This window comes from Heloderma suspectum, chromosome 1, assembly GCF_057233095.1.
Source record: "Heloderma suspectum isolate Gila_16-S chromosome 1, 16-S_ref, whole genome shotgun sequence".
In the NCBI taxonomy this organism is placed as follows: Eukaryota; Metazoa; Chordata; class Lepidosauria; order Squamata; family Helodermatidae; genus Heloderma; species Heloderma suspectum.
The window spans coordinates 210,140,781-210,384,573 of record NC_139458.1 but is presented as its reverse complement, the minus strand read 5'-3'; the positions used below and the strand labels follow the sequence as shown (position 1 = coordinate 210,384,573).

Sequence of the window (243,793 nt, the reverse complement as noted above, 5' to 3'; positions counted from 1 at the left end):
TCCTGGTCTACAGCTGGTTGGCCACAGTGTGAACAGAATGCTGGACTAAATAGACCCTTGGTCTGATCCAGCATGGCTCTTCTTATGTTCTTAACCATCAAAGTCGCATGGGTACTTATTTAGATATAATAGATTGTGTATATTAATACATATATTTGAAATGAGTGTTAAATCCTTTCCCCCCTCTGTGTTCTTCCCCCCTTTTTCCTTTATCAAGGGACATATTAATGATTGCTGTGTATTGATATGTTATGGTATGAATTCTCTTTCCCCTTTTGTTGTTGTTGTTACGTTGCAAATCGATTTTTTTTTTAAGATATTGGGCATCAGCCCTAGCCAGCATAGCCAAAGGTGAAGGATGATAGGAGCTGCAACAACCTCTTCCTGATCCCAATATTTACTGGGAAGTGTGGTTCAGAGTCAAAATACGTTTAGGCAGTCACCGATCCATTTTAAGCCATTTCTTTGTATTAAAATATAAACGTTTTAAGATAAAGATCAATAAATAAAGCAGTTTTTTTTTTTAATCGTTGGCATCCTTGTCCATATCCGTTTAATCTCTCAGCCGCCCCTTCAACATTGCCTGAGACGTCTGAATTACACAGGGCTGGTGTTTCAATTTCTCTTGCTACGCTCTCGGCTTCTGTGAATCTGGGAATTATATGCCTGAAATGAAAAACGGCGACAATTTCGAACCATCCCTACAAGCTCTTCTCTACGGGCTGGAGGATTTTGTCCTGGCCCTTTTATGCAGTCCCCTTGGGCGCGCGCCACTGCCAGGGAGAAATGAAGGGGGCGGGGCGGGGCGGGGGGGCGACTCTGAGCCTTCCCTTCCCTTCCCTCCCCCCGCAGCGGGTCCCTCATGCGCTTCGCCCCGTGAAAGGAAGCCCAGGGGAGAGGGCCCGCTGCTAGGGCTGGTGAGGAGGAAGGAGGCACTGCCGAGGGAGGGAGGTCTGTCCCGTCGTTCTCTCGCTCGCCCTCGCCGCTGCTGCCTCCTCTTTGACTCTGGCGCTCGCTGAGGCGTCGCTGAGACACGCGAGGGGCTTCTTTGCCGCCCTACCGAAGCCGGCAGCGACCCTCAACAGGTGAGCGGCTGACCGTCCCCATTAGGGAGGGGCCGGGGCGGCGGCGGGGCGGCGTCGTCGCGGCCTTCGAAGCCCTTCCCAGCGAGCGGGAAGGAAAGGCTCGCCCTGCGGCCGCGGCCGCTTATTTAATGGGGCAAGGAGGAGAGGAGGGGCCGGTGGAGGCCGGTGGCTCCGATTCCGGTGGGGCTGTGCATCCCTCTGGGTTTCAGTCAGAACCAACCAGAGCGCTGAAGGAGCTTTCCAGGTGCCGAACCCATTTTGGGGACAGGGTTCAGGGCGTTGGTTAGCGCCTTTAGAGTTCTGGCTGGTTCTGACGGCCGCTCAGAATGGGCGCGCGCACAGCCCCACAATCGCCAGTGTGGTGTAGCGGCAAGAGTGCTGGACTGGGAGCCGGGAGATCCGGGTTCTGGTCCCCACTCGGCCGTGGAAGCTCACTGGGTGACTTTGGGCCAGTCACAGACTCTCAGCCCAACCCACCTCGCAGGGTTGTTGTTGTGAGGATAAAATGGAGAGGAGGAGGATAATGTAAGCCGCCTTGGGTACCTTGCAAGAGGAAAAAAGGCGGGGTATAAATGCAATAATAAATAATAATAAATAAATAAATCGCAGCCACCAGCCTCCCCTGGGAGGAACCTGCTGTTCCTCCCTGTTGGGTGAGGCCTTTAAGCAACGAAAAGGGCGAGGGGGGCGAACCCCAGAAGTGGCTGAAACGCGCTCGCGCACACGACCGCACACCCCTGCATATCGGCGAGCTTCCGAAACGCCGTGATGAAGCGCCACTGGGAGTATAATGATGCACCGCTTGGTCAAAGAGGCGCTTCATTTTTCCCGCGTCAGAAGTTTCTGCGTCGAGGTCTAGCTTCCCTAAAACGCAGCCCCTTCAGGTACAACGAGTTTTCTGGAGCGCCGTCCGCAGATAAGTGGCGGCCTTTGTTTCGTGTCTCCTCCCTAGGTTTTATTTATGTGCTTATTTATTTAAAACATTTCTCTGCCGGCTTTCTGGAAGAAGTAAGCAAGGTGGATTTCTGGAAAGGTTTCTAGAGTAAAACAATAAAAGATGTATGTGTCTGTTCTGTATGTGCTTGCTTTCATTTGAGGATAGTTTTGGAACTTGGTGTTGTCCTCCTTTGTATTTTCCTGCAATTCCCACAGCCTGGTGCCTTCGCTGTGCACCAGTAGCATGATACCATTAGGATACAATCCTATGCATGTTTACACAGAAAAAAATCCTACAACTCCCAGTAAGTTTTTTTCTGTTTAAACATGCATGGTATTGCACCCTAATTAATTAAACACTAATTAATTAAACACGAAGTGTAGTAAGCCCTAATAAAAGTACTGTGGTACCCTTGATGTTTTGATCTCCCCACCCCCATAATCGACCAACACAGTTGTATGCAATGCATATTTTTTAATCCCTTCAAGTTGTAGGAGTATCAGCCTCTGCCCCATATCAGTGCTTTCATGAAGGGGTGTTGATATGTGCTTGGGGTAGTGGAAAAAAGTATGGTGATTCACATTATCATTAATTGACTTCTTAGGCTGACCATACATACGTACTGTTTTAAACGGGACAGTACCTTTTTTTTTCATATTTCCTGACCGTCCCATCGTTTTAATATAAATGTCAATTTTGTCCCATTTTTAATTTTTTGTAAAAAACTGAACGCATTTATCATAAGGCTCTATGCTAATCAATGCGTGCAGTGAAACTACTAGTGTGATGAAAGAGGAAGTTCCATTTACTGTATCCAGTCAGGGCAGGCTTCTTGAGCCAGCTACCATCAGACGCCGCCCCCTGGCTTGTCTGCAGTGGCGGGGAATTCAGGAGGCCGTCGCTAAGCCCCATTCAGCCAGGAGGGTTAGTCTTACTGTTATTTCTACCATCATTCTGCCCATAGAGATTCTTTCTGCCCTACGTTCAGTTTGATTCGGACTTTCCACACTCGTATTTCGGTTCAACAGGCTGTTAGCTATTTTTTTTATTTCGGCGGAACTCTCCGGTGGGACATTAGCATATACCAGCTTGTGATAGCAGTCGGGGTGTTCATTCCTTTTTTTTTTCTTTTTGGTGTATGTTTATGATTTTTTGCAGTCTGACCACTGCAGTCCTGCATTAGAGTGTTCAGTGTGGTATGCCATACAGATTTGTTTACTGCTCGTGATATTTTATAAGTATTTTATATATGCATATTTATGAGTATTTTTTTGTGTATATGCAATAAATTAGTGTTATTCATTTGCACCCCTTTCCATGTTCTTTTGCAGTGAGTTTAGGTTGTTTTTCATGAATACGGAATATTACATAACCCCATCCCGTTTTTGTCATCCCAATATCCTGTTTTTGTATCAAGGAAATATGGTCAGCCTACGTTATGATAAGACAGCGGGGAACCTGTAGCCCTCCTTAACCATTGATCTCGCTGGCATGGGCTGATGGGAGAAAACAGCTAAGGCTGCAATTCTGAACCTGGGAATAAGCCCCATTTAACTCAATGGGACCTTCTTCTTAGGAAACATGTATAGTTGTGAAAGGCCCTAACCTGTTCACCTTGCCTTGTTTGTGGAACATGGTAGTTTGGGTTGTGTTAGTTAAGTTAGGAGGGACGGGACTAGCATAATGGCAGAGATGGTTAAACTACATAGCCTTTGCTTCCATAATAATAGTCTTTCCTTCCATACTGGGCATGCATACATAAGATTATTTAATATTAAAAAAGAATGTTGCTGTGACTTTTTGTAGAACAGCCTTCTAGATTTGCAGGGATCGTAATCTGAAGTAGCTCTTCAATAATGTAATTTCAGAGAGGATCACAATGGCATATATCTGAAACAGAAAACTGATCTCATCAGGTTAAACCGAGCCCGGATATCAAGTTGCTAGGCATCACATTCCAAGGCAATCCATTACTACAGTTTGCAAACTGTGTATTTCCTGTCACCAGTAAAAGCGAAGTATGAAATGTTAAATTTCTTACATTTTAAACTTGAGAAATATAATGAAAGGCCATAGACAAATGGCATATAGTATCAATAAAAAGCCCCACTGGCATTCCCACTGTAATTTCCACACCATGTGGTTTATTCTAAAGTAGTCTATTTTTCCTTATTAATGATCCAGTACTGAAAGATATTTGTTTCCCGCTCTATAGCGGGCTTCCAATATAATTCAAATATAAAGATACTCAGCCTTGCTGAGTGGCTGACTCTTTCACTAACAATAGTATATAGGCATTGTTGGAGCACTTCCACAAAAGAAACATTTCAGGTTTCTATTATGTAGTTCCAGACACAAAAGTTACTAGAAAACTATGGAAGCAGGACATATTTATGCTTCCCACTCAAACTAAAGGATATGAGGTTACCTCCTAGTAGCCAGCACTGGAACAGAGATCAAGAAACATGTGACAAAATGGAAGGGTCAGGGAGAGGAATTTGAAGTTGCAGCTACAGATACACATCCAAACATGAGATAAGCTATACATACAAGATAAAGGAGGGGTGTGTGGGAGTTAAACACACTAAAAATCTACAGATATAGAATCAGAGTTGGAAGAGACACTGGAGGTCCTGTTGCTCACAATAATCTGGTTTTACCATCAGTCCTATTACTTGACTGGGGAAGGGAAGGTGTAAAATAGTGGTTTCCAGTTTGTTTCTGGGCATTATTCAAAGTGCTGGTATTGACCTAGAAGGGTCTAAACAGCCTGAGATGGTTTTCCCATAGGAACCTGCCTGCTTGCTGAAGTCTTTGTCAGAGGCCAAGCTTTGCATCCCCCACATACATTAAAGGTCAGATAGGTGATATTTTTTTTGTGCTTGTGTCTTGGCTTTGGAAATTCTTTCTGGGACAAATTCACCTGGTGCCCAGCCTTCCCTTCTCTCCTTTTGGCAGCAAGTAAAATGGGTTTATTTAGTTAGCCATTGGGAAGAGAAGGCTTTGTTTTTGTTTAGAATTTAGGTCTGCTGCTGTTTTATCTGATATTTTAGTCTTTGTTGTGTGTTTATTTTAATTGATTTTGTTCCCCACCTTGCATTTACTTGGTAGAAAGGTACAATATACATATTTTCAATATTTTTTTTAAATTACATCTGCCATTGTTGAGACTTTTAAACAAATGAAGATGCAGGTTAAAGGATCTTATTATTTTAAGGGACCTCACCTGTTGTTTTTTCTCCCCAAATCAGAACCTGGTTAGTAAACTGTATACAGTTTCACTTGCTAGTCTTTCTATCTTTCTATAATGTAAGTCTCATTATATTTTGGCAGGGCTTTTAAAATACACTAAACATAGGTCATGGATATCTTTATATCTAACATGTAGGGATACTGCATATGCATATATTGGGTGTAGGTGGCTTTCTTCACTCAGATCCAGTGATCCATGTGCATGCTGATTTACACATAGTTCTCCTGAAGTAAAATTAACAGATAATTGAAATGAGTGAGGAAACTCTTGAAGATTAGTTGAGGTAAAGTACTTGATACACTTTTATGTAAACCAAAAGATGTGTGTTAATGATCAATAATATTATGCTGCATCATATAGATGGGCTGTAAGAAAAAAGCAAATCCAGGTTTTAATTATTAAATTTCCAAAATCATTGTCAATATTTATTCAGCTTATTTTAGTTCTCTCACTTTTACCCACTATCCCTCTGAAAAGGTCATAATGAATGATCGAATAAACAGTTTCCCCCCATCAATTTTATCTTCTTAAAGTCCAATCCTATTCTTGTCTACTCGGAAGTAAGTGTTCTTATCTACTCAGAAGTAAGAGTTCAGTATGGCTTATTCTCAGGAAACTGGGTATAGAATTGCAGCCTTAGAGTACAATCCTATGGGGATAAACGACCGCCTCTGAACTTGGAGGCAACCACCTATCCAGTGCAGGGTGGGAGAGGCATGGAGGGGCTTGTTCCCTCTGTGCTTCTCCTACTCCGCATTCTGGCTAGACAGCCAATTTTGGCTGTCTAGCCACAAGAAGGAGGAGCAGGAGAGGAGCCTGCCGGATGACACATAGGATGTGTCCTACCGGCATTTCCACCTTCCCCGCCCCAGAACGCCCTCTGGAACGCTGTGTTTTGGCCGCTCTGTGCTCCATGAGGCTGTTTCGCGCTGCCTCTGAGGCAGCACGGAAGGGGGGGAAGGTTGGTTCCCGGAAAACCAGATATCCTATGGCTGTCTAGCCACTGACTAGTGGCCATAGGAATGCTCCCCCTGTCGCTTCTTCATTGAACTTGATGACATTTTTGTTTGACCTGTTTACTTATGTGATTTAGTTACACCATGGACACCTTCAAGCAATGTAACCCAGAAGAACAATCAGTAGTCAGCAGAATGCAGAAAAAATACTGGAAAACGAAACAAGTTCTAATAAAAATTACAGGAAAAAAAGAAGATGAACACGTGGTAGCATCTGATGCTGAGTTAGATGCCAAACTAGAGGTAACCATGAACATGCTTATATATAAGGTGTGGTAAATATCAGTACAGTTAATAATATATACCATGAAAATTACAAAACTGGTACTGGTTTAAGCTTTTGCTTTGGAGGTATGCCAGTTCAATTAATGACAGTGATAGTTTTATTGTTCATGTTCATTTGGCCAAATTATATACTAACAAACTTTTTATTTTAAAGGTTTTTCACAGCATTCAGATGACCTGCACAGACCTTCTAAAGACAATTGAAAAATACCAGCAGAGACTTAATGGTAAAATGGACAAAAATGTACTTTAGTGTTGCTTTATTATTATGATTTGCTTAATAAGATGAGATGCATATTTTATCTTCAGTGACTGGAATGTATTCAGGCATTTATGTTTTGCCATTTATTATTCTTAGTACTTTACGTCAAGGGTATACATACACTAGCTAATAATAACTGCAGTTTCAGACAATAAACTATGATTGACATTAAAGAGTCTAATCCTGAACCCAATTAAACAAGAATTTAGATCCACTGAAGTAAGTGGCACAAAGCCAATCTAAATCTAGAGAGGTTTTTAATCTTTCAGTTAGGGGTGTTGTGAGAATTCAAAAAGGAGTGCTCACATAGATAAGCACCCCTGCTCAAACTCTTGTGAGCAGAAATGAGTGGGGCCTCACCTTGACTCTGCCCTCTGCGACTGCCATCCCAACTACTAGGAAAAATATCAGCTAGGAGGGGCATACCTTCAAAACACCTTTTGTGACTTTCCTCCTTCTCCCTTCTGACATTTGTAAATTGAAGACGCTGCCAGCATCACTTCAGTGGCAGGGTTATCTTCACTTTACAAACAGTCATAGGGTCCTATCTTCAAAGGCTATCCCTTCCTGGCTCCTTCCTGGGACTGGGGACTAGGCAGCAGAGGGAATCAGAGAACCTTTGAGTGTTCTTTTGAATGCTTGAAACACCTCCTCATGAATTGGAATGGAATATTCGAAGGGTACAATTCCTTTCTGGGGTGACCACAAAATCTCTTGCCAATTTCTTTTTTGAGCTGCTATGTCCTTGTAAGATATAAGTACAGTGTAGCTGTGAAAAAAAACAAGAGAAACCCCATTTCAAACAGGCAACAGAGAGCAAAAATATATGATTAGCTCCACCCTTAAGTGACTTTTTAATTGTACGATAGTTTGATGTAGAAAAATCAGCTCTCTAGAGATTCAACCTAGTAACGGTAGTGCCAGCATTAAAGTTTCAACATGATTCTAGTCATACAGCAGAGATGAGATGTACATTGAAAGGCTCTCAAATTAGTACTGATGCTTAATGGACTAGTTTACAAAATAATTTAGTCTTGCTGCTAAATTGAATTCAAAGCACTTAAATCTAGTCACTTAAGTGGCATGTAGATTAGCCTCTAAATTTAATGATCTAAGGAATCTCAGTTAAAAATAAATAAATAATTTGTTCAGATGTCTAGAGTAGTGACCAGTTTGTTTTTTGTTGTGTTCATTTTAGTATATGATGCAGTGTTCCTTAATGTTTGCATATGTGTGTGAACATATACATTCTGATAATGTGCAATACTGTAGTGGTACATCTTTTGGAAAATGTGCCAAAAAGTCCAGACAAGTCCAGACTTGCCATGAGGCAACAGTGCAGCACGGAGAGATAGGAAGGCAGACAGGCCAGACTGCCTGGCTTACAACACCCCTCACTTCTGTCTAAATGTGCCACACACCCCTCCTGCCTGTGCCACTTGGCTATCCAAGGTATAGGACAGCCTACTCCCACCTGGTGTCCTCCAGATGATTTGGACTTCAACTCCTGTCAGTTCCAAACAGCATGAATGCTGGGAGTTGTAGTCCAAAACATCCGGAGGGCACCAGATTAGGGGAAGGCTGGTACAGGACAATAATAACATTAAGCAAAATGTCATAGTTTTAACTTTCTTTGACATGTGTACATAATTATAGATATATATTAATGTTTACTTGGAAGCACACATCCTTAGAAGATTAGGACCTCTGCTATGGATACAGGTACAAAACAGACCATGTTTATACTGCAGTGGGCTTAATTCGGTGTCACACAAGTGGATTTCCACTCGCACAATAGGACTTCCCCTTCCTCTCCCCCCACCCTCGCATACCTCCCAAATCTGCACCAGGGTGTCCCCCAACTCTCTGGAACAGATTTGGGATGGGGATGGGTTTGCGGGGGAGGGGGAATTTGTTCCTCCAGTGGTGTCAGTTCTGCTGGCAGATGGATACCATTGAATATAACCCAATATAAACAACCAGAAACAACTGAAAAATATAATCAGTCATTGCATTGGAGATGACCGTAGTGCATGTTTCCAGAGCCTTTGTTTTTCCTAACAGAGGAAAAACTGATTATTTCACAACAAAGTCAATTTTAAGAAGTATTGGACACAATTCAACTGAAGTGTTTCTCTTCTGATTGCCATTGTTTTCAGTGAAATAGACCCATTCTGAAATCATTCCCATTTAAATCTGTAGGATATAATTTTGGACGTTTTGTGCCCACTATGAGTAAGTCAGAACCTTGCATTGCTTTAAAGCTAGTACTTCACCTTTCCTTTACCTTGTTATATATTTAGTATACAGAGAAGCTTCCATATTAGTGAGACACAAATAATGCAAGTTTTTACCTTTGACAGGAGGAACTGTTAGAAACAGTATACAAACTTTTAGGTCTGCCTGAAACAGTCATGTGGGTGTGAAAACTTTATACTCTTTCATAAACAAGTCTACTGAATAAAAGATAGTCATCTAGCTTATTGTGTAATTGTGTAATATTATGATGAATGATTTCCATTTCCTGATCACTTTTAACCTGCATGAGTGTACTAAAAGTATCAAATAACTTATTTTGCCATTTTCCTTTGTAGCTGTATCTGAACAGGAAGATGAACTAGGGCTCTTTTTAAAGTTTCAAGCAGACAGGGGTGAAGGTCAAATTGACAGAATGACTAATGCCACTGGCCGGGCCCTCTGTTGTTCTTCCCAACAAAGGTTTGTGTGTGGCAGTGTTGGGTGGAATCCAATGAATTGTTTCTGCTTATGGATCTGCTTCCCCTACAGCCTCCTGTATACCCCCAAAATCTGCTCCAGAGGATTGTGGGACCCTTTGGAGCAGATTTTCAGAGGGCACAGGAGGATCGCGTGAGTCATTGCGCAATGTTGGATTCTGCCCATTGTGTTTAACTATCCTGTTTATTCTGAATTGAATTCAGTGTGATTGCTGTAAGTAATACTCTGAATATATGGTAAACACTGTGGCAAAAGCAAGGACTGAAAGGGGATATTAGATTCATAAAAGCTAAGTGAAACCACAAGTGTACATTTTTCTGTTGCTTTACTATATGTCCTGAAACATTAATTCTTAAATGTTGGGAGGAAACTCATAAATAAGAAAAATGCGAATTTATTTAACTGTACCAGATTCTGGCTTTGATCTGATAAGCTGTTAAGCATACACAGGGACTTGCAACCACAACAGGTGATGCATTTTTGTATTTTCTTTCCATCATAGCAGTGCTTCCCCTGTCCCATATACCTAACAGCAAGCTATTTTTGCAACTCTGGACAGATGCTGTAGTGACTTTATGCTTCTCTGGATCAGATCATTCATTCAGTTGAGCATGTTGTATTGAACTGTATCTACTTTTTGTAAACACACACAAACACACATACACAGATTCTGAGGGAATGTAGATTATTTAGGATTAATTTATATGTACTGCTTCTGCATCATCACCATCATCAATTTTATCTTGATTATTTTTCTGTTATGCATTATTTTTTTCCATCTCTTTCCCTGAGAACAAAACTAGATGTGACATGGAAGATCTGTGATTAGCGATATCTGCAGTAGGGTTTTTTAAAAAACTAATTTAAAGGCCCACATGGCTGCTTTGAAGATTAGGGAAATAGCGGTCTGGGAGTGGGTGGCTTAGATTAGTCAGAGGGTTAAACATCTTCTCTCAGAATGTCATTTTTCTAATCATCAACTAGCCAAACCAGATTGCTAAATTACAAAAACGAAAGGAAACAAGTGGAATATCCTAATCATGATTCTCCCATGTCACATCTACTTTGGCTTTCCAGCGTCTGAACAATTCTTACTCAATTCAGGTGCTGGCTTAGATGCAATGAAGGGGCCTTTTAGTTGTGGTTAAGAGATTGAATACAGGCTGTGGGTTCATGTGCTACTTCCTAATCCCTCCCCTCTCTGGAGTGAATATTAAAGGTCTGTTGCTGTCTATGGTTGCCTATACTCAGTTTCAGGTATATCTCCCCACTGAGATTGGGCTGCAGTTTAAAAGATGTCATTTTCAGTATAAAAACAACACATTTGTAGATTATAGCATAAGTGCTACAGACACTTCCTATGTGAACATTATTATTTTACTTAGAAACCAGGTTTCAGTTTTGCTCACAGTTGTGCATACCTTTCCAAATGCAAAACAAACAAAAACTACTATCTTTGTCTCATAGAAAGGGCATTAGTATGATACAACTTCAGTCTTTCTGCACTATAAACCCTGATTATTTGTACCATATTTGAGCATATTATAGGAATTGCTCATTGTCTTGTCTATCCTCTAGTGCTGCCACATACCATTGGTGTTTTCACTTTTATTTTCCTTCTTTTATCTTCAGGCTAGCTCTTTGCACTGCTTTATCTCGCCTTGGACAAGAACTTGAAACATTTAGTCAGAGGGCTGTGTCCGACACCTTGTTAACAATCACTCAGATGGAGCATGCACGCACGGAGTACCGAGGGGCTTTGCTGTGGATGAAGGATGCTTCCCAAGGATTGGACCCAGACACTTGCAAACAAATGGAGAAGTTCAGAAAAGTATATAATCCCAAAGCAGAGATGTTTTAGGGCCTGCTTCTTTCAGGGATTGTATTTGGGGAGAGATTGAATATGGGTCTCAGGCATATGCATTCCTTCCTGAACCTCTTTCCCATTCTGCTCACCACAGTGAAAAGTGAACAGCTTAACTGGGAATCCCCTTTATTTGATCATTGGATCTCTCTGGGCCTGCAGGATAAAACCTACGTTTGATAAAGGAGTTAAAGTGAAGGAAGTGGAGTATTGATTCTTCTTTAAATAAGAGTAATAGCTTAACCCCCAAGTTTGTGTTTATGTAATAATTATAGGAATTATGAGACACACCCACTTGAATAATCCCACCACTCTTTTGCTTTTGTTTGTGTGAATAGACAAGGTTGACATGTAATCAGACATACCTTCAGTGTGAAGAATACGTTAAGTATACTGAGTCGAAGTACTCAGGCCAGTATGTGAAAAGAACAATGGTGCCTGGCTTCAGTGTCAGGGCCTAATACTAACATAAGGGTAGTTGTGTCCTCAAACATCTTAATGTTTGTGTAGTAGCTCGTATGGTCAGCCACCAATTTTTTTTTAGTGTCCACAAAAGTGAGATTTTTTTTAAAGAAAAGCTGTGAGAATTTCCTCTGTTATTATTCTAGGCACAGATGCAAGTAAGAAACACCAAAACCCAGTTCGATAAACTGAAGATGGATGTTTGTCAGAAGGTGGACCTTCTAGGAGCCAGCCGCTGTAATATGCTGTCACACTGTCTTGCTGTCTACCAGGTATCTGGTCCAGTTTCTTAGGTAGAATGAGTACTTTTGTACCACTAGTGAAGGCTCTCATCTTCAACGTCTTCAACTTCATGAGTATGAATTCTATTTTCACAGTCTTATCTAAATGAAGATGTGTAAGACTGACCAACTGATGAGGGTAGAAAGGATTTGTTAGGGTACTGTAATGAGCACAGTTTTTCTCAGAAAAAAATGGATCTTCAGAAAACCAAGCTTCCCTAGTTCTCTCTGACAGGAGAAGCCTGGCAAGCCTCACCCTTAAGGCCTGGGTGCAACGGAAAATTACCAGGAACATCCTTTACTCCCAGGTTGCATGAGAGTTGTAGTTTCCAGTGCCAGTTGGCCCACTTAATTGAATTGGGAGGCATCCCTTATCTTCCATACTAGCTAGAAAGCTGAAAAGCCTAATTATAGTGCAAGGGGCATGGGGTGGGAGTGTTGCTGCTGGAGAGGGAAGGGTTAACCCCCCCCCCCACATACACACACACAGCAAGTCTCCCTCAGAAAAGTGCTCCTCCTATCTTGCAGTTAGGCTTTTAAAAGGCCTTGGTTGGTGCCATTGGAAGATTTAAAACAAAAACACTCATTGTAGTACAGGGGGACATTTTGGGGGTGGGGGTCACAGCTCAGGAGGGAAGGGCTAACCATCCCCTCCCCAATCCTGTGATCACCTCGAAACATTGCCTGACAGTGTTGCGATCAGGCTTTACAAAAGCCTAACTGACAGTAGTGGTGCATTTTTGGGAGTGGTGGCTGTTGTGGGGTGTGTGAACAATCATGTCAGGGGCTCACATGCTAGCAGTGCGGTGGCCCTGTCCGCTGCTGGCATGTGCCCCTGGTGTGCTTGCTCAGAGCCAATTCAGCTGTCAGGCTGAAAAATATTCCCTACTCCACTGTTACCGCCATGCTTTGTTTCAGGAAAATGTCTGCTGTATCTCTGCGTACTTCCTTCTTCAAAGTTCCCCCACAGTGTCTTACTTAATTAGCATGCTTTCTTATCTGGTTGACCCTGTTTCCTCCTATACATCTCCTTTATGTCCAAGTTCATCTCACAGTCGTCCCAACCATTGTCCATACTATTTTTTTAACTTCCCCCAAACTAAGAGGTATCAAGTGAGGACACACTCAGTCCCCTTATCATTGTAGGTGCACAGCATGAGCTACTAAGCACAGTTTATTCCCCAGTTAGGATCTGAGCATGTGTTAGAGCTCTGCTCTTCATCCAGCTTCTTATTATCAGCTGCAGAGCCTTGACCTGAACCATCACCAACTGTGATCTTGCAGAACGCAAGATTAAAGCACGACAAGTTGCACTGTACTTTTCCAATGCAAGCTCTTTTCCGGCTTTCACCGGCTTTAGTTCAGATAGGCCATTGCACCATTCATTACAGGTCAAAGGCCTGGGAACATCTTACACATGTATCTGAATCTGAGATCTTCTCGTAGGTCTCCTAAAGATATTCAGTTGGCTCATTGGATTATTTCAGGACCAAGTCAGCAAATTAGCTTCTTCTTCAGGTCCAGATCCACAATATTATTCAACCTTTTCCGTATTAGATCAACAGCTTGTTCACTGCAATACAAGCATGTAGGAAAATAGCAGTGTATATATTTGTTAAAGGATCATCTTTATCTATATATATAAAAGGAAGTGTTTGTCCGTATGTCCTCAATGGACTCAAACTGTGCATCCAATTGTTATGAAACTTTCAGGATTTGGTGTCGCTCTTATCTAGGATGGATTTAGGCACAGTGAAAATTTTATCCGCCATCAGATACTCAACCTATAACCTTGCAAGGGCAAAACCATAGATACAGCAGGGGGTGGGGGAAGGGAGCACATTGCCCAGGTAACTGAAGAAGAATGTTGGCAGTTGATGTGGTGGGAGGGGGAGAAAAGGAAGAGCGGAGAAGAGGGGAGTCATGGCTGACAGGGAGGGGAGCTCAAGACCGTCTTCAGGAGACAAGAAAGAAAACATAATAATTACTTTGCTTGCAGTACCATATTCACCCACTACATGGCAGACTTTCTTAACCAGGAGATACTTTTGCAGTTCATAAAGTTCAAAGCCAGGAGGAGTTCTACAGCTGCCCCCTCCCCTCAGGGGAATGAAGGGGACAGACCCCTCCCTCAAGGGGCTATGGGGGTCACCATGACAGGGGCTGTGTTTAGGGGCCAGGGCAGGCATAATGTGTCCCACTCTGGCAGCTGCGTAAGTTTGCTTGAAGGCTTCTCTGTATTGAACTAAGGACTGATCCAGCCTTTGCGAGGCCAGGTCCATGTGCTAGTATTCTAATATGTGTGTGTTACTTTTCTTCCCTTAGATGACCTTTTTGCATTTCTGTGAGAAGACCGCTCAGAAGATGTCTGAAATCGATGAAGGCTTTGTATGTCTCCTGTCGTGTCGTCATGCTGCTTCTGAGGTGAAGTTATTTCATTTAATATGTCAAATAAAGTAAAACACCAACTCTAGAAAGGCAGCATAGTTAGTTTCCTACTGTCACTATGTTTGCATTCTGTTTATCTTAAAATGTACTGTTATATAAGTCAAGGGTGCACTTAGTCCCAAATGACACATTTTGGAAAGACATAAGGCCACTGCCTACCTATTTCTCTCCAGTAACATCTGTTTGAACAACCATCTGCTTTGTTGTCATCACATTAATGCCTCCCTGTTCCTGCACCTGCTCTGCTTCATTGGCTGTTGCTGGTGGGATAGAGGTGTGAAAACATGAAGATAATGGATTACATCCAGATTTTATATAAAGTTAATCAGTAGGTCTATTCCAAGTATGACAAAACCTAGATCCAATCCAATGACATCATATCAGGTTTTTCCCCCCATCTACATGTAATGCCTGTCCACATGTCTATTTGTAACATGTAATTTGGGCCTTAGGTATACTCACCCCAAAGGTAATGTGTGAAGCAGCCCTAACTTATCTTGTATTCACATAGGCAAATGAGCAACAGCCTATCTTGGAAAGAGAGCAAGCCTGCTTAGATGGTGGGGACACTGTAACTATAATGATATGCTCTCTTGTTCTTTTAATGAAATTTGAGTTGCTAGCCTTTCCTATATCTAAAGGAATCTATTCCGGTTTGGAGGGATATATTCTATTGATTAAATCCCTCCTGGAATTATAGCACCTTCAAAGAGAGAAATTACCAGAGAAGTCTCAATGATGCATGCAGATCTCATAAGGAAGCGGGGGGGAATAGCTGTAGTGTGACGGTAAAAAGCAACAATCTATTTTAACAAACATGGTCAGTGGATTCAGCTTGCCATTCCCATGATTATTAATGAATGCTGAAGGACACGGTCCTGTACTGGAGTTATATCAGCTGAGGGCCTTTAGGATTTGGTGGAAGCCCCACTACACCAGCAGAACTCAAAACATTTCCCCACAATGACAGATATGCTGGTGGAACTCCCCTGATACAGTGTGAAACATTCCACCAGTGGAGCAGTTTCACCAGTGAAGATGCATGAACTGAATGGCTGAAACAGAGCAGAATAATAGGTGGGATGTAGGCAGCATTTACATCAGCCCCAGACCTGGTGCAAGAAATTTCCCTCCTTTTGGCTTCAATGGGAGTGAAAAAATATTTTACAAGCTGAGCCAGCATTAACAACCACCCTGCCCACATCACCACAACAGAGCATAGGATACAATGTAATTCAGCATCAAATGACAACACACACCACCAGTATGTAAACCCCACATATGGAGACCATAGTACGGATGATAGGACGCACACTGCATGGGGCTGTATCTCTCTGGCCCCATGTCATGAACACTTAGAACGCACAAGGGGAACTCTTGTGAGGGGAGTTCTGGTGAATGGGCTTGGAAAGGGTGTATGAGGTTGTACCCATGGATTGCTGGCGATAGGCTAATTGGGCCCTAAGGCTGGGGTGCTTGCACGTAGATTGTGGTATTTTGTGTCTTGGACCCATTCCTGCAGGGTTGCCTGAGGCTCTTGGGAGCTGTGTGTTTGCTGCCTATGGTATGGCAGCTCACATGTGGGAAGTGTTGTACGTGTCTGTGTCTGTGTATATTATGCATGTTGGGGAGGGGGGACAGTGTTGTTATGGCCACACCTGCAGATTGGCCAGCATGGATTGGATCCTGCCCTCCATGGATTGTCTCCACCACGTCCTGAGATTGGTAGGGCGCAGCGGTGTTGTCAAGTGTTGGCATGGCTGGCATTTTGCAGGGTTTTTTCCCCTTCCACTGTGTTTCCCCCTCCTACCATGGACTGAGCTGGTATTGGCTAGGTGGTTGTTCTGCTGGTGTAGTTGCAGCATATCTCCAGCCCTAGAATAATTGCAGTATAGGATTGCTCTGGAAGTGGCCCAAGATAAGTTAATATCTAGTGAAGACTAATTATGAGCGGTAAGGACTCCTCCTTGCTCCTGTTCATCCATATGTTATAGGACTAAGAATAAAAGGCATATTGCTTTTAGTTTAAAGAGATTTCATTTAAATATTCTGGATTAGCAATGTTTTAATTTCAAAACCTGTTTTTTATTACTCTCTATTTTAAAAAAGCTCTATGGAGAACTTCTTTTAGAAAATGTTACGGACTCTGGTCACATGACAAGTTCTGTTTGTATGGAAAAGCTAACAAAATTAATATTTAAGCAAGGTGGTACTGTTAAAAATCACTGACAGGGTAAGGATGTACAAACCTTGTTGGAGAGGTCAAACTAAAGAGAAACATTTTATTTGGTTTTTAAAAACGTTTTTATGAGCAGTTGCAGAAGCTTATTAACCAGTCTACTGAAGAAGCTAAGGAAAATGCCAAGAGAGACACGACTTCTGCAAATCTTGATAAGTAAGTTTTCATGATTAAAAATATCAGAAAATCAAACAGCCAAAACTGACTACATGGTCCATCCCTTTGCACACCACGTTGGGCATGCAGCACCCAAGGAGGGAGCACTGCCCGGCACCTATAATCTGTGGCAGGGGTGTTGAACCTCAGGCCCACAGGCCACAACTGGCCTGACTAGTGTCCCAGTCTGGCCCTTTGTGATTCCCCAGATGGCCATACCCCATCCCCCCACCCCTTTCTCCTTTCCCTAATCATTTGGTGGTGTCCCATTTTGTGGATGGTTTTCCCCCATTCTAAAAGGTTGGAATGCCTTTCCTAAGGCTTAGTTACTGGAAGTAAGAGCTTGGAGTATGCTGGTATTTTTGGTATTTTGGCTCTACCTGCTACTGGAATGTGGCTCCTGAGAGCATCTCCAAAACTGAATTTGGCCCTTGGGCTGAAAATAGTTCAACACCCTGGCATATGATCAGGCTGCTGTGGAGGCAGGCGATCCTTCAGGTAGCTTGGCCCCAAGTCATGCAGGGCTTTAAGGGTAAGCACCAGCACTTTGAATTGTGCCTGGAAAAGACAGGGAGCTAGTGCATCAGTTTAAGCACTGGCGAAATATCCCTGCCGCAATAATCTAGCCAGGAAGTTATCAGAGTATGTGTAGCTCTGGACAGGCTATCTCTGTCCAGAAAGGGTCACTGCTGATGTATCTCAGCCTCAGGTGGTGGAAAGGACCCTGTGCCACAAAAGTCACTTTGGCTTATAGCAAAAGAGTTAGATGTGAACACTACTCAGTGAGCACTATTAGAGGCAATTTTTGTATGTTTATGTTTGATTAATATGTAGAATGTATTTTGGGGGAGGCAAAAATGCCACAAAGGTACATTTTTTAAAAAGTTTTTCACTCACAGTATACAGCTAATTTAAGTGTCATATAAAATAAATATATTATTTTCTGGGTCCTTAGCAATGCAGTATCTCTCCTCCTCCACCCTACCCATTTTTCTCATATATAAATAACAAATCTACAGAGTTTAACGTCTCCACCATCCCATATTGGGATGTCTCACATGGCTGAGATTTTCACAAAACAGTAACTGAGAAGAAAAAACAGTAACCATTCTGTGCAGTTATTATATTATCCAGACCACTTTAGATGGCTGAACATCATAGTCATTTTTTGTTATTTATTCAAAATATATTGGCTATAATCTTAAACATAAATGCTAGGAAATAAGAGTTACAAGGAGGATCCAAACTTAGCCTTCTTCAATAAACAAAAGGGCTCCTTCCATCCACAGAAGGCTCTATCTATCAGAGGGATCCTGCTGGCAGAAGTTGGGAGGATGTGATTTTCACTGACTTCCCCCCTCCCCTTGTAGCCGCCCCTCCCCGTTTCAGAGGGTCCTCTGATCCTCTAGTGCAGATTTTCGGAGGATGTAAGGAGCTGCAGGAGGAAGGGAGAAGTTGGCAAAAGTAATCTCTGCCTCCTTCTGCTTGCAGGAGCAAAGTCTGGATCTAAGCCACAGTTCTACATTTGTTGTTTATTTGGTCAGTCGCTTCCGACTCTTCGTGACTTCATGGACCAGCCCACGCCAGAGCTTCCTGTCGGCCGTCGCCACCCCCAGCTCCCCCAAGGTTGAGTCCATCACCTCCAGAATATCATCCATCCATCTTGCCCTTGGTCGGCCCCTCTTCCTTTTGCCTTCCACTTTCCCTAGCATCAGCATCTTCTCCAGGGTATCCTGTCTTCTCATGATGTGGCCAAAGTACTTCAGTTTTGCCTTTAATATCCTTCCCTCAAGTGAGCAGTCTGGCTTTATTTCCTGGAGTATGGACTGGTTTGATCTTCTTGCAGTCCAAGGCACTCTCAGAATTTTCCTCCAGCACCACAGTTCAAAAGCATCTATCTTCCTTTGCTCAGCCTTCTTATGGTCCAGCTCTCACAGCCATAGGTTACTACGGGGAATACCATTGCTTTCTAAAAGTAAGCATGATTGAACTCAATGGGACTTTCTTTTGAGTAGACATATATAGGATTGCACTGTCAGAGGCATTCTTATTTTTTACTTGTGTTAAAACAATGAAATAGAGTAAACTTGTCAAAACATCCATATATAAAGAAAAGCAGACTCCAGTTCTCCAACTGTATTGGTAGCATTTCAGTATTTCCAGCGCCCGAAAGCTTGATATAACTGCTTTTCTTCTTCTTTTTCAATACAAGCCTGATCTTACTCGATGAAGATGCTTCTGGTTCTCTCCCAGGTAAGATGCTTGAATAGTTATTTTATTGGATCTCCCTCTGGAATCAGTAAACCTAATAGGATCTCTTGTCTACTTGGTATCTTTACTGATTTCGTAGTATACAATTTAATAAACTATTTGCATAAATGCATTCAAGAAGGCTGCTACTCTTCTTTTCCAAATGTGTGGAAGGTCAAGCATGATCTCATATGAATAACTGTTTGGGAAAGTCTGAACTGAGGATCCTGTCCTTGATCTTGTACCCTGTGTTGCTGATCTCTTTGATTTATTTGTTCACCTTGCTTGAGGGTTGGTTTTTTTTTTAAAACTTGTTTATAGTACTACTGCGCATCATAAAACTACATATTGGTGTTGTTGTTGTTTTAATTTGTCAGTCTAAAGAGACATCAGAAAAGCAAACCTTGGTTCATAGACAGACTAGATACCCCAGGATAACTCAGGGCTAAACAATTCATTTATGACTTAAATGTATATTTGCATTTGATATGCAGGTTTTTACTGATGCAAATAGCATCAGCTTGGTGGGCAGGACTTGATAATTATGGGAATTGCAGCAGATGTGAAGGGGATTTTAACCCTTTCTGACCCTGCTGTGCTGCTAAGGAAAATACCTCCTCTGAAGCTGGTATTTGCTTTGGAATAATCCCACCCCACCCCCCTGCAAGCAAATGCTGGCTTCAGAGGAGGAAATGACTTCATTTCTCCTCCATGCCTGCTGTAATTCCTATAATTATCAGTCCCCTCCCCTCCACTGAGGATATTTGCATCTTTAAAAATCTGCACATTACATGCAACTTTGCATTTAATGTCACATATAGTTTGGCCCTCAGCAAGCATAGAAACAAAGAAGAAGTATGTGCATTAGAAACAGGAGCATGGGAAAAACATGTGGTAAGCATACTAAACCCACACAAAATATAAGTGGGCTAATCTGTGCTGGCATAGTCTTTGCTTTAATGGTAGGTATTTAGAGTGTTGAATATTTCCATTAGAGATAGATTAAAGAATCATCCTAGAGGATGAAGATATCAACATAGTTATATATTTTCATGTCTTTAGATAAAATGGAATACGATTTTTGACTACTCCAAGTCACATGGGACAAAACTGGAGAAGGGGATAAGGGAACACGTGTGGATTTAAGGAATGGGCATTGCATGTTCTTAGCAATGAGAGGGGTGAATGCACAGATTTGTTCCCCAAATTTAAAACAAAAGGAAATACAAAATAAATTTAGTAAATATTATATTCATTTAATGTTGTTATTATTATAATGCTTAAGTTCTAGCTAGCATGGACAGCGGTCAAGAATGATGGGAGTTGTAGTCCAACCACATTTGGTGGGCCACAGATTTCCCCCACCTGAACTAGATAGAACTTTTGTAACTGTCACATTGGTATTTACTCTTCACCTCTGTACAAGTATTTCCAAGCACATTTTGCTTTGGTATTCCAGGGACTCCTGATAGAAAAGAAAATTGTTTTCAGCTTAGCAAGTTGGGTGATACTGAACCATGTAGCCTTGAGAAAAGTAACGATTCTCACACTGCATAGGAATGTTTTATATATTACATTTTTCCTATACAAAGGTATTATCTCTGTACAGAATGAATCTATATTGAAATGTATGAAGGACAGTGTGATTAATTTTTTTCTTGACATGGGTACTTGGGCTAGACAGCTTGCTCCATATACCATGGTGACTTGTCAATTTTTGAAAACAATGAAATTAGTAGGAAAAAAACCATGAGCCATATTCTGATGTATCTAGTGTCTCCTTGTTTTAACAATTATTTATTACAGTGATTTATATCACACCTTTCAGGATACAAATCCTTCCAAGACGGCTTACAAATAACATGAAAATATATTTTAAAAAAACAACAGATAAGTTATATCAACATAACATAGGTTATGAGGATGTTTCCCACAGGGCAGCTGGTGGTAGATGGCATTGTAGGGGGAGGTTCCAGCTAGATCAGGCCCTGATGTCTCCTTTGCCTGCCTCCCTCTCCCTGCTGAAATTCCTGGTTCCACAGGCAGTTGTTGGTTGAAGGCCCTGTGTGGGGAGGGACAGGTCAGCTAGAGCAGACGTGGAAGTGGTCTTTGCCTGATTCCTACACTCTCATAGAATCCTTCCCCTCTCCTGGAATCTATTTACCAGTTCGATGATACTCTTTGTAATTCTCTTTCTAGTTGCATTTTTCAGGATTTTCCCTCCATTCTATTCTTATATTTTTGGCTATTTTTAATACATAAATTAGGGGCCCGTCTTGTCCTCCCCCTTTAAACATTCCTCAAGATTCTGCTCTTAGTCTTCCCCTTTTTAGTATTGATTTATTAATAAATTAATCTGGTCTTTTGGCCTCAGTTATCCTCTTTACACCTCTCATAACCAACATCTTTTCTACTCCCCTTCACCTGAGGAATCTGACCACAGCAGCAGCTGCCTTGGAACTTACCAGCTGACTTTATGCATGTTGAGATGAGTAAAGTTTAAGTTGGAAAGGCATAGGGAAGTAGGAGTCATTTCATGTGGCTGCTAGACAACTGTGCAGTCATTCCCTGTTGCTTTTCTGTTACCAGGAAGCATTAGAAAATTCCTGTATGGCTGCTCAGCAACAACACACAATCCTTTCTATTTTCTGTTCTCTGGCTTAAGGTTTACTAGTCCAGCTGGCATGAACCTATCAGGAAAGTTCTATAGCTGCTGCCACAGTATAGATTAAAGCAGCACAAGAAACACTGTTCAGAACACTCCTGGGTTAAGGCTTTCCTTTGTTTTGTTTTTTTACTCAGCAACTCCCTTTAAGTATACTATTCTAACAGACAAGTAGAAATGATTAGCTATGTCTTAGCTGGAGCAGGATGTGGTTCTGGGTGACTGAGAATAAAACAGGTGAGTATGAGAACACCTGAGAAGGGCAGAAGTGATCATTCTTAATTAGAAAAAGCTGACACCATCTATTCTACCTTTAACAGCCTATCTTAAGGAGCGCCTCCAGCAATACCAGACAGGCTGCTTAACAAGATCAGCCTTGGATGGCCTTCTCTCTGTCCCATCAGCCAGGACAGCTAGACTGGTGGGGACGAGGGAAAGGGCCTTCTCTGTGGTGGCCCCCACTCTGTGGAACTCCCTCCCTAGGGAACTCCACCATGCCCCCTCTTTAATGAGCTTCCGCTGCACATTAAAAACGTGGTTGTTCAGGCAGGCATTTGTGGTGGGTTAGGGTATTTTTAGAAATATGTTTTTACTGTAGAATTTTATTGTTTTAAACTGTTTTATTATACACTTAGTACATCGCCCAGAGTAGCTGGGTGTCCAGCCAGATGGGCGATTAATAAATTTAATTAATTAATTAATTAATTAAAGCTGACTCTCAAAATATCTCCCCATCTCACTGCACTCATATCTTCTTTGCTAAGGGATCAGCCAATCTCAGAGTACCTTACTTGGGTTTCATGAAGGCAGGATGCCTAAGACAAATCATTGTCCCACCCATTGCACTTTCCTTTCTGCATTGAGCAGGGGGTTGGAATTGATGGCCTTGTAGGCCCTTTCCAACCCTACTATTCTATGATTCTAGTAGTTTGGTTTTAGCTTCCTGAAGCACAGGAGGTAAGGAAGCTCTGGCCAAAGCCATCTAACAGTGTACGCTGCATCCTCAGCTGCTGCTGCTTGGCTGCAAACCAAGCAGCGCACACAAAGGCAGGCTCATGCTGTAGGGAGATCTCATGTTTCTAGTCTCATAGATCTCGTGAGACTACACACATGTTGCCTGTGGGGTAGGTCACTCTTGTAGGCAGAACTTTCTGGATAGGTATAGTAATTAGTAGGGGTATATAACAGCCACAAGATTCAGTTTGGACCCTCTCATAAAACAGCTCGATTAGACGCAGACTGATTTGGAGTCGTCCCCCCCGTCCTGTCCCCCCGATTCAACTTTAGTCAGAATCTCAACTGGGAAATCCAGTTCTTCATGCCTCCCATTTATTATTACTGGAAATTTGTAGGCATGGCCTTATGAGGGGATTACACCTGCCAAATTTCAAATACAAAGGTGTAGGGAGTATTGTGCTATGTGCTTTTAAAAAGTGTGTGTGTTAAGAGAACTGCTGATAAGTTTCTTTTTAATTTTTTGGCAGAATTAAATGTAATTTGCAGGGAAAGTTGCCCCTTCTGAGATCAAACCTGCCAGGTTTCAGATGAATAGGTGCAGGGAGTTTTGCGCAAGAGCAGCCTTTACAGTTTGAGGGTTTCCACAGAATGATTCACTTAGTCCTCCACATTTTTTGTGGGCAATTGTTATGAAAATGACACACAGCACAGAGGTGGCTGTTATTAAGAAACTTGCAAATTTTCAGGAGGATACGTGCAGAAGGGAGTGGTTTTTGTGGGAGTTTTTAAATTTAGGGGGAGGAGATTATTCACTCCCCTGTACCCCTCTCCATTTTTATTTTTTTAGGAAATTTGTGTGAAAATGGCATATGTCATAAAAGTGTCCACCCCCAAGCAAGAAACCTGCAAAATTTCAGAAAGACAGTTTCAGGGGCTAGGGAGTTACAGTGAACAATAAACTGTTTAAGACTTGTTTTCTGCTCAGTTGGCACCAAAGTCACAAAAAGTGCAATAGGACAAGGGTGGATGATGGATGTGGAGCATACAGTGGCAGAAGCAGAAGGATTTGAACACCCAGCATTTTCCGAGCAAGCACCCAGTTCTGTACCCTCTCAGGTCTTACAGACTCCACCAAAACTCTTTAAGCATTCCTGCTCCTGGGATAAAAATCAGATAACTGATTGTATATTAATATAATTGAAAGCAATACATGAATTTTAATGTTCATTTAAACAACACTTCCAGGAATTGTCGTCTCAAGGAGAAGAATAGACTGCCATTCCTTTACCATAAACTTTTATTTTACCAACTTTCAGAACTGCCAACAGACTGTTTGGAAGAAAATTTTGAGAGCAGTTTTTCTTTCCTGGAGAATTTACCAAGGCCCAGTTCTTCAATCACAGAAAATATCACACATAAATCATGTCAAACTCTGTTTGATAGTCCTTTTATGAATCTGCCTGTTCAGGGACTGGCTACAGAGGCAGAGTCTCTAGCTAACTCACCTGGATTTCTCCCTTCACAACTCCTTGATTTTGGCCTTCATGCTGCTGGGGGATTCAGTAGTAAGTATTGGGAAAACAAGTTCGTTTGTTTGAACTGGAAAAGACCCAAGGTCTTGTGCATCTTTTGGGGGTAAATTGAATGGCTCCTACTGAGCCTGAGGGCTACTGAACTAAAAAAAATGAATTTTCGGGATAACCTTTTAAAAATTGCATTAATACCCACCCATCCTGTCAACAGTTCATATTGGCTTGCATATGGTTTCTAATCCAGGGAACTTATGTGGCCAGACCTATTTAATTTAGGCTATAGCATCATGTGCTACTAATTAGGACCTGACCATGTTACCTTTTCCCCCTGAAGGTTGGATCTTGCAATCAGAAGGTGTAGGTCCCTTTTCCAAAGAATCTGAGGGTCAGCCAGGAACTTCACACAGCACACCAAAGATACCACAAAGGTGTAAGTTATGTATATTATGCAAATGTTGTGGGGAGATTTAGAAAGAATGTTTATATGTTTCATTTCTTGCCCCATTAACTTCAAAGGAACATGTAGCTTTTGAAAAGCAAAGCAACCTGAAAAAAACAAAGGCAAACCTGACCACCATAATGTACCTGACTGCTTCTGTCAGAAATCAGCAATTTAAACAGAAGCAGGAGAATGCAAGTTTTATTTTAAGGTCCTTTTACCTTGTCTAGGGAAAAGATACAAGAACCCATATATTTTCTCCAGCATGGGGTAAAAGCAGGGTGGGGGGAGTTTTCAGCAGGAAAATGGCACAAGGAGAAAGGAAGCCCCTCTACTCCCATTCCAGTTGTCTTCCACTTTAAATTACAACCACAGCAGTTACATTGTATAAAGAAAAACTCGTAACAAAAAATAAAACCAGAATTACATGTAACATGGAGTTCAGCCCTGACTGGCTTGCAATACTTGGCTCACCATCCATTGATTTTGATTGTTAGGAATAGCTAATTAGTCAGCTAATTAATCTGAAGGAACAAGATTTCTGAGTAACTAAATTAGTTTATTTCTTGAAAGTTCTGTCTAGGTAAATCAAATAACTAATTTCATTTCACCTGTATTGCAGCTGTGGTGACTAGTAACCAAGACATGTCAGCATGGTTCAGTGCTTTTGCAGATCTGGATCCCCTTTCAAATCCAGATGCTATTGGACGCTCAGATGATGACCTCCTCGCTGCATGATTAAGTATAACCCAACACACAACTTCTCTAGTATCAAATTACAGTGTCCTTGAAGGAGAGTCTGAGACCCTACGATTGTATTGCAGACATCACAGATAAAGATAATTGATGATGGCAGTCAGAGAATATCGAAAGAGTAATGACCAACTATGTATTTTGATTTCATGGTTATTTTCAATGCTATAAAAGTTTAAGGGAGCAATCCTATTGGGATAGGCGGCCGCCTCTGAACCTGGAGCCGACTGCTTATCCAGCGCAGGGCAGGCAGAGCACAGAGGGGATCTTCTCTGAGCTCAGGCTGCCCTGCATTTGCATCTAGACAGCCGATTTTGGCTGCCTAGCCGTGGGACTTTGGAGCGGGGGTGGGGGAGGCTGGACGACACATATGAAGCATTGTACCAGCACTTCTGCCCCGCTGGCCCCCAGGAACGCCTCCTTTTGCCTCACTCCGTGCTGCTCTTCCAAGCATGGAGCCCACGACAGTCTGCACCGCCTACGGGAGGCAGGGAGGCCGTTTTCCAGGAACCGAACAATCCTATGGCCGTCTAGCCACTGTCTAGCAGCCATAGGATTGCACCCTAAGTTATGAATTACTAAATACCTTACAGCATGCTTAATTTATCTGTATAGTGGTGAACTCAGGATTTCACACATAATTTCCAGATGTGAAAGTCATATAAGTAGTATCACTTCTTAATATTCTCCTCTTATCTTCTATACACTTATTCAGTAAAGGACAAGGAAACCTATTGACATACATGTCACTCTCAGATTCCGGGTAGACAGCTAGTTTTTCCAGTGGTATTCTTATGTGCGTTACCCTTTTGCATATGTAGATCTGGATTCTTTCCCTCCTTTTACTCTATTGCACATGTGCTTGGACATCAGCCAGCACAGAGGACACACATATAAGTATCACTGGTATTTGAGGGGATCTTTTTTAATGCCTAGTACGTTTTAAATGATCCCTATATTGCATTTAGTGCTGTTCTAAAAGTACGTATGTAGCAGCATAAATCAGCCAATGTCTTGCAGCTGTCAAAGTTCAGTTTGCCAAGGGGCCAAACTTGGAACCCCAGAAGCCCTTTATAACCTTGATAATTTGCATGTGAAAGGTGACCGGGAGCAGAAAAGTTTCCCTGCCCAGGCTTTCCCTGTTCCTAATTGCACTTCAAAGTTAGCGTTTCCCCCAAAGAGTTCCAAACGCATGTTGCTCACAGTTGGAACTCTGCAGAGGGATATGTTGCTAGGAGGCCCATTTGAGAAGGGGAAAAGATTAAGAACCCCTTCCTTTGCAACTTCTCTGGTCTCCATTGCTCCCTTCCCCCAAAATGACTTTCACATGAAGTTACTCACATCTGCTTGCAAGGTCTAGCTTGGCCCTAAGCAGAGTGCAGTTGGAAATGCTTTTAAAGGAACCAGAACCCTACATAGTTACGAAGTTGGCATGACATCAGTAGAAATCTTTTTCTACCGTGTTCAATTATTTGATCACCTAAGAAAGTGCATGTATTGAGTTTATTTTGATCTGTTTTAAATTATAGAGTTAATGATTTGGAAATTGATTGTCCCAGAGCAGCATGGCTCACTTCTACATGTAGGAACTCTTTAAAAGATATATAATAATTGATATTTAAAGTTATTTTCTAACAAGAGAAATATGCTTTTTACATCCAAACTGTTATTTCGTTCTTCTATTTGAGATTACTTGCAATTTTTCCAAGACAGAGTAAAGAATATTACAGAACTATATCATGGTGTAAATTGTCATAATTGGGTGAATGCTCATAGAAAAATGAAGTTTAGGGGCCATTAATTACAATAAAATGTTATTCAGGTAATCAGTTAGTGAGAGGCTCTACCACAATAGCATCAACTTAGATGGTATTGCTGTCAAGCATTTTTACATTTTTGAGTAGTATAATCAACAATATTTGTCAGTCTATGGTACTTCCACATTTAGCATATACTGTTTACTTCTGGTCATCCCACCACTAAAGAAGTTCTAGTAGAGCTGGAGAATCTAAAGAAAAAGAAAAGGACAATTAAAATGATCACAGATTGGTTTGTTTTCTTTGTAAAGATAGGTATAATACAAGTTATGTACATACATATAGATCAAAGGAACAGATTGTCATAGAGTTTTTGTATTTATTCTGTGGAATGCAGTGGAACAGGTAGTATCTAAACTTAAATCCAAACCTTAGGCATGATCTTTGTTACACTTGCAGCAATTAGTAGTAACCTTAAAGTTAACAATTGGTATGCTTCTTCAGTTACAAGGATTTACCCAGCAAAATTATTCTAAAATGATAGCATATATCATTCAGTTTTAATATACTGAAGTAGATTGGTTTAAATTTCTTTTGCATGTAACAGATATAGAAAACAAGTATGCTTTCCCACATGTTACATTATGATCCTGAAACATTAAAACATAAGTTAACAAACTTAGTTATTAGAACAAAAAATGGTATCTTGGAGCAAGTTGGAGCATAACTGTACATTTGGCTGATATTTTGGCCATCCAAAGTGTATTGTGGTATAAACTTGTCAGTACAAAATTTGACAATGGATGAACCATGGCACCAAGAGTCTGCAATATGGATTGGGAATAGTAAACATATATTTGATATAGTTCTGCTGAGAAGACTATTTATACTTTTACAAAGGGTTTTTTAAAAATCTATTTGGGGAGACATACAGTCAGGGCCAGAAATATCAGAACAAGGATAACTGTTTTGGCAGTTGGCCTGTGTACACCACCACATTGAAGCTGAAAGGAAACACACCCAGATGGGAGCGAAGTCAGGACTTCCAGCTGTAATTCAAGGGGCTTGACAAAAGTGGGGCACTAACCATTCAGGAAGTACAGCCAGTACACACACCCATCGTTGGGGGCTCATAAGTAATGGAACGAATGGCTGACAAGCAGCTGCATAGCCAGGTGTGGCCTGTTTCCTGGGTACCCCATGACCAATCAAGCAGATGAAAGGCCTGGAGGTGGCTCTGAGTCTTACATTTGCATTTGGTAGCTGTTCACTGGAACTCCCAGCATGAGGTCCAAAGAGGTGTCCATGCGAGTGAAGGAGGCCATCATTAGGCTGAGGAAACAACGTAAACCCATCAGAGAGATAGCAAAAACATTGGGAGTGGCCAACACAACTGTTTGGAACATTCTGAAAAAGAAGGACTTAACTGGCAAGCTCAGCAACAGCAAAAGGCCTGGAAGACCACGGAAGACAACTAAAGTGGATGACAGCAGAATTCTGCTCATGGTGAAGAGGAACCCTTTCACAACATCTAGCCAGGTCAAGAACGCTCTTGAGGAAGCAGGCATGTCATTGTCAATATCTACAGAGGTGTAAATACCTCTGTAATATGAATGTAAATACAGAGGCTTCACAACAAGGTGCAAACCACTGGTAATGCTCAAGAACCGAAAGGCCAGATTAGCCTTTGCCAGCAAACACCTAAAAAAGCCTGCCCAGTTCTGGAATAAGATTCTTTGGACTGATGAAACCAAGACTAACTTGTACCAGAATGTTGGGAAGAGAAAAGTATGGAGAAGGAAAGGAACAGCTCATGATCCAAAGCATACCACATCATCTGTCAAACATGGTGGAGGCCGTGTTATGGCATGGGCATGTCTGGCTGCCGATGGAGCTGAGTCACTGGTGTTTGTTGATGACCTGACTGCTGATAAAAGCAGCAGGATGAATTCTGAAGTGTATAGGGCTATACTTTCTGCTCAGATTCAGCCGAATGCTGCCAAACTGATAGGACGCCGCTTCATATTGCAGATGGATAATGACCCAAAACATACAGCAAAAGCTACCCAAGAGTTTCTCCAGGCAAAGAAGTGGGATGTTCTTCAGTGGCCAAGTCAGTCACCTGATCTCAACCCAATAGAGCATGCTTTTCACTTACTGAAGACAAGACTGAAGGCAGAAAGACCCACAAACAAGCAGCAGCTGAAAGCAGCTGCAGTAAAGGCCTGGCAAAGCATCTCGAGGGAGGAAACTCAGCATTTGGTCATGTCCATGGGTTCCAGACTTCAGGCAGTCCTTGACTGCAAAGGATTTTCATCCAGGTATTAAAGGCGATCCTTAAGTTTGAAATGATGTTGGTTTGTTCCATTACTTACGAGCCACCAACGATGTGGGGGGGGGGGTATGCCACTGGCTGTCCTTCCTGAATGAGTAGTGCCCCACTTTTGTCCAACCCCTTGAATTACAGCTGGAAGTCCTGAACTTCGCTCCCATCTGGGTGTGTTTCCTTTCAGCTTCAATGTGGTGGTGTGCAGGGGCCAACTGCCAAAACAGTTATCCTTGTTCCAATATTTCTGGCCCTGACTGTATCTTGTTAAAACTAAATGTGTCAATAGGTTCTAGTTTTCTGTATGTTTAAGGCGGACCTGATTATTACTGTGGTATAGTAAATGTGATTATGTTAACTAGGGACTGAGATAATACAATAATAGTGGAAAGAGATTATTTTGAAAACTATTCTGCTGTACTCTTATATTCCAGAAAAGAAGAAAGGTGATATTAGGATAGGATAAAAGACCAGTATTGAGAAGAAAGGCCCCAAATTCAATAAGTATGTAAGTGCTCAATTGCAAGATACATGTCTAGATGACATTTTCAAGAGAGAAACCAAGAGGGTCGCTGGAACAGAGTGATTCACATTATAATTTGTCAAATAAAGGATGGGCAGCAGGACCAAATATTTAACGATTCCTCTGTATGTAAAATAAATTGGGTAACTGATTCCAGAGATCACTCCAACTTCTTCAGTGCTGGAGGTCAGGCTACACCCGAAAGGAAAAATATTGGACAGAAGAATTAACTATGTTAGATCTGGTGGACAGAAGACAAATGTAACAAATTAATAGTAACAAAGTAATATTCACCTAAAAATGGGGAAATTGTATTGACAGCAGGAATGATGACGATGAAGCACTGTAGAACAAAACAATGTCATTTATTTTTAATGATGAAGGAAAAACCAAATCTGGACACTTCTTAACAGATGCTATGAAATAAGCAAGGCTAAATATAACCATGCTTTACATATATTTCCTTATATGTAACTTCCATTTAAATATCGACATTCAACATGTGCACTGAGCATCCATCAGTTCCCAGTTTTTCATCACACTTTAGTATGACCAAGAAGCAAAACCCAAGGCAGGGCTAGCTAGGAGCGGGATTCAGGAGTGGCAAACAGCCAATCTCCACCCTATCCTGAATGTAGTTTTGGGAGTGGGAGGGCGAACCTTGCTTGCTCCTCAGAGTCTGGAAGTTATATTCTGATTGGAAGAACAGGAGGTAGGGCCAGGTTTAGAAAAGCAGATCTGGGCCTATACCTAGATTTAGGCAATTTATAATTGGAGCAAACATTATGTTAATTTCCTTTTGTCTTACAACCTAAATAAGCAGTACAGCTCACCATAAAAACATACAAAGTGTAATCTTGTGCATATTTATTTAGCAGTAAGTCCCACTGATTTCAATGGGGCTTACTCCCAGGTATGATTACACTGAATTGCATCGTTAATCATGTATTATCACAATTACAAGAGGATTTATGGCCTTATCTCTTATATCTTACTTTAATAATTTACATTAAACAATTCATTTAGTTTTTAGGATGGAGAAAGCAAAGTAGTTTTAAATGCCTTAGTTTTAGTAAGAATCGTTTTGCAATCAAATGTTAAAATGTTTTGAAAGTGCATATTAATTCCTTTTTAAAATGTGAATCATTTTAGGGACATATTTTATTTTTGTGTGAGTTGAGCTTGAATGTAGATTTATTAGTCTCTACTTTTGGCCATTTCATTTTCTCCAAACCAAAGATAAGACAAGATCCATCAAGTGGCTGTTAAAAGCTAACAGATTTCTTCTGAAACACAGAAACCAGTTTCTCAAATAAAACAGGCCACTTTATATTTAAATGGGCTGCAATCATTTCTTTGTCAGATTTCTTCAACACAGCAAAAGGATTACAGAGGATTTGCAGAATCATGGAATAGGCATGTTGTTATAGTTGACTACTTGTAGTGTTGGGTTAAGCTTTTGCTCGTCTTAAATCTATGCCAGAATTACAGCAAATTTCTTACATGTAGACAGTAAACACGTTAGCAATATGGCATCAGTCTCACTTCTGTTTTGATGTCTGGTTTCTTTTTTAATCTAGTTCTTGGGCAGAGCAATCCTATACTCCAATTACACGGGGGTGGGAGGGAGATACACTGCTGCTGTGCCAGCAGAGCAGCCACTGTCATATCCTATACATGCTCAGTCTGGGAGGAGAAACACAACCAGAAAATACAAAAATGACATAAAAGCCACACATGCGCACACACACACACACAGAGTTCCTAGAAACACTGCCAGTGGAAACCAATCGGTATCATCATGCCACACACACACACACACACACACATACACACACAGTGGAGCCAATGAGCTCATAATGATGGGGGCATCCCTGCATCACCCCCGCTCGTGCAAGACAATGCCTCTGCACCCCCACTCCGACCATGACTGTGCTACTGCCATCCCTAGGCATCCCTCCAGGCAGTGGTTAAATTCCTCTTATGCTGTTCCGTTATTGAGCACAATATACAAAGAGAAGGAAGGAGACGGTCCACAACACAGCATCCATGTATTTCCCTAGGCAGGGGGCCTGCATAGAGCACACACAGCACTCCTTAAGCCAAGGGTTCAAGACCATGTATGGTGTGCAGAAAGTCAAAGTCTTTCTCCCCATCTCATAATACTAGAATCTGGGGTCTGGGCCAATGAAGATGAACGGTGGGTGATTCAGGACAGACAGAAGGAGTTACTTCACACAGCACATAGTGAAAGTATGGGATTTGCCACCACAAGATGTAATGACAGCCACTACCTTGGATGGCTTTAAAAGATTAGATAAATTAATTAAGGACAAGGTCACATTTCACCCACAACTCTGGCCCATTTTAGCTATTCTGCCAGTGGAGTGTTCTGCTGGCAGATCTGGGGAGTTCTGCCTATGCTGCAAGGCTTCTACCAAATCTTGTAGCCCCTCAGGCGGTGTAACTCAATTATATAGCATTATGCCCTAAATGTTGGAAGAAATGTATCTAAACAGAAAGGAAAAATTGCATCTAGATCAAAAGTGCACTTAATATAATCCTATTAAAATTCTGGAATTTACTCCCCCTCTGCCTGAACTGCTTCGCTCATAATAGCAACCCCCTCCTCCCATGTATAAAAATTTTAGTATAAAAATAAGTAGTTGTGAGTTCAACCATGGATCTCCAGCTGTAATGTGTAGCTTAGCCCTAAGATTGAGGTTAAAAAGTATTGACTTGGCAAAAATATCACTCGGGAAACCATAACACATACAACTGGTCTGCTGTGATCTGTTTTCTTTCAGTGCAGGAATCAAGAGCACCGGAGTGATACTATTTCCGGCAAATAGGTTCCAGCACTTCAAGACCTATTGATTTCAGTGCCAGAATTAAAGGTGTGCTTAGCTCTGTCTTATTGAACTCAACAATTCTGCACAACGTATTTAACAACTGCATGCAAAAATAGCTTCTCATTTTTGTCTTCATACTTTTCCCAGAAACTATTTTTTTTAATCTGGAAGAACATGGTCATCTTCTAGATAGCATAGCATCCCCTTACAACAGGGGTGGGCAACTTGTGGCCCTCAAGATGTTTTGACCTACAACTCCCATCAGACCCTAGTCGGCATAGCCAATGGAGTTGTAGGACAAGACAACTGAAGGGCCTCAAGTTGCCCACCCCTGCCTTACAAGTCTTGAGTTGCCTTTTCATCCTCAAAAAAACCCAGTTTGGCTTCTTTGAGAATAAAGGGCAACACAATCCAAAATATAATGTACATGGATTCTAAAGTGGCTAAGGAACAACTCATGCAGGACCTTCCATTCTCTGTCACAGACAATGGAAAGGGTCCTGTTCCATATGCAGTTCTCCATGGACTACTGGTTACCTCCCAGCTATGGAGCAGTCTTCAAAAAGCAGCACTGCAAGTTTTCATCAAAATGAAACAAATTATTTTAGCAGAACATTTCAACTTCCTACATAATCCATGTTCTCTGAGATGCCAGGGAGGCAGTCATCTCATCTGGGAAGGTAACTCCTATTTATCGATTTAATGTTTTGACTATGGTTGCCTGTCAGAGAGGTAGAACCGCAGAATCTAAATCCTTAGGTCAATAAAAATATTTCAGAGGGACCTCCATAAAAAACAAAGTACTATCTTCTTTCTCCCCTCATGCACAGCAAGGGACAAGCTAGCCTCAGTTCAAACAAGTTTCCTTTTCCTCTTGTGTTCTAGCCAATAAAGGGGCAGATGGAGAACACAGCTGGCTGGCTTGGCTTGCATATCATTTCAACCACAAAATAGCATCCAGCAGCTGGAGCCCAGTAATTCCCCAGAAGGGTTCCATGAGGCCTCTCCTCCCTTAATGGGTACCAGTCCAGCAATTACTAAGACATCTTGATCCTTAGGAGACCAGCACCCATTTATCAGGACAGTAGTTGCCTCTGTAGTTTAGGGGTCTATTTCCTCCTTAAAGGTCACATACAGGGCAGCTGTGCGAGTACTGAAGCATGGTGTGCATGTCATCTCTGAGCTGCTACTTGTGGGGCCCATCATAGGGATAACACTGCCTTCATATACCCGAGTTGTAAAAAACAGTCTTCCCTCCTGGATCTGCAAGGAAGAGAGAAAATTTTCTTACTTGCAAAATGTTCTCGAAGGTGCTGGGGGAGTCAGATGCTTCACCCTACTTTCTGAATGATGTAGCTCAATTCTGAGATCTGGGATGTTAAAACACTTTCACTTCTTCTATCCTGTTCTCATAGTTTCCTCCTGTTTTGTTCCAGAAATATATCGTGCAGGATAGTTAAAACAGTTGAGGTGCTTTAACTTGAAATGCATGGTGCTAGAAGCTGGGTAGCCCCTCCCCTTAGTAGCCTAACAACTTGACCTTGTCTGTAGCCATGAGAACTTACTATCACAGATATGATTCCCCCCGCCCCTCACTACCTCAGAGAACAAGAATTTACTGGTAAACACACACCCCCAGTCCAAAATCCATGTGCTGCTTCATGTGTAAATACACTTTAGATGCAAACCATGGGCTAATTTGATGGTCCAAATCACTCTATGACACTCAGCTGTGTAATCAGTAGCATGTACCAAACCTACATGATCTTGTTAACCCTGGTTCAGGTTTTCTAACCAAGACTATTTTTACTCCACCATTTTCCTTTTTTCAAGCTGAAAAAGAATGGAAAAGCAATTTTTTTTTGGCTTTTGTCAATTAAGAAACAATATCATGGTACCATGATTCAATTAACATGTCATGTTTCAGAATATGCTTTTTATTATACACACCAAAACTCATCTCATATTTTAGCTTATATACACCATAGCATACATATGTACTGTAATCCTCACAACTCCTCTCTAAAGCAACTTGGTCATACGCCCGTATTGTAGAAAGGGAACTGCAGCAGAAGGAAAGTATCTGGACCAAACCACTCCAAAGTTTTTGGTAGATCTAGAATGTGAGGCTAGCTCTCCCAAGACACTAAACCATTGGAAACCCTGGCTCTTAAAAAGTGAGACAAGGCACTTGACATACACTTCCAAATTAAACTTCTCTGCTGATCTGGCCTCACATGTGCAATCCCATGTTTGGTTATGAACCCAGAAGGTGAAAAAACAGAAGTAACACACATCTTCATTTGAAATATTTATTGAAAGTGTGCGAGTCCCATAAAGGTGAGTAAAACATTTTTGTAAAAAAATTCAATAAAATTTCTTGCAGTCATAGGTCTTACATCATTAACATAAAAACAATAGAAAAACAAGAAATGCCCAAACACGTTGGTGTGCATTGAGAAGTTTTTTTAAAAAATCTTACATACTTAAACATCATTGGCCTTTTGCAAACATAGCACATAGCTACACAATTTACCAAATTAGGCATGGATTTCTCCATAACATCTTTATCCCGAGTACTGGCATAAAACAAGTCAGCCAGTCTCTAGCAAGAGGTGAACCCGGAAGGGAAATACATCACATGCCACTGGCAGTGAACTGCTGTGATAAGAGTCACGTTACACAATATCCAGACAGGGTTAGGGTGGTAGGAAAGATACAGCTTCAGAAATACTTTATTTTCATTGAAACATGACTAAAAAGGACACCGATGGCCAAACAAGATAATGAAACCAGAAATCAAAAGATTCATGCTTAGTAACTAACCCAACATTGAAAGTTCGTTGCATTTTCTTTACCTGGTTCAGGACATACCTGTTAAGGAAATGTGACCTTGACTGAGAACACTTTTGGATACTCCAAATGTCTAAAGACCTAATTATCCAGTCATATTTTAAAGCAGTTTTTACTGTGAAATGCAGATGGTCAGCAATACCTTGGAACTTGCCCAAGGACAGTATAGCCACATCATCTACCTAAAACCATACATAAGTCTCTCCCAAATGCCTCAGTTTCATGCCACTAACAGCTTACACTTGCCTAGCCATTTAATCCAAGACAATTTTACTGATGTTCTTTTTCAGATGGAGAACAATAAGCAACCATATCCCAAATGGAAGTTAAAAAAGAAGCAATTGCCAAGAGAATGCTTATTTTCATACAACCTTCATAGGTTCAAAAAAAATGTTAAGTTGTAGTAGCGTACATGAAATTGTTTGTTTCTATAATCATCATCTCCAAGGCAGTTACAGGCCTGAACTTTGGAGTATACCCCATTTAAAATACCAGCTCCCTAACTTAAGACTAGCATTTCCATGTTCTTTCCTATAATACATCAAATAACAGATTATTGCATAAGTGTTGGGACTTTCACCTCTCCCCTCCAGTCTGCTCCAGAGGGTGTCCCCCTCCACCATGCACACACCTCATTCCAGTAACACAAGCAGTTTTTAGCAGGAGAGATTAATTGGATACCACCCTCAGGATAGACCTATGCACTAATTAGAACTGGCAGAAATGAGTGGAATACTAGGGCTGCCTGTTGCCATTATCTATACAATAAGTTCAGGTAGAGAAAGACAGCCAGAAAACATTTCTTATTCCAAGATCCAGTTCTTAAGTAGTAAACTCCCTTTGCTAAATCATGTCTAGCACAAGGATGAGCAGCTTGCTCTGCACAGGTGGTAACACTTGTCTTACAATATATTATTCTGACATTAGGGAAAGGCCTGTGAAATTTCATAGGCAGAATGATGGTGGGAGGGTTCCATTCCCCCTTGCTCCTCAGGCATCACCCACTAACTGTCCTCTACTCCTCACCCGTTTTGTTTTCCTTCTCACCCAGTGTCCTCGTACTCCTTTTCAAAGTTGCCTTTCTCTAAATCTGTTATATCCACTGCATAGCTTCCCCGTCACTGGGAAAATCAGAAGTGGAAATAGGATGCAGCAAGAAAGGGCACAACCGCAACATGAGTATTGGTTACTTAACGACAAAACTGAGGTGGTGGGGTAGAGAAAACTCATACACAATTCCCCTCCCCCCATCATCTTTAGGAGGATTGGGTGGACGTGGCAATAGGAATCCTCTTGCCCAGAACGGCAGAGGGATGGTTTTGGTATTTCAGGCCTCCCTCCCTCTGCAATCGAGCTGGGATCAGAAGGGAGAAGGCAGCAATTCCCTTTTCCTTCTTCTCCAAGCCAATTCCTAGTCAGGAAGCAGGTAAGAAGTTGAAAACAAGTCTTCACTCTTCTCCCTGTAGCTGCATCTGGGAGAGAGGAAGGAAACAATGCATCGGGGCACACAGTCTTCCTCTTGCTCCTGGTAGATGGCTCTGGAGCTGTGAAAGAAAAGGGGGATGTGTCCCCCCGCCCCACAGGTTTGGGGAGTGGTGAATGGAGGATGAATCCCTTCCATTGATCCCTCTCCAAGCCAGGTTGTGGGTGGGATTGGAGAACGGGCATTGTCTGTGTGTCGACTCCCCACCCCCCAATCCCTTTAAGTCACCAGGGTTCCTTTTCTTGGGCATGACACAAATAGATCTGTGCCATGCTGATCATGCATATAGCATGACCCAAATAGCATGTATTTTTAAAAGTTACACACCCAACACTGATTTGACAAAACACAGCTATTACCCTTTTATACAGACTCTGAACTCATCACAGCTGAAAATAATGAATTTGGCCTCATTATTTCTAACCAGCTAAAGCTGGATTTATTTTAATTCTTCTGTGAGATCTCTCTGTCCTCTTAACATCTTTGCTCTTGCAATTTCCTCCTTGAACTCTTGTCTTCCCTCACTCTTATAGCCATTGGCTTAACTGCACTGATGTCACAGAGGGATAAAGGCAAACCAGAGTCAGGCAGCTCAGTGTTAAACCAAGACTTGAGAGAACTTAATTCTAAAGGATAGTAAGCAACTTTTATTTAAATAATTACTTGCTATGGGCTAACAAGGCTTTGCTGGTGCAAATCAGTTGAGCAGTCCCATTGCATTTAAATGGAAATTAGGCAAACATTTGCTGCTTATGGTATGCAATTTTGTAGCATTTTTCCATTACTGGTTCAAATTATTACAACTATGAGGGCTAAATAAATACTGTTCTTTTAAGCTGGAGTGTCACCTTTCTAATATGCACCTGCAGGCCAGCCTGAAGTGCCTTGAGGACCATGTTTTGTCCATCTATGTTCTAGCGTAAGTGAAGGCATAACAAACTCATGTCAAAGACCTTGTGCACCAAACCTGTTTTACTCTAACTGGAACACATCTTAGAGCTCCATTAAAACAATACATTGTGAGTTTTGAGGACCTAAATTTTATATATGATTCCAAATTTAAATTTGGCCTTAAGGTACTGAAAGGAAAGATTTCCTGAGAGTCATCATACAGTCTAGCAACTATAAGTTGCTCTTTAACATGAAAAGTGGAACTTGGTTTAACAAAATGCAAATATCCCGCTTGCATGAAAATAGTGCACCTACCCATGTTTCATAAATCCAGAACATTAGAAGTTTAATAAAAAAACCTGATGTGTATCCACAAAAGCTAAATACAACAGATATATCACATTGTTTGAAAGCTGACCTAATTTTTCCTAGAATATTGTTTTCCCACATCAGGCATACCTGCTTCAAACTGAAGTGAAAAAACTAATTGAAGAAAAGCTCTTCTCTCTCAATATGTTTTATGCAATAAAGTAAGTAGTCCTAGGACTTGATATGCCAGCAATTAAGTCCATGGAATGGGGGTGAAACCATCTTGCTGATATGGTGACAATACAGGATCATGGTACAAAACCAACACTTTAAAAAGTATTCTAGAGGCATAGCTTCGTTAATCTGTTGCAGCAAATACAACCAAGTCTTATGGTACCTTAAAGACTAACAAATATATAGTGACATAACCATTTGTGGGTCACAGCCCACTTTGTGAGACAGACCAAGTGGTTGCCTAACTGTGTAGGTACGTATACCCTGAGAACAGAGAAACGTTTAGAAATCATAATACAAAGGCCAAGCAACACAGGAGATAGTGTGCCACATTAAGTAAGCAAAAATGAATACAAGATCCAATCAATGTAAGTGTGATCCACTCCTGACTAGTGGTTGCTGGTGATGAAGAGGCATACCAAGATGAATTGCATCATAGCGTTGATATGATGGCTGCTAGTCTGGAGCAGGTCACACTAACGCTACAAATGTTTTTGTTAGTCTAAAGATACCAGAGAAGTGTGACTTTTTAAAGATAACTTTTTGATAACTGCATAGGTTTGCCCCAATTCATTTTGATCAACCCTATATCAACTATCCTTCTGAAATTACTTAGCCCACCTGCCATAAGAATTTGCCACTTTGGAGAGGTTTTGGAATCTGAACATTCAGCCTTTAAGAAGCTGCTCTAGCTCATGCTGTGTGTGTTGTTGAATTCATCTCAGTAAATACACTTTTGTAACCAGATTAGTTCAGAACCCTTCACAAGCAGATTTAGTAACAGAAACGTCTTCCTATTTTTGATTGTTACACAATTATAATTTTATAAAAAAAGGGATCACAAAAGAAATGAAATGGGTCACATCTGCAGACTAATACTAAGAATCAAAAGGTCCTTAGCTTAACACTCTAACCATATTGCTAGTCAAAAAGGAGACTATGTCCACTGAAATAATTTCCATTAACAAATATCATGCCTGACAAACGATTACCCTCAACAGACCCACAAAACAGTACTGTGACAAGCAGAAAGAACCATGCATGGCCATTTCAAGATCATATGACTACAGGGTTTATATAGCACAGTGGCAAGACATGATAGGATCAGTATATGCCAAAGGCAATTCAAGATTTTGACAGCATCACAAGAAACCAAGACGTCCCAAGAGGCACTGATGTGACAGTTAGTTGGCATTTTGGGGGAGAGAGGAAAGGAATATTGTTGTGAAACACAAGACTAGGAACAGTTCATTACACTATTGGCAGAAGTGCTCTAAAATGCTATTTCCAGACAAGTAATTCTATGCATGTGTTTACACCCCCACCAAATATGTACTGATATTGCTTTTTTTTTTTTTAGTCTGAAGGATGTTAAGCTTATCTGGGAGAAGGAGGGAAATCAAACCGATCACAACAGAACGGTGAAACGTTTCAATCCTTTGGTCCCAACAGTAGAAATGATGTAGCAAGAAAAGTATGATCATTCTGCTCTCTGCTATGCATCAAAAACCCCTCAAGAGTTGTAATTTTTTGTACAAATAGGTCTTGCAGTGTCATTTGCCTGTTTTTCCCTTGTAGATATTTTGCTAAGAATAGCTGGTATGTCTTGAAATTTTCCTTTTATCAAAATCGAAGTCTAAATTGGGACCCAGGACATCAGAAAAATTGGTTCCTCCAATAAGTAAATAATTATGGATATCTCCCTTCTTTCGTGTACCAAAGCTTTTTTTTTAAAAGTGCAGGCCAGAGATTGAACTTGAGCCTTTCCAAGACACATGTAGCCATCTCTCTGCCACTCCTCTTTCCTAGATCTCACACCAAGCTAACAGTCATGGTCATGGAGATCAAGGTGCTTATATGACCTGTTTATGGAATTGCCAGCAATTATGATGCAAACAGATGTGATCTGGAAGGCTTAATCACAGCTAGCTTCAATAAAGTTCTGAAAAGTTAACAAAGCCAAGTTTATCCTTCAGTTTCTTCACCATGTCCCGACTGCTGGAGCACGGACAGCTGTGGTATTACTTTGCTTGTTCCACGAGAGAGCCGCTCTTGGTCTGTGTTTGCAGATAAGGCGGCCATGGAAATAGGCTGCAGCAAGGCAGGCGTCATACCAGATGTGACGGTCAGATTATGAGTAGCACCCTTGAGTGTAAGATCCTGTGTGGGTAGCAGTGGCTTGAGGATGCTGACAAGGCAGAAAGCAGAGCCACTTTTTGGAATGAAGTTTACTTTATTCTTGTCAGGACAGTAAAACGCTGGAATTTCATGCAAGGGCTTTGGCCTACAAACAGAAAAAAATCACCACAAAAGGGGTAAAGATTAACATAGAAAACTAAATGCTACCATAGGTTACAAGAAGTTTGTAAAAACCAAACACTGTGAAAATTAAACACATGGAAGTTATGTGAGCACATTTGTGTAACAGGAAGAAGGCATTTTAAACTCAATCATGCAAAAAGCACCCCTAATTTATTCTAAATCTCTGTTATTTGTATTGGTATACAGTGGTTGCTATGCTGGTCCCAGAGATCAAGAACATTGTAACAGATACAGAGGTTCCCTGTTACTAAATCAGTATAAAACGTGCAATATTCTGAATCCCAAGCAGCCATCCTAGATCTATGAATGTCAGCAATCCTTAAAAAAAAACCATTCAGATAAAGTTGAAGATGTTAAATTCCATGGTGAGTTTCATATCAGTCTTAACTGCCTGATGAAGTGTTCCATGTAGCCAGATAATCAAATAATCCAGCTACTTAAGATGGTTTAAAATGGATATTGGTTTGGATCCTGAGAACCATGAACAGAAACTCACAAAAGGGGACTTTCCTGCAGCCTCTCCCCCAGTGCAATCCCCACCCCAATCTGTTCCTAGGGTCAGAGAATTTTCTGGAATGGCACAGGAGGGGGGCACAATGGGATGCTGAACCTGGACAAAATAAGGCAAAGGCACCTTGTGTAAGCAAAGGTACCATCCTGAGGAGCAGGATGCCCCTGTCTCCTTTTTGGAAGACAGAAACTTACAGTGGAGCAACAGGAAAGTCCCCTTCTACAAGCTTCCTTCCTCTCACAGTTCTTCTCAGGAGCCAATCAATAGTTTTATCTGACCTCTGTAATTATGTATGTATGTATGTATGTATGTGTCAACAGTTTAATGTAAGAAGCATGCTAAATTCCTCAGTTGTGTCAGCTTGAGGGCCAAGACCCAATCCAGCTTGCAAAGCAATTTTATCTGCTTCTTGGCAACCAAATTTTAAATTAATGGGTGAGATGGTCCAAACCTGCATTCAGGTGAGAGCTTGTCCATCTACCCTCACGTTGCCTTGAAGACACTCAGAAAGTAGCAAGTCATCTCATTGTTTTCCAAGTGTTTCAAAATGGCACAAGATCAGAAGAGATTCTGTCCTCCTACACGCTAATGGAGTAGACATGATGGGCCATGTAGACACTCAAACTGCAACGTGTTTCACTCTTTTTTGAAAGCTAGCACATTCGCTATGAGCCACCCCAGGTTGGAGCTTGGGCAGGGGAGGGGAGGGGAGCCCTTTGTCCCTGCAGTCACAGTGACCTCGGAGGTGTTCCAAACACTTCTGAAGTTAGCAAGATTGATGAATTGCTTTACCTCCATGCCCAACTTGGAACTGAGGAGAGATGGGGCCTTGTACCACAGGCTATGGAGGAGCTCTGAGTACCTCCAAAGCTCAGCATGATTTCAGGAACACCTCATGGGATCATATATGGCAAGCACAGTGTTTGGGAAATGTTGTTAATTAACCTGAGGTAAAATTATGCCTGAAATTGCAGGCAAATATTTTTTTCATGTTTTAAGAAAAACAGATATTACACATTACAGTATTAATGTATAATTAATGTCTTTTGCAGGATTTGTATGCAATGCCCCAGGTATGTGCGAGTTCTTCAGAACAATGAAGCCCTTACTGCTAGATAACAAGAACCTTATTTCCAGCCTGTCCACCTGTAACAGCGTCAATTTGTGTGGCAAAATATATTTCCAGCCCCCTATCAGTGTCCAGAGAATGACAAAAGTTGGCCATCCCTGGTTCATAGCAAAATCAGTGTAATGAACCTGGTAGAAAACTGAATGCATCACCACTGCTGTTCTTCTAGCTAATCTGCCAGTCATATTTCTGTTGATTGTTACCAGGGTCCAAGCACTGGGGAGAGGGAAGGAGAAGAGGGGAGAAGAGAACTGGGAGAACAGTTTACCAGGTCAAGCTGTACACCCTTTACTATGAGGAAAAAGCAAAGGTTACATTGTAAATCATACTTGTTTATACAAATGCTTCTCTTTGTCTATACAGGGTTTCCTAATCTTGTGAGATTTGCTGGAGCAAAAGCAGCATTAGAACATAACAAGAAACATTTTGCGGAGTTATCTGCTGGGCCAGAGCTTGCTTGAAAGCGTGTGTGTATATGTGTCTACAGGAAACTCTAGGGCAGCCTTCCTCAACTTGGTGCCCTCCAGATTTTTGGACTACAATTCCCAGGATTCCTGACCTTCCCATGCTATGGTAGACAGAAACTGAAGTCCAAAACATCTGGAGGGCACCAGGCGGGGGAAGGCAATTCTAGGCTTTCTACTCTGAGGCACAAAAAGGTGTGCTTCCTTATGTGGCAAGCTCTCTGGAAAACCCAGAATTCCTTCGTTTCTGTGGTATTTCCTGTATACAGGCAGAAAGGAGGAGCAAGAACCATACTAGACAGGGATAGCGGAAGCCAGGCCTCCAGAGCATTTACATGCCCCCAAAATATACATGTGTTAGTGAGTTAGGCTTCAGGTCTTCAGAGCTGACACTAGATCCTAGGGACACGAAACAGTATCCAAAGGGTATTTTTGTCAATACAACTGTGTATTGTTAATATACATAGGCACCCTACTGCCATGTCTAACTATAAACACAAATCAGGCAGTCAGAAACAAAAATTTTCAAATAAAAATGCTAAACACTACCAATCAAGGTTCCAATTTTTCAAGACAGGCAAGGGACAACTAGGGCCCTACAGCAAAATGCTGCAGTGTGAGACGCTTCAGTTCAGGGTTCTAGTCACCTGATGCAGGGATCTAGTCACTCTATTCCATTCCCCTACCCACCAAATTTCCTGCTGTCCTGTCAGTCAGTCTTCCATCGCCAGTGAGCATGCTCAGTCCTTACTGGCCTGTTGTGTTCTCCCCCTGCCCTTCATTTTGGGCTATTTGGTGCATGCGCACGCACACACACACACACCTAATTCCAGCAACATTTACATCTCTGATTTCAGCAAGCTACTCATAGCCATTGATGGCTATGAGTAGCTTGCTGTTCTGTCCCTCAGGACATTTTAAAATAGCTTTTGACTGTGAAATAGGAAGTGACCTATTCAGACAATGAGAGAGTTCCTTCTACCCTCTGTGTGCGTCCTACCTTTCCAGTCACTCCATTCCCCATCCCATCTGGTTGTTCATTTCCCTTTCCTCTCACTGAACATTCTGCGCAACTGAGGTATTATGGAGTCCCTCCCCTTCGGGTTTTTTCCCCTAAAGATTTTTTGCACATCTGCAAACCTTAGGGTTTTCCCAAGTCTGCTGATACCTCTCTCTTCAGTGTGGGTTGTGCAGTTTTGGCTCAAGCTCCACAAGCACAGGAAGGCTCAAATCCATACTGGAAGGAACAAGTGGGGGCCCAGAACAAAAGGCTGCAGCATATGTGCGTTATCTGAGCCTGTGGCTGAGGTGGTTGAAAAAACAAAAACTAGCATCTAAGACAGAAGTCCAGTTCATTTCACTTGATAAAATGTATTCATTTAGTTTCTGAACACTTAAAAGGTGCAACTGTTCTGCTGGAAGTCAATGGAGCGTGAGGCTTCTTCATGCAAGCAAGTGCTTGATTTGGCCTGTGAGGTGGCCTGAAGGGCAATTTAAATGGCCACGCCTCTGGCTTGCAATATTAACCGTGGACTACGTTGCAAGACTGCAGTCACAGCTACTCTCTCACTACTACCCTCCTACCTGAAAAAGGTGTATACAGGGAATTACACTGCAGGGTTGTTGTATACTACTCCCTTAGCTCAACCTGTGATGTCAGGATAAAAACACCAGATGATATGGCAGGCTTGTTATAAACTATTCTCTCACCTTCAGCCCAATCCATGTACAAACACACACATATCACACGTGTGTGTGTCCTCTTTTCCCAGCCACTCCATTCTATTCCCCACCCCTGCCTCCCACCCAGTTGTCTCCTACCACTCATGCACTGACTTATTATGGGGCTGTCCGGAGATTTGTCACCCTCTTATGTTTTTTTTTCTAAAGATGTTGTTGCGATTTGCAAACTTTGGGAGTCCCCTGAGTCTGTTTATATGTCACTTCTGTGTGAAAGAAAGACTTGAATTGATGTTAGTATCTGACTGGGATCCCCAACTATTTTTGGCCCATAGGCACATTTGAATTTTTTTTAAAGGGGTTGTGGGCATGACCACAAAATGTTGCAAGTGCCCTGCCATCAGAAAGCATTCGGGGGGTGGGGGGGGAGAGGATACACTCACCCTTCATCCCCTATTCAAGTTAATGGAGCAATGTCTCCATTAATTTGCATGGGGGTGGTGAGGAGGAGGAGGAGGAGGAGGAGAATGTGCACTCTCCAAAACGGACTGCAAACAGCATCAAATAACCACTGTACTGCAAGCTGAAAAAATGATAGAGCCAAGCATATGGGCTCAAGTTCTTGCTTTGTTCAGACAGACATAATTCTGACAGACTAACCACCAAGGTTGTATTGTACAACAGAAGTTCAGGTATTAGGTGTACTGAAATATAAGACTTTAGAGAAGTACGAAATGCAGAGATACTTACAAGCTTTCCTCAAACACTTTCACCTTCTCACAGCCCTCAGGAGGTTCACGTTTGAACATGTAGCTGTTGTTGGGTTTGGGTGAGGTGGCATATTTGGGCAGGGGAGAATTGTTTCCATTTTCTGTAGGGAACAAAACGTCTGTTACTTAAATATACCAAAACATATTAAATCACTTGCCTTTGCCTCTCCAATTCCTCCCCACATCTCCTCCTTGATTAACACTGCTAAAAAGAAAGTTTGTCCTCCAAGTACAAAGCACCCTCTTACTGGTATTCTTCGAACATCTCACTGTACATACATATACATCTCTCATATCAACATATCAGAACTGTAACATGACCTCTGGAATTTTTGGCTCTACAATCCTGAACTAAGGTATAGTTTACCATACTTATGTCCATGCCTTGCAGATGAGTATTCACTCACTTTTAAGATAGGGATGGTTACCCTTTCCTCACACAATCAAAATCTGCCTACATGTGCGTATGTATGTTATATAATGTCACCTCCCTGTCTTACCAGTAGCAAAACCAAGACAAGCTTAAGTTAAAACAAGTATGGAAGTAAGGCAACAACCTGGTGGGCAAGGTATGGATAACTAAAGAAAGAGGCAAGGCTATGATAAAGCTAGCTTAAAAGTCAGAGGAATTAGAAGCTAAAATACTGTAACTTCTTTCAAAGCTCCAGCGATGAGGAAGAAGCCAACCTTCTGCTTATTTAGTATTGTGCAACCCCCTCCCCTGCCCCGATTTTGAAACTAGATCCACAAGCCCAAGAGGGCTTTAGATTTTTTTCTCTTTAAAGCAGGCCCCACCCCACCCCGTTTTTGAAGCTGTGGAGTTTTAAAAAGCAGTTTATGATATGGTGCATAGGTGAAATACCACTACGTAAATCTCAAGCCTCTTGCACGAATCTAAGCAGCTCTTTGGATTCTGGGCTGTACTTCAAAAACGCATGAAGCAAAACAAGGTTCTTGATCCAAAGCTAACCCTAAGAGTTTGTGATATGACTAAGTCATTACACCGAGTCCTTTTTTCAAAGAATACCTTTATCTCTGGGGTCTACAAGCAGGTCATCGGCAGAGCATGGGCTTTCCTCACTGCCCTCATTGGAGATGGCAAGGAATGAGCTAGGGGAAACAGACTGGGATCTGCTGCTGTTGTTGCTGCCCTTCTCTGCTCCACCAGGAGTCTGCGTATCAATGCTGCGAGTACTGCTGCTACGCTGCACCAACGGAGGTGGTGCTCGATGTCCATCTGGAATATCTTGTGGCTGTTAAGTAAAAACATATTATATACCTCTTGCCACGCAGCAGACTACTGATCTTGTCTGGATAAGAATTATGCTGCACGTTAATAGACTACTTTAGCCCTTTGTATCAATAAAGTTCTTTTGCAAAAGATTATTCTTCAGACTCCAACAAAAAAAGAAAAAAAACTGGAAGCCAAACTTAAGGAGATTTGGGGTCTGCTAAAGCATTCCAAGAAGGGAAGAGGATTTTAAAAGGATGATCCTGTACAAAAAGCAGCCAAATTGCCTGAAGCAGGGTTCCTCATGAATGCCCCTGTCTACATTTTTGTTTTCCTTTTCCTTAAACAAGCACTGACTCCAGAAATTTCTACATGTATATATTTGGTCCTGAAGTCTTTAATGCACAACCAGTTGAATACATGCAGAGGTAACGTATAATGTCAGTGCCTTCTGCTGCACAAAAAATCCTCGATCCTTTGCACAGTAGCATCAGTTTCTGCGCTGCTTGCTAGTCTTTCATGTTCTATGTGCATGGATGATGGACTGAGTTAATAGCTAAAAAACAGATACCAGTACCTATTTCACTGCAATAGTGTACTCACAATAAGTTGTTCCTCCTTCTCTCCTGTCTCCTTTATGATTATTTCGATCTCCTGATTCAGCCCCTCTATGCTGTTACGGAAACGTGACCCTGTTGACTTGGCAATTGGTATCACAGGGACTAGCACACTCTTTGGAACAGGAGCCTGGGGGGGAAAAAAAAAAGATAAAAGAAAATAGATTCCTGTAGTTTAAAATAGGAAAACTAATGAGACTGTGGCTCCAAATTCACATTCTGTTATGATGACAAAGTGAATCCCTGGCCGACTGGCAAATTTGAGGCAAGATACTAGAATTTATTTTACTTTATATAGAAGACTTTTTACGTATGTCCTTTCCTCCTTGAATTCCTTATACGTGAGAAAAAATATTAGTATTATATCACTTCAGTTGCTGACATATCTATCATATAAAACCCCAAGGCAAAATTCTAAGCTGGCTAGGAGGCGGGCCAGGGAGAAAGGGCTTAGTAGTGGGAATGCGAACTTTAAAAATCCATGCCCAACTATTTTTCCTGTAAAATGTTTTACACATTGTAATATATGCTTGTTAATATAAACGCATGTGTAGGAATTTGTAAAATGTGATCCAGGTAAGCTAGGGTTAATAGAATGTTAGAGAGTGTTGCCCCTCTTGGCTGACAAAAACCAGCAGGGAGGGAACAGCAGGCTGGGCCAGGGAGGTGATTAACGCCTCCTTGCGAGAGGGAGTGGTCCCAGGCCTCCTGAAAGAGGCGGTGGTGAGACCACTCCTGAAGAAATCCTCCCTAGACCGGTGGCAAATATTCCATTCCTGGGCAAGGTTCTTGAGCAGGTGGTTGCAAGCCAGCTCCAGACACTCTTGGATGCAACAAACTATCTGGATCCATTTTAGTTGGGGTTCAGGCCAGGTTTTGGCACAGAAACAGCCTTGGTTGCCCCTATGCTGGGAGAAAGACAGGGGAAGTGTGACCTTGTTGATTTGCCTTGATCTCTCAGCAGCTTTTGAAAGCATCGACCATGGTATCCTTCTGGGACAACTGTCTGAGTTGGGAGTGGGAGGCATTGCTTTGCAGTGATTTCACTCCTGCTTAGAAGGTTGGCACCACAAGGTGATGCTTGGGGAACATTGCTTGGCCCCGTGGATTCTCCAGTTTGGGGTTCTGTCCCCCATGCTGTTGAACATCTACACGAAACCACTGAGTGCAGTCATCCGGAGTTTTGGAATGTGTTGTCATCAGTATGGTGATGACACGCAGCTCTACTTCTCCTTTTCATCTTCATGAGGTGAGGCTGTGGATGTGCTGGATTGGTCCCTGGCCGTGACAATGGACTGGATTAAGGCTAATAAACTCAGTCCAGACAAGATTGAGATGTTAGTAGGTGGTTCTTCTGACCAGATGGAGGGTGCTCAACCTGTTCTGGATGGGGTTGCACTCTCCCTGAAGGTTCATGGTTTGGGGGTTCTTCTGGAGCCATCTTTATCACTTGAGGCTCAGGTGGCCGCAGTGGCATGAAGTGCCTTCTACCGACTTTGGTTGGTGGCCCAGCTATGACCCTATCTGGACAGGGATAGCCTGGTTTCAGTTGTCTATACTCTGGTAACCTCCAAGTTCGATTATTGCAGTGTGCTCTATGTGGGGCTGCCTTTGAAGGCGGTTCAAAAGCTGCAGCTCGTGCAAAATGCGGCAGCCAGATTGATAACAGGGACTAGAAGGTCCCAACATATAAGACCGTCTCTGCCCCACTTGCATTGGCTGCCTATATGCTTCCAAGCTTGACTCAAGATGCTGCTTTTAACCTATAAAGCCCTACACAGCTCAGGACCGCAATACATGATGGAGCGGCTCTCCCAACATGAACCTACCTGTACTCTACACTCAGCATCTAAGGTCCTCCTACAGGAGCCTCCTCCAAGGGAGGCTCAGAAGGCAGCAACAAGGGAGAAGGTCTTCTCAGTGGTGGAATTCCAACTGTGGAATGATCTCCCTGATGCGGCCCACCTGGCACCAACATTGTTATCTTTTTGGCACCAGGTTAAGACCCATCTCTTTTTTCAGGCATTTGGCAGCATATGATGAGTTTTTAATTGGTCCTGGATTTGTCTTATGGTTATGGCTGATTGCTCAAAGTTGTTTCTAGTTATTTGTTGTCTTCATGTATACTGTTTGTTTTATGTAAAAAAAAAATTAAACTCTGTATACTCTTATTTTAAGGGTTTTAATCTTTGTAAACTGCCCAGAGAGCCTTGGCTATGGGGCGGTATAGAAATGTAATAAATAATAAATAATAAGAAATTTCCCAAAATGGAGTGCATCTTTTTCACAGCAGCCGCACACTGGGTTGACATTTTCATCAAAGTGTTCACCACAACCCCAAGATCTCTTTCTTGGTCAGGCACTGCTAGCTCAGATCCCATCAGCTTACACTTGAAGTTGGGATTTGTTGCTCCAACATGCATCGCTTTACATTTGCTTACATTGAACCACATTTGCCATTTTGATGTACATTCTCCCAGTTTGGAGAGATCCTTTTAGAACTCCTCACAATCCCATTTTATTTTCACTACCCTAAATAATTTGGTGTCATTGGCAAACTTGGCCACTTCACTGCTCACTCCTAATTCCAGATCATTTATGAATAACTTGAAAGGTATTGTTCCCAATACAGATCCCTATGGGACCCTACTGTTTACTTCCCTCTATTGGGAGAATTTACCATTTATTTCTCTCTGCTTTCTGTTCTTTAACCAGTTACTGATTCATAAGAGGACCTCTCCTCTTATTCCTAGACTGCTTAGTTTGCTTACGAGTCTTTGGTGAGGGACTTTGTCAAGTCTTTTGGAAGTCCAAGTAAACCATGTCTACTGGATCACCCCTGTCCAAGTTTACTGACACTCTCAACGAACTCTGAAAGGATAGCGAGACAGAACTTACCTTTGCAGAAGCCATACTGATACTTCTTCAGCAGGGCTTGTCCTTCTATATGCTTACTAATTTCATCTTTCCCAGATCCCTCTGAAGCCCTTTTTAAAAATTGGTGTTATGTTGGCCATTCTCCAGTCCTCTGGTACAGAGGCTGATCTTAGGGACATGTTTGATATTTTTGTTAACAGTTCCTTTTTGCCACAGAGAGGTTGAAATATATTTAATTTCCTTAATTCTTACAAACTTTACAAACCACTTAGAAATTTTTTAAAATATGGACAGTGGTATATAAATCCATTAAATACATACATACATTGTGTCAAGTTCTTACCTGGCATTGGTTAATGGCTGCATGATTACCATGGAAAGGAGACTGTCTTTCTTTATCCCGATGATGCCTGCTACTGTGTTTACTTCTTTGCAGCTGCTGGCGTAGCTTGGCAATCTGAAAGGACAAACTTTTTAGCGTTCCCTTTAAAATGTATATTGAAAATTCTAAAGTTAGATCAAAATTTATACTAAGTACCCTTACTACCACAGAAGCTTTATTTAGGAACAGTATACAATATTGCTAATGTCAGCAAGCTTATTCTCCCTTCCTACCATAGGCATAGCAACCCCTCTGCACTGGCCAGAGCAAAAATAGGCATGTTTATTACCAATGTCATCATTTACAGGCCTTCCTTCTATCCTGCACCTAGGCTGGGAGTGGAAAGAGAACTAAGTCTTCAGCTTGCCTTTGGCAAGCATGAAAAGGAGATTGGGGGGGGGGGAGACCTCTGCCTTAACAGATGGCACCCCAACTCTATAATCGTGGTGCAGAATGGAGGTAGGCTGGTGGCAACTAGGGATGTTGGGGAAATCCAAAATGGATTCAAATGAGTTTGGATTTCTATGAATTCAACCTACAGATTCCACAGCGGTCTGCTGTGTTCAGAGTCGCATGGTCCAACTTTTTTTATTTTCTGAAATTTTATGCAAATTTAGTTGTACAAAAAAGCAAGTTACTGGAAAATATGCTAATATATGCGCTTCAAAAAAAAGCTTTATACATCTCTGATCTCTCTTCAGTCTCTTTTTGTTGTGCGCTTTGCTCATTGATTGTACGTTGAACTAAGAAAAATATGCAAAATGTTTCATGCCAATGAAAATTAGGCGAATTGTGGTAGATTTGGGGTGGGGCGGGGATCCAATTCTGTCCATGAGTGATCAACAGAACGAAAGATGCCTGACAATCTCTAAGACACAGACAGATTGGATTAAACAAAATTCATACAGCCCCAGAGGCAACATTGGGGGAAGGTTCTGCCTTGTTCTGGCTGTTATGAAGGCAGGCCGACATTGCCACCTGTTGTGAACATAAGGGAGCCATGCTCAGGCAAGCTGCAGTGGCTTGGAGGTGGGGGGGGCATGTTAAGATGACACAGATTCTCTGCGCTCAATGAAAATCCCCCGACTGACCTGCATCTGCATCACCTGGTTGTAACTTTGGTTACCCATGCTATTAGCAGGGTCTACTTCCAAGGGGCTATTTCTCTTTGTGAGGACAGGAAGCTCAGAGACCCTGTGGAGCCTGTCTAGTTTCCCAGTACACAGTCACTCTAGACATTCTGATGCGCAAATACTGGAAGTTTGCTGTGACCAAACAGAAATAAACCACTACCTTGTAGAGTTAAATGATGGTTCTAATACTAGAAGTTAAAGAAAAGACACCTAAACATCGATATAACAAACTATTTTGGGCTATATGTTCTTGTTTATATGTTCACAGTTATATCAGTATCATAAAAGTGACACAAGCCATCTGTTTAGCACACATCATCTACCCTCTACATTAATTACATAGGTTCTCATCCCTCTCCCTATTACATTTTTCTACTGTCCAATTATTGCAACATGATCCTCTTCTCACTTTAGACTGGGCAGGCAGAAGGTGTGTTTTGTTATTGGCTTGGATTCAGACTTCACTCACACCAGCAGGAGCATCCTGAGTGGAGTTCTGTTCTGGAGATGATCCTGGAGGTGTGGCAGGGGAGGGACTTTTGCCAATTTCCCCTTTCCCCTGCAGCCCCTTGCACCCTCTGAAAATCTGCTCCAGAGGGATGGGGGACCCCCTGTAACAATGTGGGAGGTGACACAAGAGGCTAGAGGGAGAAGGGGGAATTGGCAAAAATTGCCCCCAAGGATCCCTCTGCTGGATTAAAAGCCTTTCATGGACAGAAGGAGACTTAAGTTCTCGTCCTGTAAATGTAGAATGGCTGTCATTTCACATAGTCTGAATGAGTGGGTGCAGGCCTGTGTGTGGTATCTTGACCCGAGTACAGCTCAACATATTTCTCAACCTCTTTGAGTTGGTCTGTGCTGCCCCAAGATGCTGAGCGCTTATGAGACCCTTTCTTCTTTTCCAAGTATTCTTCAGCCCATGCACTCTCAGTCTAAAAAAAGAAGAAGGAACGACAACATTTTTTTAGAATCATAAGTGAACTACAAGCCGGTCAGATCAAAATCAATTTTTTAAATTAAAACTCAGATTAAAAAAATCAGTTATATCAAACATCCCTTAAAATAATCTCACTTAAAATGAAATCTGAACTTAATACAAATATGTTAAATTAAACATCCTCATGATATCTTAAAACCGAGTCCATCATAAAATACACAAGTTAAAGACAATTTTTTTATACAACATAACAAACCAGGGGCAGAATTATCTGACAAGTACAGGCAAGCATTATAAATATGACACAGCAGTTTATGTATATTGTTAATCTAAATATAATAGTTTGCAGCAAGACTACCAAACATTATGCATTTCCATCTCATGGGGAAGCACTGTTCTACTACCAGCCTTTGATTCTAGAAAGTTCTGGCAACTTAATTTTCAATTAAGTGTTTTTGCATGGTGTTCTTACATGTGCAAGAGCATGCCAAACAGAAACCCTTAATTTCACAATTGCCCTCTGAGTGGGTATAAATTCTTTAATGGAAAGCACGTGAGCTGCATAATCAGAGGGCTCCAATGTAGCATGTAATAAGCTTTATTTAGCTGCATACCAAAAAGGTTAATTGTTATAGAAATCCATTAATATGCCTGCTTATTAGGAAAGAAATTAATTATATTAGAATATTGATTTAAATTAATTATTTCTGTCTTTTTTCTTAGTGATCTAAATCAATTATTTAATTGACCACACAGCACATAGTTTACTGTGGAATTCACTACCCCAATATGTGGTGATGGCCGCCAACTTGGAAGGCTTTAAAAAGGCTCAAAATTAATAGAGGACAAGGCTATCAATAGCTACTACTCAATGTGCCTCTGTATACCAGTTGCTGAGGAACATGAGTGGGAGGATGCTGCTGCCCTTGTGCCCTGCTTGCAGGCTTCCCATGAGCAACTGGTTGGCCACTCTGGAAATACAATGCTCTTGCATTCAGGGCTCTTGCGTTCTTAATCAATGCACCCTGTCTAGAACATGTCTCAAAAAAAGAAGTTAAGTTAGCTGAGGGGAGAGCACTCAGTTTCAGCATCCTTAAATGAAGTACATTATCCAAATGAACTTACAAATCTCACCCAGCTATACCACTGACATTTTAAACTAATAATACTTTCGTTAATTTTAAGTTCTGAAGGCTGGTTTATATATGTGGGCCACTGCAACATGCCCTCCACATGAACATCCTTGGTCTCATGCTTGGTCAGGTATACCAGTGGAGTAAAGATACTGTGAACCAGCCATACATACATACATATATACATATATATATCCACGTTACATGCAACTGTAAAAATCATGACAGCTCCAAAAATGGGGTACCGCATTGTGAACCCCACAATTGGGTGTAGACAGTATGTGTGTACTTCCACTTCAAATACTTTGTAAGTGTGGATGAATGCAGGTGTAACCTCATGTATATTTAAACCATGTGCCTGTCCCCTTCCATAGGCTTTTCTCTGAATCCAACCCATAGTGACAGGTTCCCAATTGACTTATATTTTTATTTTTAACAGACATTCAGTAGGTTGTGAATTTAAGCAATCATTATGTGCAGGATGAAAAGTCTTTCAGATATCTGAGCCATACAAAAACTGGGCAAAACTTCTCCAACTGAAGTTCTGTGGACCCACTACAGCTGCCAGGAGTGGTGGTAACCCTGTCTTTGTCCTCTGCTTGGCAGATGTTTTCCTAGTGTATACACAAACTCTTACCTGGGTGGCTTTGTCCCTCATGCAAGGTGCAGCTTGTCCATGATTATCACGAGGCCACTGTCCAGCAAGGTATGGAGCAGCAAGTATGTCTAGTGACGGGGTACGGCGAGCAATACTGGAAGGGCTTGATGATGGTGGCCGTGGTTTATCAACTAAAAAAAAAAAAAGATACGTATGTCTTCATGAATGGAACTTAAACACACTGTTACATTCAAATGTTCATTGATTACATTTGTATATTCAGCATACCATACACTTGGTCTGTATGCTAAGAGATATTGCGATCACTGCCTTGTTGTGGCGAAGGGGCTAGCGTAACTCAGTGAAGCCATACGCTATGCCGTGCAGGGCCACCCAAGACGGACAGGTCACTGCGGAGAGTTCTGACAAAATATGGTCCACTGGAAAAGGAAATGGCAATCCACTCCAGGATTCTTGCCAAGAAAACCCCATGGAACGTATCACAAGGTTAAAAGAGATGACGCCGGAAGATGAGCCCCTCAGGTCAGAAGGTGTCCAATATACTACTGCGGAAGAACAGAGGGAATTTCCAAATAGCGCCAGAAAGAGTGAAGCAGCTGGGCCAAAGCTAAAAGGACACTCAGCTGTGGATGTGTCTGGTGGTGAAAAGAAAGTCCAATGCTGTAAAGAACAATATTGTTTAGGAACCTGGAATGTAAGATCAATGAATCAAGGTACACTGGAAGTGGTCAAACATGAGATGGCAAGATGGAACATCGACATCTTGGGAATCAGCGAACTAAAATGGACAGGCATGGGAGAATTTAATTCAGGTGACCACTGTATCTACTACTGTGGGCAAGAATCCCTTAGAAGAAATGGAGTAGCACTCATAGTCAACAAAAGGGTGGGAAAAGCAGTACTGGGGTACAATCTCAAAAACGACAGAATGACCTCAGTACAAATCCAAGGCAAACCATTCAACATCACAGTAATTCAAGTCTATGCCCCAACCACTGAGGCCGAAGATGCTGAGGTTGATTGGTTCTATGAAGACCTACAACACCTTCTAGAACTAACACCAAAAAAAGATGTCCTCTTCATCATAGGGGATTGGAATACTAAAGTAGGAAGTCAAGAAATCACCGGGATAACAGGCAAGCATGGCCTTGGTGTACAAAATGAAGCAGGACAAAGGCTAACAGAGTTTTGCCAAGAGAACACGCTGATCATAACACTCTTCCAACAGCACAAGAGGCGAGTCTACACATGCACATCACCAGATGGTCAATGTCGAAATCAGACTGATTATGTCCTTTGCGGCCAAAGATGGGGAAGCTCTATACAGTCAGTAAAAACAAGACCTGGAGCTGACTGGCTCAGATCATGAGCTTCTTATTGTAAAATTTCAGCTTAAATTGAAGAACGTAGGGAAAGCCACTAAACCATTCACGTATGACCTATATCATATCCCTTATGAATATACAGTGGCAGTTAGGAATAGATTTAAGGGATTAGGCCTGACAGAGTGCCTGAGGAACTATGGACGGAGGTCCGTAACACTGTTCAGGAGGCAGCAACTCAATCCATCCCAAAGAAAAAGAAATGCAAGAAAGCCAAGTGGCTGTCTGATGAGGCTTTACAAGTAGCTGAGGAAAGAAGGGAAGCGAAAAACAAGGGAGAAAGGGGAAGATATAGCCAACTGAATGCAGAGTTCCAGAGAACAGCAAGGAGAGACAAGAAGGCCTTCTTAAATGAACAATGCAAAGAAATCGAGGAAAACAGCAGAATGGGAAAGACTAGAGATCTCTTCAAGAAAATCGGAGATATCAAGGGAACGTTTTGTGCAAAGATGGGCATGATAAAGGACAAAGAAGGCAGGGATCTAACAGAAGCAGATGAGATTAAGAAGAGGTGGAAAGAATACACAGAAGAACTATACAGGAAAGATCTGAATGTCCCTGATAGCCATGATAGTGTGGTCAACTTGAGCCGGACATCCTAGAAAGTGAAGTCAAGTGGGCCTTAGGAAGCATTACTAACAACAAAGCTAGTGGAGATGACAGTATTTCAGTTGAGCTATTTAAAATCCTAAAAGATGATGCTGTTAAAGTGCTGCACTCAATATGCCAACACATTTGGAACACTCAACAGTGGCCACAAGACTGGAAAAGGTCAGTTTACATTCCAATTCCAAAGAAGGGCAATGCCAAAGAGTGTTCAAACTACCGCACAATTGCGCTCATTTCACATGCCAGCAAGGTGATGCTCAAAATCCTACAAGCTAGGCTTCAGCAGTATGTGAACTGAGAACTACTGGAAGTACAAGCGGGGTTTTGAAGAGGCAGAGGAACTAGAGATCAAATCGCCAACATTCGCTGGATCATGGAGAAAGCAAGAGAATTCCAGAAAAACGTCTATTTCTGCTTCATTGACTACGCTAAAGCCTTTGATTGTGTGGATCACAACAAACTGTGGCAAATTCTGAAAGAGATGGGAGTACCAGACCACCTTACCTGTCTCCTGAGAAACCTGGACGAGGGTCAAGAAGTAACAGTAAGAACCAGACATGGAACAACTGATTGGTTCAAGATTGGGAAAGGAGTACGACAAGGTTGTATATTGTCGCCCTGCTTATTTAATTTATATGCAGAGTACATCATGAGAAACGCCGGGTTGGATGAATCACAGGTCACAATTAAGATTGCCGGGAGAATTATCAACAACCTCAGATATGCAGACGATACCACCCTAATGGCAGAAAGCGAAGAGGATCTAAAGAGCCTCCTGTTGAGGGTGAAAGTGGAGAGTGCAGAAGCTGGTTTGAAATTCACCATTAAAAAAACTAAGATCATGGCATCTGGCATCACTTCCTGGCATATAGAAGGGGAAGAAATGGAAGCAGAGACAGATTTTACTTTCTTGGGCTCCAAGATCACCGCAGATGGTGACTGTAGCCATGAAATTAAAAGGCGCTTGCTCCTTGGGAGGAAAGCTATGGCACACCTAGACAGCATAGTAAGAAGCAGAGACATCACCTTGCCGACAAAGGTTTGTATAATCAAAGCTATGGTTTTCCCAGTAGTTATGTATGGCTGTGAAAGCTGGACTATAAGGAAGGCTGAGTGCTAAAGAATTGATGCTTTCGCACTGTGGTGCTGGAGAAGACTCTTATGAGTCCCCTGGACTGCAAGGAGGTCAAATCAGTCCATCCTAAAGGAAATCAACCCTGAGTGCTCATTGGAAGGACAGATACTGAAGCTGAAGCTCAAATATTTTGGCCACCTAATGCGAAGAGAAAACTCCCTGGAAAAGGCCCTAATGCTGGGAAAGACTGAAGGCAAAAGGAGAAGGGGACAGCAGAGGATGAGATGGCTAGATAGCATAACTGATGCAATGAATATGAACTTGAGCACACTCTGGGAGAGAGCGGAGGACAGGAAGGCCTGGCGTGCTATGGTCCATGGGGTCACGAAGAGTCGGACACGACTTAACGACTGAACAACGACAACAGACAATATAATCTGAGAATGGTGCCAGGAGGAGGAAATAATTTTCTAGTAGTATAATTGAAAATTATTTTACTTACATTAAGGGGTCACATAACACACACCTATACTTTACAGAGCGTAAGAAAAATATTTTCAAATTACAAATACTAGAAGGATAAATTACAGCTTATATTCTACGTTAACATTGTTTTCGGTATTTTTGCTTTAAAAACTGTCATAGTTTGAAACCCATAACTAGCTAGTTTTGCTTAGAAGACATAAAACAGAAGTGGGCTTTTTGTATGTGGACACTTTTGTCCCCGGCAAAAGGCACCCCTCCTTTGGCAATTGGGAAGGGGGGTGTCTATGAACAGGGGACAAGAGTTTTCCCACTCAGAAGGAGAGCAATGCTTTTTGTACTCACTGGTATCAGCTGTTCCATGGATGGGAAGGAAATTACATTTAACTAGGTTACAACTGCTAAACAGAGTGGAAAAATGGATGTCTGCTCCATATGAGCAGCCAGATGCAAGCACACAAAAAAGGAGCCCATGGATTAAGCTAAGGAACACCATTCATTTGTCATCCCCTCCCTAATAGCCTTCTTGCATTTAGTGGAATAACATTTGGTTTATTGCAAGTTCTCTAACAGGTCTTTACCAATGTCCCACTCCAATTAAAAGTATTAATATCCCAAGTGTCAGAAAGATGTGAATCATGTATCACTTCCCAGGTCTATTTTCCTGCCAACTGTTGCTATTTTCTAGACAATATAAAGCCAAGCACAGCATTGTTGGTGTTTGTGGACTGTGGTGGAGGTATCAGGCGCTCCCCAGGGTAAATGAGATGACTTTTCCTGCCTCAGAGGGCATTTTTAGGGATGGATGAGAATTTCGTTGCCCCATCTGAAGCTCCAAACACGAGCATGTCTCAGTAAATTGTCAAATGCGTGCTTGCACTCTCTCATTCCTGATTCCCAGTTCGATTTGCACAAATTTCCTAAGTAGACTGAATCAGCACAACTTCAGTCTATAGAAAGAATCTGCAGATCTCTAATTAGAAACATGCGCAAATTTGGGGAGATTTCAATCAGAAAATTTCAATCGCTGCTCTATTCGTGCAAGTTTCCCGCTCACACAAAGTGAGCAGCAATGCTGAATGGGAATTGAGCAGGAGATGAGCAGCGAGATGGTGTTCAGATAATCCTAGCGATCTCGAATGCTGCTTATTCTCTCATCCCTAGTCATTTTCTCTAGCAGAAATAACACACAGTATTTCAACTTCCCCCCAGGAATTCTAGGAATGCTAATCCCAGTTGCTGGTAGGAAAAGATGCTCTGCTAGGGCTTGCAGGGTGCTTGCTACTTCTGACTTTGCCTTTCCCTGCTCTTTCCCAAGGTAAGCTTCTGAGACTTGGGCCAGTAAAGGAAGAGGCAGAAAAGCAGGAAAGTCCTATGTGAGCATCTTCCAACCTTTTGGTAAATATTTGCACCTAATGCTCAAACCTTTTTGTTGGAACATTCACAAAGATTCAAATCCTTTTGAGGCTCGCAGCAGGATACTTGTGCATCCCTACCCTCCAAATATACTGCTGGAGCAGTCTAAAGATGTTTCAATGCAGAAGCTCTTTACAGATGTTATAATCAACACACACAGGTTGGAGTAGACACTGCTGCTGCTATCTCCCCCCACCCCCCGGCATTAGGAAGTCTGAAAGGGGCTAAGAAAGCCATCTTCAGAGTCTTGCACCTCTGAGACCACTGCTGAAAGTAGATTAGTCTTGCACACTCATCACAACAGTCTCTTAAGATATTGCCATAAAGCCTGTTGGTTATGGAATAATGTGACGCTAAAAGGGTTTTGATGATCTCACTGGAGAAACCATAGGTTATGTTGAGGGTGTCCTGCAAAATGTCTAAGCAATCAGCTGTAGCATCCCTAATACTGGTGCCTGACTGAACCCTGAAGCAAGAGATCCAGAAACTTTGGATCCAGGAGCTGATAACCTGCTAGGTTTTATTCTAGTTGTATTTTTATATCGCAGTTTTAAGCTTTCATATTTTATATTGTTTTATGTTGTACTTTATGGTTTTAATTTTTGTGAACCGCCGAGAGGGCTTCAGCTATCGAGCGGTTTAGAAATGTAATAAATAAATAAAATAATTAAGCAAGCAAATTGTGTTAAAAAGGTGTTCTGCATCTAAAAGGTTTATCATACACCCATTTAAACGAAGTGTATGCACTAACCAATACATGGCACCACTCAAGCAAACATAGGAAATACACTGGATTTTCCCAGCAGCACATGTTGCTATCTCTGTTTGAACTAGATTTTCATCAAGACTATTCTTATGCTGCCTGTCAGACTGTCACACTAATAGGGCTCCTTGGGCAAGAACTGTTGCAGTGTGGTTTTATTTTTATCTAAACTCAATGGATGGCATTTGCTACTGAGGAAACTGTAGAACAGAATTAGATATACATATAACTCTATCTACTATTGCTTGCATTAGTATCACACCACTGCTAAATAGGGTAGATAATCATTTTTTAAAAACATCAGATTATATTTTACTTCAAATTGGATTTTTAAGTTGCTTCAGTTATATGTATTTCTTTTAAAAATAGCCCCATTTAAAATTAAATATGAATGCTGTTCAGTGAAATTTGTTTTTCAGTAAAGGTGCATAGGATTGGAGCTTTAGCCAATAAGTGATTTTGCATAGTATCTTTGCATGTGGGCATGCAGTAGGTTGCATCTCTCTTCACTAACAGAAGTCTCTTTGCTCCTGTAGAGGCTTCCATGACTGGAAGTAAGGGATTGGCAATTTTTGCAAATTCCCCTTTCTCCTGCAGTCCACTGTGCCACCTCCCACACTGTTCCCACTGGAGCCGATTTAGCCAGTCAACTCATTACATTTAAATGTAGTTTAAGGGCACCATCCTATTGGGGTAGGCGGACGCCTCCAAACTTGGAGGCGACCAACTATCCATTGCAGGTCAGGGGAAGCGTGGAGGGGATTGTCCCCCTGCACTTCAGCTGCCCTGCATTTATGGCTAGACAGCTGATTTTGGCTGTCTAGCTGTGGGATCTCGGAGCGTGGGAAGCAGTAGCCAGACGACACGTAGGATGTGTTGTACTGGCATTTCTGACTTCCCCGCCCCAACGCGCCCCCAGGAACGCCCCGTTTTTGCCGCTCCACACTCCTCTTCCAAGCGGGACTGCAGGGCCATTCTGTGCTGCCTATGAGGCAGCACAGGAGGGGTGGAGGTCGGTTCTCAGGGAACCAACCTCAGACGGGCCTATCCTATGGCCTTCTAGCCACTGACGAGCAGCTATAGGATCACGCCCTAAGAGAATCCCTGTTTGACATTAAAAGAGCAGAATCAAAATAGTCATACAGGGTGGGTAAAAATAATGGTTTTTAAAAATGAAATAACTAGATTTTAAAACGTTGAGATATAGTAGGATTCCATTTTGAAAGCAGTAATTTAAAATCTGTATGTTAAACATAATTATTTTAAGCAAAACTTACACTTATGATCTCTTAAAACTGAATCCATGACACAGTATCTGAAGGATTTTTTTCTCTATGTAAGGAATGAACCATGGGTAAAGTAACTGCTTTTGGGGGAAGGCAAGCATTTTAATTATGGCACAGATCAAGTTGTATGTTTATGATAATAGCAGTGTAAAACTGGCAAAGTAATCAGAAGTCATTAGAATCTACTGCTACTCCAGGAGATGCCATCCTGTATCTCACCAGCTTCATCCATTGAGCATACCTGGCTATCTTCTGCTCCTATTTTATGCCTTTCAACTATTTGAGGTCTGCAATTTGTTCAGTTTTCAAATTATGAATATTTATGACCAGCCAAACATACACCCTATTTCAAAGAGAAAGTACACAACTCCCCAGTAACTCTCAGTCCCTGCTTCTGGGCACTTGTACACTAACAGTCTTGTTCACCATTCTGGCATGTGGGGGAAGAGAAAACAAGAGTCCATCCTTTTGAAATAAAATACAATAGGTGTTTTGTTTGTACAGTTAAGTTATAGTTACTACCCTATGCCCCAAGTTACTACACAAGACACAATTAATAAGTTGCAGCACACGTGGGGTGAGAAGCCACGATGGCTTCTCTTCCCTACAAGATTTTCCGAACCCAGTCAATATGTCCTCCTAAGAAGTATATGGGCTGTTTGCACTCAACATTTTAATGGTTATATCAAGCAATTACCATGCAATTCAGTTTTTGTTTTTTTAAGACAGTATCTAAATTGCAAATGGGAAACTAGATTAAAAATAAATAATTTTAATTGGTCTTTTTGGGGTAAATTTAAAACACCAATCTAAATTGCCTTGATTCAAAATCAATTCACCCTGCAATTCACAACCCAACTGATTAATTAAGTCCTCCAGCCCTAACACATGTCTAACTATTTATCAAGAACTCAATTTGTCTGTAATATATTGCTTTTTAAAAAACTTTCCACCATCAGTAAACCTTTACTAACATTATTTTAGAATTTTAAATCAAGAATGCATATTGAGTCAGTTATGTGGTAAAGCAGAAATTATAATAGTATCACTATCAGAACCACCCTTCCTGAAAACAAAAATAGCTAGTCACCAAAAAACCCCTACCACCACAAATAAGAGTCATTATCCAGAACTCATTCACGCACACACAGCAGGACTTTTTTCCCCTTTCATCAAATGCTTCTGAAACCTGTAATTCACAACACTGAAAAAACACACAATGGAGCTCTGCTTAGGATACAGGACTTCTCACAGAGCCCCCTGGAATACTGTTATCATACAATTTACCATTATTTTAAAACCTAGAAGCTATTTTGCTTAACTGCTTATACACCACCCAGAAGTAGTAGTTTACCACCACATATAGAGTAATTGTGCATCATACATTTGATATTCTTACTTGCAGATAAATTCATATATTTATTGGGCTGGGACTAAGGTATACACATCAACTACAAATAACTGTACAAAACTGTATATGCATAGCCCTCCTTAACCCTAGGACCAAATGTAAAGTTATTTTTTCTGAATACGTGTGATGTTTTCTTATCAAGGTCCCTGGGCTGTTTGAGAATATATCATAAAAGTACTGTCTTCACCCCTGCAAATTGTGTAATATTTTCATTGGCATTTCTCCTCTTGTGTTGTCACTCAGCCCCCCTCCCCTTTCCCACAACTGCTCAGCTGCTAGCTTCACATGATGTGACCTACATAACAAGAGATGCACTTGCTTCAAGTTAACAGTTACAACAGCTGGGCTGATGAACAATGGCGGTATTTCAGCAATGTCTTAATTCTATTAGACCTAATTATACTATGGCCAATGGTTATAAAACTACTCAGTGTTTCCTCAGCCTGAAGTTCCACTCTTGATAATCAAGTTATTGGTCTACTATTAATGAAGATACCACTTCATTTTAGCAATTTAGTTGTTGTTGTTCAGTCGTTAAGTCGTGTCCGACACTTCGTGACCCCATGGACCATAGCACGCCAGGCCTTCCTGACCTCCGCTCTCTCCCGTAGTGTGCTCAAATTCATATTCATTGCATCGGTGATGCTATCTAGCCATCTCATCCTCTGCCGTCCCCTTCTCCTTTTGCCATCAATCTTTCCCAGCATCAGGGCCTTTTCCAGGGAGTTTTCTCTTCACATTAGGTGGCCAAAATATTGGAGCTTCAGCTTCAGTATCTGTCCTTCCAACGAGCACTCAGGGTTGAATTCCTTTAGGATTTACCGATTTGACCTCCTTGCAATCCTGGGGACTCGTAAGAGTCTTCTCCAGCACCACAGTTCGAAGGCATCAATTCTTTGGCGCTCAGCCTTCCTTATAGTCCAGCTCTCACAGCCATACGTTGCTACTGGGAAAAGGACACAGTGCTCACCTATAAAAAAAGATGGCTACATGTACACATGCACTGTGTAGTAACCAAGAAACAAGTAATAAAATTATGTATCAGAGTTCGAGTGACTAGAGTCTCACAAAGTTCTTCTTAGATATTTTGCAATTGGAGCAACGTCTCCGTAGTAAAAAACCTATGCACAACAACATACATCATATTTCATTTCAGCACTTTATAAATTAAAAAGTACTAGCAGCAAATGATGGCTTTATTTTTTATAAGATGTGTATTACTCCATTCTGCTGGCCGAATGCTCTTAAAGGAGCTCATATACAGTTAAAATCAGGTTTATTAAAAGTTTCTTGCCTGTTCGTCTGTAGCATGTAAAAACCATGACCAGGCAGCCAGGAAAAGGAAGCTTCATGTTCTTTTTGGTGACAAACAACTATATCTATACAGCAAGCTAAGCAAGCTAGTTAAGCTATTTGTGAGCTGGTAATTTGTGGACTTGTTTCCAGCTACAACCCATAAAAATACAACATCAGCAACACTGATGGTACTAATCCATACAAATGAGCTAGGATTCTTTATGGTCCACATTTGGAAGTGAAATTACCCAATTTACACCTCCCAAACTAATGTGCAGATAGGAAGTTATCCTTCTGATTCTGAACTTCTCCAGATTTTGCCATGCAATTTCCAGCTTAAAAGTGCATCAAAGCGTACCTCTTACTATAAAATGTGCCTCCTGCCATAAAACATGCATGAATCTTCATGCTGATTTAAAAAAACACACAGATTAATACAGAATCAGAATGGAACAGACTTATGAATAAACACAAGTGAAACTGACATGGACTGAAAATAGTCTGATTATTTGTTAATTACATTTCTATACCATACAATAGCTAAAGTTCTCTGGGTGATTCACAAAAATGAAAACGTAAGATACAGCATAATAAAACGTAATATACAGTCTTTGACCTACAAAAGTTTAAAACAATTTGAAACAGCTAAAAACAATTTACTTTTACTCCATTGTTTTTCTTTAATTTAGCTCCCCTGCGGTACAGTTGCTGTGTTCCGCTTTAAAATCAGTATGATTGGGCATCCGTAGGGGTGTGTCTTTCACCTGGCCATAACCTCACTAACCTAGGTAATTAACTAGCCTGTCTTTCCAATTCATCAAAGCGCTAGAGTGCTCTTCCGTGTTTTCAGAATTGTGCTGTACTTCCTTTTCACCAGTGGGAGTAACTAGCCTCCTTTTCCCAGCCCTATTGAGAGCCATGATTATGCACTACTCTGATGCCTGTGGTATTTCACTGCTTCCCTGCATTGAGGAAAGGGGCTAGCTGGAGCTGCCTCCCTCTTCTAACGCTGCTGCTGCCTCCTCTCTTGCATTCTTTAGTTTTCACTGTATCACAGATACAGCGGAGCCGCAGGTTCCCATTCCTGGCCACCTCCTCTCACTAGATAGCTAGTACCTGAAATAGCACAGCTCTGATTTTCTCAATGGGAAAACGATGCTACAGATTCTCAAATGGGGGCTGGGAGAAGCAGGCAACAGAGGCTGCAGACTGAGCGAAGCAGCTAGTATTTACTCCCTGGAAGTGCGCAACTTGGGTTTTATGACCGGGCAACAAAGACTGCAGATTGTCAATGGGTAAAGCAGCTAGATCCCTTTATTTACTCCCTGGAAAGGAGAAAGGGGGTGGGCGCTCTCCCTGACTGTTGGCTGGAACGGGGCAAAATTACACTGGTGGGGTGCTCTCATGGGGAGCCTTTAGATGCTGTCAGGGATAATAATGTGGTAAATGCAGGGAACCTGGATGGGGGTGAGAAATAAGCCTCTCTCAGTGGTTGAGCAGTACCTGCCAGGTTGATGATGTTCAGTTCTACTCCTCCCACCCAACCCAGAAGTATGTTGCTTTCAAGTGCTGTGTGACCTGTAAAAAATTTTAAGATTTGGTACACTCAGCTTTTCTTGATTCCTCTGTCCCTGATGGACCAAAGCCAATTCCATGAAAATCGGGATAATACTCCAACACGCTTCTCATTCCATTGTCGTGAAGATCCCTCCACCACTGAATAAAACACCCATTCTGTTTCAAAGTGTTAGCTTTTCCCTACCATTTCAACTTCTCTACATTAGACTAATTCTGAAACATTCCATGCACTCCATAAAATCTGTTTATTATGAGTTTCCAACAGCTTAAAGATGGAAAGTATATCTGTCCCAAGTAAAAACCTACAATTTATATAAGAGCGTATAAAGAAAAAGGTTTAATTGCCCTGTGCCAGCACTGCAAACTGACTGGCATATCTCTCTCTACTCACATAAGCATCTAATTTTGTTTACTCTACCCTGGAGTACACAACCAGGGATTGTCTTTTCCACAACATTGTCTTTTCCACAACATCTGGGCTATGTGCTTGCCATCTGGAAAGCTGTAGAGCAGTGGCTTCACTGCTACACACTTCAATATAAAAAGATCAGAACAAAACGTAATATACACAGAATATAATAAAACATTAAAAAATCATAACAGAATATAACAAAATATTGTATAGTGACCAAACATTGCAATAAAACAACTTTAAAGAACATCACAATCACAACCTACACAAACAGAAAGACAGAGATTACATGTATAGTCTAATACAGATGCCCATAAACAAACACATTCTGATTTTAGTCTCCTTCAGTGGCACATATTAGGATTAGGCAGACATCTTCAAAATGAATCCAGAAGGCACAGTGCCTGATTATCAGGGCAAATGCTTAATAAAGTGTTATTATATCTACTCACTTAGTAGTAAATAGAACTCATGATACAATTAAAAAATACTGTTTATATTCCTCTGATTAGACCTGCCAAGCATAAGTAAAAACTCTTCCAAAAAAAAAAATTCCAGTCAGCGGTGATATATCTATTAAAGTTAAGGCGCATTAGCCCATGGGCTTATTCCATATATCCAATGATAGTATTAAACTGACTTCAGGTAAAAAAGACACACCTCACCACCCTGACATTTTTACTTTTTACTGCAATGTTTGTTCACTGTACGGTACTTTATTGTATTCTGTTATGTGTTTTATACATTTTATTGTATTGTTCCCTATAAATGTTTCCATTTGTCCAGTAGCCTTTGTAGCTTTTGTTCTGATCTTACTATATTGAAGACTGAGTTGTCAGAATATTACTCCTCTTTGACTCTGATAGCTACACAACCCGAGTTCAGTTCCCCCTAATCTGATAGCAGATGTTAACTTCTCTTGTGCATCATATCACCACCATTACACAGGCAGCAATCCAGAATGGGTTTCAACTAGCCAAAAACATGTCAGTCTGTTTAATGTGCCAGTGCACGAGCTATCAGGACAACAGAGTGGCCATTATAGCTTGTGAAGAGTTAGGATATAGTCCAATTTCAAAACTGATGCCAGCAATCATTTTTTTCTTTTACACCTCTGTGGAACGGCAGCTGACCCATTAAAGCAGGGATGTGGAACCTCCAGCACAGAGGTTCCACATCCAGCCCATACATCCTCCTTAGACTCCTTCAGGGGTGGGGGTAGGGGTGGGGCTTGGGCTCCAAGCCCTGCCCCTTCGAGGAATCCCCACTGTTCTCTTTAATCTCAGATCAGAGGTAACTGTGGAAATTCAGGTACAGGCCAATCCCTTTTCTCCATGCGGAGAGAGGCACAGAGTTCTGTGCCCCAGTCAGCATGGAGAAAAGCAAAATGGGCAGGGTGGTGGGGTGATGTCAGCAGGTATGTCCACACTCATGACATCATCTGGCCCACAGAGGGCCTGGTGGTGGGCAATTTGTGCCCCCCACCCCATTCTGCTTCTGCACCCCTGCACTAAAGGTTGATAAAGCACTGCCACAGTAGCTAGCTGAAAAGCACCATTTATGCTTAAAATCTCCACATGTTCTTGAGCCGTTAGCCACTCTGCCTTTATCAGCACAGGCAGGCAAAACATCAATGAGTAGAGATGGCCTGCAACATACATGGGGCCAGGTTTCCATGTGTGTGTTCCAACCTGCTAGTTGGTACACAAAGGAATTAGCTTTTATTTATTTATTTACAAGTATTTATAAACTGTTTACATCAAGATTTTGTATACAAAGTTTTATTTTTGCATGTATAAGTAATTTATTTGCAGTTACAACATTGCAAGACATAGTATGTAGACACTACCTAGATATGGCATGTAATCCATATTCAAGCAAATATCCAGTGCTTTTAAGACAGAATCTAATTGCAACAGACGTGAAAACAGAAGCTTGGAATCCTACATCACTTGTCAATTCTTCACAGGGCTCCACGATAGACATATTTTCTCACTAGCCCCAGCTTCACTCTTTGGCATCAACAGGCATCCCTGCAAACAGCAGCCCATTAAAGCAGCATCCTTCAGTAAAAGAGTAGAAAGAACCTATGAAACTGCTTTAACAAATCACAGAAAGGGGCAGGGAACTTTTTATGGATCTCAAACCAAGATCTCATCCAGCTAAGAGTCTGTGACTTACACATATGAGTGGCAGTAGCGTATGAATAATTGTTCAGACATATATGCAGTATTCATGTATGTTGACTGCAGAGAGAGAAAGAATAAGCGTACACACTTGTAAACCTCTTTCATATGTAAGGAACACTCAGATTTGTAGACTAAGGAAAGATATATACATATATACATACATATACATAACAAGGATCTGTTTAATTCAGAGCACAAACTGAAAAAGGCATGGGAGAAGTCAGTGTAGCTCTATGCAATCTGTGCACAAAAGGTGCATCTTCATCCCTCCATTTTGATAGCTTCTAGACAAGCAGTCACTTCCAGCATGTTGCAGCAGGACAGAAAAAAAGCCAGGGAGCTGGCACTTGTACATAATGCTTTCCAAGATCACACAGTGGTAGCTGTCTTTGCTTACATGTCTCTCTCAAAAATATAACGGGGTTTTAGTATGCCAGATTTTTAAAGCCAGGCAGAGACATATGTATTACCATGAGCAGGTCACCATGAGCAGGTCATCATTCAACTACCATCTTTTACACTCTGATTTAAACATTTCAGAACTTAACTCAAACAGACTTATCTACCCTGACTTAACATTCCTCTTAGAATGCCTTTATGGCATAGACTGAAACTTCCATGTCATCTAGAAAAGGAGTGAGCAGAAGGTGGTTCATGGTTGACTGACAGATCTCTGGGTGATTTGCAGTAGATCAGTAAGGGTTTCTGACTCACAGTTGTTTAACAACAGCAACACTACAATAATTTCCATCTAAACTAGGATCCTGAAATAAAGAAAGGTTATGATAACCAGGAGTGAACTTGTCTGTGAACAGGCTATGATCTCAGTTCAGTTCTGGTACTGAAAACAAATTCCTAGGCTCAGAGGCACCCTGTTCTTTAATTCTAAGCGCATGTCTTATGTACCTGGCTGTGGCTGGCGGATCTTGGGAGTTCTGATTTTAAAAAGTAGATCTAACAAGTCTGAATCTGCCCATCCCTGATCTAAAGTAATAGAAAAGGCAGCTATTCTAAAACTAGATACGAATGCCCCTATGCATCTGGGATACAGGGTGGTGTTGGAGGATCTCCCACATTTATTTACCTGTTCTGTTATGCACAGATTTAATTACATTTTTAGAGCTTTAACAAAAGAAGTATTGATTGGTACTCCAAAAGGCTGTATATTGTTCACATGACGAGGACCCTCAAATTTCTGTTTTATTTTGTGTATAATGTTACAAACACAAAAGTGGTCTAAAAATAAAAATGAGTTGAGTAACAGCTTTTTTGCAGCTAGAAAATGCAGCAGTGTTGTCAAAGAGCCAAAATTAATGTTAACTGAAAATGAAAGAACTTCTTCCATCAAAAAACAGTAATCGCAGCAATCTCTGTGGACTAGCTATATTGTCTGTTTTCCCTATGTTGTGTTAGACATTTTATTTCAAATTAAGTATGATTTTGCTATGGCCTTTGGCTGAGACAGTTAAATAAAATCTAATATATTGTTTTTAGTGTTATAATCCATCATACAGTCAAGGTGCTAGCAGTGGCCAAGAATGCATCACCCTTTAGCCTTTTTTGACTTGCCTCCTTAAAAAAAGCCTTTACAATGCAAATATGTAACACAGACCTTTAATAGTAGGAACTGCCATCTTGACTTCCGGCTGATCTAGATTTCAAAGCATGTGGTTATACTTATAAACAGCATTTAAACAAAATAGGATAACCCTAAACGTTAACACTGTATTTTATTAAAATACTCACCAACTTTCACTTTAATAAAGTACTCCAAATGGTTTCACAAAAACACAGACCACATCACCGACACCACAATAACAGAAAAACAGTAAAACATCAGAGCACTCCTGACAGTTTTATACAAGTATATACTGGAGGTCCAGAGGCCCCAAACACCAGTAGACTGCTGCCTTTTCCAGTCACCTAAAAGCCAACTGGGAAGAAATGAGACAAGCCTCACTAAGGAGCAATTTCCATAAACTTGGTGCCATTATTGAGAATCCTGTTCTCTATTGCTACCCACCATACCAAGGGCACATGGAGCATGGCCTCTGAAGCTGATCTTAATGCATGGATAGATTCCATTTGGGCAGTTGTGATCCTTAAAGATATCCTGAGTTTAGACTATGTAGGGCTTCAGAGGCAAGAAGCAGGGCTTTGATTTGGGTGTGGTAACCAACTGGAATGGTAGCCAGTGAATGTGCTCTGCAATTGATGGTATATGTTCAAAGCAACTTGCGCGGGTTAATACCCCATCAGCCATATTCTGAACCAGCTGTAGTCCGACTAGTTTTCTGAGATAGCCCCACACATTAGGGTCCCTAATCTGCAAGTCACTTAGATAAAGATGTCACGCTGGCTAAGTCAGCCAAGAAAAGGTGCAGTTGGTGAGCCAGCCTAAGCTGCTAAGCTGTGTGGGGCTGACAGAGCGCATCTCCCAGAATGAACCTATCCATACACCACAATCATAATCTAAGGCCCTTCCCCAAGTGCCTCCTCTGAGAGAGGTTAGGAGGATGGCAACAAAAGAGGGGGCTTCCTCAGTGTTGTCCCCCCCTCCCCAAATGGAACACTCTCCCCAGAGGTCTGCCTGGAGCCAACGTTGTCATCTTTTCAGCACCAGGTTAAGACTCTTCTACTCCCAGGCATTTGACCATATATCATAAGGCTTTTTAACAGGTCCTGGGATTTTTAAAATTGTTGACTGTTTAAAATTGTTTATATTTTGGTATGTTAATGGTTTTATTACATTATATTGTATTTTTAGGACATTAAGTTTTGTAAAGTGTCCAGGGAGCTTTGACTATTGGGCAGTATAGAAATGTAATAAATGAAATGAATTGAAACACACTCTTGGCTACTGTCAGCAACTAACCATCAAGAAGTAGTACAGGATCCACGGTTATGCCCATGCTAAGAACCTGAGTCTTAAGGTGGAGTGCAATCTCATTCAGCACAGCCTGGACACTTATTCCTGGATCACTCATATTCCAAATCCATAGTACTTTTGCCTTGTTAGGATTAAGTTTGCTTATTTGCCCTCATCCACTCCTTCAGTGATCGCAGACAAGATGAGGGCAAGAGTTCTCTCAGATTCAGAGTTTTCATTGCCTTCCAGGTATTTGATCAGCAAGCCAATCCAGAAGGATACCATGGTTGATGGTTGGTTAAGCCACCAACAAATGTAGGTAAACATTTTGAAAAACAGCAGTTAAACAGCTACTGCTGTAATTGGGGGGGGGGGGGAGAAGACGACAGATTTTAAAACAGCTTTAGCAGTTAACCACAAGTTCAAATAGGCAATGAAAACAAGAAAAATACATCTATCTAAATCGTGTTTAGACGGTTTTCCTACTCAAACTAAGTCCTAGTAATAAAGCAAGTTATTTCAGCTCATTCTAGATCTTTGGCAGTGCAGCTCCAGAATTCTTGTTTTCACCTGAGCTTATTTTCATCCCTGGAGTCTGGGTCCTCTGTCACTCTCCACCCATGCTTCTTTATTTTAATTTTTAGCTCAGACTGACTATTCCAACTCCTGCTCTCAACCACTTAGCCTCCCACCTAATTTTCCTACTTACTGGTTTGGCTCTGTGTTGCCAAAGAGCTCTGAGCATCTTGACTACACTTTTGTCAAACCACCACCAGTCATCCTCCCAACCCTGGTACTGAGGAGGCAGTGTGGATCATCTCACAGCTGCCGGGATAATCTCCATCCACCTCGGCATCTTCACAGTTTGGAGAAAGGCCAACTGCTCATCACACTCGCTGTTTCTGGTGGTGGCCCAGTTGCCACAGGAAATTAGCAAAAATATGGAGGCTTAGTTGATGGCTTTGAAAGTAGCTGAAAGGATCAACAAGGATGCACCCCCCAGACCATTTCCCAGAGCAGGTCATCCACAATCAAACCAATCTGTCCCCAAAGCAGGTCATCCACAATCAAGCCAATCTGCTGCCAAATGATGCTAGAAGCAGGACTGAAAATGGTCTAGATAAACACAATTATTCAAGAATCCCTGGAGCCAAGTCACTACAATCTAGAACACCTTGCTTAAGATTGGAGACTGGCCAGACGTTATTAAGATGTGGGATCAAGTGAAAGTGGACTCGCCACTATTTCCTTCCAAATTATGGGGATTTCTCCTTCACTCCCAGAAGCATTTACTACTTCTTTATCCCAACAGATCATTACTCATCTTGTAGACCTAATCAGCTACGATAGGCAGAAGGTTAAAAGCAGTGGTGGACAACTCACCTCTTCAAGGATCTACCTCACCTCCTGTTTTGTTGTTAAACCAGGACACCAAGGGGCATCCTGAACCCTATCAATAGTTAAAATAGCATTCAATTAGAATGGATGAGAACAATTTTATCTACAAAGTCTTTTATGACTCGATCCAAGAAGGCCACCAAGGAAAGCCAGAGCACCCAGATGCAATAGGTTCCTAACCACTCAGAGAAGCTCAACTGGATGGTATTGTGTGGACACAGTAGTACCACAGAAGTATGTTTTCTTGGCCACTGAAATTGCCAGAGACTAGACTCTAAAATAAACTCTAGGCCATTTGATCCGATCTGTCTTGAATTTTTTTACCAAAACCACTCAAGCAGTTTCATCTCCCGAAGCTCCTCAGTAAAACAAGGAACCCTACAGGCTCTAACTGGTGGAAGAGGGTGTTTAGAAGTGATGTCAACTACCCAGGCCAATTCCCTATTCCAGACGTTGACCAGAGCTTAACATAAGAATATAAGGGCCCTGCTGGATCAGACCAAGGGTTGATCTAATCCAGCATTCCATTCACACAGTGGCCAACCAGCTGCCTGTGGGAAACTCACAAGTAAGGCATGAGTGCAAAAGCACCATCCCGGTAGTGTTCCCCAGCAACTGGTGTACATAAGCATGCTGTCTCTGATACTGGAGGAAGTATATAACCACCATCAGGACTAGCAGCCGCTGATTGCCTTATCCAAGGCAAGAGGACAGAGGCGATTTTCAGTGGGCAAGGAGGGGACCGGAGAGGACATAGGATACAGCATACCATGGCCTCTCCCCTCCCCACAGCATGCCCCCTTTTCTTCCTCTATGACCTTGTAAAACAAGCTTTCCATAGCAGCTGGGAGCAAGAAGAGGAGGGAAGATCCACAATCCGATATTCTCCTCTGCATTCGTAGCTCTCTCTAAGGGCAAAGAGGATGAGATCTGCAGCACCCTACGGTGCCCCAGATGCTGTCTAGGGGAGATAGGATTGCTCTCTCCAGCATTTAAAGATTATTGTAACTAAAACCAACACTGAACCAAACTTACTGGGACTGAATTATAAAAAGGTAGCTTTTCATAAATAGGTGTAACAATCTGCACACTTGAAGAGAATCCTTCTCTTTCCTTATCCATATATTCTAATGAGTTGCTGCTATACAAACCAACTTGTAGCACAAGCAGGTTTCACTTGCTTTCTTCTCCCTTAAATTTCTTTCCCCACATAAAGTCTAAAAGTATTTTAAAAAATAAAAAACGGCTAAAAACCACATTAAAAAAAACCGGGTAACTTTTGCAGTATCTTAAGTTAGGCCACCTTGACAAGAAGTAGGCAACATCTTGCCAAGGCCATTCGCATGGCCCATTATGTTATTACAATACATATGAATTCATTTTTAAGGTATTTTCAGCTCTCAAATATGCAGAACAGTTGAGAAATGCAATGGGAACCATATTAAGGAATAAATAAAAAGTAGTAAGACCAAATTAAATATGTTTCCTAATTTCACATGTTAAGGTTTTTCAAAAGTTGACTGACATTTCACATCTAAAGATAATTAGCATATTTTAATTAACACTTAACTTCATTTGGTATACATGTTGCACTTGTTATACATGGCAGTTGTTGAAAAATTGTTTACTTAACTCGGGCACATTTTATACTCCCAGCATGATTCATTTTAAGGCAGGACCTTGTTTCAAACAATTTATTAACATAGTTGAAACAGGCCTTTTAAAATACCAATCTACAGTAAAAGAAAACATCACATGGCCTCAGAACTGTTTCTTCACCAAGCAAAACTACATTTTCATTGCCATTTTCTGCACATTTTCTAGCTGTACAAAATTCACATCTCAAGAAGGATATTGTGGAGAAGGATATTTCATTGTCTCACCTTTGTCCACTCTCATCCATCCAGCACTCTGCGGCCAAAATTATTCACCTCTTATCCTGCTGACCATGTGACATCCCTTCTTAAATCCCTACCAGTGGCTTCCTGTCCACTTCCAGATCCTGCACAAACTGCTTGACCTTCCCCAATCTCTCCACTCTTATATCCCTTCACTTCTTCCTTCTGCCCGTCCAGCTCCAAATAACCTCACTATTCCAAAAGTCTCGTGTTCTCTGAAATTACTCCTTTTCTCCCTTGCTGCCCATTATACCTGGAATTGCCTTCCAGAATGCCTCCATGCAACCAACTCCCTTATTTCCTTCAAGTTCCTCAAAACTGACCTTTTCCAAGAAACCTTTGGAACATCCCTCTAGCCCCAAGCTAAGTATATGTAATTATCACATATTCTTCCTCTGTTTACCCCTTTCTCCATTCTTACTTCCTCTACTGTTGTCCTGTGTCTATTTTAAATTGCAAGTCTCTTTCGGCAGAGACCTGCCAAACATTTTTAATATGCACGGCACTTTACAAAGATGACACTACATACATAAAATAGCAGTATCAATGACTACTAGTCATGATGGCTATATGCTACCTGCAAGACCTGTATGGCTTGGGACTGAGCTACCTGAAAGACCATTTTCTCCCATAAAGCCTGCCCAGACTTTAAGATCTTCAGTGGAGGCCCTTCTCTTAGTACTACCACCTTCAGAGGCACATCTGGCTGCTCCCAGGCTACAGAACTCCCTGCCAAGGAAGACTAGGTTGGCTCCCTCTCTGCTATCCTTCTCTAACCAAATACATTTCTGTTCAAGCAGGCCTTTGGCTTGTAAAATGGTCTGTTGGGTTGGGTGTTGTTATTTTGACCCACTTCGCATGTCATGGTGGCAAATCATGGGTTATTTAACCCACAATTTGTGGGGATGCTCACTGAGGGCAAACCACTTTCACTTTCTGTGAATTATCTCTGATCGCAGGTTGTGAGCATGCTGCCCAAACCTGAACAGTCTGGGATGTTTCTGGGTTAAACAACCTGGAGTTAACCCATGGTTTGTTCTTGGGTCAACTCTGGCTTGTTTAACCCATATACAATCCAGACTGCCTGGATTCGGACATGCTCACAACCTGTGATCAGAGGTTCTATACAGAAAGCAGAAGTGGCTCCTGCACAGCAAACCCCCCAAGAAATTGTGACTTAAATTAACCCACGATTTGCCACCCAGATGTATGACTGGCCCATTCTGTAATTTTTGGTATATTTTAATGTGTTTGTTTTATTATTATTAACTGCATTTTTTAAAATCACCTTTTTATGATTTTAGCTGCCTTGAGCACCATTTCCTTGGTAGAAAGACAGGGTATAAACTGAATAAATAAATATCCTTCTAAACACCAGTTCCTCGGGAACATTGTGTCTTGCTAATGGGCTTCCCATAGACAACTGGTTAGCCAATGTAGGATTGATAGGCTTTCAGTCTGTTCCAGCTGGGTTCTTATATACTAGGTTCTGAAGATATGGCGGGAATATATGGGCTAAAGATGTCTTGCATTTTAGCTTAGCATCTAGGGTGGATCAAATTCTAATACGAAGTGCCTGTTTTATGTTTAGATCTTGGCATAGATCCAAAGATCTAGCTATACCAATAGAAAGCAGTGCACCAATATTCCTTCCCTTCTGCAATCCCTTGAGAAGGTTCTCTGCAGGGTCCCCTGACATTCTTGAGCCAGTTTTCGACTGTGTGTGCAAATCGGAAACTCCTCTTCCACTCACACAGTGAGATGCTTAGATTCAAGTCCTTGTTTTGGTATGGTGCACTAACAGAATTGTATCAAAGGAGCTACGCACACTTAAAAAAATCCCCTTTATAAGAACCAATTCAATATGCAGTAACTGAGGTACCCTCCTGAAGTCAATTCTTTTTTGGGGGGGGGCGGGGGGGGATATTACTGCACACACACACACCTAATTTTCTCTCTGTATGTCAAGCTAGAAGAACAGATTCTTTGTATTGCATTTCACACTGAGATCTTTCTTGGATACTTTCATCAAGGGGGCTTAAAAATAAATTCACTCATGAGAAGAAGCTGTCAGTCTAAGTGATCTCGTCCTTAAGGATTACAAGTAAGAAACTTATATCCTGAAAATTGAATGGAGTAGCTCAATTTAGAGATTTAAGAAATGCAATTTGCAAACTTCAGCAAGTTGTAAGAGTACATTGTAAGCTTTCTGATCTATATATGGGAATTTGAAGTATGGAACTTATCCACTCCTTAAGCCTTTAATATTCTGGTTTGTCTTGTTTCTTTTCCTTCCAGGCAATTCTATTGTGGTTACATTTCAAGCTTGGAAGAAAAGAGGGGGTGGGTGGTACTATTAAGCACAAAGAATATATGGCAAAAAGAATTCATATTACATAGCTCTGCATAGAGATATGAAGGCCTGGAAAAAATGGAAAAATTCAGGGGGAAAGCGGGGCTTCCATTCTTTCCAGAGACCATTCATTTTTTCCAATCAACAATCAATTAACGAAACTGAACAGTTTTGGATTATGAAATATTTTCTTTTAGAATTTAAGACATGGCATTTATATATTGTTATCCAGCCTTTACTCCCCCCAAAATGATTTCTAAAACCTATGCAGTTATAACAGTTTTATATAAAGACTAGAGATGTAACATGTCTGGAAATAATGAAGCCATGGGGGAAAATATTTTTTAATCCTCCCTGTGAGATTCCAAGCATAGTTAGTTCTTTCATTCCTTATTAAAATTACCGATCTAAAGTATATTTTACTGACAGGTATTTATGCTCAGTTTCCCAACATGCGAGTAGAGTCGCTATTGCGCATTCTTATAGTAAATGTGCATTCTTGACAGTTTTGTTCTGTAGAGTCCTGTGTTTCTGATGCTGTAACAGTCATTTAATGTAGTTCTAATCTATTCAGAAAAGAATTACAAATTTACTGAGTTTAATTTTTAAAGTTTTAAAATATAATGATAATTTTCTGGGCAAACTAAGTCATACATAAAATAACTTTAGGAACAGAAAGGCTGCTTTATTTTCCTAAAGCAGTCCTCCCCAATCTGGTGCCCTCCAGATGTTTTGAACTACAGTCCCCAGTACTCCTGACTATTGGTCATGCTGCCTGAGGCTGATGGGAGCTGAAGTACAAAATATCTGGAGGGGATCAGGATGGGGAAAGCTGGCTTAAAGAAAGCAACAAAGCGACTTTAGATCTGTAAAGCCCACTTTAAAAAAAAAGTATTGCTTATTTTTCTTTTCCTTTTTTCAAAATTTCTATTTTTTCCCCAAGAACCCTAAAAAAACCCACTTTTCCCCATGGCCTCACAATTTCTGGAAATTTTACATCTCTAGCCCCACATGAGAAATCCCTATTATATTTGTATTCTGCTCTGCCATTAGAGAGATCAGAATGGTTTACGTAAAGCTTCCACTTGGTCTCCCATCCAGAAGCCCAGACCTTCAGAAGAACTGAGTCATGTATCTTCATGTATTTTCTTTTCCCTTGCTACTGCTTTAAGCTGCTGTGTCTGATGCTTTTTTTAATTATTATTTTTCCCATTTTTTAAATAAACAATCAATAAACAGGTAAATAAATCAGGCACCAATAATGTTAACATATTTCATTCTATTCTTGGTCCTAAACTGGATGATCCAACAGGGGAAACATGTTGTACAGTTCATGTTGTGTAATGCATTCCACGCAATTTCAGCCTTAAAGGTCTCTCCAAAGTTGACCATGAGAAGCTGTATTCATATTTGCTGATTCAATAAATGACTGCCAAGTCTCATAAAAATTGTCTGACGTTGCCTGACCACTTTGTAATTTGAGTTGTTTTGTGATTTTTTCCGGAACAGCAAGTTTTCATATCTTTTCTTTTTCCTTTTAATCTACCTGCTTTTACTTTATCTTTAAAAACTTGTAAGCTGTTTTGTGTATGTTAATATAGAGAAGTGAGATATAAATGATATAAACAACCAATGTTTCCATAGAATTACAGCTTTCATTTGCAAAAATTGGACACCTAGCCAGCATTTGTTGTTGTTCAGTCGTTCAGTCGTGTCCGACTCTTTGTGACCCCATGGACCATAGCATGCCAGGCCTTCCTGTCCTGCACTCTCTCCCAGAGCGTGCTCAAGTCCATATTCATTGCATAGCCAGCATATAACTATGCAATTCACCCATTAACAGACAAAACTGCTATAGTTTTGCTACCTACAAACTAGAAGAATATATGTATCTTGGTCCTTCTAATGAATGGGTCCTTCCTCTACTCAGCCTAAGAAAGAGCCAACACACAATTTAACCAAGCTCATCCACAAAAGCAATCTGCCCCAGCCATGGCACTCTTCTGCCTGGCAGCTAGGTGTTTAACACAGGATGCTAAAATGAACTGACTGCTTAATGACATAGTTTGGGGGGAATTTCCCCCCACTTCACCAGATGTACACCTACACATACATGAAGGATGAGAAAGGATCCAAAATGTAAAAGATATTTAACTGTTTCAAAAAGACACTATGTCAAAAGGTACAGTATCTATTTGTGTAAACTGTAGTACTATTTTCAGATTTGCCAAGTTATTTTGATAGCTTATGAAGAGTCACACTTAAGGAGGCTTCCCCACAGAAGAGGTTAAAAACAGCGATGAGGAAACCTACCCCAAATGAATTCATTATTTTCTCAGAAAGTAATGAATTCATCCGTGCAATCTCAAGCGAGAATTCTCCTTTAATTCAAGCTGTGTATATGAGTTTTTGCACATGTGCAATATCAAACTGCACCTTGGGAGCTGTAGTTTGGAATCATGTAATGCATCATGACTTCATGCATCACCACATTATGTATTCCTTCCTGACTGGTTGTTTCCACATGGCCTTTCTAAATAATGTTTATTTGCCATCGCTGATCAAGGAGATAGATGCGGAATATGGAGATATATATAACTTACGTGGCTGTTTCTTCGAACATGACTGGTTTATGGAAAGAGTTCAAATGCCAACATTTCCCTAAAGGGTTACAGTGACGTCATCACATTTCCTCCTAAAAAAAATGTTTAAATCAAGCAACTCAGCACATGCAAAGAAATGCCATAGTTTAGGTGCAGACTTTGCATGCTCTGAAGCTCACAATCTATTCCAAAGTTCACAAAACAGAGATCCAAGCACACTATGAAGGTGAGCGTTACAAACACACAAGTTTCAACCAATGAGCTAATTTATGAAATTCAGCATACATGACACTGGACCATCAAAATAATGGATGTCATCAAAAACTCAACCCAAAACAAATCTTCTACCACATCATTTTAGTCAAATGACCTGTATCTTCACTTTATTTATTTCCTGTCAAACAAAGGCATTTTGATAGCAACACCGCTTCACATGGGAAATGTGTATGCCACAATCTATTACCTGTAAAATTAAGTGATTAGAAGCTTAGTTAATAGGGAGATGGGGCAATATTACACTACTTATTCTCTAACAATTCCTTAACAAATTCTGACTCAATACTTTCATCAACTACACAGATCAATGAATAGGAGCCTTCAGGACATAACGTTTTCTGAACAACAGACTCAAGAATAAGTACTCTTTCATAACTTTCTCTTCAAGGATGAAAAAAGCTCAAAAGCAGTCACTTTCCGAAGTCCATAGCTGTTGACAATAACAAGTCAACACAATCATCTTGCAGAGTAAGGCTATAATCCTAAACACGCTTACTATAGAATTTAGCAGGACTTATTTCTGAGTAAACATACTTGTTATTGTTGTTCAGTCGTGTCCGACTCTTCGTGACCCCATGGACCATAGCACGCCAGGCCTTCCTGTCCTCTGCTCTCTCCCAGAGCGTGCTCAAGTTCATATTCATTGCATCGGTGATGCTATCTAGCCATCTCATCCTCTGCCATCCCCTTCTCCTTTTGCCTTCAATCTTTCCCAGCATCAGGGCCTTTTCCAGGGAGTTTTCTCTTCGCATTAGGTGGCCAAAATATTGGAGCTTCAGCTTCAGTATCTGTCCTTCCAACGAGCACTCAGGGTTGATTTCCTTTAGGATGGACTGATTTGACCTCCTTGCAGTCCAGGGGACTCGTAAGAGTCTTCTCCAGCACCACAGTTCGAAAGCATCGATTCTTCGGTGCTCAGCCTTCCTTATAGTCCAGCTGTCACAGCCATACATAACTTCTGGGAAAACCATAGCTTTGATTAGATGGACCTTTGTCGGCGAGGTGATGCCTCTGCTTCTTACTATGCTGACTAGCTTTGCCATAGCTTTCCTCCCAAGGAGCAAGCGTCTTTTAATTTCATGGCTACAGTCACCATTTGCGGTGATCTTGGAGCCCAAGAAAGTAAAATCTGTCTCTGCTTCCATTTCTTCCCCTTCTATATGCCAGGAAGTGATGGGGCCAGATGCCATGATCTTAGTTTTTTTTAACGTTGAGTTTCAAACCCGCTTTTGCACTCTCCAATTTCACCCTCAACAAGCGGCTCTTGAGATCCTCTTCGCTTTCTGCCATTAGGGTGGTATCGTCTGCGTATCTGAGGTTGTTGATAATTCTCCCGGCAATCTTAATTCTGACCTGTGATTCATCCAACCCGGTGTTTCTCATAATGTACTCTGCATATAAATTAAATAAGCAAGGCAACAATATACAACCTTGTCGTACTCCTTTCCCAATCTTGAACCAATCGGTTGTTCCATGTCTGGTTCTTACTGTTGCTTCCTGACCCTCGTACAGGTTTCTCAGGAGACAGGTAAGGTGGTCTTGTACTCCCATCTCTTTCAGAATTTGCCACAGTTTGTTGTGATCCACACAATCAAAGGCCTTAGCGTAGTCAATGAAGCAGAAATAGACGTTTTTCTGGAATTCTCTTGCTTTCTCCATGATCCAGCGAATGTTGGCGATTTGATCTCTAGTTCCTCTGCCTCTTCAAAACCCCACTTGTACTTCCAGTAGTTCTCAGTTCACATACTGCTGAAGCCTAGCTTATAGGATTTTGAGCATCACCTTGCTGGCATGTGAAATGAGCGCAATTTTACGGTAGTTTGAGCACTCTTTGGCATTGCCCTTCTTTGGAACTGGAATGTAAACTGACCTTTTCCAGTCTTGTGGCCACTGTTGAGTGTTCCAAATGTGTTGGCATATTGAGTGCAGCACTTTAACAGCATCATCTTTTAGGATCTTAAATAGCTCAGCTGGAATACTGTCATCTCCGCTAGCTTTGTTGTTAGTAATGCTTCCTAAGGCCCACTTGACTTCACTCTCGAGGATGTCCGGCTCAAGTTCAGTGACCGCACTACATTGGCTATCAGGGACATTCAGATCTTTCCTGTATAGTTCTTCTGTGTATTCTTTCCACCTCTTCTTAATCTCATCTGCTTCTGTTAGGTCCCTGCCTTCTTTGTCCTTTATCATGCCCATCTTTGCACAAAACGTTCCCTTGAGATCTCCAATTTTCTTGAAAAGATCTCTAGTCTTTCCCATTCTATTGTTTTCCTCCATTTCTTTGCATTGTTCATTTAAGAAGGCCTTCTTGTCTCTCCTTGCTATTCTCTGGAACTCTGCATTCAGTTGGCTATATCTTCCCCTTTCTCCCTTGCACTTCACTTCCCTTCTTTCCTCAGCTACTTGTAAAGCCTCATCAGACAGCCACTTGGCTTTCTTGTGCTTCTTTTTCTTTGGGATGGATTGAGTTGCTGCCGCCTGAACAATGTTACGGACCTCCGTCCATAGTTCCTCAGGCACTCTGTCTATCAGGTCTAATCCCTGAAATCTATTCCTCACCTCCACTGTATATTCATAAGGGATATGATTTAGGTCATACCTGAATGGTTTAGTGGCTTTCCCTACATTCTTCAATTTAAGCTGAAATTTTGCAACAAGAAGCTCATGATCTGAGCCACAGTCAGCTCCAGGTCTTATTTTTACTGACTGTATAGAGCTTCCCCATCTTTGGCTGCAAAGTACATAATCCATCTGATTTCGATACTGACCATCTGGTGATGTCCATGTGTAGAGTCGCCTCTTGTGCTGTTGGAAAAGAGTGTTCGCTATGATCAGCATGTTCTCTTGGCTCTATTAGCCTTTGTCCTGCTTCATTTTGTACACCAAGGCCATGCCTGCCTGTTATCCCGGTGATTTCTTGACTTCCTACTTTAGCATTCCAAACCCCTATGATGAAAAGGACATCTTTTTTTGGTGTTAGTTCTAGAAGGTGTTGTAGGTCTTCATAGAACCGATCAACCTCAGCTTCTTCAGCCTCAGTGGTTGGGGCATAGACTTGAATTACTGTGATGTTGAATGGTTTGCCTTGGATTCGTACGGAGATCATTCTGTCATTTTTGAGACTGTACCCCAGTACTGCTTTTCCCACCCTTTTGTTGACTATGAGTGCTACTCCATTTCTTCTAAGGGATTCTTGCCCACAGTAGTAGATATGATGGTCATCTTAATTAAATTCGCCCATGCTTGTCCATTTTAGTTCGCTGATTCCCAAGATGTCAATGTTCCATCTTGCCATCTCATGTTTGACCACCTTCAGCTTACCTTGATCCATTGACTTACATTCCAGGTTCCTAAACAATATTGTTCTTTACAGCATTGGACTTTCTTTTCACCACCTGACAAATCCACAGCTGAGTGTCCTTTCGGCTTTGGCCCAGCCGCTTCACTCTTTCTGGCGCTACTTGGAAATTCCCTCTGCTCTTCCCCAGTAGTATATTGGACACCTTCCGACCTGAGGGGTTCATCTTCCGACGTCATCTCTTTTAGCCTTGTGATACGTTCCATGGGGTTTTCTTGGCAAGAATACTGGAGTGGGTTGCCATTTCCTTTTCCAGTGGACCACATTTTATCAGAACTCTCTGCCATGACCTGTCCGTCTAGGGTGGCCCTGCACGGCATAGCTTATGGCTTCACTGAGTTACGCAAGCCCCTTCGCCACAACAAGGCAGTGATCCATGAAGGGGAAAACATACTTAGGACTGCATTATAATTAGGGATGGCAGAGAATTCCGCCATGGACCCTAGTGAGGCCGGATTCCAAAAACTCCAGCCTCCGGTGTCCATGGCAGAATGGCACTACTCACCTCTGCCTCCCTCTGGAACCACCTGGAGCTGGATCCTGCCCTCATCGATCCTGCAGAGCCGGCTGCCGGCTCCGTATCACTGGCGATACGGCCGGCCACCACTGCCATATGACTGGCTGAGTGAGGGCTGACTCCGGAAGCAAATGGCATCCGCTATGCCATTTGCGGCCAGTTTAAGCTAAATGCAGCTATTTACGGCTGCATTTAGCTTAATCCAAGAGCTCTGCGGATGCCATTTGCGTCCGGAGTCAGCCCTCACTCAGCCAGCGATACGGCACGGCAATGATGGCCGGCTTTATTGCCAGCGATACAGAGCTGGCGGCCAGCTCCGCAGAATCAGCGTGGAGCGGAGCCAGCAGAAGAGGATTCCAAGGGGAGGGAGGGAGGGATCGCCTCCCCCCCCCCCCCGGGTGGATTCCCTGCCAGGATGAAAGGTAGGAAATCTGCCCATCCCTAATTATAATACACCTGGATTAACCACTGAAAGGCCTATTTATTTTATTTATTTATTATTAAATTTATTAATCGCCCATCTGGCTGGTCACCCAGCCACTCTGGGTGATGTACAACATACAATAAAAACAGTTTAAAACTATAAAATTCTACAATAAAATTGAATATCTTTGAATAGGTATCAGAAGGGAAGATGAATAGGAATTCTCTGGCACAAGATTCAACTGGAATTCTGTACAAGTAGTTTCAACAGAGATCCTTTCTAGCTCACATTTCCAATATGGATGTGCATCAGATTTGAACAAAGCCTGAGCAGAATTTGGCCCTTTCAGACCATTTTTGGTGCTTCCTGAGGCCAAGCAGGCTCAGAACTGAAGCTTACTGTAAGCATGGAAGCTGGGCCAGAACAAGGGTTCATTACCAATTCATGCCTGCAGACACAGACATTCTATCTCCTCTCCAAATAATGTATTTTGGTTTCATTTCTCTAAACCGCGGTTAAGCAGTAGGGAAGAAGTGTGACTGATAGGTCCACCTTCTAATACCAGGGCATGTTTTACAATAGGCTCACTGTGCTTTGGAGGAAGGCAAGGATGGGTCAGTGAGATGGCCATTCTTCCAATACCACCAGGCTTCCGTATAAAAAAATCATGAAGGCAGCAATCCTAGTCATTGTCTTGAGGGGCCACAGGATACTGGTGATTCCACACTCCAAGGTCAGAGACAGCACTCCGACCTCGGAAGGGCAAGTCAGAGATCCAACCCCCCCCCCCCAAGCTGGCACACAAAGAACCACATCGGCTGCCCTCCAAGACTGGAAAAACATCTTCAGAGAAAGGGAAAAGGAAGTGTTATGGTGGATGGGGAGGAGACCAGAGTATGAGCTATCCTAAGGCCTCTCCAGCTTCTTTCCTTCCCATTCTGAAGCACTGTTGCTAGACAGGCAAACAACCTCATCTAGTAAAAAATGCAAGGCAGGAGAATGGGGAGGTGAAGATCACCTCCACCACTCCTCCCACCCTGCACTGGATGATCAGAAGCCCCGAAGTTTGGGAGCTTCCAGTCATCAACGGTGCAATCAATAGGACTGTGCTCTGAACAAGTTATCATAATTCCCTAGCCTTGCACCTATCCTTCTGAAACTTTCCAGGTTTTTTGCCACGGGACACCTCTATGATGTGTGCCTTTTTCATACAAATTGTTCCAAAAATAGGGGGAGGGAAGGGGAAGTAAATCAAGTCTCCCCTCCCAAAATTTGAGGGCTCCCCTTCCACATGAACTGCAGCACCTATCCTTCTGAAACTGCAGGTTTCTTACCTCTAGGCTCTAAGGACACTTACAGTTACACTTACAGTTACACTTACACTTACCTCTAGGACACCTCTAGGCTGTCAGCCATTTTCAAAACAATGGTCCACAAGGAAAATAGGGGGATAACTATGTTCTCTTTGGGATACCCTCAAAATGTCATGGTTGTTTTTGCACAAAAATCCCTGCACCAATTGATCTGAAACTTAGCATGCTTGATGCTCACAGAAGGGGCAACTATCCCTGAAAATTTCACATATTTTTCTGACATTTGGCAGGTGTAATCCCCTCCTAAGGTGCTACAATGCTTGAAAATATCCAAATCTGAGAAAGAGAAAAAAATTCTAGCCATTTTTTTGATTTCCCACAGGAAGTCAATGTGAGGCACAAAGCCTTGTATTTCCACATCTCAGCCTGGGTTCAGTACCCGAGTCAAAGCCAACAGTCTCTGAATCAGTCTGACCAGAATCAGTCCATTTCCCAAAGTACCAAATTGGGGTCCAAGTCAAATCTGGGGGTCTGTGCACACCTCTCATTTCCAGCTTTCAAAAGTGTATACTCCTAAGGAGAAACCTGCCATTTGCAACTGTTTGGTCCTATGCCTGCATACAGGAAAGTCCCATTTGAGTTCAATGAAGCTTACCCATATGTAAACATCCAGAGAGCATACACAGGCTAATCCTGACCACATTTTTCAATAAGTAACGCTCTGAACAAAGGCATTTCAATTGTTACAATACCTTTCATCAGTATACCCTTGCAGGTATGTCTAGAGTAACTACTTCACAAAAAGTTTTCCAAGCTTGCCTGCCCATGAGTGCCTGTTTAGTCATAGGAAAGTGGAGGAGGGGAGAGAAAACCCTCCAGTTTACAGAAGCTTTCCTGCCTGGCAGCACTTGTTACTCACCAAAGGTAACCAGGCAAGTGGATATTTATAAGCCTATACCATTTTGTGTTATACAAAATATAAGGTGACCTCTCAGTCTTACTATATAAAGAACTGCTTATCTTTTCTCTGCATTCACGAGTCCACTGAGCTAGCATATTGTTTCCAAGGTGTGTCTTAGATCTAAATAGGGATGTGCAGGGGCTCCCACAGCATCACTGTTGTCTCTGATCCCTTGTACTATGCATCTCCATTGAATAAGGGCCTGGAAGCACCACTCTGATCTCACTCCTTCTTTGAGTGCTTGCATAGAAGGCTACTGAGCCACTTAAATTTATGTGGTCTTTTGGTTCTCTGAGGTTAGTATTTAAGTCATACCATGCACCTGCAAAGCCACACTCCTGTTTTCTATAAACCTAATTTCATCCTAGCCTCAGGAAGACCTGATCAGAGGGACAAGGCAGTTTTCAACATTTAGGGAGGATCACTACTGAAATAAAGTTTAAATACTTCTATACCAGGGTCAATCTCATACATAATACATAGAAATATGACTCACTTAAGTCAGTAAAACTTCAAAATAATCGCGTTTAGATATTCTGAAGAATAATTTATGATCGGACCCTTAGTTGGGAGATTTATCACATGTAGAGCCACATTAACAACCCAATTTGGATAGGAATACTCTGTGCTGCAAAACTGTTCACTCTCTCCTGCATAATTATCTTCAGTGTTGAGAGAAGGGAAAAACACCCATCCTCTTAATGGCATACTAGTTTCCCTTCTTAAATGAGAAACCCTTCACTACCACCATCTTTTCATTAAAATTTGTAAAGTTTACTTTCAATTGTAAAACTGGATTAAAGTCAGACATGTCTAGACATGCGCTTTCACTCCCCTTTCCCCCTTACTCTTTTCAGACATTTGTTTCATAGCGTTTCACCTCCAGGATATTCGAGAATCATTAGCCCCCAAATTACGCAGAATAAGTCAAAGGATCTACAAATAATAAAGGACGAAATGAGATAACACCCCCCCGCCGCCTTGTCTCTCGACAACAGGTCCCGAGTCCGTGGGAGAGAACGAGAACTGCCCCAAGTCCTCAGCACCTCGTGGTCTGCCCACAGGACTGTTCTGTAGCCCTGCGGAAAAGCTGAGAGAACTGGGATCTCGACCTCCTCAATACAAAAGGCTCTCAGCACTCCTCGGTAGGTGCCACCGTTCACCTGCCAGCTCGGGCCCCCTGGGCGACCCGTTTTTCACCCCCACTGCCTCCCTCTCATCCACCTTCAGATATTGGCCGTTTCCTGTTGAAGCCTCTGGATCGTTCCCCGACCTCACCCCGCCGCCGGAATCCTCCTCACCTTTGCGGACAGGCGAACTCGGGCTCTTCCTCTCCGGAGAGGCCCTGCTTTGCTCCGGCGACCGCCGCCTCTGACGGTGCCGGATCCGTCCCCCGGCGGCGGAGGCGCTGCTCTCGGGCACAGGAGGCGAGACCGGGGACGAGCAAGGGGAGGGGGGCGAGCGCGGCGGCGGGGGGGGCGGCGGCAGCGGCAGTTGGTGCAGCCGAGGGGGGCTGCCGCGCGCCCCTCCTCCGCCCGCGCGCGTGGGGCTGCCGCGCGTGGAACTCGACGACAGCGGGGGGGCGCTCGTGGCGGCGCAGCAGGCGCTACCGCCTCCTCCGACGGGCGTCTGCGTGGCTACGGCGGGGCTGCTGCTGCTGCTGCTGCTATTGGTGCTGCCACCGCGCGCGCCGGCGCTGCAGCCGTTACCAAGCGTCGGACTGGCGGTCCGCGAGGAAGGTGGGGGAGGCGGCGGCGGCTGGGGGGGTGTCTGCGCCGCCGCCGAGCGTGGAACGCTGCCGCCGCCGCCGCTCCTCGTGGGGCTGCCGTGCTGCTTGAGCTGGAAAGGCACCGTAGCCCGCATGGGCTGCAGGCGGCTGCTGTTGGTGCCGGCCGCCCCGCCTGCTGTTGCCGCCGCAGCCGCCGCACCCCCTCCCCCCAGGGAGGTGGCCGGGGTTGGGGAGCCGCTGCGCCTCACGCGCGGGTGAGAAGACATGCTCGTCGTCCGGCCCGGGAGACGGAGGAACGGGTGCCCCAAAGGGGCAAAATTAGGACTAGGCGAGGGGGGACAAAACACCGACACCCCGCCCCCCGCCTCTCAGCAATGTGTCCTCGCACACACGGGGAGACGCTCGTGAGGCCGCTCCGGCCGCCTCATCAACAATAGTGGCCGCACCAGCCTCTCCCATTGGAGGCGCATGAGCGCCGTTCCTGCCGCTACAGCGTCCTGATTGGCTGGGAGGTGGGGCCTAGGTCGTTGGGCCGAGCGGGGGGGCGGTGGCTTAAAGGCACAGCGCGAGAGCTGCGCTCTTCGCGAAGAATGCAGGCGGCGGAGTGACAGGGCGAGAAAGGCCGTGCTCGTTTCATACGCTTTTTAGAGAGACCCGTGTGTCAGTCTGATATCACTGCACGCTCTGTGCTTGTGCGACACACCCGTGGGCGGGAGAAATCAGGCAGCACCGTTGATGCTGCAGTAGTCAAGGCAGTGCGCTTACAGTGCGGGATCCCTATTTTATTTAGATTCATGCCCTATGAACAGCATCCCATCCTTGGAGTTCAGTAACTGTACAATAGTAGTAGGATCCTCTTGTATCTGTCCTCTATTGGCCATTTAAGGTCAGCCTCAAATAGAGGCCTATTCTAACCCCGGCATACTTGTCAGGCAGTGGAGCAGCAGGTTTACATGCATGCCTGCACGTGTAGGCATGCGTGTAGACATCCCCACAGCCCAACCAGCTATCCGCTATCATAGACTCACCAAAATATGCAAATGAGGCATATAATCTGCCTAGAGGACAGTAGTTATTGGGTGAATTAGAAATGTAATAGATAATAATTAATACAAACCAGCATATGCCTGATCCTTCATCCTACGAAAGAAAATCAGAAGGATCATGTATATTGGGCAGATGTGCTTACAGATGTACACACCCTCATGGATTGCAAGGCTTTGGGTAGGGCCCAACCATTTGTGTTATTCTTGTATGGTGTCTTGGATGTTTGGATGCTTTAGCAATAAAATATGATGCTAATGTGCGGTGGCTGATGTGGGCTGCGAGGATCGGGGGGGTAGTTAAGGCTGCTGCCTCACTGCACATGTGGCAAAACTTTGGCAAAAGCCATTTGTGCACCTACAGCAATTGGTTCTCATCATTCCATGGTAAAGCTGCATCTCTTAGGGTGCAATCTTGTGCAGGTTTAGACAGAAAAAAAGTCCTACAACCTGCATAGGATTGTGCCCTTAAAGATGCATCTTGATGGAAGCTTCCCCTGTGGCTTAGTGTGGCGGGAGGTGGAGGAAGGTACAAATTATTTCTTCTTGAAAACTCTTGCCAATAGTAATATTATTTTCAAGGCTGCAGATAGAACAGAATTAGAAACAAATTACTTATCCAAGGACATCTTGTGATCTTTGAGCAAGGATATGAACCTAAATCTCCTGTGCTCAAGTCTTTCAAGAGCCATATCTAAAGACAGAGCCACTTCTATCATGCTCTCAGTCCACACTGAACTAGCTCTAGATAAGCCCCATTCCCCATATATAATGAAGGGCACGCTGATGTATGTTCTTGATGGCTTTTTTGGTTTTGAAACTGCCTTGTTGTAGAGGTTCATCAAAGTCAGGCTGACACAGAAAAAGTATTTGTTCATTGGCCTAATGAGCAAATGTCTCAGGACTATGATCAGACTCCCTTCTCCAGTCTCTGATTACCTCCCTCTCTGTCCGCAGTGCACACACATTTATCATCCAGTCCAAGAATCAGCATCTGGTGGTCCCTTGACCAATTCCGGCCCTCTGATGGTCTATATGTGATGGACTACAACTCCCATCACCCTCCAATACATCTGGAGAGCACCAGGTTGGGGAAGGTTGCTGTATGGCATCCTAAGAAAAATAAAGAAATAAATCCAGCCCCATTCTACACCAAGCCTTTGGCTACAGCCCTTTCCCACATTAAATATTTGCCTATAGACTAATCTTGAGGCTGAGGAAGGGGTGTGGGACTAGGAAGTACAGGAGGAATCAAACCAGCAAGTTTAAACATGATTGAGAAGCAACACGAACCATTTCTCACACTCCAATTTCGGGCCCACTGGATACCTCACTGCCGCCACACAAAGAAGGGAAAACCTGCCTATTTGCTGCTGCAGTAGCTCGTAGCAACTATCCGTTCATTGTATTTGTGTTCCACCCATCCTCCCAGGAGCTCAGGGTAACATTTGAGCCTTACAATAATAACCTCATGGGGGTGAGGTGGGCTGTGACATAAAGACAGCGAATTGCCCAAGACGAGCCAGTGAGCTTCACAGCTGAAGAGTTGAACCTACCTCCAAAGCCATCAACACTCAAGTCACTCTGGTGCAAGCATAAATACCCTGTCCAAATCCTCTTCTGCCTCCCTATCAATCAAAACAATGTCTTCTCCTTTAAAACTCCTCTTAAATTCCAACCTTTCAGCAAAATGTTTCCTGCATCGCTACCCTCTCATCCATTCCTGCATGATAAGGAACCCATCTCATTTCCCCACTGGTAGAGAGCACTGTGCCTTGGACTCCACCTGGGCCATCATTCTCTGCATGGCCACAGCTTATCCTTAGCTGTCAACTCCACACTAGATGCCATAACATGTGCCACACACACACACACACACACAAATGAATAGATATGTACTCAGCCAGCAAGCCCTGAATTGACAGTGTGGGAAGACTTGCTTTCTGGATGCAAATAGATGTATGACTGGGATATAATACAAAAGGCGGGGGACGACGACGACACTAAATTATTTATAGGAGCATTTTCTTTTGCAAAGCATTAATCTCTTAATTTCCAAACTGAAGAAATGTAGGATGGAATCCTATGCATGTTTAGCCAGAAATAAGTCTAACTCCCAGCATTCCCCAGCCAGCCATGCTGGCTCGGGAATGCTGGGAGTTGCAGGACTTTTTTCTGTCTAAATATGCATAAGATTGCACCCTTATCTGTTGTTTCAGCAATAGCAATGGGACATTCTTACCCTCTTCACAACATATGTTATTCAACTATTACATCTGACCATGCATGTCTTTATGTTTGACTTGTGTCATGAAAAGCCAGTGTTGCTATGTACAGAAGTTTACCTCATTTAATGTGGTTAATCATGGTTGGTTTGGTAAGGAAGAAATACCATTTTTGCTCCTTTCTCAGATCTCAGGAGGTGTTAAGACTCGTAAGATGTTTTTAGGATTGTGGCCTAAATCTATAGAAGATCTGTTTGAGCTAGCAATAGATACTGAAAGTGGGTGTGTAACTAACCTAAGAACTGTTTTTACAACTAAGATAGTTCAAGCATGACTGCTATTACAAAGGAACGTGGAAAAGAAGGTAACAAAAGCAATTACTACAGATCATTTTATCTACACTGCAGTTCTGGCTGCCAAGGCAGTTCAGTGACTGTCCTAGAGCAATAACAATCTCGTCATGACACAGAGATTGGAAGAACTTCAAACCATTATTCATGGCACTGCGCCAGTGTTTCTTTGTTTAATTACTACATGATAAATGTAAGTGGGGGTCAAAATTAATCCAGTCCAGCGTTCAACTTGGGCCTAGAATTCCTTGGTTCAACAACTGGGTCTGGAGTGAACTGTGTCTGTTTCAGAGCCAGTTCCTACAGCCACAAAAACTGGGCTTCCAGTAAAGTCCCATGACAGCTCCCTACTGGTGGCAAGCGGGTCACATGACTCATTCATTCACCACGCAAAGCGGTCTGTTTTACAACCAACAGCACTTTGCCACCACAGCACTTGGTGCCACAGTAACCTTTAGAGAGTTCACGGAAAAATGAATCAGAGTCAAAGTGCTATGGGAAGTCTACCATACATTTCAAAATATGGAAGGAGAACGGAGACAGAGGACATAACAAGGAGCGGTCAAACCTTAATGTTAATATGGCTTTGTGAAGGAAAGGCACTTTAACCATTAGGGAAGAGTGGCATCTAGGTAGCAAGAGGAGCAGAATTCGGAATCCAGCTCCATATATACTTTTATTCGGTTGATTTCAGGCATTGTATTTTATTTTCTACAAGTCCATACTGTCCAATAGCCAAAGCTGTCATTAGTTCAGCATTAACAGTGACTATGATCCTTACAAACAACGACTCCAGTTTTTGTAGATGTTCTTAGGCGCTGTGTGAGTTCTCTACCATGCTTCTCAATTTGTCTTTCCTTACAGTGGCATTGGATTTACCCAGGAAAGACCCTACCTTTCACCGCCATCCCAGGACAAGGGGTGGTGGTCATGGATGTAATGCAGGGAAGGGGCAAGGTGAGGAGGCTTCTTCAGAAGGTTTTAAACAAATTGGTCAGAAGAAGCCACTGGATTTTATCAGTTGTGAGACAAGAAGCAGAGGGTACAAATGGATCGTTTTAACAATGAAAGCAAGGCTGTTCCTACCATTAGGAGGCAGCTGCCTCAGGTAGTATATGCCGGGGGAGCAGGAAGCAGTGAGGGGATGCTGGAGGACAACGATGTGTGCCATGCAGCCTGCCCTGCCCCTTCCTAAACTAGCCTGCTCCCCTCAGGTGTGGTAGAGGATGCTGTCTCCTTACCTGTGTTGGAAGTAAGATCCAAGTGCCAATCCGGTTGGGTTTGAATTCGGGAAGGGGCAACATCTTATCCTTCACCTCAAACAGCAACATGTCTTGGGCCAGCCCTGAATGGAAGAGTGTAAACTGTGGGACCCCCAAAGATCTGTATCAGGTCTGGTGCTATTCAGAAATTATCTAGAGCTGATGGTAAAGAGCAAAGTAGCCAAGTTTGCAGATGACAAAAAACATATAGGGCACTTCCTAATGCTGTCACAGTGCTAGTGTAAACCAGTGCTACTGCAAGGTAGTTGGTGCTTGCTAGGCAAAGGGAAAAAGCAGCACATCACCACTTTCTATTTTTGCCTAGTAAGTGCTAATGATGTTGCACTAGTACTGGTTTACACTAGCACAACTAGTGTCATTAACCCTAGCACCGTAACAGCATTGGATGCTACCCTTAGGAAGCTAAAGTCCAAATAGATTGTGTATAGCATCAAAAGGTTTTCTCGAAACAGAATAGCAGATGAGATTCAGGGCCAAACACAAGGCTTCTTCACATGGAGCTTTTATCCTGCTATTGAAATTGGTTACTCACAGGAGTTTGCGGGTCCTTTAGATGACGTCATCAACCTCCAGGGCATCTCCCACATGAAAGGCACAATCCTATCGGGCTGGGCGGCGGCCTCCGGACTCGGATGTGACTGCTTATCCAATGCAGGGCAGGAGCAGCGTGGATCTTCTCCGTGCTTCAGCCACCCTGCATTTGTGGTTAGTCAATTTCGCTGTCTAGCTGTGGGAAGCCGGAGCAGGGGGTGGGGGGCAGAGGGTGGACGATGCATAGGAAGTGTCAGAAAGGCACTTCCACCCTCCCTACCCTGACCTGTCCCCAGGAACGCCCCGTTTTTGCTGCTCTTATGAGCGCTGAGTGTGGGGCGTGGAGGGGGTGGAGGTCGGTTAGGAGGACGGTCTATGCTATGGCCAACTAGCCGCTGACTAGAGGCCATAGGATTGCGCTCTAAAGGACCTTTATTCCATTTGTTTAAAGTTCAGAGATAATGAGCTGTCAAATTACAGTGCTTGACTTCCATTTTAGTTCCCTCTGTAAAGAGGAAACCCTGAAATTAGAGGAGCTAGACCACAGTGCCATCTAGCGGCTGTATAATGAAACATATGGAAGACTCAGATAATGGGGGAAAGGAGGGAAGAAAGGGCAGGGAAAGGAAGCACGTGTAAAGGGAGTCTGTCATGATCCTGCATTTAAAACAGAAGTAGAAAGCCCCATTTTAAATGGGGGATTTTAGGCTGGTGTAGAGATGCTCTAAGTATGCTGTGGGAGATGCCTAAACAGTCTCCATTGGTGTTGTCGATGAAGTTTTAATGAAAAGCAGCCTTGAAACCTCTGATTGTGAGCAGAATGGGAGGGTGAGAGGAGGTCCTGTTGTTTTTTCCAGTTAGATGGGAAGAGAAGCAGCTTGGGAGGGTGATTTTGAGTAGACAAATGGTGGGAGAGAAATGGGTTAGGGGGTCTCACCCCCTGCTGTTCTTTTGCCCAAATTGGTAGCCCTCCCATGACTGCTTTTCAGTAACTAAATAAACCCTTTTGGCAAAGTGTTTGCCCTTCTCCCATATAACCTCTAGTTTGGCAAAGTGAAACACATTGGGATAAAATATCCAAATCATAAGGAATATAGTATCAAATGCCTAGGAAAACATTCTTGGAAGTCATTATAGAAAGTGTGCTGAAAAAATATTAGTTCAATATGGTGTAACAGCTGAAAAGAAAAACAGCCAACATCATAATGCCAGTAAATCCATCTGTATATAACCCAGTTTAGAATATTGAGTGCTACTCTCATCACTTCATGTTTTTAGAAAAAGAGGTAAGGAAGACACACACAAAAATAACAGCCCAGCCCAATCCTAACCATCTATTGTGTAAAATAAGCATCAGTGGGCGGTGGTTTTTTTTGTAGATGCACACTTGTTTAAAATATCCTACTTGCAGATTTGTTGTAAGCTGTGCTTTATGGAAATACTTGAACTGCATCTTAGACTTCATGTGTAAATGATGGTCCTATGCCGAACTCCACTGACACAGTATGAGCTTCACTTACTGAGATACAGATTTAAACCCCTTGGTTGTTATCCTTGAAATAATTTGGCACACTCAATATTTCCAAGGAAGTAAGTGACCCAGCTGTCTCAGATGTCCTTCACCAAGCAGCAGGGTCATCTAGCTTTCAGCAGCTGGCTTGTGGATAAAATACCTGACATTTTCATCAGGCTGGTTCTTACCCACCACCCTATAAATTCCGTCTAATTCCGGTTGGAAATTGTTTTGCATTTGGCTAATCTGCTAGACCAGGGGTTCTGAGACCTTCATGGAAAACTAGCTAAATCTTTTTTTATCAGTCTGTTTGGAGAAATGCCTATTAGAGAGGCTTTTTGGTCTTGTGAAGGCCAGACATGCCTGAGAGCATGAATAGATTATGAATTAACAGATAGTAAACGCCTGTCTTCTCAGTCCACAGCAGCTCTACATGAGCCTAGCTCCTAGGACAGGGGTGGGGGACCTTGTTCAGTCTGAGGGCTGAACTGGATGTTGGAGGAGCTCTCAGGGGCTGCATTCTGGAGGTGGGTGGGGCGGAAGACAAACGATGCAGAGCCAACAATACAACCAACCAACCTCCCTCCCTCCCTCCCTCCCTCCCTCCCTCCCTCCCTCCCTTCCTTCCTTCCTTCCTTCCTTCCTACATAAGGTTAGAGCTCTGTCTGCCAGTAACTAAGCCTTAGGAGAGGCATTTCAACCTTTGAGGTGGGGGGATGCAGCTGGGAAGCCACCAAATGACTGTGGTTGGGAGAAATGGGGTGGGGCCTGGGGGCAGGGCAGGGCAGGGCCATCAGGAGAATGCCGGAAGGCTGGATTAGGACCCCAGGGGGGCCGGATTTAGCCCCTGGGGTTCCCCATCCCTGTCCTAGGACAGAGCAGAGTACCTACATTCGATGGCAATGATTGGCTAGAGATGACAGCTGTGTACACTGCATTACCTAGACAGGTGATTCACAGAAGATTCTTCCATTAAGGACCCTTTTCCATGTTGATCTGTCTTCTGGGAAAGTCCTACGGTTGCCAAAGATTCTGGGGTATGTTTTAGAGTGCTCTTTCAATTCACACAGTGCAACTATTACCAGTTCCATTGGGCCTCACTATCTCTACATGTGAACTGAGACCATGCTTTAGAATTCACCCAATCCTTCCTTACAGGCAGACATTACAGGAGAAGATTGGTAGTGGTGGGACAAGCCGCCTTTCAGGGAAGCGTGGTTATAATTGCTGATCTCAGTGAGATACTTCCAAGAAATGCCACAGTTGCCCAAACATGGTTTAAACCCACTGAGCCTTCAGAGAACACACCAAAGAACGGTAAGGAATAGTCTGATGCATACTAGTCTCTACTCTGGGGCAGAGATGGTGGGATACTGATAAGTCAGGTCTAGGAAAGCAATACAGGAGCTGTCTCTACTTCGACTGGCTGAAGACTTCACACATGCAACTAATGTAATGCTAGAAAGTGGATTCACATGAGTTATAACGGGGTCTTCTCCTTTTCAGCCCATAATTCAGCATCTGTCTGGTAGATCCATCTCTTCCCTTCTCATCTGGTGTGTTCTCCTTTGCTCTCTTAGAGCTTAATTTTAGCCAGGGCTCAGCTCACTATGACCTTATTCTAGAACATAAAGTTATTTATTTTCAAAATATATGCACTGATTTGTTGTTGTTGTTCAGTCATTCAGTCGTGTCCGACTCTTCGTGACCCCATGGACCATAGCACGCCAGGCCTTCCTGTCCTGCGCTCTCTCCCGGAGTGTGCTCAAGTTCATATTCATTGCATCGGTGATGCTATCTAGCCATCTCATCCTCTGCCGTCCCCTTCTCCTTTTGCCTTCAATCTTTCCCAGCATCAGGGTCTTTCCAGAGAGTTTTCTCTTCGCATTAGGTGGCCAAAATATTTGAGCTTCAGTATATAATAATATATTTTATTGATGTGAGCCACTTTGGGAGATAATAAAAAGTGAGATAAAAATGCAGTAAATAACAAGAACAACAATGCACTGCCATTCCCAGAAGTTGAGATTGTTTAGTGCCTAGAGCAGAATCTTGCCAGTTACAGCACCACAACCATGGAATGCTCTCCCCAGAGAGGCCTGCCAAATCACTTCGTTGATTTGCTTGAGGAAGTTTGTCATGACTTTTCTATTTGGGCGTTTAAAAATGGTGCTCATGCCATGGGTGGATGTTAAAGCATGCCCCTGCTAGTTTTCACATTGTCCATAGTTTGGATGGTTTCACAGCTTTGAGAAGTTGCACATTGCCACAAGTATGGTCTTAGAGAGGTGATAAATACATTATAAAAGTAATACATTCTCGCTTTGATTTGGGTCCAGAAGCAAACCTGCAGCCAATGCACCTGGATGAGAATTGGCATATGACGTTCTCTGTGCCTGGTTCCAACCAGTAATCAAGTGGTGGAATTCTGCACTAACCATATAGCTTCAGTCCTCCAGGGCAGCCCCATAAAAAAGCATTACTTCAATCTGTCCATGAGGTTACCAAGGCATGGATGACAATGGCTAAGTCCTGGTCTTCTAAAGAAGGGGACAGCTGGCACATTGGTTGTAACAGAAATAAAATGTTCCTGGGCATGGTAGCCCCTGCATCACCAGGATTGCTCCCAGTTTGCAAACCTGCTCCTTTCAAGATAAAACTAATCTTGCCCAGAGTAAGCCATCCCATTTCCCTAAGATCATGTGAGCCAGCCACAGCCCTCACCATTAAAAACAAAAATCTGGTTCAGCAAAAGCTTCTTAGACTTCAGCCAGAGTGAAACAATTCTGAAGACCTGACAAAAATCTGGTTCAGCAAAAGCTTCTTAGACTTCAGCCAGAGTGAAACAATTCTGAAGACCTGACAAAAATCTGGTTCAGCAAAAGCTTCTTAGACTTCAGCCAGAGTGAAACAATTCTGACAACCTGATATACGTAGATCATCACTACTGATCCTGGAATTTGCTGAACACAAAAGCTGAAGTTGAGTGCCACCAACATTTTTGGGACACTGAACGTGTTCATGGTCCCCATTGGTAGAAGTTCATTTAAACATTGAATAGTACTATAGGTGATGAGGTACCTATACTAAAGTCACAAAGTCCCTCCCGCACACAGAAAAGTCAAAGCAGAAGTCACCCAATACCATCCTTTCTGGGACTGCCTTGTCAGGTAGGGACAAAATCACTGCAAGGAAATTCCTTGCATGGCTAACCCTTTCAAGTAATCTGTAAAATATGGTTTATAAAAATAATATCAAGAGCCACTGAGAAGACCAGAAGAACCATCAGGGTCATGCTCCCCCTCTCTACAGTTGTAGAACAATGACCAGAACAACCGCAGCATTTTCTGTACTGAAATACGGCCAGAACTATCCCTGATCAGTGCGCCTCAACATGTCTTGAGATAGCACCCACCTGGACCTCCAATCTGCAACACGGGACCCACTTAAGCCCATGCACTTAGGGGGCAGAGGCCAGGGGTAAAGGGATGGAGCCAAGCAATAGATGGGTAGAGCCAATGCACCTACGATGGAGCCCAAGCACCCAGGGCTGGAAGACAGTGTTACGAAAAAGGCTTTGTTGATATATACTGCTCTTCTGTGTGCTCCCCTGCCACCCAACAATACATACATACATATTAACTAGGCCAGGGGTAGGCAGCATGTTACTATGTGCCCACCAAGACACCTTACTCCTCCCAATTTTATTTGAAAATATTTTATCTTTTCTTACTGGAAGCTAGGATTGCGTCGAAGTGAAGTGGGGTCTTTTAGCTGCTGCCATGTTAATTTCCCATGAATGCCTCTGCGCAGCTTACTTGTCCTTTGTGACTAGCCATGCCCACACATGGCAGCCATTTTATGGCTGTGCTCCAGGCAGTTTCTCAAATTTCCAAATGTGCCCACAAGGTTGCCTACCACTGAACTAGGCCAGCACAGATCATCCTTACACAATCCTGACTCTAGTTGTGTCACCAACACAAAAGGAAGGGCCAAGGGGTAGGGAACCTGGTGCCCTCCAGATGTTTTGGACTACAATTCCCATAGGCCCCAGCCAGCATGGTAAATAGTCAAGAATTATGGGAGTTGTAGTCCAAGAACACCTTGTGCTAGCATGCCAGCACATGGCCAGTCATTTTGCCCTAGAAAGGGGGACTACAGATTGGGTCAAACAGTGGTTTTTAAAAATAGTGACTGGATGACAGCATCTTTTATCACATAGTCAAGGACAGTGCTTGGGCAGAGTCTTACTTTCCCCAGTCACCAGGCCCTGCTCATACAAAAAGGAGAGTTCTCAATTTTTCATGGAACTTAACGCAAAGAGAAACATTGGTAGACCCTAGAAACAGATGTTTTGAGTTACAAAGCTTGGATTCTGCTCTCAACATATTTAGTTTGGGAATGGGATGGGGCGGGGGGGGAGGGAATCTAATGTTCCGTGCAGATGACAAGCCTAGTGCACTTATTTAAGGGCTTCCTCTTGCTCCCTTATTTAGGGTGTGAGCTCATCAAGAAAAGAACTATCTTGGGTATAAAATTGCTGAGAACAATGGTGTGCTGATGTAATGTGAACAACAGTAACTTCATTTCTAAAAACTTAACTTGTAATACACTTATATCAACTGGATATGGAAACAGACCAGAGATCCCACTGGAATTACTTAATCCTAATCACACAGAGATTATGGTTTAGTGCTTTGCTTTATCTTATGCCTGCATTTGTTTACCATTTTTAAACAGCTTCTTTGCCTGCAAGAGTCAAATAGGATTTATGTCAAATGGGGTAGAATGTTCAAATGCACCATATGTTAGGCAAATGGAAGTCTATTTAGACACTTGGTATAGTGCTATTCTTGGCAAATAACTGGTTCAAATCCTGCCTTAGGTAAGCCACTGGCTCAGTTCAGATAGTACACCTTAAGGTAACTTTTTGATGTGCTGTCTGAATTGACAAACCATGGTTTGGTTTATAAACTATGGTTAGCACAAACCACAGTTTGGTGTGATGGCTGAACTAAGCCACTTTCTCTGAAACGTATGGATAATAATACATATACTTGTCTCCCTCACAGGGCTGATGTAAGAACTGAGATAATGTCTGCTCACTCAGAGCACTTAAACAGTATTATTATCACTCCTTGCAGAAAACACCCCATTAGAAAATGCATGAAGGTTTCTGCTTTAAATCTATGGAGATGTTATACGAAGCAAAAAACAAAAGCAAAACAAAGGTGGGTGATATCAAAACTAGAAATAATATGATTCTCTTTCATGGATCACCTATGGCGCAGTCCTATACATGTCTACTCCCAGTTAAGTGTGTACAGGATTGCATGTTAGTGGGATTTGCTAACGTTGAGTGCCGGTTTGGGTAGAAAAGCAGGGTACAAGTTCAATAATAAATGTTGTTTACCTGTACAGCTACCTTATGAGGCAAGTCATTATTCTCTTGAAACTGGAGAACTGAAGGGCAGCACACAATGGCCCACCTGCAAAGAGACCAAGAGCCACTGGAAGGTTGCACCTCCTGCCTCCCAGGAAGAACATAACAGCAAGTGGAGACCATCCTGGCCCCATCCACCAGCCAGAGAAAGAGCTGCTGTTCCAGTGCTTGCTTTCCTCTTCCCTCATTCCTTTTTCCTTCTGTACTGTTTATTAGATTGTGACCTTACTGTCTTCTTTTAATATATGTACAGCAAATAGAAAACATTAGCTTTATGTGAATAATAATACCCATATCACAGCTGTGTAAGAGAAGCTGTGTGATATATGTATAGGCATCCAATGTCACACTTGAGTTTGGATTTAAGCCCATCTTTCTCATAAACTCACAGGGCTGGAAGGACCTAAACATAATGTAAGCCATGGATGGTTAATCTGGGGCACAGAAACCATGTGTGGCATAGAGTGACCCGGTTCACATGATGGCTCGTTTAAGCCACAGTAGGCTGTAGTGCATGCCAGATGTTCTTTAAATATTTAAGCTGCAGCTGCTTGTGTCATCCGAACCCGGGCTGGAGTTTGTGCAAGGGTTAAGCAACCCTTGCATAACCATAGAACAGGCCATGGATTATGTAAGGGCTGTTTAACCCTTGCACATCCCCCCGCCACCCAGGTTCAAATGAGATGACGCTCCACAGCTTGAATATTCAGAATGGCCGCTTCCACACACCAGCAGGTGCCACAGCCCATGATGGATTAAATAAGCCATGGTGGGTTTTTTGTACCTGTGAACTGGCCCACAGTGGGAGCTTTTGGCTCAGCTGTACAGGAGCAAGTGAATGCAAAGGCACGGCTGAGGCACAGAGGTACGCTGCTTACTCTCTCAGGAGGTCTACAACATATGCAGTGCACGCTGGAGCAGCAGCACCGTTCTTGGGGCTTGATGGCCAAAGGTTGCCATCAAGTGATCGAGGTCAACTTCCTCCCTTAAAACAGATTCCTTTATGCACAAACCCACATTTGACTCCACAACATCCCCTCCCCCCTGCCCCAGCAGATTAAGCCATCAAATCCAGTTTACAGTGTTCCATAAATAGAAAAAAGAGTGAACAAGTTCCCCACAACAGAGTGTCTTCACAATACAGTCACCCTAGGCCAGGGGTAAGCAACTTGCAGCCTTCCAGGTGTTGGATTCAAGCTCCCAGCATCTCTGATCATTGGCCATGCTGGCTGGGGCTGATAGAAGTTGGAGTCCAACATCTGCCCTTCCATATACTTCCCAATGGCCATGCCTTCCCCAACGTGGTGCCCCCCAAATGTGTTGGACTACAATTCCCATCACCCAGATGAGAGCAGTGGGAGTTGTAGTCCAACACATCTGGAGGGTGCCAAGCTGGGGAAGGCTCACTTGATGGCATTTGAGCCATGCAGGAGGTGGGGCGGGAGTTGCTTCCAGACAGGGGGCCTAGTGCTCCTGCTCACAAGGCATCGTGCAGCTCTTCCAGTCTTTCCCTTCGTAACAGATTTCTTGTGGTAGAACAAAGAAGGAAGACGCAGAGTGAAAAGATGGGGGGGTTATAAATTGAAGATGATGTCATCTAGATCAGAGACAGGAACAGAGGGAGGGAACTAAAGGACACCGAAGACCGTGAGAATCCATCAGTTAGGTCTATGGTTGATGGCAATTAAGTCATGAAACATTAGGGTGTCAGCTGAAAAAGAAAAATAGAGGGTAGCGGAGAAGAGGGAATTGACCTGCTCAAGCCTGACAATAATCTGGAGCAGGAACCAGAGAAGGAGTTTATGCTTGGGGGAGGCATACTGTGACATTAAAATAAACCTTCTCCCTTGCACTAGACAGGGATGCTTAGTGAACATGTCTGTCCCTTTCTCTCTCCAGTACTAGGTGTCCTCTGCCCCTTGCTGCGGATGTATAAAATGCTTGGAGCTTGCAGCCATCGAGAGCTATATAGCACAGCCAGGCCATGCTTCAGGAGTGGAGTAAGAAAGGTGTCCTTTATCCTTTCCCCACCACTTCTGGAACTCCTCCCCACCCCAGACCTGAGAAGTCTGAACAGCACAAGGCCCCCATTGCAGGCTGTCTGGAGCCTTGAAAAAGAGCACTCCTCTTCGCGGGTGGGGATACATTGCAACATTTTGTTACAGTCCCCGTTTCCTGTTGTCATCTAATGATGGTTTATAATGCCCTCATTTAGCCATGGACCAATTCAGTTTTGTTTGGCAGCATCATAAGGACGAGGACTGCATTTAAAAGGCAGATAAAATCCCATGTGTAGCTACAAAAATATCATAGGAATTAAGGAACAAATTCCCATCTTTGACTACTGAAACTGGCATTCAAAGCCACTGTGGTGTAATAGGCTGGAGATGGGCCAGGAAGATGTAACTTCCATGTCCCAACTCAGTCACGAAGCTCTCCCTGGACGTCTTTGGGCTAATCACAGCCTAACCTAGCAACCTCGCCTCTGTGGTACATGCATTGGCAATCACCAGGCTGTACTACCATGGGTCAAACTAGACATTACTTTAATGGCAGGTTTGAACCCCATGCTTGAAATTTCCACATCTTTTTTTTTTTTTTTAGCCTCAAGGGGCCCCAATCTGGTCCATGGCATGTGGAGGAGGGGCTTTTAACCCTTTCACCCCATGCTATATTGCCACTGAAAATCCACTCCCCCAAGCTGCTTGCTGCTTTGATCATTGCAAGGTCTCTCCACCTGATTTTTGGTCCGCCCCCCCCCCCCCCACACACACTGCACTTCCATCTCACAGTCCACAGTGTTCAGGTGGGTCCTCTGACTCCTGGAGATGCTTTTTAAACCATTTTTTTGAGGCACAGAGGACTGCACTGGGAAGCAGCGGATGGAAAAGTCCTGTTGCTTAAGTAGCCTTCTGCTCACGTAACAAATATAAAATACAATTAAACAAAATCACAATACAGCCAGTAGTATATGGGTGTTTCCCTTGTATTTCACTAAGAACTAACAACGTAGAGAACTAATAGGATGCATGCATTACCACAGCGGGCAGCAGACTGCAAATAAAAGCTGCAGTTCCACTTTACAATACCGGGAGAAGTATGCATTAAAGTGCATTCATTGATCTTGGTGCAACAGACAGGCACACTGATATAAATATCTAAAAATGAGGTCCTTGCAATGATAATAAAAGCAACCCTGTTTACATAATTCAAACCACTGAACACTTTATTTTTTTAAAAAAATATTGAGGCTACAGTCCTGTCTTCTTGCAATAAAAGACCATTAGGCAAAGATCTTTCTGTCAACTATATTAATCAGAGGGAAACATTCAAGGTTTTCCCCTTAGAGATAACTTTCAGAAAGTAGATTAATAGAACCATGATAATCACCTAATACAAATATGGAAGTTTCAGATCCTAATTTAGATATATGTGTTTAAGCCAACTTCACTTGTGTAACAAATACTCAGCTGGTGAAAAACAAAACTGTGTAGCACAGCCTCCCCCAACCTGCGGCCCTTCAGATGTAGTCCAACACAGATGGTTGTGAGAGTATGGGTGTTGTAGTCTAACATATCTGGAGGGTGCCAGGTTGGGGAAGACTGGTGTAGCAGAACTCCACTGATCTCTCTTTCTTCTGACAAAGACAAGCATAGGCTCTGAAAGGCTCACTGTCCATTGCCCATACTCTAGAACAGGGGTAGGCAGAAAGTGGATCTCCAGATGTTTTGGACTTCAACTTCCAGAAGCCCCTGCCAGCATGGCCAATGGTCAGGAAAGCTGGGCATTTGAAACATCTGGAGATCTACTTTCTGCCTACCCCTGTTTTAAAATGATTGTGCTCCAGTTCTAAGGCACAACTCTTTTTATTCCTGTGGAATTGTCTTGAGCCCTCTACCGACATTAAGGGAGTTACTAGGCTTGAATTGTGTCATCTTAGATGTGCCTCCCAATGTCTATTTTTCTACAGCGCCATATAAATATTGTATTAATAGTCTTGCAAATATGTCCATTAGCCTACAAAATATGTCATTACCCGCCTACTCACACATCTATGTTCATCATCACAGACAGCAAGGGCGACCCTCCAATCTTCCAATTTACAAAAGCCTCTTACCTGATTGCCTGGAGGCAATACTTACTCACCCCAAGTATCCAAGTGCTATTAATGAGCTATTTATAAGCTGGATTTACTACTCCTACTACTATTACAACAACATATAAACATGATTGAAAGGACTAGCAGATGCTGTACACAGAAACCTGTACCCAGCCACATTGTTTTCAACATACTCCTCTATTATGGAAGCCAGAAGAAAGATACCTACTGGCAAATATAAACAAAGAGATTTTAATTCCATGTTTTGAATAGTAAGCAGTGACATCTGCTGGTCAGACCACTGAGATGTCAAATACACAAAAAACAGCACACTTTCATGAAGGTGATTTTTATTAAATGGATTAATGCGTCATTTTACAGCAAGCCTTCCCCCCTACCCTCCCCAAACTAAAGGAGTAGGCTTTAAATCTTCTGATCCAATTTCTTTGTATCAATACAGTCTCTTTATATAAGTTCATATATAAACAAAGCATTTTGTTACAAGTATTCATAGAAAACTCTGAAGTGGCTTTCAACAATGTCAGCTTTCATAGTGGCATCCACAGATGATTTTTAAAAAGCGGTAAGTTCCGTAGTCACACTATTCTGTAATACACAACTTAAAACAGCATAGTAAGGTACTGGGGCAAGCTTATACAAAAGTAGTAAAACTAATCATTTATAAATTCAATATTTCAGCAGTAATGTGAGAGAGGCTACAATAACAAAAAGTCTAGCTATCAAGACAATGCTGAGAAGACTAGCATTCTTGGGCTCCTTACCCTCTAGAAATCTTGCTTTGGATTTGACTGTTGTGTAGCTTTTTGTTTTTCCCAATTAAGAGAATATACATGGCTTCATATTTAAACTTCTGTGAACATCACCTAGTGCTTGGCCATTATCTGAATACACTGTACTTGAAATGGAAGGAGCCCCAAATCCATAGCAGTTGAAAGGTGTGTTTCAATCTTATATGAATGCCAGTGCAACACATTTCATCCAGTTTGAAAAAGCAAACAAGAAATGTAGTTCAATATTGTATAAGCTACACACACTAAAACAGAATAAAGAGGAGGTTGGAATTGTCATTTCCTTAATTTGTTTCGTCATTTCCTTAATTTGTTTTGTCAGTTTCTTTTGCAACCTAAATTTGAATTTTTCCTGAACAAAGTCTAAGTGCTGTAGAGACTAAGAATATGGCTGCAAAAATACCAAAGATAAGAGTACATATCATACTATTGGTGGTAAACAGATATTAAATAATAATAGTTATCCAAAGACCTCAAGGTTACCAAAACTAAATCAAGTGCTTTAAAACAATCTAGAAAATACTGTTGCACCAAAGTCATAGAAGGAGGAAAGAACAGTAGATACTTCCTGATTTCTGACTGGATCTTCTATTAATCTGTGTTCTTAGGTTTGAGTCAAGGAGACCCACCCAATTCTGATGTGATCAAGTATTTCATTCCCTGCATTTTACTTCTCCTTTAGCCTCATTGGGTGTGATGTGATGTGATGTGATTACTGTACACAAGCCAAGCAAATTTCCTGGCCAGTTGATGCCTGTGTAAACAGTAGCTATGAAAATGCATGTCACAATAAATTTGTTAATCTTTAAGGACCTTTTCTGCTTTGCTCCAGTTTAATAATTTATGAAGCAATCTTTTGAAATAATGGCATTTGTGTCAGCAGAGCACTGATGACTGATGACTATTTTCTGTCTTTAAATATTTAATACGAGTACTCTCTTACAGCTCAAATAGTATGAGACCAATACTCTTAACAGTGCCATTCCCGAAGTTCAAATTCTAAGGAACAAGAAAATACAGGGAAGCCATCTAAAATGGTACTTGAACCACTTGGCTGGCTGGGGAATGCTAGGAGTTGTAGGACTTTTTTTCTGTGCAAACATGTATAGGATTGTGCCCTAAATGATCCTCTTTAAAATGGAACAGCATCAGAAAAACAGAAGGGGGCTATTTTGTATTAATTTGTGTTACAGTTTTATTCAAAGAACTGTGATAATAGAACCTTTTTTGAATGCTTGAATTGGGGCACTCATAAACACTCGACTCCTCAGATGCTCATGCATCCAAGTGAAAAATGGGAAATGACTGTTGCTTATTCCAGATGTCTTAACTTAAGAGTACTGAGTTTACAAAGCAGCAATTGGGTGGCTGTTATTCATTTGTGCACAGGATCCGGACAGTTTTCCTCAAGGAAGCACTTCTCTTTCAGTGACATCACATTTCGTCAGGACTGAAATTACAAGGTATTGTTGGTGATAAATGCAGTTATTTCTCCACTTAGCAAGACTGTTGAAATTGAGAGTGCTGAGTGTCACAGACAGCTACTGGATAATGCCTATGACATGTTGTGCTCTTAATTTCAGAGCTCAGCCTGTATTGGAGATGAAGCTCCAGTGCAGCATGTAATTTTCCCCTTTAGCCCACCCCCACAATTACGAGGTTATTCCTTGCCTACTAGCCACTTTTCCTCTTACAATTGCCTCCTTAAACTATTTATCTTACTGCAGGGAAAACATATGGCATCCTGTATCTTTTCCCCTGCAAGGGAAAAGCAAGCCAAGTTAATGATAAGGTTTGAGGTGGATTATTTAATAAGTAGGCTGTGGTTCAAAATTAATTTGAAGCTCAAGTCAGACGTAGTAAGTAGCTAATAAACGTAGTAGAATTGTCTAAGCCACTCATTTTAGGCATAATATTTCTAACTGAAATCAGTGTATCATACAATATGTCTCCAAAAAAACCAAAAATGCAATAGAGACCTGAGGTGTGTGCTAACTGAAAAAAATGCATTAAAAGATATACATAGTATAATCGTGTGTAAGAATACAACAAAGGGAGCAGCCTTTAGCAATGCAGCTGATGTGAAAGGACTTATTACTACTACACCACAAAGAATTGCTAGTAGACAATTGCTTTTACAAACATAAATATGCAAGTTTTTCCATTTTTTCTAACCTATAGGCATTGAGGATTAGAAGCGCTTTTGGAAAACACTGTTGGTACTGCAGAGTAAGCATGTAGACCTGTAACTTTTGCGCTTGTTCACTCAAATAAAAGCAACGTGAATTGTTGCCACTGAACAGAACAACTCTCTAGATTCAAATGAGATGACAAAGGCAGCATGAATTACTACATTTGGTAAATCTAACACAAAAATGCATGCTTTTTACACTGAGTCTCCATGAATTAAAAACTTGATTACCATATCTTCATTTTCTTTTCAATCCTTTGCTTACTTATACAACTTAAGCAAAACTACAACAGTGCAAGTGTTTAACCTGTGCACCATTTCCTATCCCCTGAATTATAGTATGAGTAAATATTTTCTTATGGGGAAATTTACAGGGCAAAAGATGAGCCTGCCTCACTAGAAAAATAAATATTCTCTGACTTGCTTAGTAATGGAAAGCAGACACCATTCTGGCATCCATTTTTAGAAATACGTTTTTTCAAAATGGAGAAAGAATTTACCTTTTGATGAAATACGTTCTCACTCCAAAATATTGGTGTAGAGAAGCTCTTTCTCTATAAATGCCTCTTTGTTGATAGATTACTATCAATATAATTTTAAGAAAGAGCAAACATGTTTTTTTCCGATAACTGTGCAAAGATCATCCATGGGCTAAATGTCTATGGAATCATTTTCAGGGCATAGAAGAGGATGAATTAAGTCACTCTCTTGAGCAGGGGTGTCAAACCTCTTTCAGCCCAAGAGCCAAATTCAATTTTGGAGGAGCTCTTAGTGTGTGTATGTGTGTGTGTGTGGGGGGGTATTCATTACAGTCATGGATGGAGCTGACAGCCGAAGGAGGTGGTAGTTGAAGGCAAAAGGGGTAGGGGTACAAATACCAGCGTATTGTAGCTTAAAGCTCTTACTGCTAGCAACTATGGCCTTAGGAGAGGCAGTTCAACCTTTTGGAATGGGAAAAACACTGCACAAAAGTTGGGAAACCACCAAGTGATCAGGGGAAAGGGGGTGGAGGCTTCTGGGGAACCCCAGAGGCTGGGATTGGGACCCCAGGCGGGCCCCATTTGGCCCACAGGCCTGAAGCTTGGCATCCTGCTCTTCAACATTCAAAATGACACACTGAACTATGTGGATGTGAGACATCAGCAAAACGACAGTCAAGCCACACAATCATTGTCAACAGATCTTTACATATAAAATATTACAACTGAAGTCTAAATGCAGCTGAGCTGAAAATCACCCAGTTTTGCTTGCCCCTTCTGCTGATTTTTAAGTAGCCTCTTTCCAAATTTGTTAATTTTCATGCCACTGAGGAAGTCACAGCAAAGGCTTATGTCTTATGTCTTCAACCTCCCCACTACCCACAGCAACCCTGCTCCAGATCACTGGGTCCTTGCTGCTTATAAGCAAGGCTCCTGACTAGGATCGCTGGGGGAGGCTCACGTCTCCCCACCCCAGCGATCCTCATCAGCAATCTGTTGCCCACCCCCCAGCTGATGAGCTGTGCGGTGGGGAAAGTTGCCAGGGGACCTGGAGATTGCGTGGACTGCATAGAGCTCGCTGGCTGCTTGCATGTGGCCTCAGACAGGGTGAAAAACTTTTTAGCTTGAGGGCTGAATTCCATTTTGGAGACGCTCTCGGAGGCCGCATTCCACTGATGGGTGGGGCTAAAGGCAAAACAGGCGGGGCTGAAACTAAAAAAATACCAGCACAGTTTAGCACAAAGCTCTTCCTGCCAGTAACTAAGCTTTAGGAGAGGCACTTCAACCTTTAGGAATGGGGGATAAAATTGCACCAAAGCCAGGGACCCACCAAATAATTGATGGTTGTGGGAAAGGGGTTGTGGCCAAGGAAAGGAGCATGGCTTTCTGCAGAATCCTGGGGGGCTGGAGGTTGTACACCCCAGAACTAAGAGGACATGTTGTGAGATGCTGTCCAGTTTTTACAGAGGAAGCTATGTTGAGTCTGCCCTAGAACAAAAGTACCCAGCCCAGGGAAGCTCTTGACCCAAAAGGGAGCTCAGGTGGCAAGTCCACCTGGAGGCCTTCACTGGAGCATGCATGGGTGCCCAAGCTGCTCCCCTGGTGAATTCCCCCTGCCACTCAGTTATGCCACCTCCCTGTTTGGCAGGCTGCAATGGGGAGCATGGTTGTGAAAGTTTAGAGCTCACTGGGGACTGCATGGCTTTTTCCAACTAAAGTTCCCTAAACTTGTCCTTTAAGGGCCATCATGCATTACACAACTATTTAGTTGATGCCCAGGGCCAGCTGAAGATATGATTCTGCTGCCTAAGGCAAAGCAGAAAATGGCAGCCCTGCCGCAAGTTAAGATGCATAGGGTAGCATCCAGTGTAAGTCCTATGTAGAAAAGACCCATTGAAATGAAAGAAACTTAAGTCCTAACTAACTTAAGTCCCATTCATTTCAATAGGTCTACTCTATATAGGGCTAAGATTCAATACTACCCATATACCAAGACTGGCCAAAATATTTTGGCACCCAAGGCAGAAAACCTCACAAGAGTCTCTCCCCTCTCTGGCAGTAAAAGCAGTATAATAATAAAACAATTTGCTGCCCTTTCATGACACCCAAAGTTAGCTGCCTGAGGCAATCATCTTACTGTGCTTAGTGGTAGGGCTGGCCCTGCTGATGCCTCAAAGTTTCACTGGCTGTTTCTATTTAGAACTTGCCTCGGGGAGTTCATCACTCCAAAGCTGTGAAACTGTTCCCCATGAAACAGCCTTGAAAACTGACTGTTTGCATTCACTGCCTTTTTTTTTTTTTTTTACAACAGGAAGTTCAACATTGTCAAAAGGGCAACTTTTGATGTGGAAACTGGAAGTCACAAATATTCAGCTCAACCCTACTCTAAAAGCAAATAAGGACAAAGTATGGTAGGACCAAAATAAATGCACACTGTAAGAATTTAGGCCCCAGGTTCCTAAAAGAATAGGCATGCAATGACCATGAGGGGAAAAAGGCAGGAAACATCCATGGTGATACTTAATAACAGTCTAGGATGACACAACAGCAGATCAACATGAGTGGGAAAGTTAACGATTTTAAAAAATTATGAGAAGTGGGCCATGAGGGGCAAAAAACAGAGAGCTTCCAACATATTTATCATATGATACAAACAGGGGTCTTATCTGATGAAAAGATCATGATGGATTCTAGATGCTATCCTAACTTACTTATTATGCAAGTATCCTGGACCAGAATTTTATCTCATTCAAATGAGTTTAACGGACTACCTTCATTAGTCAAATGAACCAACTTATCCATACAATACCAAAATTTGGTCTAGATGCCTGTAGTTGAATGTCTATTATGAACCCTGAGCACAGTGTTCAAGACATAAGAGTGGAAGAAGGCTGGTAAGAACAGAATTAAGGAAATAAACAACTCTTCAGAAGACTAAAAAATAGAATTAGGTTGACAGAAACTAGTATGGGGAAGTGCTGTGGAGATTTTGGTATGAGTGGACCAAATAACTAAGTCAGTCCTGGGTCATGATAATAAATTTGTATTCAGAACCATGCCATGCTAGGTGCTATTTAGCTTATATAGATATCTATTTTGTAAATGTTACATAAGCCTGAACAACAACTGAGACAAAAGGGCTTCATGCTGGGACAAGGGCCAGAAAGCAAATATTTACTAGTTTCTGTCTAGGCAATGTCCCTACTGACTTTCAAAATGGTACTTAATGGGCCAGACATTTTAATAGTCATGCACAAATATGTAGTGTTACAAATATTCTGAACATTTCCCCTAGAAAAATCTTGATATGTTCACATGATAGGCATGAGTAGTGTTCTAAAGGGGCAATTAATGCAAAAGGGGAGGGGGAGTTTTCTGAAGGAACTGAATCCTTTTTATTACATTCTAAAATAGCCAATTACATATAGGCAAATTGATGCAACACTGATCTAGACCATTTGGGCAGTGAAAATAACAGAGGCATAGGAACTCATCACATGATTATCATGCAAGTGAGTCCCTGTTTTAGCTCTTCTACTTAAAAACCTGTCTTAGCAACCTACCTACAGCAAAATTTTAGGATAACTTATTAAGATTAGGCAAAAATGTACTTTTCAATATTCACCAAAAGCATTCATTAAGGAAAAATGTACATAAGCACAAACCATACTTAACTGTCAAATTGTATAAAAGATAAAATGACAGTGGTAGACAGCTGGAGCGAGTTTACACACACAATAGTTGCAATTCTTACATGCATCTTGGCTTTGTGAAAGATATACCACATATCATCTATTCAAGGCAGAGCTTTCTTAGCCTGTAAACCTGCTAATGGGAGGCAAGTTTATTACGTATCAAACTTCTTGGGCAGGCAACTACCTCCATTGGTTGTACAAACTGACCTTTAATTCTTTACATTTTGTTCAACACTTTCTTGCTTAGAGTTTTCCAAACCTGCATCATCCACTATGAAGAAAATTTCTAATTTAGAAGGATAAAAGAAAAAAGTTTGTTCTTTTTCTGTTTTTTTAAAAAGCCCTTTCAAGGCAGGGAAAATCATGCATAACTGTGACCTTAGAGCACACATATTGACAGATACAAACAGCTGCTTCAAGCTGATTATGTTGTGCAGAGTTCACAGTTGGAAAGCACGGGCTGCCAAATTATTAGATTAAAAAATCCCAACACTTTTTAATTCCAAAAGGGAGAATGTGTAGTAGGGTTGGAAACATAAACCATGACCTACAGACTATTGCACATTTCAACGTAACACACGTGAAAAATAGGGAGTTCAAAAGATAATACACTCTGTCACACAGAAACATACAAATGAGCTTGTGCACAGAACCCAAAACATGAATAGCAGACACCCCTGCAGCCAACTGGCTTATGTGTTTAGTGACCTTTAGAAACCGGTCCAAACTGATTATCAGCAATACGTTTTTTTGTTTTTGTTTTTTAAAAAAAATATTTTGAGACCACAGCATTTGATACACATATATATAATTCTGTGGTCAAGGACAGACAGATGTAATTTTGCAATACTAAATAAAAAGTGCAAAAATGTTAAAAAAAAGAACAAAATTAAAAATATGGAAGCATAAGCTAAAAAATTGTCTGCATAGCTGAAATCTATTTAAAGCAAGTCCTTGGTAAGGGATGCTGACAGGAGAAAGCAGTTTTTAAAAAAATGTCTTCTGCATGTTTGCTTAACAGAATGCAAAAATGTCATTTTTGTCAGCTTTTAAACAATTCACAGACAGTTCACTCCTGTATCCTTAGATACCATCGTTGTGGCAGTGCCTCCTTCTACAAGGTAAACAGCTGTGCTGGACTTAGAACTAACCACCCGATCACTGCCATTGTTGTTGACCTCACAGTCCAGCGGTTCTGTAGAGATGACCCATGTTGAAGGGCGCCACCGCTTAAGGGAATATGGTGTTTTCACACGTTTCTTGATCTTTTCCCCTGAGTCGGGTTTGCCATCTAGGGATGACTCACTCACTAAAAAAGGAAGAATACACCAAGTGTCATATAGAAGGAAAGCGCACAAGAGATGAAGCACTGAAATAAAGGGTCAACTTCAACTGAGCTAGTCTTGGTAACCAGTAACATTCAAAGAACGACAAAAATTAAAGTGCAGGGCTAAGTTTAGTTATCCACTATATAGCGCTGTTATTTCCCCCTGATTTATAAGACTGTATTGTTTCCAATGGAGCTATGATTAAAAAAAAAAAACCACACACACACTAGAAAAAAGGATTCCACTTAAAAAAGAAATAATATGCTCTCTTGGATCTATTCTTGTGCCTGAGACCAGAGCCACATAATCAGCAAAAATGTGGTACAACTTTTGCTAGACTGTACCACTTTAGACTGCAGGTGAGGAACTGCATGCTTGAATGCTCTCCTATATATAAAAAACCCATGCTGGACACAGAACACTAGCATGCCAAGGAATAAGATTCTAGCCTAGTCTTCCCCATGACATCATTTTCTGTATGCAGGGACTTTTTAAACAGGTAAAATTCAGATATGCAACCCTCTACCTGCTGTCTAAAATGCTAGAGCCCAGCAAGAGAACCACATTGTGATTGTGCTGACTGTGGTCTAAGAGTATGGATGAGATAGCCTAGTACCAATGGATCCTTTCTTGTTAAAACAGCAATTTAAAAATGCAGTACTGCTTCCTCTTTGTGTTAAGCTGCAGTCTTAAAACTGCTGTAGCAATGAAGATGGTGTTGGCAAGAATCAAACTACCATTTGACGTGGGTTTAGAAACCATGTTTAGCGTTCTAAAATATGGTCAGTGGAAACTATGGTTGGTTAACTGAGACAATGTGATCTTGATAAAAGAAGCCCTCTGCCTGGATCCTACTGGTCTGTAATGGGAAGGAGGCTCCTCAACCTTTATCCAAACTGTTAAAAATAAAACAGTCAATTTTTTGCACTAATGTAATATATCATCTGGCTTCACAGGCATATGAGAAGATAAATTACTACAGCAGGATTCAGCTAAACAAATTGAGGCTATGTACATGTATGTGCTGTCTGCAACTCTACAATGTCTGTTCTCTCATTATGGAGCATCTTAACAAGACTGGGTAGCAGCCCTCAGGAAAAGAAAGCTTCATAACAATGGAAGAATTCATAATAATACTTTCCCAGCAAGCTACTGCATTACTTCTCAAAATAATTTAGAAGGCATACACCTAGTTGTAATAAGGCATCTATAAATCATATAATGAGTCTTTTATACAAACCTTTGAAAACACTCACTTCATTCAGCTAGAAAACACTGGCTGAGATTTCCCACACAACTTTTTCAAAAGATAAATGAGTCTACTATCGCAAGGCACTGGCATGTCTAAAGAAATACGGCTCACACCTCTAAGAGAAGGTGACAAAAGGTATTGCTGAGCTGCCTTGGCAGTACTATTGCTTTCTTGGGAAGCAGAAATGTTTAACCAGCCTTTGTAAATTATTTTAGACACTATAGTGATAGGTGGATGCATGCCTAAAAATATGGAGCTGATGGGATACTTCACTGGAAGAACAGAGGTAATTTCTTTGGGATAAGTGAATCCATAGCAATGGAAGTTTGGGTCTGGGGGGTGGGCATAGGACAACTGGGCTATTTATCACTTAAGTCAACATGCTTAATTCTGAGTATAATTTTGCCAACATTGACTGATAAATCCCCACCAGAACTTACACTGCATACTACAGCCATCCAAAATATTTGTTGCTGACAGATCCAGTGAGTTAGGCCTCTGTGCTCTTCTAGTCTGGGTCTGTCCAGAACTTCGTGCTGTCCTCTGGTTGCCAAGGGTAGAAACACTTTGCCCTGGATATGGGTTACTGTTGTTGTTGTTGGCATTTGTTCGACCATTATCCAGGGCCCGTTCTCTCCTATCAACCAGACGATCGAGAATGCCCTCATCATGGCTCACTTGCTGCTCCCTTCTCAATAAGGGCTCATGCTCATCAGGGCTTGAATTGATATTCAGACGAGTGTCCTCTCCACTGAACTGGTTCTGCAGCATTTCTTGGGTCCTGTGTACCCCTGAGCCAGTTGCTTGGCCAGATGTCACTGTACCATTGGCATACTGGGTTGGTACAGCATGAGAGTTTATTGTATGGCTCCTCCCTGCCACTTCATTTGTGGTAACTGTCACCACATGAGGTTCTACAGCATTGATAGTGTTCATCTTAGCAACTCCAGTTTCTACTTGCTTCAAGTTTGATTTGTGCTTCCCTCCAAATTTCAACCGAGGCTCTTTTGTTGAGTTTTTGGTGCTTAAGGGTAGGCTAGTCGGTCTCTTTGGGAGGTTCTGCTGCTTGGGAAGAGGGTAGACCTGAGCAGGCTGAACTTCTGGAATTAGACATGCTTGACCATTTCCAGCTTGTGTGAAGTCCTGTTGCCCTGTTGCTTCTACTGCCAGTTTTATCAGTGGGTACAGCAAGCTGGAGCTAGTGCTGCTGAGTGGATCTGGCCCACTGAACTGCTTAAGGGAATGCTCCATCAGGTTCTCATCAGAGCTTTCCTTTAAGTTCTTGTCAACTTCCTTTGGATCCAGCTTGTTGGTCTCCAAGTCCTCCTCCGTTAGCTGTAGGCAAACAGGAGTTGGCCCAAGTGGCTGCATGCCATTTACAGCGCCGAGGTTTGTTTCACCTGAGTAAGGCATCTCGGATATCGTGGTCATACCAGTGCTTGGAGTGAGGCCTGTTGTGTTGGTGGTGGTAGTGTTTGTTGACAAGCTTGTGACACTAGTCTCAGGGCTAGGAATACGAGCTTGTGCTTGCTGCCGCTCATAGTTAATAGAGTTTCTGTTCTTCTCCCCAAGCGTCAGTGGTGTGCTTGACATCGAAAGCTCAGAGGAAATATTCTTCACTATGCTGTCAGTGTGGTGAATTGAGTCCTCAATGTAAGATGAGGAAGAGTAATCTTGATATGGTCTGATCTTTGGCACACGCCTATGGTGTGACAGATTTCTTTGAACAAACAAAACAAAAATATAGTAGGATTAGGAGTAATTATAGTAAGTTATTTAACCAAAAAAGCATCTAAAATTCAAAATGGCTAGTTTCTCCAGCAAGTATAACTATCATGGAAGTTTTACTGTGTGAATGGCACTGTTGCTACATTGCATGCCTCAGTATGAGACCCTAGATTTTGTTTTGTGTTCTTCTTCAGAGACTGTATACTCACCATTCTGGCCAACACATGCCTACTATAATTTCTGATCTTGATTATCCCAGTCACAATAATGTTGTTTCTATGCCCTTTTAAAAAAGTGGGGACAGGGATATAACTCACTATGGCTAGTGCTAGTTTGGATCACTGTCTGGAAATGTCCTAAGTTAGCATGTGATTATGCAATAAGCCTGTGGATGTCAGTCTGCCTTTAGAATCTTAGCCCTTTCACGTTGACAGTAAAGCATCTGTCTTCTGGATCACTTGCCCTCTGGAGACAGAAATTTGCCATGTTTATCAGAGCAAGGAGTCTTCTCTCATATTCTTTTGAGACCTAAGTCGGTTATAAATACTTGAGTTATACAATTTAATGGTCCTGTAAGTGAAGATTCTTTTTGTACAGTCCTATTAAACAAAGCTGTACCATGCCCAGTTACATATTGTCTTTAACTTCACACCATGCCAAATGTAGGGCAATAAAGGCCTTTACAAATGATCATTCATAGGCCACAATTGCATGTTTGCCTATGTGTGATATGCCTGCAAATCCTCTTTTGGTCTCAGGTTGTGACATCCTATAGGATGGGGGGGGGGATATTTTTTATATATTTATTTAAAGATAAATAGAATATTCGTGCAGTTGTGTTCACCACCTTTTTTCCCTTAAGTATGCGGCTAGATGTGCAGGCACATGAGATAATTCTGCAACTAATTACACCATAAAAAATATTCAGTAAGGCCTGTGATGCTTGTACAACCCCATTCTACACAGCAGTCACAAAAATGGAAAGATGCTCTGGGGGAAGAGCCACATTTTTCCAGGCACAAATATACCATGATTTGAGTGCTGGGAACATGCGATATCCCTGCAGCCAAGCACACACTCAGAGAAGGAATGTGGGAACATTCAAATGTGAAGCCAATATACACTTTTAAAAATGTTCATATCATCCCTACTGCACAGTTTTTAGGAATCAGGACATGAGTGAGCACCAGATACTTAGTTCTACATACCGCTCATTCTGCATAGCTGTAGACATAGGGTTAACCGTTGGGCTGACAGATTTAGTCCTCTCCCAAATCATCATGAGTTCAGCCATCCTCTCTTCAGCGCACTGGGCTGTCAGCCGAGCTTCAGCATCTTGATCCCAACAGTCTTCAATTGTCTCTTTTAGTGACCTCACAGCCTGTAAAGTAAAACACATTTTCTGCACCTTTCTAAAAAATGTAATATGCATGCTAATACCAAACAATCAGATCACTGATTCTTAAATATCCTGTTTTGAAGGCACAAGTAATGCTATTAATTAAGACTATAAGAAAAGCCATGCTGGATCAAACAAAAGGGCTATCTAGTTCAGAATCATGTTCTCACAGTAGCCAGCCAGATGCTATGGGAAGCCCACAAGTAGATTATGAGAGCAACAGCACCTTCCCACTCAGGTTCCTCAGCAACTGGTACTGAGAAGCATATGGCCTCTCATCCTGGAGGTAGCATATAGCCATCCTGACTCATAGGCATTAACAGCGTTATCCTCCATGAATTTGTCTAATCCCCTTTTAAGCCAAAAATAAAAAACAGCCCCCAATGCAACAGATGCACTTACAGACCAAAGGCCTTCTTGAATAAAATAGTATTTGGAAGGACAGCAGAGAGAGAGTGAACTTAGCCTCCCTTGGGAAGGAATTCCACAGCCCAGGAGCAGCCACTGAAAAGGTCCACTCTCAGGTTGCCACCAAACGTGCCCGTGAAGGTGGTAGTCTTGAAAGAAGGGCCTTTGCAGAAGATTGTAAGAAGAAGGCAGGCTCATATAGAAGAAAGCAGTCTTTCAGGCAGCCTGGTCCCAAGCTGCATAGAGCTTTATAGGTCATAACCAGCATTTGAATTCTGCCCAGAAACAGATTGTTAGCCAGTGAAGCTGCTGTAATAAGGGAGTCACATGCTCCCAGTAACTGGCCCCAGTCAACAGTCTGGCCACAATATGGAGCTGGACTCCAAATCTTATCAGCCCCAATCAGCATGAGCAATGGTAAAGGATGATGGGAGTTATAGTCCAGCAACTTCTGGAAGGCCACAGATTTCCCACCCATGGTGTATAGGATTGCAGCCTAAAGCTTTTAGAAAGACACAAGAACTAGTAATTTTGTTTGATAGACCTGTTTATACCACTTGACCTGGAGCAACCAAGATTCCCTTCACAGCAATTCTGTTGTCTTCATTTGATAACAGTATGCTAATTGATAAAACAGGTGTATGATTTCCAGATTTCCTTCACTAATTGGTGATGGCTGAAATAGTTTAGAAGGAATTTACAGTCTTATTAGAGACAAGTTCCTATTAGAGACAGCTCTAATTGAGAATGAGAGTTTTTACATCTGTTTGCTTCTGTTGTAAATGTTAATTAAGAAACAGATTAGATGAAACAGCCTTTCATCAAACTAGTCCCAAAAGATAGTAAGATTTACTGCATTTTTCAGTATGTGTGAAATACCTATGCCAGCTCCAGACAAGGGAAGGTGAAGGGCCAATCCTGGGACTTCTCAAGGGGAATGAAGGGGCCTTGGATCTCCCCCAGCACAACTGTTCCAATGTTTGCCATTGCTGGAAACACTGCAGGTGGTAGATCTATGCCCATGAGCGTACCAGGGACTGCTGGAGTGGACATCTAAGCCCCTTCAGCCAGCAAATCTGGAGGATTAGGATTTCACTCTTAAACTTCTTTGATAAAATGTATTTTAAAACAAATAGAGATAATCTAAAGATCACAATAATTAAGAGTCAACATAGCATACACTATTAAAATATATCATAAAATGTTCCAACCAACTTTGTATTTTGTGCTCAAATGTTGCAACACTTTTAAGGTCCATGACAACTTTTTGAACATTAAACCAATGTTGTACCCCCAGCTCCATATTCTAGCAGCTTAAATATTAAATATGCCAAATGAAAAGACAAAAAAGCAGCAGGCATTTAGCTTTTCTCACCAAACTGTTCTCTTTCCAGGCCTCTGGGAATTTTGGTCGTTGCTTTTCCCTTGAAACAAGGACTTGCATATCTTCAAAAGTGGGGTGGTTTCCAACTTCTGTTTGGAATGCTGTCTGGAACTCTGGCACTGATTCTCCTGGCGCAGAGAGCATTATTTAAAAGAGTGTTACAATGAAATAGAAAAAAGGCAAATAAAATAAGCTTGGCTCTGAAATGCCAGGACATAGCAGCAAGGTGCCCATCATATTTTCTTCTCTTGCATCGGAGCCAAGATTTGGCCCGTTATCCTAGACAGCCAAAGAGCAGTTGTAGAAGAGACATATATGCAGCTGGAGATATTCTGAAAGTTTTAACTGCAGCTTATGCTTATCCCCAAGCAAAACAGCAAACTCTTTATTCATGTAAATCTCACTTACCTATACATCCAGATGACTGAATGGAGTGAACACTTCCAAAAGTCTTCCAGCTGCACACAGCTATACTATGGCTGACTAGGATTCTGACTTTAGAATAGCACAGCCTTATATAAAATACAGCTTAGGGCTGACTGACTGCAGCCAGGTGGAGAGAGAATTAACCAAAGTTTCATAACACATACTAACAGGCTGCAGCTGGTCTCTTAATTGGCCAGAAATAAGGGTTTACCCTGAAAGGTGAATATAGCTTGGGATACCTTAGTTCCACTTCTCTGACAGAGAAGTGGGACTAACAGAATAAGTGAAAGTAAATGAGAGAAGTGTCTTATTCTATTGTGCGTTCTACTGCATTTGCTGCCTTTTGTCTATTTTATGTTCTGCTTTTTTGGTATTGTTTTAATTATAGTTACACACCCCTGGAATCCACAAGGATGAAGGGTGGCTTGCAAATGTTTTAATTAATAAATGAAGTGGGGTCTCACAAAAATTCTGGCTATGCATCACCAGCCCCTAACAGGAGTGCTCCTCTGTGAGAATCCAATTGACCTGGAAGAGCAGCCTTGTTGTGCTGTTTGGGGAACACAAGGCACTGAAGGTTCAGGAGAGCCAAATGAAGAAGGGGACAGCTGCTTTGGTTTGTTCTCACCTTCCTGAAACATTCCCCCTGCCACCCATTGCCTGAATGCCTGGTTTTATAATAGCAGAGGATGGCTAGGTTTCTTTTTTCCATTTCTCCTTACTGAAACCTCCCCTTATAGCACAGGGAGGGGATCAGCCTCATGGCACACACCTCTCCCAAAGCTAATGCCCACCTTCAGAATACTATGAGCTGTTATGGACTCAAGCAGACCAACTTTCCCTCTCTTCATTTTCCTCCCAACTGACTCCTGCAATATTCCAGAGATTCTGGAAGCCACTGAGTAAAGGTCCTTGTTGTTCAGCTTGGTTATGTATGTATTTATTTAAACTTACGAATAAATATCCTTCTGCATACCTTTGGAGCACCCTGCCCCCAATATAAAGAAACCACAATCTTATTTTTTAGGTAGCCAGATTTCACTGTTAAATTGATAGGCACCAGACCACCTAAGTCTGATATTAAAAGGATTGATTTAAAGGAGACACCATGAGGGTACTCACTTTAATAGAAATTTATGAGTATCAACCTTCAAAAAAGAAAAAAAGTGATTTCAAAATTTATTACATTCACCCCTAAGCCATGTATACTCCAAAGGTGTTGAGCATAGCATGTGTATGCATGTGCTGTTAATGGAATCTTGCTCATTTGCAGAGACAATTGACTAATAATATCTGAGCTCTCCAAACATATGCCCAACCCAGGAGAAAAAAAGATTAACAGAAAATGCAAGGATTCCTTGAGGGGCAGGAATTGTAAAGGTATCAAAAGGAATCCAGCTATTATATCCTGTATGCTAATCCTAACTATTCTAGAAGCTTCTGGATGTTGTATTTTAGCCATTCATACATTAATACATTAACTCAACCACACCTGTAAAAACATTTTCATTGCCTCTTCTTCCACCCAATTTTGTGAATTCCTCCCCAAGTAATCACATGTGGAACCTACTCGAAAACCACAAGCATGAACTAGAGACGTGTAAGTGATGTGCATCACTAAAAAGACTCAGAGTTTGTAATTCAGACATGAGTTACATTTTCCCCTCATTATCTATCCCACATAACAGCAAATGTGCTGCCACATATTCTGTCCAAGAACCTGACATTTCATTTTTCAAAATGTGGGGATTTAAGGTGCATATCCATTTGCCTTGGAAGAAAAATATGAAAATGCCACAATGTGTAGAGTGCTGTATAGTTCCTCCTCCATTCTCCCTGATCTATCGTGCAATTCGGGGGTGTGGGTGTGTGTACTGGATATACTAGAACTGACACCACAGAGCTTCCCAACAAACCTCATGTGGACATGTCTTTGGTAACCATTCAGCTGCACTGCCAGTAAGCTTGTAAGCTGTCCTTAATACCTAAAGCTTATTGGGCAGGATTAAGGTATTATGTACCAAGGCTACGTATTTCACCACAAAGCACAAAATTCATAAAGCAACACTAGATGGCAGTGAGTTATCTATGACAAATGAAAAGGAGAGCTGGGCTTCACACCAAAGAGTCACAGCTCTCAGTTCAATTAAAAAAAACCCAGAAGCAGGTGTAACTGGAGCAAGAGAATTCCAGTAATTCCTCTATTACCTGGGAACAGGTCTGTGCATCTCATAAAAATCTCCCAGTAGATTAGACCTAGCGCATACATATCTACTTGCTTCAGAGCTGACTCGCAGTCCCTCAGGTTCACTGCTCCTTCCAGCACTTCTGGGGCCATATAGCGGATTGTACCAACCTGCAGGAACATGTTGCGACATTCTTATATTAGCTCGGTATTTATGGAATCCTCTTTATTGCTCCTATCATTTACAGTAATTCAACAGAAAAAAATGTTTTCAGTTACGTTCACTTTCATTCTCAAAATGCCATTATCATGAACATATGAATTCTTTTGGGGGCCACGCTGTTTTTTCTGATTCTATTAACTGCATTTAAAGTAACATCCATGCCCCTTTTATTGTGTCCTCATTCTCAACAGAAGTCTTCAGCTGCATGGTCTAATACTCCACAATGAAATAGAAACAGAGGAATATTAAAAGCCCAGTATTTCCTTGACCTTAGAATTGATAGCAAAGCCTCTCTTATTTCCAGCAAGCGCAGGAAGAGTGATAGCTGCATAATGGGTGGATATCCTTAAAATAATTTTATTCATTCATTCTCACACTGACTAGGTGACAGGATTAGATCAATTATCCCCCCTCCGCTCAGCAATAGGAAATATCAGTAGCTGTTTCCCACCTTTAAAAAAAAAAGATAATTGCCTCTTATAGCATTTGATACAATCCCTCTATTCTTTATAAAAAGCAAAGTAGAAAAGAATTTCTTTTGAGGAACAGCCATCCTCTATAAGATGAGGAGCAAGAGAAACTTTAGGGTACTGGGAGTGTGTGGGAAAGATTGCTATGTAGAGGAGGAAGTGAAGAGGGGTTAGTACACCTTGAACAGGTGGTCCAAGGTGTACTTTAACGTGATAATTAAGAACATAAGAGCCCTGCTGCATCAGGCCAAGGGTCCATCCAGTCCAGCATTCTGTCCACACAATGGCCAACCAGCTGTCAACCAGGAACCCACAAGCAGGACACAAGTGCAACGGCACCCTCCTGCCCATGTTCCCAGCAACTGGTGTACATAAGTATACTACCTCTGATACTGGAGGTAGCACATAGCCATTAGGAGAAGTAGCAATTGATAGCCTTTTCCTCCAGGAATTTGTCCAATCCTGTTTTAAAGCCATCCAAATTGGTGGCCATCATTACATCCTGTGGTAGTGAATTCCATAGTTTAACTATGCGCTGCGTGAAGAAGGACTTCCTTTTATCTGTCCTGAATCTCCCACCAATCAGCTTCATGGGATGACCCCACTGGGTTCTAATATATGAGAGGGAGAAAAATGTCTCCCTATCCACATTCTCCACATTGTGCATAATTTTGTAAACCTCTATCATGACTCCCCTTACACTCCTTTTTTCCAAGTTAAACAACCCCAGGTGTTGTAATCTTCCCTTATAGGGGAGATGCTCCAGCCACTTGATCATTTTAGCTGCCCTCCTCTGCCCTTTTCCCAGCTCTACAATATATATGTGTTTTAGGTGTGGTGACCAGAACTGTACACAGTATTCTAAGTGTGGTCACACCATAGATTTGTATAAAGGCAGTACGATGTTGGTAGTTTTATTCTCAATTTCTTTTTTAATTATGCCTAACCTGGACTGGTACACTCAAAGATGCAGGATTGTCTGTGGATTCTTCTTAAGAATACCTGCACTTGCAAAACTAGGTTTGATGCCACCAAATGTAAGGAAAGGCCTTGCTATCTTCTGGAAACAATACAGATGAAAAAGAGGGGAGCTGCTGTCCTTCCAGCCCAAAGTCTATTTAGCAGCCAACTCACCTTGAGGTTGGCAGATGGAGGAACAGACACACCTGCAGAGCCCTACCACAAACCTATTAAGACTATACACATTTATTGTATCAGTTATGAAGGACTCACTAGTATTCCAAGCTTAGATTTCCCTCTTCAAAATATTTACAAGCAGCAACAAGGAAAGGACTCAGCCCTGCCTATGAACATTTTGATGAGAAAGCTGTGCTTGAAGCACCTGAAAGTGGCCTTTATCAAAACTTAAAATCAATTATTCATTCTCAAAGCAGATGTATAGCTGTTACATTCAGCCTGTTATTTTGGAGTATTTTGAAAGTAGTTCCAAAACACATTTTTCTCCTATTGTGTATTATTTACCTATGTCCATCCTTTGCATTCCCTTTTTAGACTCACCTCGCTAATTGCAGCATTGTCCTCCTCACCTGGGCGCACCAATCTATTTCCTGTTAGCTTCATAGAGAGGCCAAAATCACTTATGACACATGTCCCGTCATTCTTCACCAATACATTTCGGCTGTTCAAATCGCGATGGGAGATGGCAGGTTTGTAGTGATCTGTTTGAATACAGGAACGTACTATTTTAGGATTTCTAATTGTTTCCATATAATATAAAATAGAACTCAGGCATTTCAAGAAAGCTATAATTCTTCTTGCTTACAGTAAGAGTCTATGAGAGTATTTGCCTGCTGTACTGCATGACTGCTCACGTTAGCCCTTTAAACGGAAAAAAGAGTGATAAAATTACCCTCCTTCTCCCTACACAGAAAAGCCCCACCTCAGAAAAGCCCTTTTATTTTTTTATTTTTTAATAGGATGTGTGAATTAAATATTCACCATTAAAAAAGGAGTCAAAGAGGCTTTTCCCTGCAGCACAAGAGAGGCAAAATACACTAGGTGCTTGGTAATTTAGAAAGATGTAATTTGTGTAATGTGCACATATACATAGACCCATACTGTCATGGCCCCATCAGAAGATTCCTCCAAGCAGGAAGAGTTAGAAGCGCCAACAGAAGATGATGTCCAAACCCTGCCAGTGCCCACGCTGAAGGAGGGGCCTGAGTCCTTGGGGGAGCTCCTTGGGAAGAGGGGTAGTCTGCCTCAGAGGAGGAGGCTGAGCAGCCCCCAAGTCCCAAGGAGCATCGACACTAGAGGAGGGAGACCCAACTCAGAGAACCCTGATGAAGTGCCAGGCACAGCAGAGGTCTACTTGGGAGGAGAGGGCCCTCCTCATGAGAAGGACTCTCTGCAATCAAAGTGAAGAACTGCAGCTGGGACTGGGTGGGGGCTTTGCTGAAACAATGTCTGTGTTTGACTCTAGCTGGCTATCCAGCCTTCTGTTTGGATTCCTTTCTGTAAGTGATCTTGGCATAACCCCTTTTATCTACACTGCCTAGCTTGCTATTGCTTACTCTGGATCTGACTTGGACTATTTGTGGACTCTGGCTCTGGTCACTCCTTTGTTGTACCTTCAGCCACTGATTTGGCAGCCCCCAGCCCCACCTGAGCACCGGGGGAAATAGGAGACATACACTCAGAGAAAGAGGAACAGGATTATGTTACAAAGAGGTGTGTATGCACTGGAAGCAGAGCTAAAAGAAGTTAAAGTCTTCAAACTGTGAAGCAGCTATTAATTTGAACACAGCCTGAGAGTCAAGTAACTGTAGGGTTTCAACTGTATGATCTATTGAAAATTTGAATGCAATCTGGCATGTTTTCTATAATGTGAAATAGATTACATGGTTGTTCATCTATAATGCATTAAGTTGTAGATCTCATGGTTTTGCTTTCTATTGCTACTGTTATGTTTTTACTCTCTTTATAAGATTACCTGTTTATGAAATAGTTTTGGGGACATCGATCAACGTTTTAAAACCAATCAATATGACAAAAATGCTGTACAATTTTACATTCCAGGTCTAAGAATGTATTATACAATCACAATTATTTCAAAATATTGTAATGTTCACACAGTTCATCATAAAGAAATATTTATGCCAGTACTATAATAATGCAGTATCTCACTTAAGAAAGCATGGCTCTAAGTCATAAATACAAATTAAATTGCATGGTGAAAATACAGCAAAAAGAGAGGCCCATTTTATTTCTACCATCCACAAAAAAGTTAATTCCTTCAATATGTGAGAAAATGTGGTTGCCTAGTACAGAAACTATGACCGGGTTCTGATGATTGCAGGGGTGAACAAACCCATTGTGGGTTCTTTCCCTGCCCCACGTGTACTGGTCCCATGACTGCCGTCTGCATAATTACCCGCAATGAAGCAGGGGTTGCTGTGTCATCTGAACCTGGTGCATGGTGGGGGTGGCTTCATACTCACCCTACAACCCATGACGTGTGGTAGGTGTTGTGGGGTGGGTATGAAGCCACCTCCACTATGCACCAGATTCGGACAATACGGCAACCCCTGCTGCATCGCAGGTAATCATGCGCATAGTGATTGCACGACCAGCATGCACGGGGGTGTGGAAAGAACCCATGATGAGTTCTTTCGTGCCTGTGATCGTGCAAACCTGGCCATTGTTTAACTCGGATTTTTTTTAGTGCCTGTTAAGATTTCTGTTCAAACTTTCTCTAAAAGCATTCTATAGAATTATTATGTGAAAACACCCAAGAGATTTTAGTATGCATGCATTTTGGTTTGTCACCAACTTCTTCAAACATTTTTCTTAGGCTTCGTGTTTCTTTTTCATTCATATGTGAAATAGTTTGCTTAGCAGTAGTTACTGACGTTATAGAGACTTATCACATAACTTAAATCAGGTGCTCAAAATTAAGACACCTATTAGCAGTTACTAATTTTTAAGGGGACCTCAAATCAACTCACAAAGTTCAATGACATAAAAGTGGACATTTATAGGAGAATTGTTTACTTCTAGCTAAAAATGTTTGCCCCATTTAAAACACACACACACACCTGTAAAAATCCAATGATTCTACTACCCAACAGACAATCCTGAATTATCTTCATGGAAACCTGCCTCCTCCTGACCTTACCTCCTCGATGTAATTCTGTGTGAAGATATGCCAAGCCTCTAGTTATAGAGTGTGCCAAACGACAAGAGCTCACCCAGTCACTAGCATGAAGGCTCAAATACCTGCACAAAGAACCCTGGAAAGAGAAAAAAGGACAGTGTACCTTGTTAGGTTAATTAGCTAAGTTAGCCCCTTACAGAGGCTTTCAGACAGCTTATGTCTAATCATTCCATTTCAATATCTGATAACATAGGGAACTGCAGTTAGTAACAACAGAACGAGACTAATGCATTTGAGGTTACTGTTGGTGTCATCTAAGCATTGCACAACAGCCCTATACCCCCACCTTGCCAGATGCATTTCATGATGGTAAAGGAAATGACAAATATTTTCATGGGAAGAATAAAAATCAGCAGACATCAACTGAAAGTATTCAGGAAGAATATTGTTTTGTATGCCACTGATGTTACATACAATTAAGTTAAGCAAAATGTGGACTCATCTACCAGACCTCCAAACCTCGACCACGTGCCAACTAAGCATAGTAAGCTTCACTATGCTAAATAAGCAGCAGCAAACTCTTTCCCAGAAGCCTTTACCATATTTTACAGAATAGCAATTATTCACTTACATTAAGAAAGGAAAGAGATACTTGGAGACATTACTGGGAAGGTGCTGGGTTAAACCTTAAAATGTGCTCTTCACCCCAGTGTCCCCAGCCATTCAAGATATAAAGCTGTGTCTTGGGTTCCATTTCTTGTTCTTCTAGAGTAGCCTTCCCCAACCTGGTGCTCTTCAGATGTTTTGGTACAGATCCAGTGTTGTTTACCATTGGCCATGTTGGTTGAGGCTGATTGGAGTTGGTCCAAAACACCAACAGTGTGTTGCCAGAGTGTGACAGAACCTTGGAAACTGGTTTTTATATGTATATAATCCAACTCCTTTTTTAACCTGAGCTCTTGTTTTAACAAATGTACTATGCGTTATAAGAGTGACATGCTGAGGGTTTTGAAAATGCAAATTCCCACAGAATACTTTTACATTAGCTATAACAAAAGTCCATTATCTTTATTTCCCCATAGGTGTCTGAAATAATAATTATCTTCAAATTATAACTTACATTGGGATAATAGTCCATCACTAATAAATATTCCATCCGTCCATCTGTAGTGAATCTCTCGTCTCCCACAATGAAGTGGGCAATGTTGTCATGTTCCATCAGTGGGACCCTGTAGATATTTCTCTCATTGATAAAGTTTTGACGATTTGTGAAAGAAAATACTTTTACAGCGACTGGACGCTCATCTAAGGAACCTTTGTATACTGCTCCATATCGTCCTCGACCAATCAGCTGTGAAAATTTGTTTAAAGTAGCCATTAATTGAACATCCAAATTAAGTACATTTAATTCACTGAGCCATTTATTCATTGATTTCAATGAACTTCAGCATGCTTGTTTCCATGCTGAATTGTGGCCTTTAATTTGCAGAGTTGCACTTCACTCTTACACAGCACTGCATTTATTTCTGGCCAGGATCCAAAGACACATGTATGCAAGTTGAAAGTGCTTCTATGTGTGCACAGGGAAGGTTGTTTTTTTTTTCTGGCTGAGGCATCTTGGCTGTACTGAATGCTGGTCCTGAGGAGCCCCCAACCCACAGGAACAACTTTGTGGAGTCAATAAAAGCACAGGTCAAACTAGACATGACATTAGCCTAAGGATATATGAGAAATTTATTTCAGTTTGTTTTTGATGAGGATTTACCCAGTTTGCCCCTTCCAATCCAAACCTGGACTCGGATGCAATTTGTGGTTGAAGTCCACACATGTCTGAGCTTGCAATGTCATTTGTGGGGGCCCCCCGAAAGTATTTGATAGCATGTGTATTTTTGAAAAATGTGCCCAAACATGCTTTAATCAATGGGAGAAGAATGAATATATTCCAAAGATGCACACAATTTATGCATACATTTGGAAAGATAAGCACAAAAATATGAAGGAATGTTCATGTGAAAAGAAAAAAATGACTGCAATCTGACACAAACACAGGACTGAACGAACTTCAAGGTGGAATTTGGAGAACTTCAATGGGCTTGAGTTTTGCTTGTAAATACACCCTACACTAGCCATGTCTTTGAATGTTGTGATGAAAATTCTCTCTCTCTCTCTCACACAACAACAGGCTCAGGGCCCAAGGACTGACTGATCCCATAGTACAAGGGGAGGATTTTTAACCTTGCTCCATGATTGTGTTCAGCACAAACTTATAAATTACTTTCTCAATGACAGCTGCTAATGAACCTAAGTGGAATTATTTCTTCTTCATAAATATTCTCCAGTGACAAATAGTGTGTCCCTTTATCCAAGCCTAGTTGTGAAGTACAAAAGAAGTACTAACTAAATAATTAGCAGCCTGCTTGCTGATGAGGAAAGATCTTTAAATACTCACATGGAGTAGTGTGAACATCTGGCACTAAACTGATCAGATTATTTATAAATGACATGAAGCATAAAGACAGCTCTGGAAACTCCAAATTACAAATTTACCTCCAAGAGCTTCAGATTATCCAGATCTAATGAGGGTTCTGATGCTGCTGCTTCCATCATGTTCATACTATGAAGACCTTGTTTACGGTCCCCTGGGGAAGAAGATTCAGACAAAAGTTAAGACCTGGGTTGTATTATGCATCAAAATGGTCAGACAGTGGCCACATTCACACATAATGATAAGCTAAGAACCCCAGCTTAATAAACCACAATGTAAATGAGCTGTGTGCTACTGCATGAAATCCATTTGTTCCTGCTTTGCTCCTCCTGTCACGCAAGCAGGTAAACCAGGTTTTTAAACCAGGGTTTGTTTTTGGCTTACAAATCCTGGCCTGTTTGGGTGAACAACCATAATTCTGGGTTCGGACGTCATGCAAAGCTCTCCCCTTCCTGGTTTATTTAAACACTCATATGAAGAGAGAAGCAAAGCAGGAGTGAATGGGCTGCATGTACTAGCATACAGGTTGTTCACATTATGGTTTATTAAGCCTGGATTATTGCTTATCATTATGTACGAATGCTCCCAAATAGCACAACATGTTTTGGCAATGGATAAACCTATCCAGGAGATATTTTTCAAACATAATTAAGGACCACTGGCTATGCCGCCTGGAGATGATGGGAGCTGTAGTCCAACATCTGGGGACCCAAGGCTAGAGAAAGTGGCAGTTAAAAAAAAGCAGTATTAGCAAAGATGATGCTAATGCAAGGATGATGCTATACAATTCTGCACTTTATCTTTTATCTTGTGGTGTTGCTCAAGGCATTAGCTGCAATGTCTAAAGCAGAGTGTCACATGTATTCTCTTTATCACGTGGAGAGTTTCCTTGCTATCACCTGTTGCCACCAGCAAGATCCAGTATTGTGCAGCACCTCTCTAAACTGGATGGGCAGAAAGTAGATCTCCAGATGTTTTAGACTTCAACTCCCAGCATTCCTGACTGCTGGTCATGCTGGCTAGGGTTACTAGGAGTTGAAGTCTAAAACATCTGGAGTCTAAAACACCTTCTGGCCACTCCTACTCTAAAAGATATGGAGGGTGCATGTGGTAGGCTGCTCTAAACATTAAACCTTGGTAGTATGGCCTTCACAAGGAAAAGGTAATGACATCAAATGATACAGAAACTGGCAGTAAATTGCTGCCTGCAATCTGATCTGTTGAGTAGGCTTATGGGACAATTTTTAATTTTTTAAAATAAAAAACTGTATTGCTAAACCGAGTAAGGAACTGAAGAAAGAGGAATAACGTACCATGGGCATTATCACAATGACAAAATATGCAAACGATAACAACAAGAAAAACTTTCATTAAAATTTACCTGCAAGCATTCTGTATCCAAAGAAAAGAGCAACCACCAAAACAGCCAGTACGGACACTGATGCCAGAGCAATGACAATCGTTTCATCTCGGTGAAGTGAATGAGACGAATCTGAAAGAAATTAAATGGTGATGATTTCTTCATACAGCATAAGTTTCTCAGAAAGAATCAAATTATCCAGTGGAAAACAAATGAGACTGAAACATTACTCTAGAAATTGTATTACACACCCCAATACCATTTTTAATGTTAAAATCTACCCACCCTTCCTCATGCTGGGGCTACCATCAACTTCTAGCAGAGTGAATAAGGGAAATTTATTTTATCTGAAAAGATTGACTGATATGCCTGACCACAATCTGACCAAGCTTTGTTACCTGGTTGGTTGGGCTTTTTCTTGTTGTGTCAGTTTTTTTCTCTCTTACTGGCTTCCATTCCTTTAACTTTGCATTGTCAAACACCCTCCTCGCAGAATTGCATGCAGAACATCACACAGCCCTTGTTTCTCAAGGTATTCTTCCCCAAAGTAGGACATTTTGACACCTTGGACCCAAATAGGGTCACCTTGGAGACCCTATTTGGAGCCAATAGGGTCTTCTGACTAGAATAAGCAACACTTGCTACTTCTGTCCTTAAAACTAGATTTGCCAGCCTTCTTCGGACTCCCTTACCTAATTTTTTCCTCTCCAAATAATCACTAGCTACTGCTAATATATTCCAGCAACTTCGTATTCCTAACAAATTTAGCCCCTTGTGGACACACTTCAGCAGCAACTGCAACTGCAATTTTTAGGCTTATAAGGATGCAGTTCTCCTACACAGTTTTCTGAATCCTAAATTTAAAGGCAGAGATGACGACAATGATGTTCATTTTGCTGGCTTCACCTCCTGGTCACAGGGCAGATGGAAATATGAAATTGGGGTTAAATCAAGACCACAGTACCCTCTAGCTGGATGACCTTCATCTAAATCGACCCCATTGTGCAGAGCTGCTCTGTAAAACAAATGCTCCTAGTTTCAAAGACAGTTTGAATTACGTTTGGACTGGACACACTCCACTCATTTGTGTCTTCATCACACTTGCATTTGTTAGAACCAAAGGATCTCTAAGAGGAAGGAATATAGAATATTACTCGGTTGTAATAACATTTTGTTGTAAATCCAGGTTATGATCTGAAGAATAAAAATGAAGCTTAAATTCAGTTTAAAACTATCCAGCAATCAGTTGATTTTCTGGTTACAGAATAAATTTAATTGACCTTTTCACTGCAATGCAAGTTTGATTTAGAGCTAATCAACTATCGAGAAAATCATAAGAGCTGCTAAGAAGCTCTGAGATTAGCAGATTTAATTCTAATTGATTTTGTGCTACAAATGCAATACCTAACAAGAGGGAATACGCATTCAGGCTAAAATCGCAAATCCAAAAGAATTTTGTTTCTATATTAGTCAAGACATTCTCTGAAGAAGCAGTGAAGAAAAATCTTAATTATTCAGTTATTCTATATTTGGATCAAAGAGTTATTTTGACTATAATTAAAATGAAGCATTTTCATTTTATTTACAGCATGTTCTAGATTGCAATTCATGATTATTAATTTAGACATATGTGTGTATGAAATACAACATCCAAAACATGGCAAGAAGGAGCATTTTCACCCGTATATGGAGAGTTTTGTATTCTTCTACAGCTGTTATACCAATTCAGCAATTATTTAATGGTAATCATTTTAGGGAGCAATCCTATGTCCCCTAGACAGCGTCTGAGAGATATAGGATTTTTCGGTTTCCCGAGTTCAAAAACAGTGCTCGGAGCCAGGAAACCATGCTCCCCAGCCCCCATAGCCAGCAGAGAGAGAACCGCACCAGCTGCCTCTCTGCACTAAAACGGAACGTAGAGACGGGGAGATGAGGGCATTCCCAGGGGAGGGGAGGACTGGAGCAGGATTCCTATGATCTTTCCTATGGCCACCCCAGCCTCCTTCCCTCCCCCTCCCCAAAGCCTCTGCTAGCCGGGCGAAATTGCCTATCTAGCTCAAATGCAGAGAGGCAGTTGCCAGGTGCCTCCCTCTCTGCATAGGATACTCATAAGCCCCTACGTTCGGGGCCTTTCAAGTACCCAGGGCGCAACCCATAGGATTGTGCCCTTAGGCAGTTTGTCCTTTGCAAGTAGGGTTGTCCATTATGGCAGCACTGAGAAGGGATTGTATCATATATGCTTTGCTATTTGAACTATAGCAGAGGCAGATTACCCAACAGGCCTTGAACGTGTTTTCTATTACCTTCCAAGAGTGGGCAACTTCTCACTCTCCAGATGCTTCGGCCTACAACTCCCATCATCCTTCACCATTGGCTATGCTGGCTAGATCTAATGGAACTTGTAGGCCAAAACATGTGGAGGGCCACATGTTGCCCACTCCTTTCTTAATCACTGTGCTACATACCCCTTTCCTGCTAATTTCCCTGGTTCATAGACTTAATCATGGCAATGCTCTTAAATAGTTCTGGGAAGCGGCAGCCTCGCAGGTAAGCTCTGTTAGTGAGTATCCTCTGTGAACACGCATATGAGTATACACACGTTCTGAGATATATGCATCTAAGGAATCTTTGAATGTTGGCTATAGTGTGTCTTGGCAGATTTGTCCCCATGACCCACACACAATCTATTCCAAAAACAGAGCTATTTTATTTAACACACAGGAGTAAAAAATGTACACAATAATTACTTTGGGAATTAGCTGGTTGGTGTTCCAGGATGGAATTAATCAGTTTATATGCCATGAACAATCCAAAGCACACTAAGCATGTTAATTTTTTTAATTTATTAATTACATTTATTAATCGCCCATCTGGCTGGTCACCCAGCCACTCTGGGCAATGTACAACGTATATAATAAAACAGTTTAAAACAATAAAATTCTACAGTAAAAACATTTTCTAAAATACCCTAACCCATCCCAAATGCCTGCCTGAACAACCATGTTTTTAATGCATAGCGGAAGCTCATTAAAGAGGGGGCATGGTGGAGTTCCCTAGGGAGGGAGTTCCACAGAGTGGGGGCCAGAGTGGGTTAAGATAGAAACCAAAATGAATATTATAGCTATCCATGCACAGGATTTAAAAAGTGGAAAAATTAGCTCAAAGGTCCGCTCTGTGTTTAAACTGAGGGCTGCTGTGCATTTATGGCTAGGCCGTGGGTGTGCGTGGTATGCCCATGTTTGAATGTGATGGGGTGGGCTACGGTTCTGGGGGAAGCTGTAGAAGCTGAGGCTAAGCAAATTGGGGTCTTAAAGTTTTCTGGGAGACAGAAGAAGAAGAAAGGAGACTGCCAGATCAGGGAGAGGAAAAGAGCTTATAGAGATTTGCCTCTAGCCAAAGGCAGGGCATAGCAGCTAGTCCTTGCACAAAGTCAAAGTGGCACAAAGGTAGAATCTAGCATTTGGGGCTCGAGCAATCACACCAATTTCCAGAGCCTTGAATGCAAACTGCTTCTCCTTGTTTCCTCTTCCAGCAATTTGTCATGAACAATTGGGAGCTACTAAGCCTTCAGATTACATTGTGTGTCTTGTCCAAATCTCCTAGGGGATTTTGGAGAGCACAACAGGCATGAAGAAGGGAAAAGGGAGACCACCAAAAAGGGAGCCTGGCCACAATCCTCCCCACTGGTCAACTAGGGCAAGGTTGCACTGAAGCAGCTGGGCTTCCAACAAAAAAGCTGGTTACAAGGCAGGCCAAATGTTCCCCCCACACACACATAATCATTCAATAGTCTACATGGAAACAGAATGAGAAGTGCTTCTGGTATTATCCGGATTTTCATTAAATTGCTTTTCGTCTGTCCCAGGCACATGAAGCAAAAAATGTGGAGTAAACCCTACCTTAAAACCCACTTTTCACATGTCAAACTACACTTTAATCTGCCTTACTTTGCAGTTGGATGGGTGGAGTTCTGCTAGTAGAAGGGAATGTCATCAACCTCATAGATGCTGCTCAGCCAATGAGAGAGGCTTGCTCCCACCCCTCTCCATGCTCCACTGCTCAGGGAAATTTAATGGAAGAGATTAATAATGTCAGATAGTTTACCCTACACTTCTCTCCCTCACATCCATCAACTGTGAACCAACAATATTGAAGCCCAGGGACAGACCAATGGGCCAGCAGAGAGGAGGCACCTGGGTCCTGCATGGAGGGGAAGGGCTGGAATTGCCTCCCTCTGCTAGTGTTCTGGAGTCAGCAGTGGTGGCTATTACTGCTGCTGCTGCCTCCGCTTCCCCAACCCGAACTAAGCCTCCTCCTCCTCCCTGCAAACACAGAGGAAAATCACACACACAGGACAATTCTGAAGGGAAGACATGAATGAATCAGGGGCTGCTATTTGTGAATGGAAAAAGCAAACTACTGCATTACTCTGAAGGGGCAGCCCAGTGCAATTCCATGTTTGGGGAGGCTTGTTCCCAGCCCTGTCCATGCTCTCTTGTTGTACTGGCTGCTCTTTCTCCTTCCCTTCTGGGTATTCCTTAGTTGTAGGCGAACTACGCAACTGCAAAGTTGTAGGTGTATCATTATGCAAAATGCCAAGGCTGGCCACCTTCTCTCCTTCCCTTCTAGGTATTCCTTTGTTGTAGGTGTATCATGCCACTGGGAAGTTGTAGGTGTATCACAGTAACACAAGTGTGAAATACTATGGCTGCAGGCTCCTGCTACTTTCTCCTTCAGCTCTGCGTATTCTTTATTGTGCACAACATATAAATAGGCTACTCCACTATTGTGAATGAAACAGTGTTACTGCTACTGTGAATGGGAAAACGAGGCTACTTATTGTGAAAGCAGCCCCACTGCACATGAGGAAAAAGGAGGAATGGGGGGGAGAGGTGGCCCCACCCCTTGACCACATCACTTCTAAGTCATAGCCAGGTCACAGAGGCATGCCCAGAATTTAATGCAGGGGGATGGAGCACAGCACCGCAGAACCACTGCGGAGCCACATTTAAGAAAAACAACAGAGTAAAAGGACTTTCCGAAAATGCGCATTTTGGGGATGGATGCTGTGGGATGGCAGCAGATTGGAAACAACATCATCTGTTGCAAACGACCCCAATGAGCTCTCCCACTGCATTAGATCAGCTGTGTAGACTGGCCAGTGGAGGGTCTGATTTATAGCAAAAGAACTTCCAGAAGATAGGATGGAGCAGGGGTGGACAATTCATGGCCTGCAGGTCCCCTGTGACCTCTGCTGCTATCCCCCCAGTGCAGCCTACACTGCCACCCCCTCGCTGAATTCAGTGGCAGGCACTGGGCTTGTCACACACCAGAAATAGATAGTGCTAAACATTTTGGAGGTCAGTAACCACAGGAGCTTTCCATGAACATATGATGCCAGGACCTTGGGAGGACCAGGAATGTAATTTCAGCAAAGACGTGAGGGTCTGAGAGCCAATGAGACTAGTGGGGGTTTTTTTAGTGGAAGCCAAACAAACGGGACAAATACTATGGCCAGTGTGAATATCAGCCGGAGAAAAAACAGACAACGGGGTAAGATAGCTCAGGCCACAGTGGCAGTAAACTCAATAGGGCACATTCCTCTGTCCAAACTTACTCAGGAAGGGGGAAGACTAATCGAGAATGGAATCTTTCTGTAATGCTGCACTCAGCTGGGCCTCTCCAGCCGACCATCACACTTATCACTAATTATGTCCACTTATCACCTTGGAGGTATGTGACTTTTTTCCTGGAGTGTATTCATGCCTTCCTCCTGATTATTCTGCCTAATCCAATAGTGTGGCACTCCATTTTAGTGTGGTTGATATACCACACTGCTAAATCTTGGCTTCTTCATCTATTCCACCTTCTCCATACAAAAAGTGATAAGCGGAACTTCTTAAAGTAACAGTACATAATATGAAAAACTGGGGAAATGTCTATTTTTATGCCATGCAGCCTGTGAACACCTCCCTCCCATTTATTATCCTCTTCCCATTTTGTAGCCACTTCCCTTTGCAGATAAACTTCGTCACAAGCCTTGAAGAGCTTTTTCTCCCATGTGCAATTTCTTGTTATCACTATAATAGCCTTCACCTGAATATGTAGCACTACATGACTGTTCCCTTAATAACATAAGAAGAGCCATGCTGGATCAAACCAAGGGTCCATCTAGTCCAGCATTCTGTTCACACAGTGGCCAATCAGCTGTCAACTGGGAACCCACAAGCAGGGCATGAGTGCAACAGCACCCTCCCATCCATGTTCCCCAGCAAATGGTGTACATAGATACTGCTGCTGGTACTGGAGATAGCACACAGCCATCAGGACTAGTAGCCAGTGACAGATTTCTCCACCAAGAATTTGGTAACCCCCACTTTAAAGCCATCCAAATTGGTGACCATCACTACAACTTATGGTAGCGAATTCCATAATTTAACTATGCACTGTGTGAAGAAGTACTTTCTTTTATCTGTCCTGAATCTCCCACCAATCAGCTTCATGGGATGGCCCTGGGTTCTAGTATTATGAGAGAGGGAGAAAAATGTCTCCCTATCCACATTCTCCAGACCATGCATAATTTTGTAGACCTCTATCATGTCTCCCCTTACCCTCCTTTTTTCCAAGCTAAACAATACCAGCAGTTGTAACCTTCCCTCATAGGGGAGATGCTCCAATCCCCTGATCATTTTAGATGCCCTCCTCTGCCCTTTTTCCACCTCTACAATATTCTCTTTTTTTTAGGTATGGTGACCAGAACTGTACACTGTATTGTAAGTGTGGTCGTACCATAGATTTATATAAAAGCAGTATGATATTGGCCGTTTTATTCTCAATTCCCTTTCTAATTCAGCCTAACATGGAGTTTGCCTTTTTTTATATCGAGCTATCCACCCTTAATATTCCAAGTGTGAACATCCTTCAAATGACAGCAATCTATGACAGCAAGCTTGAACTACTGCAAAGTGTTTAACAAATGTCAAGAGGGAAGTAATCAGCTAGCTGGGTTGCCAGTACTGCTTTACTTGTTCTACACTTACGCTTGTTCCACAGTGTTCTATTGCATATTGTTCTGCATGTGAAATGACCCAGCATGAGTCTCAAAAGGCGAAGGGGATTGGGCTGCCTCTGAAAAGTATTCAGAAACTTCTGCTGATGCAAAACACAGCAGGCACACTTGTGCCTGGGGCATACTTTTTGGAGCATATAACTCCCATATTGTTCAGTCAGCGTTGGTTACCAGTTTGTTTCTGAGCACAATTCAAATTGCTGGTCATTACCTATGAAGGGGAAGAAATGGAAGCAGTGACAGATTTTACTTTCTTGGGCTCCAAGATCACCGCAAATGGTGACTGTAGCCATGAAATTAAAAGACGCTTGCTCCTTGGGAGGAAAGCTATGGCAAACCTAGACAGCATAGTAAGAAGCAGAGACATCACCTTGCCGACAAAGGTCCGTCTAATCAAAGCTATGGTTTTCCCAGTAGTAATGTATGGCTGTGAGAGCTGGACTATAAGGAAGGCTGAGCGCCGAAGAATTGATGCTTTCGAACTGTGGTGCTGGAGAAGACTCTTACGAGTCCCCTGGACTGCAAGGAGGTCAAATCAGTCCATCCTAAAGGAAATCAACCCTGACTGCTCATTGGAAGGACAGCTACTGAAGCTGAAGCTCAAATATTTTGGCCACCTATTGCGAAGAGAAAACTCTCTGGAAAAGACCCTGATGCTGGGAAAGACTGAAGGCAAAAGGAGAAGGGGACGGCAGAGGATGAGATGGCTAGATAGCATCACCGATGCAATGAATATGAACTTGAGCACGCTCCAGGAGAGAGCGCAGGACAGGAAGGCCTGGCGTGCTATGGTCCATGGGGTCACGAAGAGTCGGACACGACTGAACAACAACAACAACCTATGAAGCCCCCAGCAGTTTGGAGCAGGACATTTGAAGGACTGCCTTTGCCACACGATCCCCCCGCCCCCCGAGATCCTCTGCTTCACATCCTATTGCCATCAGAGGGCCAGTATAGGGCCTTCAGCTGGTTGTCAAACTCTCTAAATCGGAAGGCCCAGTTGTCCCTCTCTTCACTGACATTTCACTTCTCTTTTCTGCCAGGGCTTTTGTTTGGTTTATTTTCTACCTCCCCTTTCTGTGATACTAGTATGTGGCTTCTATTTGGATTTTTGTTTAGTCTTTGTTGTTTTGTGGATTGTAGATTGTTTTAATTTAGCCAGGTCTTGCTACAGATAACACATACATCTCCACACTCCACATTTAAGCACTATGTTGAGAGATGCCCCCTAGGCAACTATCTACGAAAGGTTAACTCAAAAGTCTGTTGGGTACTAGAAAGGTTTGGCCAAATTCCCTGCCAACAACTTTGCCTTCTAATATACACAGCCTTCATTTCAGGTCAGCTGGGTAAGAAAATTGGTGTGAGAAGTGTTGGGAATTTATGATGTAAAAATACGGAGACCGTGTCTGGGTTTTGTATTTGGCTTTCTATGTTGCAGGAGTTGTTCAGGTGAAGAGGAGGAAAAGGCGCAGGACAACATTTGGTTAGGAATTGATTTTTAAAATACTGTGTCCATGAAAGGGATGGGAGTAGGAATGTTAGAAGAGGCAGAGGCAGTGAGCTGGTTTGAATGCTGCGATAAATCAGGTTATCACAACAATAACGAGCTGTAATGAGCATCACTGTAGTTTGTCATTTTGTCAAAACCAAACCAACTGTGGTTAACCTTAACTATCGTCTGTTTGAAACAAGCCAACAAACCATAGTTAAGATTAGCTACAGTTTAGAGTTCAAATGTAATGCTAAACTGTGGTTAATCAAAAACAAAAGCAAATGCTGCTGATCTCCTCCTAATGGCTGCAGTGGAGGGGAGGGGACGCATGCAAGCCCAAGGCTTCCTGCAGCTTGTTCCCATGAAAATAAACCCTAATTTATCGTGATGTCTGAACTGGTCCAATAGATCAAGGAGAGGGAAGTGTTACAATATTGTTAGCCAACCACAGCCTATATAGGATGATGGGGGCACAAAACTAATACATGATTTTGGAATAACTGGTGAGTTTTTGTACAGCCCAGAAGTAAGTCGCACTTGACTATAGTTCCATTTGTCACTAATCCAGGGAGAAAGTAAGTGGGAAAGTTTTAGGCCAGCCAGAATATAAAGCAAGGTTGGGCAACTACTTTTGCATCAAGGGCTAGATGTGGTGTTGGATGTGCAGACACACAAACTCACATACATCCAGATCCCTGGGGTGGGGTGGGGAGGCTTTGATCTTACCCCAGCAATGCTGATCACTGGAAGGAGGATGAGGCTTTACACTCCGGGCTGGGAAAGGCACGCAGGGAAATCCTCATGCATCCATTTCCCATCAGAATCTGCTCCAAGTGGACCATCAAACACCTGTTTGGTGGGTTGGTAAGGGCCCAATTCCGCTGGGAAACAGGCCATGCACGGAGACTCACTCCCACCCACCCATTTCCCAGCAGAATCTAGTAAGGTGGAGAAAAGGGCAGCACTGACCACTGTAGCAGCAATAGATGCTGTGTTTCATATCATGGAGGTGTGGGGGAAGAGAAGAAAATGGCAGCAGTAGCCAAAGCCTGTGTGGCAAAGGCTACAATTCCCATATCTGGGGGAGGGGGAAAATAGGAGTTATTTCAGTGGCACATCTTGGTAATCCATGGTGGGCTGTATGAAAGGCCTTCAAAGGCCATCCATGGCCCATGGGTTGCCCATCCAATATAAAGGAATGTAAGGAGAAAGAAGCATAGATTGAAGTAATGGGAAACAAACCTTTGGCATGAGTATCCTTGTTCTGAAAAGATATATGTTGTAAAATCAACTATGTACAATTTACTATAATCCAAAAATCAAAGTAGGAAGTCCTAAAGAGCAATTTGGATGATATCCAAAGCTACTTAGACCATGAAATTTTCACTTAGTTTTCTCAAACACATGGATTTGTATGTAAAAAACATGTATGGAGGACATTTGTGCCACTGTATATATGAAATCTTCTGTTGTATTAAAAAATCTAATTCTGAATATCACAGAAGTACCACTAGAAAAAAGAAGAGTTATCAGAGAGATTGTGACTGTGAGCTTTGTTAATGCTTTTGAGATATTAACATACAAAAGGATGAGATTTTTTAAAAAATGACTTTATATATTTTGCATCAGAAGAGTGTTGCAAGGCAACCTAAGTAGTTACTTCCTTGGTTAACAGCATTGGATTACACAGTATTTGCAGGTGCTTTCAGATGTAAATTCAACTGAATTTCTAATTAATACTTACATTTCTATTAGATGATAGCTTATTACATAACATATGAAATATAGTACAGAAACCTTTATTAAACCAACAATTCATAACCAGTTCAGATTAGTACAACCTGAGAATTGCTCCCTTCTAATTGGAAACAGATTCCCCCGTGTCAAATTCTTGTTGCTAAATTTGTTCCTGCTACCATAGTAAACCTAAAACTGAATGTTGTATTATTTGGTAGACTCCGATAAATTACACAGCCTTTTTTATTATTACCTAGTATGTATATAGCACAAAGTACTTTATTAATTCTAGTCTAGTTTACATAATCAAGGGATACAGGAACTGTTACAAAATGTTGTTTCTCCAAATCAACATCCTGGGCATGCCTTGCTCACACACCTTAGATACTATGGGCATGCCTTGCTCACATACTATTACAAGTTGCTGCTGGTGACTAGTATTAGGTCTTGCATTTCCCATCTAAGAGCTTCTTCAAAAGCGATACATTTTCTATGCAGAACACACTACCATGTAAGAAATAGCATTAAACACACATGTAAATTATCACACGTGATATTATGTGTGTCTATTTCATTGCTTACACACAAAGTGAAACAGACACAAAGAATTTTCACATGCAGCAATATGTCCACTGGTTTCATGCTCTGTTACATATGTAGTATTTGAAGTGACCCTGAGGTACCAACCATGGGATTTATATTACCAATTATCTCACTGTAGCAGTAGTAGAGAAGAAAGAGCAACCCAGGGATTTTATCCCTGGTTGTAACTTGCTCCAATTTTGGATTACCCCTGTATCATAAAAGCAATTCATATCTTAAAGCAAGTTAAGTCTAGTTCATACATTATCTTTCCAATGAGGCAACAAACTTATCTTTTACACAGTTATAGTGGCTCTTGATTCTGACAGCTGCCACAGACACCCATGGTCAGAGAGGCCCTTCCAACCCTCTCCTTGTCCTAAGCAAGGAGCAAGCTGCCATCCTCTTGCCCTGGCTAGCAGTATCTGTGATTTTCTTGAGCAACAAAAGAAGCTTTCCAATTGCAGGGAAAAGTAGCATTTCATTTTCAACAGGACTGTGATAGTCACAATTACTGCATTTCTTCCTGGTTAAGTTTTAGGGCCAAGAAGACAGCACACGATTTCCATCACTCTGACCATACATTATTTGTTTCTCCTTAAGTTGTCACAGCCAAGACAGGTTCATATCTCTATGGAACATATGAGCAAATCTAAGAATATGATTTCTATAATACTTCACAAGGACTTTGTCAATCAGAAGAGTACGCTGAAAGATCGGTTTCTTGGTTAACAGATGCGGACATCCTCTTAGGCCTGGATGGAACAAGCTGACTTCAAAGGTTGTAGAAAGGAGCATTTCATATAGCCATCTAAAGTAAATACTGTATACCAGAATATTTAAAAGATCCAAATAAGGGAAAAACTCATTTTAAGTACTGTTCAAATTGATGTTTGATGTCACACTGGGGCTAAAATGGAAAATACATTTGATACTGAATAGACATTATAAGTAAAAAGGTGATTATGCATCTGCTGGATAGGACATGTGGGCACCCAACCCGTTTCAGCTTGACACACCCAGGTAGCCAGCCTGCTTTAATTCGGAGAGTTTGATGGGTGATATATGATTCTGTGAATCTAACTGTATGATTCTGTGACTAAGTAGAGCCAATGGTAAGGTAACAAAGGCCACCAAGTCACAGAAAGAATGATAGCTAAGTACCTTACATCTGATATCCCTTTAAGCAAATATTTTACATATAACTTCCAGTCTTCAATATTCATTTAGTGCACTTTAAAAATCACACTTTCAGCCTGTATGGCATAAGTGCTCGAAGCAATGTACGAATATCCTAGAACCAGCACACTTAAAATGTTAAAAGAACATTAAAAATGTCCTATAAAAACAGCAGATCTGTACTTATATAGCACTGAACAGATTTCTTGTATACAGCCACAAGCTAATTCTAGGTGAACAGATCATTTTCATGTATCAGGAAAGCTACTATAACTGGGCTGCATAGAACTAACTTTGAACTGCTTCTTCCATCCAGGTAAAGTGATTAACTCTGCTGAGCCAATTCTATCACTACTATTATAGGTCAAAGTCTATTTTGCTAGACAGAACCTCCGCTAAGACAAATCTGTTATTTTTTTGAAGATTTTAGTTAGCTCCAGGCTCTTATAAATTGAGGAGGTTTTCCCCTTATATCATTGTGGCTGAAATGTAAAAAAGGTGAAAGTAGTAATGACATCACAGTTCTTTCAGAAACTTCAACATTTTACTCTAAATGTGCTTGTGGACAAAAAACATTTACAACATGGCATTTTTCATTTTGCTGACGGCTGTCCCAGGGCTGGCTTCCCAAGAGTTCCCACAATACTGCTTTGCAATGGGTGGAAGGAAGTGTGTGCGAACAGCTGCTCTAGAGCAACTTAATTTGGTCCTGAGCCATCTAACCATTGTGACAAAACTTGGCAAGGATATTTGGAACTGGAATGTCGGAGTTTCATGAAACACACCCTAAGATTTCATTTGCTTCTGTGTTATGTTCTATGAAACTAGGTTTAAAAAAGTTATGAGTGTTGACATATAAAGAGCGACCAGTTTAACAAAATCTGTTTCACAGAGGTTTAATAATGCTAACCAATACAACATTTGGTTTAATTAAAATCAGGTTCTCAACCCATTACCCTATACTTATGACTCAGCTTCTTCCGAGGTCAGTTTATAGCTGCATTCTGAGACACTTTGTGGCATTTCCCCTCAATTTAATAGTGTACACCAATTACACTACAGCTATATTTAATTAAGTGCAGTTTATCACTTAGCAAAACATCAAGAAAACAGGACTATATGCAATACAAATTAAATTGAGTTACAGAAAAAATACTTATTAAATTACTTGAAATCCCTAAACGCTGCAAAGTTATTTTCTCATTCCTTGCACTTTCATGCCAACTCATTTACCTAATGTATCAGCCACTATCCCAACCACACAAGCAACGCTTCAAAGGTTACTAGCATACCTGCAAAAAATTCTTGGCTCACATACAGACACACATAGCTATGGTACTCACGCTGGGTTGGTTCACATGTAAAGCCAAACCATGATTTGGTGCTACAGCAGGAATGGGAACCTTTTTTCCCCTTGAGGCCACATTCCCTTAGATGTAAACTGTCAGGGGCCACCACCACAGGCTGGTGGTAGGCAGGACCAGAGCCACCTCACACACTCCATTTCTTTAGATCATCATCACACCACATCCTTTCTCTCTCTTTTAAGAATATTCAGAGGGAAAGAGTATGGGATGGTGATAATTTTGAGTAGCCTTCCCCAACCTGATGTCCTCCAATTGTTTTGGACTACACCTCCCAGCATTCCTGACCATTAGACACGCTGGCTGGTACTGGTGGGAACTGAAGTTCAGAACATATGGAGGGAACTAGTTTGGGGAAGGCGATTTTGAGAAAGAGTGTGAGGTGGTCATGAATGTAAGTTATGATCATCAGCTCCCCACACTCTCATCCAGACACCACACAGGGCTGACCCAAAGCATTTGCTGCCTGAGGCAGAGAAGCAAATGAGCCTAGCACCCATGGCTGGTCAAGTTATTTCATACAGAACTTATGACATTTGAGCTCATATTCATGCAGTACAGACCTAAGCACGTTGATTCAGAAGTAGGTTCCACTGTTTTCAATGAAGCTTACTCCTAGATAAGCATGACTCGGATTGCAGCCTAACAGTACAATACTGTGCATGTCTGTTCAGAAGTAAGCCCCACTGAATTCAGTGGGACTTGCTCCCAGGTGATTAAGTAAAGAATTACATCATTAGTGACCATTTTATACCAGCTTTCAAATTAAGCCAATAATACTCAATCCCATATAGATTTGTAGAAAGACGGGACATGCCCTATCCTGATTTGGGGAGAGGAATATTGCTACTTATCCAGAGATTAGTAAAAAAAAATAAATTCCATTAGTTACTTGGAAAAGGTCTTCTTCCTGCCTATCACAAAGCTGCAAAAGGCACAGAAGCCCCGACCCCAAAAATTAGCCATCCTAGTTTAGGAGAAAAAGCTAAACAAAGTGGTTGGGGTTGGGATGAAGTGATTGGGTTGGAAGGAGTGTGAGGAAACAGAGGAATGAGGAAATCCTATTCCTGCAGTGAAGAAGCAGCAACCCCCCCCTGCCCCCCCCCACAGTTCTCACAATGGAAGGATGTAAACCATCTACTTACAATAGATGATTATTCAGAAACATGAGAGGATACTAGCCATTCCTTAAACATTTAAAAATAAAAAAGAAAAGGTCCAGGAACCTATTTGAAGAGATGGTGACAATTGACTTCTTCTTCCTACTCTCCAGCTCACAGGGCAGTTGGTTGGAATAGCCTCTATGAGGAAAGGAGGGGCCCACTCCCTGATTGATGATGCAGCAGCAGATGGAGAAAGCTTTGGGTTTGCATGGTCCCCCCACTCCACTGCATGCAGGGAGGAGGAAGTTTAACTCTTCTGCGTGCAGTTTGGAAGAAGCCACAATTTCTACTTTGCCTGATTATGGGAAACTGCAGTTTGTTCCAAACTGCAAGTGGAAGTTTTAAACTTCCTCCCATCACGTGCAAAGGAGGGAAGGGAAAAGGGAATGCTCACAACATTAAATCATGGTTTAAGTTTGAACCAGGCACTAGTCTTAAACAGTAGGGTTCTTATATTCCTTATCACAGTAGTAAGGAAATTTGGATACAACGAAGATACTTATTTTATATTACACCAAATCTACATAAGACCACTGTTTGGTATACTGGAGATTTACTGTAATGCTGTTTTAAAATGTTTTATGGAACTATTTGATTTTATATACAATTTTATTTGGATTTTTCAAACTAAATTACATTATATGGTTGAAACAATATAATTTCAACCATATAATTCTTGTGTTAAGGAAGAAACAATTCTGTTAATTCTTGTGTTAAGGAAGAACACCCATATGATATATGTGCTTCATATATGGTCAGCAAAATTAAGTGTACGTCAATATGTTTAGAATGGCGTTGCTTGAAGTACAAAGGGCCTATGACTTTTTCTATCACAGAAAGAGCACCCATAAGAAGCCTTCGAATCAGAATACATCATCTATATGGATTTTGCAGTAAACCTTTCCAAACAAGATGCTAAGATTCCTGCTCACAGATGTTTCCTGTAAAACCATTGTGGTTTGACCTTATTCTAAAGTGGGAAAACGCTAGTTTGGAATCAACCCAAGAATCCTTTGGTTCAAAATATTAATTTTTAAAATGTAGCAAAGGTCAGAATAAGAGCACTTATTATCACTGTATCTGCCTATGGCTGGGCAGGTGCACAACAGCTGTAATGATTCGTTATCAAAGTGCCATTTTCTTAGCTCTACAAGGTGAGCGTAATGGAATTTCCTGCTGATGTAACCATTGGGAAGAATAGCAGCAGAATAGGAATTGTTTTAGGATGGCTTAGTGATGTAGCAGCTACGTGCTCTCCATTATTTCAGAGATTTAAAACAGGGACACTCCTAGATGGGTCTAAGGGGCACTGGGCAGAGCAAAAGAGATCATACTACAAGCAGAAATATACCTTATTGTTAAAGAATTAAGTATTTATACCACTGAAGAGCATTCTAGAGGACACGTCCAATTTTACAGCTGGGGAACACCGAAGCTCAGAAATAACTGATTAACCCAGGGCTACAGTGCTCCTTGGTATAGCCCAATGCAAAGACAATTCATATGCAGAATCTCTTACACAATTACTGCAGCCCTTTATCCATCTTCTCTAAGAAAGGGCACAGCTGGCAAAAACACTCCTGGCCACAGCCTCTACCTGTTAATCCAGGAACAATGCCTGCTCTAGGAGCACTCCCGAGTAGTAAACTAGTTCTTCAAGGTAAGTGCAACCCCTGTCCAAACAGGCTGTACAGCTACACCCAGATTAGTTTTGGCAATGACCAAAATTAGTTCCCTCCTGTCTGGATTAAGCTTGTTTGCTAACCCACATCCAGTCCTTCACTGATTAGACACCAGGTCAGGACTGCTACTGATTCACGGAATATTATTTTAAAAAAGAGGGAGGTGGATGTCTTCAAAATATTGATGGGACCCAACCACAGACAAGCAATTTCATTAGTTGAACATTCGGGAGAAGATGGAAATTCATGGAACCCTATACACTAGTGGTCATGGGGCGAAGCCATAGTACTTCAGTACCAGCTTCTGGAACTGGCTTTCCAGGAACCAAGAAGGACTGGAACCACCACATTTTACAACAGCATTATAGTATACCTCCAGTGTGTCAGGCAGCATTTCTGTCCAATAAATTCTTATACAGATTTGGTGTAGTATAAAACAAGTGTCTTCTTTCTATCCACATTTCTGTACTACTTTGATAAAGTACGTAAGAACCCTTCTGTCTGAGATAAAGGCCTTAATGCTAAACCATGATTTAATACTCCCTAAAACAATGCCCTAGAGAAGGCAGGGGTAACCTTTTTGGAGTGGGAGATGCACTAGCCCCTGCAGAACCCTTCTGGGGTCACATGAGTGGGTCGGGCTGATGGTGAGTGGGTGGGTGAGGCCAGGATGGACGGACGGGGGGACACACACACTCAGGATCTCTTGGGGAGGGCAAGATTAAAGGTTATCCTGCCCACGGTGATCCTGATTGGGACTGCTGAGGGTGGGGGAAAGAGAAGCTTTAACCTAACCACACCACACCCCATGATCCTGATCAAGATCCCTGTTCCCTTGCTGCTATGTGGGGAAAAAGCTATTTTTGTCTGCAGGGATTGTGGGGAGGTTAAAGCCTCTATTAGCAGCAGGGAAACAATGATCTTGATCAGGATCCCTAGAGGTGTGGGGAAAGAGGCTTCAGCCTCACCCCCTCTATAAATCCTGACCAAGCTTGCTGGGGGGGAGGGGCAATATCCATTTCCCCTCTGCAATTAGCAGCATCCCGCTCCTGTTCCTCCCAATGATCCTGATAAAGAATGAGGTTTCCATACTGCAATCTGTTCACTATAGCCTGATCAACTGGGCTGTAGGGAATATTGGTTGGTACTCCGCAGGCTGCACAGAGAGTGGCCACGAACTGCATGTGGTCTGCGGACTGACTACATGTGTCCTAGAGGGTATGAGAAAGGAGAAGCTACCAAACCACCGTCAGCAATCCTCACCTTCCCATGATGACAAGATTGAAGTTTTGTGAGTGTAACATAGCTCATAGCCAGACTAAGGCTGTACCATTAGTCTTATGGAGGCTCCAAGCTGAGCTCCCTCCTTCCAACCAATCTGCCCTCCAGAGCTGCTACCAAATCAAGCACCAAGCTTCACCAATTGTACTGCATGGCTAGAGAGAAGAGGAAAGGCAAGCCATGAGATGGGAACTCATAGGCCGGCAGACAATGAAGACAAATGGGCTTGCTTTTGCAGCCACCTTACAGGACACATACACCCCAAGGTGAGCCAGAGGGAAACCTAAAAGAAGCACTACTACTTCAAAACTATCCCTATATGCATGTCTTTGAACTCTGATAAGAATGATGTGATTAACTCTATCAAGGAACAGAATGTTCCATGCATTGAATTTATTTTGTTGTTGTTTTTAAAATAGATTTGGCATTTTAAAAGCTGAAGCATAGTTTGGTTGATCAAGTTAGTTACACTTGACCTTCCTTAAAATCTGAAAGCATTTAGATTTTTATACTCTGGGGGGAAAAATAAACACCACACCTCTGTATGTTTAGTGCAACTGCATGGTCTTTCACATTTTGGTATGCTGTATATAAAGCGTGTTGTGTTCGTCTAAGCAGTTAAACACCTTCACCTCTCCAGGATTCACAGTAAGGCAGCTCTGGCAAATTTAAACGATTCATGGGTACTTATATGCAATGGCAAGGCTTGTACAAGCAGGCACTTCCTGCATGCAGATCAGACAGAGAGCCGCCGTCTGCCTTATTGGAGCCTGGGATGTTTCTGTTTACAAATCCTGGAGCCAGACCGGGGCACTGACTGGAGGCGTGCCGTCTGCTTCCTTGCTACACTCAGCCTTTGTCTGGTTCTGCTGTGTCAAAGAAAGAACAACCCTGACGTGCTAGCAGCAAAGGATGGTTTCAATACAATGCATCAGCCTGGGCTCCCTCCTTTTTTTTTTTACAGTCTCACTCAGAAAGGTAATTTAAGGATTACAGGACTTACACTTTTCCTAATTTCTCCATTGAGAATCAGTGAGGGAAAATGGGCTTCAGCCCCAAATTATTTTATTCTTACCTAGACAGGAAACAACACTTGCATTCACACTTTCACACAGAACAAGAATAGGTATATTAGACTCCCCCGCCCCCCAGAAATACATTGTTTTGTTGTAAACAAACACACTTGAAGAACATGGGTTTAAAAGTTTGCAGTATTTATATAAATCAGTATATGAACAGGATGCTTACTTGAAACTGTGGCTTTTAGAATGCTTATCTGTGAACTCACCCATATGGGTTACATGCCTGCGCAGAAAAGTCATTTCGAACACTCTACAGCGAAACAGTTTTATGCAGGAGCCCTGCCCAACTCTTCTTTCTTTCTTTCTTACTTATTTATTGCATTTATATCCCACCTTTTTTCCTCTTGCAAGGAACACAAGGCAGCTTACATTATCCTCCTCCTCCTCTCCATTGTATCCTCACAACAACCCTGTGAGGTAGGTTGGGCTGAGAGTCTGTGACTGGCCCAAAGTCACCCAGTGAGCTTCCATGGCAGAGTGGGAACTAGAACCCGGATCTCCCAGCTTCCAGTCCAACACTCTAGCCACTACACTATGCTGGCTCTCTACACACACTCCAGGCATGGCTCCTGCCTGCCTCTCAGTTCTGCATCTACCGCACCAGAGGAATTAAGAGGGTGAGGCTTTGACATGGGGAGGAGGGTGGGTTTCCTGAGTTCACAGATGACCACTCAAAGAACCACAGGGTACAGGTAAACAGCCTGTCCTCCTTCTTTGTGATCTCTGTGACACACACATATGGGGACTGAAAGCAAGAGACTTACCGGAGGAGGGAGATGTCAGGCCAGAATTGAAGAAAGGACCGTTTTGCCAAAAGCCACATCTGTGCAAGCTCTAATATCCAGGCAGTAATGTTTGATGAAGGTAGAGGGCTGAGCCCAGGTTGCTGCACTACACAGTTGCGGAAATGAAATACCTCTGAGGGACGCAGCAGAGGATGCTATGACTCCAGTCAAGTGACTCTGTACTTGTGGGGGGCTGGTAAGCATGCCAATTGATAGGCGAGAAGTATGGTTGAAACCACCCATTTGGCGAAACGTTGTGATGACACCTTTTGAATCCCAAGTGGAAGATGAATAAATAGGTAAATTTCCTAAAGGCTGATGTTCTATGGACATAGAAGGTAAGTGCCCTTTGACATCTAGGGAATGAAGCTTGACTTCCATCAGGCAGGTAGCTTCAGGAAGGGAAGTTAGTAGTACAACATCCTGCGTTAAATGGAACTGTGAGACAACCTTTGGAAGGAATGAGCAGTCCGGGCACAGCACTACTTTGTCCTGATGAAAAGGGAGGAATGGTTGGTCATGCCTTAGAGTGCATAGTTTGCTCGTCTTTCATGCTGAAGTAATGGCAACAAGGAAACCCACTTTCATTGTGAGGCGCCTAAGGTCAGCTGTGGCCATAGGTTCAAAGGGTTTGGCTGTTAACTGAGCCAAACTCCAGGTTTGGCTGGACTCCAGGTTGGGACAGGAGGGGAGGCCAGTGGATAGAGGTCAGAAACTCCTTTAAGAAACTGTTTAATGTGAAGATGTGAGAAAAGAGAGAAAGCTTCAATATTGTCATGACTAGCTGAGTGTCCAGGTGCCTGATCTTCCTATTGCTCATTGTGAAGAAATCCAGAAGGCAAGGGAGATGGAGAAAAGTGTGGTTGCACTGGAGGAAAAGTGTCACAAACCACATTTACCTCAGTCACCATGGGGTTATCAAGATGCAGTGAGCCCCATCGTCCTGTACCTTGTTCATCTCTTGTGTGACTAGGGGGACTGGGGGGAATGCACAGGTTAAAGTACCTCCTCAGTGAAGAGGGAAAGCATCTCCCAGAGAGCCATGATCAGCCCTGCTGCGGAAAGACTGGCATTTCATATTTGGTGTGGTAGCGGTGATAGTTCGGATGAATTCTAGTGTGACTGTCGGAGAGAGCTCCCATTTGTGAGAGTGGTTCCCAACCTGCTGAGTGAATTGGCAAGAGCTGTGGACGTTCCTGCAAGGTGTATGGTGACAGGAGCAATGTGGTGACATACACAACAGTCCCAGAAATTGAGGGTGCATCAAAGGAGGGAAAGCATCTTGTCTTGCCCTGCTTATTTATATAGAAGACAACCACAGTATTGTCTGTTGTGATTTGGACGCATCATCCCTTGACGGAAGATTCGAGTGCTCATAGGGCTTTGGCAACAGCAAAAAGCTCAAGTTGATTGATCTGTAAGGTTCTCTCCCAAATGGGACCAGAGTCCCCGATCATGAGTGAACCACAGTGTACTCCCCAGCCATGAAGGGATGCATCCATGTTAGGGATGGAAGAGAGGTCTGGAAGTTGAGCTCCCATAAGAGGTGTGTCAGAATTGTCCACCAGTGCAGGGAATGCTGGACTGAATTGGGAAGAGATAAGGGACAAGTCTCAGAATCCGTTTCTGGGCTGAAGACTCATAGTAACCATGACTACAGTGGTCTCATATAGAGGCATGCTAACATATTACTGAGGTGGCAGAGGCCATGAGCCTGAGAAGGCGTTGGATACTGGTTGCTTGGCACTGGAAGGCAGCCTTTAGTTCCTGTGTATGGTGTTGTAGGGTGTCTGCTCTGTCCTCTGGTAGGTAGGTATGGGCTCAAGTAGAGTCTAGAAGTGCCCCTATGAATTACTGAATTCGAGATGGGATGAGACATGATTTTTCTTTGTTGACTTGCAGGCCAAGAGATTCTAGAAGTGGCAGGGCAATGTTGATGTTGGACGTGAGGCGGTGATGAGAGGGGTCTATGAAGAGCCAGTCATCTCTGTATTGAAAAACGACGATCCCTTGAAGTCTCAGATGTGCTACCACTACTGCCATACACTTCATAAAGACTGTCAGAGCTGTGGCTAAACTGAAATGAAGAACACTCAATTGGAAGAGTTTGTTGCCCAAGGTGAATCTGAGAAAAGGGTGAGAAGCAGAATAAATAGTGATGTGGAAGTAAGCATCATGATGATCTATCGCTGCAAAACAGTCTCCCCGATGGAGGAGGGTATTGGCATCCTGAATGTCTTTGGGCGAATGTAGCAGTTTTCATTCTGAAGGTCAAAGACCACCATCTTTTGGGGGAACTGAAAAGTACTTGGAGAAGAAATCGGTGGTCCTTTGAGCAAGGGAGAGCTTTTCTATCACACCCTTGCTCAAGAGGGTAGCAATTTTTTCTCTTAGAACCCTACTAGAGTGAGTAGAACAGAAAATGCCCAGAGGGGAGTATCTTCAAATTTGATGGAATAGCCTCAGGAGATGATAGAAAGTACCCATTTGTAGGTGGTGGTGGACCTCCAGGCATAGAGAAAGGGTCTGAGTCTTTCAGGTAGAAAGGAGCTGGTGGTTGGGCGTATAGGAGTCCAAGATGTCATTTGGATGGGTCAGGGTATTTACCACGAGTGGACTAGTGGTATTTGTTCCAAAACAGTCTTTTTGAGTGAAAGGAGGAGTATCGGTTCAGGCCTGAGTTGGGTTGGTGCCGAGGTGGCCACTGGCGTTGCCAGTATGGATGTGGTTGATTGGAGGAGGCTGCCAAGGATTGGGATCCCATTCCCATCTTCTGGGCATATGTTTTCATTTTGTAGATGTGGTCAAGACTGTCATCTCTGGAAAAGGCCTTCGCCATTGAATAGAAGATCCTCCACTCTCTATCTGGCCTCCTGGTCGAGTCCTGTACTATGAAGCCAGGCATGATGTCTCAAAGAGATAGCGGCTGACATAGCCTTGGAGCCACAGTTGGCGATGTGGTGGGCCATGTTGATTTGTTGGCCTACTAATCTGTGCACTTCCGCTTGGAAAATCATCACAAGGTTTTTAATGTCTTCTGGGTGATGGTCGAAGAAGGCTGCTGCTTTGTCCAATGAGAACTGTTGGTAGGCTGCCATGCGTGCCTCGTAGTTCGTCATGCAGAGTGCTAGGGCGGCAGTGGAATAAATCCTGCATCCCAATGAATCTAATTTATTTCCCTCTGAATCCAAAGGGGCAGAGTGAGGCTTTTGTCTCATCTTCAATTGGGATGCTTCTACTATTATGGAGTTTTGTGTGAGGTGTTTGAAGAGGAAAAAGCAGTTCTCTTCCTGAACCCTATATAAGTTTTCTATTTTCTAGACATGGGCAGGAGAGAAGATTTTACCCAGGACTGTTTGATTACATGCAGTAATGTTAGAAGCATCCATATAGTAACTGGTGAAGCTAAGTCTGGTTGTACTTTTTTAAAGATTGGATCCAAGACCGGGACCGGTGGGACCTTCATCTCAAGCTCAAAGGATTTTGTCATTCTGAGGATTTGTTCCGCATATGATATGGAACAACCTGATATGCTTCCAGCCAGTACAGATCTTTCCTGTGCTCTATTCTTTAACCAGTTACTGATCTGTAAGAGAACCTCTCTTCTTAACCCATGACTATTAAGTTTGTTCAGGAGACTTTGTTGAGAAAGTTTGTCAAAAGAACAGGGACTGAAAGGAGGACAACGTTTGTCTTACATGAAAGAGTACAGCAGGAGACTTACGGTAGGGCAAGCAGTCTTTCTAAAACCATCACCGTAGATACAACATCTGGAAAACCTCAGAGCAAAGACATTTTTATTACTCTTGGGTCAGAAACCCATACTGGATGTTATCAGGCTTTGGAGTTGGAGGGAAAGACTGCTGGACTCCACCCGGACCAATCCACCCAGAGCTCAGTTGCAATAATCAGAGTTCCCCTTCCAGAGCCATACCCCTGATGAGTCACTTTCTCCAGAGGAGACCATCTCTTGAGTCTGCCAGGGGAGGAGCCCTGTTAACTACGAACTCCAGAATTTGGTGTAGGACAGTCCAATACATCCGGAGGACACCAAGTTGGCACTGTCACTATGAGACCTGCTGAGACCCCCAGCCCGTGCCCAACTTTGTAAAGCTATATCTAGCGCCAGTGGCCTCCGCTTCGCTTCCCACTTGACTCCCTTGGCCTTGCCCGCACTGGGGCAGGTGGGCATAGGCTAGGCCCGGGACTTCAGTGGCAGAGTGGAACGGCTACGGGGAGGTGGTGGCCTGGTGGACCCACCCTGGTGACAACATGACAGCAGCAGCCCTGGTGTGGACCCGGAGAGGTGACATTGAAATCCATTGAAACTGGCCACTGACCTGGGAACCCAGCACGCTCTGCTGGTACAGAAAGAAATGTCTCCTCTTTCACCCACCCACTGGACCCTCTCGCTACCCTGAGAACCGGTTATAAGACCTCTGCCTCAGTCATGGTCGAGTTTGACTCTGACGGGCAAGCGAAGGGTGCTAACTTTTACACCTTTACCTGAGAGAGAGAGAGCACGTGTGATTCTACATCTGAATACACCATTGCTTTTGTCTTTCTGGTATTTCTGGTGTTTCAGGTGTGCAGACTTTTGGCTTTTTGTATTTTATTGTATTTTAGCTAAATGTTGTTATTTTGATATTTTAATGAAATTATTCTTTCAATAAGGAGCCAATGAGTAGGGGATTGACCTTGTTTTAATTTTGTTTTCAGAACTTTTCTTTTATGTTTGTACTCTTTTACTATTAATTACTTTTGATACTAATTGCAATGGTCCTTACAAGACGAGGTTATAGAAATTTTTGGTATTTCTCCTCTCATTGAGGATGCTAAGCCTCCTAAAAAGAAAAGGCAAACAAAAATTTCATCTTATTTCTCTCCAGTAATAGATACTAATGCTGTAGAGACTGAATCCCCTTCAAATTCTGTTCCTGATTGGTCTTTGGATCATAGGTGGGCTTTGGATCATAGGCGGACTCTCTCTGAGGTTCAGACAGAGGGAGCTATTGATCTAGCATCAGAAATTGCTCTTGCTGAACGTGTCAATTGGCTGGTAGAATGGGAAAATAAAAAAATATTGGATCAACTAATGAACAAAGAGATTGATGAATTTGTGCATTTCTCTAAAACTGTTAGTCCTGACTCCAAGAAAATACAGGGAAAACATGGAATAAAGGAGGAGGAGAAATTAATAGATTATGTTACTACCATAATTAAGGACCTGGACCTGCTTAAGGCCTTTCTCTCTGAGTGTAATGGGCTATTAACTGTAATTGAAAAATATCTAGGGAGTGTGGAGCCCATGCCTGATAGTAAGGCAACTGTTCAAATTGTACCATCACCTCATGTTGCAAGAATAAGGAAGAGATCTAGTGAGAATCAGAAGCCTCTTGAAGAAAAGGTAAATTGATCAAAGAAAAGTAAGAATATTAAGAGTATAAAGAAAGGCCAGAACTTCCAGAAATTGTTTAAATTGCTAGATGAAAAACCAAAGAAACCAGAGAAAGTGTTGAAATTGGATGAAGAGGTGTTGTATTCTGAGAGGCAGAAGTTGACATCTAACAACTCTAATGGTCTTTCTCCTCTGGATAGAGAGATTGGAAAGACAGGTACTCAGGCGCCCCAGGGATATGCTTTGAATATACATTCTGGCCCTATTTGTAAGAGGCCGGATTTAATTGTCAATTCAGATCTCTTGACCTGCCAGGATGATCCTAGGAAGTAAAGGCTGGAAGTTGGTATTGATGAAGCATAAACTGGTCCTTATTAATTATCCAAAGCCAAAAGGTATGCTATTGCTAGCTCAGCTACAGCATAAGCACCATCTGATGCATATTTTAGGCCCAGTTGCTTATGAGGTCTTTACTGATATTGCACATATAGAATATTTATTTTTTAACTATATGTATGCATGAGCAGTTGTTTCCTTTACAGATTGGCAAATAGCTAAGAACGCTGATCTTAGAAGGAATTAGCTTTTTAGTATGGGTCTGGTAGTTTCTTGGTTTTTAGAAAATATGGCCTCTCCCATGCCATTGGTTAAAAAAAACCTAGGCCAGATCTAAAGAATGCCCAAGGTCTAATTGATAATGGGATAGGCAACCTTATTGACTTGGATGATTCCAATACTTCTTTAGTCCATATCTCTCAGAATGTAAAAGCCTTAATCACAAAGGACCCCAATTTAGTACAATCTGGTATACTACCTAATGGAAATTTTACTTTTGAGGAAGAGACTCTTTTGAAGACCTTTTTAATTCTCCCCTTCAAGGTACAAGCTGAAATAATAGACTAGCAACTCTGCAAGAAACTCTCCTCAGCCTCCAGGAAGGGAAAGGTCTGATTTCAGGAAAATCTCTAGGCTTGGTCCCATATCTAACAACCATGGCCGATAGAAAGACCGAACAAATGAGGTTAGAGCAAAGGAACAATTATAATATTGATGACTCAACTGAAACAGCATGCAATGGGGGAATTAGAAATGACCCCCTTGTTAGGGAACATAATCCCACCCTTACTGTAGCTCATCCCATGATGGATAGGGAGTGGCTGCAAAGAAGGTTTTTAGAACCAAATGAACTGGGTGAGCATGATCTCACACCAATAAGACAGCCAACAGTCGAAGCTAGCATATTTAGACAACCACCTATGAGAAATGGGGCAGCATTTGTTGATAAAGAAGGAGAATCAGACCAGATCCATACAGCTGATTGACAACCTAAGAATCAAGGAGAGCAGAGTAGGGATTCTAAATTGTCTAGACCCCATGCTGATTCTTTGGCCCTTGATAACTTACAATTGGCATCTCTAAATAATTTTCAGCTTAAAATTCTTTCATGGAACATAGCTGGCTGGAATTCTAAATCCAGGGATGGTGATGTAATCGATTTTATTGGAAAGTTCAATATTATTCTCCTTCAAGAAACATGGTGCACTGCAAAGTTAGACCTTAATGGCTATTTTATTAACAACTTAACAGCTGTTACTCCAATTGGAAGAAGACCAAGGGCAGGGTTAGTTAGCCATTCTGATCTCTACTTCCCTTCAGGTTACTATCAAATGTCTCTCGCATTGCGGTCACGTTGCAGAAGCCTGTCTAATTAATTTTGGATCACTGAGTTTGCTATTTGTTAATGTCTATATTCCTCCTATTTCTATAATTGATCAAATTAAACAAGAATGGGAGAAATTAGAAAACTATATAGAAGATTTAGAGTCACAATTTCCCTCAGCTCATGTAGTTGTGATGGGGGACTTTAATGCATGTATTGGGCCTAATAACGATATCTTGTTCTCATCTTGGTTTTGGGGTTTGATTGAACATGAGGACTATATATTTAACAATGATGGGTGCTCCAAGGATACTAGGGTTAACTTTGCTGGTATATGTTTAGCTCAGAAGGCTGGCTGACTTGCTCTTAGAATTCTTAATGGGAATCCTCCTTTTGAGAAATGTGGCAAATATACATATATCTCGGGGAAGGGAAGTAGTACAGTTGATTATGTAATGGTCTCTGATGCACTTTTTGCCCTTATTAGCAGTTTCTCTGTGGCTGACAGACTTGAAAGTGATCATTTGCTTCTTTCCCTTACTCTCCTAGCCTTTTTTAGAACTGAGGTATAAGTAAATTACCAGTTAGCTGATTCTGCCTTGGTGCTTAGGCACAGGAGACTTTTTTAGTCTGAAGGTGTGAATGCGAAGATCATTGCCTTCTTAAATTCCTCAGAGGGTATGAGGTTCAAAAATGTTATTACTGAAGCTCAAGATGTGTGAACTCGGTTGCTTTCTGGTATGGATATGACACTGAGAGCGACTCAAGTAAAATTTAGGAACTTAAGTATAAGGGTATGTCAACATGGTTTGACAAGGAATGTTTTGAAGCTAAAAAACAGTTAAGGACAGTATATTGCCAATACAGAACAGATAATTGTAGAGCATTACCTCAATCATATTACAATCTTAAAAGGCATTATAAATCTTTGATAGTCCGGAAGAAGAAAGAAGCTATGCAAAGGCAATGGAGTATTCTAATAAACTCTTCTTTGGAAAAGGATACTAAATGCTTTTGGTCAATAGTTACAGGTGCATTAGGCAATCTGTCAGGTTCAATAGCATGTATAATTCCTGCCCAGGTTTGGGAATATTTCTCCATGGTTTTTAGGGAACCCAGGAAGTGAGTTTCAGTAGATTTTCATTTTTCCTCTTCAGACATCTCTGACTTCTCAGACTGGGCTCCTGTGACCCAAGCTGAAATAAAGATATTAATTTCTCAAATAAAATCTGGTAAGGCTCCAGGGCCAAATCCAGTTATGCTTGAACTTTTGAAAGTTAATGTTACATGGTGGGCACCTTTATTAGCAGCCCTGTTTACACAAATTAATAGGACAGCTCAATTGCCCAATAATTTGTCCCAGGCTATTATAATCCCTATTTACAAGAAAGGAGATAGAAATGATCTTTCTAACTATTGGCCCATTAGCCTACTATCAGTAGTAGGTAAATCGTATGCTTGTTACCTTAATAACAAACTTGTTACCTGGATAGAGGATGAAAATATCTTAGGAGATGAGCAGGGTTGCTTTAGAAGAGGCAGGTCAATATCTGACCATTGCCTAGTCTTAAATCTATAAGATCTACTAGCAAGGGACTATATGCTGCTTTTATAGATCTAAAAGCCGCTTTTGATTCGATTCCAAGGGATAAGTTATGGGAAAAGCTTTATTTCTCTTCCAATGATGAAAGATTACTTCATTTAATTATGCGTTTACATCAGAATACTACTGTGCAAGTGAGATGTGGTGTCGAGAGCACTTTAACTAATTCTATCCCTGTTACTAAGGGAGTATGCCAAAGTTGTATACTTGCACCTAACCTATTTAATTTGTACTTAATGATCTATCTAAGGTTTATTCTTCATGGGATTTTCATGCCCCCAAACTGGCCACAGTTAGCATCCCCATACTTTTATATGCAGATGCTGCTGCTCTCCTTTATTTTACTAAAGTTGGCTTGAAAAGAACGCTGAGAGCATTTATAGGCTATTGTAAAGAAAATGTCCTATTAATTTTAGTAAAACCAAGATTATGGTTTTTACCAAAAGCCTTTCTCCGAATAGATGGGTTATAGGTGGCCAAGCCATAGAACAAGTTAGGCAGTTTAGATATTTGGGGATTGTCTTCCAATCTTCTGGTTCTTGGGTGGCTCACTGGACTTCTGCTATACAATCAGCATCGAATAGTGCTAAAGCCATAGTTCATTTTTTTATACTAGAGGAGGACAGTTTATTCCTGCTGCACTCAGAGTATTTAAGGGTAAGGTGCTGCCACAATTATTATTTGGAGTTCCAGTGTGGATCTTAGGGTTTTCCTTTGCCTTAGAACAAATACTTCCATCTTTTTTGCATCAACCCTTTGGTGCACCTAATTGTGTGCCATCAGCAGTTTTAAGGCTTGAGGCTGGGTTTTCATTGGTGGAATGTATTGCTTGGCATTGGGCATTTAGATACTGGCTAAAACTAATTTATGCAAACTCCAAACCAGGATATGTGCCCCTTCTCTGGGAAGACAGTTACATCAGCCAGTGGTCTAAAGCTATCAGAGGCAAATTACAGATGTTAGGTTTTTCTGATAGCTTTCTTTCCACCCAAGATACTTCTCAAGCAAAATCTATACTTGCGCTCCGGATTAAAGACATGGATACCCAATATTCTTTATCTGCTGCCCATACTACTTGTTCTCCAATTCACCTAAGCTTGACATTTGACATGAAGAGTTGTGCAAAATACCTTGTAAATTTGACCATTCCTAAATATTGCAACATCTTTTCTAAAGTTAGGTTTAATGCAATTCCTTCTGCTGTACTGGACAGTCGCTTCCAGGGGATCCTTTATACAAATAGTCTTTGTTTATGCGGAGATGAAGCAGTAGAGTCTTTATCACACGTACTTTTTTGTAATTTCTATAGAGACATGCGAATAAGACTTATTACACCTATTGTAAATAAATTTCCCGGAAGATCCTCTGACTGGTATTCGATTTACTTCCTGGCCAATACTAATAAGCATGTAACAGAGGCGGCTGCAAAATTTTTATTTTCTGCTGTTAAAATTCGTAAGTCCAGACTCATATGTAACAATTGGCTGATGATATTTTAATATGTTAATTGTATTTAAGTTTTAAATATTTTAAATAATTGTTGAATTGTTGGGGGGTTGGTCTTAAGTATTTTATTTTGAGGATTACTTTGTGTTTCAAATGGTCTGGGACCGTATAATAAAATGTTGTTGTTGTCCACATATGGCCTTATGTCATCTGATGGGGAGAGGGAATGTTGATCCCCTATGGCAGCATCCAGTGAGGAGGTTGAAGCCAGGACAGACTAAATGGAAGATGGGTCTGAGCAATAGTTGTCCTGCGCCAAAGAGGGAAGTGAGTTGTACCACCAGTGGTGACCGCAAAGCGGCCAGTGGTTCTGGGAGTTTTTTCAGGATTACATCCTGAAGAAAATTGGCCAGAAGAGGAGGGTGGAGAGCGAGAGGCGAACTCGTAAAGCTTGGTACTGCTGCTGTGTCCGGTAACTGTCAAGCAGTTTAGAGACCATGTGAGAAAGTGTTGCCAGTTAGAAGTTACCTTAGGTTGTTCTAGAAAGTGAAAGGAACAAGAATGTTGGTTGTGGGAATGGTGATGCAAGTAGTGTCTACTCTATCCCTATACTCATATTCCCTAGATTCATCCTCCGATACTGAGCCAAGGCACTGGATATTGTCTGGGGAGTTATGATCCTGTGGGAGCTGTAGCTTTTCTATGACTGGGGTTGGCGATCACATAAGAGTTTGAAGTGCCATCCGTGCTGGTGGTGGCTGGCTTGGAACCGGCATGGGTTTGGCTTCGATGGTGGATTCTATCCTACAAACTGGCTTTTTTGTGTTTGTTTTTTAGTCCTGGTGCCCAAGGGTTAGCTAGCTGTTTATTATGGGACTTGGTCTGTTTGACCTGCTCAGTCTCGACTGTCTGTACCAAAGAGCCGGTTTCAATTCGTCAGTCCGAAGGGACAGCTGAAGCTGTCATTATGGCAGGAGCTAGTTCTCTGGGGTGGTTACCCTGAAACGCTTTCCATAGTGTGCACCGGAAGAAGCTGAGACAGAGCCAGAGCTGACTTCTTGCAAATGGACACTGAGGGAGTATGCAGAGGCCAGTTCAGTATGGCAGCTGCCTTGAGGACTTGTTCCCACAACAGGGACCTAAGGCATGCTGTTCTTTCTCCTGCCCTGCTTAGTAAGGGCCTGGCAGTGGGTATTAGAATCCAGCCTGTGTGCCTCTCCAAGGCAGAGAAGACAGTTGGAGTGTCTGTCAATTAATGGTATCTTCCTACCACAGTGGGTGAAATTTTTGAAGAAGACCTTGGAGGCCACGCAGCCCAAAGGGGCAATGAAATAAAGACAACAAAGAACTCAGAGAAAATAGGAAAGCAAGAGAAGAAAAGAGTAACAAGAAAACTCTGTTCAGTGACCCAGGAGGGGACTGCAGAATTTTTGAGGATTTTGCCATGAGGAAAGAGAACGTTCCAAATGCCGCTAGTTGTTGCAGTGGACAACAAGGAACTGAGAGGTAGGCAGGAGCCACGCTCAGAGTATGTGTAGAGGACATGGGCAGGGTTTCCACCTAAGAACTCTGTTTAGTTCTAGAATGTTCTGAATTACTGTTCTGTGCAGGGCATAACTTATATGTGTGAGTCACAGAGACCACAAAGAAGAACCAATAAAAACTATCATAAATTTCACATCTTCTGTTAATGTTGTAAGTGTTCTGAAGAAATGTTTTCAAGAAAGATTCCAGTTCATGCTTTGTTCTGGAGCTGCACATTTTCTGATTTGTTCAGTAGATGCACTTCATAAACTGCCCAATTTGCACAGTGGTTTAGTAATTCAGTGACAGAGTGAAAACAAACACAGATCTGTTGACCTCTCATACCTGTGGCCTTCAAAATCCAGAGCAAATTGAGCCATGTGAGGCAAAACTGCTTCTGGTTTTCAGACCTTGTACAGATCCAGCAGCCCTTTGATTTGGCATCTTGTATATGGTTTGGATAGGTGGCCAAGTGCTCTAATCCAGCCTTCCCCAACCTGGTGCCTTCCAGATGTGTTGGACTGCAAATCCCATAACCCCTAGCCAGTGGTCATGCCAGTTGGGAGTTGCAGTCCAACACATCTGGAGGGTGCAGGATTGGGGAAGCTGCTCTAATCCATGAAAGTTTATGCTAAAACAAATGTTGTTTTTGTTGCAAGACTAAGAGGGCTATCCCTCCTGGGAATTGTCAAAAATGAACACATACCCATAAACTCTTATGTCTCTCTGCTGGACTGCACCCAATACATTCAACTACCTCATGGCATGGAACATATTTATGTAGATTTAAAATATGTAGAGTTGCTATAGCCTTTGGGACATCCTTCATACTGAACATATGGAGCCAGGCTTAAGATGCCTGCTACTTATTTTCATTATTAATTTTAATAGTAACATTTATATCCCACCTTTATAGGCAAAATGCCAATTCTAGGCATTTAAAAAAAAAACAACTGAGTGTTTTGCTGGATCAGGCAGGGGCCAGTGCTCAGAACCTAACAGGACTAACTCCTTCAAGACATGCACTTAAGAACAAATTCCCAAATCTCTCTCAAAATGCATTTTTCAAAATTTGCATGAAACTATATCATGGGGCCCATCTACATGGAGCTTTTACTTCAGTTCTACTCCACCCCCAAGTTGATTGTATCATATGATGCACACTACTCCCCATAGCTAGCCCAGCATTTCTTGCCCTAAATCTGTTTTTTCCCCAAACTCATTTTGTGTCAGATTTTCACATCACAGTGGATTCAGTGCCGTTCGGGAGTCCGTGTGACCTCAGCTGGCTTTGGCGTGGGCTGGTAAAAGCGGCGCTGATTGGCAGAAGGGAAAGTTGCATGGGGCGGGGGCATGGGGAGAGCAGAGGGGTAAACATGTCTACCCCAAAGTAACTCATTGCCTTCAATTCCACTTTGCTGAGCGCAGGAGCAGCCCTGCTGCTTTGAAACTGTGCTGTTGCAAACGTGGGCTCACTCGCTGCCTCTCACGTTAAATATTGATTGAGTGTGGGAGTGGGGAGGGAGCCCGCTCTTCAGCTTTGAAACTGTGCTGCTGTGAACATGGGCTAAGTCGCTGCCTCTCACTTTAAATAATGACTGATTGCGGGAGTGGGGAAGGGAGCCAGCCTTGCAGTTTTGAAACTGTGCAGCTATGAAGGAGCACAGCTAAGAAACGGTGGACACCTGGCGATTCGAAGCTGTGTAGCTAAGCAAGGGTGGATGTCAGGGTGGGTAATTTTCATGAACGTGTACTCAGAAGCACTTCACTGGGCCCATGGCGGGGGGGGGGGGGCTTTTGACTGGGCAGTTAATATACATCAAAGACAACGTGCTAGTCACTCTCCCTCCTTGCCAGCTCTATGCTCTCTACTCTCAGTACCTCTTACACTCCCACTCATTCTGCTCAGTCTCCGGGTGGTGGCGGCTGCCTGCCTGCCTGCCCACCTCATAAATGTGTGTGTATGTGGGGTTTGTCGTGAACATCTACTCGTAAGCAAGTTCTCCACTACACTTTGTTGAACATGCAAGGGAGGAAGGGAGAGGGAGCAAAGCTGCGCTCATTGGCTGCCCCACACCTATGCAATAGATGACGTTCGTTTCTACTCGCACACCCCACCCCAACTAATGCAGCTTCAGTTCCTGTTTGCTCCACAAAAGTGGAGGAATACAGCACTGGGTGTACTGTGGAAAAAACTAATTTGTTCCTGTGAAAATGCGGATTTTTACCAACGCTTCACAAAGTGTTTCCGTTTAGATTGGCCCATGCTGCTTAAACCCCCTCAGTAATTCAGTTGTACAAGCTGCCAGTTTTATAGAACTGTAGTATGTGAATAGCTTTGCAGGATCAATTTAGTCTTCTGTCATCTCAGCAAAGCTTGAAACACCACTGAATAGATCTGTATACTTTTAAATAATAACTCAATAGGGCTAATATGGGAATGCACATAAGTGATTAAATCCAGGCATTTCTAAAATGTCTGATACAAATATTTATCTATTCTGCATCTGAAATATTTAATGAATATCCTATTTAGGAAAGCAAAAGCATTAAAAACATCCATCTGACTTCTCATAATTGAGCCAGTGCTAACAGAAAATGCAGCAAACAAAATGGCTCATGACTAAAATAATCTTAGTTTCTATAGCAACTGAGCAATGTTCCTTTTATTTATACATTTAAAATATTATTTTCAAATATACAAGCAAGATACAATCCAAGAATAGTACAACACAGTTCTGGTTAGGCTTAATTTCTAGAGAACAAGAAAAAAATGTTCAAAATCATGGAGTTTGAGTATTCTAAAGCTATGAATAGGTGAATTCTAGACAGCAGAGTGTAACTGTCTCATCAACTATCATCTCGGGGGCCTTCCAGGTTATTTTTTTTTACAATAAATGTGCATGAATACATTCTGTTAGGATAAATGGTCATTCTTCAGGATAGTGCTTCCACTTGCTGTAATACCACTTTTTCCTGCATTCTAACCTTAATAATCTTGTTGCTGGGGGAAAATACATTCTTGCCTTAGCTAGCACATCAGTTGCAATTGTAAATGCTATGTTGAATGTAATTGCCAAGTATTGTAGTGCCTGTGACAGAATTGGTGATGATGAGTACAATTTCCTCCTCCCCCACACTAATGCCAGAGTTGAACAATTCAGGCACAAACTGCTCGTGCAGCTGTTAAAAACAGGAGGAACACAAGCAAGGCCATTACTTGCCCCCACAACAATGCTGTGCCATTTTGTGTACCTTTTACTTTTTTATTTCTGTAATATTTCAAGCTTAGTTCTTTGAAGGTGGCAAATTAATTTCTTCAGTGCTGAAGTTCACATTTCCTATGTATAAATGCAAAACATACAAAGCTCAGCAAGTCTACACACTATTCATTATGTGGATGTTACTGGTGCTGAAATGGTTCCAACGTAAGTAAAATGCATAGGTCCATCTGCCAGTGGAATGGGCACTGGTGGCAGAATGGGTTCCCCGCACACATCCCTAAAGGTTGGGGGATCCCTCTGGGTGCATGGGTGAGAAAGGAAGGGGAAGTCCAGTTCCGTGAATGGTTGTAAGTTCACACTATGTTGAATGTAGCCCATGAGGTAAAAGCGGGGTATTTTTCATTGAAAATTGAAGTTTTATTAGTCATAAAAGCAAAACTAGTTTAAAATATAAGCAAACAAGTAAGAAACAATTCTTATATATACTGCTTGTAAAAAGAACAGGTTACAGGAGAAACCACCAACAGACCTTAATCCAAAAGAAGGGAGGTGGGGGAAAGCACAGCGGGTGAAGTATTTAGAGTGCTGGACTGGGATGTGGGAGACTCAGGTTCTAGTCCCCACTTTTCCATGAAGCTCACTGGGAAACTTAGGGCCATTCACTGACTCTCAGCCTAACCTACCTCACCGGGCTGTGAGGATAAAATGGAGAGGACGAAGGAGGATTATGTATGCTGCCTTTGGCCCCTTGGAGGCAGGATATAAATATAACAAACAAAGAAATTCAGCCACAAAGACAATGTATTCAATATACACCATAATGAATGGACAGTCCACAATGTTAAAACATGGCATAAATCAGAAGTATTGTGCACATGAATCAGAAATATTTGTTGGCTAGGCTTGGGTTTGCAGGTTTGAATTTTGAAAAAATAACTGGAACCACCTTAACTCATGTAAAATATTTTACAAAAATCTGTTTTCTTATCTGTGATCATGTTTTACTTTGGCAAGAGTACACTGTAAATAAGACTTTAAAAATCCAGCTATGCAAGGAGCATGAAGCAGGCTCAGACAAGTGCTGTAATTTACTTCAGAGTTTGACGCTTCCTTCAGAATTCCAACTTTGAGTTATGAGAAAATACAGCATTTTGAACATGATACAAACAGAGGGAGAAACAGGGCTGCAGTCTACACAGCTGTTGCTTCAGCACCTCTAACATTACCAATACCTTTGGAAAGTTGCAGTAGCACAGTCAGTCTTTAGCTGTTCATAAGTTTACAGTAACAGCAAGACATACAAGAATAAGGTTTATTTCATGCTGAAACAGCTTGAGCACCTCTGCCTAAATGGAGAATGCACCACAGGGGACAATGTAAAACAACCAACAGAGAATGGCTATTAGAGCCTTCCCCAACCTGGTGCTCTCCAGATGTTTTAGTCTAGGGGTTCCATAATCCAGGAATGTTGGGACATCCTGGCTGGAGCTGATGAGAGTTGTCACCCCAAACATCTGGAGGGCTCCAGTTTGGGGAAGGTTGGCTGTTGTAATGAGCTAATTCCTTCTGAATACCACTGGTTGATGGTATCAAAAGCCAACAAGGTGTTCAGGAGAATCAACGGAGTCTCCCGGTACACGTCATCCACTAGGATGATCGAGGCAGTTTTGGTGCAAAGCCCAGACCTGAAGGCAGATTGAAATGGATCTAGAAAATCCGTTTCATCCAAGCACATCCAAAGTTGATCAGCTACCACATGCTCCATCACCTTTACCCCAAAGTGGATGTTAGCCACTAGCTGGTTGTCCAAAATTGCTGGGTCCAGGGAGAAGTTCTTGAGGAGGGGATGCATCAGGGCTTCTTTCAAGGCCATCAGTACCACCCCCTCCCACAAAGAAGCATCTACCACCCTCTGGACCTATCCAGCTAACTCCCTCTATCTATTATTACCCACAATGGGCAAGTACAGGTGGAGCAACAAACTCCTTCAAGTATCATGTCCATATCCTTGGGCTACAACTACTGAAACTGATCCCACACAATTGGACCAGAACAATGTCCTAGCTACCTTCTCTCGTACTGTCTCTCCAATGGCATCCAGTATAGAATACATCCAAGTGACTTTGCCATCAAAGTGCCTGGCAAACTTGTCACTCCCTGTGGGAGAGACATAAAAATATGACAGGCTTGGAAAAATAATTAAAATTATAAAGAGAAGCAAAAAACTGCAACAGCGGTCAGCAGCACAACTCTTGCCTGGCAAGTAGCAGCTGCCCCTCAATGAACAGCCAAATACAAACAGCACCTGCATATCACTTCCTCCTGCCACCATCTACCTGCTGCAGCCCAATCCTTGAAGCCATATTTTGGCCTATTACAGCTGGAACTAGTAGTAGCCCCATACTATGTTTCTCCAGTCAGGGAAACATATTGCATTGAAAAAAGCATTTAAAGCAAGGGAACAAAGAGAACTAAGACTGGCAGCCACCAGAGTAACAACGCTGCTCTTCAGCCAATGCAACACGCTATGGTTATGGCCTGCCTACTCTCCCTCATCTTCTTACCTTAGGACAGAGATAGGATAGCTGTATGTATGTTCATTCTCTCTCCCTATCCCCTCAAACACAGCTACTGAGTATCATAAAAATATCTAACAATTAGGGAAACTTGATCATTAGATAGTCACAAAATAGACTTTATCTTGTTATGCAGAACACTAACAATACATGTATGGCCTATTCCTTGCTCTGAGAGATTTACAGTCCTACAATATGAAATAAAAGGTGTAGGCTGAGTGTTAATACTCGGCATGTGTTTGTTACAGGATATTCAGGATTAAGATTGACAATGCAGGAAGCATATCTGAGAATTCCATCCCTAAAGACACTAATGTATTTTGGATCAATGTGCAAGAGAGACATTGCTCTCTTACAATTATTAAATCCAAAGTGCATTTTCCTGTACACCATTAACTCTCCAGTATCCACTTTCAGTTTCCACAAAATATTCAGAAGTGTACTGATCTAGTTCTTTTCAGGAAAAGTTCCTATAGTACTGGTTTGTACTCTTCTTCCTATCAATGTCTTCCACTAGCGATTATAATGAAAATAATGAGCTGAAATCACAATAAGGAACACGAACATAGAGAAGACAATTTCAGCTTTCCATCACAAGCTTAAATCTATGTATTAAGGTGTTCAATACCAGCAGGCTAATGTTATTAATCATAATCATCTCTTCCAGCTATGAATTTGGCGACTATATGCTTATTGGTAGAACAACAAAATGGGGCCAGCCACAAACAAGGTGATTCTTTACTACGTGGGGACTCCCCCAAGTATGCATAATAATATTAATGTGTAAATTAAAAGACACCCCCCCAAATAACCCAATGAAGATTGAGCATGTTCAGCTTGCCTTGCACCTCAGCAGTATGCACCACATGGCAACTGAGCTATAATGCTAGAGTGCTGAGGTTTGGGCTAGATGAGGAGGACACTGTTCCTCTAGCGCCAGAGTTCAGCAATCTCACACCACTGAGTGCAGGGGGGGGCGGTTTTCCAAAGCATTTATCCTCCCCAAGATTTCTTGCCAACTTGTCCATAGAGAATATCAAATAATATTTCTCTCTTGCCATCAGACAGGGAACTATCTGTCTATGACTCAGTAAAGTTTGCCAACCCCTTCAGTTTCTGGATTCAGTCTGCTTTATTTAGCCACTTCTGACAACATCACTGTATCTTGTAGGTGGGGTCACTTATTGAAAGTGGGCAAGACTACATAAAAATGAATAGCTATACATACTTCAGGCAGAAAACTGTTTGGGACAAGATCATCAAAAGAGCAGCATGAACAAAGCTTGCTCATACTTTTTATGTAGCCCTTCAGACATGTTATTAAACACCAAGCCTTCCCTACAATTTGCAATACTCCAGTTTACTTAGAGCACAACCAGTTACACAAAAGCAACATCTATGGGCTTACAATGGGGCAAGTCATGTTACCTTCTTAACAATGTGTGGGACCAACCCACTGATGCAGCAAGTTGCTTAACTAGGTTGCTTTCATCTGACAACCAGAGATGGCTAGGGAATGTCCTTATGCTTGCATTCCCCATGGAGGGAAGCAAGGGCTGGGACCAGCATGCAAAGTAAGCTCTAATTGCCATAAAAAAGTAACCCACAACTGCCTTCTGACAGACAAGATGAGAGGCGGTGGGAGCCTGGTTCCATGCATTTTGCTCATTACAGTAGTTCTGTGAGATTAATCCCTAGGATTTACAGAATCATGCACTTTAAAAATGGAAGAACATTTGTCACTGAGTCTAAGGGGGTGTTTCCATGACAACAGAAGGAGAAATGAATGGAGGATTACTGGATTTTTTAAAAAGGAATCAGCTTTGCTGCACTTTGGTCCATGCAGGGCTCTATGAGCAAGTGCTCTGCACCAGTAAAAATCGTTTCACAGAACATACTTCCTGGTGGGGGTTGAAGTGAACATCATCTGACTGGCAGGGGCTACTCAACCAATAAGAGAGGCTCCCCCCCCACTCTCCCCCCTTCCCCTTTCCTCTGAAGCTCCAGATGCACCTGCATTTCAGGAGCAAGCCTCACTGAGCACAATGGGAATTACTTCTGAGTAGACACATATGCTTGTGGTGGGAAAGACTGGGGGGATGACACAGGGATGGGAAACCAGCCCCCTTTCTAACTTGATGCTGCGCAGGATCTCCATAACAAAGGTGTGAAGTAGTTACTTCCTAAGGCAATAAACCAAACAACAGAGAATCGGAGCCTCAAGATCGCGCTTTACAACATTTAGGGAATTTGTGCTTTAAACTGTGCCATTTCAATTGAGGGGGATCTCTGTAAATTCTGATGTGGGCATTCAGGGGACAAGCCTCACTGACCACAATGGGAGTTATTTCTGAGTAGACACTAATTGGTTTGTGCGGGGATGGGGAACACACAGGAAACACCCCTTGACCAGGGTCACAGTGAAAGGCACATCCCTGGGCAGGGCCAGCATACCCGAGGTAAATGCAGGGGTTGGGGCACACAGCAACTATACTAGGAAGTATACAACTTAAGGAAAAGAACTGGACTTTAAGCAGTCTCAGGAAATCCGGGTTTTCCCTGATAAGCTCTGGAGTGGCTGCTGGATGGCCACAATGTCATATATCCCTAACGACCTCCAAAAGCAGCTAGCTCAGAGTAAATCACTCATGGAGACACCCCCTAAGTCTCACAGTAGTCCTGCCTATTCTATTTATTTATTTGTTACATTCTATTCTATTATATTGAGGCAAATTTATGAACCAGCCTCCCGGCTCACTGCAACGCTAAGAGCAAAACACACGGAGGTGTTGGTCCTGGTTTTATAACAGATATTCTGTGTAAACCTTGCCAAGACACTTAAGTATTACAGCCTAGGGTAACAGACTACATAATTACAGGTAATCAGAAATTGGCAAAACAAAACTATATGCTAAAAGTGCAAAATACAACCTCCATGTGCCTAGTACAATTCCATACTGCTGTGATTATGATGTGAATTCTCCTGTGCAATAGCCTCACAGAAGTCTGTATTTAAAGTATTAATCTCATATGACTATGGCAAAATAATATTGCCAAAACATTACAGAGGATACAAGATCAACAAGTGAGGCCTAAATTCTTTTTAGGGTGAAACACTATATAAATATAATTGTTAACTTAAGACTAATAGAAAAACATAGCGTTTTAATTTTTCTACTAAAACCCAGTGCATTTCATGTATCAGTAGCAATGCTTTCTTAAACCATAATTACTCTTAATAATAATGATCACACAGCCTGAGGCATTCTGACTCACTGAATGGCATTGCATCAGTAGGATCTGGTGGTGGGAAGTTTTCTGTGAAGTTGACATTGCACAGGTTGGTACTGCAGCAGCAGAAACGATATGTCCCATTCTGAACCAAGGAAGGGGTGGTTGTTACTATGCATTCCTCGGAGTGACACTCTTGGGGGTCTCCTATATGAGACCAACATCCTGAAAAAAATCAAATGAAATAGATCAGTTATCTAACTGCAGTTGGAATATTTGCAGATAACAGCAGTCATGATGGATTGGACCAAAGGCCTATCAAGTCTAGTCTTCTGTTTGCACAGTGGCCAATGAGATGCCCATGGGAAGGACACAAGCAGGGTATCAGTGCAACAGCATCCTCCTGGTCATATGCCCCAGCAACTGGCATACAGAGGTATACTGTCTCTGATACTGGAGGTAATATATAGCCATCAGGACTAGTAGCCATTGATAGGTTTATGCTCCATGAATTTGTCTAATCCCTTTTTAAACCCATCAAAGTTCGTAGCCATCACTACATCTTGTGGTACGATGAATCACACCTCCAAATCTGTTCACATATATAAGGATCATCAGTGTAAGTTTCAGTGTGAAGAACAATGGCAAGAACCACAAGAAATATCTTTCTGGCTATAAAAATTAAGACCTTCATGACAAATAGATTATATTTAACTATAACAGAAAAATAAGCAGTGCCATTATGATTAAATATTACCTTGTTTCACAAGATGTATGTCTCCGTCTCGTGTTTTCTCCCAGAGACCATAACAGGTGTTGCCTTTCATACACAAAACTGTACCATTCTCTTGAGAAATTCGACTTTCACTAATCCCATGATCATTTTGGTATGGGTCCCTAAAAGCACATGTTGTCTCTTCACTCTGGGCAGCTAAACAAGAAAATAAAAACAGTCTTGTTCAAATTATAGATTATGGCAATACTTAAACCTAGACATAGTTGAAAAAACTGGAAGAGCAATTCTGGTATTCGGGAATGTTGCATGTTTGAAAGTGATATCAAACTCCCTATTGTGGGCTTCCACTTGGTGTTAGCACAATCCATTTTTATGTGTATAGAAACACTTTGCTCTGCAATTTCTGCTTTCCTTTTTGTGAATATCCTGTGCTAGGATAGTCCCTCTTCCATCAGCAACATGCCAGTGATCACCATGTACACATATATTAGACTTAACCAAAAGTCCTTCTTGCAGAGCCATTAGCAATAAAGTGACATCGAGTAATACTACTGAGAAAAAGCACTTAAAGTGGCCTGCAGCAACACTGCAAGCTTGGCTCTTTTTATGGTATTCATAAATGCTTTAAGAATTCAGTAAGGGAGACCGGATGAACAGGAATACATGCAGGCCACATTATCAGTAAAACTTAGATCATCATCATAATTAGTCTTCCCAGACAGCATATTATCTCTCTTGAGCTAGAATATTAAAAGATCAAAATATCTTAAGATCCAAGAAATTCAAAGGAATTTCTGTCCATTTTTCTTTTTGATTCATTCCATAAATTAAGCCATAGCTCATCATAACAATCCTATATCATGATTTCGTTAGAAAGGAAGAAAAGCTCTTCAGAATAAAAGAACTGCTGAAAGTCCCTTATAATAGTGGAGAGAATGTAAACTGACTGCACCTATCAAAGCAAAATTCTTGTTTGGAGCATTTCCAGATGTTTTGTAGATGTGTTTATTGGATGGCAGTGCTTGGCAAAACATTCAGTAATTGAAGTAAAATAAAACAGAGCAACTGGACAATACTGATCCAGAAGTGAATGCTCTACTAAAACAGTGAAGGAAGAAATAATGTGAATGCGATATTATTTTGTCTTACAAATGTTGTCACTTTCTAGCATCAAATATATATGAACTTTCTAGAAAGGAAGAAACACACACTAGCATACTGTAATGCTTAATATTTTAGTACTGAATATCACAATATATATGTTCATTGTGCCTTTTGGTGTATATTTTTTCCACAAAATAAAGTAATTATTGACATTTAGTAACTGTGGATAAATATTGTGATTTCTTCTAGGACTACCCTCATCAACAAAGCACAGCCTCATTAGCAAAGCTACCTGCTGATTCTTACATTCCTCTGCTCTGTTTTCTCTATTCAAAGAGATTTCATATTCTTTAAAGCCTAACTATTTCACTCTTGAGAATTAGGTCATTCAATAATTCTGATTTGTTCCTTCTTCCAGTTGTTCTCTAAAACATCCACACTCATCCTCACTAAAGTACTACCCCAAAAAATCAAGATTGCCCCTAGTCATATTACTTCACCAAGTTCTAAATTCACCTACCATTTAAGCTGTATACACACCATGATTTCTTAAGAGGCCCTTTTCTAAGTATCCTTTTTAGCAGAGGTGCATCAACAATTTATAAAGGAGAGAGTCTTTTTCGCAGTAGCAGCCCAACTCTAGAATGCCTTCCCCAAAGAGGTACAAACTGATGCCAATGCTACAAATTTTACGGCACCAGGTTATGTATGACCTTCTTATTTGCCCAAGCATTTTAGAGGAAATTTCACTCTGTTTTTATTATGTATTAGACTGTTTTTAGTCTGCTTCATTGGTTGCTGTATTCTGTTATAGTCATTTTTTGTTTTTATTATATTATATTTATATGTTCGTATGAATAGTTTTATTCACAGTTTTGTACACCACCCTGGAATCCTTTTGATGAAGGGAAGCTAAGAAATATTTTAAATAGATAAAAATTCTATGGAGCAACTAAGAGGTTTTCCTTCTTATTGCTACACTGACACAACACCTAATCCTGCTTCTGGTGCTATACAAACATACAAACATACTGTAGGAGATTAAAGCCTGGCTTGCATAATTAGTACAAACCATGATTGCCAATTCTAGTTTGCTAGCTAATAGTCTGTCAATTCAGATATCATACCAAAACTGTAGTTTTCTTATGGTTTGACATGATGAATAAGCTGGAGTACAACCTGTTCACTCCTTTACAAAGGGTGTGTGAATGCATGTGTGTGTGTGTGTCCGTATGTTAAAAAGAGCTATGGAATTCTTTAAAAATTGTTCCAGACCAGTAAGGAGAAGGTTTTATTACTCATCATGGACACTATCCAATTGATCCCCACAATAATCACACCCGGATGTACATGTCTATTGCAGCAATGCCAGTCTCCTTTGGTTTTTCCGGTGTACAGCTGGAGTGTTACAAAAAGATCAAAGTTTGACCAGAGAGTATGGTAGGGCCGTGGCAGTTCTATAATATTCAGTTCTATAATACCTCTGTTGATCTTAATGAATCATTACTTTGTTTATAAAGCAGAAGATGTCCAGCACAGGACAACAGTTTATAACAAATAACCATGGTAGTATTTGATAGCACCAATGTTCTGCAGTGTGTGAACTCTTCATGGCTCATAATCTTCAGCATCCTACACAAGATTAAATAATTCTGCAAAAATTATATTCTATCTTGCTGTGATTTATGAAGTACAATTACCAGGCAGCACTATGTGCTCAGAAATCTTCTTGGCTACTAAGGTTACCTTTTTTCCCCTGTCAGACACCCCTGAAGACAAAGGAGCTAGCATGTGTTGGTTTGAACAACAATTGCAAGTCGCACATACATGATTTTATTCTCAGGAACAGATGCTTTGAGTCTGGAACTCTCAGCTGTCTTGCATTTTCAGATCCTTGGCATGGGACTTCCAAAGAAACAAATAGAGGATGTTTCTTTTTTGAGTGACAAAGGATGATTCAGTTCTGAATCTAAACATAAGTATTACAGTTGTGACTTAAGGGAAGGGGGGGAAATCATACATTCCTGTATGTGCAGGTTGTTGTTGTTTTGCTCCTTATGAAACCTTGATTATACTATTGTCCACATAGATTAAAAGAAAGAATAATATTGTCTGATGAAAGTTCTTTTTCAGATGCCCCCAATATGCTATTATTTATAAGGCCAGTTTAGACATTCAGAAGCATCATTTATATCCTGATAAACCTTGGGAACACTGTAGTCTGGAGAACTTATTGTTCTATTGGCTCCTCCATGGAAACAGCAGAGGCCTCTTGGAAGCAATTTTCGTAATAGCAGAAGCACATTCTTCAGCCACCACAATAATAGAAACTGTGTCTGGAAGATTGTGGCTATATCCATGGAAGAACCAAATCAGATATTAGGTTCTTGCATGAATGCGTTCCCAGATCAGTCAAGGTATGTCACACTGAGAAAATTCTAAATGTCTGAACTAACCCATAGTCTTTCTTAATCACTTCGGAGCCAGAATTACAAAACTGAATGACAAAACACTAGATTGGGGAACCTCTTTCAGCCAAAAGGCTGAATTCAATTTTGGAAAAGCTCTCAGAGGCCACATCCCAGTGGTGGGTAGGGCTAAAGGCCAAGAGCCAGGGCAAAAGACAAAAGGGGCAGGGCCAAATTACAAAAAACAACAACAGTATATTGTAACTTGAAGCTCTTACTGCCACTAACTAAGCCTTAGGAGAGGCATTTCAATCTTTTAAAACTGGGGCGGGGGGGACTGCTCAAAAGCCAGGAAACCACCAAACAATTGGTATTAGGAGGAAAGGGGGTGGGTTGGGGGAATGGGATGGGGTCATTTGGGGAATCCCGGATTTGGCTGCTGGGCCTGAGGTTCTTGATTTTTTGTGACCAGAAATGAATATGAGCCAAGATTCTTACTGGAGCTAAAGAGAGCACCAGGAAAAAACTTTTCCTGGCCACCTTTCAGGGAAGAAGCCCTCCCAAGGAGGCTTACAACAATAAAATACAGAAAAACTGTTAAAATATTAAGTGATAAAAACATAAAAACAATACAAGCCAACAATAAAACCAACAACAATGATAACAGCAACAATAGCAATCATATTAAGAGAAGGCCAAGGTAAAATAATAAGTTTTCAAGGTATTCTTACAAGCCTGTAATGACGGAGCATAGCGAACCTCCAATGGCAGCTTGTTCCAAAGGTGCGGGGGCCACTGCAGAGAAGGCCCTCTAACGTGTGTTCACCCACCTTACTGCTCTCACAGGTAGGCAAATGAGAAGGGCTTCTCTTTCTGATCTTAAAGTGTGAGCAGGCTGATATGGGTGAAGGCAGTCCTTCAAGTAATTTGGTCCAAAACCGTTTAAGGCTTTAAAGGTCAAAACCAGCACTTTGAATTGGGCTCGAAACACACCGTTAGCCAGTGCAGCTGGTGCAGTATAGGCATTATGTGATCGAATTGCCTCGCCCCCATCAATACTCGGGCAGCCACATTCTGCACAAGCAGGAGTTTCCAAACCATCTTCAAAGGCAGCCCCACGTATAGCACATTACAGTAATACAGCCGGGACGTCACTAGTATGTAGGTAACTGAGGCAGATAGGGCTGAAGTTGGCATACCAGCCTAAGCTGGTAAAAAGCACTCCTAGACACGGCAGCCACCTGGGCTTCCCTAGTTAGCTTAGAGTCCATGTGGACTCCCAAACTGAACACGTGGTCTTTCAGGGGGAGTGCAACCCCATCTAAGACCAATTGTAAAACTCAATCCGAAGTAGCTGGTTTCCCAACCCACAGTATCTCCGTCTTGTCTGGATTAAGTTTCAGCTTGTTCACCCTGTTCCACAGCCTCCCTGGGATGTGTAGATGGAAATGAGAGGCAGAGCTGAGTATCATCTGCATACTGATGACATTTTAGCCCAAACCTCCTGATGACTTCCCCCAGGGGTTTCATGTAGATGTTAAAAAGTATGGGGGACAAGATAGAGCCTTGTGGCACCCCACAGGCTAATGGCCCTGGGATGGAACTGAAGTTCCCTAGCACCACCTTCTGAGACTGCTCCTCCAAAAAGGACCAAAACCACTTTAGAACTGTGCCTCCCAAGCCCAATCTAGATAAACGATCCAGAAGGATACCATGGTCGATGGTATTGAAATCCACTGAGAAGACCAGAAAAACCAACAGGGTTGCACTCCCCCCATCCATTCCCTGGCGTAAGTCATCAACCAGGGTGACCAAGGCTGTTTCCATCCCAAAACCAGGCCTGAAACCTGATTGGAATGGATCTAAGTAATTACTTTCATCCAAAACGGCTTGGAATTGTGAGGCCACCACACGCTCAACACCTTGCCCAAGAATGGCAAATTTGACATAGGACAGTAATTATTTGGAACCATAGGATCTAAATTTGGTTTCTTCAGCAAGGGCCTCACCACAGCTTCTTTCAAAGCTGCAGGGACCTCGTCATCCCTCAAGGAGGCATTTACCATCTCCAAGGTCCAGATATCCAGCCCAGCTCTGGCAGATTTGACAAGCCAATATGGGCAAGGATCTAAAGGGCAAGTAGTAAGCCTCAGTCCTCCAAGCAGTTTGTCCACATCCTCAGGTTGCACAAGCCGAAAGGTGTCCATAACATGACTAGATAGTACACCAACACTGTCCATATCAGACTCTGTCAAAACAATGGCATCCAAGTCAGCACAAATACGAGCAATTTTATCTGCAGTGTCTGGCAAATTGTTCACAGCAGGCCTTGGGGGTTCAATTTCTTGTGTTCCAGGGCCTACACCCAAGAGGCCTTTAACCACACGAAAGAGCTCTGCTGGACAACACTGAGCAGATGCAATGGTGACAGAGAATTAGGATTTCTTCACCGCCATCACCACCACAGAATAAGATCGCAAGTAGATTCTTACCGGTGTTCGATTGTATTCATTCTGAGCCTCCACTGACTTTAAAAAAGCCACAGGTTACTTCTTTCCAAGCTCCAGGCGCAAATTAAAACCATCACTATCTTTCAAGTATGATTTTATATCCAGCTATACAACCATTTACAGCAGTTTCTTCTAATCCTAAGAAAGTTTAAGAAATCTGTAAAATGTAAGGTAGAATCTGGTCAAAAGATTTGGATAAATTCAAACAAATCAACCAGATTTCACTTTTCTATTTTAAAAAATTGCTTTATCAAAGAAAGAGAATAGATTAATGTGGCATGATCTAATCTTTACAAAATTACTTTGATTGTTAGTAGTGCTCCATTCTTTTCATTGTGCTTCCAAATTAATTGTTTCAATTATTTGCTCCAGTATCTCCCAGATACAGAAGTCGAAACTAAAAAGCTTACCATTCCATGTATGGTTCACCTTCTAAAGATATTTATTTTTATTTATTTATTACATTTATATTCCACCTTTTTTCCTCTTTAAGGAACCCAAGGTGGTGTACATAATCCTCCTCCTCCTCTCTATTTTATCCTCACAACAACAACCCTGTGAGGTAGGTTGGGCTGAGAGTTTGTGACTGGCCCAAAGTCATCCAGTGAGCTTCCATGGCCGAGTGGGGACTAGAACCCGGATCTCCTGACTCCCAGTCCAACACTCTAGCCACTACGCCACACTGGCTCTAAAGATAGACATTACATCTCAAGCCTGCACAACCTGTAACCCACCAGCCCAAATACAGCACTCTAGTCATGTGCTGGGCCTGAGATGTGCTTGACAAACAGTTGTCCTATTTTTGCAGTCCCAGACAGACAGCAATAACAGGAGGATTAAGAAAATTCCCAGTGGGCTTCAAATACATGAATGCACTTTTCTCTAGATTTGAAAATTAAATATAAAGCTGATAAATCTAGACCACTTTCAAGGGCTAATATCATTATCAAAATCTTCCACCTACATAAAGCAAAATCTATTTAGGGAAATTGCAGAAAAAAGCCACCAGTTTTTACAGCACAGTTACTTGGCTGTTAATTAACTTGGCTAAAATAGGCCTGTAGAACTTCTGACCCACTAAGCCAAACACAACCTACAAGCCATGCATGGCAGCCTACCAGAGGCTTGCTACACTCTTCTTTTCAATTCCTATCTGAGACGGCAAAAAGGGACAACCACAATACGTGGTTAGGGGTCTGTGTTTGATTGGATGGGTTCCAGATTATGCAGACCTGAGCTAAGAGATTACTATATTTCATGCTTTTCTCTGCCTCATAAAAAGCTACTTATTGTTTTTATAGAACACAGATGCATAAAATGAGTGAAGAAAGCTAGTCAACCACATCCTTGAAAAGTAAGCTAATGATCACACATAAATCTTACTCACAATCTGTATCTTAAGTAGATCTTACCACATAATTGCCCTTCTGAGGAAAAGGAGCTATGCCCATTGGCCGTATCAATGAGCAATAGCCAAGTCCCTATTTTTAGGGCATATACAGAAATTATAATAAAAGTGAGGCAGTTCCAACAATTTAGCACTGTGAAATCCCAAATTACTTCATACAGTATTTACAACTAATTCTTTCGGAACTGCAGTTTTAAAATCCAAGCTAGATTATTGCAGTTTCATAGATTATTCATTAATATTGAAACAGCGCCTCTTATTGTCTTCATCCTTACAGGAAAACAGCATGTTGTAGAATGTCATTTTGAGCTCCTTCTTCCAGGAAAGCAATGTAGTATCTATTAAACTACTAGTGTATAACTGAAAGAGTGCTTCTAGATGGTCATGATAGAAGTGCAAATAAAATCCAATATAAAATTTAAATTAATTAAAAACTCCAACTCTCTTAGCCTTGTGGTTTCCATTTAATACATGGTTAGAGAACCAACAGACACAACCCATTGCTTTAGTAAAGAAAAGATGAATATGATTTGGATTTTTTTAATGGATCAGGATCAACAGAATCCTAAAAAGTTTTTTCCTATTATTTTGGTTTCATATTTGGAATGATAATGGAGAGGCTATTTTTAATAGAACAATTGCACAAAGCTCGTTCAGAGGTCTATGACATCATGAAGGTTTTTGCTGACTTTAGCTCACAAATACTTGACAGTTGGAAATTTCCCACTAATATCCTCCTCTAATTAATAAAAGAGCACTTCCTCTGGGTTATATCCAATGTACCTAATGGAGTCTACTCTAAGTAGGACTAATGCTACATACAACCCTCTGTACTTTCGTAGTTTTTTTTATTATTCACTAGAACAAATTGGAACTCAAAATGCCTGGCAACAGAGCTATAGTCAGCAGCTAGTCACATAAAGGCTGCAGTGGGGACCTGGCTAATCAAAACACAGTATAATTCACCCAAGAAACAGACTACAAGCAGAGGAAGAGTTTGAATTCCAAATCCAATCCACATATTTGACTCCATAGAAGCATAACAAAATACCCATTTAAGGTTGCAATTCTTGCTTCTGGAACATTTTGCCTAATTTTGGAGATGAATCTTTCCAACTCAAACTTCCAGCGAAAGACACTTGAAGTCTCAAGAAAAGAGTCAGAGACCACAACAAGTGTACAGTCTAGGTCTGCAACGTGGACATATCATTAAAGTCAATGGGACTTACTCTCACGTAAACATGGTCAGAGTGTACTTTCTAGCCAGCTGCAAGAACTGCACACTCTCCATCATCCAGCAGGGGGGAAACCCTGATTTCCAGTCTAGGGCAGGTCTTGTACAATCAGGATTCTAAGTCCTGCAAGGAAACTATGCATGTACTACTGCCTCCCCCCCCACTACAGAAGTTCAGCCCCAATGCCTGGAAGACTATAGGGACAGTTGGGAACATGATGGAGGGGACTGGGCCAGTGAGTGCATCCCTGCTCCTAAATATAGCAAAAATATTGTGATGTAATTGCCATTTTACCTTAATTTTTAATACAAACAAAAGGTGATTAAACTCCAGAAGGCACTGAACCTTAGATATGCAAAACCATGGCTTGGAGAGACATAGCTGGTGGCATAGTGTCAACATTACAAAAATGAGATTATGGTAGCATAAGGGACAACAACAAACGAAGGGCAGTATCCAACTATGTCATTCCATTAGCACAAATGATGTGCTAGTAGAAACTAAGTTCCAAGCTACGTGCAACAGGAGAATCCAACTAAAGTTATATTTGCACAAGCATGGTTATGTGCATCCAGTTGTGCATTATGCTTGCGCAACCCGTTCTGCAATGGGTTGTACAACTGTATTGCACAACTGCTTGCACAATGGAAATGGCTCCGCTAGTGCTATTTGAGTTTACAGAATTATACCACTGGTTACTGTCCCATTTCTAAAAACATTAATTTCGCCTCAGAAGATTAGCTATCTTTCCGTTTGTTATATCTCTTTAATATCACCTTACTCATAATGATGACAGCTTCCCCAACATTCTGTAGAGTAAATAGGTGCTTCTGACAGTTTTGCTTTGAATTCATACAACCAGGTCACCCAGCATTAAAGGGTTTAGTGTTATTTCTCCTTTTCATTGAATCCAACTGAGGCAGTCTTTGGGCTCAATTTAAATAGCTGTTTTTGAATGATTTGGGATTATCTGAAGGTCTGCCTGCACCCATAAAAACCTGCCTAGGCTCTATGATCAGCCTCAGAGGTGCTGTTCTCTCACTGTCAAAGTGTATTAGAATTCCAAACATTAGACAGAGGGCCTTTCAGTGGTTTCCCCACATATTTAGATTGCTGTATCGAAAGAGAAACTTATGGTCCCAACTTTGTCAGCTTTTAAACAGATCTTTAAAACATATGTGTCAGTATGCATTTCACAGAAGTACTGGGCTTTTAACCTGCTGCTGGCTTTAGTTTGTAATGGATTGTTTTATATGTACTGTGTATTTTATGTTTTATGATGTTTTAACCACTTTTGTAAGCTGCCTTGGGAAGGCTTTGCCAGTGTGGTGTAGTGGTCAGAGTGTCAGACTGGGACTTGGGAGATCTGGATTCTAGTCCCCATTTGGCCATGAAGTTCACTGGGTCACTGACTCTAAGCCTAACCTACCTCACAGCTTTGTTATGAGGCTAAAATGACGAGGAGGACCATGTAAGCTGCTTTGGGTTCCTTGCAAGAGGAAATTAGGCAGGGTATAAACGCAATAATAATATAACAACCACAACCACTCAAATAAATACATTAAATGTCTGGAATCAATAACGTATGGGATAAGAGTGAATAAAACTTTCAGTCCAAGTAAGACAAAGTTGATGGGGGAATTCAGTGGATCAGCTAGCTGGAGAAATGCCTGTTTTGGGTAGGGTTATACTCTCTCCAAAAGCCAAGGTTTGTATCCAGCATTACTCCTGGAAACACCAGCTGTACCCACTATTGGGAGACCCAGCCACTGTCATTTGTGTTTTGGTTAACTTCCAGATTAGACTTCTGTAATGCACTGTACGTGAGGCTGTCCTTGAAAGCAGTATAGAAGCTTTAGCTAGCGTAGAGTGCTGCTCAACTACTGATGAGTTCAAATTAGAGTTCTCATATATCACCTATTATAAATGGATCTTTTTTATACACCGCGTTATGAATTTTATTGAAATGAGGAAAGGAAATATTTCAAATAAGCAAGTCCCTAACGTAATTGAATGGTGGGTGGCTGTTGAGAGTGTGTGGGTACTTCTGCTGTGGTAAGGATGTGCCTAGGAAACTCTGACACAGGGACCCATGCAGGGGGTACCACTATTCCAGTGACTTGGGGCAGAAGGAGATATGGCAGGAGGAGGGGGTTGGGACATCATACTAGAATCGGTCACAGGTGTTTATACACTATTCCCCTTCTACCTCTCATGTACCTGGTAGTTCTTCCACTGAGCCCTCCTCTCTTGTGGTGCTGTTATTTAATGCAAGATCAGTCTGCAATAAGACCGCACTCATTCACGATTTAATTGTGGATAAGAGAGCCGACCTGGTACCTATTACTGAGACTTGGGTGGGTGAGCTGGGTGGGGTCAACCTGATTCAGTTCTGCCCATATGGATACTTGGTGCAGCACCAACGCAGGTTGGAGGGCTGGGGGAGGGGAGTTGCTGTGGTTCATAGAACTTCCATCTCTCTCACCAGGAAATCACTCCACCTTGGAGCAGGCCTTAAGGAACTGCACCTGCTATTGGGTGACAGAAACCAACTAGGGATGCTGCTGGTGTACTGCCCACCCTGCTGCCCAGCATACTCCCTGACTGAGCTGGCAGAGGTAGTCGCAAGTGTGGTGTTGGTGGAACCCAGGACGGTGGTTCTGAGTGACTTCAACTTCCATGCTGAGGCTGTCTCTGGAGTTCCAGCTCAGGACTTCATGGCCTCCATGACAACCATGGGGCTGTCTCAGTATGTCATTGGCCCAACACATGAAGCAGGGCACACTACTGATTTGGTTTTTGCTCCAACTTGTGAGATGGGTAGTCTCAAAACTGGGGGTGGGGGTCCAAATAACCCCACTGTCATGGTCAGACCATTTCCTGGTGAGATTTGAACTTACAGCGTTACTCTCCTCCAGCGGGGGTGGGGGACCTATTTGGATGGTCCACTCCAGGAGACTGATGGAATCCAATTGATTTCTGAATGCCCTTGAAGATTTTCCAGTGGAGAGAGCTGGTGATCCAGCCGAGGCCCTAGCCTCACTGTGGAACAGTGAGATGCAGAGGGCCATCGACTTGATTGCACCTGAGTGCCCTCTCTGGTGCTGTGGAGCCCATTCTGCTCCCTGGTATATTGAGGAGCTGTGGTCAGTGAAACAGGCTGGACATTGGCTAGAGCGCAAATGGCACAAGATTCGAAGTGAAGATGACTGAGTACGCTCTAGAGCACATAATTGTGCCTACTGCATGGCAGTGCAGGCAGCAAAGAAGGCTTATTTTGCTGCCTCCATTGCATCCTCAAATAGCTATGGGGGAGCTATTCCGGGTGGTCCGGGGGCTGTTAACACCTTCCCCAGTAAATGGGGGCCTAGCCCCATTGAGGACCCGCTGTGACCTCTTTGCATCACACTTTTGAGGACAAAATCGCTTGTCTGCGCAGTGAACTTGACACTGTTGTTAGAGCAGTACCAGGCAAGGTGTCTGATACTACCATCTGCCCGATTTTGTGGGATCAGTTCCAGTTGCTGCGGCCTGATGATGTAGACAAGGTGCTTGCAGCAATGCAACTGACCACAGGCCCTCTTGATCCCTGCCCCTCCTGGCTAATAAAAGCTTGCCAAGGGGGTATGACTGCGTGGGTCCAGGGAGCGATAAAGCTTCCCTACAGGAAGGGGTGGTCCCTGCTGTCCTTAAGGAGGCAGTAGTGCGACCACTCCTGAAGAAGCCTGCTCTGGACCCAATGGTATTAGACAACTACTGCCCAGTTGCAAATACCCTTTTTCTAGGGAAGGTACTTGAGAGGGTCATGGCGGAGCAACTGCAGGCACTCTTGGAGGATACTGATTATCTTGACCCATTCCAGTCTGGGTTTTGATCTGGTTATGAGACTGAATCAGCCTTGGTCGCCCTGATGGATGACCTTTATCGGGAGAGGGACAGGGGGAGTGCAACCCTGTTAATTCTGCTCCATCTCTGATTGGCTTTTGATACCATCAACCATGTTATCCTCCTGGATCGACTCCATGGGATGGATATGGGAGGCACTGTGCTACAGTGGTTCCGGTCCTACTTATGGGGCCAATTTCAGAGAGTAACATTGGGTGACTTTTCCTCAGACCCTTAGCAATTGAGCTATGGGGTCCCACAGGGTACCACCTTGTCCCCAATGTTGTTTAACATCTATATGAAGCCACTGGGAGTGGTCATTAGGGGATTTGGATGACACACAGTTCTATCTCCCTGTGACATCTGAATCAGGAGAGGCTGTGCAAGTCCTAAATCAGTGCCTAGACTCAGTAATGGGCTGGATGAGGGCCAATAAACTTAAGCTGAATCCTGGCAAGATAGAAGCCCTGGGTCCGGGAAATAGGCTCATTGCCTGTTCTGCATGGGGTTGCACTCCCTCTGAAAGATCAGGTTCGTAGTCTGGGGGTACTCCTAGATCCATCATGGTCGCTGGAAGCCCAAGTGGCTGTGGCAGCTTGGAGTGCCTTTTACTAGCTTCGGCTGGTTTGACAGCTATGGTCTCTCCTGGACAGGGATAGCCTGACCGCTGTGGTATAGTAATTAATAACCTCAAGACTGTATTACTGCAATGTGCTTTATGTGGGGCTGCCCTTAAGACTGGTTTGGAAGCTGGAGCTAGTGCAGAATGCAGCAGCTCAGCTGTTGTGGGGAGCTGCCCCCTTTCAGCATGCAACTCCTTTGCTGAGGGAACTGCACTGGCTGTATATTTGCTACGGGGCCAGGTTTAAGTTATTAGTACTAGTGTACAAAGCCCTAAACAACTTGGGACCAGGATACCTGAGAGAGCACCTCCTTCTTTACCAATCTGCCTGGTAATTGAGGTCATCAGAGGGCATGTTCCTGGTGGTTCCACATGGACCCATGGCCCAGTTGGAGTCCACCAGGAAAAGAGCCTTCAGTGTGGCAGCCTCCTTCCTGTGGAATGCTGTGCCTTTGGAGGTTAGGCAGGCACTAACATTGTGTTCCTTCCAGTGCCTCCTGAAGACATTGTTATTTCAAGAGGGCTTCTTTGTGTGATCAGCCGCAGTTTATTAAATTTGACCTTATTGGAATTTGTCTTTTAAAAAATGTTTTAACTGTTTTAATCTGGTGTTTTACTCTTTTACCTTGTTGTTCACTGCTCCAAAATCTTCTGATGTGGAGCAGTGTATAAATATTGTAAGTAAGTAAGTAAGTAAGTAAGTAAGTAAGCAAGCAAGCAAGCAAGTAAGTAAATAAACAGTGCTATGCTGATGCAGAACAATTTCTTAATTATTTCTTGGTTAACTTTTAAAATTCCTCACCTAGCACTATATATTCTTAGCAAGGTTTCAGTTGAACCCTCTGTAAAATTAACGGTTCATGTATCTTAAGACTCTATAGCACTATGAATCTGTAACAGATCTGTAACAGATCACACAGGTTTGAGAACTAAAATGCCACGAGTGGTTTTCTAGGTAATCGTGATTTTAGGCAGCTTGCTCATCCCGATGCAGGCCTAGGATTTGGCTTGGAGTGTTAATCTTAGGCTTAAGGCCGCAGATCAAAAGGGGAAAAAATAGAAGACACCGAGGTTGGGAGCACAGAAACAGTTGCTGGTCCTCCACTTCAAGATGATCTCTGGTGAGCTCTTCAGTGGAACTTAGGCAATTCAGAGTCTATTCCAAAAGGAACTATTTTAATCTAAAGTAACAGCACACTATAAAAAACCCTAATACGTTTGAAGCCACTTGAAGTCATAAAAAATTATTTAACACGAATTGAACCATACTGATTTATCAGTTATTTGCAAACACTGTTTAAACTCACTTGCTCAATTTAGATATGATGACAGCCTACTGTTTCACAACCATGCTAAAATGTAATGAGGATCTGAGCCATACAGTAGCTGCATAACATTTATCAGAACTGGAAAAAAACAAACATCTTATCTTTGTCTTGGACTAGAGTTCATGGGCTTTTTCTCGATTGGCTTCTTCTTATCTGAGCTGCACTTGCACTGAACACAGGAAATGATACGTCAATGGACAAAAGTAAAACACTGTTGCCTCCCAGACCTTAAAGCATAAAGCAGTAATTGTAAAAATATTATATTTGTCATTTCAGGATATAACTACAATTTCTTCCACTGGCATCTTTTCTAGAATGAGTTATAAATATCAATAATGTATTTTTTGAATGAGGTCAGGTAGAGCCCTAAACCTTTCTGAACGCCCCTATCCTGTCCCTTTGGAGACTGCACAGCTCTAGTTATCTCTCCCTCTTCCATCTCATGACATGCCGTTAAAGGCGTTCCTGTTACTGATAAGTCCCTGGTTTCCAGTAAGCAAAGGAAGCAATACTTTTGGAAGATGATGAAAAGTGTAACTGTGAGGTTTGCATGAATAACAATCCCCTATATTATGCTGCGGGGCAGGCACTCATGTTCCCCTTACTGGATGCTGCCTACAGAGCTTCACATCCAGGTGTATCATTAGTTCCTCCTTTTGCTTTGCTATGCCATTTTGGCCACCTAGGAAACCCTTTCTTCTATCATTTCCCCCAAAATATATGACATGACTTCAGTAAATAAAGAAATATGAAATCCAGCAATCCCCTCAATATCAAATGTAGCCCCACACTTCCATGAAAGAGAAACAGGGATACTGCTTCAAACATCTGACTTGTACCTTAATCCCTACTTCCTAGAGATTAAAGGTGATTCACAGGGGTCCACAAATTTTGGCTAGCCTTAGTAGCCATCCAAAAGACTGCTAAACAGGACTTAGCCCCTCTGCCATGCTGCACTAGAATTTTATGAATATCCCTTTTTACTTAATGGAAATATGTATTTTGTTCTTGGAATAGTTTCATCCTGTGATAAAACATTTCCTCTACATCCAACAATCCTCAATGCCTGCCTACTGTCACAAAAACTAACTTTCTTTAATTAATAAAAAACATTTTGGGCAGAATCCAACAGGATGCTTACACCTCTGCCGATTCTCATTCGCCCGCCAATTCTGTTGTGCAAGCAGCTCCCACTGCTTGTGCAATGGCGATTTAGCACTTGTGGGGCAACCCAAAACAAACAAACACATTTGTTTCTGGAAGGAGGCAAGTTAGCAGAACTTGCATAAGGGAGCTCTACCGACCTGCCTTCTTCCAGAAACGAACATTTCCACTCATTTGGGGGCTTCCCCTAGGAAGCGCTAAATCTCCCTTGCGCAAGTGGTGGGTCCCATCTATGCAAAAGAATTGGCGGGACCCACCCAGGTTCAAATGTATCCCACCCAGTTAGGGGAGTCTTTTTTGGCTATGGTGCTCCTATTATGGAATGCCCTCTCAAGGGAGGCTTACCTGATGTCAACATTATCTTTAAGATACTAGATGAAAATATTTTTATTCAAATAAATATATTTTTATCCAAATAAAATCTTTTTTTATTTATAGTATTTTATACTATACTTCTATAGAATAATAAATGTGGGGTTACATGCTAGTTTCACATTTGATGGTTGATTGTTTGATCTGGTATTTTAGCTGTATTGTTTAAACTGCCTTGGAATCTATTCTGATGAAATAAATAATAAAATAAACAACCACCACAGCTCGTTATTAGTCAAAAAGCAGATTAATAGGAATAAATTCAATGAAGTTTACTTATGTTTACATCTCTGTAACATTAACTACTAACTGGTAAGATAGTTTCTTATAGCAAAAGGTTACAAATGTTACAACTTTCAGAAACCAATACATCTTAAGAAAAGAAGCCTGTTGAACTGAATACCCAAGATAAAGAATAGGTTAAGATTGCAAGGACTATTTGAGCAATTAGCAAGTCAGAGTGCAGAGCATAAGATTAATTAATAAAAAGAGGTTTTCAATTTCAACTTAAAAATCAAATTAAATTATCTCTCAATTGGCCAGACTGAGACAGCCCCTAATTTACTGCTTCTGATGGACAGTTGTACTCTTTTAATCTGGGAAGCTGTCTCACAGGAATGATAAACTGGCCAGTGTTTCAATCCTTTCATTTGTTGGAACTACAAAATTAGAATTGTAGAGGTTGAACCACAAGCTATCAAATGAAGCAGAACTGTCTAATTTCTTAGACCACCCTGCAGCTGTACATGAGATAATGGGAAACTTTGCCCTGAGAAATGAAAAAGTCTAACATTAACTAGGTGATATCACTGCACCTAGAACTATATCTCGTTCTACATGTGGATGTAACTTCTATCTCCTTTTTTATTATTATGTTGATGGCAGCTGGTGGGCTTTGGTCAGTGGTACTGAAAATTTTAGCAGGTATAGCTTTAGCAACTAGAGTTTACTTATTCTTCCCTAATCAGGAACAAAATGGCTTCCATTTTGAAACCTACAAAGCCAATTGCAAAATAAAGATTCCACAAAATGACTGAAAAAACTGTCAAGTGAACACAATGCACACATGCACATTTAACAGCAAAACACTTTCATTTTTACAGACTTTGTAGCCTCCAACTCTAGCAACTGACCTACGGGATAAGCTTTTGACCAGGTCAGTAAAATTCAGGCAAGATGGCAATCCTAGACCTAAACATATTCAGAGAAGCCATACCTATCGCAAATAGACAGTAGAAGAACCTGAGCCGTGTAGTTTAATTTAAGGAGATCGAAGACACTCTTTAAATATACTTACTTACAGGGCAGATGGTGTGTGCTCATGTGTAATTCTGACTACTGCAGAGATGGAGAGCGAGGGTCCTCATTCCTACCATTGCTTTCAAATGACCCAATGAAACAATAATTAATGGAATAATTAAATAAAATAAAAGGGTGGACTGTCACTTACACATACAGCTTCTTGACTAAATTGAGTATTTGACTGGTCAGTGGCCTTGTATCCCAAACCTAGAATGGGATAGTTTATAACAAAAGTAAATTTTCATCTCTATTTTAAATTGGTGCTATATAAAAACGATCTAGCCAACAACTACCACATGCCAGAAACTCTGTACAGCATTTTATGTCAGCATTCAATATCTAGTAGCCAACTGTCACAATTTCAGTTATTTTGCCTCTTAAAGCAATGCATTAATCAGAAATAAATGAGTAAAAAAGCATACAAAATACACAAAAATAAAGGGGTTCAAAATTATTCTGTTCAAGCTAACGTAAGCGACATTAAGCTTACATTACAAACGAACCTTAAACAATAGGCTGTCCAACTGCCTCTCGAAATCCCTAGCTAACAAGAATTAACTTCACAACCCAGAAAACAGAGGGTCTCCTGTTCTGCTTCAGCTCTTTCACAGTGAGTAGCATGAATCTATTAAGCAATCTGCTGCTATACAAAAAGCAACATTGTTTATCAACACTCAGTTCTTGTAATGGCAGTTTATCTTCTTTCAATAACTTTCACTAGCTTAAATAAGATGAGAATACACTGAATTTGAATAGAGAGGTTATTCCTCACTCTGAACATATGTTCATTAGTGAATAATACACTGTTAAATGCACATTTTTTTACTGAATTTATAATGTCTCTAAATTGTTTTAATATGTTTAAACAATGTAAACAAATATAATTACACAAAAAATAATATCCCATGAACAGAGTGGAAGGGAGAAACCACACATGAATGCATTTTAATATAAATAAATAAATAAATACAAAACACATATTACCTGTTTTGGCATTTGTGAATGCGCTAAAAATTGTATTGTGACCTTCAAACTGTTATGATGAAAAACCTGAATAACTTAAATAAAAAGTATGTAGCACTAACATTCACAGAGCATTAAAATTAATCCCCCCCACATTTGAGAAAACCTTCCCCCTCTGTTCCAACTATGCTGAAGAGATAAACATTCTTAAAGATGTTCCGCTTAGCACCAATTCACAACTCTTTTCACCAGAAAGCCACTTCTCAAAGCTTTAGCCTGCTAATTTGCAAAACAAATCAGCTAACATAAACAAATACCATCTCTTGCAGCTGCCTAACATCACACTGTAGCCAATTATGCTTTTTTTTCAGTCACTGAAAGCTTAGAAAAAAGGCATGAGAAGACAGAGAGGAGAGTCATGCAGGCGTATCTAAGTAACAAACACTTCAAGCTATTCAATGTCAGTTCAATGCACATTAAAATCACACAGCTCCTGCCACTATTTGGTTATCTTCATAGTTCATACTGACTCGGTTTCAGTATAAAATTTTACATCAATTGCTCCATCCAAACATTAGACAAGGAAGAACTTTCTTACACTACAAATGCCTTTTTAGGTCACAAATGTTAAGGAGCACTGGCTGTTTTAATTTTATCTTAATCTTTACATTTTTAAGAATAAAATGTGTATTCTTAATGGTGTTCTTATATCTGTGATCCCTCCACCTCATTGTATGGAATCTAATATTTATTTTGGAACTTGAAGGGCTGTGGCCTATTAATGAACTTGTTCTAGGGCGACAGATCAGTCACAATTATTTAATTCTACAATGCTTTAGCAAGATGCAAAATATTAACTATCACTTATCTAATACATTCATAAAATGTTTCATTTTAGAAAGCAGCACATTTTCTTATTGCACAGGACCTGCAGTACTTAAGTTTACTCATACACTTTGTTTTTAGCTAAAACCAGAACAATTTTTTCTCCTCTGTTCTACATTTTTAAAAAATGTGTGTTGCATAATTCTACAAACATAATAATTTCATTCACTGAATACTGAAAACACATGTTTTCTTTTCCAGCTTTAATTCATGTCTGAATATTCTCTCAAAAGCGTTTGCATTCTGATTAAAATGTACAAGCATGAAAAAAAGGTGTTCAGGCCTACTTCGTTTTACATCTGGAACATAAGCACATTCTTGTTGACAACACAAAGGGAAATAAAGGTATTGTCTGTCTTTTTGTTGCTAATAAAAATTGGTATGTGATTACAACAGTAGAAATGGTACTTGTAAAAGGTTATGTAGACATTAGAATCCAAGGTTAAATCCTAAATAAACGCAACGCGCACAGCAAAACAGAGCAGAAAACAGTTTTTTGCTTTCTCCACCCAAAACTGTTTACCCTGCCTCTCAGAGCTGAGGCTTCATCCAATGCTCTTAGTATCTGGCTAGGATCCAGGATGCACTTAATAGAATCCTGACAACTCCCTTCCATTATAGATGTCTAAGCATATCCACAAACAATTCTATTTCATACAAAATGATGCATAAAGGTCCAACAGACCAACCACACATGCACCCCGCTATCCATGTCCTGACACAGGTCAACTACCATGGTGACAAAGGCTGGTTTTGTCTCAAAACTGGGCCTGAACCCAGACTGAAAGGAATCCAAATCCAAGCAGTCCTCATTTTGCAACCATTTTATGAATGATTTTCTGCCAGCTCTTGTATATATTACTATGCTGATGTTGTTTCTATTTATAGTTTTATTCTAGCATTGTTTTTAGTATGTAAGATGCCTTGGAATATGAATACACACACATGCACACACACACACGCAGGGTACAAATAGTTGAAATAAAATAAACAGTGCTGCACAGCTGCTGTTATTTTCCTATAAAGCCCTAAACAGCCTCTCTGAAGGTTCATTCTCTCTGAAGAAGCACCTCTCCCATTTGAATCTTAGGTTTGTACATAGCCACTCATCTACTCCTGTCAGAAGTTGGTACTCTTGTTTCTTTTGGGCTGATGACTAATACATGAGCATGTGTGCTAATGAAAAGTGTGGGCTAGTAACTTTTGTAGGCTAATTTGTAAGGCTGTTTTAGCTACTATCCCAATTTTCTTGTTTTCTTTTAATCTAGAATGGTTATTATTATACTTTGAAACTTGTTAGTGAAATACAGGATATAAATATATTTCTGACCCCTACATTATTCAGTGGTTTTCAATTTGTCCTTAGTGAACTTTTGAACCATATTTGATTTTCACGACTCATTCATTCAGTATTGCAGCCTAAATGTTTATAACCCAGAACCAGTTACAAGACTAATTCCCAAATAAAAGGCATCTGTCATGGCTCTACAACATCTTCTTGATATAATTCCTTGTTAAATCTGTATCCCTCCCTTTCTCCAAGAACCTCTAGCCTCACACCACCACTGTGAAGCAGATCTCACTGAGATGGTGACTTCTACAGTTTAGTGGGGATATGGAAGTGGATCTCCCATGTCCAAACCCAACCCTCAGTCAGAACAGTGCACCTCACTGGCTCTTAGTGTCTGATATGTGTGTCGCCAACCTCATATATGAAAGAGGTAAAACTGGAGTATTGTTGCCACCATAAGAATGAAGTATACTTAATAGAGTTTCCCGAACAGTTCTAGCCCCAATATTCTTTCAACTAACAAGACAACAGCATCTTTATCTGATTTCGAGGAAGGCTGTTTCCAGACACAGTGGTCAAAGTTCAGTGTTGATAGCTTGATGCATAAATCTGTTCACAAAGAGAAAGATTGTCATAAACATTTATTTCACCCATGCAACAGATAGCTCCTAAACGGATGAGCAACAGGTTCAAATGACAGTTTATATTTACAATTAAGAACACTAGTTAATCACACCCTCAGAACACCCTCTGGGTGAAATCCAAGGTTGCACAAGTAGACTTCTGCTCATGCAACCGGACCTTCCCCTCCTCTCCTCCCACCTGCAGTCCCCTGAAATCTGCTCCCGAGGGTCCATCTGGAGCAGATTTTGAGAGCGTGGGGGATGCAGGGTGGAGGGAAAATCACCCCATCCCCAATCCATTGATGGAAGTTGTTGTCAGCAGGAGAGGAAAACTGAATATCACCCACCGTGTCACTCACTCTCCTACCATTATACAAACATTCAGATCTCTTTTACTACTCTTATAAATGGATCTCAAGTAATTACTAGCTTAAAGTGAGTTAAAAGAAACATTAAGTATAGTTAAGAAAATGGAAGAGCTTCCTCTTTTCAGGTAAACTCTTAAGAATCTGAATTCATGCACAAGTAGGGCTGGAAAAAGACTGCTAATGCCTAAGCACTAGCCAGAATGCAGACAGACAGCATGATATGTTTAAAGGCACGACCCACCCTTTTCAAGGCTGAGAACAATATTAAAAATTCTTAAAGACACCAGCATCAAATTTATAATAACCCGGGGGCCAAACTGCAATGCCCTCCTTCCTAGCTCTGGATAAGTATTTAAAGAAACCTTATTAAATGCAAATGCATATGTTTTACATTGTGTTCACAAACAGCAATGTAAAACATACATTCAAACACTCTTACATCCAGCATATTTGTTGCTTGTCCACATTACCCATGGTGTGGATGTTTTTCCAGTTGCAGTTAAAAGTTGCATGGGTGAATCGCCAAACATTTAAAAACTATAGCTGAAGAAATTGCTGGCCTTGTAAATTTAGAGGTTACAAAGGGACACTTATACCAGCAGTGCAGACGCATACATTACTCACAAGTGTCACTGAGTTCAATGGGGCTTATTTTCAGCCAGGTAAGTAGTGTAGGATTGCAGGCTATTTGTTAGACTCCAGTAGCTAGAGTGGTAATCTGAATGAGTAGCCAAGATTTGGTTCTAGCAAAATTCAATTCTAATCTAATCTTTACTTTGACCCTGTCTAGATTTGCCAGTGTTTGTTTGTTTGTTAGTTAATTAATTAATTAATTAGATTTATTAGCCACCCATCTGGCCAGCTACCCAGCCACTCTAGGAGGTGTACAATACAAATAACCCATAATGTACAAAGTAAGAAAATGGAGCTGTGCTCAGGAAGCAGTTAAGAGAGCATGAGAATCAAACAAATTACCTGCCTTTTTACAGGAGACCTTCCATCAAAGTTTACAAAAGTTGTAAACTTCACTATAAAATTTGCGGTTGGATAAGAGATGATGTTATATTCTTTAAATAGATATGTTCTTTCAAAGCATCCTTGCTTTAGAACAGTATTTTAACCCAACTAACACAGCTCTGCAACTTTGTATAAATGCTGCAAACCGACAGCTAGCATCCAGCTTAGCATATCTAACCAGTCCTCAAAAATAGATATTAAATAATAATCCAATGTCGTGCCAGCGGAAGTCTGCTAGCAGGACAGGACTTTCTCCCTCTCTCTTTCCCCTGCAGCTATGCACTACCCAAAAATCTGTTATGGAGGATTCCCCAACCCTCCAGAGCAGATTCAGAAGGGGGGGGGGATTGGTCCCTCTTGGTTCCACTGGCAGAACTGTTTCCTTCAGCAGAATGACATCACTAGATATAACCCAATGTGCTCTTATCTAAAAAATTCATTGCCTCTATCTTCCTTTAGATATTTCGGCTTCTTTAATGTTATAAGATTACAACAGAAACTAATACACTTTTGTATTTAAATAGCCTTCAAGATTAACTATTCAACTATGAGAAACATTTTTTACTAGTCCACTGGTATTAGCTCACCCTAAAATGACTGGAATGGCTCAGTTAATGTCTATCCAATTCACCCTGGCTACTTAAACACCCTCCATCCCCAATATCTATCCACAAGTCCCTTCAATCCCCATTTCTGCCCTCCACTTATGATTATACACTAACACAGTGGCTACATTTGATAATTGATACTCAGATCATTCCCTGCAGTAACACCTTTAGGATTTCCTACTTCCAGAGGGGTCACTGTTAGTTGCAACAAAAACCACACCGAGTCTTGTGGCACCTTAAAGACTAATAAATGGATTATAGCATACACTTTTGTAGATTGCAATCCACTTCATCAGATGCATGAAGTGTATACCTGAGTTACAGGTATATGCATATGCATAGACGTGGTTGTTGCGTGGGGTGTAAAAAATGAGGTCAGAGGGAAATGAAATGCATAAAATACTTGAGTGTTATCTCCTGATAATGGCTTTCATGTTTTTTGCCACTGTTTTACCAGGATTTTATTATTATATTACTGTTTTTACTATGTTGCATAAGCCGCCCTAGGAAAGTTTTTGATGTATAGGATATACATCTTTAAAGTGAAATAAATGAGAGCTACAAATTAATGAACACTAAACTCATATGCTCAGTTCAAGGTGAGCTTCAGAAATTAGGAGTGCGGTGTGTGTGCTGCAAAAAGATATGCTTCCACACAGCAAATGCTCCATGTCTTAGCTGTAATATTTGTAAGCAGCCACCAAGCACTTGGGAAGATCATATAGCAAACCGTCAATGCACTGGTGAACTTTTCCTAAATGGCAGTGGTCCAGGGCAGGATTTACCATATAATCTGCCTAGTCCATATGTTGCAGATTACAAAATAGTTGTACTGCGGAAACTACATTTACTATGTAACATTTGAAGATCATGTAAATGACAGCCTTATGATCTATCAGATTTCACTTGGATCTGTGAGGACTCATCATGTGAACAACTGTCCATCTTAGCTGCAGCAAGTTATCATTTGATAAACTGTTATTCAAAACTTTACCTATTTCCCATCAGCATGTGTCTTGGCTCAGTTTCTTGAGTCATTTGGAGCTATCTTTTTACAACACACAAGGTTTCCATTTGAAGCACACTGTGGGATTGTGTGGGTTGATCTGTGATTAATTGATAGGTGGATAGTCTTGCTTTGAAGTGAAGGGTTAGACTAAATTACCTTTGGGTCCTTCAAACTGTTAATTCATTCCTGAAAAACTGCCAATGTATACAGAATCCAAAATAAATTACTGCCTTTCAGTGAAACCATTTTATTTTATGGTCAGATGTAGAGCTTGTACAGCATTATCATAAGAAGAATGCAAATGACTTTGGAAAGATCTAGCAAGAGATAAGGATTGAGTTAAGATGACACGCCACAGGTCGTCATGGGTTATTTAACAACCCTCGCATAACCCTAAAAGAGACCATGGGTTTTGCGGGGGTTGCATATTCAAAATGGCAGCCACATGCACCACAGCTGTCATGTTACGTGAACAGCCCCAAGATGTTGACCAATGCATGACACTGCAAAGCTGTAAAACACAATGTCAATATTCATGGAAAACATAAAAAAGAAAGCACTAAAGGAATGTGTTTTTAACAAGTGTCCTTGTGCAGTGACAGCAAATAAAACCAGATCATCCTGCTGCAAACAAAAAAGGGGTACAGAGTGCATGAATGGCAAGCAAGAAGTGAAATCAAAAAGGAGAAAATGAACAACAATCTAGAATCCTGGCAGCACGCCCTTTTTGCTGCAAGGGATGTATGTGATAAATGGTGTTCTTGACTGGAATAGGCAAGAGCTGGGGAAAATAATTCGTAAAACTTATTTCCACATAATCTCAAGCTAAATTTGAAGACTGCTTCCTTGCCAACTTAAAAAGACCACCACACAAGTGCAAGTGTCTAATGAATGTGTGAAGTTTAAACAATTGTGTGCTGAAGGTTCTTCCAGAAGCACAAGCAACTAATTTGATGTATTAATAATTGTATAGCATAACACATTTTAAAGTAAACTATGGTTTCAGAATCCTAAAGAAAAGTATCTGCTGGTGCCAATAATCAATGACAAAGGAAACTGTGTAGTGACCTTTAAACTAACTTACTGCTGAAGGAGGAGCTCTCTTCTAAGGAATGAAGCTCAGCTTTCAGTCTGCATTTCCCTTTCTTACAATGGTGCAGCTGAATTTCCTTCCGTAGTCAAAATGTCAGTTATGAACTAAATTTGTTGAATATTTTGTGGAATCAATAAGCTTTTCTGTTGGGTCAACTAAAATAGCTTTTGAACCTGCCTAAAGGACTTGACAACAATACTGACATTAGGCTAATGAAGCAGAAGAACGACAGGATCAGAAACAGCACAATGAAGGAAATGTAATAATTTTGCTTCAGCCATAGCAGCTAAGATAGCACATGCCTACATGACAGCCCTACACTGAGGTACATTTCACACCAAGACTAAATTGGGAGATTCTTCCTCTTTGTTAGCTCAGGTGAATGGCACTTAAATCTTGTTTCAGTCTTCACCCTCCTTAACAACACCAAAATAGTGGATATAATAACATTTACAATGGAAGTACATTTCAAAATATATAAATATACATTTTAAATTCATGGGGAGGAGAGGCTAAATAATAATAAATAATAAATCATTAACTCAATTTATGAGTCACCCTATAGCTGAAGCTCTCAAGGCAAACATACACAATAAAAACAAACACAATAAAACCAATAAAATAACCAGTAACTTCAAACAAAAATAATTGAGTGATGCATACATTGCAATACAAATCTCATTGTATAATTTCATTTATTTATCATGAAGGCTGCATACTGAGTTGGTCTTATGATTTATTATTAAGAGGCAGCCCAACTCTAAGACTACTCCTGTCACAGCCAGATCAATAGCTACAGAAATGCAAAACCCTATTTACACACACACTCTCTCTCTCCCTCTCATCCAACTAAACACAGATACACCGTTCAAACTGCAACCATTCTGTGCAATTTTTTTAAACCCTCTCCCTCAGACTTGTGAAAATGCCATTCTCTCCAGTAGGATGATGAAGTAAATAGCTGCCACATTTTGATCTGTGGGAAATTTGGCAGGCACCCAGTTCACCAAGTAAGAGAGTCTTACTCTGTACACAAAGGCAATTCTGTAAATACACCAGTGTAAAGTTAATCTCTCCAATTTATTTATTCTGCCAATTTAAAGTATCTTGTAAAGTTCAAGATGGATAACATTTTTTTAACCACTCCATAAAACACACACACACACACACACACACACACCCCTCTAAAGAAGTCAATATGTAACAATTTGCTGCCATCCCACCTTTCCTGAAATGTCCTGGATAGCATGCCTGAACAAAGAGGAATTACAAAACTTAGTGAAGTTTTATATCCATCAGCACGGATAAGGTGGGTGGGTTAAAATGAGGAGAGATGTCCTTTGAGAAATGCAGTGCCCAAGCCGACTGTGATTCAGGCACCAATGACTGTTCTAGATTTGGTTTGATAAAAACATTTGGAGCCACCACGTATTTAACTCAGGGGTCACGTTACAACACAATCAATGACTTCCTAACTCTTTTTCTTCCCTTGAACTGATTTACTTCACATTATAGAGATGCTCAGACAGCACAAACAGCTCATATTACATGTTCATAACAAAGAAGTTAGAAGTTTTATTTCAAAAGTCTAACAGATACAGTATAATCTCCTACATTTTTTCTTTCATCTGAATAAGGTAAGTCAGACTTGGAAACTTCCAGGTAAGCCAATAATTAAGCCAATAATTCAGGAAGCTGACACAACAAACAAAACTATCATGGCATGTTAGAAGGAAAACACACATACAGGAAAACTGGTTTTAAAAGAAGAAAATACAACTATCAGGATTAGCTGACCCTGTTCTAGACATGACAATGAAAGGGCATTTAATACAGCGTAAACTTCTGTATGAAATGTAACTTCTTGGCCGTTTTAAACAGTCAACACCAGTTTGTTCAGTTAGTGAGTTATAATGACAGGAAGATACTTGGAAGTGTTCGTTGGGCTTTTTTCTTTTATGTTTTTGTCTTTACTATGACTATTTCTAGGTAATTTTGAATAGGTGGTATGTTGTAAAGTTTTCCTTATATTGCTGTATGTTTCTTCTTTCTGTTCCAATCCCTTACAACGCAGTATACAATTGATTGTATCCAACTGGCACCCCTCCGCTGTCAGAAGGCTCTTTGATCCAGCAAAGTCTTCCACCAACAGAATGGGAAGGGAGGCAATTTGGGGCAAGTGGACACAGCACTATATCTTTTGCACCTTTAGTTCATTGTAACCATCATCATTTACAGAAACATCTAATATATACCACATGTGATATATATTACATCACATGCAGAGGTCTTTATCCTCTTTTATGCAGATAAATGCAGAGGTCTTTATCCACAGGCTCAAAATCTAGATACATTACTGTTCTAGCATCACTTTAATACTTAATACTTCTAGACAGAATTCTATTTATTTATTTCTGCATTTATAGGCTTCCTTTCAGGGTTACCTAAACCATGGGGCAAAATACAAAAGAGTAACCCTGCTTTTAAGAATTTTTTTGAATATATTTTTATTTATTTTATTTTTATAAATGAAATAAACAATACCAAAATTACCAACAACCTCATCAATACTTCAATTTCCCAACAGTACAATATTGTGATGAGGACACCACAATAACAAAGAGAGAAGGAAAAAGAGGAAAAAAAGGAAAAAAGGGAGAAGGGAGGGGGAAAGGAAGAAAATAGAAAAATTCCCTCCCCTTCCCTCCCCCTCCCCCTTAAAGAATTGAGTTTAAACTCCAACACCCTCCGGCCTCCAATGCCATTCTATTTTAAAAACTATTATCTATAAACTTAATAATCTTACAGTTTAATGAACAATGTTACATTTCTTTATCATATCATCAATCTTATATCAAAGAAACAGGTCTACAATTCATTCCCGAAACCCTATATTATTACTAGTGGTAGTTGTAGTAATAGTAGTAGTAATAATAATAATAATAATAAATATATATAGCATTATATAATAATAAAACTTAATATAAACCTTCATCCATCAGTAATATATTTTATACTAGATATATTATCTATTTTAAAATTAAAAAATATAAAGAAAAGCAAGAAACAATAAAAGATGAAAGAGGGTAAACCAATATAAATATAATCATTTATCTTCTGAATTAACCTGGATCATGTAGACTAAACACAAACAGTTAACCAAGCTTGTTTAAAGATTCCAGTTCATGGGGTTTTAACAGAATTCTCACGCATTTTTATGTTAAGCCATGCCTCCACCATTTCATGATTTAGAAACTTCATCTGACCTTCAGACACAATACAAAGTGTAGCAGGATATTTTAAGTAATATTGTAAGTTCATTTGTTTTACCATATTCTTTGCTTTGATAAATTGCCTTCTTTTATTCGCCACCTTTTTGAAGTACTCTAGAAATAACATAACTTTATCTTGTTTCCAGGAAAGGCTTCCAGCCTCCCTTGCCAAACACAGGATATAATTCTTTGTGGAGACTTTTGCAAATTGAGCTAAGATCATGTAATCAGTCCCTTTAGCATTTGGCACACGAAATGCCTGCTCAATATCAAGTAAATAATCAGATGGAATAGGGAGTATCTCATGCAAAAGTTTATCCACAAAAATAGGCAATTTTACATCATTAGGCAGATCTTTAATCCCAATAATACATACGTTGGATCTTTTCGTGAAGGCCTCCAGTTGAGAGATTCTACCAGAGATATTTTTAAAACAATTTGTGTCGTAGTTTCATTTCCTGCCACTCGGTCTTCAAGCTCGTTAATTTTCCTCTCCATTTTTTGCCGTGACACATTAATTAAATCTACAGCACCTTGCAGGGTGGTGATGGAATTTTGGATTAAATCCAACCTTTTCACTTGTTCCGTAAATTGCGAAGATAAAGTCTTTATCAGCGTAAATAATTCCCCTATACCTTCTGCTTTCGACATTTTTGACACAGAGGATGCAGGGGGAGTAGATGCCAGCTCCTTTCTTCTCCTCGGCGCAGACATGTTTCTCTCAAACAGATCTTACATGTCCTCAGATGTTCTCAAATATTGTTAACGTTTCTTAAATCATCCCTCAGAGGTTGTTGATATTTCTTAAAGCATATATTATTATCGAACATGTCAGCCCTGTTTTCTCCTATAAAATGGGAGTCTCAGTACAGCTTTTTGCATTGGTAAAGCTCTGGGAAGATAATCCTGGAATCCAGCCCCCCCACTATCTCGTGGGGGTTATTTTTCTCCAAGATGTTGTCCAGAGCTGCCTTGCCCCACCCTTCAATTCCAGGAGGGAGATGAAAAAGTTTTTTAACCTTTTAAAAAGCTGTTTGAGAACGCTCCCACGGAGATCCATGGGAAGCTGCCAGAGCGACATCAGTCCCAGCCGGAAGTCCCTGCTTTTAAGAATTAACACATTTAGGGAGCAATCCTATGGCCACTAGTCAGCTGCTGGACAGCCATAGGATATGTGGGTTACCGGAAACCAACCTTCCCCCCCTCCCGTGCTGCCTCATAGGCAGCGTGGAACAGCCTCACGCTCCGTGCTCAAAAGAGGAGCGCAGAGCAGCAAAAATGGGACATTCCGGGGGGCGTTCTGTGGCAGGGAAAGGCAGAAATGCCGGTATGACACATCCTATGTGTCATCTGGCAGCGACCTCCCCCGAAATCAGCTGTCTAGCCACAAATGCAGGGCGGCTGAAGTGTGGAGGGGATGATCCCCTCCATGCTTCTCCTGCCCTGCACTGGATAGGTGGTCGCCTCCAAGTTCAGAGGCGGCCACCTATCCCCATAGGATTGTGCCCTTAATTACTGTATAAAATACTGAAAGAAATTATAGTTGAAATCCCATGCACACTTGCCTGAGAGTAAAAACACAAGTGGGATTTAATTCTAAGTAAACATGCATAGGTTTGCACTGTAAGACAACTAAGGAACCTATACAGTAAAACACAAACCTAAATTCATTTGCTGTTACGAGGCCAGATTTTTCAATAAGCTTCCTACTCACATCACTCTAACTGCACCATAATAGGCCTAGCAATGCCAAGAGAGAGAAATAAAAGACAACAAGCTTTGTAAGCACCAAACCCACAACAACTTTTTTGCTGTAGGAATGTAAACAGGAATAATTCAGGGCTATGAAATCTGAGGAGTGAACAACTTGTACTCCAAAGATAATTAGTCCAAAGCCTTTTCAACCAGACTCCTTAATTCAATCAGAACACCAATGATGTCAATTAAGAATGATTTTCTAATATACTTACTATTTTGTTCTGTGATATTGCCAATGTGCTTAGAAGCACAAGGCAAGAAGCCAGGAGAAAAATGAAGGCACACACATAATATAAACTCAATGCCAAACCCATGTTTGCCTCTGGATAATGCAAAAAGGAGAAAGAAAACAAGTCTTCCAAGTGCACTTGGGAAGAGGAATGGCTGGGAGTTAAAGAGGCAAGTTGCATGACTGAAAGTGGAAAGCAGATGAGACCATTCAAATTGGGAAATGGGGGAAGAGGATAACAGAAGCTATATTTGAAAGCAACTGCTGACTTTCAGTATAGATTAATAAAAGAACACAGATTTTAATCACTAGGATAAACCGAGGTCACTTCAGTTACTAATTAGGTGATCTGGGGAGAGGTTCAGAAAGTTCCCAACATACATCTATCCATCTTAAAATAAATTACATAGCATAGCACATGTTTAAATATGATCTACAGAATCAAATGCACACTTGCAAAGCAGTGAATGGAAAAGCTAAAAATGTGCCTGTGTCAGCCTTCAAGCTCTGCTTTTACAGATATTACCACTCAAGGAATCTTTGACTTAAAAACATAAACATTGTTTCCTTACCCCATATTGTTGTATTAGTTTTGCTATGGCACAACATTATGAAAAGACAAAACAGTAAGCAAGTCACTCTTTAAAACCACTTTGTTCTAGCAGCCACAACCTTGAAAGAAACTCTCTAATTAGGAAGACACAAATTATAACCTGATACGAAGCAGTCCTATCCAAAATCCCAAATAAGGGCAAGCTAACTGAATAGCATTCCTTTAAGCTATTCCAATATAGCTATTTGTTCGTTTACAGCAAAAGCCTCAACATTAACATCACTGTATGCTCCCAAACTACAGTGTTTGCCATAAACATTTTCTGGATGTGTAAATTAAACTAGAACACTTGCCTTAACCTTGCATGTGAATGAAAAAGCAACTGGATTTCAAGTGGCAATCTGTAACAGCAGTGATTGAGAATTTGGACAGCTGGGATCATAAATAGCAGGTGGTTGGTCCTTTGCAACTATTTGCATTCCTGAAATTTCCAACTGATTTCTAGTCTTCCAGAGCAACACCTCTTTCTCACCACAATTGTTCTTCATGGGTTGGACCCAGCAAAAGCCTCCTATGGACAAAAGGATTTTGATCAAGGGGAAGATCAAAAGAGAATCAGGGGAAGAGGTGTTCTTTGCCCATTTCTCTGCAGTCCCCTACCCCCTGAAAATCTGCCCCGGAGGGCTGGGGGACCCTCTGGAACAGTGAAGTTGCTGGGGGCCACAGGAGGAGGAGGGGGGAGATCAGCAAAAATCGCTCCCCCCTGTGTCCTGCCAGCAGGAGTGCTCTGTGCAGAACTCCACTTGGGGATGCTCCTACCAGCAGAATAAAACACTTAACCCTAGTGTTAGGGTTTCAAATCCAGAGTTTAAAACAATAACCCTGGGTTATTCCGTTGAAAACAAGTATCTTGCCTACACAGTACTTCTTGCATGCTGGTTTCGGCACTTCTGTCATGGTTTATGTAAAGCACAGTTTCCTGTTACATTCACACAAGGATCATACCTTTTAGTCCCTCCCAGTTTAGGACTACTGTTACAAAAAGATTTTCAAAAACAATTTTCTGGAATTCTAGGGCATGACTTAGCTGACATTAAGCAATTGTACACCCCATTGATTTTAACTGGAGTGAGATAAATACATGCCATTTAAATAAATCAATGTGCCTTAAAAGTGATTAACTTTGGTTAGCCCATGCCCCTACAATTTAAAACTGCACACAGGATCTATGATGCAGCACTCCATTCCTACTTCTGACACCCTGTTTGAGGAAAACCTGTAGTGGCTATGGCAACCACACTATGCCTACAAAACTCTGGGTCCACCATGCTAGATATATTTCTTCAGACAACACGTAATTAACTTGTGGAATTCCCTACCACAAGACGGAGCTATGGCTACTACACTTAGAACAGTATCTTAGACCTCTCTGCTACACATGGGGTAGGCAACCTAGTGCCCTCCAAATGTTTCGGTCTACAGCTCTCATAATACCTGATCACTGGCCATGCTGGCTGGGGCTTATGGGAGTTATAGTCTAACATCTGGAGGGCATCAGGTTGCTCACCCGTGCTCTATGTATTTGTCTGTCAATGGCTATTAGTTATGATGGCTATAATGAAAACCTCCAAATTGTGAATATGTATACTTATGAACACTCTGAACATAGAACTTTGTTTTATTCTTTGTATTATGGCCAGTTGACTAACACACTTTGATAATTACTAGATGCTGATAACCAAAAGCTGTGGCTGGCTTCATTGTTCTTTGCTTATGAACTAACCAGGTACCTCATCTGGCTTACCTCTACTGGGAGACTGCAGAACTACATGGACTCTTGGTCTGATCGAGTATGGTAATATGTTATGTTTTATGTTAGAAACCATATACAAGCCTAGTCTCTCTTAAGTTGAAGAAATTTCCCTATGGCTTTTAAATGGCTGCCCCTTGACTTGTTCTATGCTAGATCCTCTTTTCTTATTCAACCCTCATGTTTAGCACAGGCAAATATGACATCAGCTAGGCATTTGGTAGATGCACACAGATACTCTTCTGTACAGCCATGTGCACACAGCTACTGAGGCACACACAAAAAAGATGTGGGGATTCATGCCTTTGTACTTTTCATTTTGCTTCAGATAAATGCAAATGGAAAATTCAGTAAAATTCAGTTTATAGTAAGAAAAAAAAACCATGCAATTTCTTTTTCACTAGTTTAAGCTTCAGATCAGTTTAATGACAACAAGCAGTTGGTTCCCTGCAGAAAAAAATCCAATCTAGCAAAAGGTTTAACTTAACTTACCCTAACCCACCCCAAATGCCCGCCTGAACAGCCAGGTTTTCAAAGCCCAGTGGAAGCTCATCAAATTATTAGTTCTTCATAATTTTATCACCCTTTTTCAGTCAGGGTTTGGGGTTGGTCACTCAACAGAGACAGTGTTATCTCGTGTCTTGAATGATGGATGTCTTTGTGGCCAAATCCCAGTGCCATAAATCTGTGCTAGTGCTGCTGGACTTTTCAGCAGCATTTGATACTTTGGACCATGGGATACTCTTGGCTCGATTGGCCACAATTCTCTGGGAATTGTGGGCATTGCTCTTTCCTGGTTTACTTCTTTTTTTCGAATCATTCTTTTTCAGTTTCTTTTTCTGGCACTGTTTCAGACCCTTTTTTGTTCACAGTTGGGGTGCCTCAAGGGTCCGTCCTTGGACCTCTTCTTTTTTCTCTCTATACCCTTTCCTTGGGGTCCATTATCTCTGATTGTGGTTTTCAGCATCATATGTATACCAATGATACCCAGGTCTATCAGTCCTTTGACCAACTTGGGGAGAGAGAGTGGGTATCGGGGAGAGACTGTTTGCTACAGATTTCTTGATGGATGTCTGCCCACCGCCTCAAGTTGAAGATAGACTAAACCAAAATCTTGATGTTCTGCCCTGATAGTCCTTCTCCTTTTCCTTCCTTACCTTCCCTTTGCCTTCAAGGTATTCAGCTTGTCCCAGTCCCTGTTGTCAGGGTCCTGGGGGTCCTGGTGGATGACTGTCTCTAGCTGTGCTCCTTTCCTGAGAGCACAGCGAAGACTTGTAATTTCTACTTAATGAATATTCGCCAGGTCCACAGATTCCTGTCTCAGGCGACTGCGAACATTCTGGTTCGGGACTTAGTTGTTTCATGTCTAGGCTATTGTAATAGTCTTCTAGCAGGCCTCCCTCTTTCTTCTCTTCATCTTTTAATCTTGGTCCAGAACAGTGCTGTCAGCACTGTTCTGGACCATCACCGTTTTGGTCATATCACCTGATAGCATAGAGCCTTGCACTGGCTTCCACTGAAGGCCAGGGCCATTTACAAGATTTTGGTCCTGGCTTTTAAGGCCCTAAGGTTGCATTACCCAGCCTATATATCCTCTCTGCTGTCCTGGTACATCCCAAGGTGGGCCACTAGATCCATGGGCCAGGCTCTTCTGACCCACTCTACTTCACGGATTGCGGTGTCCCATTATCACGCATTCCAGGACCTTGTCACATAGCTGTGGAACTCCCTCCCCCTACCACTATGGCTAATTGAGAGTTTGGAGGTGTTTAAGAAAGGTTTGAAAACTTACCTTTTTGAGAAGGGGGGGAGTGGATGTTTGTTTCTGAGGTAAAGTATGCTGATGGCTTTTATGTTTATCTGGGTTATTAAGACTATTGTTATAATATTGTATTTTTGAGCTAAGTTGTACTAGAATCATTGTAATTACATATTTTAAATTGTCAAGTTATTTCTTTTAGGTACAGCACTTTGTAACAAAGCACTTTATAAATAATAATAGTAATATTATTATTATTAACTGCGTTTACTGGAACACTGAAAGTGTTACATCTTTTATCTTTACAAAACAAATACAATGTTCCTGGTGTAAACTTTGACTGGGTTACCTTTAAACTGTAGGTGTCTCTTAATCCCTTCATTATTTGTTTACAGGCATATCATTGTACTTTGGCCTGCACTTGTGTTTATAAAGGTGTACAGATACTTTTTTGTGTTCATATTTCATTTTGTACCAAATTGCAATTAATTATGTTATACTTGGTATTTTTTGATATTGACAATAAAACTTTATAGTACATTGTTATAGAAGATAGCTTAATTCTTTTTTTAAAAAAGCTTTGTGGACATAAATAAACTCCTGACTTTAAATTACAGTGAAAACTGTTATTATTCATGGAATCTGCGTGTCAAGAGCTTTCCAATGAAGTGTGTTTCATGAGAATTGGTCAACAGGAAGGCAGTCAAAAAGGGATGACCAACTAACTCCCAACTCTGAAATAAATAAATATATATATATATATATATATATATATATGAGATTTTAAATAGGCTTCCTTGACTTGTTAAAAATCCCACTAAACTGCAGAATCTATCTGATTTCATGTAACATGTTTTAGTTCATGAGGAACATGCTAGCACTTCTGAAGTTTGTTCATATTTTTTTAAGTAAACGTAAGCAATGATTTAATTAGGGTGTAGCCCTATGCATGTTTAGACAGAAAAAGTCCTACAACTCCCAGCACTCCCCAGCTAGCCATGCTCCAGCATTCCTCAGCCAGCCATGTATTTCTCCTGTGGAACCCTATAAAACATTAATGCCTACACCACAACAATAACCACATTTCTCAAAATTAAGTTCTTTTGAAATCAATTAATATTCACTTCCAAGTAAGCACAAATCCAAGGCAAACCATTCAACATCACAGTAATTCAAGTATATGCCCCAACCACTGAGGCTGAAGAAGCTGAGGTTGATTGGTTCTATGAAGACCTACAACACCTTCTAGAACTAACACCCAAAAAAGATGTCCTCTTCCTCATAGGGGGTTGGAATGCTAAAGTAGGAAGTCAAGAAATCATCAGGATAGCAGGCATGCATGGCCTTGGTGCACAAAATGAAGCAGGACAAAAGCTAATAGAGTTTTGCCAAGAGAACACGCTGATCATAGCAAACACTCTTTTCCAACAGCACAAGAGGCGACTCTACACATGGACATCACCAGATGGCCAATACTGAAATCAGATTGATTATGTACTTTGCAGGCAAAGATGGAGAAGCTCTATACAGTCAGTCAAAACAAGACCTGGAGCTGACTGTGGCTCAGATCATGAGCTGCTTCTTGCAAAATTCCAGCTTAAATTGAAGAACATAGGGAAAACCACTAAACCATTCAGGTATGACCTAAATCATATCCCTTATGAATATACAGTGGAGGTGACAAATAGATTTAAGGAATTAGACCTGATAGACAGAGTGCCTGAGGAACTATGGATGGACGTCCGTAACATTGTTCAGGAGGCAGCAACTCAATCCATCCCAAAGAAAAAGAAATGCAAGAAAGCAAAGCGGCTGTCTGATGAGGCTTTACAAGTAGCTGAGGAAAGAAGGGAAGAGAAAAGCAAGGGAGAAAGGGGAAGATATAGCCAACTGAATGCAGAGTTCCAGAGAATAGCAAGGAGAGACAAGAAGGCCTTCTTAAATGAACAATGCAAAGAAATCAAGGAAAAGAACAGAATGGGAAAGACTAGAGATCTCTTCAAGAAAATCGGAGATATCAAGGGAATGTTTTGTGCAAAGACAGGCATGATAAAGGACAAAGAAGGCAGGGACCCAACAGAAGCAGATGAGATTAAGAAGAGGTGGAAAGAATACACAGAAGAACTATACAAAAAAGATCCTAATGTCCCTGATAGCCATGATAGTGTGGTCACTGAACTTGAGCCGGACCTCCTAGACAGTGAAGTCAAGTGGGCCTTAGGAAGCATTACTAACAACAAAGCTAGCGCAGATGACAGTATTCCAGCTGAGCTATTTAAAATCCTAAAAGATGATGCTGTTAAAGCGCTGCACTCAATATGCCAACACATTTGGAACACTCAACAGTGGCCACAAGACTGGAAAAGGTCAGTTTACATTCCAATTTCAAAGAAAGGCAATGCCAAAGAGTGCTCAAACTACCGTACAATTGCGCTCATTTCACATGCCAGCAAGGTGATGCTCAAAATCCTACAAGCTAGGCTTCAGCAGTATGTGAACCGAGAACTACCGGGAGTACAAGTTGGGTTTCGAAGAGGCAGAGGAACTAGAGATCAAATCGCCAACATTCGCTGCATCATGGAGAAAGCAAGGGAATTCCAGAAAAACGTCTATTTCTGCTTCATTGACTACGCTAAAGCCTTTGATTGTGTGGATCACAACAAACTGTGGCAAATTCTGAAAGAGATGGGAGTACCAGAACACCTTACCTGTCTCCTGAGAAACCTGGATGAGGGAAAAGAAGCAACAGTAAGAACCGGACATGGAACAACTGATTGGTTCAAGGTTGGGAAAGGAGTATGACAAGGCTGTATAATGTCGCCCTGCTTATTTAACTTATATGCAGAGTACATCATGAGAAACACCGGGTTGGATGAATCACAGGTCGGAATTAAGATTGCCAGGAGAATTATCAACAACCTCCGATATGCAGACGATACCACCCTAATGGCAGAAAGCGAAGAGGATCTAAAGAGCCTCTTGTTGAGGGTGAAAGTGGAGAGTGCAAAACTGGTTTGAAACTCAACATTAAAAAAACGAAGATCATGGCATCTGGCCCCATCACTTCCTGGCATATAGAAGGGGAAGAAATGGAAGCAGTGACAGATTTTACTTTCTTGGGCTCCAAGATCACCGCAAACGGTGACTGTAGCCATGAAATTAAAAGACGCTTGCTCCTTGGGAGGAAAGCTATGGCAAACCTAGACAGCATAGTAAGAAGCAGAGACATCACCTCGCCGACAAAGGTTCGTATAATCAAAGCTATGGTTTTCCCAGTAGCAACGTATGGCTGTAAGAGCTGGACTGTAAGGAAGGCTACGGGCCGAAGAATTGATGCTTTCGAACTGTGGTGCTGGAGAAGACTCTTATGAGTCCCCTGGACTGCAAGGAGGTCAAATCAGTCCATCCTAAAGGAAATCAACCTTGACTGCTCATTGGAAGGACAGATATTAAAGCTGAAGCTCAAATATTTTGGCCACCAGATGCGAAGAGAAAAGTCACTGGAAAAGACCCTGATGCTGGGAAAGATTGAAGGCAAAAGGAGAAGGGGACGGCAGAGGATGAGATGGCTAGATAGCATGACCGATGCAACGAATATGAATTTGAGCACACTCCGGGAATGAGCGGAGGACAGGAAGGCCCAGCGTGCTATGGTCCATGGGGTCATGAAGAGTCGGACACGACTTAACGACTGAACAAGAACAAGCTTACTTAAGATATACTTGATGTGAATAGAAGAATTAATTTTCAACGAAATTCAAAATGGAATCAATATACCAAACACAAAGACACACACACACACACACACACACACCTGAATACACCAAACTCCCCTCAGTGTTTGACGAGGTTTAAAAACACACAACAGACAACATTATTGTACCAGATTTCTCTCCATTTCCCCCAAAGAAAAATAACCCTGCAGCTTAATTTCTACATTTCTGCTTGTTTCAATTTTGCGCCAAAGTAACTTTAATGTTAATAAAATAAGAAAAGTCTTTCACATTTTCTGCTAAAGTTGCTATGCAGAAAAATAATCCTTATCTCACATGTTGTATCTTCTGTTACAGGGCCTGGCACATTGCAACAGCAGTGCTCCTATGAACTAAGAACCTGGTTCTGCTTCAGTTCAACATGCATCATTTTGGTTTGTTTCAGATGGGAGTTATAGGAATAAGGACGGTTCTGATGTTTGTGAGGAGCATCTGGATAAATTTTCTGGCACCTGCTATATCAATTATAAAAAGAAATTTCGGGTGCAAGTGCATTAATAGTGGTTAAGTCACTTGCTTACAAAGTACCTTGGAAGACTGTCTAATGTTGTCTTGAACTATTCCATTGCTGTAGGGAGCCTTCATTTTACATTAAGTAAACATCTGCCAAAGAAAATCTGCCTCAGCAAATCAACAGTACGTTCAAGGAGTAGCTATACAACTTGAATTAAAGATAACCTAACAACCTTGCACAGAAACTCAATTTTATTGCAAGGCAACTCTAGTCTTTCATCAACCAGATATGAGCGTTTCTAGAAAAGACGACAACAATGATGACTTCACCAGAGTAACGTTAAGCATATTAAGCATGGGGGGATATACAAGAGATTTGTAAGATACAAAAACTGTGAACTCATTCGGTCTCCCTATGCTTTGTTCCTATGCACTAAATGGGGATATTATGGCAGCCAAGCCAAGCAGTAGGCCCCTTCCCAGTGGTATTTTAAGGGACCAAGAAATCCATCATTAAAATGCAAAAATCAATAAACAAGGAAGTCACAGATGAGAACCCCACCCACCCACACCCAGATATGTAAACCCTACACTGTCCCTTCTAGAACAATCTAAGCTGCATTGGCTCTTCTCAATGTAGTGTTCCCAAGGGACATTGGAACTTATCTTCAGCTCCCTGAATTGAATATATTTATTCTCCCTAGAATCTTGCACTCCAAAGGCATTCAGAGTAACTACAGGTAATAAATCCAAAAGCTCATACAATCAGACCAACTGAAGCATTATTAGAAGCATCTGTAGCCAACTATGGAACTGTTCAGGTTGGAGAAGGTGATCCATGCATGCTTACTATGGGTCCAGACACCAGGTTGGGGAAGGCTGCTATAGAGAATATTTATTCCAACAAAAGTAAGCACCAGGCCAATGAAGGTGGGTACTCTGGTTACTCCATTGGAATTTTCTATCAATAGGGTTTAGCACAATTGCTTACACTGTAAGAAATTAAACAAGCTGCTTTCAGAGCAGGTCCTCCAAAATTTGTTGAAGTCTTGAGCACCTCCTAAGAGAAATCATAAAAAAATCACCCCCACCCCCACCCCAGTTCACAACTAACCAACATGTGTTTTGCAAATTAGCTGCATACAAAGAGAAGCAAACAACGTTATTTTTAACTGTTCTATTACAGGTTGCAACTGCTAAGAAATATTTTGTCAAATCTTATTCAGGTAGAGATACCTATTTGTATCATAGCCTGTCTTTATTGCCAGCTCCATTGTGGGCTTTTCTTCACTACAGTAATTGGTATCAATACCTGCTGATAGATGAATGAATGTAAGATCAGCCAACAAGCAACCTCCCCAGGAAGTATCCTGTGAGCCACTGGACTGTTCACAAACTGCAAGAGCCAATCTCTTCTCTCTCACATCCTACCTTTTCATATGTTGGGAAGTTGCTTTGTGTTGCATGGAACAACTTTTCCTAGAAAAGACCATGCAACATATTATTTCTGCACATTTGAATCAGTCCCAATTCTTCTCAAAATGGAAAACAACTCAGTAAAACCAGAGTCCACACATAACAGCCCGCTTCTAGGTTTACTCCCGTAATCCCAGTGTACTGAAACGTAAATGGATTTTGCATTGAAACTATTTTAAAATGAATGCTTAATATTACTGTGTTGGCCCTCGGTGAACGGAACAGCTCCTTCCATTCATGGATGGACCCAGGACCCAGCAGAGACTCCCTACTGAAGGAAGAGGGCAGAGTGGCAATTCTTACCAATTCCTTCTTCCCCCAGCACCACATCCCATGCTGTTCTGGAGGATCTCCCAACCCTCTGGAACAGCTTTTCAGGGGGCACATAGGGAGGAATTGGCAAAAAATGCCACTTCACTCGCTCTCTCCAGCATAAGCAGAATTCCAGTGAGTGCAACTCTGGATTCAACCCAGTATGTTTTCAATACTTTACATTCACATGATATTTGGACACCTCAATAAGCTATGGTTTATCACGATAGGAACAAGCCTAGTGAGCCTCAAGTATATGCATTCTCCCCACTCTCCTCTGGCGCAGCCATGTGGAGATAGGAAGCTTTTGCTTCTATTTTTTATTAACTGTAGTTTAGCATTGCATTCAAACTAACTATGGTTTATTGAAACAAGACAGCTTCATAATCCGTGGTTTTAAATTGTCTTGTTTCAAACAAACCATAGTTAACAGTTTGCCAGGTTCAGAAGAAACAACAAGCTGCAGTTAATCAAAAAGAAAAGAAAAGGCTTCTGAACTCATTACAGCTGTGTCAGAGAGGAAAGTGGGGAATGCATGACAGTCGTTACCACCACAATAAACCATGGTTTATCCGAATGCAGCCAAGCAGGAAAAAGGCCTTGGAAATATTTTAAACTAAATAATGTTAATGCTATGGGGACAGCATATAAAATCTAATGTCTGCATGCATTCAGTAGTCTCTAAAAACACCAATTACTGCAAGAATGTACATATGACAGACATGACCACACCGTTATACAGCATTTCCTAATCCAAATAAATCAGGCTTGTAAATAGCCACTCTTGGTCAGCTGTGGCCAGTTAGAACTACTATGCAAAGGTTTACCAAAAATTGTGCTTTCATTTTCTTTTACGCCATAGAAGTATAACATAGATATATGTGGCAGGAGTAAAGAATGTTATGGGCTAGTAATCTTTTGAACTAATTTACACGGTTGAAATAAATAAATACACAATGAAAAAATATAGTAGAGGAAGATGCCATTTGAAAACCTCCACTCAGCTGTTCAAAAAACACTACAACCCGATTATCATTTAAATATTATACAACAGTGCAGTTAGATTCAGGTTTCATCTTTTGTGCACTGCGTGAATGCAAAGAAGTCAAAACTGTCCATAGCTAGTGGTTTAAAGTTTTTTGTTTTTTTTTAAAAAAGGAGGAGGGAGAGGGGCAATGCTAGGAAACCCAAATCAGCAAAAGGAGTGTATGGCCTTGTTCACATGAAATGGTAACCCTGGTATTTTTAAAGCCAATGTGCTAGTGCATGTGACTTGATCACTCCCACTTGGCTTCTTCTGCTGCGGGAGTGGCTAAACAAGGGATGCTCCATCCCTGGCTTGGTTAGTGCTACGTCTGAACCTGGAACTCTGGCTCTTCTCTCCCCCAACAAGAAAAAACCCTTGTTCAGCTGCTCCTGCTGGCATGAGGAACCAAGCAGGAAAGATTGCACTACAAAGATTGCTGGCTCATTCACAGTAATCCAGAGCTTAAAAAATCCCTGTCTTACTGTTGCGTGCAAACCAATGGTGGAATCCAGTGGGGCCCTTATGCCTCCGCCGATTCCCTTACGCCCCACCAATTCCTGTCTGTAAGCAGGACCCACCACTTGCACTAGGAAGATTTAGTGCTTCCAAGGCAACCGGAAACGAGTGAAAACACTAGTTTCTGGAATGGAGCAGCTTGACGGAGCTCGCATAAGGGAACTCTGCTGACCTGCCCCAATTAAGTTTCCGCTTGTTTCAGAGCTTCTTCTGGGAAGCACTAAATCACTGTTGCGCAAGCAGTGGGTCACGCTCACACAACGGAATTAGCAGGACTCACTACTTGCACAACAGAATTAGCAGGCGCAAGAGAATAGGTGGAGGCGTAAGCGCCCTGTTAGATTCTGCTCCAAGACAATATGAGTCTCTTGGTTGTTACAGAAAAGCAATCCTAAATTAAAACAATCTGTGGCTGGAAAAATCCTTTGCTAGAGACCTAAATATGTTATGCTGCCAAGGATATGATGTATTTTCCCCATGCTGAAATAATGTAAGCCAGTCTTAGCCAAAACTGGAAATGACTCTCTAGTTTATTCTATTACTCCGGATTAACAGTTCTGAGCAGACAACGAATATCTAGTTTTTAGACACTTAAAAGGGAAGGGTGTGAAGAGTAAGACTTTTGTCTCTGAAAACAGCTCCATGTGTCATTGTCTAGGTATTTTCTATGGTGTGGGAAAATAGTTCGAATTACACTTCATCAAGTCACTCTCTCCTTTAATGAAGGTATTACCTCTTGTCAGCCTCTAGCAATCAGAAGTTGTGTCACTGCGGGATCTAGATAATGACAGATTAAAGGCTCAGTTACCTTGCTCCACTGCTGACTTTCCATTCTGAGTTGCCATGTGCTCACCATGTGCTCCTGAGAGTTCCAATTGAAGGGGCGTGCCCTGAGTACTCTCAGCAGCTGTGTGGGCAGGGAGTTTGTCTGTTTCCTGTCTCCTGACAGGTTGAGCAGAGCAGAGGAAGCTGCTCAAGCTGGTCTAGGGGCTATACGAGCAAGCAAGCTCCCAGAAAGCGAGCAAACAGGGAGAGCAAACAGGAGTTCGGCAGGGTAGTTTGGCAGGGGAGGTCCCTAACAATTTTTTAAATCCTTTTTCTTGTAACATACACTTCTATACCAGTAGGATTCTGTTGTTAACCTCCAGTGAATAGAAGACAAAGCACAGGCTATCCCAGTACAATCATAAAGCTAGAAACATAAAGGGAATAGAGTCTATGGAAGGAAAAGACTCTCCAGTGGTGGTGACCTGCAAGGTGTGTGCAATGTTTGTTTTCTTGCCCGAGATCAACATGGCCTACACATGCAACAAGTGCAAGTTGATTACACTGTTGGAAGAAAAAGTAAGAGGACTGGAGCAGCGAGTGTCGACCCTCTGGGGAATAAGAGAACACAAAGAGTTCTTAGACAGAACAGCGGAACTACAGCAGCAAAGTGAAGTACAGAAGCTAGAAGAGCAACAGCAAGCTGAGGCAGAAAAGGAAAATGCTGAGGCGAGGAAAAATAAAGCAGAGGATACTCCTTGGAAAAGAGTGACAGGAGCTGAACTAGATGCCACTCTGCACCAGTGGAAGCAGTGGAACTATGGAACTGTTTTCAGGTACTTGAGGATGAGACTGGAGGACAGCCTGCAGAGAAAGAATTACAGGGGACCCCATATGAGAGTGAGCAACAGGCTGAACGTCAGTCAAGCAGAGGCAATGAAACCAAGGCCTACGAGGAGAAGAGTAGTAGTTGTGGGAGACTCCTTGCTGTGTGGGACAAAAACCCAAGTATGTTTCAAAGACCCATGGACTCACCAGGTATGCTGTTTCCCAGGAGGACGGATTAGAGATGTGACTGAAGGGTTGCCTACACTCATAAAGCCCACTGACAGGTATCCTTTTTTTCACATGGGAACAAATGATACTGCCAAGTGGAGCTACGAAGAAATCACGTCAGACTTGGAAGCTTTGGGGAGGACACTTAAGAATTTTGGGGACCAAATAGTTTCTCATTCATCCTTCCAGTAGTTAGAAGAGGGATAGAAAGGGAAAGGAAAATACTCCAGGTGAATGACCAGCTATGAAGGTGGTGCCGATGCGAGAGATTTGGATTCTGGGACCACGGGCTATACTTCCTGGAAGATGGACTGTTGGCAAGGGATGGGTTGCACCTCACAAGGGCTGGGAAGAATATGTTTGGCCACAGCATGAAGAACTTCATCAGGAGGCCTTTAAAGTGAATCCTACGGGGGAAGGAGATGTAAAGTTGGGGGTAACAATGGACGAAGGCTCATGAACCACAATGGAGAGAACAGCTCTAATAGCGCCCAATAATAGTCTTCAAAAACACGCAGGAAGAAAGCCAGACCATAAAGCACATTGTCTTCAACATCGATATACTAATGCCCAGAACGAACTTGAACTCTTAAAACAGAAAAACAAACAGAACGAACTTGAACTCTTAATAGGGGAGGGAAATTATGACTTGACAGGTGTAACTGAAACTTGGTGGGATGACTCTCATAACTGGAATACAGCAACAGAAGGATATAACTTGTTCAAAAATAACAGAAGGAAACAGAAAGGGAGTGGAGTTGCACTATATGTTGAAAATACATATCTCTGCACAGAAAGACAGGAGGATGAGCTTGGTAGTCCCATCAAGAGCATCTGGATCAAAATAAATGAACAAAGAATAAAAGGAACATGGTGGTTGGAGTCTACTACCGGCCACACAAAGTGAAGACGAAGGTGAAATTTTTGAAAAGCAAACTGTCAATGTTTCAAGGAAGCATGATATAGTAGTAATGGGGGACTTCAATTTCCTGGATATTTGTTGGGAGACAAATTCTGCAAAACATGGCCCCTCCAAGAAATTCCTGACTTGTGTTGCCGATAACTTCCTCCTACAGAAAGTGGAGGGAGGAACTTGAGGATCGGCTATCCTTGACTTGATCCTAACCAACAGAGATGACTTAGTGGATAAAGTAACCGTTACAGGAACTCTGGGGGAAAGCGACCATGTTATACTTGAGTTCTTCGTTCTAAAGGAAGCAAAAGCCAAGTGCAGCCAAACACATACCCTACATTTCAGGAAAGCCAATTTTAGTAAACTCAGAACAATGAAAATGATATTAAATAAGGATGGCAAAACGATGACAGATGACAACGAAAAGGGAGAAGTGTTGAATTCCTACTTCGGCTCAGTCTTCTCCTGAAAGAGGGTCTATGACCCCCCCAGCAAAGGCCAAGTACATGTTGAAGGGGCAGGACTGCAGCTTGAGATTGATAGGCATAGGGTCAAGGAACACCTAATTACTTTGAATGAGTTCAGATCTCCAGGGCCAGATGAACTGCACCCTAGAACTCAGAATCACTGTCTATTATCTTTGAGAAATCATGGGGGACTGGTGAAGTGCCAGATGACTGGAGGAGGGCTAATGTTGTCCCTATCTTCAAAAAGGGTAAAAAGGAGGAACCTGGGAACTACAGACCAGTCAGTCTGACATCAATCCCTTATAATATTCTGAAGCAGATTATAAAGCAATCAATATAACCTTGAAAACAATGCAGTGATTACTTGAAGCCAACATGGATTTGTCAAGAACGAATCCTGCCAGACTAATCTAATCTCATTTTTTTTAATCAGGTAATCTCCCTTGTGGACTGTGGGAATGCTGCAGACATAATATAGCTCAACGTCAGCAAAGCTTTCGACAAAGTACCTCATGATATCCTGATGAGCAAACTAGCTCAAAGTGGGCTAGATGAAACAACTATCAGGTGGATCTACAGTTGGCTACAGAATCAGACTCAAAGAGTGCTTATCAATGGGCCTTTCTCAAAGTGGGGAGAGGTAACAAGCAGGGTGCAGCAGGGGGTTGGGCCTGATGGTCTTATAGGCCCCTTCCAACCCTACTATTCTATGATTCTATGACTTTACTGTAGTTTTCTCCCTCTTGGCTTATACGGGAAATTACACAAATTTTTCACTATATCTTGAAATCCTTTGTATACCCCAAATAAGAAGGCACTCAGAAGACAATGTGAAGCAGAGATTAGTGTGGCTAATAAAAATAATGCTGGTTTAATATGATCCTATATTTTTAATTTTCAGAAGTACTCTAAAAACATATATTTGCATATTTGGTTTCAGCCATAAAAAGGTTACCTGGTGTTGTATCTGAGCCCATAGAGTCCCAAAGCAACTCTGATTCTGAGGAAGAGAGGCAAATCGTGGGGAAGGAACTCTCTCAGACTTCAGAGGCGCAGCTGGAGGGGGAGCCCCCCCTTCTCACGTCCCTGGGAGTGACAGTGAACCAGGCATGGAGAGGGAAGGACAGCCTGAACTTTTAGATGCGAGGCGCAGATGCAGGCACAAGCGAGAGATCGTAGGGGCCGAGCTTCAGCGCTCAGCCCAATTGGCTCACTGTCAACAGCTGCACCCAGAAGCATCACGGGAGAGGGGGAGATCTTCCCCTCCCACCCCTTAAGTTCAGAGAACTGCTGCCCTTTTCCCAAACAGAGATCAACTGACTACTTTGCCTTTGAACCCCTAGATGGCTGTTCCTTTGTAGTTTCTCTGAGTCTCTAGCAATTAGCATCTGTATGCCTCATTAGGGTAAATGGAATTAAAGCCTTGGAAAGCAGTCCTTTTGTCTGAGTGTTGATTTGGCTATTGGAGTATTCAGTAGGCAACAGGGGAACCTTGACACCTGGTATGCTATGCAACAAATCCCAATCAAGCAACATTTTTTAAGCACAACATATTCTATAATGTGCAGCATGAGTGTATGAATGTTTACTTGGTAGTTTGAAGAATTCAGTGGAGCTTACTCCAAAGTAAGTATACACAGGGTTGCAACCTCACATATAGGCAGTCATCAGAATATGTACATAGAAACATAGAATGTCCAGATATTTGACATATTTGCACACTTACAAAATGGATGGATGCCTGGGAGAATTTACTGAAGTCAGTGGGGCTTACATTAAGGTGAATTCTCACTATGGATAGATAATTTTCTTCATCAAAATATAGTATATCTCTCTCTCTTCAGAGCTTGATGGAATTGTTTTCAAAAAGCAAATGGAGTCTGAAGCCAACAGCACAAACACACAACATTCCTTTGCAATATCTATTGCAAATCATGTTACTTAAGCCACAGAGTATGAAACAGCAGCTTTTGTTTAGCAACAAGAACAGCAATTAACTGAGGCTGAATTAGACATTCATTCTGCACCAACCTCCCCCTATTTCTGCTCAAAATAAAGGGGGAAACAAGGTGTGTGTGTGTGTGTGTGTGTGTGTACACACATACTTATTTTGCATGAATATACCCAAGTTGCATGCTATTATTTGAAACCTCACCTGCTTTCTACAAAATCTGGGTCTCAACTCCCGCCCCCAGCGAGACCGATACAGTGATCAGAGAAGAGATATGGGTAGTTCACAGGACATCATAATATTACACAGCACTGTGTAATATCTAAGGCAAGACCACCTTGTCAAGACTTCATAGCCACTCTGACATTGGGCTACTCTGATGAGTTGCTGGCCTAACTGAACAGGTATTTCCTTGCATTATTTTAGTTGAATTCTTGCTACCATATGACTGCTCATAATATCAATTCCGTCTGAAGCACTATATAGAGTCAATGAACACTACACACTCTATTGTAATGGCATCTTCTATGCAAAACTATACAACAGAGCTGTTGGAGCTGGTGACTGACTTTTTGAGTCATAGCTGCCTCCATATAGAGGTTGAGTAACCCTGCTCTGATGTATCTGCACAGTACTTTGCACATAAAATTCTCCTATGTGATGCAAATTGAGATATATTTCAGCAGAGGACTAGGGTGAAATTAGAAGCTTATCAGCCTGCTCTTATCATATTTGTTTGGACTAGTCACTTAAACAGATGGAGAAAACCATACATGAGCTGGACTCTGAGTAAGGCCAATCAGGACAAGCTATGTACTTTGCTTGTATGAATCATTAAATACTACCCCCCTGAACCTTTAAGGTTCTTGATATTGGTCAGGAATACTTATTAAAGTAAATAGCACAGTGCTTGGTGATAATCACATGATTATAATAGCCTCCTAAAGAAGGCCCTGAGCCAAATGTTATACTAACTCTCTCTACAGATGGGTGAATGTGTCTATTTCTGGTCCGTGTCACTTTCACATGTTTTTACCCACAACTCTGTTCTGTTCCATTTCTACTTTAATCTGCACTTTTAATTATTATTTTTTTACTTTCATTTATTCAAAGATACAACTGATTTGAGGTACAGAGTATCAAGAATAACAGAGTATCAAGAATACACAAACCGAGCATCATGAAACTTTCTATAACCACTCATCTCATCTATATCAACAGAGTTCAACCATCAGTTTTGCTGTCACTACTTATTACTTCCATTTCACACTGAGACATATATGTATTTCAATGAAATATATGTATTCTCTCATATACTTACTAAGATAATTACCTGGAAAACATTAATTTCAACTTTGAAAATGCCAAGCATGCTACTGGCGTACATTCATTTTTACTAACCATCTTCTAAAATGGAAAATATTCTCCAGAAAAATAAAGCACTGGAAAAATGTCCACTCCACACACTGGTAACAGTGAAACTGAAGGTGCTCCAATAACCTTAATGAAGACAGTTGAACTCTGCTGAAATAGATGAGTGGTTGTCAGCATATCATGCACAATCCTTTGGATTGCTAAAATTTATCAGTAGGTTAACAGTTTTCAGTACCTTTGTTTTTGTCTTAAATTTAAACAATGCAAGGTTAGTACTTGCTATTGTCTTTAAGTTTTTATAAGTATTCCAATGAAAATGTCAACAGAATATAACGTTTAAATCACATTAAGTGTGCTTTTGTTGTTGTTGTTCAGTCGTGTCCGAGTCTTCGTGACCCCATGGACCATAGCACGCCAGGCCTTTCTGTCCTCCGCTCTCTCCCGGAGTGTGCTCAAGTCCATATTCATTGCATCAGTGATGCTATCTAGCCATCTCATCCTCTGCCGTCCCCTTCTCCTTTTGCCTTCAGTCTTTCCCAGCATCAGGGTCTTTTCCAGTGACTTTTCTCTTCGCATCTGGTGGCCAAAATATTTGAGCTTCAGCTTCAGTATCTGTCCTTCCAATGAGCACTCAGGGTTGATTTCCTTTAGGATGGACTGATCTGACCTCCTTGCAGTCCAGGGGACTCGTAAGAGTCTTCTCCAGCACCACAGTTTGAAAGCATCAATTCTTCGGCGCTCAGCCTTCCTTACAGTCCAGCTCTCACAGCCATACGTTGCTACTGGGAAAACCATAGCTTTGATTATACGAACCTTTGTCGGCAAGGTGATGTCTTTGCTTCTTACTATGCTGTCTAGGTTTGCCATAGCCTTCCTCCCAAGGAGCAAGCGTCTTTTAATTTCATGGCTACAGTCACCGTTTGCGGTGATCTTGGAGCCCAAGAAAGTAAAATCTGTCACTGCTTCCATTTCTTCCCCTTCTATATGCCAGGAAGTGATGGGGCCAGATGCCATGATCTTCATTTTTTTAATGCTGAGTTTCAAACCCGCTTTTGCACTCTCCACTTTCACCCTCAACAAGAGGCTCTTTAGATCCTCTTCGCTTTCTGCCATTAGGGTGGTATCGTCTGCGTATCTGAGGTTGTTGATAATTCTCCTGGCAATCTTAATTCCGACCTGTGATTCATCCAACCCGGCGTTTCTCATGATGTACTCTGCATATAAATTAAATATACAGCCTTCGCGTACTCCTTTCCCAATCTTGAACCAATCAGTTGTTCCATGTCCGGTTCTTACTGTTGCTTCTTTTCCCTTGTCCAGGTTTCTCAGGAGACAGGTAAGGTGGTCTGGTACTCCCATCTCTTTCAGAATTTGCCACAGTTTGTTGTGATCCACACAATCAAAGGCTTTAGCGTAGTCAATGAAGCAGAAATAGACGTTTTTCTGGAATTCTCTTGCTTTCTCCATGATCCAGCGAATGTTGGCGATTTGATCTCTAGTTCCTCTGCCTCTTCAAAACCCAACTTGTACTTCCGGTAGTTCTCGGTTCACATACTGCTGAAGCCTATCTTGTAGGATTTTGAGCATCACCTTGCTGGCATGTGAAATGAGAGCAATTGTACAGTAGTTTGAACACTCTTTGGCACTGCCCATCTTTGGAATTGGAATGGGAATGTAAACTGACCTTTTCCAGTCTTGTGGCCATTGTTGAATGTTCCAAATGTGTTGGCATATTGAATGCAGCACTTCAACAGCATCATCTTTTAGGATCTTAAATAGCTCACCTGGAATACTGTCATCTCCGCTAGCTTTGTTGTTAGTAATGCTTCCTAAGGCCCACTTGACTTCACTCTCTAGGATGTCCGGCTCAAGTTCATTGACCGCACTACATTGGCTATCAGTGACATTAAGATCTTTCCTGTACAGTTCTTCTGTGTATTCTTTCCACCTCTTCTTAATCTCATCTGTTTCTGTTAGGTCCCTGCCTTCTTTGTCCTTTATCATGCCCGTCTTTGCACAAAACGTTCCCTTGAGATCTCCAATTTTCTTGAAGAGATCTCTAGTCTTTCCCATTCTACTGTTTTCTTCGATTTCTTTGCATTGTTCATTTAAGAAGGCCTTCTCGTCTCTCCTTGCTATTCACTGGAACTCTGCATTCAGTTGCATATATCTTCCGCTTTCTCCCTTGCTTTTCGCTTCCCTTCTTTCCTCAGCTACTTGTAAAGCCTCATCAGACAGCCACTTGGCTTTCTTGCATTTCTTTTTCTTTGGGATGGATTGAGTTGCTGCCTTCTGAACAATATTACGGACCTCCGTCCATAGTTCCTCAGGCACTCTGTCTATCAGGTCTAATCCCTTAAATCTATTCCTCACCTCCACTGTATATTCATAAGAGATATGATTTAGGTCATACCTGAATGGTTTAGTGGTTTTCCCTACGTTCTTCAATTTAAGCCAGAATTTTGCAAGAAGCAGCTCATGATCTGAGCCACAGTCAGCTCCAGGTCTTGTTTTGACTGACTGTATAGAGCTTTTCCATCTTTGGCTGCAAAGGACATATCAATCTGATTTCGATATTGACCATCTGGTGATGTCCATGTGTAGAGTCGCCTCTTGTGCTGTTGGAAAAGAGTGTTTGCTATGATCAGCATGTTCTCTTGGCAAAACTCTATTAGCCTTTGTCCTGCTTCGTTTTGTACACCAAGCATGCTTGCCCGTTATCCCAAGTATTTCTTGACTTCCTACTTTAGCATTCCAATCCCCTATGATGAAAAGGACATCTTTTTTGGGTGTTAGTTCTAGAAGGTGCTGTAGGTCTTCATAGAACCGATCAACCTCAGCTTCTTCGGCATCAGTGGTTGGGGCATAGACTTGAATTACTGTGATGTTGAATGGTTTGCTTTGGATTCGTACTGAGATCATTCTATCATTTTTGAGATTGTACCCCAGTACTGCTTTTCCCACCCTTTTGTTGACTATGAGTGCTACTCCATTTCTTCTAAGGGATTCTTGCCCACAGTAGTAGATATGATGGTCACCTGAATTAAATTCGCCCATGCCTGTCCATTTTAGTTCGCTGATTCCCAAGATGTCGATGTTCAATCTTGCCATCTCATGTTTGACCACCTCCAGCTTACCTTGATTCATTGATCTTACATTCCAGGTTCCTAAACAATATTGTTCCTTACAGCATTGGATTTTCTTTTCACCACCAGACGCATCCACAGCTGAGTGTCCTTTTAGCTTTGGCCCAGCTGCTTCACTCTTTCTGGCGCTACTTGGACATTCCCTCTGCTCTTCCCCAGTAGTATATTGGACACCTTCCGACCTGAGGGGCTCATCTTCCGGCGTCATCTCTTTTAGCCTTGTGATACATTCCATGGGGTTTTCTTGGCAAGAATACTGGAGTGGGTTGCCATTTCCTTCTCCAGTGGACCACATTTTGTCAGAACTCTCCGCAATGACCTGTCTGTCTTGGGTGGCCCTGCACGGCATAGCTTATGGCTTCACTGAGTTACGCAAACCCCTTCGCCACAACAAGGCAGTGATCCATGAAGGAGAAGTGTGCTTTATTTCATATCAAATACTTGTGACATATTGGGATAAAAAATTAACATAGGGTACCTTTTTAGCTTTCTTTAATAAATACAAGTAAAATAAACATGTTAAATTAGATCATTCTCTGAAACATATGCATTTTCTGATGCAAATTAAAATTTTCTGATGCAAATTAAAATTTGCATGCATTAGCCTAATTTGCATAGGAATTTTTTTGTAAAATTTTCCAATTCAAAATTTTCCAGAAATCCCACATCACTGTTGTTTATGATGGTTAGCTCAAATTCAAAACATTTGAAGACAGAGGAAACAGACAGTCTCTCTGTAGGACAGGGTCAGGCAACCTATTTTCGGCTGGATGCTGTTGCAGGGGCGGGGGCCTACCTCAAAGCCCTGCCTCCTCCCGTGATGTCAGCATGCTCAACCCACCTTTTTTTCTCCTCCATGCTTCCCTGCATGGAAAAACCAACTCAGCAGGTGCTTAGAGGAACTAGCTCCTGCAAGCCCCAACTGAGTACAGCACCTCCTGCCCATCCCACCCACATCCCAATTGGGTGGGACAGGGACTCAGCCAGGGTTTGCAGGACTTGGTCCCGCAAGGCCTGACCAAGTGGGGGAATCCTCATCTTATCTGCAATCTCTGAAAGAATCCAGAAGGTGTACTGGGGGTGGGGTGGGGGTGGCAAAGAAAGCCAGAATCCAGAAAGGAAGAGTGTTCCCAACATTTTACCCCCCACAATGGAAATTTGTAATGGCACCTGGGACACTTTTTCAAAATGTCAAATGTGCCCATGGGCCCAGGAAGGTGGTTACTTACCGCTGGTGTATAAGAATGCTTCCTTTTGTGTCATGTCTTTTAGACTGTAAGCATGAGGGCAGGGACTGTCGTATTGTTAATCTGTGTAAACTATTCTGGGAGCCTCTTTTGGCTGAAGAATGGGGTAAAAATGGTGAAAACAAATCAATATTTCCCACATGGTGGAAGGCAGGCCAAGCCAAAAACTGTAATCACCCTGCCCCTCACCGTGCAATCCCCACAGCCTTTCCTAATGGAAGGTCGAGGGTGGAGGGGAATATGCCAGGTTGGGCTATGCTGTTTGGAGGAGCACCAAGTGCCCCTGAGCAGCATTGCCAATATCCCACCATCAGCCTATCCAAACAGATAGTGCTGGCAGGAGAGTTGCTGGCTGGAGATAACCCAAGCACCTCTGAGCAGAATTGCCTGACACCCCCATGGCCTTTCCTGAAGAAAGGGCTGGCAGGATTGTGGCTGGCCGGGTGCCACTGCATGAAAGCACCCAAGCACCTTCAGACAGCAACATCTAACTTTCTCTGCCCACCTTTTCTGCTGCAGAATAGGAATGGCTGTTGCAAGGGGCATTTTCTGGTTTGGCTCTCTGTGGCCAAGGCTCTCCAGGCACCTTGGGCATGCAGCTGTCAAAAAGCCCCTGTCCGTCCTCTGAACTTTGGAAATGGGGACATGGCAGAGATCACTACACAACCACCAGATGATCTCTACCCACATTTGCAGCTTCAAAGTGGGGAAGATGACGGGCCGCTCCTCATGCACGACAGCAGTACTACATTCACCACAGTAAGTGGATTTGCCAGAGCCTGGTGGATAGTCATCTGTATTAGTAATCCATGGCACGTAATATTGTGTGAATACGGTATTCAGCCAAGCTGCATTCACCTTATAGCTAAAGAACGCCTTGTCCACCCTGTGTTGTTTATGCATTTGCAGATTTAAATATTTGCATATTTTTGTTTCTGTTTTGGCATGTAAGGTTCTCTCATTTTACTGGGAAACTGTATTCTTATTTCTACAATGTGGAAAACACAAATTGTACAATGTGCATTTGTTAACATTTATAACAAGATTAATGGCACATGCACTGTTCCCCACCAATCCTTCACCATTCAACACACATATACAAACTTGACTTCAGAGATAATACCATTTGTCAATACTAGGGGGAAAAAACCCTGAAGAGTCAGGAAGATATTATATATGTAAATATTTCAGTTAATTTTGAAACCAAAGCATACACCACTATTACCTGTATCAGTTGACTTTTATTTGGTTCTCGCTTTGTTAAACTATAAACAGACTTCCACAAACAAAGAAAAAGAAAGTGACAAAACAGCAATGCATAGGTAGAACTAATGTCTACATTCCATAGCAACAGAATGAGTAACTGGGGCACAGCAAAAGCAACTACAGATTACTACAAAACCAACCACAACTGGTATATTTTGCGGCATGCTATACTACCCCTAGGTGACCTCATCACATCCCATGGCTTTTAGTAACACCTATACACTGATGACACCCAGTTCTACCTCTTCCCAAGAACTCTCTCCCTCCATCTAGTTCTGCCTTCAAGTGCCTCTCTGATATTTTCACTTTGATGGATGCTCTGCCATCATCTCAAACGCATTGTGCCCAAGATCCTAATTTTCCTTCTATTTCATTTAATATACTCTCCTTACCATTTGATATCACTATCTGCCTTGTTAAACAGCTACAGAGCCTTTGCTTTATCTTTGACTCTCCTCTTTCCTTCAACCTACACATTCAGTCTGTTTACAAATAATGACTCTTCTCCCATTACAACATTACCAGGTGTGAAGCCAGTGCGGTATAATAGAGAACTGGACTGGGAGTCAGGAGATACGGGTTCTAGTCCCCACTCAGTGATGGAAGCTCACTGGGTGACTTTGGGCCAGTCAGACTCTCAGCCCAACCTACCTCACAGGGTTGTTGTTGTGAGGATAAACTGGAGAGAAGGGGGATTGTGTACACTGCCTTGGGTTCCTTGAGGAGGAAAAAAGGCATGATATAAATGTAATAAATAAAATTACAAAAAATTATGGCCCATCTCTCATGTTGACTACTATAATCTTCTCCACTCTGGTTTTCTAATATTTCACCTTGGTCTCATTATGTCTCCCCAGCACTCTACTGCCAAAATAATTTACTTCTCATTGCTTTATGTCTTTAAATCCCTACACTGGTTTCCTGTCCACCGTTTGATCCTGCATAAGTTTCTCATCCTTCTCTTCAAAGCACTCCATATGCTTGCCCCTCCTTATGTCTCCACTCTTCTATCCCAACTCATCTCTGCCTGTGACCTTCATTCATCCAGCTCCACCACCCTCAGCTATCAAAGGTCTCCTGCTCCCTCAGATGACTCTGCCCTTTCGCCAGAGAACTGCCTCTCAGAATGACCACCAGTACACACGTAATGGCAGCAAATCATGGGTTAATTAACTCACAATTAATTAACCCACAATTTGCTGGGGGCATGTTCTGCTGCCATTTTGAATATGCATCCTCCAATCAGCCCGACTGGAAGTTGCTCCATGATGTGTGAACTCAGACACTACAGGGTAATTGTGGGTTAAACAACCGAAGTTAACCTACAATTAGTTCTTACATTAACTTTTGAGTTGTTTAACCCATAATTAACCATTAGTGTCTGGGTTTGCACCTCACAGAGCAACCTTTGATCAGTCCAACTGGAGGTTACATATTCAACATTGCAGCGACACATGCCAAGCACATGCTGCGGCAAACCATGGATTAAGTAACCCATGATTCCTAGGCATTATGTGCAAACACAGCCAATGCCTTCATGATACCACCCCTTACTTCCCTCAAATCCTTCTGCAAACCTTGTCTTCCATGAAGCCTTTCAAAATAGTCCCCTAATCCTCACACCCTACTGCAATGCAATGGCAGTGTTCACGTATTCTTCCCCTCATTGTCTCCTTTGTGTCTAGTTCTAGATTGTAGGGTTTGGGGCAGGGACCTGTTTTTTCATTCTTTGCAAGTTATATCATTTATAACATAGTGCCATCCAAGTATATGACACTATACTTGGGTATTAAGGTATTATAATAATTATAAAAGAAATGAGCAAACTCCCCCACATTTCCCACAAGTTATGCTGGCTATCTTTATTCACCCCAGACATGTCATTATTTAGTATATTTAACAGACATTTTTCACATACATTATGATTTGATATAGAACATTCTCATTCATTCTGAACCAATCATATGAAAGAGGTCATTAGTATTCCAATTTACAAGTGAAGAACTGAGGCTGAATGACTGGAAGGTCCTGAAGGCCTTGTAGCGAAGCCAGAGGATGAGGAGATGTTTTAATCTAGGTCCTAAATTTGTGTTGATGTTCATACCTACAGCCCTAAGGCTTTTCTGCACCAACTACAGATGCTTATTGAATTTTGAAAACTTGAAATTTTATTCTTAGAAATAAAAGTGAACAAGAAAAAGTAAAAATGACATTGACACTAGGCTAAGAACTCAGAACTCTAATACATATCATGCCCCAAGAGAAATAGGGGGTTAGAAACAAAATTTGAGCATTATTTGTCTAAATGTACATGCAAGAGAAAATTGTTGGAATGACTACTCCCCCCGCAAAGTAGTTCTTGGTTGCCAGGGGCAGAGCTGATGGAAGAACCCCCACTACTTCCCAGTCTGACAGAATTTTTTCTGAATACAAGATACCACACAAACCACAAACTGGGTGTTTGGATTTAGACAAAAAAATTATTCTCAATTTTAAAAGGCATCAACCAACATCATCTTTTATCTGAAAAAGATCTGCCAACTGCTAAATATGAAAATTAAAATATGTCCCTCTAGTTCATGAGATACTACCAATTCCCCATTTCTACGCTAAATTCCAGTAACTAATACTAATGTTTTAAGACTACGCATTCTATCTTAAGGCTTTAATCCAGCCCAATTAATAAGTGTGTTATTTTTAACTTTTCTCCCTGACTCCTTATTTGAGACCATCCACAAACTAGGAGCATTTCTATACAAGGCTTTTAATGCACACTTGTGAGTGGTCACTCACGAATGTTTGTGGGTCCTTTACATGATGTTGTCAACCTCCAGGACGTCTCTCGTGCTTTCTGATCTTTATCACAGTTTTTAAAAGATCAGGGATAATGCAGTAATAAATGTTAATCCACTTTAATGGCCATGTGAAATTACACAGTTCTGCTATAGCACCATCTAGTGACTGTATAATGAAACATGTAGAACTTGCAGATAAAGGAAGTCCCAGAAAAAAAGCCTGTGTCATCCCATGTAAGGAGCCAATCTTAATCCCGCAAAGAATCCAGAAGTGGAAGGCCCAGTAAGTTGTGGAATAAAAAGCCTGGTGTGGAGAAGCTCCAGGAAACCACACATATCTGCATTTGACAGCTTGTGACTGAAAATATTCACATTAGGATATGTCACACTATGCTTTAAGCTCACAGAAAAGCTTGTGAAGACTCCTAATGGTGTTACATTGTTAAACCTAGGCAGGTCTTGGCCTGGTCAGTGCCTGGATGGGTGACTGTATGGGAAACACATATGTTGTTTGAAGTTTCTGAAAGAAAACACACGATTTGTGCAACACACACAGAGATCCGCCGATGGAACCAAGCATTGGGCTGGTCACACAGGAAGACTTCAAGGGAAGATTTCAGTTTAGCACACTTAGTTGACAGTACCGCCTACTAAAGACTGATTATATTTTAATGTAAATGAGTTTAAAGACCAGGGTATACTTTTTGTAGTGTCATGAATTTGTGCGCATTACTGGAAACAATCACATTTGCACGTCTGCCTGTATGCATAGCCAAGAATAAACAAACATAAGAAAAACAGGACTTTTGTGTAGTGGTTATTTGCAGATATTCAGTTCTGTCCAAATGATTTCCCTTATAAGTGTATTCATACTAGTAAAATGGATTCTGAAATTAGACTCAAAATATTCGTTCAAATTAGCTTTCCGTTTGTTTTCATCTCTATTACTGTAGAACTTTACTGCTAATGAAATGTTAGAGACTGTGAATGTACACACATCAGAAACAGCTCTGTAGTGTAACAGGATATAGTATCTTTGCAGGATATAAATCTAAACTGTAAAAGGTTAGCAGAGTTCTTGACCTGTCCAAGTTTCTACAACAGACTGGATATGCAGATGTCAGGAATTCTCTAATGTAAGAGGTAGACTAGATTGCCACTGGGAACTTCTCATATTTATTATTAACATAGATATGCTGGCAGATCAAAACTGAGGACAATTGCCAAAGTATATCCAGTAGACAATGACTGGGTCATGGCACTGGTCATCGTGGGTTATTTAACCCACAATGAGCTTCCGTGCCCACAGGCACCATGTGGCATGTGCAATTTCCACTCAAGGGTTGTCATGTCGTGCGAACCTGGCAAACAGGGGTTATGCAAGGGCTAAACCCTTGTCTAACCCTCACATAACCCACAGTCTCCAGGTTCGCACAACAAAACCCCCAAGTGGAGGCTGCATATTCAAAATGGCAACACCACACGTGTGCTGCAGCCTCACCATGGGTTAAATAACCCACAGTGGGCTGTTGTGTCATGCAAACAGACCCATAGTTTACTCCTCCCTACCAGGCTTAGATTAAGGCAATTATACTTTCATTTTTATGTATACTAAAAAGAATGAGTCTCTCAACATTTTGCCAAGTAATTAGGCCACAGAAAATTCATGCAATTTCAGCAGACTAGATTAAAGAGTGGAATATTCTAGTACACTTGTAAAGTTTTAATGTAGAAATCCGAGTTTCAAAGATTCATTCTTCAAAAGAAATAGCTTACAGAACTACGAGAGACAAGCATGGTGGGCATCAATCTTAAGTACCAGTGACACAGCCAAAGGTCAGCCTACCACAAGCAAATGTTCCATATCAATAATTTATGTCCAGTATTTCCCAACGGAAGACCTTTAAAAAAATCTACAATGAGTAATCAACTAGCATTTCCAGCATGCTTAAGAAATAAATGTGCAGCACAAGCAGTTGCTGAGAAGCATTATTCACCATTCCAATTTAACCACTCTATTTTTTTTTAACCAAATAGGATTAAAAGATAATACATGATTTGAAAAAAGAAGCTTTTATCATGATTTGCTTGTATACAAGATATTTCCTCACAACCATAAGAAGTTCTAAACTCTTCTTTAAAGGCACCAAATCATTAGGCCTATCTTTTCAATATAATCCTGATGAAATTTTTCCAAAAGCATCTGCTCCCCTATAAATATATTTGCCAATTAGAAAAAGGAGAGGTAAATGTAAGTAATTTGCTAACTCAAATGGTGTCTGACACAGACATACTTTTAGGTTTCTGTCAGTGCAATCCTATGCAAATCTACTCAGAAGTCTCATTGAAGACAATGGGATTAGTTGCCAAATAAGTGTGTATGGGATGCAATCTAAAAGTTGGGATGAAACCATGTAATAAGAAAAAAATTAATTAAGGTATAATAAAATCTCAACACTTAAGAATGTTTGTGCATCCAAATCACCCAAGCCAGCTTATGCATTTCTACACAGGACCAAAGGATGAAACAGCATTCCCATCCGTTGTTAAAATATCCAGTATATGGTTAGCAGTGAACAAAGCTCACAAGAATAAAATTGCTCAAGGTGGAGATATATTTCATACAACATGTTATACACAAAATAATTCTGCATCAGTATTTTTGCTTAAACTGAGTTGAATATTTCATTGCAGATATTGACAGAGTATTTGCTTAATACCCTCAAAGCATACATGGTTTTACACGTATTTAGAACATATTACATACTAAGTTAATGATCAAGAAGTACCACTGACCATATTGATGGCTGTGAACAAAGATCACATACACAGCCACTCAATGATTTTTAAAAGCCTAACTTAAAAAACAACAACATATTATATGTCGTAATTCTACTTCATTAGAGTGGTCCTTTTAAAATGTGAATGGTGACAATTAATAAAATTTAAAAAGATCAACTTGACTAAAGATTGCGCAGGATAAATACACCCATATGAGTTCAGCACTTGAGAATCATAACAATTTCTGAGAGGACAATGCAGACATTTTAAAACGATAAACCTGAATATTGGCCAGCCGCACCCCCTTTCTTATAGCAAAACAACTAGTGTGGCTGCAATATGTGCCACTGGTTAAACCAAATTATTTAAATTTTCACTGATTTATTCTCATGGACTTCACTGGAAATAAATGGGTTTAAATCCAGGTAATCCGGTTTAATTTGTTTGCAGATCATGCTGTTATGTTACACCCACTGGCTACTTACCAGCCGCAGTGCTGAGGAGTAAGGTGGCACTGGAGAAGAGGAGCACCAGCAAAAGGTGCTGCAGCAAGGCAGTCATATTTGGAGAAACCATGAAGGGTGACTGATGTGTATAATTAAACAAAATGACAACAGGAGGAAATCGCCTGCCTCCAAAGAGTCTTAACCTCTTCGTTTACAATCCAGTCTGAAAGGGCAAATGGCAGATGAGAGGAGCATTTACTCCATTACATGAATCTGTCTTCATGTTTCAGGGCTTGGCTCCCCCTTGTTCGCTTCAATCCGGAGGCAGGAGTTTTGGTTCTCAACCCACTATGCATATTCCTTTTCCCAATCAGGCGTTCGTTAATACTGAAAACCCTATTATTTCCCACGCGTCTTCACAGTATCAAAGTACCACTCAGGTTTCAGATGAATCATATCCAGAAGCGGAGAGGACAAGAAAATCGATTGTCATGCATAAGCAGCGTCTTCAATGCCCCCCAAAGGCAGACAGGGATAGGGGGTTTGAAGGCTGGGGTTTTAAAAAGCAAAAACAAAAATCCAAATGTCTCTAGTGTATCTTTTTTGTTTTGTTTTAGGAGTTATTTTCAGTCACTTAACGTTTAAAAATAACAAGGCGTCGTCTTCTTCACAAGGAATTTTAACGGCATATTGCCCCATTACGTGTTTTCAGCCTCAGATTAAAATTTAAAATGTTAAGGGCCCACTCCCCTTGCCATACACACCCTCCCTCCCTCCCTCCCTCCCTCCCACTCACACACACACACACACATATCCCCCCAAAAGAAAATAACTCCGAACTAGACGGAGAGGCAGGAAGAAAAGCTTGTTGGCGCTCCTGTGAAGCAGCAGCAAATCAGGGCTCCGCCGCTCCTGGCTCCCACCGACGAGAGGCCTTTCCCCTTCCCCTCTTCTTGAAGGCTTGGCTGGCTTTCCGTCCGCCGCCCGCACTCCCTCCTCGGCCACAGCGGGAGGCAAGGGCGGGGAAGGGGCGCCACCTATCCCGCCCTCTCCCCTCACTTCACAACCCCGTCCGCCCGCCCCGCTCAGCGGCGCGCGGCTCTTCCTCGCCCTCAAAAGCGTCCTCAGCGCCGGCCAGACCCTTTCCCGGAGCCTGCCCCGTCCCCCCACCCACCCCGCCGCCTTCCAGTCCCTCGCCGCCTCTTTCCTTCCCCTGCCCTCTGGGCGAGGCGAAGGGCTTGCGCAGGGGGGATTCTCGCGGCGCGGCGCGGCGCCTCCCTGTCCCGGCGGTGGCTGGGCTTGCCTGGCTGGAAGCGGCTCCCTCACGCCAGACACAAAGGGGAGTCGCTGCTAAGCTGCCAGTCTGAGCGCCCGGCCCGTGGGCGCCACGAAGCCCCGCCCCGGCCGCCCCATCCTTCCCCTGCTCCTCGCCGCCCCCGCCCTTCCTCCCCGTCGGGCTCGGGCTCGGGCTCGCCCTCCCCCCACCCACACAGGCCTCTCTGATCCTCGCGCGCCTGCCACTGATCCAGGCAGACGCGGCCCGCCTCCCGGGTGGAAGCTTGGGATCATAGAGACGGCGCTCGAGCTCTACATAGAGCGGCCCCCTGAGCCGGCCCATCCTAGCGGCGCCCGCTCGCTGCCTAGTGTGTGGAAGTATCCGGAGCGGGGAGGAGGAGGAGGAGGAGAGTGAGAAGGTGTTGACAGCGAGTTTTCTGCGCTCCTCCCGCACCGCCATGTTGTGAAGAATTGCGTGGTTGCCAGATCGGTGGTCTGGAGAGAAACTGCGTGGGAAGGACAGGAGGAGCCGCCTGTTCTTTGCTTATGGCTCTTGTTCTCTTTCCTCGCGCTGCTCTCATTGCGGGAGAAATCTTCTGCAGCCCCGGGATGTTAATCGGCTCAGAGTGGCTGCCTGTCCTCTCCAGATTACTTCTGATCTCTCATGCACGTTTATTCGGAAGTCACTCCTAGTAACTTCAGTTGGTCTTACTCTCAGAGTTGCGGGAGCCTAAGAGCATGTTTATTTATTAGAAGTCAATTCCATGCATCCCATACCTGCTCCAGTGTAAGTGCCCCATTTTGCACTTATTAGCACAACCAATGAAAACACAGTAACTCGGATGGCTGGCAGAGTAAAAAATAAAAGCACCCATCAAATGCGAGCAACAGCAAACAAAAAAAGCGCTCCCACTTTCCTTCGGAAACTTTGAAAGGTAGGGGGTTATAATAACCATATGCTAGGAGAGGCAAAACCCAAGAAAAGGAAGCAAATAACTGGAAAGTACGTAAGGGAGAACAGAATTCAGTTTAGGGGTTTTTAAAGACCCACAGTCATTTTCCCATGCTGCAAGACCAGGCAGATTGCGTGATCGAGTTTTTAAAAGCAAAATTCAGCCCTTGATCAGTGCCCAGAATTGGGAAGTGGGGTGGGGGGAGGGTAAGACCTACTGAGCCTAGCAGGACAAATTTCTCAGGATCAGGTTGCATGTCTCCAACTGTAAGATGTGTACCAGACATACAAAAAGAACACGCCTGTAAATTATTGAAGCAGCAAAGAGCCTGGAAGTGTTCTAACGTCTCCCCAAGGGCCTATTCTAATAATATGACCATATTAGCACATGGTGATCTCTTGGAAAAGTTTCAGGCTTCAGTCCATGGCAAGGCAGTTGTGAGAACAGGATGTAGTCAGGTTGGCTGTCAGTGCAAATGTTGAAGCAAGAGTAGCTGTGAGCCAAAAGGTGTTCTGGGATGAATTCAAGTGAGTGCCAGTGATGTGTGTGTGATAGCGGGTGAAGCGGAGAGAAGGTGGCTTGCCAAAGTCACCAAGTGAGTTCCTACGAAGTCAGATCCGAACTGGAATTTCCAGCTCAAGCCCTCGGCAAGTATTATTATTCTACAGCAGCTTGCTATGTGTTAATGCCATGAGGGGGAGAGACATGGCCAGCCAACATTTCTCTTAGTATGAATAAGGGATGTCCTTTTTCTCTGAAATTGCAGAGAGGGGAGAAGTCCCCTCTAACGTTAATTATTGTTTGAACCAACCTCAGTATTCACATTCTCATTATCAAAATGGAGTATTGGGTAGGGCAGCTCAAACAAATTACCATTCTCTCACTACAGACTGTTTGAAAGAATGTTTATGGGTCTTTGAAGTATCTTATCACATCAGCTAACTAATATCTCTTGTTTGCATAGTTGCTTAGCAGCTATCATCTACATATCTTATTTACTCTATCTAGCTGCCCTGGAGACATTTCCAAAACCAGATTTTCCTTATCTCTGGTTTTGTTGCAAATTGTGAGTTTCATTCTTCATTTGTTCCCCAAAATGTATCTGTCTTTAGTTTGTTATCCCCTTAAAACCAGAACTAAAGGGGTTTTAAGGAGTTAAAAATCTAGAGGAAGATGGGGGAACAAATGAAGAATGAAACTTCCTTAATAAAAATCACTGATACAGTTTTAATTGCATTCCTAAATAAGGTGCCTGCCAATAAATGAACTAAAACAGTTTTGTGGTTCTTTCTACTCCATAATTAGAAGACAAATAAGAAAATAGTCAATATTTCTGTTGTAGAGCAAAATAAATAAACCAAAAGTGAAATCTGAGCAGGGTAAATGGGATTTTTGAAAAATCCAAGCTCAGATAAATCTTCACCAATGTTCTACTTTACCTGCCAAAGGCACTGAAGAAGTTGCTTCCATTTTGTGTGCTTCAAGCTATTCAAGAAAAGATTCTTAACTATATGCATTGGGTTGGATCAAGGGTCTACCTTCCTTTGACAGAAGGACTCCATTTACAGAAGGTGCCTCCGCCTGATTTTCAGGGATCCTCTTTCTCCCCCCGCACCACAACTCACCCCATTTAGCAAGGTCCTTCAACCCTCTGACTCTGTTCAGACCTAATGGCAGCAATTGTGGGACGTGTGTCACATGTGAAAAACTTCCAGTTTCCAGCAACAACCTATGAATGTGGCTTTTTCATAGGTTGTTTCTATGACATTCAAACTGGGCACTTGGGTTTGTTCATGGGTTAAACAACCCCAAGTTAACCCACTTTGAGGGGGCAAGCTCAAAGAGGAGTACTGTGCCCACTTTGAATTGGGGCTGCTCAAGTGAGGGTGCTCAGACACCCACTTCAGATAGCCCCCATCTTATGACAAAGCTAAATTTATGGGAGAAGGCAAAGTGGTGTTCATGGGCACCAATGTGCCCCAGACACCTTTCTTGGCACTTGCCAAGGCACCCTATCCCTCCCACTTAAAAAAAAAGTTAACATTTTTTCTTACTGGCAGCTGGAATTGCTGTGAAAAAGGTTCCTGTTCGCACTGTCGTTTAGTGTGTTTGGGGCTCAGATCCCACCTCTGCCTTGTGCTCAGTCTTTGGGGCAGGTTACTTGTCCGTTGCCACACTTCCCATGGCAGCCATTTTGTGGTGGTACCCAGGACAGTTGCTCAAGTTGCAAAATATGCTCACAACCCAAAAAGGTTGCCTACCCCTGATTTATGGTGATTGAAACCCTATTAAAACAGTTGGAAGTAAGTTTCGGGAGTCATTATGCTGCAAGCTCAGCTTTAAGGAGTTTTAATGACTGCACTGTACACACCACAGAGCCACTCTCTAGCCACTCAGCCAGAGCACCAGGCAAGGGAAGGGTGTATCATGGGGCGTTTGTCATCCCCCAGGTGCCAGCCCACCAACCAGCCATATACAACAGGAGCAAGCAGGCTGTCAGGGGATCCCTGTGGAACAACACATGTTTCACAGGGAGGAGGTCCCAGGTCCAAACCCTCAATGTTATTTTCCTCCAAGTAATGCTGGAAGGAGCCACCCCTCCCCCCAACATACACACACTGAGAGGCTGCAGTGCCTGAGTCATACAGAGGAAGTACTTGATGGGCCAGTTGCCTGACTCAGGATTTCTCTACTCCAAGCTTTTTATCCTGCAACTTTACCAGGGCTTCTGCTTCCAGATTCTTTGTGGGTTTAAGTTTGGCCCTTTACATGCACTTCCACTCCCCCCCCCAAGGATTTCCTTTCTTTGTAAGTTCTATATGTTTCATTATACAGCCACTAGATGGCTCTGCAATATAGCTGTGGTTACAGTGCAACTCTGTAATTACATGGAGCAATTCAAATTGCCATTTTAAAATACTGCATTTTTCTCGTTACAAATAAAGCTGCACAAATGGTCACAAAGCACGGAAGAGGCCCTACAGGCTGATGATGTCATGTAAAGAACCCACAAACATCTGTGAGTAACCAGTCTTGATCGCAGGATAAAAGCCTGGTGTAGAGAAGCCCTCAGCCTTTTGCATCAGTAATGCCATGCCTCCCCCCATGCTCATTTCCTGGTGTTGCTCAAAGCTTGAGCTCTTTGTGAAAAACAGATATCACCAGACACCATTCCACCATTAAAAGCAACTCCAGATATATTAAGGGTGAGATCCTATGCATGTTGAGACAGAAAAAAGTCCTACAATTTGATTTGTAGGACTTTTTTCTGTCTCAACATGCATAGGCTTGCACCCTAAGGTAGTTAACCAAGCATATATATACAGACACAAGAAGTCGAGGGGAGACAATCTATAGCAGCCTTCCCCAACTTGATGCTCTCCAGATATGTTGGGAAACAACTCCCGTCATCCCCAGTGGTCATGCTAGATAAAGAAGGTGGGGGTTGTAGTCCAAGACATCCAGAGGGCACCAGTTTGGGGAAGGCTGGGGAAGTATCCAGCGGTGTCATTCCAACAGCACAAATGACATTGCTCTAGCGGAAGCTAGGTTCTGAACTATGCGCAAGAGGAGACTCCAATTAAAGTTACATTTGCTCAAGCAGCTGTGCAAGCAGCAACGCAATTGCTTGCACAGCCATTCGGGCAAGCATAATGCAGAAACACTTGCACAATGGAAAGATTTGGCAGGGCTCCGCAAAGACTATTTGAGTTTACAGGATAACACCATTGGCTACTGACCCTGGTCTACAGATTAATTCATGATAGCTAGTTGTGGTCCTTGGATGGAGTAACAGACACCAGGGTGGTGTTATAAGTCAACTCAATTTACTTACCTACGTAATTCCTTATATACTCTTTCTTTTCCCTCCTCCTGGTTTAATAGAAGATTTGGGAAGATAGGAGGTGTTATACCTATTTGCATTTTTCCTTTGCAAGCTCTTTCTTAAGCAAGAGATGTCCACAGTGTTGACAACAATGCCATTACAATTGTTCACTCACAATTCTGAAGTTTGGAAACAAAAAGCACAGACCTGATTATTCTTATCAACAGAACAACTCGAACAATCCCTGTTCAGCAGATTGTAAAACCTTATCTGTGAAACACAACCTCCAACTTTGCTAAAACAATGGTTTTTGATTAAACAATAGAGTTTGACAGAAAATTCCATTAAGTCTTTCAACCCAGAACCCAGATACTTATGGATTAGGATAATAAGGTCGGGGCGGGGGGTCACAAGGCTTTCATATCAAATATAATCCAGATCCATACTCCTACGTTCCCCATTTTGCTCCTACATCACAATAGTAAGAGATCCACTCACGGATACTAGGCACCTCCTAGAAAACTTATATAAACATGTTTCATGTCTTACTGGGGTGATCATATATGTCAGAATATACCACATTGACTCACATGTATAGCATTAATGCTCATTATAATGAGGAGTTGTACAGTTTGATGGCACTGCAATCTTGCCCTTTTGTTATTTACCTGAGTCAGTAAAGGTACAATCCTATGCATATTTAGAGAGAAAAAATTGTCCTACAATTCCCAGCATGCCCCCACCAGCCCTGCTGGGGGGGGCATGCTGGGAACTGTAGGACTTTTTCTCTGTCTAAATATGCATAGGATTGCACCTAAGTGCAGTCTTTTACTAGCCATATTTCAGGGTTAATATTCATTGTGACCATTACTCTGACAGTTACATTTCCAGTCAAGGCCAAACAGCAGAGATGAGGAACCTCAGGCCCAGGCCAAGTCTGGCCCTCCGCAGCTCCTCAAATGGCCGTGTCTATTTTCCCCAACCATCAATCATTTAGTGATTTCTCAGCTTTTGTCAGTCTTTCCCCCATTCTTAAAGGTTGAAATGTCTCTCCTAAGGCTACAATGGGCTGGTATTTTCTGTATTTTGGGCCCCACCCTTTTCCCTTTGACCCCACCCACCACTGGAATGCAGCCCTGAGCGATTCTCAGAAACTGAATTTGGCGCTCGAGCTGAAAGAGGTTCCCCACCCCGCCTAACAGGTTATACATTAGGGAACCCCCAACCCTTTTGGACCCCTGGGCACATTTGGGAATTTGAGAAACTGTGGTGGGCACCACCACAAAATACCTAATCAGTGGATCGCCACTTTGGTGTCTACCTGTCACATCTAAGGCTGCATCTTATTCAGCAAAAACATTTGTTTTGTTTCTATTGGACACCACAATGTCTCTTTAATAAGGGAATATCTAATTTGGCTCATCACTGGTGGTGCAATACAGCTAATTCTTCTTTAAATGTATGTTTTGCCAGTGTCCAGTAGTTGCTTCTTTTGGGGAGGAGGTTATTCTGTAAAGGAACAGTCTTTAATATTCACTGATGTACATGCTTTTTAAATTATTGACCTGTTTAATGTAAATTAACAAATGGTCGGCATGAATGGATTCTCCACGCCCTTTTGACAGCTAAAAAACTGATGTTACAACCTGGAAGGATAAACACTCACCTCTTACAACGGATTGAGGACCTTACAATGCTTTCAATATTTGAACAGATGGCATAGAGATGCCACCTTCAAATGGGTACTTATTTGGATATTTGGTCCACTTTTGTTAGAAGCCTATATATAATTGCTAGAAAGTTGTGTGTATTTCATATGTATTAATTGCTATGGATATATACAAATCTATGTATGCATATTAAGAAGAATGGAAAAAATAAAAAATAGAAAAGTTTTGTGGGTGCCCACAGGACGCCACATTGGGGACACCTTCATGGGTGCCATTTGGAAGCATCCACGGGTGCTGCATTGGGGACGCCTGATATACATGATTGCCTGGGCCTGCTGGTTATTGCCTCAGCTGATTTATTATCCCTTTCCCTTCCCCACCTTCCTTCATTCATCATCAAAGCAGCAAACTCTGAGGGACCTAGCCTCCTATCCTCACTGACACTCAAGTGGCCAGGTGATGGAGAAGTTACAGAACCTAAGCATTGGTAGCAGCCTTCAGGGCTGGCCTTGCAGAATGAGGTGGCTGATTTGAGGTGCCATGAAATGGCAGCAAACTGGTAGTTATTTAATTGATGATTACTATGGGGGGTTTTGCCAGGGAGAGGGAGAATTGCTGGTGGGATTCTCTGCCTCAGGTACCAAAATAACTTGCCAACATTGAATACTCTGCTCCATTACTTGTAGAGAGGAGGCATCATTTGCTGCTCTGCTTCAAGCAGCAAAATGTGTTGGCTGGTCCTGGGAGCATGGGTCCCGGGCAGGCGGGCAAGCCGGGGGGAGAGGCATAGTGTATAGTTCCATTAGATTATTTTAACTCTCAATGAGCTTGAGAGAAAAACAGTATAAAAATGTTGAGAAGAGGTGTTGCATAGGAATCTGATTTCTATGGAGTCAGACCATTGGCCCAGTTAGGTCAGTATTGTCTTCACTGACTGGTAGCTCTCCAAGGTTTCAGGCAGGTGAAGCATCTTTCCCAGTTCTGCCTGGAAAGGCCAGGAATTGAACCTGGGATCTTTTGCATGGAAAACATGTACACTCTACCACGGAGCTACCATCCTTTGTACCACATGGTCTTCAGGGGATTTATAATATGACTCAGACTGCAATCCTAAACAGATTTACTAAAGAATAACTACCACTGAATTCAGAAAGACTCACTTTGGAGTAAACATGTTTTGGACTGCGCTGTTAGCTCACTTGCTGGAAATGTCCGGTAAATTAAACAAACTGCATGCAGATGTGATTGTAATATCCTTTAGTTAAATAATTCCTGGGGAGAAGTATTCAGTGTTTATTTTATAATTTTAAAGTGGGTTTAAAACTGGGGGGAATTGTGTGTGTGTTTTAATTATCATGGGTCTAATCATAAAGTTCTTATTAAAAACGTGTTAGTAGCAGCAAAGATTGTGACTGCAAAAAAAAAAAAAAAAATCGGGCAGACCCCTGAGTATGATGAAATAGCTCAGGAAAACTTTAAGAATATTGCTGAAAATTGACATTGATAGGGCTGCAAAATAGAAAGGGGAACTGTCAAGAACTGTTGAAAAGATGGGTGACATTCTGGAATGATCACTGTAAGAATCTCCAGTAAGAGAGACATTTGTTTTGTCTGGTAGTGAGTGATCTCAATATTTTGGAAAATTAAAACAAGAATAAGGATATACTTCTATCCTTTGTTTTTGCATTTAGAAAGTATTATACCAATTTTTTATTTGATTTGATTGGGGATTTTATTTTTTTAATTCTAGTGCAGACTCTTATTTATCTGACCTTCAGGAATGCGCATTAAAGCAAAAGCATCTAAATTTTTCCATGATACCTAAATATCTACAACTTGTCTCATGCACTGAGTCAGTTCAGTATATAGTTTAATTATCTATTGTGGTTCTGCATGCTTGTTCCTAAGAGAAATACATGCCATCTAGCATTGTACCTTGCAGGGGAATAACAGCGTAATTTCTGCCTAAATATCTTGGCTTGCTCACCATAATATGTGAAGTCACCCCTCTCAGCAGGATATTGTCAGTAAAATATCATTTGGTTATTAATTAAGTCCAAATTACCTTATCAGAAAGAGAGATGCCATTGAATCCATTTAAAATTAACTTTCTCTCTCAGGGAAAATTCGGTTTATCCATCATCGTTCCAATCATGCATCTACATTTTAATTTTTATCAGCAATTGCAACCAGTACTTGAGGGGACCAAGAGCTAGAACTAGGCATATGCTAAACAGGATATTTCAGTATTCTGGTTGTTAAAAGTGCAACCCAATGCCTGTCTACTCAGAAGTAAGCCCCATGGGGTGACATAGGCTGCAATCTAACACAGAGATACCCAGAGGAGGGCCCATGGAACTCGCTGGGACCTACTTCTGAGTAGACATGCATTGGATTGCAGTGTAAACCATCCAACATACACATCAAATGATTCATAATCATAACACATAGGGCACAGTCTAGCCGCAGCTAAGCACTTTTGAGTCCTATTAATTTCAGTGGGCTGATTAAACACATTCTTCAATCTTTCCCATTGTTTAGGTTTCACTGTATCATACCCCCAATTATTTTCAGAAGTAGTTCTTCAAATTTTAAATAAACAACTGAAACAATGACTCTCCCATTTGGTTTGTCAGATGTAATTAAATTGAGATAATCATGGACAATTTACAGGGTAGAGGGGAAGTCAGAAGCTTCATGAAAGAGCAAATGAAACCTGAATATATATGTTGTGTTATCTTCTATGTCTTTATTGTTTATTAAAACCCGACAAGTAGGTTAGTGATATGAAATATACATGCATGTTCAAAGTATAATCTTATCCTTTGCATATTTGAGTTTCATTGCTTTCAATGGGGATTACTCCCAAGGAAGTGTACATACCATTGTAGATGTAGTCGCACTGTTAATTTGCCATGATGCCTGAGGACCACAGTCTGTATTTTTATCGTCATGTTCTTGGGCAGGCTTGCTCACAGAAGGAAGTTATAAGCAGACCTCTTCAAAATTTGGGATTCAGCAATATCTAACATCTGCTGAGAAAACTCTGATTCTGCAATCAAGCCCAATTACCCAAAATTCATCAAAGATGTAAATTGCCTACTTTGCCTAAGCATTCTTAATTTGCGTGCTCAAGCATAGCATAGCTTCACCTGAATCTGAGATCTGAGTTTTTAAATAACTCAAAGAGCAAATAGGTAAGGTGCAGGTGGGGATAAGATAATTTATGTGGATAAAGGAACAGCAGTAGGAGGAAAATTGAGCTGAGAAAAGCTGAAGGCAGGAAATGAGGGACAAACAAGGGTTATATCCAATGTTACTCTAATTTTCCATTTATTTCAATGGGTCTACTCTAAGTAGTATTAATTTTATTTATGTATTTATTACATTTATATCCTGCCTTTTTTCCTCCTTAAGGAACCTAAGGCGGTGTACATAATCCTCCCCCTCCTCCTCTTCCATTTTATCCTCACAACAACAACCCTGTGAGGTCGTTTGGGCTGAGAGTCTGTGACTGGCCTAAAGTCACCCAGTGAGCTTCCATCCGTGCCAACCTTTCAAGTACTTGAAGAGTGCTATCATATCTCCCCTCAGTCTTCTCTTCTCAAGGCTAAACATGCCCAGTTCTTTCAGTCTCTCCTCATAGGGCTTTGTTTCCAGTCCCCTGATCATCTTTGTTGCCCTCCTCTGAACCCTCTCCAGTTTGTCTGCATCCTTCTTAAAGTGTGGTGCCCAGAACTGGACACAGTCCTCCAGATGAGGCCTAACCAGTGCTGAGTAGAGGGGAACTAGTACTTCCCAGGATTTGGAAGCTATGCTTCTATTAATGCAGCCCAGAATAGCATTTGCCTTTTTTGCAGCCACATCACATTGTTGACTCATATTCAGCCTGTGATCTACAACAATTCCAAGATCCTTCTCACTTGTAGTGTTGCTGAGCCACGTATCCCCCATCTTGTAACTGTGCATTTGGTTTCTTTTTCCTCAGTGCAGAACTTGGCATTTATCCTATTGAATGTCATTCTGTTGTTTTCTGCCCAGCGCTCCAGTTTATCAAGATCACTTTGAATTTTGTTTCTGTCTTCTAAAGTATTAGCTATCCCACCCAATTTTGTGTCATCTGCACATTTGATCAGCATTCCCTGCACCTCCTCCTCCAAGTCATTAATAAAAATGTTGAAGAGCACTGGGCCCAGGACTGAGCCCTGTGGTACCCCGCTTGTTACCTCTCCCC

General features: G+C 41.8%; 3 protein-coding genes across 7 annotated transcripts; 1 reads left to right on the top strand and 2 right to left on the bottom strand.

Annotated features, from left to right (window-relative positions):
• The first annotated feature begins 797 nt into the window (after positions 1-797).
• On the top strand, positions 798-30,330 carry ICA1L (islet cell autoantigen 1 like). Of its 3 annotated transcripts, XM_084818137.1 has the most exons (13): positions 843-1,085; positions 6,369-6,534; positions 6,731-6,803; positions 9,433-9,556; positions 11,207-11,405; positions 12,047-12,172; positions 14,507-14,605; positions 16,945-17,024; positions 19,237-19,277; positions 24,213-24,461; positions 24,763-24,858; positions 25,490-25,609; positions 30,138-30,330. In XM_084818137.1, exons 2-12 carry the CDS (start codon positions 6,376-6,378, stop codon positions 25,603-25,605), a joined length of 1,362 nt encoding a protein of 453 aa, XP_084674263.1. In that variant the 5' UTR covers positions 843-1,085; positions 6,369-6,375; the 3' UTR covers positions 25,606-25,609; positions 30,138-30,330. The 3 variants fall into 3 exon arrangements, with proteins under 3 accessions (XP_084674256.1, XP_084674263.1, XP_084674273.1); XM_084818130.1 differs by lacking the exon at positions 30,138-30,330 and having other exon boundaries at positions 798-1,085; positions 25,490-27,356; XM_084818147.1 differs by lacking the exons at positions 24,213-24,461; positions 30,138-30,330 and having other exon boundaries at positions 894-1,085; positions 25,490-27,350.
• A 5,046-nt stretch (positions 30,331-35,376) lies between these two features.
• On the bottom strand, positions 35,377-90,404 carry FAM117B (family with sequence similarity 117 member B). 2 transcript variants are annotated; one of them, XM_084818107.1, is made up of 8 exons: positions 87,825-90,404; positions 54,672-54,823; positions 52,804-52,896; positions 50,793-50,906; positions 47,559-47,702; positions 46,752-46,977; positions 45,705-45,825; positions 35,377-41,132 (listed from the first exon to the last, which is right to left on the bottom strand). In XM_084818107.1, exons 1-8 carry the CDS (start codon positions 88,516-88,518, stop codon positions 40,814-40,816), a joined length of 1,863 nt encoding a protein of 620 aa, XP_084674233.1. In that variant the 5' UTR covers positions 88,519-90,404; the 3' UTR covers positions 35,377-40,813. The 2 variants fall into 2 exon arrangements, with proteins under 2 accessions (XP_084674233.1, XP_084674243.1); XM_084818117.1 differs by lacking the exon at positions 87,825-90,404 and adding an exon at positions 64,733-64,856.
• A 14,668-nt stretch (positions 90,405-105,072) lies between these two features.
• Positions 105,073-233,316, bottom strand: BMPR2 (bone morphogenetic protein receptor type 2). 2 transcript variants are annotated; one of them, XM_084818087.1, is made up of 13 exons: positions 231,875-233,316; positions 171,517-171,690; positions 170,805-170,984; positions 130,700-130,810; positions 129,381-129,472; positions 127,954-128,184; positions 126,855-126,969; positions 124,235-124,395; positions 122,047-122,194; positions 119,404-119,540; positions 117,430-117,602; positions 114,934-116,213; positions 105,073-113,222 (listed from the first exon to the last, which is right to left on the bottom strand). In XM_084818087.1, the coding sequence occupies exons 1-13, from the start codon at positions 231,963-231,965 to the stop codon at positions 112,972-112,974; spliced, it is 3,144 nt and encodes a 1,047-aa protein (XP_084674213.1). In that variant the 5' UTR covers positions 231,966-233,316; the 3' UTR covers positions 105,073-112,971. The 2 variants fall into 2 exon arrangements, with proteins under 2 accessions (XP_084674213.1, XP_084674220.1); XM_084818094.1 differs by lacking the exons at positions 170,805-170,984; positions 171,517-171,690; positions 231,875-233,316 and adding an exon at positions 131,643-131,789.
• Positions 233,317-243,793: the final 10,477 nt, after the last annotated feature.

Excerpts from the sequence above, each read along its gene's own strand:
- BMPR2 (XM_084818087.1), bottom strand. The coding sequence starts at position 231,965 with ATGGTTTCTCCAAATATGACTGCCTTGCTGCAGCACCTTTTGCTGGTG. Across the intron at positions 128,185-129,380 it reads ATAATCTGAAGCTCTTGGAG|CTGATTGGTCGAGGACGATA; the intron begins GTAAATTTGTAA and ends AAATTTTCACAG. Across the intron at positions 122,195-124,234 it reads ACAATGCTGCAATTAGCGAG|GTTGGTACAATCCGCTATAT; the intron begins GTGAGTCTAAAA and ends ATGTTCCTGCAG.
- ICA1L (XM_084818137.1), top strand. The coding sequence starts at position 6,376 with ATGGACACCTTCAAGCAATGTAACCCAGAAGAACAATCAGTAGTCAGC. Across the intron at positions 14,606-16,944 it reads GTCGTCATGCTGCTTCTGAG|TTGCAGAAGCTTATTAACCA; the intron begins GTGAAGTTATTT and ends TTTTATGAGCAG. Across the intron at positions 24,859-25,489 it reads ACCAAAGATACCACAAAGGT|CTGTGGTGACTAGTAACCAA; the intron begins GTAAGTTATGTA and ends CCTGTATTGCAG.
- FAM117B (XM_084818107.1), bottom strand. The coding sequence starts at position 88,518 with ATGTCTTCTCACCCGCGCGTGAGGCGCAGCGGCTCCCCAACCCCGGCC. Across the intron at positions 52,897-54,671 it reads TGAGGGACAAAGCCACCCAG|ACTGAGAGTGCATGGGCTGA; the intron begins GTAAGAGTTTGT and ends TTCTTTTTTTAG. Across the intron at positions 47,703-50,792 it reads CAGCCATTAACCAATGCCAG|GCTCCTGTTCCAAAGAGTGT; the intron begins GTAAGAACTTGA and ends TTTCCCCCCCAG.